This window comes from Arvicanthis niloticus, chromosome 28, assembly GCF_011762505.2.
Source record: "Arvicanthis niloticus isolate mArvNil1 chromosome 28, mArvNil1.pat.X, whole genome shotgun sequence".
Taxonomy (NCBI): domain Eukaryota; kingdom Metazoa; phylum Chordata; class Mammalia; order Rodentia; family Muridae; genus Arvicanthis; species Arvicanthis niloticus.
The window spans coordinates 8,604,014-8,815,530 of record NC_133436.1 but is presented as its reverse complement, the minus strand read 5'-3'; the positions used below and the strand labels follow the sequence as shown (position 1 = coordinate 8,815,530).

General features: G+C 46.3%; 2 protein-coding genes and 2 long non-coding RNA genes across 7 annotated transcripts; 2 read left to right on the top strand and 2 right to left on the bottom strand.

Annotated features, from left to right (window-relative positions):
* Positions 1-9,745: 9,745 nt before the first annotated feature.
* LOC143440046 (uncharacterized) lies at positions 9,746-97,522 on the bottom strand. Of its 4 annotated transcripts, none has more exons than XR_013107955.1 (3): positions 97,418-97,522; positions 19,778-19,940; positions 9,746-10,180 (listed from the first exon to the last, which is right to left on the bottom strand). It is a non-coding gene; the product is annotated as an uncharacterized LOC143440046 (long non-coding RNA). The 4 variants fall into 4 exon arrangements; XR_013107956.1 differs by having other exon boundaries at positions 97,327-97,515; XR_013107954.1 differs by having other exon boundaries at positions 97,412-97,515.
* Positions 68,066-157,277, top strand: Igf2r (insulin like growth factor 2 receptor). The gene is made up of 48 exons (XM_076926656.1): positions 68,066-68,355; positions 90,006-90,145; positions 98,433-98,557; positions 99,681-99,779; positions 102,752-102,884; positions 105,119-105,248; positions 107,569-107,674; positions 111,648-111,810; positions 111,955-112,120; positions 112,944-113,047; positions 116,138-116,302; positions 118,471-118,611; positions 119,662-119,805; positions 121,059-121,196; positions 121,762-121,909; positions 122,453-122,627; positions 123,005-123,120; positions 123,671-123,839; positions 124,555-124,734; positions 126,735-126,836; positions 128,151-128,252; positions 129,167-129,362; positions 132,881-133,045; positions 133,631-133,774; positions 133,863-134,038; positions 134,310-134,397; positions 135,168-135,383; positions 136,784-136,914; positions 137,082-137,179; positions 137,723-137,859; positions 138,640-138,830; positions 139,896-140,022; positions 140,541-140,660; positions 140,854-141,110; positions 141,502-141,720; positions 143,535-143,684; positions 144,429-144,590; positions 145,375-145,582; positions 145,882-146,028; positions 146,803-147,037; positions 147,653-147,789; positions 148,891-149,005; positions 150,059-150,205; positions 150,739-150,926; positions 152,379-152,565; positions 153,514-153,657; positions 154,565-154,634; positions 155,598-157,277. The coding sequence occupies exons 1-48, from the start codon at positions 68,219-68,221 to the stop codon at positions 156,012-156,014; spliced, it is 7,455 nt and encodes a 2,484-aa protein (XP_076782771.1). The 5' UTR covers positions 68,066-68,218; the 3' UTR covers positions 156,015-157,277.
* An 8,580-nt stretch (positions 157,278-165,857) lies between these two features.
* Positions 165,858-169,624, bottom strand: LOC143440047 (uncharacterized). The gene is made up of 2 exons (XR_013107957.1): positions 169,223-169,624; positions 165,858-166,089 (listed from the first exon to the last, which is right to left on the bottom strand). It is a non-coding gene; the product is annotated as an uncharacterized LOC143440047 (long non-coding RNA).
* Positions 167,255-193,170, top strand: LOC143440045 (solute carrier family 22 member 1). Its single transcript, XM_076926657.1, has 11 exons — positions 167,255-167,774; positions 175,443-175,546; positions 175,979-176,133; positions 177,991-178,159; positions 180,134-180,248; positions 180,371-180,477; positions 183,641-183,855; positions 186,382-186,490; positions 190,895-191,007; positions 192,515-192,617; positions 192,967-193,170. The coding sequence occupies exons 1-11, from the start codon at positions 167,361-167,363 to the stop codon at positions 193,031-193,033; spliced, it is 1,671 nt and encodes a 556-aa protein (XP_076782772.1). The 5' UTR covers positions 167,255-167,360; the 3' UTR covers positions 193,034-193,170.
* Positions 193,171-211,517: the final 18,347 nt, after the last annotated feature.

Here is a 211,517-nt window from a genome sequence, read left to right as displayed (position 1 = left end):
CAGGCTACCATACTCAGTCAGCATTGTGTGGGTACCATGGACTCCAGATTCTGGTTCTCACCCTTGCATGGCTAGTGTTTTGCCACAGATACCAGGCTGTTTTTGTCTCTTCATTCTGAGAAGGAGGCTTCTGGTGAGAGCTAATAAGATACCAGCACATCTTGAAGGGATGGATGCTTTCCCCCAACACTGACCTCTGAAGAGACTCTCCACTTAGAACTGGCTCAGGCAAGCTGTTTTCTGCCAGCTCTGAGTTGCCATTCCCAGACCACACATCTTGGATTTTGACTGAATGCTGTCTTAGTCTATAGATGAATACACGGGGATGCCAATTTCCCGACATTCCCTCTGGGAGTCTCACAGAGATGGCAGTGCTTGCTGGAGTTCTTCAAGCAGGCAAATGTTCAAATCCATAAATGAGCCACTGTTTGTGCTCCTTGGGGCCAGAAGATCTCTGGAGGAATGAATCTTTCCTGCTGCCCTCTCCACCGTTTCTTTCTCAGGAGCAATAATAACAGTCATATAGGGCTGCTTTGCTGGGGGAGAGCTGTGAAGCTCTCCCACTGAGCTGAGACCCCGCTGGTAGTCAAATTGGATTCAGGAGACTTTTCGGTGGGTGATGACATCTGATTCAGAAGCAAGGCAGCTTGTGTTCGGGAGTCCAGATGGGATGTAGAGCGGTGACATTTACAACGATCTTGTTTTCAGTAGGAAGCGGAGTTTCTGCACTAGGGAAGAGTGGAATATACCACATAGCGTGGCTCCCCTCTGATTCTGCCATCTCTCGGATGCTGTGTACCGGGGCTTTGTGCCAGTGGTAGAGGGTCAGCCTCATCACATCCCAGCCACATCACATCTGTTACCCAGCTTTCTGTCACTATGACAAATACTTGGGATAAACCAGTTATGAGAAGGATTTATGTTGTCTCATCATTTCAGAATTTCAGTCCACAGTCCCTGTTCCTTTAAGTCTGTAGTTCCATAAGACATTACAGCAGGAGCAGGTGGTAGAGAAGGGTTGTTCACCACCATTCGGATATCCCCATTCCAGGGAACACCTCTAACTTCCTTACCCTAAGTCCCACCTACTAAAGGTGAGGACCAAAAGTCCCAGCATCTCTCAATGGAGTCACACACTCACGGCCAAGCCATGAGAAACACAGGGTTCTGTGGACACTGTCAAACCACAGAGACCTCAAGGGAAACACTGTATAAGCTGGCCAGAAGCCTAAATATATTTCCTTCCTGCAGATGAGGTGAGGAGACTGAATGGACTAATGTGTTTGAACATTCCCTAATTTCCCAACAAGTGATGCTTTGTAAAGAGGTAGGATTTGAAGTTCTATTTGTTGTTGTTTGTTTTGTTGTTTTCCTGGAACTCACTCTGTAGACCAGGCTGGCTTTGAACTCAGAGGTCTGCCTGCCTCTGCCTCCCAAGCGCATGGATTAAAGGCGTGCGCCACCCTGCCTGGTGGAATTCTCTATTTTTAGAGATGATTTTCTCTCTTTCCCTTTAAGTCTATTCTCAAAGTAAACAATAGATTAAAATTAGGGCGGGAAACATGGATCAGCAGATTGAAGTGATCACTGATTGCCAAACCCAATGACTTGAGTTTGAGTCCCAGGACCCACATGGCAGAAGGAGAAAATCGAATCCTGAAAGGTGTGTGCCTTTCCCCACATATACATGTAGTGAGTGTGTGTGTATGTGCACATACATGCAATAAATAAATGTAATAAAAAATTTAAAAACCCAACCATGTGTGGTGGCTCATGCCCACAACCTCAGCACTCGTCCAAATGAAGTAGGAGGGTTGCTGTAGTCTAAGCTGCATAGTAACTTTCAGGCTAGCCTGGGCTACGCTAATTATAGTATAAGATCCTGTTTCAAAAAAGGCCAAAGTGGATGGCAAAGGTCAATCAATGCTAGCCTCAGCTAAATAGGCAATTTAAGGGGAGCATGAACTACATTTGACCCTGTCTCGACACTATAACAAAAGGGTCAAATGTCATAGTGAAGCCTGTAATCCCAGCGCTGAAGAGGTTGAGTTGGAGGAGCACCGAGGGTTAAGGCCAGGCTAGACTTGGAGGAGCACTTAATGTAAAGTCAGTAAATGTAATGTAAAGCCCAAACAGTCAGTTTGGGCTTCCTAGCAAGATCCTGTCTCAAAACAGAAAAAACAACAAAACAACTAAAAATAAATAAAAACTGAAATGACGATAAATAAATTTGCAAGCATAAAGAAAAAAAAGAATAATTTCTACCCACTGGGCTTTTAAGAAATTTGCCCATATCACGTGGAGTCATTTCTAAGAAATTCTGGGGCTAAGGAGGGGGACAGGCAGACGATGCCTGTTGGCAGCATATTAATTGTTCTTCTGTTGCTGGGATGAAACACCATGACTAAGGCAACTTATAGAAGAAAGGGTTTATTTGGGTCTATGGTACCAACAGGATGAAAGTCCATCACCATCGAGGCAGAGAAATGTGGCAGCCTGCAGGCATGGTGCCTGGAGCTAGAAGCTGAAAGCTGAGGGTGGACATCTTGAAGGAATGCAGAGAGAACACACTGGAAATGCCAGTCTTTAAACTCTCAAAGCCCACCCTCAGTGACATACCTCTTCTAGCAAGGCCACACCTCCTAAGCCTCCCCAGAACCACCAACTGAGGACTCAGCAACTGAGGACCAGAGACCAAGGTGATAGTTAACTATCTAACAACTGCAGACCTATAACACCAGCACTTCCTAGATGAATGAAGGAAGAGCAGGAGTTCAAGGCCAACATTGGTTACATAGTGAGTGTGAAGTCAACCCGGGTTGCCTGAGACCCTTCTTTTAAAAGCCAAATGACAACAGCACCCTTTCTTGATGAGAGAAACGGGTTTCCAGCCTCCATGCCCTTCTCTGGAAACTGTTTCCTGGGATGTGATCCATGTCACACTCATGGATGACCAAGGTCTTCTGTAAGAAAAGCAAGCACTCCTTACTGGCCAGGCCATCTCTCCAGCTCTGAAGGAAACATTTCCTGTAGTGAGTTGGTTGTGCATATAATTCCAATTTTATCCTTTTGGGTCATTTTTATTCAGTCATACGAAACTATGTTCTCTCTGTTCTGAAGGAATGAAAGGACTGAAATAGTCGTGCATAAGAAAAATTTTTGTATGTATTTAGAAGCATAAAGATTCCAACAAGTGGATCTTGGACTCAGTGTGAATCAAATTTAGTTGGTAACAAATTCAAAACCCAAACACTCCTAATACTGGGCTGATTCAGACTTGCAAACTCTGTGCCTTCCCCACCCTAGGCAGAGAATGGAAGCCTTGTCCCGACCAAGTGGCAGCGTAAACCTCTCAGGAGCTCAGCTGCAAAGGTCATTCCTTACCACTCTGATTTATTGGTGTGTGCTTCTGGTCAAAACACAACTCTTAGAATGGTTCTCTGTTAGGCAAATGGAGAATGTGAAAGTATTCCCTAAAGCGCTTACTACGAAGGGGTGGCTCTGTGAAACACCGAAACCCCATCGGGCCTCTTCATGCTGCTGGGCTGTGTGTGCTTCAGTGTTTCCAGGAATCAAACAGAACCATTGAGCACGCCAGACTTCTCTCAAAAAGAAGATATAAAGAAGAGTCAGAGGACGAAGGTTGCCTGTCGGTCTGGTGGGAGGTATACCTTGGTCTTCTATGTTGGCCTTGTTCTCTGAGACCATTCTCTAGGGAGGTGATGATTGATGTCTCCACATTCCACAGCGACCCTTCAAAAGTCACCACCCTCACACAGTCCCTGCTCGCTCGCTCGCTGACTCCCCTTTACTGATTCTTCTACTTTCCACCTGTTGCTATCATAAAGTGATGCTGATCAGAGCAACTTAGGAGAGAAAGCATTTCTTTGGCTCACATTGCCAGGTCAACAGTCCATCCCTGAGGGAAAGTCAGGGCAAGAACACAGCAGGAACTGAATCAGAAACCATGGCAGAATATTGCCTGCTAGTTCACGATTAGCTAGCTTCCTTACATAGTCCTGGATCAACGTGCCTAGGGGTGGTACCACCACAACGAGCTGGGCCTGCCTGCATCAGTTGAAGGTCAAGGCAATCCCCCACAGACTTGCCCACAGACCAAAGTGATATAGGCAGTCTTTCAGCTGAGTCTTTTCAGATGACTCTAGGCTCTGTCAGGTTGACAATTAAAGCTAATTAGGACACTAACTTTGAATCAACTGCTTTGGTCTGATCCCACCCCCTTTCTTTGGAAGTGGGGATGTGACTGGGTCCTGAGGCCAGTGATACCATGAACAGGGTGATCAGACTTTTTAAATTTTGTTTGTTTGTTTGTTTGTTTTTGAGACAGAGTTTTTCTGTGTAGCCCTGGTTGTCCTGAAATTCACTCTGTAGACCAGGCTGGTTTTGAACTCAGAGATCTGCCTGCCTTTGCCTTCAGAGAACTGGTACTTATGGCATGAGCCACTATGCTTGGCTAGGATGACTTTTATAAAAGAGAACCCAGGCAGTTGCTTATAGACCCTCATTGCTAAGCCTGCCTGTTCTCTCAGGTTCTAACTCTAAAAGGTGTCATGTTTCTTTTCCTTCTTTTCTCCACCCCCCCCCCCCCGTGTGTGTGTGTGTGTGTGTGTGTGTGTGTGTGTCTCCCCTTCTCTCTGTGTCTCTCAGTCTTTGTCTGTCTCTGTGTGTCTCTGTCTCTGTCTCTCTCTCTCTCTCTCTCTCTCTCTCTCTCTCTCTCTCTCTCTCTCTCTCTCTCTCTCTCTCTGTGTGTGTGTGTGTGTGTGTTGGGGAGAGGATATACCCGCCCAGATCCAAAGCAAGTCTTCTGGCATTCTGGTAATTCACCTCTCTCTCTGAACACCTCTTCCTCACCCCATGCACCTCAGTGCAGGCTTCTCCCTTCCTCTCATCCAGCTCCCTGGGCTCCACAGCTGCTAACAGTTAAAGCTTCAAAGTCAAAGTTTCTGGGTTTATGCTACAGAGCCCTTCTCATTTAGGCCTCTTTCAAGGAGAGGGAGAGAGACTAGATTAGGTCCCAGGGGCATGCTGTGTTGTTTTCCTCTCTAATAAAATTGCTACTGGGCCTAAAATAAAATAAAAGAGGACCTAGAGAGCCAGGGCACAGCCAGAAAGTTCCATCCACAAATCAGGAAATATTTCTCACCAGTCAAGTATTCTGCAGGTTTGAACTTGGACCTTATGGCCTCTGTAACTGTGAGAAGTAAGTTTCATTTCCTTTAAAATTTTTATTAATTTATAATTTGTAAAGTTTATTAGTTTAAAATTCTCCCTCTTCTTCCCTCCTTCCCTCCCTCTCTCTATCTTTCTCTCTATGTGTATACACTAAGTAGATGCTTGCACAGGCCAAAAGTATTGGGTCCCCCTGGAGCTGGAGTTACAGGTCAATGGGCAGGACTTAAACTGACTTACAGAAGGTCTCCTGCTGTGGGTAGAGGCCCTGGCTGCTTACTGGCCACAACGACTGAACATACAGATATGTTCATAGTCACAGGACAAAGCAACTTCCCATCTATTGAATTTCATATTTAAAATATGAGCTGGGGTTCTACATGACCCCTTTTTATTTCGCTTTTAAAAAAATTCTTCTATTCTTTTTAAAAATATTTTACAGATTTTCTTCAAAGTTTCAGAAATCAAAACAAATAACAGAACACTCCTCCACCCATGAATGGTACCCTATGATGTAGGTACGCTTGACACAGGGACCGGTTTACCCCACGTGGGGAGAGGAGATGGGAGGAGAGTGAGATTCTAATATCCCATTCAAAGGTACAAGTCTAGTGACTCAGCTTCCTCTAGCCAAACCTACTTCTTCTTTTCTCGATGCAGGCTGTGCTCAATGCTTTTAGGTCAACTTGACACAGGCTAGAATCATCTGAGAGGAAGAAACCTCAACCAAGAAAATGCCTCTATAAGATCAGGCTGTAGCAAGCCAGCTGTGGCGCAGCGGCTAAGGTAGCCGCCGGCAGAGGGCGAGCCCGTGCCCTCTGCTCTCTCCCCGTATGACTCTGCCCGAGTTTAATGGGGAAAACAAAACAAAACAAAACAAGAGTTTAGCGGGGCGGTGGTGGCGCCTGCCTTTAATCTCAGCACTTGGGAGGCAGAGGCAGGCGGATTTCTGAGTTCGAGGCCAGCCTGGTCTACAGAGTGAGTTCCAGGACAGCCAGGGCTACACAGAGAAACCCTGTCTCGAAAACCAAACCAAACCAAACCAAACCAAACCAAACCAAACCAAACCAAACCAAACCAAAAAAAAATCAGGTTTAGGCAAGGTAGGCAAGCCTGTAGGGTATTTTCATAGTGATTGATGTGGGAGGGACCAGTCCATTGTGGGTGGTGCTATCCCTGGGCTCTGGGCTCGTGGTCCTGGGTTCTATAACAAGCCTTGAAGAGCAAGCCAGTAAGCAGCACCCCTCAAGCAGCACCCCTCCATGGCCTCTGCATCAGCTGAACCTGCCTCCAGGTTCCTGCCTTGTTTGAGTTCCTGTCCTGAATTCCCTCTGCTGTGGAAGTGTGAGCCAAATAAACCCTTTCCTCCCCGAGTTGCTTTTGGTCATGGTGTCTCTTCACAGCAATGGCAATCCTAACTAGGACACATGGCCATGCTGTTTTCTAGGCTGATGTTGGACTCCCCGGCTCCAGTGATCCTCTGGCTTCCGCTACCTGAGTTTCACTCCTTCCCACCCTAGAGCCACATGCTGGGGGCCAAGTCTTCAAGTCCAAAAGTACATGGTCTTTGGGGACATCTCAGATATCAGACTAGTCGTGTCTGTTGTGCTGTGTTGGTTGTCTTCTGTTGTGGTGTGCCGTATTGAGGTTTTCGTTCGTTTTTGAGACGGTCTCACTATGTATATCCTTGGCTGGTCCGGAACTCACTCTGTAGACCAGGCTGGCCTAGATCGCACAGATCCACCTGCCTTTGCTTCCCAAGTGCTGGGATCAAAGGTGGGCATCACCATGCCTGGGGGCCTGGATTGGGTTTTGCTGGGCTGTATCTGCTGTGTTCTGTGTGATGGTGTATTGTGTGTGCTGTTGTACACTTTTGGGCACAAAGAAAAAAGCAGTCAGAGATGACTACAGGAAGGGAAACTCTTGGATTTGTACCAGGGAGGCTGAGTCACCCGATCAAGCCAGTCTCGCCAGCTTGCTATTTCTGACACTGGCCACACTGCCTCTGGAGACTGGGCCGCTGCCACTATGGCCCCAGAAGGCCACCACAATGACATTCTAGCCAGTTATTTGTCCTCTCAAAGTGCTGGCGAGGGAGCATTAGAAATGTCAGTCAGTGCCCATGCTCCCAGGGCGGGCATCTGGGCCTCCACAGATGACAAGGGTCTGTTCTGTCTGTGCCTTTGGCAACCACACACGTCTCATTTGGACGCTCCCTGGCCTATGTCAACCTCCCCCCGCCCCCTTTCTCTGTTCACTGTCCTCAGTTATCATGTGCAGATCCAAGACTAGGTGGGGGGGGGGGTGTGCTGTCCTTCTATGTCTCCTCTCCTTGCTCTGAAGTCATTTCTCTGGGGTTAAAGAGAAGCTTCAAACTGACAAGAAGAGCTGGGAACAGAGCTCAGGTGGTAGATGTGTGCCTCGCATGCATGGAGTCCAGGGTTCCCCAGGGTTTGATTCCCAGCACCACTTAAACCTGGAGGTGGAGGCAGTAGTGCCAGGATCTCAAGGTTGTCACTGACTATACAGCACAGCAAGTTCAAGACCAGCATTCTAAATAGTCATCATCCTTTTTTAAAAAAAAAAATATTATTTATTTAATGTATATGAGTACACTGTCATTTTATTTAATGTATATGAGTAGCTGTCTTCAGACACACCAGAAGAGAGCATTACACAGTTCCCATTACAGATGGTTGTGAGCCACCATGTGGTTGCTGGGAATTGAACTCAGGACCTTTGGAAAAGCAGTCAGTGCTCTTAACCACTGGGCCATCTCTCCAGCCCAATATTCATCATCCTGAACGAGCCTCTGAAAGAAAATTATATTTTTTTTTCATTCATTTCATATCCTGTTGACAAGATCTATGTATCAAATGTGGTGAATTCCATGGTACAGTTTTTGCATCTATGCAAATAAATCAATGAATAAACATGAGTTATATAACCACAGGCTGTCTGTACTTTTACAAATCTATGATTTTTTTTTTTTTTTTTTTTTTTTTGCAAGCTTCCTTAGTGTTTACATGTCCTGGCCACTTTAGCTTCAGGTTTAACTTGCATAAATAATGATATGCAAATTAAATTTCACCACCTTGTAAGAAGTAGAGACTACAATGGTCTACTGCACGTTTGTTGTCTTGAGTTTTGTTTGCCCAGCACTGGGGTTGGAATTGAGGCTTTGCATATGTGAAACTGCACCCCGGCCCTGAGACTATAGTTGTGTCCTTTTAACTGAGGTGTGGCTTCCCTTAGTCCCACGATGCCAGCTGCCGTCTGAAGACGCCAAATGGAAAATTCTGAAAAGTAGACAGTTCATGTGTTTTAAATTGTGCACCGATTTGAGTGGCCCAGTGAGATCTGGCATGGCCTGTTTCCCTCTCGCTTGGGACATTCACCATCCCTCCATGCAGTGCATCCACACTGTATATGCTACTTCCTGTGAGACAACCATCTCAGTTAACAGATTGACAAGGTTTCACAGTGCTTAAGTCCAGGCAACTCTTACTTTGCTTAATAATGGCTCCAAAGTTCAAGAGTCATGGTACAAAGAGGCTGCAGAGTGCTGACAACAAAGAGAGGGTAGATTACCTTTGTCTATGGTGCAGGGTTAAGGATACTTGAGTGTTCAGGCATCTGCTGGAGTGTTAGAACATATTCCCCTCGGATCAGGTGGGGCTGCCCTAAGACTATTTCCTGTTTACAGGCACTCTTTTCAAGGCTTCCTATGCTTAACTCACTTGATATTTCCAGCCATACAAGTGTCTTCTCTCATCCCCAGCTCAGAAGGCAATGTCCTACAATTAAACTGTGACTGTCTGACTCCAGCCTCCGCTCTTTGTCTTGTCAGATTCATTTCTAGACTGACCGATGCTTTGTTCCCCTATTTCCCTTGTAGGAGAAGATAAGACATGTTCCTGGGACACAGATGATTCGGAAAGCCACTGGGGAAAAACATTAAGCTGTTCTATCAAGTTTAATATTGTCCAGAGAGATAACTACTGCCTGGCAGAAAAGCAAACTGTCAATGTTCTGGTTCCTTCCCTGTCCCCTGCCTTCCTCCTCCAGCCCAGCTGCTGAGGTTTGGTGTATTAAGGCTAAAGTTTGGGGAGGAGACGAAACAGGGACCACTCCAAAGCTCTTATCTCACACTCGACAGGGAGGTTATGCTACTCCTGAGGGCAGGCAGTGGAGAGCCCAGTACTAGCTTGCATCTCAGCGGACTGGATGCTGAGTGACTGGCAGGTGTGTGAAAATCCTTTCTTTGTGAACTGTGTCTGCCTAGAATTTGCTCCCACTGAAATTAGATCCTGGGGTCTGGGGCCTCAGGAAAGCAGATGACATCAATGTTCCGGAGCAGAACCTGGCAAAGACTGAGGGAACAGAATGAAAACATTGGACAGATGGGGCTGCTAACATGAAGGGCAGTCCTGAAGCATCATGGGAAAAGGAGAAAAATTAGATGCCGAAAACAGAAGGCTCAGGGGCATGAAAAAATATTTGAACAACGGATTAGGAAGAATGAAATTACTTTAAGAATTAACAGGACACGGAGTTATGAATAAAAATAAATTATGCAATAATTGGCCAGTATCTGTATCTTTTGCCAGAGAGTTTTAAGTAATTTTAAACAATTGTAAAGTCTTCAAGGATCTAGGGCACTTTCTGTTTCTGGAGCCTCTTCCTGAGTTGGGGTGATCCAGGCTGGGCAGTCACCGTTGGTCTGCAGCGTCTAGTTTCTTTGATGGCTTGCATCTCTCAATAAATGTTGAGTGAAATAGTGAAGAAAACTTTCTTCCTACAAAAAAAAGCACTTAGTAACAAATAAATGATTTGCCCTTTTCCCACTTCTGTGTGTCATACCCAGTTTGGTTTTGAAGGTTCCAGCCATCTGTAATGCCTTTGTTTAATATCGTTATGGACCACAGTGGCTTAATATGTTAAAGGTGCTTGCCTCCAAACCTGATGATCTGAGTTCAATCCTTGGCATCTACATGGAGGAAAGAGAGAATCAAAGTAATTCTCTGATATCCTAACCCCACAAAATAAATATAAGAAAAATTTTAATCTACTTATATATGTATTAATCATTACTCTAAATCTCCCTACACAAGCACACACACACACACACACACACACACACCACACACACACACACACACACACATACCACACACACATACCACACACACACACACACACACACACACACACACACACACACCTTCTGCCTGCTTGACATGGAGTCTTCCATCTCCCAAATTGGCCAGGAACTCACTATGTAGCTGGGATTGATCCTCCTGCCTCCACTCCACTTCCCCTGTGCTGGGATCACAGGCATAACTCCAAGCTTGGTATTATGCAGTGTACAGTGCTAGGTATTGAACTTACAGCCTCGTCTTAGTCAAAGCTCTCTTGCTGTGAAGAGTCACCACGGCCATGGCAACTCTTATAAAAGAGAGCACTTAGTTGGTTGGGGTTGGCTTTGAGAGGTTTAGTTCATTGTCATCATGGCGGGAAGCATAGTGGCATGCAGGCAGACACGGTGCTGGAGAGGTAGCTGAGAGTTCTATATCTGGATCTGCAGGCAGTAGGCAGAGATATATAATGGGACTTTTTCAGACCCGCCAGCAATATAAATAATGACATAGAGGCTTTTAATATATATATATATATATATATATATATATATATATATATATATATTTGGTTTTTCGAGATAGGGTTTCTCTGTGTAGCCCTGGCTGTCCTGGAACTCATTCTGTAGACCAAGCTGGCCTCGAACACAGAAATCTGCCTGCCTCTGCCTCCCAAATGCTAGGATTAAAGGCGTGCACCACCACTGCCCAGCCTTTTTTTTTTTTAATATTTTAAAGTGTAAGTCTTTTGCTGGGTAGTCTCCCCGCTACTCTAACCTGACTAATCCTGGCACTCTGTCCTGCCACACGGCCAGCTTGACTGCTCTGCTCTGGTCCATCCATTCACCTCCATGTCTGTTGGCTGAATTCCTGCCTCTCAATTCTTTTCCCTATCTCTTCCTGGAGGTTCTGCCTTCCACTTCCTGCCCAGCTACTGGCCGTCAACTCTTTGTTAAAGCCAATCAGATACAATTCTAGTTTGCCTTAGACAGGTGAAGAAGAGTCAAACATTTATAAAATATGAGGTTCTGTCCCTACAGAATTAACAATTGAATATACAGAGACACTGTGTACCTCAACAGGGGGTGGAGAGAGAGAGAGAGAGAGAGAGAGAGAGAGAGAGAGAGAGAGAGAGAGAGACTGACTAACTTAAGACTGGCTTAAGCATTTGAAACCTCAAAGCCCACCCACTTCATTGGATAGACCACACCTCCTAATAGTGCCACTCCCTATGAGCATGTGGGGCCATTTCCATTCACACCACCACAGGCCTCAGGCATGCTAGGCAATCACTCTACCAGCTGAACTACATTTCCAGCCCCTATGTTTTTACATCACTCCCCAGTCAACACTGTGTCACACATGCAAATGATACTTTTTGTGTGTGTGTGTGTGTGTGTGTGTGTGTGTGTGTTTTTCAGGCCTAGAAAGAATTGTATCATAATCTGTCATTTTCTGCATCTTTCCCCCATTTACCTTTATGCTTAGTGACTCACTTTTTTTCTTCTTTTCTTTCCCGTATTGGGTCTAGAAGTTAGGGCCTTCTAGGTGAGGTAAGTGCTGTTTCACTGAGGGCCACGCTCTGCCTGTTTTCCATGGTTGCTGTGTGGTATACTGTCCCCCTGTTTTAACTGCTGAAATATATCCTACTAGGTAAATATACCACCCTTTATTTACCTTCTCAGTGGAATGTGTCTATTTGTGTTTTTTAAAAAAATAATGTTTATTGATATAATGAGTGCTCTATCTGCATGTAACCAGCATGGCAGAAAAGTTCATCAGATCCTGTTATAGACAGTCATGAGCCACCATATGGTTGGTGGGAATTGAACTCAGGACTTCTTGAAGACAAGCCAGGACCAGTGCCCGCTGAGCCATCTCACCAGACCCATGGTTTTATTAGTATTATTATCATCATCTTCTTTAATCTTTTTTTTTTTTTTTACAGTCCATTCTGTAATTTTTTTTACACCCTCCATTCTGCCCTCCGACATTCCTCATCCCATTTCCCCCCACTCATCTCCAAAAGGATGTCCCCACCCTACCCCTCACCCTGCCAGGCCTCCCCATTCCCTGGGGCCTCCAGCCTCTCAATGATTAGGTGTGTCTTCCCTGACTGAGTTCAGACCTGGCAGTCCTCTGCTGTATATGTGTCAGGGCCTCATATCAGCTTGTGTATGCTGCCTGGTTGGTGGCTCAGTGTCTGAGAGATCTCGGGGGTCCAGGTTTGTTGAGACTACTGGTCTTCATATAGGCTCACCCTCCTACTCAGCTTCTTCCAGCTTTTCCCTAATTCAACCACAGGAGTCCCTGGCATCTGTCCATTGGTTGCATGTAAGTATCTGCTTCTGTCTCAGTCAGCTGCTTGTTGGGCCTCTTGGAGGGGAGCAATGCTAGGCTCCTGTCTGTAAGTACATCACAGCATCAATAATAGTGTCAGGCACTGGAGACTCCCCTTGAGATGGGTCCAAGGTGGAATGGTCACTGGACCTCCTTTCCCTCAGTCTCTTCTGCATTTTTGTCCCTGCAGTTCTTTTAGGCAGGAACAATTCTGAGTCAGAGTTTTTGACTGTGGGATGGCAACCCCATCCCTCTATTTGATGACTTATCTTTCTATTGGAGGTGTGTTGTGAGTGGTATTAGAAAATGCAGCTTGGCCAGGCAGTGGTGGCGCACGCCTTTAATCCCAGCACTTGGGAGGCAGAAGCAGGCGGATTTCTGAGTTCGAGGCCAGCCTGGTCTACAGAGTGAGTTTCAGGAGGACAGTCAGGGCTACACAGAGAAACCCTGTCTGAAAAAAAAAAGAAAAAGAAAATGTAGCTTGTCAAATAAAGGCTAGAGTTGGTGACTGGGCAGGAGAAGGGGAGGTGGCGGAAAAGTTTGGGAGAGAAGGAGGAGAGAGGAGGAGAGGCAAGATGGCAGGAGATGTTACCCTCGTGTCTCTAGCAGTTATTCATAGAAAGGTTAGGTAATTGGGTTAACAATTCTAATTGTGTGGGTATCTTGTGTATTGAGTATTCGTTGATATATAAATTTATTTGGTTAATCTTAAACATTAAGAGTCTTATTTCTACTGGGTACTGGGAATTGTTAGATCTACCGCATGGGGGTGGCGGTTATTCCCTGGATTTGGGGGGCTGGATGCCACAAAGCTGACCAGTGGAGGCAACAGCCATGCCAACGTCTTGTGGGTCCCAGGCTGGCACTACTGGCCAGCTGGTGCCACTGCTAGTGCAGGAACTTAGAGCAGGAACATGGCGGTCAGGCCGGGAGCTAGCTGGAGCTGAGCTGGCCGGAGCTGCTTTTTCTAATACCTCCGACAACATAGGTGGATTCTACAAGTTCCCTCTCCCTACTGTTGGACATTTCATCTAAGGTCCCTCCCTTTTAGTCTTGAGGTTCTCTCACTTCCGGGACTCTGGTACATTCTAGAGGGTCCCCCCCCCACCCCCTACCTCCCAAGTTGTATATTTTCATTCATTCTGCTGGCCCTTGGGGCTTCACTCTTGGCCCCCACCCCCAATACCTGATCAAATTCCCCTTTCCCCCTGCCCCAACCTCTTCCCTCTCCCACTCAGTCCCTCCCTTCCTCTGCCCTCCACTTTCTTCTCTCTTCCAAGTGGGATTGAAGCATCCTCACTTGGGCACTATGGCTTGATAACCTTTTTGAGTTCTGTGGATTGTATCCTGGTATTTTGTGCTTTTTAGGCTAATACCCACTTATTAGTGAGTACATACCATGCAGTTCTTTTGGGTCTTAGATACCTCATTAAGGATGATATTTTCTTTCTTTTAAAAAAAATGATTTATTTATTTATTTTATGTATATAAGGTCACCATTGCTCTCTTCCAACACACCAGAAGAGGGCATCAGTTGCTGGGAATTGAACTCATGACCTCTGGAAGAGAAGTCAGTGCTCTTAACCACTAAGTCATCTCTCCAGCCCAGGATGATATTTTCTAGTTCCATTCATTTGCCTGCAAAACTCATGATGTCCTCGTTTTTCATAGTTGAATCCATTGTGTAGATGAACCACATTTTCTGTATCCATTCTTCCATTGTGGAACATCTGGGTTGTTTCCAGCTTTTGCCTATCACAAACAAGGCCATTCTGAACACAGTGGAACACATGCCCTTGGGGCATGGTGGGGCATCTTTTCGGTATATGCCGAGAAGTGGTATAGCTGGGTCTTCAGTTAGACTTATTTCCAGTTTTTCTGAGGAACCTCCAGATTGATTTCCAGAGTAATTGTATCAATTTGCAATCCCACCAGCAAGGGAGGAGTGTTCTTCTTTCTCTGCATTCTTGCCAACATGTGCTGTTACCTGAGTTTTTGATCTTAGCCATTCTGATTGGTGTAAGGTGGTATCTCAAGGTCATTTTGATTTGCATTTCCCTGATCACTTTGAACATTTCTTTAAGTGCTTCTTGGCCATTCAAGGTTCCTCTGTTGTGAATTTTCTGTTTAGTTCTATACTCCATTTTTTTTGATTGGGTTGTTTTGGTTTTTTGGAAGTTAGCTTCTTGAGTTCTTTGTATATTTTGAATATTAGCCCTCTATCGCATATGGGGTTAGTGAAGATTTTTTTTCCCAATCTGTAGGTTGTCAATTTGTCTCATTGACTATGTCCTTTGTCTTACAGAAACTTTTCAGTTTCATGAGGTCCCATTTATCAGTTCTTGATCTTAGAGCCTGAACCATTGGAGTTCTATTTAGGAAATCCCCACCCCCCACCCCATCCCTGTGCCCATGAGTTCAAGGCTCTTTCCCACTTTCTGTTCTATTAGATTCAGTATATCCTTGATTCATTTGGACTTGAGCTTTGTGCAAGGTGACAAATATGGATCTATTTTCATTTTTCTACATACCAACTGCCAGTTAGACCAGCACCCTTTATTGAAGATGCTTTCTTCTGTCCATTGTATATTTCTGGAATCTTTGTCAAAGATTGAGTGTCCATAGTGTGGTTTTATTTCTGAGTCTTCAGTTCTATTCCACCGATCAACGTGTCTGTCTCTGTACCAATACTATGCCATTTTTATCACTATTGATCTGTAGTATAGCTTGAGGCCAGGGATGCTGATTTCCCCCAGACGTTCTTTTATTGTTAAAAATTGTTTTTGCTATCCTGGGTTTTTTGTTTTTCCATATGAAATTGAGAATTACTCTTTCCATGTCTTTGAAGAATTGTGTTGGAATTTTGATGGGGGACTGCATCGAATCTGTAGATTGCTATTGGTAAGATGATCATTTTTACTATGTTAATTCTGCTGATCCATAAGCATGGGAGATCTCTCCATTTTCTGAGGTCTTCTTTGATTTCTTTTGTAAGAGACTTGAAGTTCTTGTCATACAGATCTTTCATTTGTTTGGTTAGAGTTACCCCAAGATATTTTATATTATTTGTGACTACTGTGAAGGATGTTATTTCCCTATTTTTTTATCAGCCCATTTATCATTTTTATAAAGGAAGGCTGCTGATTTGAGTTAATTTTATATCCAGCCACTTTGCTAAAGTTTTTTTTATCAGTTGTAGAAGTTCTCTGGTAGCACTTTTGGTGTCGCTTACGTATACTATCATGCCATCTGCAAATAGTGATACCTTGACTTCTTCTTTGCCAATTTGTATCCCCTTGATCTCCTCTTGTTGTCTTATTGCTTTGGCTAGAACTTAGAGTATTATATTGAATAGACATGGGGAGAGTGGGCATCCTTGTCTTGTCCCTAATTTTATTTAGTGGAATTGCTTCAAGTATCTCTCCATTTAATTTGATATTGGCCGTTGGTTTGCTGTACACTGCTTTTATTATGTTTGGGTATGGGCCTTGAATTCCTGATCTCTCCAATACTTTTAACATGAAGGGGTGATGTATTTTGTCAAAGGCTTTTTCAACATCTAATGAGATAATCATGTGATTGTTTTCCTTTGAGTTTGTTTATATAGTGGATTACTTTAATGGATTCTTATATGTTGAACCACCCTTGCATCCCTGGAATGAAACCCACTTGATCATAATGAATGATCATTTTGATGTGTTCTTGGATTCGGTTTGCTAGGATTTTATTGAGTATTTTTGCATCCATATTCATAAGAAAAATTGGTCTGAAGTTCTCTTTCTTTGTTGGATCTCTGTGTGGTTTAGGTATCACAGTAATTGTGACATTATAGAATGAATTAGATAATGTTCCTTTTGTTTCTATTTTATGGAATAGTTTGAGGAGTATTAGTATTAGCTCTTCTTTAAAGGCCTGGTAGAATTCTGCACTAAATTCAACTGGCCCTGGACTTTGTTTTGGCTGGGAGGTTTTTAATGACTTCTTCTGTTGCCTTAGGGGATATGGGCATGTTTAGATAGTTTACCTGCTCTTGATTTAACGTTGGTGCATGGTATCTGTCTAGAAAACCATCCATTTCATCTAGATTTTCCAGTTTTGTTGAATATAGGCTTTTGTAGTAGGATCTGATGATTTTTTTTTAATTCCTCAGTTTCTGTTATGTTTTTCACTTCTGATTTGTTAATTTGGATACTGTCTCTGTGACCTTTAGTTATTTTGGCTAGGGATCTATCTATCTTGTTGATTTTCTCAAAGAACCAGCTTTTGGTTTTATTGCTTTTTTGTATTATTTTCTTTGTTTCTATTTGGTTATTTCCGCCCTGAGTTTGACTATTTCCTGCCTTCTACTCCTCTTGGGTGTGTTTGCTTCTTTTTTTTTCTAAGGCTTCCAGGTGTGCCGATAAGTTGTTAGTGCAGGATCTCTCCAATTTCTTTACAAGGGCACTTGGGCTATGAATTTTCCTTTTAGCACTGCTTTCATTGTATCCCATAAGTTTGGGTATGTTATGCCTTCATTTTAGTTGAATTCTAAAAGTCTTTAATTTCTTTCTTTATTTCTTCCCTGACCAAGTTATCATTGAGCAGAAAGCTGTTTCCATGGGTATATGGAGTTTCTGTTGTTTTTGTTGTTGTTGAAGTCTAGCCTTAGTCTGTGGTGATCTGATAGGATGCATAAAATTATTTCAATCTTCTTGTATCTATTGAGGCTTGTTTTGTGACCAATTACATGGTCAATTTTGGAAAAGGTACCATGAAGTGCAAGAAGGTATAGTCTTTTGTTTTAGGGTGAAATGTTCTATCTATATCTGCTAAATCCATTTGGTTCATAACATCCATTAATTTCTGTTTAGTGTCTCTATTTTTCTGTTTCAATAACTGTACATTGGTGAGAGTGGGATGTTGAAGTCTCCCACTATTAATGTGTGGAATTCAATGTGCGTTTTGAACTTTAGTAAAGTTTCTTTTATGAAAGTGGGTGCATTTAGGGCATAGCTGTTCAGAATTAAGACTTTCTCTTGGTGGATTTTTTTCTTTGATGAATATGAAGTGTCCTTCCCCATCTTACTTGATAGCTTTTGATTGAAAGTCTATTTTATTGGATATTAGGATGGCAACTCCCAGTTGTTTCTTGGGACCATTTACTTGGAAGATTTTTTTCAAGCCTTTAGCTCTGAGGCAGTATCTGTCTGTCTTTGTCAATGAGGTGTGTTTCTTGTATGCAGCAAAATGCTGGATCCTGCTTGCATATCCAGTCTGTTAGCTTATGTCTTTTTATTGGGAAATTGGGTCCACTGATATTTAGAGATACTAAAGACAGATCACCATTAGTTTCTGTTATGTTTGTTGTTGTGGGTAGCATTACGTATATGTGATTCTCTCCTTTTGGATTTGTTGTGAGACGATTAATATCTTGCTTTTTCTTTTGTGTAGATATCCTCCTTGTGTTAGAGTTTTCCTTCTAGAATCCTCAGTAAGGCTAGATTGGTAGATAGATATTGTTTAAATTTGGTTTTGTCATGGAATATTTTGGTTTCTCCATTTATGATGATTGAGAGTTTTGCTGGGTATAGTAGCCTTGGCTGGCATTTGTGGTCTCTTAGGTCTGCATGACCTCTATCCAAGATCTTCTGGCTTTTAGGTTTTCTGTTGAGAAGTCTGGTGTAATTCCGATAGGTCTGCCTTTATATGTGACTCGGCCTTTTCCCCTTGCAGCTTTCAATATTCTTTCTTTGTTCTGTGCATTTGGTGTTTTAATTATTATATGATGAAAAGATTTCCTTTTCTGGTTCAATCTATTTGGTGTTCTATAGGCTTCTTGTACATTTATGACCATCTTTTAGGTTGGGGAAGTTTTCTTCTATGATTTTGTTAAAGACATTTTCAGGTCCTTTGAGCTTGGAATCTTCACTTTCTTCTATTCTTATTATTCTTAGGTTTGGTCTTTTCATTGTATCCTGGATTTCCTGGATATTTTGGGTTAGGAGTTTTTTCTGTTTAGAATTTTCTTTGACCATTGTGTCAATATCTTCTAAAGTATCTTCTACGCCTGAGATTTTGGTGATGCTTATGTTGGTAATTCCTGACCTCTTTCCTAGGTTTTCCATTTCCAGGGTTGCCTCCATTTGTGTTTTCTTTATTGTTTCTACTTCCATTTTTAGGTCTTGGACTTATTTGTTCAATTCCTTCACCTGTTTGATCATGTTTTCCTGTATTTCTTTAAGGTATCATTTTTTTGTTTTCTCTTTAAGGACTTTTACCTGTTTGCCTGTGTTTTCTTGTATTTCTTTCAGTGAGTTGTTTATATCCTCCATAAAGGACTCTTCATGAGACTATTTTAGGCCAGCATCCTAGTTTTAGTATATGTTGGTGTATCCAGGGCTTGCTGTGGTGGGAGAACTGGGTTCTGATAGTGTCAGACTATATTGGCTTCTGTTGTTTATGGTCTTGCAGTCATCTAGTTATCTCTGGTAATAACTGGCCTGGGTGTCTCTGCCTGGAGTCTGCCTCTTCTGTCCCTTGGTTGCTGTGGGTCTCATGGAAGGCCTATGACTCTGGCTGCAGAAGACCTCCTGGGATGTCTTCAGACTGTGGGATCTGTGGCCCTGGCTGTAGCACACCTCCTGGGGGGAGGGCTTCAGACTGTAGGATCTTCAGAGGGGCAGTCATGCTGATGGTCTGCACAGGCAGAAGGCGCAGCCTCTTGTTTGTTGTTTTAAACTAAAAACATTGCTGTCTAAAATCCTTTACACACATCTCCTGAACAGCTGCATCAAAAGTTCTGTGAAGCTTATACATAAGAGTGGGATTGATGGGCCAGATCTAGAAACCACACCAAAGTGTTTTCCAAAGTAGGCAGGTCATGTAGGTGAAGCCACTTACCTTCCCCCACACAATGTCTTACCCTTGCAGCCTAACACGTTCTGTGGTCATCTGTGATTGACCATGCAGATGGTTCAAGCTCCCTTGCTGTGAACTCTATTTGCATTTACTAGTTCCCTCAAGATGCTGGGTGTCTTTTTTTTTTATCATTGTTGACCACAGATGCTTTCTTCACTGGATTGAATTATATGCTTGTTTCTGAGTTATTTGTTATTTATTTGTTTTGTCACCTTGATACAAGCTGGAATCATCTAGAAGGAAAGAACCTCAATTGAGGAACCGCCTCCATCAGATTGGCCCACGGACAAGTTTGTTGGGGGCATTTTCTTGATTGATAGTTAATGTGTGAGATCCTGGATCACTGTGGGTGATGCCATCCCTGGGTAGATATTCCTGGAATGTATAAGAAAGCAAACTGAGGAACAAGCAAGTAGGAAACATTCATTACTCTCTCGGTTCCTGCCTACAGATTCTTGCCTTGGCTTCCCTCAGTGATGGACAATAAGATGAAATCATTCCTTTCCTCCTCAAGCAGATTTTGGCCTATGTTTTATCCCAGTAATAGGAAGCCCACAAGGCCTCTGAAGTAGGTATGATGGCAATAAGCCCAGTATTTTGGAGGTGCAGACAATGTCAAGGTTAGCCTCAGCTATATGGTGACTTTAAGTATAGCCTGGGCTACATGAGACCTTGTCTCAAAAAAAAAAAAATGACATCAACAACAAGAGTGGCCTCCTTTAGACTATGTCTGATGAGTTGTGGACTAGGGTGTGTTACAACTGTAATGACTGGTTACCACAGCCACGTGGAAACAGACACATAGAGGCGGGTGGTCTCATGAGATCAGAAGCATAGGGAGACTGGTCTACAGGGCAAAAAACACCCAGAAAGTGCCAGTTACCCAGAGTGGTTAGGAAAAAGACAAGGACAGGGGAGTGAGCTGGGCCTTATCAGCACCTTTACTTGCCCCGACTGGTTTAATATCATTCTTTAAAACTGTATGCATTATTTGTGTGAGTGGTTTTCCTGCGTTCATTTATGTGGACTATATGTGTGCAGTACCAGTAGGAGACAGAAGAGGGCATTAGCTCTCCTGGAACCAAAACAACAGTTGTGAGCCGCAGTGTGGGTTCTGGGATTCGAACCTAGGTTCTCTGCAAGAACACCAAGCTCTAAATCATCTCTCCAGCCCCACCCCTAATCAATGTCTGGAATGTTTCTACCTTAATTGCTGAAGCTGTACATAAGGGCTGTTTTCCAGTGATTCCTTTTCTTTCTGCTGACTTTATTCAGTGACTCCTGCCCCCTTAGATGGCTTCCCATTCTCCCTTGCCTGGGAACACTTTGCCACACATGGTTTTGGCCTCAATGGGAACCAACCTCTTTTAAACACCGCATAGACATTTTTAGAATCTTTTTAGGTTAGGAGAAAACCATTTAGAAACACTCTTACATATTTTCTATGGTGAATCATATGGCATGTAATGTCTGAATAAAGTTGGGTGTTCTTTTATGTCCCTTGCTATGAGGAATGATAACTGAGTTTCTGCTACCTGTGTAACATGCTGACATTAAACACTTGCTTCCCTGGCTCGCTCCCTCCCTCCCTCCCTCCCTCCCTCCCTCTCTTCCTTTCTCTCTCCCTTCTTCCCTCTTCCTCCCTCTCTTTTAAAATGATCTTGTATGTGTGCACCTGAACATTTATGTATGCGAATGTGTATGTGTGTGCACACATGGTGTGCGTGGAGGTCAGAGAACAACCTCAGGAATTGATTCTTACCTTCCACCTGATACAGGGTCTCTTTGTTGTTCACCCCGCGGCATGATGGGCTAGCTGGCCTTGAGCCTCCATGGAGTCTCCTGTCTCTCTCTCTCTCTCTCTCTCTCTCTCTCTCTCTCTCTCTCTCTCTCTCTCTCAACACTGGTGTTATAGACACTTGCTACTGAGTTCACCCAAGTTAGTATGGGCTCGAGGGGTTCAAACCCAGTCCTCACACTTGTATGGCAAATGCCATATCTTCAACCCATTCAGTCCTGTTTGTTGTCAGTATTCCATGCGTGATATCTTCTCTATATGTTAGAAGTGGCCACAGCCCAACTTGGTGTTGATGAATGTGGGGTGGATCTTCTACAGAGCCTGCAATTTATTTGGTCTCCACCATCAAGGACTTGCATAGGGTACACAGGTACTTCCTTGTCCCCACCATACAGCTTCTGGCATGACAAAGACATCTGTCACTTTGCCATAATAGACAAAGCTGCCTGGATTGATACTCCTATCAAATAGGTCATAGTTAGTTGGGGGCGTTGTTCTTGACTAGCTTGCTGTCCTGGAAATGGTAGCCCTGACCAATCTATTGTAGGAATTCCTGCTGATGGCAGCTCAGTGATGGTAGCCTTTCTGTTCAGCTCATGTTCAAGAAGGCCACCAGGGCAGGGTGCCAGCCTCCAACATGGGTAACTTTGCATGGCCCTTAGTGTGTCAGTAACTGGTGACCCCTTTGCTCTTTGTCAGTCTGATGCCATCAACCATTGCATCCTCAGGGAACACCTTGTTCATGGAGACTCTGTGGCTGCTGCTTCTCCGGGTCAAGTTCAAGTTTTCTCATCCAGAGTACCCTCTTTACTTTACTCCCCTCAAGGCAGGCCTTCTTCTGGTGGACAAGAAGTAGGCATACATCCGTGTGAGTGATACTGTGGGTGACCAGGTCTTATGGAAATGCCCTTTGCATTTGCTGATGACAGACTCGGCAGAGATGATTTGGGTGTTCTTAGGTGAGAGGGTGCCTGCAACTACCACAGTGGTGCTTCCACAATGCCCTCAGCCTCCACAACTGCCTTGTCCACTTGGGGTCCTGGCCTGTTAACTCCCTACACAAAGTAGGTCATCCCAGCTTGTGAGCCCAGAAAGACTATGAAGTATGCAGTCTTGGGAGGGTCCTCCTTGGGAAAGTTCTTAGCGTTGACATAGTACCTGCTGTTGTACTCTGAGGCAAGCATCCCCAGACACCATGTCTGAAAGCAGAACTTCTGAGATGTCATGTTGTAGGGTTGTTGGCACCTGTCTGCTCCGACACTGGGTGGAATGCTGGGAGTTTGACTGCACTTACCCCACGCTGCTTCTAGGGTAGGTGCCAAGCTGTAGGAAAGTGCCAAGACAGCGATCTGGGGGGTGGGAAGGTGCAGTCTGAGACATGGGAAAGCTGGAGCTGGCTCGGGGTCCCTGGGCCTGTGACCAGGCTGGGGCCGTGGGGTTCTCAGACTCTTGGACATCCAGGCACTTCTGGGAGTTGCCAAAGAGCAGAGAACAGAGTCTGGGATCTGTGGATTGGGACAGCATCTAGCCTGGGGCTGGGGGACAAGGAGAGCTCCGGCTTGTCTCATGGGGTGATTGTTTTTATCTTGGCGGAGGCAGGCTTGGTAGCAGTTGTGACTGGGAGCACAGGGATGCTACGAGAGATTAGATTGCAGCTCTGTAGACGAAGGCCTTCTTTCTGGCTGGTCACTGCGGATCTTGATGAAAAGATACAGTCCATGGTCCCAAACAATTTATTGTCATGGTGAAAAATGGATGTGTAAAACTATACCCCACTTTTCAGGGTGGGCTTGAGATTAAATACCTTTTGCAGGGAAGAATGTCTGGGAAGGGAAGCTTATTGGCTAAGCCTTCCAGGCCTCTAGGTACCTCATTAGCATGGAGAACTCTGTCTCGAGCCTATGTGACCATAGGACATGATTCGTTTATGTGACAAGCATGGCACATGTTCCAAATCAGGAGTCTGGCAGGGAGCTGGGAGTCACCTAAGCCTCAGGTGTGTGCCCACCAAGTCTCCTGGTCTCAACCTGCTCTACCTTACCAAACTTCCTGGCATGGTTTTACGTCCCACATCATGTTATCCAGCTCTGCCTATAGAGGAGCTGTATTTTTTTAAGACCCTGTTGAAATTTTATTTGGAATTGTATTGCATATATAGATCACTTCTGGGGAAAGAAGTCTATCTTTAGGATATTTAGGATAGTGGGCATATTTCAGATATGTATTTAAAATCATTTTGTAGTTTTCTAATGGCCTTGCAGATATTTTGTGAGATGCATTTCTTAGGTGGTTTCTGATTCTTCTTTTTATTGTAGATTGAAGTAGAAACCTAAGGGTTCTTTGGAAAGTCAGTTGTGTTGGATGGTGTTTTGCTGGGGCAAACACATGAAGGAGTGTTTGCATGAAGCAATCACGGGTGAAAGGATGTTTTGCTAAAGCAAGCGTGTGAAAGAACATGTGATGAAGGATTCTTCATTAACAACATGCAAGTATTGGTCTGCCTTACATTGTGCAGTTGAGCTCCATTTGTCGGGACTCCATAAAGAGAAGTACACCAAAAAACTTCTGGTGGTGTGCTGTGGCTTCTTGCTGCTTCTGAGGACTCAGGCCAACCGGCAGAGTGATGTCAGCTGGTACTGATTCATATGGAGTTTTGCTAAGACAGACTCACATGCTGAGGCAAGACACAGTGAGGGAAGACCTGTGGAGAGCATGTGATGTTTGGAGAGAGTATAAATAGGACTGAGGGGGCTTGCTTGCAGAGCTAGCTCTTCATATGTTTGTCGGTCTCTCGTCTTTGATGATCTTTGCTTCACTGAGAGAGGCACAGCAAAGAATTCTTGGTGTCCCTGTTAGTTCTGGTCTCTCCTGCTGACTTGTGCTGATTTGGCTAAGGCCTAGCTGTTCCTGTTATGTCATGCCACCGCTGCTGATTCATGTTTGCTATCCCAACTCTCTCCAACTGGATGGCTGGTGTATCCGTGAAGTGTTTGCAAGTGGATCGAGCTGCTGTTGCTGACCTGTAAACCAAACTGCTGACTTCCTGACAACACAGATGGGATTTGCTCCAAAGAACAATATCTAAACAGGTCCACTTCCCCCATATCCTTTCTTTCCCACTACCTCTGGTAGGTGGTCGGCTAGAAGGGAGGTTAAAGCATTTAAGAACTGTCATTAAAAGTAGGTTTTGAAAAAGTAAAGCTTTCAGGAGATAGTGATAAAACACACATTTAGAAAGTACTTTTGCTAAAAACAATAAGAACAAAAGCCATTGGACACTCATTTGGCCCCTCAGGGTAACTACAAGCAGGGTGAAAGTCTGTCTGCTCTGCCTGCATTTACACCTGTCTCCTTCACTTTGAGCCACCTGCTTCCCTTGGCAGATAGACATGTCAATCATACAAGGTGGGTCTACTTAAAAACCAGTAATTCCTGGGCTGTAGTGGCACATGCCAGAAACAAACAAACAAAAAAGAAAAAGAAACAAACAAACAAACAAACAAACAAACCAACCAATAACATCATCCTCATTCTCCTTCAAGGCTGAAGGCACAAACATAATATAGTACTTGAGGGTGGAGAGACAGTCCCATTGGTCGAGTGGCCGCCTGGCATGACACCTTAGGTTCCATTGTTAGCAGTGCATAAAACCAGGCATGGCGGCACTTTCGTATACTAAGATCCTAGTTGGGGAGTGGAGGCAAGAAACAGATAAAGGAGAAAAGCAGTAAACAGGTAATTAAAGCTCAGGCCAACACTCAGATGAACCTGGAGTCACTAGGTCTCTTATTTGTCCTCTCCCTATTCTGCAGTGATCAGCACTCCTTTCTCTGACCTTTACCACTGTTCATCAGTCAGCACTTGAATAGGAGGCTGAGCCCAGGCTGTTGGGGTTGTAGGAGCCAGGACAGTCACCCTACTTCTGCTTATGGGTGGTGTTTCATTTTATGAAGTGTACTTCCTAACTGTTAGCAGTGAGCCAAGTTCAAAGGACTTGTTTGTTGTAGAGGGATTTTAATCCAGCCACGTGGCTACTCTGGCTGGAATGCAGATAGACCCTTAGCACACACCTTTAATACCAAGCAATGAAGATAAAGTTAGTTTGTAGAAGGAAGCACCCGTGTTTGAAAATGATGTCTAATTGAGTGACAGACAAAGTGATGAATCAGAGAAAGATGTGACAAAATAGGATGTGCCCAACTTGCACAAGAACAGAGAGGAAGGAGAGGTGATTTGAGAGAGAGCAACACAGGACAGTTGTACAGAGATAGGCTGCAGAGAGAGAACAAGCTAGACACAGGTGAAGATAAAATGAGCCAGAGAATGGGAAGGAGCCAGAAAGTTAGAACAGATTGCCAAAAGTAGTATGAGGCCAAACAGAGCAATTCAGTCAGAAGCTGAAAGAAGCCAGTTTGAACCAGTCAGCATGAAGAGGAGTTTTGAGCCAAAAGTGTGAAATTGACCAGCAAGCCAGAGTTCAAAAGAGCTAGAAAGGGTGAGCTGACTCAGCAGTAAGTCTTAAGCTGAAAACATTCTAGGTCTAGATAAGATTGTATGGAGGCTAGAAGCTTCAGGACTAAGCGTAGGTTAGCAGAATGAGGCAGTAAGCCTCCCAGATGACAATTACACCAGGCAAATAAAAAATAAATTTATAGTTCGTACCTCACTTTGGGTATGGTTGATAATTTGGGGTTGAATTCTACATATTGAATACCATAAATTGTCAGGACTCCTTTGTTCATCTAATGAAGGCTGTAGACTGTTAGAAATTCACACACACACACACACACACACACACACACACACACACACACACACTACTCCTGGGATTACAAAGATATCAGTTATATGGAAATGCAACCCTGTTCACAGATCCTTGGGGGAGCCCATGGGTCTCCAGGCTTTGTAGAAGTCTTGGATGGAGAGAGGTTTCTTGTGAACTCTGGTGGTGTGCATAGCATCTGGTAATGAGCTGAGCCCCTAAAGCTGAGCTGCAGCTTAGAAGTCTTTGTCTATCTCTGGTTGGCCCTATCTTGCTCTGGTGCATCCTTCCAGGAGGCCTTCTGATGCTCGATATCCTTGAACCACTCGTAAATCCCAACCTCCCAGAGGATTGAGGCAGATTGCATTTGGCAAAAAGCAAACACATTTCACAGATGATAGCCTCAGACAGACGGTGGATATCAAGACATTTAATCAGAGGGTTCTGACATTTCAGAATTTGAGGGTTTGGAGTTTTGTTGGCTTTGGGGCATAGGCAGAACTTAATAAGCCAAATAGATTATTATTCAGCTCTCTGCTGTTAGCTGTAAATAGCCTTTGACGGGTTCTGCCTGTCATCTTATGAAGAACACCAACCCTCTCTCTAGCATCTTTTTCTGAAGAAAATATACATATTAATTATAAAATAATAAGACAAATGAAAGATTACAAAGGCAGTTGCTTTTTTTTTTTTTTTTTTTTTTTTTTTTTTTTTTTTTTTTTTTTTTTGCTTTTTCCAGGATCAAAAAGAATTGTTTAAGACATTTTTTAAAGTACATTTTTTTAAAACTTTTTATTAATTTACATTGTGTTTTGGCAACAGGCCAGGTTACATAATAGTACAGCGTCTTACCAAATAGGGACTAAAGGGGGAAACTCGGTGTTTAAATTTAGAGATCTTAACAGTTTAGTTAGGAAGGAACTGTCCCCCTTTCTGACTTTTTTTCTTTTTCTTTTTTTTTTGAAAGCTTTGCTGAAACCAGAGCTTTATAGTTCTGCTTAAAAGGAAACAATAATAAATATAATTGAGAGTTTTCCATAACACATAATGGCAATCATGGGGCCTGCTGGGGAAAAATACATCCTCCAGATGACGTACTCAATCTGATATTATTTACCACACCTATTTAAGTCAGTTTAGACCTTCATCAAGCATGCTCTATATGCCATGCTCTGTGCCAGACACGAATACGGCAGTGCCAGCTAAGAGTCTAAGGTTTACACCAGGCTTATATGCTCTGTGCTCAGCATGCCAACAAGCCAAGGCCCAACAAAACAAGACACAACTTGAAAATACATATTTTTGAGTTTTAAAATCCTGTGTGTGTGTGTGTGTGTGTGTGTGTGTATGTGTGGACACGTGTGCGCGTGCGCGTGCGCGCGTGTGTGTGTGTGTGTGTGTGTGTGTGTGTGTGTGTGTGTGTGCGCGGGTGCTTGAGGAGTTCAAAATGGGTGTCAGATCACCTGGATCTGGAATCGTAGGCGGTTCTGCTCTGCCCTGCTTCGGTGCTGAGAACAGAACGTAGGTCCTCTGAAAGAGCAATAGAGCTCTAACTGCCGAGTCACCTTTCTAGCTCCCTAGCCCGAATCTTTTTAATGATGTGTTAATTGTCAATGGAAGTGTGTAGCATTCTGCATTCAGAAGAATCTAGAAATTGTTTTTACCTCCACTTCCCCCCCCCCCCCCTTCACTCACACTTGACCTACAATACCCTGGACATAGATAGATATCCAAGGGGCTTGGGAATAGACTTGGTGCAGAAGACAAGGTGATATGAGGTTAATCGGTGTCTTCCCAAGGACGTGGCTGGAACAAGAAGGGTGAAAAGCAGTCATCTGGGTTTGGACTATCCTGGGTGGTTCAAGATTTGGTGGCTGAGGAAGTGCTTGCTGACAGGAGCCTGGTATAGCTGTCCCCTGAGAGGCTCTGTTAGGGTCTGACCAATACAGATGGGGGTGCTTGCAGCCAACCATTGGACTAAGCACGGGGACCCCAATGGAAGAGTTAGGGGAAGAACTGAAGGAGCCGGGATTGCAACCCCATAGGAAGAACAACAATATCAGGACTTCCCCACCCCCACCCCCCACCCCAGAGCTCCCAGGGACTAAACCACCAACCAAAGAGTATACATGGAGGGATCCATGACTCTAGCTGCATATGTAGCAGAGGATGGCCTTATTTGGCGTCAATGGAAGGGGAGGCCTTTGGTCTTATGGAGGCTCGGTGGCCCAGTGTAGGGGGATTCTTGGGCGGTGAGGCCAGGAGTGGGTGGTTGGATTGGGAAGGGGATTGGGTTGTGGGAGTGTTGCAGAGGGGAAACTGGGAAGGGGGATGGGATGTGGGGGTGTTGCGGAGGGGAAATTGGGAAGGGGGATGGGATGTGGGGGTGTTGCGGAGGGGAAACTAGGAGGGGGACAACATTTGAAATGTAAATAAATAACCGATTAAAAACCTGTTTTCGTGGCCGATGCAGGGAGAGGTTGGACCACAAGGGGGCGCTATTGCTGCACACGTTTCAAGGCAGTGCTGGGGCAGGGTTGGCTAAAGAGCCGCTCCTAACAGAGAACCTCCAGAGACTGAAATCAGGGCGGCCACCCCGAGAGCGGACAAGGCGACTCCTTCGGGGAAGAATAGGAGACTAAGTTTGTCATGAGGAGGTTCTAGATCAGAGCATTTCAAAGGACCAGGGCCGTTGTGAACCTGTGGAGGCGGCCTTGACGAGTACACTTGACTGACTTAGGCAGTTCAAGCATTTAGCTAAATATTAATCTGTACGGTATGAGGAGGTAGCTGGATGAAGTCATGAGTGTGCAGACTGAGTTGGGCAATATGTTCTCTCTCAAGTAGTCAGGCCCCAGTAAGGAAGATTTAAATGGAGAACTTGGGGTCTGCCTGATTGTTTGAGCTGGGACAGTGGCCTTCTACTGCCTCAGGGCTCTGCTGGTGTCCAGCTGACTGAGTGCCAAGTGCACGTCTTAGGAATTCTCAGCCTCCATAACTATGGCATGCAGTTAATATGTATGCATGCATGTATGTAGGAATGTATCTATTATATACACATACTATAATATTAATGTACATACACTATACTAATACACATATATTATTATGTCTATATGTCTATTATATGTACACACATTTATACATTCTTTTGGATCTATTTCTCTGGGGAAGCCAGACTTATACAGTATCTCTTACAGAAACAGTGTTTGTTTTGTCTTATACACATAGGGTTAAAAGATGCTGGGCATGGTTTTGTGAGCTTTGTAAAGTTGACTGGCTCTAAATGGCTAAAAACATTCGGCCTGGCAGACAGAGGAGGGGAGATGTTGAAGACCATCCACACAGGGCTCATTATGAAACAATCATGCCAGGGAAAGAAGTGGACCTTAATTAGGAAAAGTCTCAACACTAACGGTGTATCCCATGCTGCGGTTACGTTACCAACGCAATGAGCCAGGGGCCTTACATTCCAGAGGGACTCTCTGCCACCCTTGCTTGTCCAGCTGTGTATAACAAGGGCTCAGCTAGCAACAGTAACAGTAATGAATATAGGCACCGTGGAAAGCATCCTGGAAGGTCCCCGGAAGTTAAATCTGGGGTATCATGTGATCCAGTAATTTTTGTAGGCCCATTTCCCAACAGACTGCGAGACTCAGAGAGATGCTCACTCGTTCACCCGTGTTGTGAGCTAGCAACCTCATTTCCTGTACAGGTGCCTGTCAGAGAGGGGCGGAGCTTCTCTCTGATGTGGTCCATATGTGCAGTGGGGAGTGCAAACCGCAACTTCTAATATACATACAGAGTCAGCCTTTGAGGAGAGCAGAGTCCTGCCTGACCCATGCTTGACCTGCAATGAACTCTGAAGCAATCATGGATGGAATGAGGGGGTTGTAAAAGGACAAACACCATATGCTTCTATTTACCTGAATCTCCATAGTAGCTAGACGGTGAGTCAGAGGGTAGAATGGTGGCTGCACACCTGGAATCCCAGCACTGAGAAGGCTGAACATTTCTGCTCTGTGGGTTTCAAGTCTTGCTATGGTGGGGTGCTATGGTGGGGTGCTATGAGAAGGTTGGGAGATGGAGAGGGAACAATCTTTCCTGCCTGTTGCCTTTGAGCTTCACGTCTGCTGCTGAGTCTATGACTCTGACTGTGGTCATCTCCCCTACCTCTCCCCAGGTCAGGCTTCTCCATGCTGGTGGCTGCTTTCTCTCTACAGTAGCACCCAGTGCCAGCTGCCAGCGGCACACCATGCATTCAGGTTTCTGTTTCGTTTCCTTAGCCTACACTATGAATGTAGACCAGCAGAGTCTACCCAAGTCAGGTGTGGTGACAGTCCTAGCAACTTGGAAGGTAGAGGTAAGAAGAACAGGAACTTGAGGTTAGCCTTGACTTGAGAGACAGAGACAGAGACAGGGAGAGGGAGAGGGAGAGGGAGAGGGAGAGGGAGAGGGAGAGGGAGAGGGAGAGGGAGAGGGAGAGGGAGAGGGAGAGGGAGAGGGAGAGGGAGAGGGAGAGGGAGAGGGAGAGGGAGAGGAAAACTCACGAGAAGGCGAGAAGGCTCTGGGTACTTTCGAAGTACAGGGATTTGGGGGATTGGAGGGTGCATTGAGAAACAGTGGCTCCTAGACAACTTACCAAGTACCTTATGTAGCTGGAGGGGTGTGTGTGTGTGTGTGTGTGTGTGTGTGTGTGTGTGTGTGTGTGTGTGTGTTCCAGTCACATCACATTGGCCCTAAATGAATGGGTCGTTCCAGCTTTGATCCTTTTGCACCAATTACAGCAATTCCTCACTTGGCCACCAGGGGGAGGGCTTCCCTTCCTGCCTTTGTGATCAGAGTTGAGCAAAGTTTCTGAGCGAAAATCCAGCACAAACAATTTCAAATAGCAATAGAGGGTGCGGCATCTTTAAGACAGCCAGGAGGGCAAGGGAAAGCCCAACGTGAGTCAAATTGCCCATCCCCAGCATAGGAGGGGTGGTGGCTCATACCTATAGATGTAACACTTGGGAGGCAGAGACAAGAAGACTGGCAAAGTTTATGAAACTAGCCTGGGTTACAAAGTAATTTCTAGGCCAGCCTGGGCTATGGTGTGATACCTTGTCTCAAAACAAAACAAAATACCTTTAATTCTAGCACTTGGGGGGCAGGAACAGGCAGATATCTGAATTTGAAGCCAGCTTAGTCTACTTAGTGAGTTCCAGGAGAGCCTGAAACTATGTAGAGAGATCTTTCAAAAACAAAGAAACACATAAACAAACACAACAAATACCGGGGCTGGAGAGATGGCTCAGCACTTAAGAGAACTGGGCTGGTCTTACAGAAGGCTTAGGTTTGGTTCCCAGCACCTACATGGCAGCCCACAACCATCTCCAGGCCAATGCCTTCAGACTCTGCGAGCACCAGGCATCAGTGTGGCACGCAAACACACATATAGGCAAATACTCAAACACATTTTAAAAAGCAACAAACAAACAAAAACAACAACAACAAAACAGACCGTGTGCGATATATCACACAACTTTAATTCCAGCATTTGGGAGGCAGAGGCAGGTAGGTCTCCGTGAGTTCGAGGCCAGCCTGGTCTACAAATTGAGTCCCGAGACAGAGAAATCCTGTCTCGAAAACAAAAGCAAGCAAACAAAACAAAACAAACACACAAACAAGTAAAAAAACAAACCCTTAAAAATCCCTAAGTAACAGCAGGGAAAGCAAACCCATCTTACTAACATTGAGAGCAATTTTGACAGATTTTAGCAGTGCTTCAATGGTGCTTAGCATCTTCCAAGAGCCCAGGAAGAGGTGGGTCCCCCCAATTCTACCTTATGGGCACTAGGGTCCCTAGGTAACTATGTCCTGACCTCAGGACACTGTTTTCTCCGTTGCTGCTGTCCTCAGACGCTTCCACTGTCCCAAAGGTATAGGTCACATGAAGAAGGAAGGAAACATGACCAGAGATGCCTCGCCTGTACTGAGCATGGCCCAGCATGAAACTGGTGCCTGTGATTGCTCACTGTTCCCTATGGAAAAGAGGCCATTCCATTATATCCATTATACAGTCTCCAAGTGTCCTTCCCATGAGCACCCATCCTTATGACCTTGAAAGACCACTGACAGTGTAAATGTGAAGGGAAGAAAGCAGGCAGGCTGGGATGGAAAATAGAAGCCAAAACCTTAGTTCATATATATATACACATATACATACATATATATTACACATATTATATATGTGTGTATACATACATACATATATACATATATACATATATATGTGTGTGTGTTAATATATATTATATATTTAATATATAATTATATTAATATATAATTATATTAATATATAATTATATATAATATATATTGCATATATAATATATATGTAATATATATTAACACACACATATATTGCATGTATGTGATATATGATAAATTATATATATATAGCCGGGTGGTGGTGGCGCACGCCTTTAATCCCAGCACTTGGGAGGCAGAGGCAGGTGGATTTCTGAGTTTGAGGCCAGCCTGGTCTACAGAGTGAGTCCAGGACGGCCAGGGCTACACAGAGAAACCCTGTTTCAACCCCCCCAAAATTATATATATATATGCACACACATCACATATATGTGATATATGATAATACATATCGTATATATGTGATAATGATGATATATATATGTATGTATATATGTAATGTATGTGCTGTTTGCTGAGCCATCGCTCCAGCACCATTTCCTTCTTTTAACAGGTCCCTCTTCCTTATTCTGTTATACTTGTTTGTGGTTATTTGCATTCAGCCTCAACTACACAAAAGCCAGTTGCAAACATCTGAAAAGCACAGCCGAGCCGTTGCTTCTCTCTCAGATAACACATTTCACTCCACAGTTAAAGTATTTAAAAAAAAAACCCCACCCACACCTTTTGTTTGTCCTTGTTAATCATTTAACTTTGGCTTCATGTTTCCTTGCTGAACATTCCTAAATAGATAAAGAAAAGAGAGGCAAAACCCATCCAGAAACGTTAGTTGTGGTGGGTGCTCGTGCGAGGAAGACAGAGGAGGTATCTCAGCCCTGCCATGGCTGTGCAACTCTTTTTTTTTTGTTTGCCACTGACTGGCAGCTGTGCAACTCTTGAAAGCCATGACCCTCTCTGGGGCAATCGCTCTGTCAGAGTTAAATGGGTTGTGTCCTTAGGCGGGATCTTGGGTGGAAAGTTATTATTTGGTTATTGTTTGGAGGTTTATTTATTTTTAATTATGGTAACAAGACCACGCATATTCTTTGATGAACTGCTCCGTTTTGTACTTATTTTATAACTGATTCCCCAAGGACCTTCAGATTTGTTTGTGCCTTCCTTCCTTCTTTCTTCCTTTTTTCTTCCTTCTTCCTTCCTTCCTTCTTCCTTCCTTCCTTTCCTCCTTCCTTCCTTCCTTTCTTCCTTCCTTCCTTTCTTTCTTTCTTTCTTTCTTTCTTTCTTTCTTTCTTTCTTTCTTTCTCCTTTTCTTTTTTTCTTTCTCTTTGTGTGTGGGGGTGGTAAGGTTGAGACCGGGTTTCTGTGTAGCCCTGGCTGTCCTGGAACTCACTTTGTAGATCAGGCTTGCCTCAAACTCACAGAGATCCACCTGTGTCTACCTCCTGAGTACTGAGATTAAAGGCTTGAGCCACCAACTTCCAGCGGGATCTTCCGATTCCTGATTCTGCTCTGTGACCATGGGGGAAGGAAAGGATGCCTCTTATGGCATGTAAGAATTATGGGAGAGACACAGTAGCAGGAAGTGACTGCACATATTTGCGATCCTAGCACTCAGAAGGCAGAGGCAGAAGGATCACAGTGTTTGAGGCCATTCTGGTCTACATAAGAAAGTGGAATGGCCAGGGTGACATAGGAGAACCTATGTGCATGCCTGTAATAGCATTTGAAGAGCTGAGGAAGGAGAGCAGATGCAAGCCTGAGACTAGCAGGCCATGCTATTTCTTACCCTCCTAACTAGACAGCTCTTGCCAGGACAGATGATTCCATACTTAGCTGCTTGCTATCACATATCGGTACGTCAATGTCTCTGTAGCCAGAAGTCTGGATCTGATTCAGTTGGGTTCCAGGCTCTGGCATTGACACAGGCTGCTATTCACCTGATGCTTAATGGCGGAGATCTGTTCTTGGGGTCCAGTAGGTAGGTCATGGGCAGGACGCACTCATTGTTAGCTTCAAGCTACAGCCTTGTTTGCTGATGAGAAGCTGCTCAAAGTCACTGGAGTTTTCCTGTGGCTCCTTGCCATGGTTGGTAGGTAAGCCTTCTCTACGGTGGCCACTTCATAACAGCTTCTTCAAGACCAGTGCACAAAGAGTCCTGCGTGTCTGTTCACAAGATGAAGTCTTATTTATGTGGGCACTTAATCATGGAAAGACACTTTGTCCCTTCTGGAATAATCTGTTGGTACAGTGTGAATCACAGATCCTGTTTCAGCAAAGGCATAAACTCCTGAGATGGGTGTCCTGGGGGGGTCACTCCCGGCACCTCCAGCACATTCTCCCCTGGACCTTTGTCATAGATGAATGAATTGGGCACACGAGTGAATATTTGGTTTCTTCCTGGTCTTTCCTGGAATCACCTCCAATACTTGGGATGGCTCTGTGCTTGTCTTACACACTCTGAATTTATTTTAATCTTGAGTCCCTTGTGGTTTTGTTGTGGTCACGAGCCCAGTGCTGAGGTCCAGGGCAGACTACCCATCATGGGTTCCACCCAGCTAGAAGAAGAAGCCTCACTGTGCTCGGGGTTGGAAACCCCGTCGGTTTTAACACTGTGTATATTGTATGACCTTCTTCCTGGGCAAAGCTATACCAGGAATCTGGAAATCCACTTGGTATCCATATGGGGCAGAGCCCTGTGCTCTTTTGAGTTCCTGCTTTTGAGGGTGCATCCCTGGTATGTGCTAGGCGTTTTCAGAATGCCTTTGTCAGCAGGGTTCCAATTCTCAGTTCCTGGGTGGGTGTGCACACATGCTCCATTTGTACACCAAGCACTGCGATTCCTGGTAGTGGCCTTAGAGTATAATCCCTCTGTATGTTTTACAACGTGCCACAAGCACCTCCGGGCTCTTCTCGGAAGGGACATTCTGTATCTCTGACACACTAGTGAGAGTAACGTTGGGAAGAGAAACATGTGGGAGGGTGAGAGGAGTGGGTGGGTGGGTGGGGGGATTAAAACACTTCTGCTTTGTGCAGCCCCGTGAGAACCGTTTTACAGCTTGAGGAAATAAACACACATTTACAGCCAGGCAGGAGCAGCTGGAAGGCTGAAGGCTAACAGCCATTTTGCAGTTGAGAAGATACTGTAGGGATGACTGTTTTTTAGAATCCAGTGCTTCACGGCAATCGCAATAAACTTTCCCTGGCTGTTCTTCTAAATGACTACTTTGATTTTTTTTTTTTTTTTTTTAAAGAAAAGATTTTCATTTCAGACTAGTTTTATGCTTATTGGCAGATTGCAAAGATCATTCAAAAGGCCCTATAAACCCCACGCCCCTTACATTTTGTCTAATGATTTCCAGTTGCACATGAACCTGGGTCCTCTGTAAGATCATCAAATACTCTTAACTGCTGAACCATTTTTTCCAGCCCTGACAAGCTGTTTTTTTTTTTTTTTTTTTTTTTTTTTTTTTTTTAAATTTTATCCAATTTTATAATGGGCAGAGATTCAAGCAAATACTTCACCATAGAAAGTAAACAGACTGCAGATAGCTAGGTATGATGGTGCATGCCTGTGCCCCAGCACTTGAGAAGCTGAGGGAGGAAGATTAGCATAAGTTAGGCTAGTCTACATCATTACTCAAGTTACTGTCCCCAAAAGATATATAGATGACAAATAAGACAAAACAGAAATCCAAGATTAGACATAACTAAATCAAATGCAGACTAAAACCAATGGGATCCCACTACGCCCTCATTAAGATAAATTCAATGAAAACATAGTGACAAGAATATGGAAGAGCTCTGTTCCATGGGAATAAAAGAATTGTGCAAACATCTTGTAAAGGTATAATTGTTTAGCAGGGTCTTAAGCATGGTTGCCATATGCTCAGTCCACCCGATGCCAGGTAGCTGTTCCAGAGAAAACACAGTACTTATCCAAAGACAGGCAGAGGGATCAACCCCGGAACATCCCCATGGTGGAAAATTACTTAGTAACAAAAACGAGTGAGCTAGTGCTGGCCAGACACATGCAACAATGTAAAAGAGTCTCAATGTAACTATGCTGAGTGGAAGGATTCAGACAAAGGACTACATAGAATTGTAGGATTCCATTTGTATTCCACTCTAGAAAATGATGGAAGCACCTATGTCTGGTTAGTGGAGATTGGGGCAGACTACATCAGAGAGACAAAGGGACATTCGGGGGGAGGGGGATGGACACATAAACTATCTTGATTGTGCTGATGATCTCAAGGGCCTTTGCATGTTTCAAAACATCTCAAATTGTCTGCTATCAATAGACAATCTGTGTGTCAACAAGTTACAGCATACTACTGATACTTCAATAATCTTCTGATTGTGTGTGTTCGTTTTGTTTGCAGAGACAGGATGTCATGTACCCAGACCTCAAGATGTCTATGTAGCAGACGATGGCCCTAAACTTCTGATCACCCCCCCCCCCCCCGCCTCTGTCTTCTTCAGTGCTGGGATTACAAGTACATGCTACCACACTCAGTTTATGTGTGGTTGGGAATCAACATGGGGCCGTGTGTGTGCTAGGCAAGCAAGCACTCTACTGAGTTATAGCATCCTCAGCTTTGAAGTGTGTGTGTGTGTGTGTGTGTGTGTGTGTGTTCGCATGCGTTCAAGTGTGTGAGTGCATGTGCGAACACCTTAGCTGTCTTCTTGATCACAATCCTTAGTTTTTTGAGGCATGGTTTCTTTTAGAGCTCTGGTAATGTGGTCTACAGTCTTGTGCTACTTATATGAGATGGTCTCTCACTGAACCTGGAGCTCATTTGGCTACTAGGCTGGTGATTAGCAAGCTCCAAGCATTCCTCCTGTCTCTGCTCTCCCCCGCCTCAGCACCCGTGTGGACCACACCTAGCTCTTTTTAATGTGGGTGCTGGAGATGCATCCTCATCCTTCCAAAGCAAGCCAACATCCATGCACTGAGCCATCTCCATAGCCCTCCAAAGTTTATTTTTTATTTTTAATGATTTAATTTGTTTTTGTCTATGCATATGTAGCTATGTGTATGAATACAGATGAGTGTGGATGGCCACAGAGGCCTGAAGAGGATTTCATGGAGCTGGCATTACAGCTGGAATCCTGTGAGTCACCCAGGGTGGTTGTGGGGCTCAAATGCCTGCCCTCTGGAAGATTACCACTTAGCTATCTCTCCAGCTCCATCCCTCAAAGCTTTAAAAATGATAATATGAAAATTCTTCACTGAACCGTTGCCAGGAATTTTATTGCAAAATTCCTTTTTATCAAAGTAAGATAAGGTGGTGCCAAGAGCTGCAAACCAAAGGGAGCCATCTGCTCCAGGCAGGAGGGCTTTTTGTCTATGACTCTTCTGCAGAGAGATGGGGTCAGCGGGAGAGGCTGTGGCACTCAGCAGAATACGGGTACCATGTGCAGGGGCTCACCCATCCATCTCCTAGCTGAGCTGCCCTGTTCTCCCATGAATGATTTTCAGCCTGCAGGGCTTCCTAGGAGGCTGATTTCCTATTGCACAGTGTTCTCTGAGTCCTGCCATAGCACCAATAAGCATGTGCTTAGCAGTCACAAGCCCTTGGCCTTGATATGGAGAATTTATCAACCCTGAAATCTGCATCCGCAGGGCACATAAAATTAACCTGTGTGTGAGTGTGTGTGTGTGTGTGTGTGTGTGTGTGTGTGGTATGTTTTGTTTTATTTTGTGATAAGGGTCTTGCTATCAATCCTGGCTTGCCCAGAACTCACTATGTAGCCCAGACTGTCCTTGAAGCTGTCAGTCTTCCACCTAACAGCTTCCCAAATGTTAGAATTTGTTCTGATGGTAGTTTTATTCCACCAAGTCAGATATACAATATACAAGCAAATGATTTTTTTCTTTTTGAGTGTGTGTGTGTGTGTGTACTTGTGGAGATCAGAGGACAACCTTAAGGGCCATTCTTCCTCAGGTGTTGTCTACCTTGTTTTTTAAAACAGGGTCTCTGCTTGGCCTAGGGTATGCCAAAAAGGCTAGGCTGAAAGGTTTGGGAATCTCAGACAGCCTCCTGTCTCACATCCCCAGTGCTGGAATTACAAGCACAGGATCCCATGCCTTGCTTTGTTTTATATGTGGGTCCTAGGGAATTGAACTCAGGTCCTTGTGTCTTGACAACATATTGGAGAGTAGAAGTCTGCCGCTCTTCTTAGCACCCTCTTCAGTGTAGCTCCTAAGCTGAGGAGGCTTTATGTAGAATTTTGGCGGGGGCCAAATAATGGGAATTAAAATATTCACTTAGCCTGGGCTACATGAAGATCTGGGGACCAGCCAGGTCTACAGAGACAGGCCCTGTCTCAAATAAATGATAAGTTGCTTAACTCAAAGCATTGTTGTAGAGATTAAATGTGTGGGTTCTTAGAGAGAGAGCCCAGCGAGTCTCCACTGACTGACATTATCATGTGGAGTGCGGACAGTGCTTGTCCACTGTCCCCAGGAAAGGGGCCACTTGCCTCTCTGATCATTTCTCTTCAAGGGAAGGGCTGGAGGTGACAGGCCCATAAGTCCCTCAGAATCTCCTTGTTGCAGGCTTTGTCGGTGATGGGAGGACAAGCAAAGGCAGCAAGTTTGGCCTTTCATAGGACATATTCTTGTAAAAAGCACTCCCTCCAGCAATGGTGGCATATGTCATTAACCTTATGACTGAAGTTCAAGGACACATTGGGCTATGTAGTGAGACTTCAGCCCAAATCACAACAAAGTACCCTGACCAGGTACTCAAAACCTAAAGCCAACCATTGTGGTTAGCGGGATGCCATCTGCTTTCTTCTGTCGTCTGCTTGTTAAGTCCCAGACATGGGTACCCCAAGACACACTGTGAGACCTGCAGGTCACAGAGAAACATGGGATAATCCATGTAATGATCCCCAAAGCTAACTTCCTCTTGTTTGTCAGGAACCATGTAAGGCACTGGAGCTGCCCACTAGTGTTGACCCTAAGACAGGGCTGTGTTCTTTCATGTATCTGTTTTGAGATAGCCTCTCTCTCTATGTTCTCTAGGCTGGTCTCTCTCCAGGGCTCATGTGATCCTCCCAGGACAGCTGTATGCTGCCCTTCTGCAAGAGATCCAGTCCGATAGATCAGAGTCCCCCATCACATGCTTATGAGGTAGGTGCTGACTATTGTCTGACACCTTTTGCAGAGAACAGCAGACGCAGAACAGATAATCTGTGGGTGTCACACCAGCTCCTGTCAAAATTTCTTTGTGGGCACTTTCTATTCTCAGAGGATGTCTAGTGATACCTGTGGTATCTGGGAAAGAGTTGTAAGAATGTTGGACTGCAATGTTATTCTGCCATCTTGTGGTAATCACATTGTCAGGATAGATTATCTATCTATCTATCTATCTATCTATCTATCTATCTATCTATCTATCTATCTACCTGGGACGGGCACCTGAAAGTTATCCAGGACACTTTCTCTTCTGAACAAATGCTCAGCCTTCCAAGATTCTTTATTAATAACTATTACACTCTACGAAGAATATGTTATCTAAATGGCAAATTATAGCAGAATTTAGTAGCACACACCCATAATCCCAGCACTCAGGAGGCAAAAGCATGTTTGAGGTCAGCTAGTCTCCTTCCCACCCCCCCAAATCAAGTTATACTAAAATCAATTTTTAAAAACATATTTCTTAAGTTTTATTTGTATGGGTGTTTTGCCTACATGTATGTCTGTGCACTATGTGTGTGTGCCTGGTGCCAGTGGAGGCCAGAAGAGAGTGTTAGATTTCCCCTGGGACTGGAGTTACAGCAGTTGTGAGATGCCATGCAGATGCTGGGTATTGAACCCAGATCCTCTAGAAAAGCAGCCAGTGCTCTTAGCTGTCAAGCCATCTTTCCAGCCCCTTAGAGTAATCTTAAAGTCAAGAATGGGGGTGCACACTTATAACGCTCAGCACATGGTAGGTGGAGGCAAGAGGATCATGGGTCAAGGGTGTCCTGTGCTATGCAGCATGACCCAGTCTCAAAAACAAACACAAATCTCAGTCTTGGTTCTTTTGTGCGATAACCTCAAATGTGCGTTCAGTTAATGTCTGTTTGCTGTGTGGAGCAATGTTAGGCTTCCAGAGATAATGAGATACAATCTCTGCTCTCAGCGAGCTTCAAAAATGCTGAAAAAGACCCAAAGCATGCATTTGTTATAGAAAGAAATACAATGGAATGAGGTTGAAATGCTTTGGAAATAGCGCAAACTCTACTGAGGAAGGCGGCACTGGAGTCCCTGTAGGGAGTCACTATGTCTTCTTGGGAAGACGGGGCATGATGGGCCTACCTAAAACCTCAGCATTTGAGGGGTAGACACAGGAGAATCAGGAGTTTAAGGCCAGTCTTGCCACATAGTGTGTTGGAGGCCAGTCTAGAGTACATGAGACCCTGTTGTAAAGACAAAACAAAGGAAATGCATAGAAGGATCCAAGGCAGAAACCTGTGGGTTAGTACAAAATTTTCCGGACCAGGTACCACTATCCCAATGATAGTATGTTTTTTTTTTCCAGTTCTTTAAGACAGAGTTTCTCTATATAGCTCTGACTGTCCTGGAAACTTGCTTTGTAGACCAGGCTGGCCTGGAACTCACAGATCTGCTTGCCTCTGTCTCCCAAGTGCTAGAATTAGAGGTGTGGATTAGTCCCACTGCCCAGCCTAGTCAAGGTATTATATTTGTAAAATACAGCATGCATAACTTAACGCACAAGAGAAAGGAAGGTATAATGATTGGTTCTTGTGTTTTCTTCCTGCATCCTACAGGGTTGTCAGGTCTGTTTCTACATACACACAAAGAGATAACCACACCCACCCACACTGCCACATAGCTACACACACACCCACGCCCACGCTTTTAATGAGAAGGGCTATTTGAGATTATTCTGATGTGTTTTGTTTTAAAATTCAACGCTGTATGGGTAAAGGCCCCCACCATCAAACCTGACAGTGTGAATTCGATCCCAGAAAGCCACGGGGGGGGGAGGGGAGAACCAGTCTTGTGAGTTAGCCTCTGCCCTCCAACATGACAGCTCCAGGTGGGCACATTCCCCTCCCCCAGCAAGATAAAATAAATGTATGAGTGGTAAAACACTGATTGACTGAAAGTGAATAGGGGAGCCGGGCAGGCGGCTGGGAAAGTGAGTGGGGTTTGTTCTGCCTAAGCTGGGCACTAAGCCTACAGCAGGGTATTGTTTACCTGTCTTCGGAATCTGGAAATTTAACTAGGAACCTCAGAAAAACCTCTCAGCAGAGCCACTTGAGAGGTGACATCAAACTGGGGATCTGTGATGGTGTTCAGGAGGCACAAGTGAAAGAGACACAGAGGCAAGAACAGACTTCAAAGGACGCTCGTGCCTCTGGGACACTGTAGCTTGAGGTGAGTCTGAGATGAGGTTTTCTATCTGGAAGTGTCCGGACAGGGGACAGACTAAGAACACCTTAGCAGTTTTGCCCAGTTATGGCGGCACATGCATGGAATCTCAGCACTCAGGAGACAGAGGAAGGGAGGTCAGGATTTCAACACCATTCTCAGCTCCATAGGGAGTTCCCAGGCAGTCTGAGAGATTATGTGTATCTCATGTACACATGCCGAGGCTCGAACCCTGGTCTCTACGAGTGAGCGCTAGAAAGTCTACCACTGAGCTACCCCTCCAGCTATAAGTGGGTTGAACTTCCTGAGACATCTCCAGTGGCTGAGGGAGGTCTGGTCTGGAGGCGAAGACCAACAAGTAGCTAACCCCGGGGGTGGCCTTGGAGATGGAAAAGAATAGACTGTTGATTTTTTCCTTGCCTGTGTAGACCCCGAGGTGCCACATCATAGACCCCTAATCAGGGACTGCATCCATTACTTCTGGGCCCCATTGAGACCAGTTCCGCCCGTTTGTGCAAGTGATTATTAACTCCACGACAGCCTCATGAATCTTTTCAATATTTTGTGGTCTTGCTTCTGTTTTTCTTCTGCCAAGGACTGCTCACTCCATGGAAATCTTGGTTAACTGTAAGATCTTGCCAGAGAAAGCGAATGCCTTCAGTGAACACACCCAGGAAAGCTGGTCTCCTGCACGGCTGGGAGCCTCCAGGAAGAGGGCTCCCTTGTTGTGATTAAATATCACTGAAGCTGTTTTTTGTCTCGTTGTTAACATGTGTCTGCTTGCTTTCACCTAACATTCCAGTGCTGAGAAAAGCCCAAGTCCCATCACTCTTGGCAGAATCTGTTCAAGATGCTTTCCTCATTCAGTAGTGAGAAAGGTTGGGTGGAGGCCAAGGTCACTGGGAGACTCTCCCCTGGTGCTTGAGAGCCTTCTGCCAAGATTTCCTATCCCTTTGGTGGCAGATTTGCTGTGGGAACAACCTCACCATCTGCACGGAGCCTGCAGATAGAAAACACACAGGCCACGTGGGCCTCCCTGCCCCAGGCCTGCAAGAGCTGTAATCGCTACCCCTGTTGCCTGCTCTTGGGAAACAGGAAATCTGAAGGAGTGCTTGTGGTTCCCCTGGGCATTTCAGCAGCCCCAGGACAGAATTGCTTAACAGCCGAACGCAGTTCCCAGGTGCAGAGCAAAGCGGCAATCACCAATAACTGCTTGCAGGAACCATTTTGTGGGCTTCTATTTAAAAAAAAAAATCTTGGGGATGGAGAGATGGCTCAGCAGTTGAGAGCACTTGCTGCTTTTGCAGAAGGTGTACATTAGATTTTCAGAACCCACTTAGTGGCTCTTGGTGGCTTCCAACTCCAGTTCCAGGGGATCTGAAGCCCTCTTCTGGCCTCCTCAGGCACTGCACACACGTGATAGGTGCACATAACTCCCCATAGGCTCACACACATAAGTATACATAGTAAATGAATAGTTATTTTAAAAAACAATAGAACATTATTTTTTTTTTTCCATGAAATTGTCTGTAGGTCTGTCATGGTGGGAATATTCTACCCTGGTTTGTTTAGAAAATCATTTTTAAGAGGAATGAAGACAGGCTGGACTCACGTAGAACCAACCAGAAGGATGTATTAGAGGGTTACGGGTGACACTCCATTAGAAGAGTGCTGACCAGGCAGGCACGAAGTTTGATTCCCAGTACTACATAAAGCAGGAATGGCGGCACATGTCTATAATGTCAGCTCGTGGGAAGTGGATACAGGAGGTTAGTGGTTCAAGGTCCCTCTCACTAAAGTAGCGAATTTGAGGCCAGTTCAGGCTACTTGAGACTATATTTAAAAAAAAAAAAAAAATCCTAAAGGTGAGATGGTGAACAATATGGAAAAGGAGAGAATTTTCTGTCCACAGCGATGACTCTTAGAATAGCAAGGTTAGTACCAAGACAGATGATTCAGGGTTCTTTGCTTCAGAAAAATACCCAGATTGATTCAATCCAAAGGAGGAAAGGTTTATTTTTGCATCCTGCATAGCTCTCTCCCAAGCTCTCGATGGGTACCCTGACAACTTATTTGAGCTTCCTAACTCTTGTGTGGCAAGCCCAAGACACATCTGATGGAGGCAAGAACCGTAAGCTTAACTGTGTCAGAACGGAGGAAGGGAAGAGAGAGTGAGCTTGTGAGAAAGAAGAAAAGTGGGTCAGAAAGTAGGATTGCACTGAGCCCCCATTCTGTTGTTAATCAGACACGGGTGAACCTAGCCTGGGATCACACCCTCTGTGGGGAATCAATGCTAGTGACACAGGTCCTGTGCCCTGATCCTGGCTCTCATCCTGCAGTCTCTCGGGCTGGATGGCTTGTCACTTTGCTTGTTCAAGGTTCAGCACGTGCCTCTCTAGATTACCACACCCTGCCCAACCCTTGAACTGTGTTCTGTGGCCAACAGAACTGTGTAAACAAGAGTAGCTGGCAGGCTCCCGCTTCTCATGGTTTCTGCTCTGAGATGAGCTTTCTAAAATGCCTCTGGAGTCCCATAATCCTGGATGTGATTCCAGACGCCTCTGCTTCCTTATTCCACATTTTTAGGCAAGTGGCTCAAACTTCTTGGAAACATCTGTGCTAAAGGTCACAATCCCCGGAAGGTATCGACTGTCATCCTCCAGGCTACATACAGGTTGTCGGTACTGTGTAGATTTGGACAAACTGGATTGGAGTTGTGATTTGTTTTCCATCCCTGGTTATAGGGTGGTTGGAAGCAACGCAAGTTACAAAATATTATACTGGACTTACTTCTTTTTTTCAAATTTTCAATCACCATGTATCTAGGTCATCATGGAAAGAGTAAAAAAGAAAAAAAAGAAAGAAAAGAAAGAGAAAAAAAAAAAACAGTTTTTTTCCTGCTAAACCTCTTTGATTTGTATAGTATTTTGACTTTATACTTAGTATGTGTTATTATTATTTTAAAAAAGACAGAGTTATAGCTCCAGCTAGCCTGGTACTTGCTGTGTAGACCAGACTGGCTTTAGACTTGTAACTATTCTCCTGCCTCAGTCTTGCAAGGGCTGTGATTATGGACATTTGACATACTGGCCTATCTAATCTTTTTTTAGCGTAATAAACCACCCCAGTCTCTTGGAGTTTGGATTCTGTTTGTTCCTTAAGCATTCCCATGTTGGGGGTTTAGTCCTTAGTGTGGTGATTTTAAGAAGTGGTGCTATCTACAAGAGGTAGAACTTTGCTTCAGGGGTTGGGGGGGATGTAGCACTCAGGAAGGAATGTATGTGGGGCCCATGATACCCCGGTTGGGCTCTTGAGAGAGTGTTTTTATAAAGGTACATGCCTGGGCCTGTCTCTTACGCTTCCTGTCTGGCTAGCTCTGACACACTCTTTCCATGATGTCACCCATAATGGGATAGAGGGAAAAGAATCCTTGAAAGAGCCAACTTTATGCTGGAAGAAATTTGATAGGTCAAACTTGGACATAGTGGCTCAGGCCTGTAATCCCAGCACCCAGGAGGCTGAGGTAAGAGACTGCAGTGAGCTAGAGGCCAGTGGGGGGGGGGGGAATGAAAGAGGGAGGGAAGAAAGAAAAGAGGCCAGAGGGAGAGGAGGCTTGTGGTGTGGTTTCCTCGTGGTTTTCTTCCTTTTCTTTCCACTAAGTTATGTCTTACGTAGCTTGGGAATTTCAAGCAAACTGAAGCAGGAATTCACAATTAAAAAAAAAAAATTATGGAAGAGAGATGAAAAGCTTCCATTTCGTGTCAGGGGCATGTGCCTGCTGAGTATTTTAGTGGCAAGCCTTTTAATTAGCAGGCCACGGTCACAGGCTTTCCTATCGGATCTTGTAACTCTTCCAACGGGGTTTCCACCAGGGAACCTGTTAGCTGAAGTAATAGATGACCCAATTCCAAGTTAATAAAGAGAAGATGGAAGAGTTCCTAGCTCACATTTAAAAAAAAAGAAAAAAAAAAAAAAAAGAAAAAAAAAAAAAAGGTCCAGGGAGATTCCTCTCTCTCAGCTTTGTGATCACAATGCCCTAAGGCTGATAGCAGTGTCAGCCCACACTAATCCTGTCAGCTTCCTGCCCATGCCTGTCGTTAGAGAGAGGTCAGCTTCCCATGGCAGCAGGAATGCTATCTTCCCAGGAGCTCTGGTAACCATCTCCTCACATCTTTCACACACAGGCTTAAGTGTACCCGGGGGATGGACATGTTTGTTTGGCTTACACTATCAGCTGGAGTGTGACAGACACTGAACAGTCAACCGTAAAGTCCTCCACATTCTTCCATTTGCAGGGGGCTGGGGGGGGGGGGTCATCTGATCAGGGGTTGGCAAGCTATAGACATTGAACCCTATCTGGCTGTTTTCAAAAGTGAAGCTTTCCTGGCCCGCAGCCACATCCATAGGCTCACACGTTGCCGATGGCCGTTCTCATGCCACAGGGGCAGAGCTGAGTAGCTGTGACGGGAAGCCATGGGATCCATACAGCTTAAACAGTTTACGGTCTGACCCTTTGATGAGTTTGCTGACCTTTGCTCTGGATGAAGAAAGTGGAACGGAGATTAAACAACCAGTCTAAAGTCAAAGGGTGGACAGGAAGCAGGGAACAGGAGCCCATAGACCCACTGTCCCCAGGTCTGCCAGGGAAGTCTCTGTGACTGAGCTGGCATTTCTGCCATGTCTACCAAAGGGCCTTACAAATAGAATGAGGCTGACCTAAGCTTGCATAAATCAACGACGGCAGCAACCGATCCATTCTTAGAAACAACTATTTCAGGGGCTGGAGAGATTGCTCAGTGATTGATTAAGAAAGCTTGTGCTCCTCGGAAGGGCCTGGGTTTCATTCCCGGTACCCACATGGCAGCTCACAACTGTTTGTAGCTCCAATTCCAGGGTTATCTTCTGGCTTCTTCCAGCCCCAGGCACACTTACATGCAGGACAAAAGAAAAAAAAAATCATGTGAATATGAAAAGGGGCTGGAGGAGGACGGGAGAGATGGTACAGGGATCAAGAGTAACTGTTGCTTTTGCAGAGGATGCAGGTTTAGTTCCCAGGACCCACACGGTGGTTCACAACATCTAGTTTCAGGGCATCTGATGCCTTCTTCTGATCGTCTCAGACCCCAGGCATGTGCATGCTATGTAGGTAAAGCACTCAAACACACAAAGTAAATAAATCTGAAAAGGGGGGAGGCTAAAAACAGGTCTGGAGAAAATGAAAACCACATCTACGATGACCCAGAAGCCTCCAGTAATGTTCTCTCTCATTTTACACACAGGCTTACATGTGCCTGGTTCTAAAGAGTACGACTAGAGGAAGCCCATTACTGCTTAGAATAATTGTTTGGGGCGTGGTAGATCCAAATGCCCAATTTTTGAAAGACACCAACACCAACTGGCATGTTATAATATTTCAATAACCAGTGGGATAAAATGAAAGATGTAATAAATAACTTAGGTATGATGGCACATGCCTGTATACTAGTCCTTGGGTGGCACAGGTTGGAGGGTAACTCCAAGTCTGAGGCCAGCCTGGTCTACAGAGAGTTCTAGACCAGTTATGGCTACTCCACAGTAAGACTGTGACTCGCATATATAACATTTTCATGTAGACAAAATGTTGACTCATATTTAGTTTGATGGTATTAGAACAATATATATTTGATGTTGACCAGACTTCAAAATAATTCTTTTAAGCTGAGCTCTCACTAGAACAGGCTGGGCTTGGATTCACTGAATCCCACCTGCTCCTGCCTCCAAGTATCTAGATTATGTATGATTTCTGTTTCCATTTGTTTTATTTTTATGTGTGTGTGTGTGTATATCTGAAGTTTGCCATTTCTCCTATGCTTGATGGCCACCAGGCTCCCAGGATCCTCTTCTCTCTCCCTCCCTGCCCTTAGGTTGTAGGCAGATGTGGTTGGTTGTGTTAGGCTTTTACACAAGAGCTGGGGATTTGAACTTGGGTCCTATATCGTCCACAACCATAAATGTTAACCTTTATTCACCAGAGGTAATTGTTTCAGAGGGTTACTGTGGAATAAGCTCACCCTTTGTAGCTCTTTCTGAACTCTAGCTTCTAGAATAGAACTTCAGAACTCTAGTTCTGCCTCAAACTCCTCTCCAAGCTGACTGATTCAATTCAGTTTCTCTTGGCTTCTCCCTGAATTTCTCTGCTTGGCCTCCAACTAACTCTAGCAATTTGTTGTACTTTTCTGACTCCTTCTTCTCTGGCTTCAGCTGCCTCTGCTGACCTGCACAGAATTGCATGAACTCACAAACAAACTCCACTCCACTGCACTCACTGCACTGATGACATGGACTCCCCACTAACTGTTTTCCCACACAGTTCTTTAAAGCTTCTTTCCCGTGCTGTTCTCATGAGAACTGGGCATAGCCTTTCTCTGACTCACTCTGTCAAATCTTTTCTGGTTTGTCACTTTGTCTGCCACTCAATTAGATGTCACTTTCAAGCATGGTTGCTTCCTTCTACAAACTAACTTTAGTTCATTGTTAGGGATTAAGGTATGTAATGAAGGTGTGTCTGTATTCTAGCTGGATCACACAGACCTAGAAGGTCTTTGTTGGTGATCCTTTGCCAGAGCAGCCATGTTGCTGGATTAAAGTTCCTCTACACATGACAAGCACTCTTATGCACTGAGCCATCTCCCCAGCCTCTGTGCAGTGGTTTGAATATGCTTGGCTCACAGGAAGTGGCACTATTAGGAGGTGTGAGCTTGTTGGAGTAGGTGTGTCACTGTTGGGGTGGGCTTGGAGGTCTCATCCTATGCCAAGGCTCTATCCAGTATGGAAGAGACCCTCCTTCTAGCTGACTGAGGAAGGCAGTCTCCCGCTGTTGCCTTTGGATCAAGATGTAGAACTCTTGGTTCTTTCAGCTCCATGTCTGCCTGGATGCTGTCATATTTCCCACCATGATGATAATGGACTGAATCTCTGAAACTGTAGCCAGCCCCAATTAAATGTTTTCTTATACGAGAGTTACCTTGGTCATGGTGTCCTTTCACAGCAATGAAAACCAAGACAGAAGTTGGTACCAGGAGTTGGGTATTGCTGAGATAGGCATGACTATGTTTTTTGTTTGGAGGAATGTAGATTTGGGGACTTTGGATTTGGGAAGCAATGGAATGCTTTAAGTGGGGCTTAATGAGCCATCTTAGTAGGAATATAGAAGACATTGGTGCTGGGGGGGGGGGGCTGTGATTTGAACTCTTGGGGCCTGGCTAAAGAGGTTTCAAAGGAGAAGAATGTTAGTATGTGGACTATAGATTGTTTTTGTGATGTTTTGGTGAAGGATATGGCTGCCTTTTGCCCTTGGCCAAAGAATCTGCCTGAGGCTAAAATGAAGAGATTTAGATTAACTGCATTAGCAAAGGAAATCTCAAAGCAGTCTAGTATAAATTCTGTTGTGTAGTTACTAAAGTTCACTCTTAAAGCATTTTAATGAAAAGGAGCAAGCTGAGAAAGGAAAAATACAAAATGTATGGATCAAGTATTAAAGGAGTACCAGGAAGTAGAAAGGAGCTAAATTCTCTATTTAAGGAGATAAACAGATTAAGGGGGTAGTGACATCAGGGCAAGATCCCACCCAGCTAAGCTTATTGTTTGTGTTGGCAGTTGAACAAAGGATAGTTATATCTAGGCATTATTATGACCTGGTTACTGTTTTCATTTGGACAAGAGATATGATTGTCAGATTGCCAAATGATGGATTGTGACAGCTATTCTCAGTTGTCAATTTGACTATATGTAGAATGAACTACAATTTAGAAACCTGTGATCCAGATCTTGAGGCATAATGGCCATGCTTATCAAGATCTTGTGAAAAGATCTTAGGTCCAGGCATGGTGGTACATGCCTTTAATCCCAGCACTCAGGAGACAGAGGCAAGCAGATCTCTTGAGTTCAAGGCTGGTCTACAAAGCAAGTTCCAGGGCAGCCAAGCTTAGGCAGTAAAGGACTTGGAAAACAGAAAGCTGGTAATGATGTAATAGAATAAGGGGGTCATGTTCTAGCTCCAGCAAGCAGCAGAACCCAGCAGCTTCAGCCATGTGGCTCTGGCTATAGAGTCAAAAATAGAAGATATTACTGGGACAATTGATGCTGGTTAGTTGGAGCTAAGAAATTAGTGGTGATTAAGAAGAGACCAGCATCCCTGAAGTAAAAATCTTCTGGGAAGTGTTTTCTGAGAGCACAAAGAAGTTGTGTTCCAGAGATAGCCAAGGTTGTACCTTGGGCTGCAACTGGACTTGGTAATGTGTAAGAGTCACCCAGGTAGTACTGGTTTTTGAAGGCATGAAGGGGTCATAGAGAACAGCTAAAGTATGTGAGAGGCCATGGAAAGCCATTGGTGCAGATGCAGCCTTGGTAGCAGTTCATTTCTCAGGACTGAAGGGATCACACAAAGAAGTTGAGGCTTGGCACCATGAAGGAGACCTATAGAAGGCTATTGGTGAAGCTTAGTTGCAGCGGAAGACCTAGCATATTGGAGATGTCAACACCATGGGATGACTACCATGAACAGCAGCAGCTGTGGAGTGGATCAACCTGAGCTTAGTGTACTACAGAGGACAGAGCTGGGGAAGTGACTCAAGTCCTTGGGAGGAGCCCAGAGGATCATGTGTGGATCTCAAACATTGAAATAAGAAGCTGTGAAGTTGAAGTTGTCTTGGAGACCCTAAGATGTCATCGATGCCAGAGCCATGGGAGGCCCGCTGAGGAAACCTGCTAGCAGGGAGTAGAACCAGCCAGGAGAAAGAAGTTTGTTGCAGTCAGAAAAGGTGGAAGGAATTGGAGATCTGAAGAGCACTTTGACATCTGACATGGTGATGCAGAGGTTGGAATTTTCCCAGCTGGTTCTCTGTATTGCTTTGATCCAGTATTTCCTCACTATAACATTCTGAAAGGATAAATGTTATATCCTATCATGTAGGAAGTATGTGATCTGCTCTTTTATATTATAGGGCATTGCAGTGAAGAGATTGCATGAATCTCAGAAGAGACATTGAACTTTTAAACATTTTTGAGATGTGATAGACTATGGGGACTTATGGAGTTGGACTAAATGTATTTTGCATTATGGTATGGCTAGGTCTAGTCTCCATAGATGCATGTGTTTGAATCAGCCTACTGGGGACAGGGAATGGAATATGGTGGTTTGAATATGCATGGCCTATGGGAAGTAGCATGATTTTGGAGTGTGACTTTGTTGGAGGAAGGTGTTACTGTGGGGGTGGGCTTGGGAGGTCTCCTCCTATGCTCTCGCTCTGCCCAGTGCAGAAGAGGCCCTCCTCCTGGATGCCTGCAGAACACAGTTTCTTGCTGTTGCCTTTGGATCAAAATGTAGAACTCGCAGCTCTTCCAGCGCTATCTGCCTAGACACTGCCATGCTTCTCACCATGATCATAACGGACTGAATCTCTGAAACTGTAAGCCAGCCCCAGTTCATTTTTTTTTTTATAAAAGTTACTTTGGTCATACTGTCCCTTCACAGCAATGGAAACCCTACGATACCCTGTGTGTTTGTTTTTAAAGACAGGATCTACATAGCACAGGCTGGTCCCAAATTCAAGATCTTCCTGCTCCAGTCCCCTGAGTGCTGAGTTCATGGACTGCTAAGCTAAGCCCAGACATACTTTGAACAGGGTTTGGATGTTTTTCTTTTCTTTTCTTTCTTTTTCTTTTTTTCTTTTTTTTCTTTTTTTTCTTTTTTTTCTTTTAAACAGGGTTTCTCTGTGTAGTCCTGGGTGTCCTGGAACCCACTCTGTAGACCAAGCTGGCCTGGAACTCAGAAATCTGCCTGCTTCTGCCTCCCAAGTGCTGGGATTAAAGGCGTGCACCACCACCACCTGGCCAGTTTTCACTGGATGTTTTCTTATGCCAGTAAATGTTTCCAAATAAAGTCACTGTGGCAATTTAAAAATTTTATTATTATTATTGTTATTACTATTATTTATTATATTCAACTTAAACTAAAATCATCTGGTAAGATGAAGACTCAGTTAAGATGTTTCTATTAGATTGGCCTGTAACCAAGTCTGTGGGGCATTTTTCTTTATTATTGATTGAAGTGTGAAGGCCCTGCCCATTGTGGGTGGTACTACCCCTGGGCAAATATTCCTGAATTTTGTTTTTTGCTTTTGTTTTGCTTTTTATAAATGAAATAGAACAAGGAGCTAGAGAGGCTCAGCAGTTAAGAGCATTTGGCTACTCTTCCAGAGGACCTGAGTTCAATTCCCAGCACCCACAAGATGGTTCATAACCATCTGCAATGGATCTGATGTCTTCTTCTGGCACACAGGTGTACATGCAGACAGAGCACTCAAACATTAACAACACACACACACACAAACCCCATAAATAAAACTTTAAAAACAAAATTAACAAAACCCCAATGAGCAGTCTGAGCAAGCCATGGGGAGCAAGCCAAGAAGTGTTTTTTCGTGGCCTCTGCTTCAGTTCCTGCCAACTTCTCTCAGTGCTGGAGTGTGTCCTGGAAGTATGAGCTTTATTTCAATAAACCCTTCTCCTATCAAGTTGCTTTTGGTCAGGATGTCTCTCACAGCTACAGAAAGCAAATGGTAGCATCACACTCTGACATCATGGGGCTTGGGACCTCAGTATTATTTGAGGGCCAGGTGAACTTATATGACATTTGAGTTAGGGGAAATGAGCACCTGAGAATGGAAGGGAGCTAGTGGGCTGAGGAAAGAGCCCCCAAAGCCACCATGGTCTACTTATGATGATAATTGGGTTATGTGGTAACTCTCTACTCAAAGTCGTCTGGGTTTCACTTCCTTTAGCGGAACTCCGAGTTTCTCAATAATTTACCCTGTCCCCACTCTTGTCTGTGTTTAGCCACACCAGATCCAGTGTACTTCCCAGATCTGTCACAGGCCTGTCTAAGGCAGGCTGTTCCCCACCTTCATGAATCTGTGTGTGTGTGTGTGTGTGTGTGTGTGTGTGTGTGTGCGCGCGCGCCTGTGGACGTATGGTGTGCCCACCAGAGCATGCATGAGAACTCAAGAGGACAATCCCTCGTGTCAGTCTTTGCTTTCTGCCTTGTTTGAGACAGTCTCTCGTTAGCCACCGTCTACGTAAGGCTAGCTGGCCCAAAGGCTTCTAGGGATACGCCTGTCTCCACCCCCATCTCCAAGCAGGAGCATTAGGATTACACATGTGTGCTACTCTGGCCAACTTTATGTGGTTTATAGAGACTCTTGCTCAGTTCTGTACTCTGGGGAGGACAGTGTTCTACCCGCTGAGCTCCATGAACTCTACAAAAATTATTATATTCATTTGTATGCCATGCATATGTGCACAAGCACGTGTGGTTTCTTGCACACGTGTGCCACCGATATGTGTCAGGCTTGGTGGTGTGTTTACCTACTAAGCCGTCTCCCTATCCCCCATTTACAAAATTTTAAAAACTAAGTTTCCTGCCTTCCTCCTCCAGATCAGAACGCCTCTTTTGGGAATCTCTCTGCTTCCTGCAAACAAAATTATAGGCTGACTGCTGACTTCCTAGTAGGTATTAAAACTACCTGCCAGGCACACTGTCAATCCTGTTTCCGTGTCTGTCTCAAACCCGTGAGTTTCTCGAGGCGTGGGGGTGGGTGGGTGGGTGGGTGGCGCAGGGGTGTGTGTGGAATGCTTTCTTTGTTTTGCCGGGAACAACATAGACTTAGGTCTTCAGCTCGAGGTTGCTCAGTGAATGTCACTATCTTCTCTTGAAACAATTCCATGTGTCGTGTAAATAAAGGAGAAAGGGAGTTAAGTACGGAGGTCTAATATGTCACCTAACTTTTGCTAAAGTCTGGGAGAGAGTCTTCTCAGGTGACATCTTGAACAGATCTGCCCTTAGGAGTTCCTGGACCCCACTAGTGGGGAGATTTACACGATGAGGAATCACAAAGACATGCCCAGTACCTATGAGGATATGAAACACTGGATATATCATACACTGTTTCTCAGGATAAATGTCAGAATGAAAAACCTGAAAAACAGGTTTTTCTAGAAACTTTAGCCAGGAAGTCAGCTTTGGAAAAAAGTCTCCCAATTTACCATGTTCATTTGGTATTCTACTGTAATTTTATTGGACTAGAAGTTAACTTATTTTTCCACTTGTATGGAACTAACACAGTGTATTAGATATGTAAGGTCTTGATTTATGTGATCTTGTTTGATCATAGAAACTAATAATGTATTGTCTAAATAGTGAAAAACCCGCCTCAGACTTGCAATTAATTTCCTTTATTTTTTGAGACAGGATGTCTGTACATAGTCCTGGCTGTCCTGGCACTTAGAAGCTGGCCTCCAGGCCTAGGACTCAGAGATCTACCTGCCTCTGCCTCCCAAGTGCTTGGATTAAAGCATATCACCATACCCTGCAGATTTCCAATTTCTTTTGTGGGGAGTGGTTTGAGAAAGGATCTCAGGTACCTCAGGCTAGCCTTAAGCAGGTTATATAGCTGAGGATAACCTTGAACTTCTGTTCTTTCTGCCTCTAGCTCTGGAGTGCTATGGTTTTGGTTTGAGCCACAATAAATGGTATAAGTTTAAAAAAAAAAAAAAAAAAAAACCCAACCAAAACAAAACATTCATTTCAGATGTGGGTATGCAAGCTTGTAATCCTAGCCTGAGGCTAAAGCAGGAGGATCATGGGTTTGAGGCTAGCTTGGGCTACATGTAAGTTCCACTGTAGCCTTGCTCTTTCAAAAATAAGTAAACAAATAAGTAAATAAAGAATGTATGTGCATGACTCCTGGGTGTCCCCGGTCAATGAACTCTTATGTGCCTACAAAAGCTTTCTCATGTGTGTTCACGGGGCTTCATTTGTGAGGGCAAGACAGAAGTCAGGAAATAAACCACAGAATAGCCACATCACCAAATACCAAGAATTGAACTCTGAGCTGCTTTTGGGAATGTATTTGCTCCTTCCCACTCTGGCTCTTTGCGGGCAGTAGTCCCCATACAGAACTCAAAGGGCCCCTCAACTGCAGGCCCGCCCTCCTTGAGAGCTGCCAGTGGTCTGGGCTCTGCTTTCTTCCTAAAGGTTTAACCCTTTCGCCTACATTTTCTGACTGTTTTTTTTCAGAGCACGGCGAGTCAGCTGCAGAATTTGACTATCTATCAGCTGTATCTAAAGACCCAATGGACAGATGGTTTGCTGGTAGCCTGGACCTTTGTGTATCTGAATGTCATAGCAATAAAGCTAAAGTACAACCTTAAAATTCCTCTGAGTGGGAAAAGCAAGTCTGAGAAGGCAATGATTTTATTGGTGTGTATATATTTCTACAGAATCTCACTATATTGCTCAGGCTCACAGTCTCAGACTTGTGGGACTGAGTGATCCCCCTGTACTCCTGAGTACCACTGTTTGCCCTACATAGTGGTTTAATAAACCAACCAAGCTTTAGATATGGAAAGCAGATTAGTGGCTAGCAGAGGTTAGAGATGTGGCAGGAGATTGAGGGGGAAGTGGTTATGAAAGGGAGCCTTCAAAGGTTTGAACCGTTTTGCTTTGTTTGGGACAGGGTCTCGGGTATCCCAGGCTGGCCTCAAACTCAATATGTTGTTGTTGAGGATGGCCTTGAACTCTTGATCCTCTGGCCTAATTTCTTCCGAGTGCTGGAATCTAGGAGTTTATCAATCAGAAACACACACACCGTATAAACAAAACTGGGGGGAGGGGCTTAGAAAAGATTGCTGCATGTTATTACTACCCATACTTCATACTGCGGTTATGATATAGTTTTATTTTGTGAGTTTAGTACTGTTGGGGGAAGCTAGGTAAAGGGCATATGAGAACTTCCTGAGCAAAGTTTAATAAGGAATTATGAACTACTTACGTACTACATTCTCAGCTATGACAAGAGACGCAAACGGTCTCCTTAAACCTCAGAGAGCCTGAGTGAGAGCTCTCTATCGTACAACCTAACTGAAACCAGAGTAGAAAACTGAATTAAAGTCAGTGTTTTATGGGGCCAGGGAGCCGTGGGACCAAAGGAGCTGGTCTGGAGGAAACCTCTTCCTGAGAGGGCAGGAGTAGGATCACTTCCCCCGCCTCCCTGGAGCCTGCATATCCCGGCCCCCGCAGCCCTGCACCCTCGTCCTTGCCCCTCGGAAGAGGTCACGTAGCCTGGCAGCCAGGGTGGGCTTCCTCTCCTTATAAGGCCATGTCCAGGAATATCTGACATTCCTCTCTATGTATGTGAAGCATCCTTGGCTCCCTGGCCCCAGCCAATGATATATACTCTCCCTGAAGACCCCTACCCACTCCCTAACGATTAAAAATAGCATTTGTTCTCCCAATTAGATGAGCTGTCTCGCTGAAGCCTGGGTTTCATTTCAAATTTTAAATCCCTGAAGAGAGCATTAACGAACAGGAAAGGGGCTGGAGAGATGGCTCAGCAGTTAAGAGCACTGGCTGCTCTTCCAAAAGAGCAGGGTTCAATCCCCAGAACTCACACGGCAGCTTACAACTGTCCGTAACTCCAGTATGAAGGGAATCTAATACTCTCACATAGACATATATGCAGGCAAAAACACCAATGCATATAAAACAAAAATAAATCATTAAAATATATTAACAGGAGAGTTATGTGTGAAGATACAAAGAAACTTTATGTGGGTCTCTGATTCTGCGCAGAGAGGTGGCTCAGGAACAGACAGCTTGGAAGGGACTCAGATCTCACAGGAAATGTGGTTCAGCCCAACATGGAACAGAAGCGCCTTGCATGAGCTCTGCTGGAGCTGGTCTGTGGTTGCAGTAAACACGGTTGCTAGCTATTTCCTTCTATTGACACACTCCCTCCTGGAGGAAGGATAGGGCCTCACAAGATCCAGGAAGTTCAGGTTCTTGTAAAGTTCACAGGACTCCACCTCAAGGTTCTCTGAGCAGTAAAGGGACTCAGAGGGCTGTCAGTGGGGCTACCTGCACGTTGTGCAGGGAGATCCAGGGATGCAGCTTTCATGGTGGAGTGGCTTGATGATGCAGCTGTTTAGAGTCACTCGTGGTCCTGTAGGTCACCCTTCTATAAAGTCACTGCTTCTCCAAGCTGGATTCAGCTTGGATGAGTTATTTGGTTTGTCCTCAGGACACTATCTGGGTGAGCAGGCATTTGTTCACATCTCAAGAAGTGTCATATAACAGCCACTTTGTAGCATCAAGTCCGGAACAGATGACCAGCACACACTAGTATGGACAAATGTGCCCAGCACTCCAGGAAACCCTCTTCTGCAATGCCCTTGGGAAGCTAGGAAGCTTAGCATCATGTTCATTTAACAGGCAAACTAAAGGGAAGTGTGCCATCTGCCACAAAGCATAATAAAGCACAGGGTGAAGGGTGTACATGGTGCCGATTTCTGGCACATGTGGCCTTGGCAAATGTACTGATTCTCCTGCAAGGCGACAATCACATACTGGCCTGCATGTCTGAGCTTTGAGGAGAGTGGTCATTAACAGGGTCCAAGACCTCGGTGGTTTCCATTTTGTTCCCACCGTGTAGGCTACTGTTCTAGTTTGGGTTTTGCTGCTATGATAGCACCATGACCAAGGAGTTTGTCTTATACTTCCAGATCACAGTCAATCATTGAGGGAAATCAGAGCAGGAACTGAAGGCCAGGACTTGAAGCTAATACCACAGAGGAACATTGCTTCCTGGCTTGCTCCTCTGTCTTGTACAGTGCAGGTCAGTCACCTAGGGAATCTTACTCCCTACAGCAGGCTGGACCCTCCTCTATCAGCTAGCAACCAAGAATGCCCACATGGACACAGGCCCATCTGATCAATACGATTCTTTAATTTGTATATAAGACCCTCTCTCTTATTTTATCTTATTGGAGAGATGGGCATTTTACAGAAGGCCCCAGGTTATTACTCACCAAGTTCTACTGTCAGGATGGGGTTGATCATATTAGCTCTGGTTGTAAGCATGTCAGTAAAGTCAAGGACCTCATACTCTCAATCTGAAGATATCCTTTGCTGACCAGAAGGGATCAGGAGTCTACAGGAGACAGCAAGCTCCACCTGCCCATTCCCCTCTCTGCTCCATGCTATAGGCCAGGATTCTAGTCCTAGCCAGATTTGCGCCAACTGGAAAACACACTGTTGAGGAGAAAAGGTTGCTGGCTCTCTCTTTTGTCACATTTCCGCCTTTGAGAAAGGCTCTCACTTTGTGTCCTCCATTGGCCTAGAACTATGAAGTTCAGGTTAGCCTGGGAACATGATGCAGTCATCTCAACTTCCTAAATGTTGGGGCTACAAGTGTGGGCCACCACACCTAAAGACTTAGTTACAGTCTCCATTGCTGCAGTGAAACAAAACACCATGACCCAAAAGCAAGCCATGGAGAAAGGGTGAATTTGGCTTACATGTCCACACCTGCTGTTCATCTCCAAAGGCAATCAGGACAGGAACTCAAGACAGGACAAGAACTCAAAACAGGGCAGGGACCTGGAGTCAGGAGCTGATGCAGAGGCCATGGAAGGGTGCTGCTTACTTAAGCCTTGCTCCACATGGCTCATTCAGTTTGGCCTGCTTTCTTATAGAAGCCAGGGCTACAAGTACCACCCACAACAAGCTGGGCCCTCCCCCATCAATCACTCATTAAGACAATGCCGTATAGCTGGATCTTATTGAGGCCTTTTCTTCGGTTGAGGTTCCGTCTTTCAGATAATTCTAGCTTGTGTCAAGCTGACAGAACTGTCCAGCATCCATGTTGTCATATTCTTGTTGGCGTGCCTCTTGGGCTACTTTATTGGGTTCTGGTATCCATCATCTTTCTAAACCTTATTCCACCGTAATACTGTCCAACTCCCCAACACTAGGTAGGGGAGAAAAGACCAGAGGAGAAGGCATAGACCTCTTTAGACTACTTCCTGCTGACTAGGGGCCTTGGGTTTCTTGGGGCAAGTCAATCTCCATTGCCAGGATATCTCCAACCAGCAATCCAGCAAATCAGTTAATGTAGCAGGAGAGCAGCAGTCACCAAAGGCCCTCTTGGGGCTCTGGCATGTATGCCCTCTTAAGAGTCCCCAGAATTCCAAATAAACTATCTCCAGCTGGCAAAAAATCACGCTCCTCTTAGAGCACTACAACATCTGTGGATAACCTGAAGCAACCCCATATAGCTACCACACCTGGGATTAAAACAAAAACATTCACATAACACAACTAGGTTCTTAATGAAATCAAAATTCTCACTACAAATTCTGATCATTTTGGGCTGAAAGAATGCATAAGCCAATAAAACGCTTATAACTTGATGCGAGTACAGGGAGAGAACTGGCTGCTGAAAGTTGTTCTCTGACCTCCATAAGTATACCATGGCACTCACGCGTGTGCGCGCACAAACACACACACACACACACACACACACACACACACACACACACACACACACAGAGAGAGAGAGAGAGAGAGAGAGAGAGAGAGAGAGAGAGAGAGAGAGAGAGAGTCTTATACTTTGAGACAGTTTCTCACTGTGTGGCTCCTCTCTCTCTGTAGTCCAGGTTAGTCTCAAACTCAGAGATCTACCTGCCTCCGGCTCCTAAGTGCTGGGATTAAAGGCGTGCGCCACCACACCCAGCTCCTCTCTCTGTTCAAAGACAGGGCTTCACATAGTCCAGGATGGCTTCTGACTCACTGTGTACCAAAAGATAATCTTGAACTTCTGAGCCTCCTGCTTCTACCTCCCCCCAGGATTAGAGGCATAGGCCACCACACCTATTTATTGTTTTGAGACAGGGTCTCACACCATAGCCTAGTCTGGTCTGGAACTCACTAAGCGCAGCATGATATTGAACTCAGGGCAGTCCTCCTGCCTCCACCTTGGAAGTTCAGGGACTCAGATTATAGGAGTGCCTACAATATCAGGCTAACCCTGGTCCTTTGAATGAAGCAGCTTTCAGTCAATCCTGTAACAAAATTTCTCTGTTGGCTCTGAGTCGCTCTCAACTTTCTGTAGGCATAAATGTTTTGCAACCTACTTTTAATAAGGGTCCAACCTCTCCTCTAGTCCATCACCCAGCAGAGGTAGTGGAAGAGAGAAGTTACCAGGATATGGGGGAAGTGTTTAGCAATAGTTCTTTGGTGGTGGGCTCAATCTTCTTTGGCAGCAGTTCAGTTCTGTAGCAAACACCAGATCCGACACAGCAGCTGCAGAGCAGTCCTCTAGGCAGGCAGACCCCAGGCACAAAACCAGCTGCTACAGTTCAGCCCTTTCAGCAAGCTGGCACCAGGCAGCTGTAGTTCAATCCTAAAGAAACTGCTAGGCATGCTAACCGGCCAAAGTGAGGCCGCTGAGGCCGCTGAAGCCGCAAGCTGCCACAGGGACCTCATGAGCAGTTCTTGGGCGAGTTTCTCTGAATGGTGGTGTCATCACAAGTTGAGCTCAACAATGTTATATAAGGTGAACCAATACATGTCTTCCGTGAAGAATAGTGAGGTGAAGCAAAGAAACCAGAAGTTTCCACTTCAACTTTCTTTTCTTCTTCTTCTTTTTTTCCCCCCGCCAGGGTGTGACTTTGTTGCCCTGGCAAGCCTGAATCTCGATATGTAGACCAGGCTGGCCTTGCACTCTCAGAGATCTGAATGCCTCTGCCTTTGGAGTTCTAGGTGTGTTCATAGATCCAGCTAGAGAACTTCTGGGTCTCTCTGAGAAGCAGCAATTGGTGAGCTGTGGAGAACTGTTGTTTTCTGACTGCGCTTCTTCAAGTCTGATTAGCTCATGCCGTGTTAATGAGGAGAACAAAAGGATCCGGGCCACTGGGCCACGGGGCCACGGGGCCACCACGGTAAGGAGCAGGGGTGGTATCAGAATGGCTTTGACTCAGAGTGAACCTTGGTGTGTGCTGCTGTCATCTGCTGGCACTTCCATTTTATGGCTAATTAAATGTACCTTTCTTAAAGAACTAGAGCCTCTAAGAATGGCTGGAAGACATTTCCCCCTAAATTTATATTAAATGAACTATCATCTGAACCTGATCGGCTTGAGGAAAGGATTATGTTTTATAAGCTGGGGATTTAGCACCATTTTCAGCCAAAAATAGTTCCTCTCCATTCCCACGTGACTTCTCTCAAGCTAAAGGCCTTGTATAAAAGACAGGTCTTTCCTTGTTTTGCCTGTGACTTTCAATGGCCTTCAACGTCCTTTCTCTGTATTTTCAACCTGCTCTCCTGGGCTCATCTCCAAAGCTATTTGAGATTTTTTTTCTTCTTGTTCTCAACTTCTCATTTTGGAAAAAAAAAAAAAAAAGCCAAAGCTTCAGAAAAGGTTACACCACAGTACAAGGTCACCAATAACAGTTTTACCTACGATGAGCTCTTAAGCATTTTAAAGATCTGCTTTCTGTCTGTTTCCCAAAGCATTCAAAAGTTGCCAACATTGAGAACCTTCATACGCAGTGTGTATCTCTTAAGAACACGGCCATTTTTCTGCATAGCTAAGTACCAATATCTCACCCCAGACACTAACATTAATGAAATATTATCTATTACATAATTTTTTTTTTTTGCAAAGCTGGGCATTGAACTCAGAGCCTTACACATGCTAGGCAAGTATTGTACCACTGAGCTAGGCCATCGAACCTCCAGTTGAGTTTTGAAAAAACAGTTCATTTATCACTGAAGGCAAGGGACAATCAAAGGAATGGAAAAGTACTTCCAGAATCTCTATACATTCAGGTTCTTCCTGTGTGTTCTGGAAAATGTCCGGACATTTTCCTTAAGCCTCTATCTGAGATTCACAAGGTACTCTGGACACTGTCAGTTTGACAGCTTGAGGCTTTCCTGTTCCACAAAGGCAAGGGTTAGCTTTGCCCGCCCAACTACTGCACCCCACAGGAAACAGGGGTAATCTGCCACTTGAGCTGTGGTTCTAGCTTCAGGCCAAGACAGTAGGGACAAAAAAGATGAGCCAGCATAATGACACAGTGGTTGAACCACCTGGATTGAGCCTGATTGTGTCCTATGGCAGTGACAGCAGAGTACCACAGGGGGAGGTTTCCTCCAGGTTTTGGAGGCCAGAAGTCCATAATGAAGGTGGTGGCAGGATCTGGCTCTTGCTTACTTTTTGAGATATTGGCCCCCGGCAGTTCTCTGAGTTTCTTGTGTTACCAGTAATCTGAGGCAGTCCTTCGTCTTACAGAGGCATCATCCCTCCCCTTGAGTGACATCCTCAGGTTGTTCTCATTGTGTCTGTCTTTCCTACTTCTTACAAAACACTCACATATTGACTGATGAGCCCATTCTAGGGTATTGACGAATCCAACCCCAACTCTGCTTTCAAATATACACGCATTCTGCAGAAGGCTTAGGGCTCTTACAGAGCTACAAGGGGACATAGTTTAAGCCATCAAAGAGAGTCTTGTGTACGTCTTCTAGACTTCTGAGAGATAGTATTTATTTCTTTTCTTCTTCTTCTTCCTCTTCTTCTTCCTCTTCCTCTTCCTCTTCCTCTTCCTCTTCCTCTTCCTCTTCCTCTTCCTCTTCCTCTTCTTCTTCTTCTTCTTCTTCTTCTTCTTCTTCTTCTTGTTTTGAGATAAGGTTTCTTTGTGTAGTCCAGTTTGTCCTGTCCCGGAATTCACTCTGTAGATCAGCCCAGCCTCAAGCTCAGACCTGCCAGCCCGAGCCTCCCAAGTGCTGGGATTATAGTGATGTACCACCATGTGTGATGTTTCTGAATTTTTTTGTTGTTGTTGTTTACTTTGCTTTTAAAAAAATCTTTTTTTTTTTTTTTTTTTTTTTTTTTTTTCCGAGACAGGGTTTCTCTGTGTAGCCCTGGCTGTCCTGGAACTCACTCTGTAGACCAGACTGGCCTCCAACTCAGAAATCCGCCTGCCTCTGCCTCCCAAGTGCTGGGATTAAAGGCGTGCGCCACCACCTCCTGGCTTAAAAAATTCTTTTAATTATAAATATCTGGTCTTATATAGTGCAGGCTGGCCTGGAATATGCTAGGTAGCGAGAGGTGATTTTAAATGTCTGATCCTTCTGCTTGCTCCACAGCTGGAATTACTATGCCCAACAAATTAAACTAAAATGTGTCCATTTTGCTTCTAGGCACCAAGTGAGGATCCTGCACTGTCTTTTATTGTCTCATCTCTTTAGTCTCCTTTAATTTTCAACAGTCATTTTTAAATTTTCCTGTGTGCAACAGTTTCCTGGAGCCAGGTATGATGTCACCTTGGAATGTGAAAATAGAACACAGCATTCAGGGCCAAAGCCATGCCTTCTACACAATAAGTTCAAGGTGAATCTAGGATATGAGAAAATCTGGCAGCAGGAGTCAATGGGAGTTTGCGTACTCAGCATATACTAGGTATTGGGTTCAGTCTCTACCCCGGAATAATTTCTGGACTCATCTCCAGAGTTTTTAGAGAGGGTCTTGCTACATATTCCATATTGGCTTTGAACTCTTGATCCTGCTGCCCGAAGAGTGCTGGAATTACAAGTACCCGCTTAAACTAGTGTTTTCTTCTTTTTAAAAAAAATTACTTAGTTTTGGCCTAGGTGTTGTGGTATACACCTTTCATTCCAGCATTTGGGAGGCAGAGGCTGAAGGATCTCTCTGAGTTCACAAATCAACCTGGACTACATAGTGGGTTACAGGCCAGTTAGAGCTTTATAGTGTAAATCTGTTTCCAAAAAAAAAAAAAAAAAAAAGTGAATGTTTGTGTGTCTGTGCATATGTGAACGAAGCTGCCAGTAGTCTGAAAGAGGGCATCATCCCATGGAACTGGTGGAACTAGAGTTATAGGTGATGGCAAGCTACTCAACCTGGGTGCTGGGAACCCAATTCAGGTCCTCTGCAAAGGCATGAAGCACTTTGAAGAATTGAGATACCTCTCTAGTCCTCTTGAACGAGAGTTCTAACAGGCTGGCAGATGATACCCAAACTGCTGGTTTAAAGACAGCACTTGTGGGACCTGCTAACCTTGGATGAGTTTTCTGGTGAGGGTCACGGTTAAATGCAGATACCGTAGGCTCCCAGGCCATGGTTTTTATTATCTCTGCTACTGTAGGCAAAATCAGCTAGCCCAACACATCAGCAATGGGGATGGCTACATCCCAATACAAATATTTAAAAAATAGTTGTGTGGCCTGATCAGACCCACAGGCTATAACATGATCCGATGCTCGAGGACAGTGTATCACTTTTGAGGGAGGGTGGCCGAGGTTTTCAGAGCACTGACAGTTTGGAATCCTGTTCAGTTTTCGTCAGTAATACTTTATTACGTAGATTTGTTCTAGACTTGTTCAAGAAGTTAAGATGGACTTCTTGGTAAGGATGCCATATAAGTCATAGAAGGCCTTGTATAGAACATGGTGGAAGACTGAAACAGGTCAAGATATTTCTGGTTAGGGCTGGGGATATAAAGTTAGTGTTTAGTAAAGCTCTTGCCTAGCAAGAGCCAAGGCCTTGGGTTCCATCTTTAGCACCACACACCCAAATGTGTGTGTGTGTGTGTGTAAGCTTCAATGGAAAGCTAGGTATTGTTTAATAAATCTTTTTGGATTTTCAAGTCTCTCTTATTTCCAGGGACTTTATTCCCAAACCCTAGTGCTAGCCTGAAACAACCGTGTGTGTGTGTGTGTGTGTGTGTGTGTGTGTATGCTGTGTACCAATATATACTTATGAAAGTTTATAAAGACTTTTTTAAAATTTATTTTTATGTGTATGAGTGTTTACATGTACCATATGTGTTCCTGGTTCCCACAGAGGCCAGAAGAGGGCAATAGATACCACAAAACTGGAGTTACAGGTGATTGTGAGCCACCTGTTGTGGGTACTGGGAACTGAACCTGGGTCCTCTGCAAGCATAGGTGCTTTTTAACCACTAGCTCTCTCTCCAGCCCCAAGTTTATTTTATAAAACAGGGACAGTAAAAGCACAATATACCCATGCACTATAACAATGATAATAATACATTGAAAAGTTATTGAAAGCATATGAATTATTAATTCTGGAACTTTACATTTAATATTTTTAATATGCAATGGTCTATGGAAAACTGAAACTATGATAAGAAAAGGGGACCAACCTTGAGTCTACAGTGCTGGCTTTTCATTGTCACGATGTACTTTACAACTCTGTAAGTTGTAGAATATTGTTGGTAATCTATTTGATTGTTTGACTTGAGAAATTAAAAGTTGTGTCTGTGTCAGATAAGTATTTGATTTTTAACCAACCCTTCATCTGTTGGCTAATTTCTCTTCTGCATTCCCAATTTTCTGTTTTCTGTATTAGGGGTTTTTTTTTTTGTTTTTTTTTTTTTTTTTTTTTTTTTTCCCTTTGAGGCAGTATTAACATGTTCTCAGTTCTTACTTTAATAACTTAAGGAATAGTTATTGACACATTCATTCTGTACCCGTGAGGTGACTCTGTGCTTTAAAACTCAGCCTCACTGAAATTTTCATGGCATCACTTCAAGAAGCAGCTAATGAGTTTTTTTTTCCTCCCAAATTTTGTGATACCAGCTGCCATAGAACATTCTGACCAGAAGCAACTTGGGGAGGAAAGGGTTACAATGGCTTACATCACAGTCCATCACTGAGAAAAATTAGGACAGGAACTAAAGGCAGGACTGAGACAGGAACTGAAGCAGAGACCACTGAAGAATCCTGCTTACCAGCTTGCTCTTCTAGCTTCTACCCAACTTGCTTTCTTTTCTTTTCTTTTCTTTAATTTTTTTTTCTTTTTTTTTCTTTTTTTTGGTTTTTCGAGACAGAGCTTCTCTGTGTAGCCCTGGCTGTACCTGGAACTCACTCTGTAGACCAGGCTGGCCTTGAACTCAGAAATCCACCTGCCTCTGCCTCCCAAGTGCTGGGATTAAAGGCGTGTGCCACCACCACCCGGCTCCAACTTGCTTTCTTATATAGTCCAGTGTTGGGGGCCGACTTTTAGCAGAAAGCGGCTATCAGCTTTGCAGCCATCTTGAGCCATATATCCTGACATGAGACTTGGATTACAATAGCCTACAACAGCTGAGCACACTCCGATAATCTTGGTTTAGATACCTTGGGTGTGTGAGATTAAAGGTGTGTGAGATTAAAGGTGTGTAATTTAAGAGTTTGATTTAGAAGTGTAGGGATCATATTTAGAGACAAGACCTAAGGGCATGATTAAAGGTGTGACCAAAAGGCATGGTTTAGAAGTGAGAGATATAAAAGGCAGAGGCAGACAGAGATCCGGGGAATCAGACAGAGGAGAGGGAGAATCAGATGCTTAGAGGAAGAGAGACTGAAGAATAAACGGGATTGAAACACACTCTGTCTGGTCTCCATTTTTTGAGTCTGTCCACACTCTCTCTCTTGCTGAACCCCGACCCGCGGACGGGAGCGGCAGCTTGGACCGGGATACAGTGGCCGCCAAACGCAGGGCAGCCCGGGCCTCAACATTTTGCTCGGGCCGCGACATTTTTTGGCCACCCGAACGTGGGGCTAGTGCGCTTCTCAACAGTCCAGAACTCCCTGTCTAGGGGATGGTACTGCTCACAGTGGGCTGTGCTCTTGTCCCTCAATTTTTGATCAAGAAAATGCTCCACACACATTCCCACGGGGCCATTTGTTAGAGGCAATCCCCAAATTGTGACTCCCTCAGATAGCTCTGGGCTGTGTCACATTGAGAGCTGATGCTAACTAGGAGACGCCATCAGATCATGAATCGATGATCGGATTACTTAATCGATTAGGTCATAGTCTTCATGACCCAACCACCTCTCAATAGTGCCACCACCTGGGGACACAGACTTTATCAAGGGCTTGGTTTATGCCGTGGTGCTCCATTTCCAAGCCATCCAAAGAAAATGTATTTTGGGGGTTTTAGTTTGAGTGGAAGTTAACATTCTGGTTCAGTGGACTCGTCATTCAATGGGTTTTTTTTTTTTTTTCACCAACAACTCTTGCCTGCATTAGTTATAACATTAGAGAAGGCAAATATGAACTCCAGCTTCTATCAGGGTATTACTTCTGTACCCCTGACCCTCAATTGGTCCTTCTTCATCAGGGACAGGTCATTCTCTTCCATCCAGCAGGCAACTCCCGGAGGGTCGCACATGGAGTGAAGGAATGGAATATCTGCCTAGCTAGCAAGATCAGTTGACCAATCCTGGTGTCACAGTCAGATTGTCTTCTTGCCCAGTGACCTCTTGATAATAACAGTAGACATTTAGAGAGCTCTGGGCTATACAGTAAAGCGAATCTTTTTTTTTTTTTTTTTTTTTTTTTTGAGTTAGGGTCTCATTATGTAGCAATGACTAGTCTTGATCTAACAGCCTTCGAACTGCCGGGATTAAAGGTGTATGTTACCACACCCAGTAGATTTACCTTATTCTTTCCCATGTGTATGTTTGCAAGCTCCCCTGGAGGCCAAAGAACTAGGTTGTTTACTTTTCCATCTCTACGAGACAGTACCTGGACCTGGGCAGATTCAGCTAGACTGGCTGGCCAGCAAACATCGGAGGTCCCCTTATCTCTGCCTCCCCATGGAAGTTCCAGGGGTTTGCAGCTACAGGCTTTATTATATGGGTGCTGGGGTTTGAGCTCTGGCCCTCACACTTATGTGGCACATTACACTCTGAGCCATTTCCTAAGCCCCATATTTATTGTACTTTCACTAGGTCACCAACTTACACAATATGGATGCTGCACATATCTTTACAGAATAATAAAATGTCAACCCAGCACTCGGTACGCTTAAGTGGAAGGATCCGAACTCCAGTCCTGCCTGAGCTACATAGTATGCAGTCTCACACCAAAAGTTTTTTTTTGTGTGTGTGTGTCATTTGCTTGTTACACTTCGGTTTACTGCACACTGCATGTTAGTCCATCACGGTCGCCTAACTTGCTGCAGAAAGCTCTGCTTGGGAAATCACATTTCCACAGAGCTCCCGTGAGGCCCTCTGGGGCATGAGTCGGAAACTCCCACGCAGGATTCTAGCAAAAACGGACCTGTTAACCCTGCATCGACTTGCAACCCTAAGCATCAACCTGGGCCTTTCCACCTAACTCCATCTCGGCCACCGTACTGGTCTCGGTTGAAGAAGAGAGACTTAGGGAGCGCCCAAGCGCAGCCGCAACCTGGGTGCTGGACGGGGAAACTGAGGTCTGGCTCTGAGGCGTCATTCCTCGCCGCGCGTGAGCAAACCCTAGGGCCGCCAGGCCTCGAGTAGGTACCTGGCGCTCGTGCCCGGCCCGCAACACTTCCTGTCCCGCGCGCTGGCGATGCTCATGTGACCCGGGACTGGGCGGAGAGCACCTGAACGAGGACGTCACGTGAGCAGGAGGCGGGGCGGGGGGCGGGCCGACTCCGGTCACGTGATGCTTTGGGGCCGGCCACGGAGCGCCTCCTCATCTCACTCCCCCCCTGGCTCCAGCTCCCTCTCCTCTTTCTCCCTCCAGCTCCCCTTGCAGCTTCGACTCCGCTGTTGCGGCGCGACCGTGTCCCAGGCGCGGCTCCAAACGGCCAGCCGCCGTGAGCCCTACGCCCCACGCGATGCGGGTCGTTCTGCCAGGACCGGTGCCCTCCGGGCCGCGCGTCGCGCTCCTGCCGCCGCTCCTGCTGCTGCTGCTGCTTGTGGTGGCCGCGGGCTCCGCGCAGGCCCAGGCCGTCGACTTGGACGCCCTGTGCAGGTGGGTGTCCTGCGTGGCAGGCGCGGGGCCCCGGGGACACGCAGACCTCCGCTCCGCCCCGCCCCCGCGGGAAAGTTGCCCGCGTGGTGGTCGCGGCGGCGCAGGAGGACGCGCAGCCGTGGCGCTGGCCCAAGGAGCCCCCCTCCCCCGTACCCGGCCACTTGTGGCTGTCATAAGTCAGGCGGCTTTGTGCGACTCCCGGGGCCGGTGTGTCTGTCGGAAGTTGCAGGGGGCAGAGCTGAGGCTGGGCTTTTGTCCCGCTCTGCACGCTTCCATTGAAGTTCCAGCCGCGGGGCTTCGGAGGCGTCCCCTCTAGTGTGCAGAGTCTCCAGGGAGTGCGAGCCCACGCGATGGTCTTGGAGTTGGGTAGTGGTAGTTTCAGTGGCAGATTGACCCCCTTCTATGGCAATTCTCAGTTTTCCTTATTTAAAGTAGCCATTTGTCAGTGGGTGACGCTTTTTCTTCTTTTGACAATGGTTGAGAGGTGGTCATCTGTGTTGGCTTTCAAGACTTTACCCTTCACTTCTCCCAGTTAGCTTCCTGTGTGGTTGCTCACATGATGTCATTGTCTCCAGTGTAGATTATTCTAGTGGAGTCTTCTGCTCTGGGATCCAAGGTTGTATAATCTCCAGTCCTGTCGAAGTTTGTTGGTGTTGGACACAGACTCGTGGGCCTAGGGAACTTACAATACCATGAGTTTGGAGACTGGCCTCCTCTGGGCTCTTTAGGATGAAGGGAGATCAAATCTTTTCTTGTTTTCAAAACTCTGATAAGAAGGAAGCGGGAAGAAAATCTTGAAGCCCAGCTTTACCCTTGACTTTCATAAGTGAGTCAGAACGAAATGAAGCCCAGCCTACCTTCTCAGCCAAACTTCATGTTTCTGGTCCTTTGTATCAGAGAGTTTTGTTCTCACCTGGAGTTAATAATTTGTAGGACTTGGTATTGTAAGAAGGAGCTGACCAGAATTATATTTCCCATTTTGGAGAGTATTTGGAGGGAGACACTGCTGCACTGCGGTTTATAGACCAATTAGCTGTCCAAAGATAAATTGCTGCCCCAGTAACTTCATGGTATGGAGGAGGGGGTGCCCCTTAAACAATAGCAGGCCTGGTGGAAACATTTAGAACAGAAAATTTTGGATTTAGGGTTGCCGTGACCAAGAATTAACACAGCTGGCCTAGAGCTGTGGAAGTCACGGTCTTGCTAGATAACTGGAATTTGTTTCTTTTGACGGGGTTGTTACAGGGGATCCAACCTAGGGCCCAGGCATGCTAATCGAGTACTCTACCACAGACCTGCAGCCCTTGTCTTAGAATTAATTTTTCTACACTGTTGTTTTTAAAGTGGTGCGTGTGCACGTGTGTGCCCATTGTGTCTGCCATGCAGAGGCCAGAAGAAGGTCTCAGATTCCTTGGAGCTGTAGTTACAGGTTGTGAGCAGCCTTTGTGGGATACTAAGAATTGAACCTCCCCACCTCCAAAGGCCATCTCTCTAGCCGCAATAGAATTAATTTCTTTGAAAAAAAGTTTTAAGAAAATATTTTTTTATTTTATGTGTATGAGTTATTCTGTTTGCATGTATGGCTGTGGACCACATACCTTCATGGTGTCCTTGGAGGCTAGAAGAAGGTATCAGATTCCCTGGAACTGGAGTTACAAATGGCCGTGAGGCTCCACGTGGTTGCTGGGTATTGAACACGGATCCCGTGCAAAAGCTGCAAGCGCTCTTAATTGCTGAGCCATCTGGCTAGCCACCTAGAGTTAGTTAAGGGTTTTTTTTTTGGGGGGGGGGGAAGGAGGGGAGATAGAGTTCTCTATATCGACCTGGCTGTCCTTGAACTCACTCTGTAGACCAGACTGGCCCTGAACCCAGAGATCTGTCTGCCTGTGCCTCCCAAGTGCCAGGATTAAAGGCAGACTTTAATCCTACCCAGTTTAGAGTTTATATCTTGGTAGGGTAAAAGTTTTCAAGGAGAACTGAGAGACATGTAGTCTCAGGACCACTCACTTGTGCCTGGTCATCTCATTGTCTTGAACTGGTGGTCTTTCACCTCATCTGGGGGGTTGCTGGTACTTACCTTGTGGAATGGCCTCTGTATCAGCCTATTGGGGCCACTGTCCCGTTAGGCATTGTCTCGTTGCCAATGCACAAGAGGGTCTAAGGTTTTGTTAGAGGTGTCTGTCCTCTGCTGCTTCTGACTCTAAGGTTGTTCCTCTAGATTTCCTCAGGAATATTGAACTTCCCAGACCTTCTCACCCATCCCCTGCCTGTAATTATGCTCTGTTTGTGTGTAGACACTAGGTTGGAAACATCTTGAGTGTCTCCTTCATACTTAGTACCTGCAGAGTGTAGTTTGTCTTGTTTGGTCCTGTTTAGTTTTTTTTGTTCTGGGAGCTCAAAGCCAGGGCCAAGCAGGGCAGCTGTGTTCTTCCCGAGCTCCACTCAGCCCTTTAGAGTCTCTTCCACAGGGTTTTAGCCTCTTCCTTGGGACTGTACTGAGTACTGCTAGATAAACGTCACCTTCAAGTTCCTTAGGGTTAGCGCATACACAAGGAGGTTAGCTATTCTTTCTAGATCCAGTGTAACGCCCGTAAGTATCAAGGGAGTATGGTGCGTTTGGCTGCTTGTCCACCCGAGCTCTACAGGCTCCAGGGCTGAGATGTAAAGATGTAAAGAGCCCCCTCGGGTCTTCTGAGTGAACAGTAGACTCCTGTAGCTGGTGCCCCCGTGTTTGTTTTTGGCACCTGGTTACATGGAGGCAGTTCCTTATGTGTCGAGGACTGTATTCCAGGGGTTGGGAAACCAACTGAAACAGGGACTCCATTTACCCGGTTGAAAAAAAAAAACAGATGGATGTGGTGTGGTTTGGTGCCCAGAGCACTACCGGAAGTTATTTCTGTAAAGGTATTGGCCTGCCCAGGCATCATGGGGCTTTCCTAAGCCTGGGCAGTTGGTTCTTGGACTTGTGGAGAACAGCCTCTCTCAAGAGAGGATAATTTTCAGAGAGTAGGGAGGGGAGTCCTGACCTATTTCTGGGCTATCTGGTTGGTGCAGAGCTTTGAGATGAGCTAGGGCTCTGACCACTGGGACGGGGTGCAGTTCCTACTGAATTTGGCTTTGGGGAGGGGTGAAGGAACCCAAGTGAAGGGACCATTTCAGCAGCAGGTCTCAGGATATTTACACAGTGGAGAGGCCTGCTCTTTGAAATGTGTATGTACAGTAGACACAGCAGAGGATAGTATAAGTTACTGGAACAGAACTGTACACAACCCGCTTGCTCTTTGAAGAGACTGGAGAGATGTACACACACACAGATGCATACACACAGATACTAGGCACCAACTGACCTGGTCCTCATGCATGGTAGGGAAGTGCTTTAGCTGACAGCCATCCCTTCTTCTGTCTTTTGTCCTGAGACAAAGGCTTACCAAGCCCAGGCTGGTCTTGAAGTTGCCATCATCCTGCCTCAGTTTCTGTCGTAGCCAGGATTTCAGGAACTACTAGGCCTGGCTGATAATACATATTTGTCAAATGTCTGGAGGGAGGTGTGCTGTGGAAAAAGTTACTCAGGGGTCTCTCAGGGTGTGGGGTGTTGGTAGATAGAAAACTTCTTTAGGCTGATGAGCCTCCTGGTGGTGGCACTGGCCTGGATAAGGTCTGGGGTAGAGAACACGTGAAGGTCAGTGGGGCAGGATAAGTCAGAATAAGAGAGGGTCCTACACAGGGAGAGGGCTGAGGCCAAGTAATGCAGGACCCTCAGAATGGACCACATGTAATAATGTTCTTGGCTAGTTGTTCAATGGTTCAACTTACTACTTTAAACTTTGCAGAACGCCATGTTACGCATGTAAAATGCACATTTCCACCCTTGATTTAGTTGTTTACAGTGTTCTCTGGGGGAAGGCTTAACAGTTGGAGCTGATTATAAAATGCTTGGTCTGGTGGTTAACTACTTTGAAATTTATACTGGACAAGTTTTCTCCAAATTGTTTCTCCAAATTGTTGCTGGAGAGTTTTTATTATATTGAAGACAAGAGAATAATGAAGCCAGCTGGGAGTTGCAGTCGGTTTAGTTGCTATCTCTAGAGATTTTTTTTTCCCTTCTCCTGCAACTCTTCTCAAAGGATAATGCTTATATGCCAAATTTGGGCCACATGTTAGCCTGGATCACCTCCATTTGTGTGCATGCGTTTCCTTTAGCCATAAAAGTGTGTGTTAGCCTAGGATTGTGAATTATGGTTCCAATATGGTTTTTATTTTCTTTTTTGACAGGATCTCACATGCCCTCACTATGACCTTGAACTCCTGCTCCTCTTGCCTTTACCTCCACTCAGTTCTTAAAATAGTTAGCCAGGTGGCGGCGGCACACGCCTTTAATACCAGCACTTGAGAGGCAGAGGCAGTCAGATGTCTGTGAGTTTGAGGCCAGCCTGGTCTACAGAGTGAGTTAAAACCAAAACCAAACCAAAGTAACCAACCAAACAAACCCAGCATCTTATTAAAAAATTCCCAGAAAATGAATAGCTTCTTAGGCTTCTATCTTTTATCAGTGTTTCATGTATAGACAGAGTTTTAGAAAATGGAATGCCAAAAATAATCTGGATGTCTTTTTTTTTTTTTTTTTTTAAAGTTTTGGGGTCGATGGGTGTGTAATGTGGTCTCACGTGCATGCTAGGCAAGCAGTCTGCCACTGAGCCCATCCCTAGCCTCATCTCCTCCCTTCTGAGCTTGGCACACAGAGCATATTGTGCTGTGCAGAGATTTCAGTAATGTCTGGAGCTGGGTGCAGGGGCCCACAGTGGTCCCTCACTTAGCAGGTTACTGACATTACTTGGTTATTGACGTTATCTGGGGCTTGTTTCAGCGAGTGAGATCTTTCTGTGATGCTGCACCGGTTGGTCTTGGATGACGGAAGGGCTGCCTCACTGTATGGGAATTGGCAATCTGTAGCCCAGGTTGTCTGTACCGTTGTGCATTCCGTCTACTGCATGCAAGAGTTCTAGCTGTTCCACATCCTTGTCCACATTTGCACTTAGCAGGTTTGAGTCAGTGGGTTTGAAAAGGCATCTGTCTCAACCTGCTTTTGAGTCTCTTTTCTTCATTCTTCGCTCCCCCCTTTCCTGTCTCTTCTCTTCCCCCTTTTAAAGGTATTGCTAGAGTAGTTTTGGCTAGCTGAGTGCTAGTCCTTCTTCAGCCTCCTAAGTGCTGGGATTACAGGCGTGTGCCCTCACAGGCTCGTTGTAAACAGGAAAACTCCTGTGTTTATTGCTATACTTAATGACGTTGGTATCTTCACAGACTTGTTGTTTATTAGATGGACTTAGTAGGGCTTTTTTTGTAAATAATAACTTGCTTTTTGACCCCTTGGCAGTATGTTTTTATCACTTATGGAAACTCAGGAGTTTCTCAGGTGTTGAGGATCAAGTCCTTAGATATGTTTCCCTCCCTGTCTCCCTGCCCTCTCTGTTGCTGAAACACCATGGCCAAGACCATCGATAGCGAAGAGACTGTCTTGGCTGGGTCAGCATAGCAACAAGTGGCAGTTTACCTGAAGCAAAGTCTGCCATTCTTCCTCTAGTAAGGCCACACCCCCTAAGCCTCTCCAGATGTCACAACCAACTGGGGATCGAGTGTTTAAATATGGGGGCCTATGGGGGCCATCCTCATTCAAGCCACAGAACCTAACTGGAGGAGCCTTCCTGTGCATTGTTGGGTGTTAGGTAATGTTCCTGGTCCACATGCCCTTACCTAGGTGACACAAAAGAAAATGTCCCCAGACATTTCAGATGAACCTCCAACCATACAAAATCTCTCCTCTTTGGGTACCCCAAAGACATAGATTTCCTTATTGTTTAATTTTACGATCTTTGGTTAAATTTGTTGTGAGGAGACAGAGGTCATTTCCCCCTGAACATGTCATTTTTTTTTTTTTTAATGAGTTTATTTTTATTTTCTGTGCATTGGTGTTTTGCCTGCATGTTATATCTGAGGGTGGAGTTACAGACAGTTGTGAGCTGCCATGTACATGCTGGGAATTTAGCCAGGGTCCTGTAGAAGAGTGGCCAGTGCTCTTAACTGCTGAGAGCCATTTCTCCAGCCCTGGCAGCTGAGTTTTAAAGTGATATCATGCTGTAATTTATTATTTTTTTTTCTGTGTTATCATGAGCATGACAGTTTTGTGGAATCAGTCAACTTTTTTTTTTTTTTTTTAATGCATTGGGATCAATTTTTGTATGAACTAGACATTTTTTTTCTGGTCCTTACATTCTTGTAGAACTTAGAAGTAATGTTCTAGTAATCTGGCACTTTGGGGGAGGAGGGGTAAAATAGGGGGAAGACCCTGTGCCGAGGAGCAAGGCTTTAACTTGGGATCCCCCTGTCTCAGTCTCTGGAGTTCTGGAGTCAAACATTTGACATCTTAGGCTAGCTGGCCTCTGAGCTTCCAGGGATGTCCCTCTCTCCCCCAGTCCCAACCTCTTCCATCTGTGGGATTGTAATTATTTGCTATTGGCTTTTTAACATGAACTCTGGAGCTCCAACTTATGTTCAAATGCTTTGACTGGCAAAGGCATCTCCCCATCCTCAAAATTTCTTTAAAAATTAAGTTAATTAGAGATAGAGTCTGCTGTCTAGTCCAGGCTGGCCAACTTGAGGTCCACTGTCTTTAGCTTTCAAGTGCTGGTGGTCAGCATTTTTTTTTGCCATCAAGCCTGGCTTTATTTTTTTTTTCCCCCTTATGTTAACATTTTTAATGTGTATGGGCATCTTGCCTGCATATGTGTCTATGCACCATACGTGTTTAATGTTTGTGTAGGCCTTAGAAGAGGATGTTGGATTCCCTGAGATTGGAGTTACAAGCAGTTGTGAGCCACCATGTGTGCTGGTGATAGAACCTGGGTCCTTTAGACCTGTGGTGGTCTGAATGAAAATGTCTCTGTAGGCTCATAGGTGTGGCCTTGTTGGAGTGGGTGTGGTGTTATTGGAGGAACAGTGTCACTGGGCCTGGATCTCAGAAGGTCAAGCCAGGCTTAGTGTGTCTCATTTTCCATTTGCTTCCTCAAATGTGGAACTCTGAGCTACCTCTCCAGCACCACGTCTGCCTGCCTGCCACCATGCTTGCCATTGTGACAATACTGGACTAAACCTTTGAACTGTAAGTAAGCCAGCCTCAATTAAATGTTTTCCTCTAAGAGTTGCTATGGTCATGGTGTCTCTTCACAGCAACAAAACACTAAGACAAATGCTCTTAACTGCTGAGCCATCTTTTCAGCCCCTAAAAATGTCTTGACATTAACCTGTGGGCATCTTTATCAAAGGCTTGTTTACATTTTAGTCAACTATAGAACTAGAAATACTAGAAGAACTAGTATTCTGATTCGTATACTGTTGTCACTTTTCCTATTTTATTAATACCCACCTGCTAACTTCTAACTAATTTTCCTGTGTTTAGTTTAATTGAAAGCTTAAGTCTTTTTTTTTTTTTTTTGTTTTTTTGTTTTTTTTTGGTTTTTCGAGACAGGGTTTCTCTGTGTAGCCCTGGCTGTTGTCCTGGAACTCACTCTGTAGACCAGGCTGGCCTCGAACTCAGAAATATTATATTAAGGAATGTCTTTAAGTCCTGGAAGAAGAGTGACTTAAGAGTGCCTGCTGCTGGTGCAGAGGATGTGGGTTTGGTGCCCAGTATGCGCAACAGGCAAACTCTACCCATGTATAGCTTCAGGCCAGAGCGTCCTGTGTGATACCTGCACATACATATGCACACAGGCATGCACACACATGAAATGGTAAAATTTAAAGCCATGTGTTGTGTCTTCCCCTGAGTTTTACAGGCTTTAAACTTTCTGTTTCCATTTTCTAGTTTTAACCTTTCTGGACCCACTGAAACGTACAGCCTTCCAGGGCTTGTGCTTTAGATGTAGGTTGAGGTCCCCAAAGCTTCATTGTTGATATTTAAATCCCGATCGTGGATCGTGAGGGATTAACAGGTAGATATTTAATCCCATATTGGTGAGGAGAGGTGAGGCCTCTTGGGAGGGAGGGATTAGGATCAGATGGTATCTTTAATTTAGGGTGGGGCCTGTGACCAAGTCCCAGAGACTTTATAGGAGGAAGGATACCACACACCACAGAGGCACACGTGTATCCCCATATCTTGATGAGTGACACCACGTGTACTAGAAACTACCATCACCTGTGTCACCCTGACCTTAGACCTTCAAGAACTGGGAGCCAGAATATGGCCTGCTTCAGTCATTTCTTTATGGTAAAATGTGCTGATAAAGCAATAAATGACTTTTAGGGGCCTATTTATCTTTTCCACTGTGGCCAGTGAATGGAATTTCCCTTGTGGCCTGCCACCTAGTCAGTTGGAAGCGCCTTGTGTGTTTGGAAGAAGCGGTCCCTATTCGGGTCAGAGTTATTCATTGTGCTGCCCAGCCGCCTCTGCCCTGAGTTATTCCTGTCCCACTTGAGCCTTGTCTTGCTTACTTTGTGTTCATGGCTCTGGGTTTGGATGGGGCGCTTATGGGCTTTGCAGCTTCCTTTGATAGAGACCCACAGCTTTGTGGGTTAGGTTGTTGTTGTTTTGGTTTCAATTGTTTGTTTTTGTTTTGTTTTCTTTGTCGAGAAAGGGTTCCTCTGTGTTTCCCTGGCTGTCCTGGAACTCTATCCACCAGGCTGGCTTCAGATTCACAGAAATCTGCCTGCTTCTGCCTCCCAAGGACTGGGGTCAAAAGTGTTCGCCACTACTGCCCACTATTTTTTTTTTTTTTTTTTTTTTGAGATCTGGTTTTACTACATAGCCCATGCTGGCCTTGAACTCATGATTGTTCTACTTCAGCCCCTGGATGCTGGAATTACAATCAAGCAGTACTATGCCTGGCTTGCCCAACTCTTATTTTTTATCTTGGGCCCATTTCTTTTGGTTGTTGACTTGTGTTCATGTTGCCCTCGACTGGCGCCTCCTGATTGTGCTTATTTTGGACATCTGTCGCCCTTGCAGCTGCTCAGGGCAGGGCTGGGAGCATTTGTTGGAACTTGGCTATAAATTGTCTTGGGGGAGATGGGGAATGGTTGGAACATGCCAGGGGCTGGTCTTTTCTTATTATCCTGTGGGTCACCCACCTAGTAGTGCTGTTCCTGCCAGGAGGCAGCTGCTGGCTCCTCTTGATAGTTGGCAGAGCGTTGTGTGCTGCCTTTTGGCAGGCCATGTACGTCCTATCTGAGACAGCTGGATGATGAAGCTGGTGTCAGATCACCTCTGGTCTTTTTTCCTCCTCCACATAGCCGCCTTACTTACTTTTTGAGACTGGCTCTCTGTAGCCCCAGACTTGTGATCCTCCTGTCTTAGTGTCCTGAGTGCTGAGAATACAGGGAGTATGGGGCGTGCTACCATGGCCCACTGGAATCCACTTTTGGAAGTCACTGTCTTCTTGTTACTCCTTAGTGCCCCAAGACTTTCTGCCTCAGTGAGTGCTTGCTCATATGAAATTTAAGAAAGGGTTCTACTTTCTGAAAATATTTGAAGCTGTGGGTTTGTGGGTCTGTAGTCCCACCTCACACTCAGTTCTGAGATACTGAGTTAGCAGATTGCAAGATTTCCCAGCACAAAACTTGTGGGCATGATAGGTGTGGGGTGTGGGCAGGTGCCAGCGCTAGTGCCTCCTATTGGGGCCCCGTGTCCGTTTTTTGCTTCATTCTATTTCCTGGAAGTAGAAAGAGGCAGTGGTTTGTGTGTGTGTGTGTGTGTGTGTGTGTGTGTGTGTGTGTGTATGTATATGTCTATAGATCAGGATAGCCTGCCTCTGTCTCCCAACGGCTGGAATAAAGGCATGAGCCACCAAGCCCTGTGTTGTTTATCTACACTGGGAGGCAGGCAAGGCCTGGCTGACTTAGGTACCCACCAGTGGTTCGGGCTGTCTGACTCCCTGGAGGTTGGGAGTGTCTGCTGTAGATAGCCCCTAGAGGTTACTGGGAAAATGTTTGGTCACTTCACCTTGCTCTAAAACTGGAAGCCAGCTATTGCTGGCAAGGTTTTGAGGTACCAAGATTGTGTCATGTCCTATTTTTGGACTCTGACAGACCCACTCCTCCACACACTGTTAGTCCTCACAGTGGAGGAAAATCCCTTTGTCCTGTCCCCTCGGGTGTGAGACATCAGATCAGCCGCTGACCTCTAGCGTTTCCCCTGGCTCAGTCAGTGCTGGAAGGCAAGTTCCCTGAGGCCTTCCTGATTCCTGCAGGCCTGTGTCTTAGAGCAGGAGACACCAAGGAATGTGCTTACAGGCCTGGCTAGCAGCTGCACATTTTTAAAACAGATGTGACCAGTGAAGATGGCCTGGGAGGTAAGTTTCAAAGGTGGTCTTTTAGGTTGAGACTTTGTGTGTGCTGCCACAGAGCTGCCACATGGCCACTGAGCTTTGACCAAATGTAAGATTGTTCTAATTCCAGCTCTTCCCTCCTCTGCTTAGGCAACACCAGGGATTGAAGTTAGGGCCTTGGCATATAAGGTGGCAAGTACTATGCCCATGAGCTGCATCTCCTGTCTGTCTGTCTGTCTGTCTCTGTCTGTATTTGTTTATTTATTGAAAACTTTGAGACAGGGTCTCACGGAGATGCCTAAGACAACCCCTGACTGAGCTTGTGATTTCCCCGACTCGGCCTCCATTGCAATTGGTCTTACCAGTCTGTGCCAACAGGCCTGGCTGTCAGCTGCACATTTTAAAGCAGATGCTTAGTGTGGAAAAACTCCCTACTCCTCCGCCTGGCCTGCAAATAGAACAAGCCACCAAACCAGAAATGACACAGAAGAGGGCTTCTTAGAAGTGACAAGGGCAGCACCCACTGAGTCATCGATGTTCCTCGAGCTCCTTTCACCTACCAGCTTACATGTGCTACTCTGTACTATGAAGTGAAAGCCAACATCTGTTCCTGTTGTCTCTTAGGGGAAGCATTGTGAGCCAGTGGCAACATGAGGCTTGGCATCCCTTAATAATGTGAGAGAGGATTGAGGAGCTCTTGGGAGTAAGCAAGGGGGTGGGTCTGAAAGGGCTCACCATGCCTAGGCTCTTCTGGGAGGTGCTAATGTAAAAGGGGCCTGGAAGGAAATGAGGGGTCTGTATGTTATTGTATGTAATGGGGAAGAGGCTTTGCAGGACCCAAGTGTGCCTGTTTGAGACCAAAGGGTCAGTGTGCTGGGAGCAGCCTGATTAACCCCATGTTGGAGTGGGGTGGGGGATGGGGGCGGTGGACAGGGACCGGACAGGATGGGACAGGAATGGGACAGGATTGGAGATTAGCTCCGAATTGGAAGGAGGCAGTGGCTCATACCTATAATCATTTGGCAGCTGAGGCAAGTGGATCAGCCTGAACTTAGACTGAGACACAGAACAAAATAAAAAGTTTGATTTGTTTGCTTTTGTGCAGAGGGCTTGGTGACAGTTCTGCTGTAGTGGGACGTGGTCCATGCTGGGAGCAGAGGGCATGGCAAGCCTCTTCCTGCTGTGGTTGGTCACTTTGTGACCTGGGACTTTGGGCCAAGTTACACCCATGCTCTAGTTTCAAGTCTCCAAAACCAGGGAGGTTAGTATGCTCCTTGACAGTGAGGATTAAATGATCATGTTTAGAAGCCTTGCAGGGAATGTCCCAGGTGTGTCATTGCTCAAGTGTGAGCCGTGTTTAAGTGAGGTGCAGCTGTGCTCCACAGGTTGGGCCTTGGTGAGTTTCCCTTTGCCCAGTGGAGTTTGTTGCTGAGCCCCTGGCATGATCCCAGTATGTACAGAGCAGGACTCTTTAGACATGTCGAGTGGTGGTCCAGGTTGGCCTTGAACTCAAAGTAGTCCTTCTGCCTCAGTCTACTAACCTGGAATTACAAGCATAAGTCCCGGTCTACCTACTTGGTTTTTGTGAAGAAATAGTATGTGTAGCCTCTGATAACCTTATTAGCATCACAAACCAACAAGCTGAGACCATCCAGCAGTTAAAATGCCAGCCCTCCCTGTGGTCAGGGCCCTAAAGGAAGGACATTGGGGGCGTGATAGCAAGGAGAAGTTTTGAATGGGTGCTGTGCTGGCAGTTGCCTTCCTGCATCCACACAGTGGACGCACTGGCTTCTCCCTCTCCTTCTTTACTTTGGGACAGTCTCCTGTTGCTGAGGTTGGCATTGAACTTAGTAGCCAAGGATGACCCTTAACATTTGGCCCTTTTGTCCTCACCTGCCCAGTTCTTAGCTGCATGTCACTACTCCTGGTTTATACTGTGCTGGGCATTATTGAACCCAGGGCTTCGGGCATGGCGCTCATGCACCCCACATCCTCAGAGCTCTTCTTGTGTCCATGTCCCGGCACACAGCTTTGTTTCTTTTTTTGGGGGGCAGGTTACTAAAAATGACTTAGGGGCTGGAGAGGTGGCTCAGTGGAGCACTGACCGCTCTGCCAGAGGTCCTGAGTTCGATTCCCAGCAACCACATGGTGGCTCATAACCATCAGTAATGGGATCTGATGCCCTCTTCTGGTGTGTGTGAAGACACCGACAGAGTACATAAAATAAATAAACCTTAAAAAAATGAGCTTAGGCTGTCACACATTGAGGGGATGCCTGACCATTGAGCTTCAATGCAGGCACTCTTTCTTCCTTTAAGTTAACAGTAAAGCAAGAGAGCGTCCAGATCATTCCTGTTTAGGATTCGAGAATAATCCCAGTTACAGGTAAACACACCAATTTATACAGACACACGGAACCCACATGGAGTAGGTCTGCGAGCTGAGCTCAAACCGAGGCCTGCACTCTCTGAGTGGTGGAGCTGAGTTGAGCAAAGCCACATTCTTGGAGGTTCCTGGTAGCTGTGTGTCTTGGAGGGCAGGTATTGTTTGTTTATGAGATTTCTGGCTTCTGTGTAACCAGGCAGTTCAGCTTTACCTGGCCACTCTTTGTGGTGGCAGCTGCTAGTGGTTACATTTGGATAGTTTAGGGTTGGGGAGGCTCAGCTGCTGGCCTGTCCAGAGACAACCAGGAAGAAGCTGTCTTTGTGGCCTGATGTCTTGTTGTCCTTGGTTGTGTTGTGTGTCATCTCCCCCAGCTGGTGTGTGTGTATATTTGTGTGTGTGGTGGGGGTACGGACAGGGGCGGGGGCTGGGGTGGGGGTGGTGTAGGTATGAAGTGTGTCCCCTCTCCCTTCCATGCAAAGCTTTATGGTTTTGAATCCCTGGTCTCTAGTGACAGATGAAGTCACTGTGCGGTAGGTGGGTTATCAGGACCTTTATCTAATCATCATGGGAGTTATTCACAGAAACATTCATAGTTTTACAGCATGCCGGGGAGAGGGTGGCTGTGCTGAGGTGGTGCCTAGATGGAGGAAGGGGATCATCAGGGCACTTCTTTGGAGGCTGTCTTGTCCTGGCCTGCCCGTTCCACTTTCCCTTCTTCCCCGTGGTTTGTGGCTCAGTGAGGTGAGTAGCCTCACCTATCACATAACTGTTGCAGTGATGCTTGCTCTCAACTTAGGCCATAGCGATGGGGCCAGCTGACCGTGTGCTGAAACCCTAGAAATCACGAGCCAAAGTCGCTCTTTCTTCTTTTAAGTTGTATCTCACATGTTTATCACAGTCATGCAGAGGCTAACACTGTGTGTACATGTGTGTGCCATGTTTCCGTGCCTCTGGAGTTGTAGCTGGAGCCCAGATGTATCAGCATCATCCTGGTGGGTGTGGCACAGACAAGGGTCTGCCCTTTCCTCCCCTCTCCACCCACTTCAGTGTCATGTGGCGGTTTTCTTGGAGGCCTCAAGCCAGCTTGTGGGTTTTTTTTTTTTTTTTTTTTTTGAACTCAGATCTTAAGCAATCTGAATCCTTGTGCTAGATCACAGTGCTATGTTCCTCATCTAGGTTTCTCCTTATTCATGACCTTTTGGGTTTGCTCAGTTTGTGGTCAATGAATTCCACTCTGCTTAGGCCCAGGTCTGTGTGTTCTTCCACTGTGACCACAGTGCCTTTACCCAGTTGATTCCTGTTTTCAGAGCTGGTGTAGCTCTCTGGGAAAGGCAGACTAATAATGCCGACCCTCCCACGTGCACCTTTTCTTTGTGAGCAGACTTCATATCTTTATCCACAGTCTTGTGGGTTGGTTAGAATAGGAAGTGAAGTACTTCCTATATAATCCTGGCCCTGCTGTGTCAAACTCATGTGTTTCCCACTGTCATCGTCTGGTCAGGGTGAGTCACCCTGCCAGGCCAGATTTTGTCTCTTATAGTACACAGCCCACTTTTCCCTACTTGCCTTGCTGCAGGCCTGCTAGGGACCCTACCTTGTGTCTTCCTGATCTCTCAGTGGAGGCCAGTGTGCTGAATATGAGCTGAAACACTGGTGCTGAGGACGAGTGAGCAGGTTAGAGCCTGCATGCACTGCTGGAGGATTCCGGCGTATGTCGGAAGCACAGCCACATTTGGAAGTCCAGGTTGAGTCAGATTTGTGCTCACCATGGAGTCAGAAAAGCACCCCCAGCTAGTTACTGTACTGTGTGTGTATTTTGCTGTGTGGATCACTAACTTTTTTAAGGAAGACAGATTACAGATTCATATGTGCAAATGGAAAGGTCAGGAGAGAACCTCTGCTGCCAGTCTTTGCCTTAACTGTAGCTGTGACACAGTCCTCGTGTTTCTCTCTTGTGCACACCAGGCCTCAGTCTCTTATAAAGAGGTGCTGAGCTAACAGACTTTGGTTTTAGGTGGATTCTGGGGCTTTTTTTTTTTTTTTTTTTTTTTTTTTTTTTTGTTTTTGTTTTGTTTTGAGTATGTGTGTGTAGTTTTGTAATTTTAAAAATACTTAAACCAATTTATTATTTGTTGTGTGTGTGTTGTGTGTGATATCTTGTTTCCCATGGCGCATGTGTGGAGGTCAGACAATAATGAGAAAATTGCTTCTTTCTACATTGTGGGTCCCAGGGATAGAACGCAGGTTGTCTGGCCTGACAGAGACATTTACTGTTTGTTTTCTTTCTCTTGGATATAGACTCTTGGCTTCATGGCCAAGTGCTGCTGGGACGACAAGACACATACACTCACTGTAACTGGCCTCATCAATTTCACAGACTTTAAGGTTTTTAAAAATGAAAACTCCCTTAAGGTTATGCCTGTGTCTTTGGGGTTGGTTTCATTGCTGTGAAGAGACACATGGCAACTCTTACAAAGGAAGGAACTGAGAGCTCTATCTGGATCTGGGCAGCAGGAAGAGCAAGTGAGCCACTGGGTCTGGCTTGAGCTTCTGAAGCCCCAAAGCTCACCTCCTGTGTCACACTTCCTCCAACAAGGACATACCGCCTAATAGTGCCACTGCCTGTGAGCGTACAGGGCCATTTTCATTCACAGTGTAGTCTGGCAGGACATTACCATTTAGAGGCATTTGTTCAAAGCATCCAGTGGTGTCCTGCCACAATCCCACCATCAGAGTTTCAGAACTTTCCCAAGGCTTCTCTTATAATCCTTCCTGCTCCTGGGCAGGCATGTGGAATTGGCTCAAGTGCCACCATGTGGATTTGGTGCCTTTGGCTGTCTGGCTGCCACGGTAGTGGGCTTTGTGGGTGTCACTTGCTGGAGTAGCAGGAGTGCCTGCCTGTCATTGCCTTGCTTGACAGTCTGTAAGTTGGCAACATCTTTGAGAATATTCTGAAATTTAAACCAAATAAGGTTAAAGTGGGACCTCAGAGTCACCGTTGAGGCCCAAGTGGCTTGAAATGTGTAGGCAAGGTCAGGAGAGGGCAGCTGACTTGAGACTGAACTGTGCTGCTTTTTCTAGTGAGGGGTGGGCTCGGCTCATGTGCTTCGACACTTCTGTTAACCACTCCTGTTGACGGTGTTTCAACCACCACACTCAGTTTAAAATCAGGGATAGCCCATCAAATACTTAGCCATGTGTGACTTCTGCCTCTTCCCATTTCCTACTGGACCTATTGGTTTGTGTCTGGTATTCCCAAATTACAGATGATTGTGTTGAACTGTATAGTCCATTCAAAGGAAGGGCCCTGAGAGCAGCAAAGAGGATTCAGTCTGTGCTCAGTTTTCTACCAGCTTAGACCCTAAGTAGCCAGGCTGGAGGGAGGAGCCCTGCTGTGCTGGGGTGAGCAGTCTGAAAGCTGTGTGTGCTTTTGTAGTTTGGCATCTAGGCCAGGACGTAAGGAGCCTGGTCTTGAGCACCAAGTGATATGGGCCAGCATTGTTCTCAGGGTCTCCTTCAAGGTGATCAGCCTCTCTGAGGAGTTGCCAGTACTGTGCTCCTCTGGCTATGAGGTAAGGCAGGAACTTGGAAGTATCCATGTCACACCTGCCATCTTAATGGTTTTGGGTGTTGCGTGAGTGTAACAGGGTTAAACTGTAAAGTTTTAGAGAGCTTTTTAGTGTTGTCATTGGAACTAAATATTTTCTGGAAAATTTAAAATATGTTAAAAATGTACACCAAATGAGATGGTTGGCCCAGCAGTGCAGCTCTTACCCTTGGGGCTCAGCTATCCTGGATTTGTTCTGGTTTAGCCACTTCATAGCTAGGTGACACTGGGTGAGGGCTTATTTTTCTGAGCTTTGTGGCTTTGCATCCTAACTTGAGGGATTCAGGAGAGTTGAAGATGGAGCAGTTAGTCACTGGTCACTTAAGGGCTAGTGCAGAGAGGAGCCTTGTATTGAGACGCACATAGCCTAGTGAGGTCCTTATGTATTTTAGTGGGAAACCAGCTCTGTATTGTGTAGCTGTCGCTTCTTAGCCTGGTTTCCTTTTGAAGGTTTTGGTAAGTAGTAGTTCCCTGGAACTGAAGTGCAGGTGACCTTTAGAGTAGCTGTGACCAGAAAGCTTTAAGTGGTTTAGACTGAAAAACTTAATTGAAGAAGGCAGTGTCTGTGTCCCAGAGCCACCCTGTTTTGTAATGTTTTTGAGACAATCTCATGTTGCCTAGAATGATCTCCAACTTGCTATGTTGCTATGACTCTACCGCCCACATGCTGGGGTTACAGACATGCACCACTTTAGTTTATATGTGGTACTCGGAATGGCACTCAGGGCCTCTGGATTAGTTACTTTTGTTGCTTTGATAAAATGTCAAGACTAAAGCTGGGTGTGGCTGGGAACTCTCAAAGCCTGCCCCCAGTGACAAGCTTCCTTCAGCAAGGCTCCACCTCCTAACGTTTCATAGCCTGACCAAGAGCACCACTAACTAGGAATCACATGTTCAAATACATATGCCCACGGAGAGACATCTTTCATTCAGACTACCATATCCTCGTGCAAGCCTTAATACCAGCTGAGCGTCGTCCTCAGCTGAGGATGGGCCCTGTGGTTTTTTCTGCTGGCTCGGGTTCTGGAGGCAGGAGTTAGATTCCAGAGGAACATGTGTCATGACACAGACACCGAATGCTAAAGATCCCACTTTTACTCCGTGGCTTAGCGGAGCTACTGTGGCACGTGGTATCAAGAATTGGAGCTTTTCAAGGGTGCATGATAAGGTGGGAAATTGGGGACTTAGCTTGCTTTTGTTTACTTTTTTTCCCCCTGTTTTTCTTTTGGAAATAATGTCTTTAGCCCTGACTGGTCTCTCAGTGATGCCCTTGCCTGTGTATCCTGAGCACTGAGATTAGAGGTGTGGGCTCGCTCTGCCACTTCTGAGACTGATGCTCATGTTCAGAGCTAAGGTTTCTCCATGGAGCTTAGTGCCCAGAAGGGTAGTTCCAGCTACAACTGGGTATTCTCATTTGAGGAGAGAGACTGATTTAGAAGGAACTCAGGGAGGAGCCTCGGGTGTGAGTGGAAACCTCACGGCCCCCGGCCCCCCCCCCCCACACACAGTGGGAGCTGCTTTCTCAGAGCCTTGTTTGTTAAAGTTAAAAGCTTTGTTTTCCTTGCCTGCTTCCCTCCTCCTTCGCTTGTGTAAACTTGAGTAAGGGTGAATTTTGGGGTCTTTCAGCTAAGGTGCCTTACTTGCTTAGCGCTGAGCTGTTGTTACAGGTTGGAATTTTGATTTTGGCTATCCATATTTGCTTTAAATAGAGAATTTTTTCTAAAAGACAAAATTTTCATGCCAGTTTATTACCCCTTAAAGATGTAACTGTATGGGCTGGAGAGGTGGCTCAGTGGTTAAAGAGCACTGACTGCTCTTCCAGAGGTTCTGAGTTCAAGCCCCAGCAACCACATGGTGGCTCACAACCATCTGTAATGGGGTCTGATGCCCTCTTCTGGTGTGTCCAAAGAGAGCAATGGTGTACTCATATAAATAAATAAATTTAAAAAAAAAAAGATTTAACTGTACACTTTGATGCCCTCACTCTTGAGTTCTTTAATATGTTCATTTTAAGAATAATTGCAGCCTAGGCCATTTTGGCTGCTTGGCCTATGGTATGCCAGGAAATTTACAGTCATCTAGTTTGTAAGTTCAAATGTGACAACTTTTTTATTTTTGCTTTCTTTTTCTTTTCTTTCTTCAGACAAGGTCTTAACTGTATAGCCCTGGTTGTCCTGGAACTCTCAATGTAGACCAGGCCGGCCTTGAACTCAACAAGACCATCAACTTCCTGAGCATTGGGATTAAAAGCATGGACCACTCTGCCTGGCCTGAAATGGGTTCCTAGCTAGTCCAGGCTGGGCTAGGCCTCACAGTGTAGCCAGGGTTGTCTGAACTATTGACCCTCCTTTCTTCACTGCCTGGTGCTAGAGTAACAGGCCTGTACCACCACACCATTACACTTGGTTGCAAGCATGCAACTCTCTCTTAATTAACATGGCGTTTCTTTAAAAGAATTGTCATGTATTTCTACTACTCTTGGGCTTATTGTAAAGTAAATAGTTTTAAAGTAATAGTCCAGGGCACATGTATATACATGCCGGCCCCTTTTCACTACTCTGCAGAACTAATTAAGTATTTTCCCATGAGGTTTCTGACACATTATTTCAGTTGCCTGATGGTGCTCAGGTGCCAGGCATGTTGGATTGTTTTAAAGCAGCTGCAGTGTTTGCTGGAATTAGGCCTTCTCAAGTGTTAATAGCCTGCAGGTCATCAGGTTTCAGTTTAGACAACATTGCAACTGTTTCTTTGCTCTTGAGTGATGTGACTGAGCTGAGCTAGTGCCCCACCCCCACCCACCCGGAGCTCTGGGTCAGTTTGATGGGACCAGGGCATGTGCCTATGAGGGGGCTGGGGGCTGCCTGTAAGCCCTTAAGTCAGTTCCAGAGAAAGTCTATTCAAGGACTTCAGTAGGTAATAGGATCTGCCTTCCTTGTGCACATCATGACTTCCATTTTGATTTTGTATGAGACACAAATAGAAGAAAAGCACGCCTTCAGAAAGCAGCCTTTCCTTCTGACTTCTGCGCAGCGCCTTTCACCCTTTTCATTTTCCTTTTGTCTGCCTTTCTTTAGACCGGATTCTCATTGCTAACTTCTTTCTGTGGTAGGGGCAGGTATTTCAGTCATCCGACTGGGAGGAGCTGGAATGATGACAAGCTAAGGTTTGAAATCAACTTCCTGCCAGCTTGGAAAAACTTAATCAAAGGCCCCCAATGAGAGTTTAGGATTTTCTCAGTAGAAATGTACTAATATCCTGCAAATTACTAGCTAAAAGTTTAGGGAAAAGTTTATCAGTGCTGGGGCCTTCATTTGTTTCAAATGTATTTAAAAACTTAAGGACAGGCGTGGCTTCTGTAGCCTCCACACCTGCTGCTGACTCAGTCCCGCAGCTTAGGCCAAGGAGCTCTCCTTTCTTTCCTCTGCCCCTGAAGCTCTGCTGCTTTGTTTGTCAGCTCTCAGAGTGAGTTCCAGTTTAGACTTCCCAGGCTGACGTAGCTGTGCTGTCTGTCTGTCTGTGCCTGCTCAGTTCCCAGCAGAGCTTGTCCTGTGTCCGAGTTCACTTACTTTCCTTCCCTTACTGGAATAGGCCCTACAGGAGCCGGGGAACTGGTGCCATTTTATACGTCCTTGCCTTTCTCAAGGAGTACTTAAGCCCTGTAGTGGGCTTTGTAACCCCAGTACTGGGGAGACATAGGCAGAAGGACATTTACAAATTCCAGGCTCCCCCCAAATAGAAACAATGCACACTTGAAACAAATTAAGTTTCCTGCTGCACCCCACTCCCCCACCCCCAAGCCAGAGGAAGAAGAAACAAAGCTTTATTGATGGTTTTCTCTGGGTCAGCTAGATGGCTTGAGATTTTTTTCCTCTGGCATAATAGTCCTGGCTCTGGAGGTAATCAGTCTGTCAGAGTTGAGTAGTTCCTGCTTTAAAGCCTGACATCACCCCAAGGCCCAGCACTTAAGTAACCGGTTTTTCAGGTTTGTAGTATCTTAGTGGCCACAAATTCCCTGGACCTGCTAGATGCTTGGATACAGATGCTTTGAGGTGGGGTGGGGGAGGGGTGGAGGTCTGATTGGACTCCGGATCTAAGGTTAAGTGAGTTGTCTGTGAGCTGGTGGTGCTGCCTGGACTCTAGCCGGGGAGAGAGAGCAGTGCCTGGTAGCTTTGGGAACTTCTCTGGGTACTTGTGTGAAGCCATACTCAAAGAGCCAAATGTGATCCGTTGGGAATGGGTGGGAGCTGGCTCAGCTCCCTACTTTCTGGGTAAGCTTATCCCAGCAAGTCTGATTTAGGCTTTCAAGAAGCTTTGTACCCACTCTCTTCCTTTTCTCCTTTTATTCTTGCTGAGGAATTGAATCCCAGGGAAGAGTAGAGAATTTACTTGGGGCAGAAGGAACACACCTCACTGATTTTACTCCAGGTGAGGAGGTTGATGACGGCTCTCAGAGTACCTTCTGCAGAGCTCTGTCGTGAGCGAGCCTGCAGTAGATCTTGCCCATCGTGAGGCAGATGGCAGTTCTTAGCATGGTTGTCACGTCAGGACTGTAGTCTGTACCAGAAGCAGGCCTGCTTTACATATTACAGCTAGTTTCTTAAAACAAAAGAATGACCCCAGGACTGGGGATGGGGTTTGGTTGGTAGAGTGCTTGCGTAATGTTCAACTGAGCCTGGGTGTGGTCCTTAGACCACATAAGTCTAGTTGTGGTGGTATAAGTCTGTAATCTCAGCATTCAGGAGGTGGAGGCAGGGGCATCAGAAGTTTCACCTGTCTCAAAGTTTGAGAGTTAAAAACAGTCCCATGGAGGGACTGGAGAGGTGGCTCAGCAGTTACCCTGGCTGTTGTTTTAGGAAACTTGGGTTTGATTCCTAGCTTTCCCTGGAACCTCACAAATGCCTGTAACTCAAGTTCCAGAGGGACTGACACCTTCTGGACTCCTTGTATATAGGTGGTGCACAATAGACTTGTTGGCAAAACATCCATACACATAAAATAATGATAATTCAAAGCAAACTAGTAACAGTCATTTGGGTCTTGAGCACTCTGGGGTGACTGGACCAGGCCCACTTCACACACAGTGTGATCTAGTATCTGCTTAATGGAGTTGATGTTCTTAGAACAACAAGGGTGGGTTTGTGTGGTCTGAGGTCTTCCTAGCCAGCTGATACTGCTTTTCAAAAGGTTTTGCCACATTTGACTTGATATTTTTGGTTAATGGAAGTACCTTCTTATTTGTAGTAGTCGAAGCAAATATTGTCAGAATGCCAGACTAGAGAGAAGCTAATTACTGTCAGATCAATAACAGTGATAAGCTTTCTTTCTTTCTTTTTTTCTAGTTACACATGGGAAGCTGTTGATTCCAAAAATAATGCAGTTTATAAAATCAACGTCTGTGGAAATTTGGACATTTCCAGGTGTGGGTCCACAAGTGCTGTCTGTATGTGTGACCTAAATACAGAGAACTGTCAGTCAGTGGGTAAGTAAAGCTCCTGTATCCATGATACAGCTGTGCACACATTGCGTGTTTATAATACAGTAATTAATGTAGTGTCTAACAGTGGACATTTCCTAAAAGAGCACTGTGTTGTTTGTCTTGTGGGTTCAGGATTCTGTGGGGTCAAATGGAGCTGGAGCTGCCAGGTGGTTGTGAATCCCCAGGCATGGATGCTGGGAGGACGATCACGTGCTGTGCCTGCAGAGCCACCTCTCCAGCCCCTAGGCACTTTAGAATACCTTAAAAAAAAATAAAAAAATAAAAGCTGGCTGTGCTTTCACTGAAGGCGTCCCACCTCTTCCACATCCAGATGACTTTTATAATAGTTAAAAATGGTAAAAGACAATTTAGGGCAGGCAAGATGCTCAGTGGTTAAGAACATTATTGTTCTTCCAAAGGACCTGAGGGTTTTTTTTTCCCCAGCACCCATGTTGGATGGCTCACAACTGTATCAGCTTGAGGTGTTGTAACAACACCCTCTCTGTTTCCCACTGGCTACCACATGCAGGTGACACACACACAAACTGAACACAAATTTATAAGTTTAACTTGATTTTTCAATTTGAATGTCTGAGATAACATAAGGCTATTTCTATGTGGTGAGTAACAACACAGACGATAATTAAGGATTATAGGGTGGGTGTTGAGTATGGAAAGATGTTTTCTACCTGTATGGTTCTTCTTTCTCACTTTTTAAAAAAATTTCTTAGCATTTTATATGTATGAATGTTTGCTTTCATGTATGTCTGCATACCACATGTGTGCCTAGAACCCTTGGAATTCAGAAGAGGCCATTGAATCCTTGGGACTACCATGTGGGTTCTGGCATCTGAACTCAGGTCCTCCCCCTTCACCTCCATTTCTTGTATCTCGTGATCTCTTGGGGGAAGGAAGGACTGATGTGGCCTCACAGTCAAGGACAGTTGTTAGACTCAAGCCCTCCACGTCTTTGGTTCGGTCATTCTTGAGTATACTTTTTGAGGGTCAGGATCCCTTGGTGAGGAACAGCCATGCCAGACTCCACTGAGATGGGTCAAAGCAGATGTGCCCAGGAGGGGAGGGTGCTGGGGCTTGGATGTCTGTGGTCAGCTTTGCCCAGGGAGTGGGAATAGTGAGGTTTGCTCATAATTAACAGGTTAATCCAGTAAAGAGCTGAAGGCAGCCATAGTAGGTTATGAGTTAGGTTGATGGTACAGTAGTCCAGTCTCATTTTATTCTTGACCTCCACCACTAAACTCTCTCAGAGACAGTTGTGACCTCTTGTTCCTGCTGATTACTGCATTCTTTGCCATTTAAAAAATGTTTCTTTTTAAAGGGGGGGCCCAAGTTATTGAAGCTATTACTTCAAATTTGATTGTAATCATCTTTTTGTCATTAAAATTAGGAGCATTTAAAATATCAACAGTGGCTATCAATATCTAAAAATTAAGTTTGCTAAAAACGGACTAGTTTTCCAGTAGTTGTATTAACAGGCAGGTCAAAAACAGGCAGAGAAAAACAAAGTCATGTTACAGTAGTTGTACCAGGTACCATGGCCTTAGACCTCAGTACTACATCAGTAAGTGGTTCACATTTACATCACATTTGTGATTTCACAGGTTTGACAGAAAAAACAGCTCTTACCTCAAAGGCACTAAGAGAGTTTATTATGGAACCAAATATGAATGACCAAGGCCTGGGAAGATGGTGCCCATGTTAACCTCAGGTTGCATGTTCCCACGTGGAAGCAGTGAATCAAGGCAATAGAGACAAGAAGCATGGGTGAGCACTTCAGAGAGAGAAGCAGGCTGCAGCAGCAGGCCTCAGCTGTCACCTGATAGCTTCCTTAGCCCATCCATTGCTGGCAGAGGGGGTTTTCTTAAGTTAATAATGTCCAGAGGTTAGGTCTGCTGCAGAGGTAGCCAAGGAATGGGTTTTTTTTTTTTTTTTTTTTTTTTTTTTTTTTTTTTTTTTGGTGTGTGTGTGTGTGTGTGTGTGTGTGTGTGTGTGTGTGTGTGTGTTGGTGCTGAGGCTAAAGATAGCCCCTAAAAGAAATGATAATTGGGCTGTGGGATAGGCAACATTGTACACTCTTCATAGTCATACAAGTTTTTTTTTTTTATTAGTTTATCAGTTTATGTGTTTATCAGATTCTTTCCAGGAATTCATGATTGTAGTTGTCCCTGTTGGCAAAGCACCACAATTCATGCTGGGTTGGGGTGGAGGCTGTAGAGGGTGGAGTTAGTTAGGTCATGCCATATTATTTATTGAATGTTAAAAGCCCAGGAAGGCCCATTCAGGATCTGATATAGATGAGGCTGAGCTGTGGGCAGAACAGGAGTCTTTTGGAGGAGCACACAGCTGAGTAAGAGACTTCTGGATCCTATCAGAACTCGTGTGACTGTATCTTCCTGACGGAGTGGAAGGAGCAGTGGATACACAACCAGGATTTACGTACTGACCACGTGGTTCCCTCCATGTAGCTGTTTGTGCTCCATAAACCATCTGACCTAAAGTTTAAGGGATTAATGAAGTTTGTTTTTAGTCTAAGCTAAGTGCTCTACGACATCTTGGTGGGCCTCGTAAGAAGTGAGGTAAGAATACTCCATCTTGAGAGGCTGAAACTGCTTATTGAAACAGAATGAAGGTTAACTGCCTTTAGGGGGGCTGAGGGAAATATGCACACCACATGCACACACCACTCGCACACAGAGCTATCAGGAAGTTACAGTTGTTCCTGTGGTTTAACTGAGCAGGGTTAGCTGTGTTTTCCATACCTAGCATGTTGTTTTTTGCAGGCGGAGGGATAGGTGAGGCTGGGTTATCTCCTAGTACAGACAGACTTAATTCCTCATGGCCTGAGGGCATTTATTACCCAACATCCTGACTCAGGAGGCAAGGGGAAAAAGTTTCTGGGGGACTGCTTTCTTCTAGGCCTTAGAATCTAGAGGTTGGCTGTCATGGTCTCAAAGGTGGTAGGGCACATTGACCTTCCAGGTCGTATAAGGGCTGGTACCCTTTGGCCATGAAGAGTTTGGTGACCCTCTTGGCAATAAAAACTTGGGGCCTTTGTTGGAGGAACTTGGTTAGACAGCTGAAAAGGCAAGGACCAAAGAGTAAAGCTGTGAAACTGAACAACTGGGCCTGCCACATGGCCCCCAAATAGTCCAGGTATCTGAAGTTTTTTTTCACTCTCTCTCCTAATAATTGTGTAGCCTTTTCCCCTGCTGGGCTGGATGGTTCCTGTGAACCAGCAGTCTTCCCCTAGGAAGTCACAGGTGTTCCCCTTTCAGCAGTCATTACATCTAGTGCCCCTCTCTTCTGGAGGATCCTTGCAGCCAGGGAGTGTATTTGATTTTGTAAGGTGACTACACTTTGCTGTACTGGGATCAGGTCTTTTCTAATCTAACTGGTCAGTTGTCTGTGTTGGAGCCCTCTCGCTGTTGTGCTGGTGGTTGATGCCCCTGCTAGGTCTTTCCCAGGTGGACAGGGAATAGCTTAGAGTTGTTCTTTCTCTGGCTGTTATAGACAGACAAGATATCTGTAGACTTCCCACTCCTGGAACATCTAAGTCCAGGGTGAAGAAGACTATCCTCTGGGATAGCAATCATGTGAAGTGTTGTCTTGATGTACACATAAGTCCCACTGTTACCCTTGCTTTGGGAACCAAGTGGGGACAGTTTGTTTCTGGTCCTGAATTCAGTTGCCCCCCCCCCCCCCCCCCCCCCCCCCCCCCCCAGCTGTCCCAGCCAGAGGTCCTGCTAACAGGGTTTATATTATATGTTCATGGTAGTGTGTCTCAGGGTGAATGCCTACCCTAGGGTAAGTTATTTGGCTGCCCTCAGACAAATCTAGGAGTCCTTCTCCAACCCTGGATCATAGACAGCAAGAGATGGCTAGAATTTGCCAGTGGTAGTGTTTCTATGAGAGCAATGTTGAGATTAAAGAAGGGGTGACTGTCCTTGTGGTGTCTCGTCTTGGTTTTTGTGCTCACAGGAACAGAAATGGTTTTTGCTTCTAGAGACAATTGTAAAGTTTGGAGGAGGCCCTTTGCCCCATGGATATATAAGCCCAATTTGAAGTTGTGGGTACCCCATGTGGAGGGTTTTTTCCTGGGCAACTCTCAAATTATGCCATCCTTATGTCACCCTCTTCCTGTATGGGACTCAACTGCTTGCCCCTTTGTGGGTGCCTCTGCCCATGCTCCTGGGCTAGCAAAATCAACACAATGGTATTTGAGGAAGGACTAGTAGGTGTCTCCCCATCCATCCTTATGTTTCAAGGGACTATAGGTGGTCATACTGTGGCCCAGGAGAGGTATTGGCCCAGGTTCCAATACCACTGGAATGAAAAATCGCAGGGCTCTTGTTGAGGGCGTAATTGGTTGGGATCCAGGAACTGGGTGACCCATAGGATAGTAAAGCTGTCCAAGTTAATTTGGTAATTATTCAGTCACAAGAGGTTAGAAGTGGAAGAAGGCTCCAGACAGGAAGATTAACGGGGTTTCAGGGAGGGGCCTGGGCCTGAGAGGCAGATAAACCCAGGCTGTATAGTGTTGCAGATGATAGGCTCATCTGGACCAGAGGGAGGGCTGGAATGTTCTTGTAAAACCAAAGGATCGCAAGTATTTTTGGAAAAGCTGAGATGGTCTGTACTGGGCCCATGGCCAGCTATAGGTCTTTCTGTATTGCATCCAGGAAAAGCAGAACTTGGAATGCACTCGGGAGCATCTGGGGTATGTGGAAAGGGGGTGGACAAAGAAGTTTGACGATTATTCTTCAGTGATTGATAGGAACTGGGAAGCCTGTATATTATGAGCTTAGAGGTATGGAATGAAACTGGGAGAACCTTCGTGAGCCTGGGAAGGTAGACAGGGGTTAACATTTAATTTTGTGGTGGCAGGGGCAAGTAAAACAACTTTTTGGGGACCTGCCATTTAGGTGTTAGGGAGGAGTGAGATAGATCTGAGACATAGCCTATTTGGAGATCAGGGAAAGGGGCATCAGGTAGGGGAGAATATAGGATAGTGTCTTACTCTAGGTTTCTCTTGCTGTGATGAAACACCTTAACCAAAAAGCAAGTTGAGGAGAAAAGGGCTTATTTGGCTTACACTTCCACATCAAGCAGGGCAGGAGCCTGGAGGCAGGAGATGAAACAGAGGCCATGGAGGGTGCTGCTTACTGACTTGCTACCCATGGCTTACACAGCTTGCTTTCTTATAGAACCTAGGACCACCAACCAACCCAGAGATGGCACCACCCACAATGTACTGGGCCCTTCCCCATTGATGACTAATTGAGAAAATGCCTTACAGCTGGATTTCATGGAGGCATTACCTTAATTGAGACTCCTCCTTCTCTAGTGACTCTAGCTTGTGTCAAGATGACACAAAACCAGCCAGTACAACAGGGGAGGTGGGAACAATGGCCTTATTGATTTTCCAGGGTTTTGGATTGGGTGATAAGAACTACTAGGCTTTTTAGTAACTGAGAATGGGAATGTTGTGACGAGAACTGGTGGATTGTTAAAAGAGCTGTTTGTAGTAGTCACTCAGTGACCGGAGTTGGTGGGGTAGCACGTGGGTGGTGGGAGCTAAAGGATAATAATTGGTCCTGGTGACAAAGGCAGAAGGGTCTCCCCAGGTTATAAAAATGGGACCATTATGGTTGTATACCAGACTATACTAGAGGAGATAGGTAAACCCAGGCATAGGCAGAGAAATGTGACTGGGAGGCCGAGGGTATAGATCTGACCGGACAGATGGTCCATCTTCCATTAACCTTATTGTCTGCAGCTCAGACAAGCCGTAAAGGCACTCCTTAGCACAATGGCCAACTTAATTGCATGGAATACTACAATGCATGGCCCCTCGACCAGATCTGCGCTGAACTGGCAACAGATAACATGAAACCTGAACCCTTCCCTCAATGTGCTCCGAGGGTCTAACCTTTGAACCCCCACCCCCCACTTCTTGTACAGAATGTAGCACTTTCATGCTCTCCTGAGCACAGCCTGGATAGCGCAGAGCCCTCCGAATCCTGTCCCCTTGTGGGGCACCTTCACTTGCACTGCCAATGAAGAACCCTAATCGTGTGCAGCAGTGTGGCACCCTCACGCATAGCCAGGATAGCGCCAAACCCTCCAAACCCTGCCCTCCCCTCCTGCAGCGCGGCACTTTTGAGCGTGCCCCTCCTGCAACGTGGCACTTTTGAGTACGTCCCTCCTGCAACACGGCACTTTTGAGTGTGTGGCCCTTATCACAGAACCCTTTGAATCTTCCCCTTTTGTAGCTTTGCTACAAAAAAAAAAAAACAAAAAAAAGTGCGGGACCCTCAGAGCCTTTCCTTCCCCTCCTCTCGCGCAACTCGGCCCAACCGGAATCGCACAACCAGAATCTCGCTAAAATCCTCCAAACCTTTGGGCAGCGCGGCACCCTGGTTCGCGCAGTGCCGCAAAACCCTCAGAACCCTTCCCTTGTGCAGCTTTGCACCCTCGGGATAGCTCAGAACCCTCCGAGCCTTCCCTTCCCCTTCCCTTGCCGCAACTTGGCACAACCAGAATCACTGCAACAACCAGAATCTCGCTAAAATCCTCCGAACCCTCGGACAGCGCCGCTCGGTGCCGTGGAACCCTCCAAATCCTCCCCTTGTACAGCTTTGCACCCTTAGCCCGTCACGGAACTCGGCGCAACCCCGCGCAACCCGGCACAACTCGGCGCAACCCGGCACAACCCGAATCACGATCGCGCTAAAATCCTCCAAACCCTCGGCAGTGCGGCACCCTGGCTAGCGCAGTGCCGCGGAACCCTCCGAACCCTCCGAACCCTCCGAATGCCCGCAACGCGGATAGTGCAGAAATCCTCCGACCCACCCCGCTCCAGCAGCGTGGTACCCTAGCACGACTCTCCCCCCCCCCCAGCATGGCACCCTCGTGCTCTGTATCGCCTATTACCCTCCCTTCCCCTCCCCTCTCTTGCTGACGCGGCATGGCGGCAGCACGGCTCTCAGCTCTCCACAGGCCCTCGTGTAGTTCAGAACCCTCGTGAGTAGCGGGGCACCCTAGTGCTGAGTCCTCATGCACCCTGAAACCTTCACTCTAGCGCTGAACCTCGCACAGGGGAACCTTTGCGCGGCCTGAACTCCTGGTTGGAGCCCTCGAGCTGCTGGATCGCATGGAACCCTCACCTCTCATGGAGTCCTCCCCTCCTCTGGAGCCCTTGCCGGAATCCTCCTCTCATGCGTGGAATCCTTCCCTTGCAAGGAATCTTACCCTCACCTGCAGAATCCTCCCCTCGCATTGCCGCGGAAGTGCGCGGAACCCTAGCTTGCCTCGGCTCCCCAGGATGTCTGCGTGGTCACCGGCGGTGCTGTGCTTCCTACTGCCCGCTAGAGCAAGGAGGGATAGATATAACGTTGGAGCCTCGGCAGGGGGTGGAGATTATTAAGTTCCGCCCCAACTGTGTCACTTAATCCCCCTCTGCTCAGCCCAACCTCCCTGGCTCGGGCTCCTCCTCCTGCTCCAGCCTGGAGCTTGTGCTTTTGATGACCTTACAGCCCTGGAAGTGTTTCTATAAACTGCCCGCTGAGCAGGTTGGAAAGATTTGGAGGACCACCAGAGAGACCAGATATTTCAGGCAGACTTGAGTAGCATATATTATGGTTATGTTTCATTTTTTTAAGCTATTGTCTGATTAGCCCTTGCTTGCCTCGACTTCCCTCTTTCCATTCCTTGGATGCAGAGTATGCAGTGCCACTCCTGTGGAGGTTTTTGTGACCACCAAGCCACCAAAAGGGTAGTTTTACGGGAGATAAGCAGGCAGTTCTCTTCAACACAACTCGGTTGCCAGTATTGCTTCAAAATTGGAGACTCTTACAGTTTATTTTAGGTACATTTAAACAAAGCACAATTTAAAAAAAAAGTTACCTGGTTTTAATTAACTCAATCCCATGTGCACAATAAATCTTTACTTATGACCACATTGAGTCTTTTGTGAGGTTCAAGTGAGTCTTCCATATAGAGAGAGTCTAAAGATTAACGAAGCAGGCTCCTGGGAAGGGTCTGGGGCAGCTGCTGTGGCCTGGTCGGACTGAGATAACACAGAGGTCACCAAGCTATTAACCACCCCCTGCTCCCAGCCTTCTGGGCTGGAAACAGGTTATCTGTTCTCCCTTTGAAGAGACAACCCTGCGTGTTTAACATTCCTGGTTTGTCTAGTGCTTCTCTGTGAGAGAAGAGCCTACGTGCCTTTATGTGTGTTCACTGTGTGTTCATTCTTACCCTCTCCAAACAGGTGACTCACTTTTGAGAAGTTCAGCCAGATCACTCCTGGAATTCAACACCACCACGGGCTGCCAGCCTTCAGATTCTCAGCACAGAATCCAGACCAGCATTGCATTTCTGTGTGGGAAGACCCTGGTGAGTGGGGCCCTCAGCATGCTCCTTGTTAAGAACACTCTCCCCTTCTGGTGTTCTTGTTAGAGGAATTTTGATCCTTCAGGAATAAATGGCCAACTTTCTCCCCCCACCCCCCTCTCTCTCTCTCTCTCTCTCTCTCTCTCTCACACACACACACACACACACACACACACACACTCACACTCACTCTTTACGTTCACATCATACTATTGTCCAGAACCACCAACAAAGCGCATCTTAAAGATGGTTAGAATTGGAGCAACTTAAGTTAGGATGAATGTTAATTTTAGACCAACCTATAACCATACTATTGTGCAAACTGAGATCTTAAACATCTGTTTGTGGCAGCATGAACCATGGAGGTCATGCTGTAGAGCAAGCTAGCTGTTGATTGTTCTTAAGATCCTGGTGTTTGGCTGGCCGGTGGTGGCGCACACCTTTAATCCCAGCACTTGGGAGGCAGAGGCAGGCGGATTTCTGAGTTTGAGGCCAGCCTGGTCTACAAAGTGAGTTCTAGGACTACACAGAGAAACTGTGTCTTGAAAAACCAAAAAAAAAAAAAAAAAAAAAAAAAAGATTGTGGTGTTCACCGTAGGAGAAACAGCACTTGGAGGTCAACACCTTGGTTTTTCTCATGGGTTGGGGAAGGTAGAAGTTAATTATCGCTATGCAGGGGTGTCCTAGAGTTAACTGGTCTAGTTGCCAGACGGGGCTGTCTAGGGGTGGGATCTGTTGAGTCTACCCAGGCTCAGATGCTCATGGGCTCCTCAGGGACCTCCTTTCAGGATGTATGAAGTCATACTTTCTGGCTCTGATTTTTGCTGTTTTTTGGTTCAGAGACCATTTGGCTCTTGAGAAGAAGGCGAAGGATTATTTCCCATGAGTTTACTCTGCTTGTGGAATTGGGGCAGCTGGGCAGTCACTTAGACAGGATGTCTGGAGACTCTCAGCTCCCAACTTTCCTGTTTGGGGGACGTTTTTGGTAACCTTGTTGAAGTAAGGCAGTTATGTTTTCTCTTGTTGCACCCTTATTTTCAGTAGATTTTACAATGTTTTGCGTTTAAAAACAAACTTGTATTATTGAGTAGTATGTTAACATTCTCTTTTTTTTTTTTAAAAACAGGGAACTCCTGAATTTGTAACTGCCACAAACTGTGTGCATTACTTTGAATGGAGGACTACTGCAGCCTGCAAGAAAGACATATTTAAAGCTGATAAAGAGGTAATGGGGTTTGAGACTATTTGGTCATGAAATCTACTCTGGAGAGCTTGAAAGACAGAAAGGGTGTGAATTCCAATGGAGAGGAGGAGGTGGGGAATATTTTGGAGGAGTTGGAAGAGGGAAACTATAATTAGAATGTATCCTGAAAAAAAAAAATCTATTTTCAATAAAAGAAAAAAATAGAAAATTAAAAAACCTCTTAGAAAGAAGATTGTGACTTTGAGAGGGAAAGATTTGCATTACTTAATGCAGTCTCTTGAGGTGAAAGTTTGTTTCTGTGGATGTGAGGTTTCATTTGCACAGAGATACCATGAGATTTAATTGTTAGAAACTTCTAACAATTAGCCAGCTTCTGGTGTACACAGCACAGCACAGCACAGCACAGCACAGCACAGTCTGTTTTGGCTTTAGGTTTTGTCCTTCACCCCCTTGGGCCTTCAGGAACCTGACTGTTTTATCATCTTCCTCTGCACCTGCTCCCTACCCATGAAATATCTCACTTTGGTGATTCTTTTTCTGCCAGTTTTTATTGCCAGAGTCTCATGTAGCCCAGGTAGTCCCAGACTTGGGATGAAGATGACCTTAAACTTATAATCCTCCAGCCTTCATGGTATGATTAAGTCATGACTGCTTACCCAATAGATTTAGAATTACCATGGAAATAAATCTTATGGGTATGTGCCAGGATTTCTAGATTAGAAATTAATAATTAATTATAATAATTAATAATTGAGATAGGGAAACAAATCCTGAGTGTGGGTGGCAGCATACTATGGGCTGGGGTCCTAGAGTGAGTGGAGAGCGGAAGTGAGCTGACCGCCAGCATACTTTCGTCTTGCACTTCCTTGTGGATTAAACGTGACATGACCTCCCCACTCCTGTTCTCTACCATGAGGAACTGTGCTCTGAAACTCAGAGCCAAAATAAATTCCTCCTTCCTTAAGTTGCTTCAAAGATGAGAAAAGTAACTAAGATATTCTGCCTCCGGAGTGTTAGAATTGCAGGTCTGAGCCGCTGTACCTGGCTGTGCTCTAACCTTTACAGCAATCCTCTCTTCTCAGCCAGGGGGGCCTGGAAAGCCTGTTGAACAGCACTGTGTCACAGCTCCTGGGGACAGGTTTTTCCTGTCTTCCATTCTTGATATTGTCACCTTTTTTTCCTACTGGCTGCCTTTCCCTGGCCCCAGGGCCACTGCTTGTTCTCCATCCTCACAGTAGATAGCTTGTTGCCTTCTGAGTGAATGTTTCCGTGTGTCCTTGCTTATGTGGTGACAAGGATTTGTGGGATTTGGAATAATTGGCTTTGCTGTTCTTTCTGGCTTTTTTAAATGGTCTGGAAATCATTACATAGCGTAGGCTTCTGAGTTCAGGAATCACCAGTGTCTTGGTTGCTTTTGACTGTAGCCCAATTAGATAACCCTCTTGCCACCATTTTTCTAGGAATTCAGTGTATAACTGGAGTTCTTTGCCTGCGCCTTGCTTTCACAGGTTACTCCACCTCTATCGTGTGTCAGATAGACTGGCTGTGTGGAGGAGGCTGGTAGTCCTGTAAGAGTTTGGCTTTTGCTTCCTGAATAGTAAGGACCTTTTAAAGCAGGGAATGTATGTTCTGGTTTTTGAAAGATTGATCATGTGGTTGTGAAGTCATAGGCTAGGAGGGAGATCAAAGCTGGAATTGGGGGACCTGTTGGTAACTGTTGGACAAAGGTGGAGGTGACAGGAAGTGAAGACATGAAGGACTGACTTTGAAGACTGACAGAACTAGCCACCATTTGGATGCGGGCCATAGTCAGATGTCGTAGTTTTTGACCCCAGGTCACTTGGTGGTCTTCTCTCTCCCCACTGACTGAGATGGAGGGGAGCATGCTGTTGGGAGAAACCATAAGCACACTTCAGTATTTTGAAATAATTTCTGTGTCCAGGCAGCAATGGCGGTGGTGTGGTAAGAGCAGTAGATCCTTCAGGTCTGGGTCATCTGGCAGGTATTCGAGCCAGTCACATGGGCAGCCAGGGATGACCCCCAGAGCAGTAGGATCAGGTGTAAATTTGGGAATACTCTGTGTTGTTATTATTTTGAATTTTGTTTATTGCCTGTGCATGATAATGTGTGGGTGCAGTGTCACGGTGCACATGTGGAGATCAGAGGACACTGGAGTTGGTTCTCACCTTCTACCCTTTAAATTCAGGCCTTCAGGCTTGTGTGGCAGGAACTTCCTACCAGAACTACCTCTGCATTGAGAATCAGAAGGGTGGTGAGGGGATGTTTCCAGGATGCAGTTGAGGCAGCAGGAAACCAGGTGTCTCTGGACAGGAATCCAAAGGAAAGGGGAATGAAGGGCTTGAGGCTATGGTCATAAGACCAGGGCAGGCCAGGAAATGAGCTTCAGATCTGGCAGCAGGCAGAGTCAACTGGCAGGTATGGTTTTGGTGTGGTGAGGGACAGGCACTCAGATATAAGAGTGTTAGCAAGAGACAAAGGACAGGGATGGTTCAGGAATTTTTCCTTAAGCTACAGAGATGGGAAGGTAGCTGTGGGAGACTCAGGCACTAGAAAAGATCTTTGTAAGTCAGCGGATGTTTGTTGCTGAAGGAAGTGGTCTAGGACAGAAAAAAGAAGAGTGGTGTAGGTGGGAGGAGGTGATTGCAGACATAGCCTTAAGGGGTGAGAGACCTTGGAAATGCTATAGAGGACTGAACTGGGTTTTGAGACAGGGTCTCATTCACTATGTAGCCCTGGCTGGCCTGGAAACTGGCTGTGTAAACTAGGTTGGCCTTGAACTCACAGAGCTCCTCCAACCTCTGTCTCCTGAGTGCTGGGATTAAAGGCTTGCACCACCATGCCTGATAGAACCATGTTTATTCTATACATAAGGGACAGAAATCACTGTTGTGCATGTCCATTACAAGTTTGTGATCTCCCAGCCCTAAGTTGTGGGATGGAGGAAGTGGCTCACTTGTTCTCTGCTTCCTCAGGTGCCATGCTATGCATTTGATGACAAGTTACAGAAGCATGATTTAAACCCACTGATCAAGCTAAACGGTGGTTACCTGGTAGACGATTCTGATCCTGAGACGTCTCTGTTCATCAATGTGTGTCGAGACATAGGTAAGAGTTGGTTTAGGAAGAAGGATGGGGTGTGGTCAGGGCCTGCCCTGACTCCTTTGACATGCACATCCTCATTAGATCTCAGAAAGCTGTTGTCCTGAAAGGTGTTCTCTGGGAGCTGCATTTGTCTCCCTCAGCAAATCCGATCCTTTCCTTCTACCAACTCTACAAATTCTACTCAAGCTACTTTTGGAGGTTTCCTCTGCCAGATTATTGGAAAACCTTCTGTTTGATGTTTCCTCTGCCAGATACTCTGGCATTTGGGGTTCCGTGGTGAGCTTTGTTTCAATTTGCTATGTTTACTCAAGCCTTCTGGCTTTGAGTTGGAGGTTGGGTAAAAGGGCTGAGGGATGACAGAGGCTCTAAGAATGTGGTTGTGGTGTGTGCTTGGGGTGGGATGACCTCTCTGGTGTTCTCCATAGAACTGTGTGAGAGGCCAGCATAGCTCTCCTTGATAACCAGAGGCTATAAGTGAGGGCTTCTATCTTAGAAGAGCGGTACAGTTTTACTATGTATTTCTTTCTTTCTTGCCAATCTCCCCAGTTCTTGTTTCCCTCATGGGCTCAGCACTGGGAGCCCTATAGATTAGGACTGGTCTTTCTGCTGCGCTAGCTGCGATCATGCATGAAGAAGTTATACTGCCAAGTAAGGAAATTCTAAAAAGAAAGAAGTTAAGAGGGCATATTTTTCTTATGTTTTTTTCCTCAATATATATGAAATGTTAGTCTTAGAAAAAAATTGGAGGAATAAAAGCCAGTTCAGTCTATGAGACTTAGTGAGTGGTAGGGATATGGCTGATCTATAGTTCTTCATGTTGTATACATACACAGTCCATCTTACTTGTATATTCTAATTAACAGCTAAAAAACAATAATTACACTCTACCCAGAACTGCCGGTAACCAGTGGTCATTTCAGGTTTTTCATGCAGGGTTACAGTAACTTAACTTTGCTTATAAACTTCTGCAACAATGCACTGTTCCTTTTTTTTTTTTTTTTTTTTTTTTTGGTTTTTCGAGACAGGGTTTCTCTGTGTAGTCCTGGCTGTCCTGGAACTCACTCTGTAGACCAGGCTGGCCTCGAACTCAGAAATCCGCTTGCCTCTGCCTCCCAAGTGCTGGGACTAAAGGCGTGCACCACCATCGCCCGGCCAATGCACTGTTTCAATTTGGAAAACATTAAGATTACTAGTCCTTAAATTTGTTTTGGAAAATACATTTCTGTTCCTTAAAAACAAATTCTTTGGAGGCTTATTTTAATTCATTAAATATTTTAGGCAACCCCCCTGCCCCCAATTTTTGGGCAGTTTGGGAGAAATCAGCCTTTATGGTATTTAAAGGGGGTTTTGTGTCCACCACTGCTTGCTCATTCTTCAGCCTCAGGAAATTGCTCAGAGCCTCAAACTAACTTTGAAGGTGCCCCTACTGCCTCGTATTTACTTTAGACTTGTGGCTGGTATTTCCTGCCTTGTGGATTTGGTACTTGCCTCTTTTTCTCCTTGGGGATACAGGCAGTCTCTCTGCCATCAAGGTCCTGTGGGTGCAGTAGCCTCTCATGACCACTGTGTGTGGAAGCAGGTAGCTAGGTCTGAGTTTCTGGAGGGTGGCAGGAGGAAGGGTACCACTCCCACTTCGGCTGAGGTGGTTTTTGAGTCCTTGGGATGTGCTACTGTTGCCTTACATGTGCAATGCTGTTTAAGACTCTGGCCTGATGCCACTTTAGTGGTTCAGTCTTACAGCCTTAGTCGTTCTGAAGTTTCTTGGACCTTTGGTCTGTGGAGGAGGAAGCATCTAGTGAAGGAGTAAAATGTCTAGCGGGGAGAGAAGGGAAGGGGGAGACGGAGACGGAGAAGGGAGGGAGGAAGGGAGGGAGTTATCCTGTAGGATTCTGTGGTTTCTTTCTGTTGACATGGGAGTCTTTCAAGTCGTCCCTAGAATGCCTCATTTTCTAGTGTCTGAAACTTAAAGGGATAGTGCTAAAGTTAAACTTAAGGGCTGATGTGAACATTTCTTAAACACAGGTGACGAAGAAATGTCTGTCAACTGAGCCCCTTATATGCTAGGGCAGAGTGGCACCCATTGCCCTACATGTTACATGGAAAGGTGATTGTCTCATGCAGAGCCTCAGAACATGAAGGTGGAGATTGTAAAAATCTGTTTAAGAGACTGGACCCAAGGATTCATGTGATGCTACTTCTATTACTTGTGCTTTAAAATCATCTGTGATGTTTTGCAGACACCCTTCGGGACCCCAGCACACAGCTGAGAGTCTGTCCTGCTGGCACCGCTGCCTGTCTGCTGAAGGGGAACCAGGCATTTGATGTTGGCCGGCCCAAGGAGGGGCTGAAGCTATTGAGCAAGGACAGGTCAGTCTGTGGCCACCTCAGTGACTCATTTTAGGCCCTCAGCAAGAGAGTCTGCCTTTTAGTGAGACTAATGGAGAACAGAGAAAGGAGTGTGGGCTTGGTAATGGGGGTGCTGGCACGATCAAAGAAGTGTGTGTGTGTGTGTAAACGTCATTGTGAGACTCATTGTTTTGTACAATTAATAGCTGGTAAATTAATACTGGTAAATACAACTAATACTGTGAAAAGATACAAAAAAGAAAGAATTTAACTTCTAGGAGCTTGGGAGGGAAGCAGGTTCCATTTCCAGCAGGCTTATTGGCCATTGTCCAGTCTTAGGCTGGTTTCCTGCTGCTCACTTGCTTTATTTATTGGGTAACATTAATTTGGTTTTGTGAGACAGTTTTGTTTAACTCAGAGTAGCTTGGAATTCTTGGTCCTGCTCATGTTTTCCGTTTCGTATCACTTGCTGGGTTATCTGTAACCTTTCTTTTGGAGAGATAGGTGGGGCAGTTTGCTGGTGGCCTTCCAGCAATGTGGTTTCTTCTAGCTGGGGCATGTGGGCACCATCTCCTACCATATATATATATATAAGTTCCTGTGTCACCTATGTTCCCCCTCCCCTTCCTCCCTCCCCCGACCTGTTGTTCCTGTATAGACTAAAACTTTTTTTAACTAAATTTATTTATTCACTTTATAACCCAATATCATCTCTTCCTCTTCTCCCAGTACCTCCTCACACAAGTCTACCCCCATTTCCCCTTCCACCCTTTTTTTTTTTTGAGATGAGGAAGTCCTCTTCTGGGTGTTATACGATCAACCCCCATCCTGCACATCAAGTTGCTGTGGGACTAGGTAGCACTGAGGCCAGGCAAGGCTGTTCATTTAGGGCCAGGCAGGCAGGCAGGCAGGCAGGCAGGCAGGCAGCAAGCTTAGGGGCAGTGCCTGCAATAGTTTGGGGACCCACCTGAAGACCAAGCTGCTCATCTGTTACATATGTGCAAGGGGCCTAGGTCTAGCCTGTGCTTGCTCTTTTGTTGGCGATTCAGTCTCTGGGACCCCCTAAGCAAGGATCCAGGTTAGTTGACTCTGTTGGTCTTCCTGTGGAGTCCCTGTCCCCTTTGGGTCCCTCCATCCTTCTCCCAACTCTTCTGTCAGACTCCCTGACCTTCATCTAATGTTTCAGTGTGAGTTTCTGTATCTCTTCCCATTGGTTGCTGGGTGGATCCTCTCAGAGGACAGTTATGCTAGCCGAGGGCTCCTGTCTTTGCAGGCTATCCCAGATGCCTCTGATTGTGGTGGCTGTAGGACTTGATTCGGTACTAGATTGCAGACTTGTACAGACACTATTGGAGCAGGAAACTGAATTGGAAAATGCTGGGAGTTTTCTGTGTCTGTATTAACATGCTCACAATGCCAAAAGCAAATACTACAGGGTTAGGCCTTTGAACAAAAGCAGTTTATTTCCTCAACTGCAATTTTGGAGACTAAGACCTGGTTCCAGACAGGTTGGTTTCTTATGTGACCTGTAAGTGGCCATCTTCTCCCTATGTCTACACAGTCTTCTCTGGTCTGTGTTCTCATCATTTCAAGAACAATAGAACTGGCACATGAAGGTCCTGTTTGTGAACCTCTTTAATGCACCTGTGGTCCAGTAGTTTCTGTTGAAGCATGTTTGTCAAGACTGCACCATTGGAGGTGGGAGTGATTGTCGAGAATGACAAGTTGTTGATAGAGGGAAATGTAGGATGCCAGGCTTATCGTGGCTTGTCTATTGTCAGCACACATGTGGTGCTGTATGGGAGATAGCTGCTCATCCCACAGGTGAAGCAGGAGCTAGTGACTGGTATTGGTGCTTCCTGGCAGGGCCATGGGTTGGAGTTTGGGGGCAGCAATCCTAGCCTGTAGCTGTTGTGTCTGCCATCTTGACCTGATAGCCACAGGTTGACAGGTCACACAAAGCTCTTTGGTTTGTACTTAGATGTTAGAGGGAAGTCGTGTATGTTACCTTGTGGGCACAATTGTGTTATGCCTACTCAGCTGTGTTGGTCTTGGTTTATGAGGTCCCTTACAAAACTATTGCTTTATGCAGAAAACTCCCTTTGGTATTTTTAGTTTGCACACTGATCATGTTTATTTGACTTTGAACAGGAAGATACACTGAAGTTTCTACTTTTATGATCTTGTTAAAACATGGCAATGCAGTGGAGCTGTTTGACTGTTTTCCTCTGTGATTCTATCCTACCCCACCCCTCAGGGGCACTGACGTGTAGGGCAGTACATCAATTGGAATGTAACCTACATGTATATAACATAACGTCTCCACATGGCTTTTCTGCAGGCTTGTTCTGACTTATGTGAAGGAAGAGGGAGAAAAGCCAGACTTCTGTAATGGTCATAGCCCTGCAGTGACAGTAACATTTGTGTGCCCATCCGAGCGGAGAGAGGTAAGTGGCTTTTCCGTCAGTGACTTTAAAGATGTGATCCTCATCCAGGTTTGCCCGTGTGATGTGTCCCTGTGTATGAGTTTAGTTTGTGTATGTAGATACACATGAAGACCAGACAAACCTAGGATGTCACTCCTCAGGTTCCCACAACCAGTTATGCTGGCTGATCTGGTCAGTGAGCCTCGGGATCTGCCTGTCTATGCCTTCCCAGGTCTGGGACTCCAGCTGTACACCACAGTGTCTGTGCTTCCCCGTTCCCAATGTCTGCCTTTTTTAGAAAGTGAATTCTGGAGATCAAAATTGAATGGCAGTAATGTTACATACTGAGCTATCTTCCCAGCCTTGCAGCTTAGGAGTCCTGTAGGGAGAAAATCAGTCCTGCCTCCATTTCATTTCCTACCTACTATCTCTCTCACTCACAGCTATATGACTACTCTCTCTTAGCTGCTTTAATTTTCATTTCATTTATTTACGTTCTTGCATCTGGGGTTGAGAGCCTTGGGCATGCCAGCCAGCAGCTGCTTTGCTGGAGAGTTGCTTTTAAGTCTTGGAGAGAGGCAGACAGTCAGGTGTTTATTGTCCATACATAAAAAAAAAGGGGGGTGGCAGGTGGGAATAACTCACGTGAAATAAATCTAACAACCTGACAGTCCACCTCTAAGTGACACCACCAATATCCAGAGGCAGAATTCACTTAGGGACTCTTGCTAGAGGTAGTGGCATCAAGCAGGTTGCAAATTTAATGTCCCAGTGCACAGCCAACCTCTGTGTCCACATCCAGTGTTGGGGATGTCATTGAGGGGATGCTGGCTCCACTGCAGATGTCCCTTGAGAGTGACGAGGCTAACTGGTACAGCCTCAGTTGTGCTTAGCCAGGTCAGCCAGCATGCTGGACCCTCAACACCCACAAGCGTCAGAGCCAGGCCATTGGCAGGACATCTGCTGGGAGACGTGGTCACTGACAGAGTCTCTTGTTGAAGTAAATGAGTGGCTCCTAGATGAGAGCCTGGATTTTTCTTTGCAGACCCTCTGGCCCCTGCTTTATGAGTGTTATGGGTCACCTGATCCCAGGGCACTGCCAGTTATACGTAAGGCATGCACATCAGCACATCTTGATGTCAGGTCAGTGAGCAGGAGGGCCTCTGTTGTATGACTTCCTTTTGACCTAAGTTTTCAGTACATCCCGGAATGTCATGAGTCATTTGAGTGCCTGTCCAGGCTCGTTTGGCAGTCAAGTGAGAAAAGGAAGGCTTTTGTTTGTTTGTTTGTTTGTTTGTTTGGGTGTGTGTGTGCTCTTTTGTAGTAGAAATAAGAGATCTGAATTCTTTTGCTAAATATACGTGGAGTTTGCTCTGATTTTAGGTCATGGGGATACAAGCCAAATTGGTGCTCACCTTGCCATTGAGCACCCTGTCTAGTTTTCCTGTCTCCGTCAGCTTGATGGATACCATCTGATGGTGAAGTGTGTGTGAGGAGGGCTCGTGTGCACATGTGTGTGCGCCCTCACATACATGTGTGAGGAGGGCTCGTGTGCACATGTGTGTGCGCCCTCACATACATGTGTACTTTGCAGTTGTGTCTGTAGATGTCGAATCTCATCCTGCTAAGCTGCTCTAGGCAGCAGTTTGGTTCCTTTTTTTTTTTTTTTTTTTTTTTTCCTTGCTTGCTCTGTGTTTGGTAAGAAACAGTTTCTACCAGAATGATTAAGTACTAGAAGCCTGCTTGTCTCCGTCATCCTCTAGGAGCTCCAAGGCATTGCTTGTGCTGTTTGTGGCCTTGAGGTTGCTCCTCAAGCTGCTACCTGGACAGAGTGTGTGCTTGTGTTGACTCTGCTTGACTACCATAGCCCTTGGGATGTTTGTACATATTTTGTTGACTTGTTGAATGCTTTAGCTGGTATTTAATAAATATTTTTCTTGTTACATTCTTTTTAAAACAGATAATTGAATTTTTTCGTGCTGTAAAATTCACCTGTTTGGGCCTTAGCGTTTTTGCTTAATTTGTATCCTTTACCACAATTTAATTGTGGAAAGTTTTCATCTCCTCCCTCCCCTAGGGATGCTTTTGCCTATTAGCAATCGATTATTCTCTCCCTCCTCTTCTCACAACACCCACATCACTTGAGCCTGCTTTCTGACAGTGAATGAAGCTGTGTAGGTCTCTGGTGTTGATCTCACCACTCCACTCTGCAGTTCCTTGGCAAGCTATACTGAGACCCATGCTGGGAAGAAGCATCATGTTTTAGTCAAACAGAGGAGGGTTGGGCCTCTGCCATCTAATTGTGTGATCTGCTGTGAACCATGGCTGGCCTCTAGCAGGTGTTTAGAAAATACTGAGGGAATTTAGGTGCCTAACACACCCCAGTACTAGGTGCCTAGTACTGCTTACTGTTCCTCAGCCCAGTGGCTTAGTTTCTCCAAGGGTTAAAAAGGAGACTGACTCATGAGCTGGAAACCTGCTGGCCTCCTTTGTGGTTCCCACCAAAGATTGAAGAACAGAATGGCAGAGTACATTTGCTGAACTGGGGAAATCTTAGCTTCATCTGGAGCAGCTTCTTAAAGAACTGTTAAAGTTACGCATGTTTGTTTGCACATGCATGTGTGAGGGTGTACACGTGGAGGTCAGGACAGCTTGGTTCTCCTCTACCATGGGTGTCCTGGAGATGGAACTCAGATCATCTGCCAAGCTTAACAGCAGGAACCTGCTGAACCGTTCCACCTACTCAGAAGAACTCTGTGTGTGTGTGTGTGTGTGTGTTGTTGTTGTTGTTGTATGCACAGTGCATGTGCATATACTGTGTATGGTGGCTAGAGGCCCTGGGTGTTGTTCTTCAGTAGCCATCTACTCTGCTATTTCAAAAAAGACACTCTCACTGGGACCTGGTGGTTGCCAGATTCATCTGTTGAGCTTCAGGGGTGCATGGTGTGCACTATCACACATGGCTTGTTACCTGGGTCTGGGCATTCACTCAGCTTGGGGGTTCATGTTCATGCAGCAAACACTTTACTGTCTGAGCTACCTCCCTAGCCCACACTGTGTTCTTTTGAGAGGGTCTTGCTATGTAGGTCAGCTCAAGCCTACCTCAAACCTACAGAGTTAAGTTTTCAAGGTTGCCGGCATAATAGGTATGCATGTCTATACTGGGTTTAGAGAAGGCAATGGATGGCGGTGCTCTTGCATGGCAGTACTCCTCAGCTGAAGGCTTGGAGCCACCTGTAATGCTTGCTAGGGTTGTAATGGTTCTCCAGTGATGCACTTCAGAGTGGACTTGGTAAGTGAAGCTGGTGTTACTCAAGGTGATCAGAAAGGGTGTAAGTATAAGATTATAACTAAGTACAGTTACAAGTCCAGTAGAGGAAACGAGGTTAAAGGAAGTTTTATATTATGGTGAGATGGCCCAGCCAACAAACTGCTTTCTCTGTATGAGGATCTTAGTTTGAATCTCAGACACCCATGTCTATAACCTCAGTGCCGGGAATGGGGTGTGTTAGGAAACACTGGATCCTTAGGTCTCATTGACCAGCTAGTCTAGCAGAAACAGCACTCTCCAGGCTCAGTGTGATATTCTGCCTGCAAAAAAAAAAAAAAATCCACCCCAAGCTCCCCCAAAACAAGGTGGGAAATACTAGAGGAAGACATCTGAGGTTGACTTGTGGCTCATACACATGGGTGAGTGCATCTGCACACATACTCACTCCCCATACACATGGGTGAGTGCACCTGCACACATACTCACTCCCCATACACATGGGTGGGTACACCTGCACACATACACACTCTCCATACACATGGGTGGGTACACCTGCACACATACATGCTCTCCCACCCCCTGCTCTCGAACAGCACACATGTGCACACCATGCAGTCACATACAGAGTTCTAACAGCCTGTCTTTGGGCTTTCCGGGACTATGGGAAGTATGTGTTAATTGTATTAAAACTCTGATAGCATCCTTTCACGTTGCTTCCTGTAGGGCACCATTCCTAAACTCACTGCCAAGTCCAACTGCCGCTATGAAGTTGAGTGGATCACCGAGTATGCCTGCCACAGAGATTACTTAGAGAGCGACAGCTGCTCCCTCACCAGCGAGCAGCATGATATCACTATTGACCTTAGTCCCTTGGCCCAGTATGAAGGTAGGTGTGTGAGCCCCTCTGTCCTCTCCCAGGCTTTATGGGAGGAACCTAGCTGGGAGAGGGGAGAGGTGGGCTTGGCTTTGCCTAAAAGAAACACCACACTTTCTGACTGGTGAGCACTCTGCTGCTTTGTGCTTTCTCTAGGGTCTCCCTATGTTTCTGATGGAAGAGAATATATGTTTTTTATCAATGTCTGTGGGGACACAAAGGTCTCACTCTGTAATAACAAAGAGGCTGCTGTTTGTCAAGAGAAAAAGGCGGATTCCACTCAAGTCAAAATAGCAGGAAGACACCAGAACCAGACCCTCCGGTGGGTGATAGTCAAGTGCATTGTGTGTACTTGTGAGCCATGGCTCTCCCTCCTCTTCCTCTTCCCATTTGCCCTGAGCACAAGTAAGTCAGAGCCTAGCACGGCTTCCTGTGCACTTTGGCAAGTTGCCATTTGTCCCTGAGCATTTGGACAGTTTCCTGACTTTGATAAATGCACATCTGTTAGGACTATTGGTTGTAAATGTATTGTTTCTAAGAACATATTGTAGGGGATTTAGGTCGTTTACAGTTTATGTGGCTATTGTCTTTGTGTGCTCCCCTCCCCCCCCCCCCCCGTCTTTCCCTCCTTCCCCCTCTTTCTTACCTGTTCTGTCTCTCTCTCCTTCTGAATCTGAAATACTATTAGCATTATACACAAGTTTAAATAGCTTAAACCCTACTGTAATTCTTAGAACCTTAAGTTGGTAGTTGGCTTTACAAAAGCAAGAAGAAGATGCAGTTTTCTGAAACTGAGTCTTACACCAAATCTTATAGATGGTGGTTTTGGACGTTGCTAGCCAGGCTGGCTGATGTGTGGGCATTATTTATGTTGTATAAAGTCCCAGAGTGACAGCAAGAGCAGCTTTCTGCTTGCCAGCAAAGCGGCTGCCCTCCCTCCAGGCCGTTACTACTTTACAGCAAGGGGCCAGCAGCCTGAACATTTGGAGCTCATTTCCGTAGGGCGCTTGCCCAGCTGGCTCCGGAGCCTGCTGGTTCATGTCAGTAGTGATTTGTGGGTGGTATGCAAAAGGCTTAACAAAGCAGTTTTTTAAACTTCAAGTTTCTTTCTTGGTTCTATAAAACACTGTATGTTCACAACCTAGGTACTCAGATGGAGACCTCACCCTAATCTATTCTGGAGGTGACGAGTGTAGCTCCGGCTTCCAGCGTATGAGTGTCATAAACTTTGAGTGCAACAAAACTGCAGGTGAGTGAGTGAGTGTGTGCTGCCCACCCCGCTTTGTGTTAGTGGCTTGTGTGTGCACCCAGGTGTCTTTTCTTGGAAGTAGGCTGCTGAGTAGGGAGTGAGTTGACTGCCTTTGGGCCTGGCCACCTTCAGTCCCCAGAGTTTTCTGTTGCAGTAATCCCCTCACTTCCCTCCCCCTCCAGGATGCATACATACATCCTGTTTCCATCTTTCTCTGCTCTCCATGTTTGTTTTGGGAATTTGCCCAGGGCTGGGTTTGCTGGGAGAGTTTGTGTCTTGGACTGTGCTGCAGGCACACTCAGCAGAGGAGGGAGGCCCTGCAGAGGTGACTTCAGCTTCATTCAGCAGCTTCAAGTGTGTTCATTTTTTCATTTAACAATCTTTTCAGAGTGATAGAGTGGTAGAGCTTGAATTTGGGGATCTTGGGATGTCACTGGAAGAGTCCAAGCTGAAGTCATGACTCCCTTTGGGTGACTAGAGGGACCCCTGCGTCACTGGCTTGTCTACTCTTCATGTCCTGATATTAGGCATTCCTGGCACCTGTAGAGAGATGATAAAATTCTGTCATTAGAGATCTGTCTTATTTAAGCTCCTCTGGCTCTGCCTCAGGCACTCCTGGCTGACTTGCTTCTGCACTGGGCTCTCATCCTGTGGTGGGCCTGGTTTCCATTCTCATCTGTGTGCAACTGGCCTAAGCTCTCGTGGCTGTTGCCCTTGCGTGTTTGTTTTGTATGTTTCTATGGTCAGCCTTGGACGGTTTGATCATGGTCCAGTTCCTGTGTGATTCATAGTAGGATCTGGAAGCAACCACTGTGCCTAGAGTTAAGTTCTCACAAACTTACTAGTTTTTAAGCAGAGGGTAGGTTAGGAGCTAGACTAGGGAACTCTGAGCCACAAAACTTAGAGGACCCCGAGGGCTGTGGCTTACTGGGGCCTTCTTTTTCCACTGGAGTCTTCCATTGGCTCTTTCTTATCACTTACAGAGCTTGCATGCTTTCATGCCTGTTTGCTAAGGCACTGTCCACAGGGGCCTGTGGTGACAGATGGCTTCCTGGGAGTTCACAGACTAGAAAGAGAGATAAGGGTTTTTATGGCTAGGTACAGGGTAAACTGCTAAAGCTAAACCACTGACTGCAGAGTTTTCTATCTGGGGCTCTAGGTCATCCAGGTCAGTGGCTTGTGGGGCAGGGGGATAGCTAAGAAGCAGACATCCAGAGGAGAGGTTGCTTCAACTGCAGGGTCACCTGTAAGCTGGTGAAGCTCACGCACTGCAGGGAAGCTCACTCTCATGGAGGGTGAAGCCATATCTGTATGGCTGTGACATGCCTCTGGCTGAGTAAGAAAATAGACTGGTTGTTGGGTGCTTCCCCACACCCAGGTCCGGCTTCCTTCTGCTCATTTCTTTGGAATGGGCCTTAGGCAACTTGCTCGGAATTCTGGATCCTGTTCTCTCCCTGGTCCCTGGGCCATGAAGCCTGCTGTTGCTTCTGTGTCCTCAGCCAGCAGACACCAGGCTGGGTGCTAGCTTCTCCAATCTGGTCTCTTTGCTGCTTGAGTTACCCTGTCGGGTGCTGTGACTCCCCAAGTCTCTCTTGCCTCAGCTTTGCTTCCTGTAGTCTTGTTCATGGCATTTACTAAAGCTTGACCTGAGGGTTTACAGCGCAGGCTGCTTTCCTTCTGGGATGCTGGGAAGGTGGATTGATAAGCCAGGTGAGGACAGATAAGAGGATAGAAGATTGACAGACTTATTGTTGAGACCATGACAATATGGAACTAAAGTTGAATGAGTTAAGATTGGAATTTAGTGCCAAAAGCCTTTTCTTTTTCATCTTTCCTTTTTGTTATAAAAGTTTTCAGACATGCAAGTAGGAGGAACATTATAATGAAATTTTATACAGCTGCCTCTAGAACAGTGGCTCTCAACCTGTGTGTCATGACCCTTTCACAGGGGTCACATATCACATATCCTGCAGAGCAGATATTTACATCACATTCATAACAGCAACAAAATTACAGTTATGAAGTAGCAGCGGAATAATTTTATGGTTGGGGTCGAAACATGAGGACCTGTATTAAGGGGTTACAGCATTAGGAAGGTTGAGAACCATGGCTCTAAAACAATCACTAATGTTTTTCCACATTTGTTTTGCTTTAACTGTGTTACTGTCTGGCTCATATTCCACTTGGGATAGGTTTGCTTTTGGCCTTTCAATCCTAGTGGTTTAGTTCAAGACTTTATAGAAATTATACTTGAGAACTCATTTGCTTTTGGCTATAAAACCTAATTTCCCCTTTCCTTAGAACATGAAACTGTTCAGACACACCTCAAGGATACAGGCAGACACAGGGGAGGTGCAGCTGGCTGGGATTATGAAACCACCAACAGTGGAAAAAGGGCAGCTTTGTGCCAGTGGCCGCCGCTGGGAAAGGCCAAGGGATAGGGTTTCCAGAGGGAGGGCAATTCTCTGCCCAATCCCAGGCCAGGGAGAAGTGGCCGGTGAGGAGCAGAGCTGTGCTGTTCTGGGCACTGCTGTTGATGGGGCCTCTGTGGGTGGAGGAGGACGTGGTGTTGACTCTACTAGGGCCTCACAGACACATACACTGAAAGGTGGGGCGTGCGGGTGCAGCCAGCGTTGGTGTTGGGAATGTGTTCCTACCCTTGTGGAGGAATGTGAGATCCTGCCTTCTTCTAGCTGAACAAGGAACTGCTCTGTGCTTTTGCCTCCATTTGCCTCCCTGGTATAGGTGTTGGGGAGACCTCGGGTTTTGCTCACTCAGTAGTTTATACTCTTGGAACTTGGGTTCTGGTGCCTGTACTCTTCTCTTTGTACTCCTGGTGAGTCCCTTGCCATGTGACTGCGGCCTGGAGCAGCAAAAACATTTCACTCTGGTCTATGGCCCTCATTAATTCTCTCTCCATCTCCTCCCTGACATACTGAGTACCACTACACTAAGGCAGGCTCTGGGTAGCAGTGTCGGCTGGAGAGCTGACACTGATGCTGGTTTCTGCTTCTTTCTTGGCTCTTCAGAAGTTCCTGGGTTTGGGTCATGTAACAAGTTGTGTGCTTTCCTGTGGCTTTGCATGTGTAGGTAAAGATGGGAGAGGAGAGCCTGTGTTCACAGGTGAGGTGGACTGCACCTACTTCTTCACATGGGACACTAAATATGCCTGTGTCAAAGAGAAAGAAGATCTCCTCTGCGGGGCTGTCGACGGCAAGAAACGTTATGACCTGTCTGTGTTGGCGCGTCACTCAGGTATTGCTTACCTTTCTGGGATCGGTAGTCACTGTGTTCACAGGAGACAGTTGATCCCAGTAGTTTGGGGAAACACTTTGAATTGCCAGCTGAGTCATGGCCCTCATTCCCTCCTAGCTACAGCACAGGATAGGAATAGTGAGTTAGGAGGTGAACTACGTGCATCCGAGCCTCACCTCTTCTAGTTGAGTTGTGGCTCACCTTACAGTTTAGTTAGAACTTCCAGGACCTGCTACGACAGGTCTTGGGCACTGTGCTTAAAGACAGTTTCTCTAGCAACCTTTTGGGTTTGAGGAGGTTGGTGGAGCTGGGTCTCTGTTATGTCTACACCCTGAGCTTCTGTTTTTTTCATATGACTGCCTCTTTACTGCCACTGAAAGGGGATCAGCATGCCCCTGATCTGTAGTCCTGGGAGGGTTGTCCAGCATGGATGGCATGGTGAATCACAGTGTATGTCAGTGTGAGGGGGTTCATTGCAGAAACTGTTAGAGCATGTGTTATATTGAAAGTAGTGGGTGACTAACTACTGCCGAGAGCCCACATGTCACACTGCCGAGGTGGGTGGCATCTTGCTGAAAATAGATGAGGTAGATGAGAGTAGGTTTTTAGGAGCCTTGCGTCTCCTAAGACAGAGTGACTCGTGTCAGTACCAGCTGTAACTGTCTGTCCCATTGTCTTTGGAGGCCTATCTGAAAAGTACTGTTGGAGGGCTATCTCCCGTATGTCCGGTTTAAGACAGGATCAGGGTCCACAGTCAAGATCTGTTCGTGCTAATTGTTTTAGCAGTGAGTTATCTTCATGGTTTACTAGTTAAGCATCCTGGAAGCTGTAGAAACACAGGAAATTTCTGTAGGAGTTAAAATAGCTTCAGGAAGCTGGGGCTGAATCTTGTGTATGTGTGCTAATGAAAGGTTGGGTTTCTGCAGTGTGGAAGAAGTTCTAATCGCTGGAATAGAACCCTGCTAAGACATGTGTAGCTCTAGCCAATGTGGGCTTCAGAAAACTCTCCAGGCCCTAGCACTTTAAAAGGAGCAAGGCCGTGGTGGGAGGACTCCAGTCGGTACTGCTCCCTTCAGCTGTGTGTGCAGCTGAGTCATACACAACAACACAACATTTTCTGGTTTTGATTCTGTCGTGTTTTGTTTTTAAAGGAAAAGGGGTGTGTGTTGCTTACAGTTTAAGGAGGGATATCGTCCATCACAAGGAAGGCCTGGCAGTAAGGACCATGAGTGCCTGATCACATTGCAACTGCCATTAGGAAGCAGAGAAGGAAACACTTTTTTTTTTTTTTAAAGTTTTAGGCATCAGTGTTTTACAAGACACAAACTGGGATCTTGAGAGATGATACAGCTGTGCATTACTGCAGTTAGCAGACTATGCCACAACCTGCCTTTTGAGGAATCTGGAGTGTTTCCATCCAGATAGCCCAGAGGATGCTGTGAGCTGAGAGTTCAGAAAGTCCCACCCTGGAGATTGCAGCCCACACTCCCTCTAGCCAGTGCCCAGTGCTTTGGGGAAAACTTGGGCACACATGCTGTCTCTCAAAGTGTGTCTGTAGGCTATGTTGGGCTTGGGAACCTAGCTTTCCAAAAACCTGGTGTGTTGTTACAGGAGAACTGTGAAATTTTACTTCTGGTTACCAACTTCCCAAGAGATCATTTCAGTTAAGAATGTGTGCCTTTGTGTGTCCTTCAGGGCCAGTTTATGGGATGGTAGGCCACATTCTCATGACTATTCTTTTCTTTGCCTGATACCCTTAACACCCAGTCATGATACCCCTGTCCCCCAAACACACCATTCACACACACACACACCCTTACCTATCAGGATTCGTCCTTACCTTCTGTGAGCCAGACCTTCCACCCTGCTCCCAGTCAACTTGTGTAGAAGAGGTAGGTGCTTTCTTGGCTGCTCAGGCCCCCATGGGACCTGAAGCTCAGCGTGTGACCTGTGCCCTTCCACTAGGCTCAGGACAGCAACTGACCTTCTCATGTGGTTGAGAAAACATTTTGGGGAATGCTCTGTTCCTGATACATTCAGTGAGAAAGTGGAGACGCCATGACTTACTGTAGAGCCCTAGAGATTGTCTGACCTTAGTCACTGTTTTAAGATGTGACCATAAGAAAAAGTCACTGCCTTTGGCTAAAGGACTTTGGGTTTGATTGCAGAATCAGAACAGAATTGGGAAGCAGTGGATGGCAGCCAGGCTGAATCAGAAAAGAAGTATTTCTTCATCAATGTCTGTCACCGGGTGCTGCAGGAGGGGAAGGCCAAGAACTGTCCTGAAGATGCTGCTGTGTGTGCTGTAGGTGAGTTATACCTGAGGGCAGCTTCTCTCTAAGAGTGTGTGAACTCCAGCTGCTTCCTTGGGGGAGACGTAAATGTGCTTTGCTTAAGCCTCCTGCCTTGGGTAAATACTCAGGAAAATAAAGCATTTTAAAGTTTCAGTGTCAGAGCCAGTGCACTCTGAAGTCCCGAGGGTGGCAGAGGTGTTACGAGGCAGAAAGAACCATGTTGGAAAATGCTCGACGATCTGTCTTCATTTTGTAGACCTTTGAAGAATCCTTCACACCTGTTTGAAGAATAATACTGTCATTACTTGTAAAACTAATTTTGAATTTTCAACAGCCTCTGGTCAGACACTTAGGGGAAGCAGAGTATCTGCTGGAGTGTTCAGCTGGAGAAGCAGCATGTCTGAATGCTCTTTTTGCCATCATTGTTGGTCTTGTATGTCACACAGAGGTGTTTGTCTTAAGAGACATTGAGGTTCAGTGTGTGGTGTCTGTTAAGGTGCACTTTGAAGATGCCAGGAGGAGGGGAAGGAGAATCTGTTAGTAACATGGATGAGAAATTAGTGAGGCTTGGTTGGATTTGGGGGATTACCCTGGCATTCAGAACTAGAGATGTGTCTCAGAGTAACGGAAGTCTGTTCTTATCTTATTGAGGACTCAGGCACAGATATCGTCAAATAGCTGAGCCAGGGATTCAGTGTGGGTGCCACAGGGGAGTGAGTGCCACACAGGTGTGAATTTGTGCTTGGTCATGAGAAAGGCCCGTGTCTAAGAGCAGCTGAGGCCCTAGATGTGGAATAATGTCTTTTACAGATAGTGGTGATGCTCACACAGCCCTGTCCTTAAGATGCCTTTGGGGGAATCCGGTGTATCCTTTTCAACATGTCGCTGCTAAGGCAGGAGGTGCCCTTGATGTGTCTGTTTCTTTCAATAGTTTTCTGTCACAGCCAGGTTAAGTGGGCTGAGAGAAGGTCCTGGTGACCCGCTGGGATTCCGCTGAGTCTTGGTATACTTTCTAATGTTTACATAATGAGAATTTTCCACTCTACCTTCTTTTTTCACCCCCAGATAAGAATGGAAGTAAAAACCTTGGAAAATTTGTTTCTTCTCCTACAAAAGAGAAAGGACACATACAGCTTTCTTACTCTGATGGTGATGACTGTGGTAGTGATAAGAAAATAACAACTAACATCACACTTGTGTGCAAACCAGGTAATGTCCCAGGAGAAGTGGCGCACTCAGCTCTCCATCGTTTCTGCAGTGGGGTGGAATGGAAAAGCGGTGTTGAGCACTACTAGGTTCTAGTCTCTGCTGATGGGAATCAAGTTCTGGATTTCAGCCTAGAAATGGAGAAACCATATGCTGTCTACAGAGAGTTGTGTTGACATACCCCAAAGGAGTCCCGAGTCTCTGCATGACATCCTGTGCATAAGGACTGTCAGAGGATCAGGGTGTGGAGTGCTGAATTTCCTCCACCGGGGATCATAAATGGCTTAGAAATATTTTCTTGATTGCAACATCTCAACCGTGGTTATCCCTCCCCTGATAAGTTTCTGGTTTTTTTTTTTTTTTTTTTTTTTTTTGCTAAGACTGCATTTGTGCATGAATTTCAAGTGTTCTCAGGATGCTATCTGTGTTCCATGCTTCACAGTTCTATTTATGATTTCTAGGGATTTCCTTGTTGACATGGCATAGTCTTATTATTTAAAGCATTTTACTGCTGGGAATTTAGATGCTCCGTATCCCCTCTCCACCCACCCCGTAAAGTTTCCTTTGTGTAAATTCGCAGCTGTGGGAGAAGGACACAAGCTAGGAATGTTTTGTTTCTTGTTTTATTATGGTAGACTATATATAGCAGAAAACTTATAAACGTTACCGTCTTAACTGTTTTCAGATAGGTGGCTGAGTGCCATTGGGCTTTTGCGGCTGTTACTGCTGTTTATCTGGAGAGCTTTCTCATCTCTCCACACTTAAACCTATCGTCTTGGAAATAACAGTGCTCCAGAGTTCTGTCCCTAGCATCTGGCACTCACCTATTTTGCCTGTCTGTGGACTTGCCCCTTCTAGGCAACTCCTATCCATGAAATCATATAGTATTTGCAGGAGACTCCCTTCCCCAAAAGCTCTCTTTCTTGAGACAAGATTTCACATAGCTGTGACTGGCCTTGAACTTTCTGTGAAATTGGATGGGCTTGAATTTCTATGTCCCCATTTCCACCTTCTGAAGACTTGGCATTGTAGATAGGCAGGTGATGTGTGTCTGTTTTATACAGTGCTGGGCGTGGGACACAGGGCTATGCTATGCTAGTCAAGCACTACGGTACGAGTGACATTTCCCACTCTATATGACCAGTTTTTAATCTCTTCTTTCCTAGGACTTTTTACAGGGAAATAGGTTTTAGAGTCAGCAGATTAAGTGCTTGATTGTTTTTCTTTTTTCCTCCTCCTCCTGTCCCTGTTGACAGGTGACCTGGAAAGTGCTCCAGTGCTGAGAGCTGCGGGAGCTGATGGCTGTTCCTATGAGTTTGAATGGCATACGGCTGCTGCCTGTGTACTGTCGAAGACAGAAGGAGAGAACTGCACAGTCCTGGATGCCCAGGCAGGTCTGTGCCTAAGCAATGCCTCTGTTGTCTGGTGTGCCTTGGGCCCACAGGTAGCTTTTGCAGAAAACTTAGCATGACTGTTAGGTGTAACCTGCTTTAGAATTTTTTGTTCACACCACTGGACAAAATCCCAAGCATCTTTTGGTGTGTGCTTGAGCTGTGGCAGTGCCCATCTTGAATTTGTGGCTGTGCTGGGTTTACTTGAACACAAGAGGACCCACACATACATTTGAAAGGCTTTTGGATGAATCCTAGGCCAGAATCCCTTGATAGGGGAGTTTACAAGCAGGCCATCATAGTTTGGTTATCTTGCTTGGCTATGCCATGTTTGTAAGACCTGGAGTTACAGGTTTGAACAGGATTATAGGGCTCACACAGTGGAAAAGGGCAATGGTAAGGACCTGTGCCCAGGCAGGAGATAGTCACTGCGGGGACGGTGGCTTAAAGGTAAAGTGGCCTTTCTTCTTCAACATCGATTTGCCCTAGGAGGAGTTTCTGAGAAGCTCACACCTGTCCCCATGCCATGACTGGCCTGACATACCTGTGCTGTTTTTATGTTACTCAGGATTTTCTTTTGATTTGTCACTACTCACAAAGAAGAATGGTGCATATAAAGTTGAGACAGAGAAGTATGACTTCTACATAAACGTTTGTGGCCCCGTATCCGTGAACCCTTGTCAGTCAAACTCGGGGGCCTGTCAGGTAGCGAAAAGGCAAGTAACCTCTGATTCTGCGTTTGTTCTTTGGTATTGTGGGCTAGTGAATGTTCCATACAGGGGTAGTTAGGTTTCCTGTGAACACTGTTGCTTGATAAGCATTTAAATACTGAGAAGACCCCGTCAGAAGAATTGCAGGATGCTAGGACCTGAGCTTCCCAGAGGAGCCAAGCCTTATCACAGTGGCTGAGAGAGGTCTGGCCTTATTTGATGCTCAATTGTGAACTTTGAGCTTTACAGTTCTTGCATAATATGTATGTATTTCTCCTTACTGTATAGGGTTGGTGCTAATCAATTGAGTTGTACTACAGGCCAGTAGTGCTCAAAGTCTTTGTGTGTGTGTGTGTGTGTGTGTGTGTGTGTGTGTGTGTCTGTGTCTGTGTGTGTGTCTTTTCTCCTTGTACAGCCCAAAGAGCTGCATATGAGAGTCCCAGAGACTGCAGTGTCTTGGACTGACCTTGCTTTTGCCCCCATTTGTGTAGCCTTAGAGAGCTCCTGCCCCATGGCACTTCCAGAGTGACATTTTTGTGTTCATTTTAGTGGTAAGTCTTGGAACTTGGGGCTGAGTAATAGTAAGCTTACCTACTATGATGGGATGATCCAGCTGAGCTACAGGAATGGCACACCCTATAACAACGAAAAGCACACACCGAGAGCTACACTGATTACCTTCCTCTGTGACCGTGACGCTGGAGTGGGCTTCCCAGAGTATCAGGTGGGAATTCTCTTGGGTAATTTCCCTGGCCACACCTGGGTCAGTTGCCCACCCTTTCTGTAGGAACAGAGATAGTATTAGTCTGGGTTTCTTGCCAACCATCATATAATCATTCCTCTTACAGTTCCCAGGGTGCTTAGGCAGGATGTAGTTACTGGGTAAACTGCTTATTCAGAGGTACAATTATCTTAATGCTAGTCCACAGCCCTGCTGGTTGTGTTAGAAAACATGCAGTAGATACTTCCCTTGCTCATGGACAGGTTCCATCATAGTTCTGATGTTAAGCTAGGGCCCAGTTTTGCTGTGGGTCTTTGGGGTTGTTACAGGTGTAGGTGCTTGGACTATCCTTTCCTGTTGCTCTCTTGTCTTGGGATTAGGAAGAGGACAACTCTACCTACAACTTCCGTTGGTATACCAGTTATGCCTGCCCAGAAGAGCCTCTGGAGTGCATGGTGACAGACCCCTCCATGATGGAACAGTATGACCTCTCCAGGTAAGCACTTGGCTTAGCTGACTGCAGTAGGTTTGTGGTGGCCCCAGGGTGTAGGACTAGGGACACAGAGATAGAAAGGAGGTGGAGCCGGGCAGTGGTGGAGCACGCCTTTAATCCCAGCACGTGGGAGGCAGAGGCAGGCGGATTTCTGAGTTCGAGGCCAGCCTGGTCTACAGAGTGAGTTTCAGGACAGCCAGGGCTACACAGAGAAACCCTGTCTAGAAAAACCAAAAAAAAAAAAAAAAGAGGAGGTAGATGTGATCAGATCTCATCACATCTGTGGCATCAATTGAACTTTGTCATAGCAAACACTCATGTAACTTCATTGTTTAAAACAGTAACTCAGTGTAGGGTGAGCATGTTGGGGGAATATGGCAGGGTCCTCTGCATGTGGAGCACCAGACTGTCCAAATGTTATGACATGTCCTGTGAGTCAGTCACCATATAGCTTGATTCATTAATAATGTCTTCATTTCTCTAATGACTAAGCATTAACTGCTGTCTTTAGCTAGTTCACCTTTGTAAAAGCACATTTTTGTGTTAAAACTAGTCTAGTGAAGTCTGAAGGTGGCAGTGGAGGAAACTGGTATGCTATGGAAAACTCCCGTGAACATGTCACACGGAGGAAATACTACCTCAACGTGTGTCGTCCTCTGAATCCTGTGCCAGGCTGCGATCGCTATGCATCTGCTTGCCAGATGAAATATGAAAATAATGAGGTATGTCTGGTTTTCTCTCTTGACTCTAAGGCCTGGTGTGTGAAGGTAGTTGTTCTGGAACTCTTGATCAGAGCAGCCTGCTGCCCAGGTGAAGCCTCTTGCACAGACACACATCACATTGAATCTGTTCAGACTTAAAATGGCCACTGGCCACTGGCCATTGCTGATCCAGTACTTTGCAGAGAAAGCTCTTAGTGGTTATACTGGCCTGAATTCAGGTGCCTGAGTGATTCTGCAGACGTACATAGCTCAGAGCCTCTGGTACCCCAGAGTCAGATGTTGAGAGTGTTGCTCAGAGTGACCCAGATGCATGTGGTAATGCCATTCTGGGTGCCAAATGCCTCAACATCTACTGACAGAACATTTGCAACTTTCCTGTGGTCCTTATATGTGGTGGGCTTTGAAAGTTGCACACAGACCCCAGAAGTTGACTTCTGCAAAAACAGTGTGAGCATTTGCTTTCCTTGCACATGCTAGTGGTGTGCTCTGGTGCCTCAGAGCCCTTTGAGGCTGTATGTGCGTGAGTGTGTGTTCTCTACCACAACAGCAGCTTCCAGGTACAGTCAGCCCCCACTCAGGGCTTCCCCCCACTCAAGGCTTCTGCATTTTGTTTGCCTGCTTACACAGTTGTTAGCAGTGGCTTCATCAGCAATAACTACTATGAGTAGCAAGTTGACTTCCTAAGGAAGTAAGCCAAATCCACACTCTGTTGCAGGGCTCCTTGGCAGAGACTGTAGCCATCAGTAACTTGGGAGTTGCAAAGGCAGGCCCTGTGGTGGAGGAGAGCGGCAGCCTCCTCTTAGAGTATGTGAACGGCTCTGCTTGCACCACTAGTGATGGCCGGCTAACCACCTACAGCACCAGGATCCATCTTGTCTGTGGTCGAGGAACTATGGTAAGTGCTGCACCGAAGAGTGGAAGGACTGTGGAAAAGCACCAGGGCCAGTGTGCACAGGTCTATGCTTTGTTTTAAATTGCAGCAAAGTCTCTAGGGCCTGAAATTGATCATTTTAGGCATTGCCGAGTTACCAAGAACATTGTGTTTATCATGAGTGTTGTATACTTATCACCACAATCCATGTTGACAACTTTTTGGGGGTCATTTTTTGCTTGTTTGAGATTTGAGTCTCACTTCGTGGCCCTGGCTAGCCTGGAACTTACTATGTAGACCAGACTAGCCTTGAACTCCTGTAGCTCTGCCTCTTGAGTGTTGGGCTTAAAGGTGAGGGCTACGGCACCTGCCTTATATCTAGAATTTTTATTTTCCCAACCTAGTTGCTGTTGCCACCCCCTTTCTTTCCTCCCTCTTTATTTTTGCTCGCGTGTGCATGCATGCGTGCGTGCACGCGCGAGCATGTGTGTGTGTGTGTGTGTGTGTGTGTGTGTGAGAGAGAGAGAGAGAGAGAGAGAGAGAGAGAGAGAGAGAGAGAGTGTGTTTTGGGGGACAAGATCTCAGGCTGGTGTGAAACTCACTATGCAAACCTCAAACCTAGAGCGGGGGTTAAAGGTTTGTGCCATTGTTCTTTGTAGACCCCTGGATTCTCCTGGGACTCAGTCCAGTGGGTGTGAGGCTTGGTGTCCAGGCACCCTGCTGACATGAAATTTATTTTGTCTTTTGCTCAGTTGTCTGAGGTTAAGGAATGACTGAGGACAGTGTCCATCCATGGGCTGCAGACATATTGCCTTACCTACATGATCCTAGGCTGCTGGGTGTTTGTTAGTTCATTTTGTTTTGTTTTTTTCCCTGCGTCGAGAAAGAATGCTGGTCCTTTAGGTTGGTCTCATCAGCTGTGCCTAGGTGTGTGGAGCCCTGTCATAGGTCATTCTTTTCTTTCCCCTTTTTGCTGTCATTTAGAAAATGCATTTAGTTCCAGAAAATTCTTTGCGGTGCTTCTCAGTTTTCCAAGTGTTTTCCCACAGTGGCCGAGCTGGTTTTGGCTATGGGCCTGGTGTACAGTGTGGGCCCTGGTAAGATTCCTGAAGGAGAGTAGAGGAGGTCAGGTTTACAGAGTGTCCCACAGGCTGGACTGGGTCTTTCTTACCCTTGGGGAGTCAGGGTCCTTGGGTTGATGAGGAGAGTGAGTGGGGCATACTGATAGAAACTCTGGGCTGTGGCCAAGACCAGCTGGGTAATGCCAGGAAAGTCTTGGTGTGCTGTCCAGTTATCTAGCCATGAGCCACTGCTGTCTGGGATGGAGACAGCACTCATGGAGTGGAATGTGACTTTTGTGGGGAGACTTTTTGTTGAACTTCCATGTATTATAAGCCAATAATACTCACAAATCAACACATCTGTGTAATCAAAACTTGAGTCACAAAACAAGATACTTGTCCCACATAGAAGCTCTCCTTGTGCCCCTTCTTGTTGGCTCATCCCTTTCCCTGACACACAAGCCATTTTTTAGAAGATTTATTTTTTTTATGTGCACTAGTGTTCTGCCTGCATGTCTGTACAAGGTACAGACTCCAGTTACAGACAGTGAGCTGCCGTGTGGGTGCTGAGAATTGAAACCCAGACCTCTGGAAGAGCAGCCAGTGCTGTTAACCGCTGAGCCGTCTCTCCAGCCCGTACAAGTCAGTTTTGCCTTATTCTAGCTGCTGTCTGCAAATATGTGTAGTAACTTTCTGGTCCCTTTTGTTAGACTCTGGGTGTACAGGCTTGGATCCAAGCTGAGCTTTTCCATGCACTGCTAGCTTGAGCTCAGATGTGCTAATGTCTATGTACACGAGGTCCTCCCCGCCCCTAGGTGTAATGAGAACAGAGTGGTATAGGAAGGACGTACACATCAGGTGCTGACCCACTGCAGACTGTCAGTGGATTCTAGCCTGACACACTGATGTTCGACTGCTATGCTGATGTCCTGCTGATTTCTCTCTTCTCTTGTGACCTTTCAGAATACCCATCCCATATTCACTTTCAACTGGGAATGTGTGGTCAGTTTCTTGTGGAACACGGAGGCTGCCTGCCCTATCCAGACGATCACAGAAACAGACCAGGTACGTGTGTTATCACATTGCCCATGCTCAAGGTGGTTTCAAGTTGCTTCCCACCCTCCTTTCTGACACGTGTTGCCATGCTCTGCCTCTTTCCCTACCATTGGTACTCGGGTCTCTAGGACCTTCCGTTTTACTCCTTGCTCACTATAGCCATCTTGAACTGTCCCTTCCCAATGCCCATGCATCCTAGTGAGCTCTTCATCACTGCTAGGGGTCTGATGGATTCATATTGCTCCATTCCAGAACATTCCAGTGTCTGATACAGTGATACTCCTGAAGTCTATGACCTTATCCACAAAATGGAACCCATTGCTTCATGTGATAATCACTGACAGAGCAGAGTAGAGTCCACGTATCTGCTGTGACTATCCTACTAGGTGATACCCAGTGCTTCATAGGATGTTATAGTTAGCACACAGGGTAGGGCTCAGTGGTTCATGGGAGCTCACCAGTAGAGTAAAGCTCATGTGTCTGCTATGCTCTTCCTTACCTCCATTGTGTAGCCAAGTACCTCATGCTGATGTCTGTATGGTCGACACCTTACCCTCTGCTGAACACCACACACTTTGTTCCCAGCGTCTCTCTGTTGCTGGCTGCTCTTGTCTGGGCAGCTTCTTCTGTCTGCGTCTGTGCAGTGCAGGAGGACAGCAGTGCACTGCTCTCTGAGTTCTTTGCTACCCTCTTGGGCTAGGAAGTTGTTTTATGGTACTGTATGTGCCCTTTCTCATGGTGGGACATGTTTCCCTCCCCATCCTTCTAATTTCTTACCAGACTAGAGTCTGGAAGAGACAACTGGCCTGATACACATGATGATGACCTCAGCTCTGGGCCAGTAGCCATCTTAGGCACCCTGTCCATGGCTAGGGCCATGACTGCTCCCCTGAGCGTGGTGGACATTGGAGGCTGACAGCAAACTTAGAGGAGGGGAGGGACTGTCTGTGAGTTAACCTGGTTATACTCCCATAGGTTCACTCATAGCAATGAGAGGTAATCCTTCAGTTTTATTAACGTAAAAATCATTGCTGGGTCACTCTAGCTCCACCTCCCCTTCCCTTCCCCCTTAGGAATTAGTGATAGCCTTACTCTGCTGTGTAGTAGCCTAGCAGCCATGGGGTGAGTTCCAGTGCTCTGCACATACATCCCACATTGATGCAGGCAAGGGCTGTACGTGAGCACACTGCTGCGCCCATAGAGATTTAAAATGAGCAACAGGCATAGCTTGCCAAGTGCAGATGTGGGTTTCTAGAGGGTCTGCATGTTTGTTTTGCTTTTGTAGAATTGGTTTGAATGTATTTCCTTTCTTATTTCTGATAGGCTTGCTCTATAAGGGACCCCAGCAGTGGATTTGTGTTTAATTTTAGCCCACTCTACCATTCTCAAGGATACGTGGTCTTAGGCATTGGAAAGACTTTTGTGGTAAGTGCAGTAAATTTCTAGTTTGCTTTAAACAAGGCTTGCTGCGTTCAAGTCATGTGGGCTGTGGGTTTTGGAATCAGGCATCCTCAGTGCTGCGAGGACAGCTGCTTCACCAGAAGAAAGAGGATCCAGGTGGGGTGGGTAATGAGATACAGTCCTCATGCAGTTAGATGGGCAGTTTCCCCTCCTTACCTGCTGCTGTGTGTCTAGAAGTTTCCAAGAAACAGCAGCATGGTGACAGTTAGGACATGAACTACATAAAGAGTCCACCAGAAGCAAACCAGAGAGGCCCTGCCTTGTGCACTGACCACACTGTTAGCAGCCAGTGTGCTGCTGTGCCTCTTGGTGGCAGGTGACAGGTTGTGAGTGACAGACCAATGGGTAATAAAGTAGAGATAGAGCTGCCTGGAAGACCGCCTGAGCTCGCGTGTTTCAGGAGAACGGCTTGTCTGCTGGGGCCACACTGCCCACCAGCCGTCTGCTTCTTACATAACTACAGCAGGCATACCTGCTTTTTAAATAGAATCACCATCTTGAGAAATCAGGATCCTGGCTTTGTTTTCAGTCAGACTCCAACTGCATACCCTGCTCTGCACGATTAAAGACATAATAAAGTGATTTGCTTTGCTCCCTAGTGTAGTGTATGCTTTATAATTACATGCAGAAGCAATTATATCTACAGATAGAAGGCCGTAAATAAGAGTATAAAACACTGTGCACTAAACCTTAGAGGAATTTTTGTGTTGTTATTTGTGTTTTTGCCTTTCTGACTTTAGGACCTCAATGCCCTGAAGTTGATAAACTGCTAGTGAGAACCAGATACTTGTTGTTTGTTCTAGGGATCTTGTCTGTGGGAAGTCTTGGAATCTAAATGGGCCTGTACAATTTTTTTTTTTTTTCTGTTTGGCTTTCAGTTCAATATCTGTGGTGCCATGCCTGCCTGTGGAACGGTTGCGGGGAAGCCAGCCCTTGGCTGTGAGGCAGGAACTCAGATAGAAGACATTAAGGACCTGAGGCCAGAAAGACCGGTCGGGATGGAGAAGAGCCTCCAGCTGTCTGCGGAGGGGTTCCTCACTCTGACCTACAAAGGCTCTTCTCCCTCTGACCGAGGTGAGCCAAGAGTCACTTGGACATGCACCTACTTCCCTTCTTTTTATCTTGCATCTCCAGTTCTTCAGAGGCGGGTATTGATTGCACTTCTCTAGATGCTAAAGAGGTGTTGGGTGCTAATCATGTTACTCCTTTTTCCCCCTAAGTTTATTCTTCTCCTCTATTATTTTCACTCAGTGATATAGTTTCTTGTGTAACACTTTGGGTATGTTAAGCTTGTTAATACGTATTTTGTTAGTAAGTGAAAGGTCACTTCTGAGCCCTCCATCGTGGTAGCAGCTATGTCAGTGGATAGCTCCCACAGGTGAAGTGTGCCACCAGTGCTGTGTGTGTTGTCTGGGGAATTCCCATGCCAGCTCTGTGAGTCTTCCCTTCTGCTTCTGTCTTTTTGAGACAGGCTCTTACTGTGTGGCCCTGGCTTTTCTGACTGACTTTGTAGACCAGGCTGTCATCAAACTCAGAGGTCCACCTGCCTCTGCCTTGCTGGGATCAAAGGCTTGATCGACCACACCTGGCTTATCCTTCTTGTGTACTCAATTACTGCTGCACTGTACACACGCAGTACTGGAACGCAGAAAGGTCTTGTACCAAAGGTAGAGCCTGTGCTTCATGAGGGAGAGCTTCACAGTGAGATCCAGGATTCTGTTCTAGGTTCTGCTATCTGTTGACTTTGTTTTACAGATGAGGACATGGGCCCCAGGGTGAGGTCACTTCTCAGGCCACACTGTTAATAGGCAGCAAAGTGACCCTCTGACCCCAGTCAATACCACGGGGCCATTGGAGTCTCAGTGGTTTGTGTGATTTGCACCAACACTGTAGTCTTCTTACTTTTTCTACTTCACATCTCCAGTTAGCAGATACTGGAGAGGCAACACTCTAGTAACAGTGTACTCCACAGAAACAAATGATCATTAAGAGCTGCTGTAAACAACTGTGGGCCAGCAACCACATGGAATGATGCCTTCATATTGTATCTTCATAATAAAATCCCCTAAAATAGAAATACAGACAGTTCATGACCATATCATATGGGACAGGGAAAACTGAAATAGTTTGCTCTAAGTTCAGAAATAAGACAGAACGTCAAGAGTTAACACTACTCAGTTTCAGAGGTCAGATATGAATTTAGAGCAAACCTTAAAACATAGTCAGTAAAGGAAAGTTCTTTGAATTTATTACATTAGAGTTATGCAGATTTTATGCAACAAAGACAATCGAGTGAGGAGAACCAATGGAGTATCGGGGGAACACTTGCTTGCAGTTATTTTTGAACAGAGAAATAACTCAGCAGCAGAAACATCAATTTGATTGAAAATGGGCAAGGGTCAGAATAATGTACATTAAATGAATCTCTCTCTCTCTCTACACACACACACACACACACACACACACACACACACACACTGCAAGTTTAAAAGCACAGAGATGAATTCTGGCTTCTCTCATCAGCCAGGACTGCTACTCTGGACAGAAAAGCAGGTGATGCAGGGAAAGGGCTGGGTAGTGCAGCTGTTAGGGAAGCAGCTACAGAGCATTATGCATGGTTGCAATGCCCAGTGCTTGTGAGGTGGTGAGGTGTAGTTAAGTCAGAGGCCAGCCTGGAATACATGTAAGGCCTTGTCTTGATAAGTACCTTGAGCCAGTGAGATGGTTGGCTCAGTAAAGGCAGTTAACTGCTAGATGCTGATGGCATGAGTTTGGCACCTGGAGTCTGTGAACATGGAGAAAACTAATGCCGTAAAGTTGTCCTCTGCCCTCCACATGTGCACCATGGCTAGCACACACACACACACACACACACACACACAGAAGTACACACAAATAGTAAAGAAAAAAGAAACACTCAAGACCAAAAATCAAGAAAAAGTTATGTAGAAACATTGTCTAAATGATATAGCAGCCCCAGGTGGTATATATACCCAGATTGAACACAACACATCAGATACAATACAAATATTTATTGCAGCCTTGCTCACAGCAGCCCATGTATAAAATGAACCAAGTTTTCCTTAAATGATGGGTGGATACATAGAGAAAATGGGCACACAGTGGTCAATTACTAAAAACAAGTGAAAACCTCTCATTAGAAGTAATTTGCATGGCTAGAAGCCATGTTTAGTTAAGTAAGCCAGACGCACAGACCCTCCTGTTGTTGAGTATTGAAAGCTATGGTAAGTACTTGATCTCAGAGCAGACAGTAGAGTAATAGATGTTGGAGTCTGGGGTAGGGAGGTGTGGAGTTTGAACAGCAGGGTTAGCGGTGTGCAGGGTAGGAGGAGTCATGTTCTGTACAGCACAGACTGACGACACTGACTGGTTCTAGGCAGCTAGTAGAGAGGAATGCTGAGCTCGGCTTGAGGATGTGATGAGGGTCTCCAGTCACTCTATGATGACTGCCTGTTGGCTGCTTGGACTGAAATGTAGTCACACAGCCCATGAATATCTATTTACTGTGGACAGTTAGAAATGAGAATAAATTAAAAACTAATTGAAAATGTTTCGAATAAAACTTTGAGAATGTAAATAGAGGTTAAGAGTGTCTCCTGTGGAAGGGGTTCCACTGGGGATGGAAGTGAGGTTCCTTGTGACAAGAATCTCCAGTGCGCCATTTCCAGGCTTGAACTGGCGGCTGGAGTTGGGAGGGACCATTACAGTTGGCTAAAGAATTAACCAAAGTTTGTGAATATGTTTGCTGCCTTGAGGGTGATCAGGCCAGCCTTCAATGTCCTCCACGTGGGTATTCTAAAGGGCAGTGTGAGCACATGACTTTACAGTGGGCACTGCTTCAGCGCCTCCTGAGAGGCACTCTTGCAACCCTTTCCTTGAGTAGAAGGGGCCCAGTGCTAGAGCCTAGGATGGTTCTCTGGGAGGGAAGCTCAGTTAGTAAGTGCTGGCGGATCATGGTTCTTTTCAGAGTGGACAGACTTGGCAAGCTGCTAGTGTGTACGCAACTGCTCCGTCTCAGTATACAAAACAGTTACTTTGCATTTGCCAAGCACTGGCTTAAAATAAGAATGTCTAATGATTTTCCTTTCATGTACTTTTGAGGCTTAAGTTTTGAAAGCATTTCCCACCCAGCTCTATTAACATTGGGGAACATTTAATGACTGCTAAGGCTCCAGGCTTGGGTTAGCGCCGAGGGTTCAGTCCACTCAGGTGTGCCTCCTTAGCTTGTTCTTACCGCTTTAATCCCGTGAAGTGGGGGCTGGAGAGGTGTGTAGAGTTTGCTGAAATAAACAAAAAAGTCAGAAAACAAAAGTTGCTCTGTCTGATGAAATGATAAACTGATGTGAGATGTGAATTCATTCTGATAGGAAGAGTGGTAAGATCTCATCCCCTGGCCTAATCTTGTCACATCAGTCAGTGGTGCTGGGCAGTCCTTGCACTATTCAGATCAGGCTTCTTGACAGCCAGCTACCCTGCTTTGTGATGACCCCAGGATGGCTGTGAGGCCTCCTGCTGCCCTCCCTGTCCTAAGTCTGAGACACCTTCTGATTGGTGACTCTCGTGTTCCACAGGTACAGCCTTCATCATCCGTTTCATTTGCAATGGTGACATTTACCCAGGAACTGCCAAATTCCTGCATCAGGACATTGACTCTACACGAGGGATCCGGAACACTTTCTTTGAGTTTGAAACTGCACTGGCTTGTCCTCCTTCTGTAGTGGATTGTCAAGTGACTGGTGAGGCCTAGGAGTTAGTAGGCTGGGTTTCAGTGAGGGAGTGTGTGTGTGGTCTGTCTGTCTGTATTTATTTGCCTGAGTCTCTACATGCTTGGATGTGAGATAGCCATTTGTAAATGTGGCACATATGCTTTGCTCCATAGGAAATACGGTGATTAAAGCGATTATTGCCCATTTTTTTTTTAATGATGCTTAGTGATGCAAATGCTTCTCTTGAAGAGACCTCTCCCCCCACACAGTCAAGGGTTTAAATAGTGGTTTGTGGGTCAAAAAGAAAATCAAATACAGATGCATTCCCGAAGTTCATATGAGGAAGAAAAAAGACACAAGACCTAAGAGCTCCTCCGTTGTGCCCTGAGGTGGCTGTGTCCTCTGCTTAGCGTCTGTGCTGTTCTGTGATGGTTTTTACGGAGGGACAGTTTGGGCAGCAGGGGCAGGGGTATGTTTCTGCAGTCCAGGCTTCCTGTGGATTTCTTTGTGTCTCGCTCGGCATGTTGTCTGAATCCTGGCAGTCTTTTGGGTGGGGAAAGCAGTCCAAGAACAAACAGGAAAGCAAGCTTTCTGTTGTGTTTCCTTCCACCCCAGACCCAGCTGGGAACGAGTATGACCTGAGTGCCCTGAGCATGGTCAGGAAGCCGTGGATGGCTGTGGACACGTCTGTGCATGGGAAGAAGAGAAGATTCTACCTGAGCGTCTGCAGCCCTCTGCCTTACATCCCTGGCTGCCATGGTGCGCTGGGGCCTTGTTCTGCTGCTTCCCTGGAGTCTGACTGGAACCAAAGTCAGCCTTTCCTCATTCACCATTCTTGTCTGTTCAGGCATTGCAGTGGGGTCCTGCATGGTGTCAGAAGACAACAATTCAAACTTGGGTGTGGTGCAGATCAGTCCTCAGGCTACTGGAAATGGCTCTCTCAGCATCCTGTATGTGAACGGTGACAGGTGTGGAAATCAGCGCTTCTCCACCAGGATAATGTTCGAATGTGCCCAGACATCGGTAAGTGTGCACCTCAGCAGGAGACACTTGGTTGGTAGTTACTTCTAGTCCCATTTCCCCTTAATCTCAGAGTCTTCTGTGTTGTTTAAAGCCTGTGTTTTTATAGAAACTGGGGGCATTGCTAGTATTTGACTAGAGTATACTATTTTCCCCAGGCTTGAAATATTCCATCAATACTAAATACTTAGCTTAAGCGAGCAAGAGACTGGATACTTACTGCTTACTTGCTTGTTTTGAAAAGTAGCAAACAAACTGTTGGCTTGTGTTGCAGGGGTCACCTATGTTCCAGTTCCTGAACAACTGTGAGTACGTGTTTGTGTGGCGAACAGTGGAGGCCTGTCCTGTGGTCAGAGAGGAGGGTAAGCCACAGGCTGCTGCCCCTGAGTTGCTGTACATATCTAGCGTAATATATGTCCTAAACCTAGGATGCCTAACATAGGAAGTCCTATGATGGCGGCTGCCTGCGAGGTCAGGAGGAGCCAGTGGCGGGGTCAGCCTTATCCTTGAGGGCTTTACTAAGCCACTTGTTAATTTTTAACACCAGCCTTTCTCTAATATACTTGGATTGGATTTTGTTTTTTCTTAAAACCAGTAAATCAGTCAGGATGGGCTTGGTTTATTAAAGTCTGCTGGTGTACCTGGACTCCCTCCAAAACTAACTGTCCTACACATACACAAAACAACACGGAGGCAGCCCACTTTCTGATTGTCATTGCCTGAGTAAAAACTGTAAAAGTTGCCTGGTTTGGTGGTGCAAGCCTATAACCTCAGCTTTGCAGGAAGCTGCAGCAGGAGGGACCTAAGTTCAAGAACCACCTCCCTGGGCTGTGCGTGAGTTTGAGGCCAGTGTCAGTAACTTAATGAGGCCCAGTCTCAGATGAGCAGATGGAGCTAAGAAGGTAGCTCAGTGATAGGGTGTGCTATGTCCTGGGTTCTCAGTGTGGTTCTCAGTGATAGGGTGTGCTATGTCCTAGGTTCTCAGTGTGGTTCTCAGTGATAGGGTGTGCTATGTCCTAGGTTCTCAGCACTGCAAAGTAAATAAGAAAGTTTATTTAAAAAGTTGTTCCTATTTGGAACTACGAATGCTTGTGTGATACCATTTGCTCTTGACACTTGTATGTTCTTGAAGGAGACAACTGCCAGGTGAAAGACCCCAGGCATGGCAGTTTGTATGACCTGAAGCCCCTGGCCCTCAATGACATCATCATCAGTGCTGGCGAGTACACCTACTACTTCCGGGTCTGCGAGAAGCTGTCCTCAAATGTCTGCTCTGCCCATGATGGGTCCAAGGCAGTCTCGTCATGCCAGGAAAAGAAAGGACCACAGGGATTCCAGAAAGTGGCAGGTACTGTTGTTTTCTGTCTTCAGTTATAAAATATCAAGATGTGATGCCAAGGATCACATGGTAAGTGACACAAGGAAGCAAGCTTCCATCTGTCTGTTCATCCGTCCTTCTGTTTATGCTTATGGGCAAGTTGCTGTATGTGAAGACAAGGTGGGTATCACTGAGCACAAGTGCAGGTCAGAGAACGATTTGCAGCACTTGTTCTCTCCTTCCACCATGTGGCTCCTGGAAATAAAACTTAGGTCAACAGATTTGTCAGCAAGTGCCCTTACCCACTGAGCTATCATGCCAGGTTACTGAGGACAATTTGATTAGAGTTTGGAAAAAAACAACAGGGCTAGGCAGTTGGAAATCACGGCGGTTGCCAGGAGAAGCTATGCTTTTTGCAGTACACTGGCATTTTCAGTGGGAGGCTTAAGAAACAGCCATAAGGCAGACAGGCAGCTCCACATAGCAAGTGGGAGTGGGGCTTCAGGGGAGTGAGGGAGCCCAGAGTGCCAGGGAAAGCAGGGAAGGAAGGAAAAAGAAAAGTTAGGCCTCGGCTGAATGGCCTGTGAACTGCAAGGCCACAGAGTGTTTCTAACCCTAAGCCCATAGGTTTTTCTTGAGGCCAGCTATGGGACACACTGCACTAGGTGTTGATGGGTATCTGCAGATAGTCTATCTCAGGGCTGCATCAAAGGGGTGTGCACGGCAGAAGGCTAACTGGAAAACTGACAAGGCTGTACAGTTAAGAGCACTGCCTGCTTTTGCAGAGAACTGGGATTCCATTCCCAGCACTCACATGGTGGCCACCAACCATCTGTAACTATAGATGATTTGACAACCTTTTCTGACCTTCAAGGGCAGACATACATGGTGCATAGACATACATGCAGCCAAACACACTAACACACATAAAATAATAAAATAATAAACCTAAAACTGATAGTTGATTGGCATGGTGGTATTTGTTCACCATCACCATTCCAGCCCTCAGCTGATGTGTGAGTGTCTCGAATTGGAGGCAGGTCTGAGTTCCATAGTGAGATCCGTCTCATTAATGAAGCATCCAGCCCCACTTGACAACTGATAAATCATTTAAGCTGTCTCAGCAGGTCGATGAGACTTATATCCGCTCTAGACTGTTAAAAGAAGCAGGAATGGCTGCGGTGGGAAACATGAGCACTCCTAGGGAGCCATGGTGAAGGTGGCGTGTGTTGGGTGTGGAGAATAGCACACCATTTCCTACACTCTTTAGGCTGCACCTATGGCTGGCCCTCTTCAATCCTCCTGCCATGTAATGTGGAGAGGATGAGCAGTCCAGCACTATGCGCATGTGCCATGTGACAGGCCTTGGATTAGCACCACAGTCTGGGAGCACTTGTCAGGAGCCTTACGCATGTGCTTTTCTTGAGCAGGACTCCTTAATCAGAAGCTGATGTTCGAAAATGGACTATTGAAAATGAACTACACTGGGGGGGACACCTGCCATAAGGTGTATCAGCGCTCCACAACCATCTATTTCTACTGTGACCGGACTACTCAGAAGGTGAACCTGTGTGGCACTCCCACTGCCGTCCCCACTCCCGCTGGCTATTCTTTCAGGCCTAGTCTACTCTCAACATCTATAAAATGCATTATTTACTGAATACCTGTTTGCATGGCCATCCTTCACCTGGGATTCCATGTTTACATATGTTTCCTTAACCTTTTCAGCCAGTGTTTCTGAAGGAAACTTTGGACTGCTCTTATTTGTTTGAGTGGCGAACACAGTATGCCTGCCCACCTTTCAATGTGACAGAGTGTTCTATCCAGTAAGTTCAAATGTCTGTTTGCTTTTTGAGTCCTTCCTTGGTAAAATTTTCCTTCACAGGTAAATGTGTTTACCTGTGTTTGGGTTAGTCCACCCACTTCTTTTCACACTGGGTAGATGGGCTCCAGATAGCCACATGTAGGGTTGGTGCATCAGAAGTGTACATGGAGAGGAGTCAGGGACAGAAACAGAGCTTCATAGCCTACCTGGTTTGTAAGGACGGCGTGGCTTCAGGTCAGGGAGCAGGAGGCTTGGTGAGACAGCTTCTGGAAATGGCTGTGAGTTCATATGCTCTGCGTGCCTGTGTGTGGACAGACGTTTCCAGACTTGCCTTTTCAGATAGTTCATTTTGTTGAAGTGAACATTGACTCATCAGAGTTCAAGGCTGAGTCTTGCTCACTCTGCATATGGAAAGTTATGTTCTGCAGTAAAGCTTGATTCACAGGACATCAGGGACATATTGATGCTTGAGCCCTTTGAGGAGAGTGCCAGACGTGTTGCTGGAGCTAACTAGACCCTGATCGTGGTGTTTTGTTCCCTGCAGGGATGGGGCTGGCAACTCCATTGACCTCTCCTCACTGTCAAGATACAGTGACAACTGGGAGGCTGTAACCAGGACCGGGGCCACGGAACATTACCTCATCAATGTATGCAAGTCTCTGTCTCCACAGGCTGGCACAGGTGAGAAGTGATCCTGTCCTTGTAGGGTGGTGGTCCAGGATGAGCCTTCTGGGACAGAGCAGGAGAGGCCTCAGTGGAAGGAGTTTGGCTTAGGAGCAGCAGGGGAAGGGCCTGAGGGTCTTGGTGATTGATTCCCATCTGGCCCAGGCTCTGTTGATGCTGAGGACATGCAGGGAACATGTTAACCTCTCTGATCATGAGGCCATGACAGTGGGTAGAAAGAAAGCAGGATGGGACACAAGAAGGGATTAGAGATCCTTAGGTGACCCACTGTTGATCCAGGGATGAGAATGGAGACTGGAAGACGCATGGTGGGCAGCAGTGTTCAGGGAGTTCTTGGAATGCTAAAGGTGAAAGTCACCTATTGGGGGTGGGGTAGGTACAGTCCCACCTCAGGGTAATGCGTGGTTTTTAACTTCATCCTCGGCATGAATGGGGGCCTCGCTGTTGCTCAGGCAGCCTGTTACTCTGGTCCTATACTGGTGCAGGGCTGGCTCTCCTTCAGGGCATATGGCACAAGTGCTCGGAGAACCAGAAATCGGCAGAGTATTGAGTAATGTATTGATGTAATGTATTAATGTAATGTAGAGTGAGAATGTAGGCCCTAACAGTGCCCCATTGCACTGAGGACTCTGGCCTTACCATACACAGTGGTTAGAAATGATGATGCAGAGTAGGGGTGGAGGGGTTGGTTGGATAATACCATACCTAAAGCTGCCCTTTGCACTGCAGGAGACTGCAGTCACCCCCAGGAGACTCTGATTGTATCTTGTGTTGCAGAACCGTGCCCTCCAGAGGCAGCTGTTTGTCTGCTGGATGGCTCCAAGCCTGTGAACCTTGGCAAGGTGAGGGATGGCCCTCAGTGGACAGATGGCGTGACTGTCCTGAAGTATGTGGATGGTGACTTGTGCCCAGACAAAATTCGGAAAAGGTCAACCATTATTCGCTTCACCTGCAGTGACAACCAAGTGGTGAGTTAATGGCACCCAGTAGAGTGTGGGACCCTGAGCCAGTGGCAGTGCCGGGCTGCCTTTGGGCACAAACTGAAGAGGTCAGGGTGGTATGGTTGTGGTGCATGCTGGTTGCGAAGCTCTGTGATTTAGGGCACATGGGTCCCCTTGCTGACTCCTTGGGTACATAGTTGGATACTTCCAGGTGCAGGGTTGGTTGATTCTTTTGAGTCTACTTTGGATCCTTAAAGAACAGAAGGGCAGCTAACACTTGGCTGCTTGTCCCGTGTTTGTGAGCAAGATGTAGAGAGGAGACTGGAAGTTCCCCTGTGACTTGTGCAGGTGTTATGGATGCCCATTTGGGCTGCTCTCCGTGTGAGTTGCCTCCTTCCCTGGTTGTTGGTGTTGGCATCTAGCAGGTGTGGATAGCATGGGTAGCTTCTCTTTGGCACAGGGGAACTTCTATGCTTCTATTTATGATGGGACACATCTGTACTGGGGAAGCAGGGTCATCTCTGAGAGAGCAGATGCCTTATGGGCCAGGATACAAGCTGTCTGACATACTGGAGGGTGGTGGGCCTCTATGCCTTAGTGCTAAGAAGTGTGCAGGAAGGAGGTAGAGTTGGGCAGTAGTTTCCACTCTAATGGTGGGAAGGCCCGAGGTCAGGAGTGAGCTATAGCTAGTGTCCAGGAGAGTTGGTATCAGTGGCCTGCTCTTTAGGTGGGTCCTTTTGCTTTGACTGTAACAGGCATTCTCTAACTAAGCATTCGACCAGGGATTTACTCATGGAGTTCTTTGTCCGGGCTATTCCTGGGGCTATCATTAGAAAAACGTCTGGCTCCCTTAGTTAGCTTTTGTGGTGATCCCTGGGGTATTTTGCTGACTTACTTGTGTGAGGCCCTCGGGTACCTCACTTACCTTTGATTTTCTTGACCTGTGCTTACCTCATAGAGACACCCCAAGACTTGCCGTGCTTGGTTTTGCCAAGCAGTATTCTGGGGCACGAGTGGGTACCCCCTAGGCATAGGTGGGCAACCCCGTCTTGTATCAGTTATTCTGAAGTGGGTTCCTTATGCTTGCTCTAGAACTCCAGGCCTCTGTTCGTCAGTGCTGTGCAGGACTGTGAATACACCTTCTCCTGGCCCACACCTGCTGCCTGTCCTGTGAAAAGCAGCATACACGATGACTGCCAAGTCACCAACCCCAGCACAGGTGAGGGACAGACAACACAGCCCTACCCAGGGAGGGACCTAGGAGATACATCTGTTGGTGTCTGGGCATCTTTGGTCTTTTCCAAGTGTGTGTTTATCCTATGGAGGCAGCTACCTTGTACCTCTGAAAGCCAGTCTCCATCTTGTTTTGTACTGTGCTTCTGGCTGACTCGGCTGATACCATTGGCTACATCAGTGCTAAGATCTACAGAGCTGGCCACCTTTCAGAGCAAACAGGCCAGCTACCAGAAGACTTCTGCTCTTCCTCTTTGCTGAGCACCAAGAGGAATGTGGGTGGCAGGCTGCTGACCATTGGCGAGCGTCAGGCCTCAGAAGTGGCAGTGGGTGCTGTGCTATAGAGGACTGAGACTGTGGTCCAGTGACAGGTGCTGCTAGTTGGGGTAATTTAGGGCTCTTGATTAGTGTGTGAAGAGTCAGAGCCCCCCACTGGTTGGTTGATGTGAGCTGCCTGATAACAGCCCTCCCAAGTCTGAGCACCCTCTTCCTTTCACTTGGCAGGCCACCTGTTTGACCTGAGCTCCTTAAGTGGCAAAGATGGCATCACAGCCTCCTACAGTGAGAAGGGGCAGGTCTTCATGAGCATCTGTGAGGAGAATAAGAACTGTGAACCTGGAGTAGGTGAGTGCCATAGCTTCCAGTGCCTGGCTGCTGTCCCTGCTGTCCCTAGGGCTGGCCTCAGCCCCATCCCTTCTTCCATAGCCCATGCTTCCGGCCCTTGTAGTAGTTAGGAGATACTGTGTTCTTCTAGGAAATTAATTAGTCACTGACCCCTTACCAGTGCTTTCCTTGTTGCTCCTTCTGTGTGCTGCAGGGGCCTGCTTTGGACAGACCAGGATCAGTGTGGGCAGGGCCAGCAAGAGGCTGAGCTACAAGGATCAGGTCTTGCAGCTGGTGTATGAGAATGGGTCCCCATGCCCCTCCAAATCAGGCTTGAGGTACAAGAGTGTCATCAGCTTCGTGTGCCGGCATGAGGCTGGACCTACCAACAGGCCCATGCTCATCTCCTTGGACAAGCAGTCGTGCACACTCTTCTTCTCCTGGCACACACCCCTGGCCTGTGAGCAAGCGGTGAGTGTGCCTGTGACTGGTGAAGCAGTGCGTGGGTCGTGCAGCTGCACCTGCTCTTCCGTTTGCTGGCTCCCAGCAGCCCAAGGCTGGGTGGCCTTGGTCAATCTTTCTTAGGTTTTTATCTATTTTATTTTATTTTTATTTTAATACTTCTTCTTTTTCCTTCTTTTGGGGATGGAGTTTTTACACTGTATCCAAAGCTGGCCTTCAGCTCACTGTGTAGTTCAGGCTATTCTTGAACTGTGGCAGTTCTCCTGCTTCACCCCACTGAGTGCTGCTGGGACTGTAGACATGTTCCCTCATACCTGGGTTTAGCTTTTTAAGCTAACTGTCATGTTCACTAGAAAAAGAATTATTTGCAAAGTCAAATGTAGTCTTTTCTTTTGAACAGACGGAGTGTACTGTGCGTAATGGAAGCTCAATTATTGACCTGTCCCCTCTCATCCACCGCACTGGTGGCTACGAAGCATACGATGAAAGTGAGGATGATAGCTCTGAAACCACCCCTGACTTCTACATCAATATCTGCCAGCCACTGAATCCCATGCATGGAGTGCCCTGCCCTGCAGGTGCCTCAGTATGCAAAGTTCCTGTGAACGGGACCCCTATAGTAAGTGTGTACGGTCAGGGTTGGGGGTCTTTTGAAGTTTCTAGTCATAGCCCGTGTGCTGTGCTTTGTGCTTCCAAGAGAGGATAGAGAGTGCAGGTTCAGATGGTTAAGGTGAGACTGCATGGAGCTGCTAACCAATAGTGCTGGCCAGGACGTCCGAGCTGCTTGAAAATCGAATAGTTGCTTTGACTTGCTTTTTAAAAATACATGTATCTGTGTGAGTGGGTGCTGTACATGTGTTTAGCCTGTGGAGGCTAGAATAGGGGTTTTGATCCCTTGGGGTTGGAGTTACAGGCACTTGTGAGCTGCTTGCTGTTGGTGCTAGGATGGGAACGTGAGCATCCTCTGGAAGAAAGTACAAGCAGCCCTCTCATACATTTGAACATTGGCGGTCACATGACAGGCATTAACTGTTTCAGGGTACTTTTGATTAGTGTGGACCTCTCTCCAGAACTCCCAGATACACTTTCTATTTTAAGACTTTTATTTTGTTTTTGATTACATGTATATGTTTCTGTATGAGTATGTGCAAGTAGGTACAGGTGTCTAGGGGCCATTGGATCCCCTAAGCTGCAGTTACAGGTGATTGTGAGTTGCCTGATGTGGGTGCTGGGAACTGAACCCAGGTTCTGTGCTACAGAGTGAGCACTTTTAACCATTGAGCCATCACCCCAGCTTCCCAGATATGCTTTCTGTGTATTATGTTAGGAGCTTCAGAGTTAAACCTGACCAAGAGAGGTGTTAACACAGAGCAGATGTCAACAGCACTGGCATAGTGTGTGCTTCTGTTTCAAGTACTTGTGTAATTAAAAGGCTTAAGCAACACAAGCTCTTTCTAGTAATGAGTGACAATTAGGGCAAAAACAGTTATGGTAATAACTAAATACTCTGCCCTGAAAACTTACGGTGTAGACACAGATGTGTGGAGGTGTATTTGTGGTTCGCCAAGCCCTTGTGAAGTTTTAAACTTTAAATCCCCTCTGTTGTGAGTTCTGTTGCAGGACATTAGGCGTCCTTTTAAACGTTATGTGTCTTACACAGAGGAGGGCCAAGGCATGAGCTACATTTTAATAGGAAGTTCTTCAGTAGCACCCTGACACAGCACTCTGGCAATCATTTCCCAGAAGCCTGGTCTGCTGAGTTTTCCTGCTTGGCCATCCCTTGTCAGATTAAATTTTTGTTTAAGTTCTTTGATTGGTGAAGGCATTATTTCATATGCTCTCAACATGCCCCATAGCAATGATTCACACAATAGACACGTTCATGTGTGCGCTTATGCTCATTCTGGTTTGAACATACTGTCACACAGCACTTCACACACACATGCAGGCATGCTTCCCGTCCTCCTGCCTTTTATTCTCTCATTTATTCAAAGAACTGAAGAGGTACTGTGTCTATCTGCCACTGTCCTAAGCAACAACATGTGGTGAGTGAGAGTTGTCTCCTCTGGACATTCCCAGCAGGCACTGCTGAGCTGAGTAAGGGGCAATCTCAGGGCAGTATAGATACCGGAACACTAGGAAGGGCATCTCCCAGGCTCCTGCCTTTCTCCTTCTGGGCCCGGGACTGTGAAGGAGGATAGAAGTCCCCAGTGCTCAGTATCTGAAAGCTGAATGTGAGTAGGAACACCTTTGTTTTCTCTCTATGTGTCTCTGGTATCTCTGCACGCTGGAGGCCTATTTGCTTGCCAGTCACAGAGCAGTACAGGTATGTCTTTAAAGACTGACAGTGTAGAACTGCTGCAGTTCCATGTGAGTTCCTACTCTGCCGACCTTGGGATGGCTATGAAGCACCATTTGCTTCCTCTGTTCTAGGATATTGGGAGAGTCACAGGCCCTCCTATATTCAATCCTGTGGCGAATGAAGTCCACCTGAACTTTGAGAGCAGCACTCCTTGTTTAGCGGACAAATACATGAACTACACCTCACTCATCACATTTCACTGCAAGCGAGGAGTCAGCATGGTGAGTACCCACCCCTGTCAGCTTCACTCAACACCTGCTGTGGGCAGTGTGCTGAAACCACCCAAAACATGATTTTTGGGGCATAAGTCTGAGTTAACATGAATGCTTCCTGTTGTTCAGAATCATGGAAGCTTTGAGAGTAGAAGTCATATTTAGTGAGCACTAATTCTGAACAAAAGGTTGAAATATCTTTATTTTTTTAAACTATAAGGTGATTTCTGGTTAGACTTTTGTGGGTATGTGCCATTATTCATTGTACAGCTTTATTATCTCTCAGGGCCAGATGGGCAGGTGGAGCTGCTTTCTGCTCTGACCTGCTGACATCTGGGATGCACTGAGGGGCTTGTCATTCCCAGGGCAGCAGTGCCTGAGCAGCTGTTGCTTTGTCCTTCCCAGTGTTTGCCATCTTTAATAGAAGCTCTTTTTCCAGTATGACTCAGTAAAGAGCTCACCAGCAAGTGTGCACGGAATTCCCAACCGCCTGGCTGCCCTCTGCTGCTGTTGAATGAGCGAGAGCTGTGCTCTGATTCAGAGTTCATGGCCTGTGGAGAATAATGGCTGCAGTAGTTTTTGTCCCCATGAGTATTCCTGGTGTCTAGCAGGATGCAGACCTGCTCTTTGGTTTGGCTGTGCTTGCTTGTGTTGAGTGTGGCAGGGATAGTATGTCCCCACTGTTCCTAGGAGAGAGTATGGTGGATCTTATACTCATGTGGTTTTTAAGACTCATGTTTTTCTTGTCCACAGGGAACTCCTAAGCTGATAAGGACCAGTGACTGTGACTTTGTGTTTGAGTGGGAGACTCCGATTGTCTGTCCTGACGAGGTGAAGACACAGGGCTGTGCTGTAACAGACGAGCAGCTGCTCTACAGCTTCAACCTGACCAGCCTTTCCACAAGCACTTTCAAGGTACGGCTGCTTTCCATAGCCTTGCCAGCCTCCAGAGGCCCAAGGTGCTCGGACACAGGCTGGACAAAAATCAGTAACCAGTGAGGCAGGTAGTGGAATTATGTGACACAGGTGAATAATGGGCAGAGTGACTTGAGGACATGCATTGGAACACATACCCCTGGGCTAGGGCAAGATTAGTAATGGTTATAGGGAGCCACAGAGAATCATTAAGCTGCCGGTCTGAGCTCAAGGTAAAGAGATGCAGTCTGCCAACCACAGAGACAAGTGAGTAAGGCAGCATTGTGCGAAGTCTTTTATGCATGAATCTATGGCCTGGGAGGTTTTCAGTGAGCCTGGTGAGTGCTGAGTTCTGAACCTTTCTCAGGGGTTGGCACAATTCAGGGATAGTTTTTCTGCATGATTGCAGTGAGTGAGAAAAGCAAGGCCCATGTTCACATGTGGGTTGTCTGCTCTATGTCCCAGCTGAGGGATTGCTGGATTCAAGAAGGTAGGAGGAAGCTGGGACTCAGAGCAGTAGGTTCTGGCTGGAGAGAACAGTTGGGCAGTACTATTGGCTGCCTGGGCCACCAAGGGAGAGAACAAGATAGAAAAGAGACTGACCCAGGGTGACTTCTAGAGGCTGCCTAGAGGGTCAGTTGGGCATTCCTGGTTGCCTCTGGAGGTGGCCTTAACCCAGGAGGAAAACAGCAGGGAGTCATGTCCTGTTCAGGTACAGGAATTGTAGGAGCCCGTGCTCTGTTTACATCTGTCAGTAGCCACACATTGCTATTTGTCTGTGCAGGTTACTCGGGACGCTCACACATACAGTATAGGGGTGTGCACAATGGCAGCTGGCTTAGACCAGGAAGGCTGCAAGGATGGCGGTGTTTGCCTGCTCTCTGGGAACAAAGGTGCTTCTTTTGGGCGCCTGGCATCGATGCAGCTGGATTACAGACACCAGGATGAAGCGGTCATTCTGAGTTATGTGAATGGTGACCCTTGCCCTCCAGGTAAGTCTTCACAGTGTGGTCAATCTCAAATTTCTTATAAACAGATTAGACTTAGCAGGAAAATATTTGAGGAATGAAGCTTCAAACTCTGTGAGCACTGTACCCGGCCACATTACCTTCCCTGGTATGAGTGCCTGTGCCTGGAACATGATATTGTCTGTTGTTTGTCTGTCTGGGTGAATCCTGGCTAGCAGGGTCGGTACACAGCTTCTTAGGGAGTCCTTAGGTGACGGCATCCAGGAAGGCACAGCTGATGCTGCATTGATGCATGTGTGTGATCCACACCTCTTTCCTTCCAGAAACGGATGATGGCGAGCCCTGTGTCTTCCCCTTCATTTACAAAGGGAATAGCTATGAAGAATGTGTATTGGAGGGACGAACGAAACTGTGGTGTAGTAAAACTGCAAATTACGATCGTGACCATGAGTGGGGCTTCTGCAGACCGAGTGAGTGGGGAGCTGAGTTTGGGGGAGGGGAGCAGGTGTTGTATGGGTGGCCAAGCTAATTAAGGCCGTGATGCTCTTATGTAAGTTTTGTTCTTGTTAGCTACAGCAAGCATGTTATCGCTACCTGGAATGGCAAGGCAGATGCGTATGTCAAGCACAGCGGCGATGTGGTGAAAGTGGCCTGCTGGGGGCTGATCTGGGCACGGCTCACACACCAGCATTCAGCTCGGGTTGATAGTCACTCCTCAGCCAGACCACCTTCTGTTGGGTCTGCAGGGTGGCTGCTGAGTGCTGAGTCACTGACACTTTGCTATGTGGCAGGTGTAGAGCTTGTGGGGCAAGGGTGGTGGTCATGGAGAGCCAAACTTGAGCACCATGGCTCCTCTGCAGCTCAGGGGTGGAAGGAGAGTGGTACAAAGGCCTGACACTCTGTAAGTTCTCTAAGCGATCGACCAAGGACAGGCGTTTGACTCGTGAGACATGACTAGCTCCAAGTCTTCTATGGGTGACCCTGAAGATTTTAGGTTGTTACAGATGTTTAGCTGATTCTTTAAATTCTTGTCATTATCAGTATATAGTCAAGTATTGAATGCTTTCCCAGGAGTTATCCTGGTGAGGTCTGAGGGAACTGAGCCTGTATGTGGATAGATCTTCAGGAGTGAGACAGACTGGCCAGGGCTACACTTGGGAAAATGGCCAGGAGGAATAGGAAGTGAGAGAAGTCAAGGCATATACCCTACCCTAGGTCTGACCTTTGCACACTATTGCTCCCAGCCAACAGCCACCGCATGTCTGCGATCATATTTACATGTGATGAAAATGAAGATATTGGGAGGCCAGAAGTGTTCAGTGAAGATCGTGGGTGTGAAGTAACATTTGAGTGGAAGACAAAAGTTGTCTGCCCTCCGAAGAAGATGGAGTGCAAGTTTGTTCAGAAGCATAAGACCTATGACTTGCGGCTGCTCTCATCCCTCACGGGCTCCTGGGACTTTATGCATGAAGGAACCTCGTGAGTATACCACTGCCTGCTGTCCCTCAAGTTTGCAAAGACAGGAGTATCACATACCTGTGGGGTTTGGGGCTCTCAGTGAGACACAGCCTAGATTGTCAGTGTGTGACTGTGAAATCGTAGTGTATGGGGAGTTCTGGTGAGCACTATGGAAGCTGGAGCCCTGACAGTCTTGAAGGCTTCCTGTTGGGCAGGTTTGAGGCAGGATAGGTTTTCTAATATTTTTGCCAGTTCTTTTAGCTCTGCCTTTGCCTTTTGAACTAATTACCCTGACTGTCCATGTGGGGAGGGTCTGCTCTGCCAGGCGCCTGAGCCTTCAGGTCCTGCTACAAATCAGGGCTGTGAATTGGGGGACTTAGGTGAGTGCCTGCTCTACCTCCACAGCCTTGTCTCCTGTCCGCACTATGTCAGGGCTGCATGGGGACATGTCATTGCATGTGAGCCTGTTGAGTCAGCTACTCTGTATGGCTGCTTCATTCTCCACTTCTTCTGCACCCCCAAGGCTATCAGGGATTCAGTGACCTTCCAAGGTAGCATGGAGTGTACAGGTTTCTCCAGTGTCACAGTAGAAATTTCACTTGCCCTTTCTCTGCACCCTTTTGTGTCATTCTGTAGGTACTTTATCAATCTGTGCCAAAGAGTATATAAAGGTCCCCTGGACTGCTCTGAAAGAGCCAGCATTTGCAAGAAGAGTGCCACTGGTCAAGTCCAGGTTTTGGGGCTTGTTCATACACAAAAACTGGAAGTCATAGGTAAGGCTCTGGGGTTTGTACTTGGTTCAGTTGCTGCATCAAGATTGGCAAGGTGAAGCTGTCCCTGGTGTGATGGAGAAAGTGCCTGAGCTTTGGTGGAAACTTCAAGGCTGCTCCCAGTGACTAGTTAAAGCATTTCTGTCCACTTCCTGGAACATGAAGTACATGCTATTTTGTACACTCCAAGGCACAGGTAGCCTGTTTAAAGCACCTTTGGTGATCTGGGTGCACATTGGCTTCTTTTTTGTGGGGGCGGGGCCGTTTGAGACAGGGTTTCTCTGTGTAGCCCTGGCTGTCCTGGAACTCACTCTGTAAACCCAGGCTGCCCTCAAACTCAGAAATCCGCCTGCCTCTGCCTCCCAAGTGCTGGGATTAAAGGCATGTACCACCACTGCCCAGCTGCACATTGTGTGTCTACACACATCTAAGAAAGCCATGATCACACAGGACGCGGTACAGATTGCCATGTATTTCCTCAAGCACTTAGATAGTAATCATGACACTCTGCAGTAGTTTAAATACAAGCTCTCCAAGGGGAAGGTATCTGTTGTTAAAGGACAGGCATTCCCGGCTAAGGGAGAGCACAGTGACAAGTGTTAGGTGTTGGACATTCTGCTCTGCCTCTAAGGCTAGAGTAGGATTCTGATTGTGCTGATTGTACCAAGGTGACATGGGTACTGAAATGGAGAGGGAATTCTGAGGAAGTTCCCACGGCCTTTAATCATAGACTCGGGTTCTGCAGGTTGGTAGAGTCCTAAGGTAAGAAAATGGTCTCCTCTTGAGAATTAAATTCCCAACACATGAACCAGGTGGCAAACTCACATCCCAGGGATCCTGTATTTCCGAAACCCTTGACTGCTGCGGAGTTGGATGCTAGTCATAGGTGTGGCCATGGAGGTTTATCATTCCCAAGGATCCAGGGAGCTCATGGGCTTGCTGTTGCCTTGGTAATGGTGGTATGGGTATATGGGCCAGTGACTGCCATTTAATATGGAGGACACCTTTAGAGAGCTGACACTTAACCTTTGCAGTAGATTTTAAGCCCTGACATTGTTTTGCAGTGCACTAGAAATAACGCCAGCTCATTGTCTCGTGTTTCAGATGAAACAGTCATTGTCACATACTCAAAAGGCTATCCTTGTGGTGGGAATAAGACTGCATCCTCTGTAATCGAATTGACCTGTGCGAAGACTGTGGGCAGGCCTGCATTCAAGAGGTGAGCCACTTGCGAGCACACTGTGGCTCTCTGCCTCCCCCATTTCCATGTGGGAGTTGGGAATGTGCACACAGATGAGAGAGTGTTTGGGACTGTCACTGTGGCAGAAATGCCCACTGAGACTGAGGACTTAGAGGACAGATTGTCTTGTCCTATGCAGTATTTATCCCACAGAGGCCATCTCTACCCCAACCCGAGCGAGGGCTAAGGTATACCAAAACAGGACCACCTCAGCTGGTTTGCCTCAAGAAACCCACTCCTGAACCAGCTTTGGAGCTGCTGCTGCTAACCTGAGCAGTGCAGAGCTGCCTGCTGCTCCACAATGTCATTTATAATTACAGGGCTGCTGATTGCACCACCACCAAGCAGGTTCTGGGCTTCTTGAATGATTGCATAGTGTGTTTCAGGCCGTTGTTGGGTGGTGGTAGAGGAATTGTGGCCAGCAGGGGGAGCATTGAGCTGCACTTTTGGAAACTGCTTTGAAAAGGGCTTTTAAACTTCTGAGACTCAAGATACCACTTGTAAAAGTCTAGGTGCAAATTTCCACCTTTATATGTTAAGACATTTTTATTGAGTTTGGTTTTTCTATACCAGGGTGAGGGTTGAACCTAAGGCTTCATGCAAACCAGGCAAGTGTTCTGCTCTTGGGCAGTATTTCCAGCTATCTTGTTATTTTGAGACAAGATGACACTACAGTGTCCAGGTTGGCCTTGGATTTGTTCTGTAGCTGTGACAGGCACTTGCCATCTTTTAACTCTACCTCCTGAGAGGCTGGAATCACAGGTTTGTGTCCCCAGGGTCAGCCAACACTGAATCCATGTCTGCTTTTCCATGCTGTTGTTGTCATCCTCGTTACTGTGCTGAAGCATAGTGACCAAGACAGTTGTCCTGGCTCAGAGCTGTCACTCACATAGTGCCCTGTGGGGACCAATAGCTGTGGCTCCCAAGGACCCTTCAGAACCCAGACTATTGCTTCTTCCAGGCCTCTGTAGCTGTGTGTCTTGAAACCTTTCTATGTGTGGCCCGGTGGTAACCATGTCTGCTCCCTGTCAGGTTTGATATTAACAGCTGCACCTACTACTTTTACTGGTACTCACGGGCTGCCTGCGCTGTGCGGCCTCAGGAGGTGAACATGGTAAACGGGACGCTTACCAACCCTGTGACCGGCAAGAGCTTCAGCCTCGGGGAGATTTATTTTAAGTAAGTGAAAGATTGCCTTTTTGGCATTGACTCACACTCAAAGTGAACAAAAAATGTAAGTCTTGCCCTAGCAGGCATGCCCGCCAGGTAAGCAGTCTGTGTTTCAGCTGCAGTTGGGAAGGATCAAGTACGGCTTAAACCAAGCAAAAAGGAAGACTTCTTAGTCATTTGATACTAAGTGGTGAATTCCTTATAAAAAGCAGTTTCCCTCTCCCCTCACTGCTGGGAAGCCCAGGGGCTGGAGCCAAGGCTATTGGAACATGGAGAAAACAAGGAATCTTCTGGGCTGACCAGCATGTTAGCTAAAAGTAAAGGTTCATTTCTTACCAGTGTCATGGGCTGTTTTAGCCATGCGGGGCAGTGGACAGTGCATGTATTGTTCACAGTGTGTGAGATAGTACAGTCATTCCAGGAGGTGACTGACGCTGGGCAGGCAGATGGCTAAAGCCTTGCCTGGCTGGAGCTTGCAGGGGGAAGGAAGCACGCAGCTGGTCTGTGAGGGAATATGACCACTGTACTCTCCTCTGCCTCAGGCTGTTCAGCGCCTCTGGGGACATGAGAGCCAATGGGGACAACTACCTGTATGAAATCCAGCTCTCCTCCATCACCAGCTCTTCTAACCCTGCATGCTCTGGTGCCAACATCTGCCAGGTGAAGCCCAATGACCAGCATTTCAGCAGGAAAGTAGGCACCTCTGACATGACCAAGTACTATGTCCAAGGTAACTTGCTGTTCCCTGTTAGTCGTTCATGTACAGCTTTGCTCCCCTCCCCTCCCCTCCCCTCCCCTCCCCTCCCCTCCCCTCCCCTCCCCTCCCCTCCCCTCCCCTCCCCTCCCCTCCCTCTTTTCTTCTTTTCTTTTCCAGAGCTGAGGACTGAACCCAGGGTCTTGCGCTTGCTAGGCAAGCACCCTACCACTGAGCTAAATCCCCAGCCCCATGTACAGCTTTTCAAAGGGAGAGCTTTGAAAAAAAAAACACACACACACACACACACTCCACAAACCCACTGCATGGAAACCTCAGGCTGATTTCAGTTCCCTTTATGAGCTGGTGCTACCCTGGTGGGCAAAGGCAGAAGGAGACAGCCCCAGGTCACACCCTCACTGTGGCCTGGCATTAACATGCCACTTCCTCATTTAGAAACAAGAGAGAGCTGGCTCAGTGGGTAAGGGTCCCTCTGCCAAGCCTGAAGACATGACTTTCATTCCTGGGACCCACATGATAGAGGGACAGAACAAACTCCCATAAGTTGTCCTCTGATCTCAAGACATCAGCCATGATAGGCGCGAGCGCGCATGCACAAAATGGAAGAATCCTGGCAGGCTGAGTGAGAATGGGTGTGCAAAGGTTGTAGCTGGCACCAGTCATTCTTGTGCTCATGCAACTGTGTTTCTCACAGGTTACATGTGTATTTCATATTTTAAGTAACTTATCTTTCACTATATAATTCTTGTAATTTGTTTTTTTAAATTGCATGATCCTATTAACTTTTAAAATAGCATTTCCAGATGATCAAAAGAACATGGCTGATAGAGTGAGGTTATATCAGGGTCCCTTTATTTCAGACACCAAGGACTAGCTTGGTGGATTTCCACTTCAATCCCATTTAGAAATGTGATTGGGCACTCTTGTAATTAACTGGAAGCTGTTGTCTTCACGTGTGCAGTTGATTACAGTAGATGTTTACATGTTAGTCACTCATGACAAGATGCTCTTGGAAGGGTAGGGGTCATATACAGATCTTCCTCTGGCCTCTCCTATGGAATTAGGATGTGTTGAAGCCATCTCCACAGTGATGTGTGATGTCTTGCATGTATTGCTGGCCAGGTACGTTTGCTAAGCCTCAGAACTCAGGACCTTGTTGGATTCAAGTGTCTAGGCACAATTAGTTGGTGTCCTGGTGGTCTGTCTCGCTCTCCAGGTAGAATAAGACTTCCTAGCCAGCCACCATAAATCCTACTAGCAGCCAAGGATAAGGGCCAGCCCTCATGCTAGATGAGGTTAAAGTCATCACTTGCTTAGGACTCTGAAGCCATGAAGGCAGAGTGCACACACGGGGCCTTTGAAGGGTTTTCATCTTTAACACTGAGCCTCTGCCGACTTCAACAGACCATGAAAGCAGCCACTTGGTGGGTGCTAATGGTACTGTGGTGTCTCTTTCTCTTGTGACAGATGGCGATCTGGATGTGGTGTTTACCTCTTCCTCCAAGTGTGGGAAAGACAAGACCAAGTCTGTTTCTTCTACCATCTTCTTCCACTGTGACCCTATGGTGAAGGATGGAATCCCAGAGTTCAGCCACGAGACTGCTGACTGCCAGTACCTGTTCTCCTGGTACACTTCAGCTGTGTGTCCTCTGGGGTAAGTGTGATGCCCATGTCCTTCTCACATGACTGTTGAAGAGTGAGCATGTGTGTGTCTCCTAGGTGTGACACTCTAGGTGTGACAGTGGGGAGGATGTGGATGTGCCCAAAAGAGTAACTTGCTGCTATCTGGTCTGTGGCATTGTTACCATTGCCCTTTGTCCCAAGTAGTATTGACTGTGCCTCCCTCCGCTGTGGGGGAGCAGGGCCGGCTGTGCCTTCTACAGCATCCTCTGTGTGCTCTAGTGTGCACTTGGCATGGCAAAGCTTCGGTTCAGTTGGAGCAAAGCGTTGTCTATGTCGGGATAAATGAGAAACTCCCTCCAGATGCCTTTAGAGCACACTCTAGTGGCCGGGTTTGGTGGGCAGCAAAGGGGATATGCTTCTGCTCTGAGGCCTCCAGGCCAGACAGGGAGGAAACTGTGATGGTCTTATGTCTGAGGCCATATTGCATGTGGAAACTAAAACCCATTTATTTGTAAGTAATCCTTAGTTTCAACGAGAAATCAAAGGGAGAATCTGAACAAATTTTAGAGCCAACCTGTCTTAGATATGCCCTCTACCCAGAAGCCCTGGGGCTAGGTCCTAAGGTGGCCCAGTATAGGAGAAACCCTCCTTTTGCCTGGCACATAGGGTTTTGCAGGGCTGGGCACCTACAGGAAATGATGTCCTTGGTCGGCCCATGTCTTCAGCTCCTGGTATTTATTTTCTGACCCTAAAGCAGTACCATCTGCCAGTTGGCCTGTTGCTGGCTGCTTTAAATGCAGTCTCAGGGCATTCCACACATTATTTTCTATGCCTAGTGGATCATGTATCCTGGGCGGGGACTGGCTCACCTGGTGTTTTTTCAGTAGGGGCAGGGTCCTGGGCCCTGGGTTCCTGGAGTGTTGTTGTTATACACAGTTCCTGACAAAGCTGTTTCTCCTCCCTGATGATTGTTTTCTAGTGTGGACTTTGATGATGAGAATGCTGGGCCAGAGTATAAAGGACTCTCAGAGCGGAGTCAGGCTGTGGGGGCAGTCCTCAGTCTTCTCCTGGTGGCACTGACTGGCTGTTTGCTGGCTTTGTTGCTTCATAAAAAGGAGAGAAGGTAAGGTGGGCAGCACAGTAGGAGTTCAGGGCAGGGCTGGGCAAGGCCAGGTAGGGCCAGGCTAGGCAAGGCAAATATCACAGCAAATCTTGGCCACAGGCTTGGGTTTTGAGCTTGACACAGCAAGCATCAAGATTCAGAATTCCAAAACATAGTCACTATTGCCTTTTAGTGTTTTTATTTCCATGATGTGGCATGAGATTGCCCAGAACTCTGATATTGTTCATAGGTGCTGGTGTGGTTCTAGTTCACACCGAGTGTGCACACCACAAGCTGCTTTTTTACTGGTGCTGGTGGGTCTAAGACACTTGGGCTTTGTGTGAAGTGCAAACACTAATAAGAAATCAAGAATCTTTTGTGAGCAGACTTTTATGCTGATCAGCTGACCCTCCTCTATATCACAAAAAGTGAGCATTTATTAAGCACCCGCTGTATGTCCTCTTGACCTTGCTTTGCCAGGTGAAGGCTTGTTGTATGACTACATTTTTTTTAATCAGATTTTTTATGTCACAAGTTAGGCACTTGGGAAATGGTTGAGGGTATTGACCAGAGCCAACCACACTCAGAAATGAACTCAGGCAGGGGAGGGGGGCTCAGGCAGAGCAGTGGGCGTGCATTGTAGGAGCTGACGTCGGAGCAGTCTGGGTAAGTGGGAAGTGTGTTCCTGCTGCCGGCCTTGTGAATCTTGAGGTGCAGTAAGACTCATTCCTCTGCCTTGTACTGAGTCCTGGGGTTCTGGTCCTGCCTTCACAGTACTTGCTATTCATCCCGAATGCCCCGCCCCGGGAGGGCTGTGTTGGTGGGACATAGCCTCAGGAGTTGCACAGACTAGACTCAGGGCCAGCCAGCTATGTCCCTTGTCTCTGCTCATTCTGCTGTAGATTTACTGTGGTCTCCATTTTGACAGGGAAACTGTGATAAACAAGCTGACCAGTTGCTGCAGAAGAAGCTCAGGCGTGTCCTACAAGTACTCAAAGGTATTGTCCACTGAGTGGGGCGGCCGCTGGCCACAGGGCTGCCCAGGGCTGCCTGAGCCTGCATGCTGGGAGGAGTGTGTTGGCGGCTTGGCATTGGGAAGAAACTTCTCGCCCTCACACCACTTCTGTGGACTTTCTGCCTTTGAGTTTCTCACAGTACAGTTGCAGCTGATTTCCCTTGGATTGTTGATATCTAGTCTGTTCCCAGGCTTTGGGTAACTCTTTTTTTTAAGGAAAAATAAAAAGCGACAGTGATGGAATTTCTATACTCCTGGCATTTGGGTAATTTCAGATAAACTTTGATAAACTTTGAAAAGAGGCCAGTCAGAGGACACAGATGTGCTGCTAGCTTTCATCTGTACTGCCAAATCACTTCTTAAACTAAACTGAGGCCGGAAAATGACTTGGTAAAGTGCTTGAAAAAGGCCAGAGTTCAGGGTTTAAAAGCAAAACAACGAAAATCACACATGCTAGAATCCCAGCAGGTCGGAGTTCAAAACTGCCGGAGCCCTGGGCCTGTGGCAGACAGTCAGTCTCACCTGCTTGCTGAGCTCTAGGCCAGAATGAGACCTTATCTCAGAACCAAAGCAAAACAACCAAGGTGGATGGACACCCAAGCCTTTCCTATGTGTGCACACTCATGTGTGCCTGCACACATTTGGCATACACATAGAAAAATAACATTTAAAAGTTAAGCACCCTGATATAAGCCCCCCCCCCCCCTTCATGGCTTCTCCTACACACTGGATGTCCTGTCTCCAGCACACAGTGACCCAGGAGAGTCCCTCTGCCAGCACAAGCCCTGTCAGGTCCCATCTGCCTGGCCTGCTCATTTGGCTGTGAGGCTCTCATCTCATCATGCCCCAGAAAGGGGCCTGGTGTGGCCTGTATCAGGAGAGCTCTCCTGCAGCAAGACAGGTACTTTTGCTGAGTCTCATGGTCTCTGCATTTGTTCCCTGTCAGGTGAGCAAGGAGGAGGAGACCGATGAGAATGAGACAGAATGGCTGATGGAAGAGATCCAGGTGCCAGCCCCAAGACTAGGCAAGGACGGGCAGGAGAACGGCCACATGACCACCAAGGCGGTGAAAGCAGATGCTCTCACTTCCCTGCATGGGGACGACCAAGACAGTGAGGATGAGGTCCTGACCATCCCAGAGGTGAAAGTTCACTCCGGCAGAGGAGCCGAGGTGGAAAGCTCACAGCCCCTGAGAAACCCACAGCGCAGGGTCCTGAAGGAAAGGGAGGGTGAAAGGATGGGGCTGGTCCGAGGTGAGAAGGCCAGAAAAGGGAAGTTCAGACCCGGACAGCGCAAGCCAACAGCCCCTGCCAAGCTGGTGTCCTTCCATGACGATAGCGACGAAGACCTCTTACACATCTAACTCCGTGGTGCCTACAGGAGAAGGTGGAGCCATGGACAGCCAAGCACCTCCAACCAAATAAGACTTCAGCTCGATGATGCGTCTGTCATTTTGCCTTTAACAAAACTGCTTCAAAGGGAAGAGTTTCTGTAATGGGGGAGAGGATGGGGGAGGTGGGCACCACTCCTTCATGATCGTTTACAGTCAACGGATCAAGGTGTTGCTTGAATCGGCCAAAGGGCGGTACTTCGTGCCCAGGGTTTGCCCCAAGTCCTCACTTACAATCATAGCTGCTGTGTGCTTCCAACAGGTGCCCAGGCCACATGCATCTCACAAGAGGGCTGTGTTTGAAAAAAACCCTTGCTGCTTTAGACCCTATGGGGTGACCATTTATATTTTTAGCATTGTAATTCTCTCCCCTATTTATTGACTTTGACAATTACTACTCAGGTTTGCGAAAAAGGAAAAAAAAAAAAAACCAGTTTCTTCTGCCAGCAAGGGTGAAGCTGGCAGTCTGCTGGAGCCATTGTACGTGGCTCCTGAACTGGTCCTTGATGCACACTTCAGTGAGCTGCAGTATTCTATTCTTCGCTTTGCATTTTGTAAGGGTACACACACATGCACAGGTCCCTGAGTGCCTAGGTTTGGGAAGGCCCACCTGCTCCATGCCCTACCTCATCTCTGTAGCTGCAGCTCTCTGCACGAATCCTTCTGGGTGTTGCTTTTGCCAGCTGGTGACCCAGCAGCTCACCCAGAGGTGGGTGTTTGTGCATGCGATGGAGTAGAGGCTTGTAGCGAGGAGCTGCACTTCAGGTTTGGGCTGTAGGTCTCATCTCTTCAGGTTCTCATAATGCCACCTTTACTGTGCTTTTTCCTTTTTTTTTTTTTTTTTTTTTTTAAGGGGGAAAATGTTTATCACCCATTCGACCTATAAGAAGCCTTAATTTGCACAGGGTGACTTACAGACCCCGTGAAATATGGTGGGCCAGTGTTGTGTGTGGGCTTGTGCTAGGGCAGTGTCCCAGGATGGAAGGGCAGGCCCAGTTCGCTGGCTGTGCACTCTTTCTTGACGTGTTCAGTGACTTCTACATCGTAGAGTTGTACATAGGTGGTACACACATACCCAAAGCAAGTACCCCGCAGAATTTCTTGGTTTATGCCTGATTTTGCTAGCTTATTTGATTTCACATTGAGTGTATTTTTAAAAATTGATTTTTCTCTTCATTTTTTAATCAACTTTACTGTAATATGAAGTATTCAATTTCAATAAAGATAAATTATTAACTAGGTGTAAGTGATTCACCCCACCCCTACTCCCTGATATGGTAACTTGCTAAGTGAGTGGCCATTCTGAATGCTTGGCGTTTGCATTTGGATTTGACCTGAGTGTCTTATAAAGCTACTCCTCACCTTTCCTTAGAGCCAGCTAGGTCTGTCTTCAGCTTTACCTGGATCTCGGGGCTAGGTTCTCCCCAGGCCTCTGCTTCTCGGCTCTTCCCGTCTGCCAAAGCAAAACTGCCATTCGTTTTCAGTGACCAAAAAAGCCCAAGTGAATGCACGATTCACCACCTTAACTCTCTGAGAGCTGACTTAGAAGCAGAAAGCTCCCATAAGTCATCCCTGTAGTCAATGTTTACTGTCTGAAGCTTCCGTTGGCCAGTTAAAGATACCAGACACAATTCACATGTGCCCGCATGCCTAGGGTGTGAACTGTCTGTGTCCTGCAGTCAGTAGTGTGAGTTGTCAGATCAGCTCCACTGTGGTGCATATATACAGACTGGTCCCCTGACATGCACACACCCTCTGAGGCAGTAACCTACCTAGTGGAGCCTAAAACTTGCCCTTGCTCTGTAGCCTCAGATGACCTTGAACTTGTGCTGCCTCTGGATCCTACCTTCATCTGAGCCCTGGGAGTATACATGTATGTTACCATGCCCCTGTCTTGTGTTTTGATATGATAGAAGCTCTGGCATTCTCTTTTGGGGCTGCTGCTCCAGCCGTTCTCCCTTCCTGTCCATACACGGGTGTGTTTGCAGAGGCCTGTTGCCACTTGGTAAGCTCAGTGGCAGAGTGAGGTGCTGGCTCCTGCCCTGTGGTCTTAGCTCTGGCCCTTAGTGGGGAAGAGCGGTGATAAAAGGTATGGATGTTTTGGCGCTGGCCCCTCCCTCCAGCCCCTTGAGAATATAGACCAATGATCCTTGTCAGCTGTTGGAACAGGATCTTTTAGCCAAACCTGCCTGAGAGCAAATAGGAGAAACCAGAATCTTTTGCTTTTTTTTTCCTTTTTCTTTTAGCAATGTTTTCTGTGCTTCCCTTTTGAGTGTTGAATGCTGAGATAGAAGGAGTGGGGGAGTTGATGAAATCCCTTGTCAAGGAAATCACGGAGGAGTGGAAATGAGGCCATTATCAGGGACATTGTAAAGCATCTGAAAGCCCCAGTTTCACCTACTAAACAGCACTACACAGTCAAGCCCTTAGGAAGGGCTGCAGCCAGCCTGTTAGAATACCTGCAGATAATGGTCAAGAATCCCATGGCCTATTGCTTCCTTCTGCCCCCATAGGAATCACAGCCCTCAGAGCCTGTTGGGAATGTGGCAGAGAAGACACAGACTTCCTAGAAATCCTATTTCAGCCTCTGAGGGGCACTGGATTTTAGGCTGCCCATGCCCTGTGTTGTGTGTATCTGGTCCAGGCTCTTCCCAACTCTGGCTGAGCTTCTTGTGGGTTTCAGATACAGTTCTGCCAGAGCAAGCTCACACAGTCATGTGGTTCCAGGGAGCAGGCAAGGCACAGAGGCACAGTGCTCACACTGACGTGTAGAGTGGAGCTGCCTTAGTGCATAGCCCAGAGAGGGCCAAGTAGCTGCTGAGCCAGTCGCAGCAGAAGTTAAGTATCAGAAGCTGCCTAGCATGGAAGTGGAAAAGTAGATGATAGAGCCAGTGATACTTAACAAGAGAGGAAAGAGAAGCATAGGCCCTTGCCTCTGGCCTGCGGTCACATAGGCCATGTGATCACACAGGATAAAGAATGTCTTCTGAGTCCTTTGATGGAAGTTCACCCCTGACTACCATCACTGGGCACCTGAGCCTGCCATTCTTGCAGATCAGGACCCTCTCTGTGACTACAGTGCCACACCCAATGTGAGCGCGGACACATCACACTGCAAGCACTAAGGCCAGGGCCCTGCTGGGGGTAGAGGTTAGTGAGGAGGTTTGGCCTTTGGCACAGTGGAAGAGCTGAGACTGCTCACTGCTGCATCTGGATGCCCTATCTCCCGAGTTGCCTCAGTCTGGAATGTTCTTAAACTCTTAGGATCTTGTCTCACGAGTTCCCCTCTGTACCCTGCTCAGATTCCATCTACCCACTTGTAGAAGAGGGATCCTTGGGGCTTGCTGCTGAGCCAATCTGAGTTCACAGTTCCCTGTCTAGCCGAGCCACGGAAGACACGCACTGCGGACCTCTGGTCCCCACATGCGCATGTATGAAAGAACACACTCGTGCACACGGGTCCAACAAACTGTAGAAACAATGTGTGGTGATGCATATTTGTCATCATCGAGCACTTGGCTGAGGAACGAGGTTCAGAAGTTCTAGGTCAACCTCAGTTGTATTTATAGCAAGTCTGTCTTCGTTAGGGTTTCATTGCTGTGAAGAGACACCATGACCAAGGCAAAACTTATAAGGAAAACATCTAATTGCGGCTAGCTTACAATTTCAGAGGTTTAGTTCAGTATCGTGGCAGGAAGCATGGCCGTGTGCAGGCAGGCATGGTGCTGGAGAAGGAGCTGAGAGTTCTGTATCTTGATTCAAAGGCAAACAGGAGAGACTGAATCTCTCCTGCAGGTAGCCGGGAGGAGGTTCTCTTAAAGCCTTCTCCCACAGTGACATACTTCCTCCAACAAGGCTGCACCTATTCCAACAAGGCCACACCTCCTAATAGTGCCACTTCCCATGGGCTAAGCATATACAAACCACCGCAGTCTGGATTACATTCGGCTATCTCAAAACAACAGCAGCAACAACAACAAAGCTGTGGAGGGAAATGACAGGACAGGACGGGGGAAACTGCTCCAACAGTAACTTCTCACCCCGTGCACCAGATGCCTGGTTCTCATCGATTTCCTGCTGAGTCACGGCTGATTCTTTCGTTAGTGTGGATGTTCCCCAAACCCTACTCATTTCTGCAGATCTATGTCAGCCCCATTTTACTGATGGCCCCTGGGAAGGTCACTTGGATTTCTGGGTCACACCTAGAGTACCCTGGGAAGCCAGTACTTCATAGGACCCAGGCTTGCCCTTGAACCTGGCTTCTCCCTTTCCAGATGAGCCCAGCTTCTATTTTTGTTCCTGTAGCTACTTCAAACCCTGCCTCCCCACTGCTAATACCCCCACCCTGACCCACATTCCCATCCTTTCATTGGCTCCAGGAGGTACCAGAACCTGGGGGCTACTTTCCAAAAGTGGGGAAGGCACCTACGTGGAATTTGTGTCTAGTTGGATATTAGGTGAGTTGAGCTGATGCATAGGAGGTTTGGGGAAGTAGGTCACTGGTGTCTTGCTAGTTAGTGAAGTGATTTACTGAGACATGACATGACTCAGTGTTGGGGGCCGACTTTTATCAGAAAGCGGCTATCAGCTTTGCAGCCATCTTGAGCCATATACCCTGACGTGAGACTTGTTTTTCAACAGCCTACAACAGCTGAAGCACACTCTGATATCCCACATATTTTGTTTTGCTGTTTACTGCCCCCAGCTGCAAGGTGCACATGGTATCCACGCCTGCAAGGCATGCGGTTCACATGCTATCCAAGTGCTATCCACACCATACATGTCTGTAAGACACACGTGGTATCCAAGCCTGCAAGGCGCACGGTGCACGTGCTATCCACGCTGTAGACGCCTGTAAGGCTTACGTCATATCCACACCTGCAAGGCACGTGGCAAAAGCGTATGAATACCCCAGATTTCCCTTCAATAAACGAGACTTGATCAGAACCTCTGTCTTGTCTCCATTCTTCGAGTCTCTTTCCCTTTATCCTCTCTCTCTCTCTCTCTCTCTCTCTCTCTCTCTCTCTCTCTCTCTCTCTCTCTCTCTCTCTCTCGCTAGACCCTGACTCGCAGACTGGAGTGGCAACTTGGGCCGGGAAACAGTGGCCGCCAAGCGTGGAGTGGAGAGGGTTGCAACAACTCAGGGCAGGTGACCTGTGATCTTTGTGTATAACAAAACACTGCAGACTAGCTATGTCTAAAGGAAGTAGGTTAGTTTGGGCTCACAATAGAGGCTGAAAAGTCCAAGAATATGGAGCTAATATGGTCCCATGCTGCTCACTCATGCCAGAAATAAGAGCCAATGGGCACACGTGAAAGAGAGGGACAAAGGGTACTGGATGCTACATAGTAGCTTATTCTTGTAACTAAACCTGTCTCTTGGAAATAAACGGCCAGAATGAGCCTTTCACAGGGCTAGCCTAAGACGACTGGAAACATATTTACACTGCAATTCATAACAGTGGCAAACTTGCAGTTATGAAGTAGCAACAAGAATAATTTTATGGTTGGGGGGGGGGTCAGCACAACATGAGGGACTATAAAGAGACACAGCGTTAGGAAAGTTGTGAATCACTGCCTTAATCCCTTTATGAGGGTGGAACAGCATTACCCAGTATCTCCTAAAGGTCTTGCCACGCCTCAATACCATTCCGTTAACAGTTAAATTTCAACCTGCGTTTTGGCAGAAAAACACATCCAAACTGTAGCATCAGCTCTTCTGGCTTTGGGTTCTCACCTACAATGTGGTGTTAACCGGGGAATTCATAAGAGCATGGGTCCCTCTCAGGAAGGAGTCTTGCAATTTAAATTGCCTGGGATATCTGGCCATTTGCATGTGGACTGGAACCATAGGCCTGGGTAAAGATAAAGGAAACCACATCGGCTGAGAGAGACACGCTCCCTTCCCAGTTCCTGGTCCAGACAAAAGAAAGAAGGCCTGAGCATAGCTCCTCTCCAGACCAGGGTAGTTGTATTCTGCATGGAGAAGTCAGAAGTGGGCATGGGGCCCCGTGTGGTGAGAGGGAACTTGGGGAGAGTGGGGGGGTGCTAGTTTCTATTCTTGTCTTCTAGTGTGTGTTCAAAGTGGGACCTTTGCACCTTGGCAGGTCTGCAGACATATACAGGACACCTCTCAGGGAAGTGGATATTGTGGGGGCTCAGAAAAGAAACTTACCCTGCTCAGAGTTAATTCCTTGACAGCTCTTTGGGGTGGGGCTTTATATATGTCCTCCTTCTGTTCTTCTTAGCCTATCCCTCACGTCTACCATCCTACTTTCCTGCCTTTCCCTGATCTCCCAGGATGTGCTTAGCCATTCCAGCAGAGCCCCATAGGCTGAGCTCTTATGCAGAGGAAGAAAGCTGGTGGAGAGGGGGGAGCTTCAGCAAGGCCTTATGAGGAGTATGCTCTGAGCATACAAGAGAGAGAGAGAGAGAGAGAGAGAGAGAGAGAGAGAGAGAGAGAGAGAGAGAGAACATTATATTACTGGGAGCAGGTTTTGAGGGGTTTATAGTCATACCCCACTTCCTGTGTGTTTGCATAAGCTTGCTTTATTCTCTCTCTCTCTCTCTCTCTCTCTCTCTCTCTCTCTCTCTCTCTCTCAGTTCTATCTCCTAAAGTTTCCATAGCTTCCCCAAACAGAATCACCAACAGGAAAACACGTGTTTAAATACATGCCCCTATACATTGGGGAGAAATGGAGCATAGTAAGGAAAGATTAGACCAAAGCTAAAAACAAACAACAAAACAAAAACCAGAGCAAACCCTCCGAATCCTCTGTGTCCACTATCTGGGGCTTCAGTTTCAAAGGGTTCATGTGGCTCCTTCCCAAAGCTGCCTGTAACATACTTGTCTCTCAGACTGCTTCTACTTCCTCTATCAAGCTCTGATTGACAGATGTCTAATGGCTCTGGCATTTCCAACATCTTGGGGTCTCTACCTCAACCCAGGCTTCACCCTTATAACTTCAGTGAGTGCCTTCTTGAAGAGATTCAGACCCAGCCACAAGCTGCCTTGGCTACCCGAAACCATGGAGAAGAGCCCACAGCTCTCTAAACTTGCCTGCCTTCCTTTCTTCCTTCCTTCCTCCCTCCCTTCCTTTCCTCCTTCCCTCCTTTCTTTCTTTCTTTCTTTCTTTCTTTCTTTCTTTCTTTCTTTCTTTCTTTCTTTCTTTCTTTCCTTCTTTCCTTCCTTCTTTTCTTTCTTACTTCCTCTCTCTTCCTCTCTTCTCCCTCTTCCCTCCCTCTCTCCCCTGCTCCCTTTCTCCCTCCCTCCTTCTTTCCTTCCTTCCTTCCTTTCCTTCTTCTTTTATTTTTTTTCCAAAACTGGTCCTATGTGGACAACACTGCCAGGTTCAGCTGCCAGCTTGGGTTTGGACCATGGTTGCATGAACTTTTGTGCTCAATTGTTTTGTAGTCGAAGCCTGGAAGACAGTAGTGCAGTCAATAGAGCTTTCGTGAGATTGCAGAGTGGAGAAAGGAATGCTCTAGAAACCGTTCCTATGATATTTTGGTAAAGAATCTGGCTGCACCCTACCCATGCTGAGAACTGAGATGGAGCCAAGTGAGTGAGCAATGGACCAATCTCTTCGACAGGAAATTTCAGGGTAGCAGAGCACTGAGTCTGGCTTGGTTATTACCGATGACTCTCCTGCAGCTCCACAGATATAAGCAAGAGCAACAAGTGGGGCTGAAAGAAAGGAAAGATGAGCAGTTCGGAGATGAGCAGAGCACCTAAGACTCTAGTGAAGTCAAAGCTGAGGAAGAGGCCATGATTGCTCACAGACTGTCAGCACTGGGGAGAGGCCAGAGACCGATTATTCAAAATCATGAACCTATGGTGGCGTTTCTCACTTAAACCATCACAAGGACCTATTCCTACAGTCATGTGCCCTCCTAAAGTCCAAAATGTATGTGTATGGCATGTATGTATGTATATATATATGTACGTACGTATGCATGCACGCGCGCGCCCGCACACACACACACACACACACACACACACACACAATTTTTAAACTTTACTTACATTTTAAGCTTTGTTTAATCTGTTTTCTCTTGTTGAGGCAAGGCCTTATTATGTACGTACCCCAGGTTGGCCTCAGACCTGGTAGCAGATGACTAAATTTCTGATCGTCCTGCCTCCATCTCTGTTGGGAGCCAACTTTAGTAGAAAGCGGCTAGATCAACTTTGCAGCCATCTGGAACCATATACCCTGATGAGAGACTTGTTTTTTAAAAGCCTATAACAGCTGAAGCACACTCTGATAAATATATTGTTTATCCCACATAGCTTGTTTTGCTGTTTACTGCCCCCAGCTGCAAGGCGCACGTGGTAGTCACGCCTGCAAGGCATTGCAGTTCACGTGCTGTCCACGCTATAGATGCCTGTAAGGCTTATGTCATATCAACACCTGCAAGGCACGTGGTATCCACGCGCCTACAAGGCACGTGGCAAAAGCGTATAAATACCTCAGAATTCCCTTCAATAAAGGAGACTTGAGAAAAGAGACTTGGTATGAGACTTGAGACTTGATCAGAACCTCTGTCTTGTCTCCATTCTTCGCGTCTCCTGCCCCAAGAGCCCCACTCTCTCTCTTGATCAGAGCACTTAGCCCCCAAAAGCGTTGAGGCAGAGTAAAGGCCACAACACATCTCCATCTCTCAGTTCTGGGATTGCCACCCTTAGTTTGTGAGGTACTGGGCCTTGAACCCATGACTTCCCGAATCCTCTGCAAGCTCTCAACCAGCTGAGGCACATCCCCAGCCCTAAGGTTCAGTTAGTCTTCCAGTCTTGTGAGTTACATACTCTGAGCAATGTATGCTGGTTAATTTCATATCAACTTGACACAAGCTGGAGTCATCTGAGAGGGGGAAGCCTCCATTCAGAAAAAAAATTGCCTGCATAATACCAGGCTTTAGGCAAGCCCGTAGAACATTTTCTTAATTAGTGAGTGATGTCAGAGGGCCTAGCCCATTGTGAGTGTGGCCACTCAAGGCCAGTGGTCCTGGGTTCTACAAGAAAGCAGACTGAGCCAGCCATATTGAGCAAGTCAACAATCAGCATTCCTTCATGGCTTCAACATCAGCTTCTGCCTCTAGGTTTCTGACATGTTTGAATTCTTGTCCTAACTTCCTTTAGTGATATCTATGGATGTGGAAGAGTAAGGCAAATTAACCCTTTCCTCTTCAACTTTTTTTTTTTTTTTTTTTTTTTTTGGTTGTGAAGGGTGTTTGCAGCAATAGTAACCCTGACTAATACAAGTCGGTACCAGGATAGTAGGATATTGCTGTGACAGACCTGAACATGGCTTTGGGAGGAATGTGGAAGAGTTTTGGAGCTTTGGTCTAGAAAATTCTGTGAGGGTTGAGCACTGAGTGGGCTGTTCTGTGGGAGCTTGGAAGTTAGTGTTGAGAGCAGTGCAGAGGATGCAGGCATGGCTTGTGAAGTCTCAGAATGAAGCGAAGGTTCTAACTGGCCTATTTGAGTTAATGATTTGCAGTTCTGCTCAGCTGGGGCCGATACATCTGCTGTGATTAGCAAGAGACCAGAATCACTAAAGTAAAACCTTTGCTTTGCTGGGATACTTGATGTTGGTCAGCCGGAGCATCAATGAGGTGAAATCTTCTGAGTTGTATTTCCTCAGAATCAACACACAGAAGCTGTGTCCCAGAAGTGGCCAAGATGGTACCTTGTGCTGGCAGCCAAACTTGGTGATGTCAGAAACAAGAACAATATTCAAGTACAATATAGTCATAGCAGGCATCACCCAGATGGTACTGGGTTTGAAGGCATAAAGGGGTCATAGAGAGCACCTGAGGCATGGCACTGTGAAAAGCCAGGAGAGGCCATTGGTGAAGGTGCAGCCTCAGTAGTTGATGACCTAGAATTGAAGGGGCCATGCAGAGAAGTTGAGGCTTGGCACCATGAAGAGAGTCCAGGAAAAGCCCAGTTGTAACAGAAGATCTCAGTGCTTTGGAGATGCCAGGACCATGGGATGACCAAGGACAGCTGCAGTAGTGGAGTGGAGCCAGCTGGAGCCAGTATATGCTGCAGAGGGTAGAGCCAGAGAATTGACCCAAGTTCTTTGGAAAAGTTCAGAAGATCATGAGTGGATTTCAGACATTTGACACTGAGTTATTTATAGGTGGACTTTGATTTTGATTTGTTCAGACTGTGACTGTGCCCTGGTTCTTCCCTCTTGAAGTAAGAAAGTATTTAACTCATTTAAAAAAATTTTTTATTGGAGCCTACAATTGAGAGACATTGGATTTCTAAAAAGAGACGGAATATTTTAAAGAGGCTGAACTTTCAAGTGCTTGGGATCAGCCTGGGCTACATGAGTTCTGGTCTCATGTAGCCCATGACCAGCGATTTTTTTTAAAGACTATGGGACAAGTCTAATGACGAGGCTTGTTTAAAGGAAGATGAGGTGCTGAGCTGACCCGACTGCTGGCAGGATTCAGTCCCTGTGGTTGAGGGCTGAGGGTCTCAGATGCTCACTGGTCATCATCTATGTTCCCTTAGTTCTTACCTCCTTGCCGTCTGGGCTTCTCAGCAAGGTTGCTTGCTACATCGTTCCCACAAAGGAAAGCGAATCCTAGAAGGTGGAATAGCTGATCGGTGTGGGGTGACCACAGAGGCACACCCTTTGCATTTGTCATTTGGTTTATTATAATCACTGGTCTTGCTCAAGACCACCTAACAGTGGCCTGCCATCCCTGCAAAACGACGGTCAGGAGTATCTTAGCTTTTGAGACCAGAGCTCATGTAGCCTAGGCTGATCCCAAACTTGGCTGTGTAAGCCAACAATGACCTTGAACTTCAGATACTTCTGTCTCCACCTCCTGGCTGCTGGGATTGAGGTGTGAACGAACCACCATGTCTGGTTTGTGCACTGCTGGGGATTGAATGCAGAGCTTTGTATACACCAGGCAAGCTGTCATACCTAGCCCTCAGAAGACCAGTAGTAGAAATGTTCTTCAGAAGAGAGAGAGAGAGAGAGAGAGAGAGAGAGAGAGAGAGAGAGAGAGAGAGAGAGTCTGTGTCAGATTGTGCACACTCAAGCCAGTTTGCTTCCTTCTCCCAGGCCAGAACTTTGGCTCACTTCCCAGAAAAGCAAACAAGGCTTCAGGTGAGCCTAGTGTATTCCCTGGCCCTCACACTGGTATCATGGGGCAAAAGGTTACTTCTGGTTGGTTGCCTTCCAGATGCATCATGCTTGAACAGCAACTTGATTTCAAGCCACCGCAGTTCCAAGAACTTTAAATGAGACGCTGCATGAACCCCCGGTGGCAGTCCAGAGCAGGTCCTACCCAGCCATGCCCACCGTGGATGATGTCCTGGAGCAAGTTGGAGAGTTTGGCTGGTTCCAGAAGCAAGCTTTCCTGTTGCTCTGCCTGATCTCCGCCTCTTTAGCTCCTATATATGTGGGCATCGTCTTCCTGGGATTTACCCCTGACCACCACTGCTGGAATCCTGGAGTGGCCGAGCTGAGCCAGCGGTGTGGCTGGAGCCCAGCAGAGGAGCTGAACTACACTGTGCCGGGCTCAGGGTCTGCAGATGAGGCCTCCTTCCTCAGCCAGTGCATGAGGTATGAGGTGGACTGGAACCAGAGCACCCTTGGCTGTGTGGACCCACTGTCCAGCCTGGCTGCCAACAGGAGCCAGTTGCCACTGAGCCCCTGCGAGCACGGCTGGGTGTACGACACTCCCGGCTCCTCCATCGTCACTGAGGTACTAATGGGTAAGGGAGACTTTGAAAGCAAATCCTGAGTGGTTCAGTGTCTTTCTGGGGCAGGAAGGACAGGCCCAACTTCCTGTATGCTGAGCAGGGAGCAGGCTGTTTCCTGGCCCTCTTCTGTTTCCCTTACCAATTGATGACCCTGAGGCTATGTGGGGGACCTGGTTGTTGTTGCTGTTTTAAGAATATTTTACATCTACTTATAAATAAATATATATGTATGTGTATGTGTGTGGGTATGTGCATGTCACAGTGTGTGTATGTGTGCAAGTATGTCTGTGTATGTGTGGATCAAGGTCATAAAACAGCTTATAAGAGTTCTCTCTTTCCTTCCATCCTGTGGGGTAGCAGGGGCTGAACTCTGGTTATCAGGTTTGGCAGCAGGCGTCTTTAACTCCTGAGCATCTCACCCCCAGCATCACCTTCTCTCGTTTAACTGACTCATCTCAGAATCTACAGTCCTCCCCGTACCTGCTTCCCTGTGGTTGGTGTTGTGGAATCCCATCATCCCCTCAGGCGGCCACAAGTGGCCAAAACAGTGGTCAGAGAGATAGTATGGGAATCGCCTCGACTTGCCCTGTCAGGTTATGTGATACCAGCCAGGCCTCCTATTAGCCGGATAGTAGTTGGGTAAGTGCCTCAGTTTCTCTGAGCCTTGACTTAGGCAAACACTATTTCAATCTCATCACCTCCTGCGTTCTAAGGATGAGCTGTAAACTGGGAAGACGATCCCCGAACGGAAATACAACTGCACTATTTATGGCCTAGAGGAGCCATGAAGACATCCTAAGGGGCTCGACTCCGCCATCAAGTTGCCTATTTGTGCACTTGACTTGGAGAGTCTTTTTTGTTTTTGTTTTGAGACAAGGTCTCACTATGTAGTCCTGACTGGCCTGGAACTCCTCTGAAGAGCAGACTGAGCTTGAATTTATAGTAATCCTCCTGCCTCTGCCTCCCAGAGTGCTGGGATTAAAGGCTTTGCCACCATACCGAGAGAGAGAGAGAGAGAGAGAGAGAGAGAGAGAGAGAGAGAGAGAGAAAGTTTAGTAGAAAGTGCCAGTAGATGTTTCCCCTCTTCATGGGCTCACAGTGCAGGTTTGTTCCACGGGCAGGCCTCAGGCCCAGGCTCAGAATCTGTGTTAGCAATGTCTTGGCTGTGTGGCCAGGGCACAGCTCACGTGGGCCACTGTCCTCCCCAGCCAACCCTACCCCCACACAAGCACATAGGACTTCTTAGGATCCCCTCCTCCTTTCTTCCCTTTTCCTTAAAGGTTTTAACGTCAATACAGGCAGGGCTGCAGCGGGGAGGAAGCCCAGTATTTCCTCCCACTGGCCTGCTCAGCTTCTGGTTACCTGCAGAATGAATGCTAGCCGCCTTGATTTATAAGACATCGGCTCTCAGGCTTCTTCTAATGACAGACAGTGAGTTAAGATGACTTACCTTGCAGGGATGCTTTGCTGGAAAATGTAGGAGCCAACCAACACTGTGTCCTTGGTCCCAGGATACCCTTTGCTTGGGTCGGACTAGTGTATGCACCATGTAGTCAAAGAGGACCTTGAACTCATGATCTTCCCGTCTCTACTTCCTGGATGCTCGATTACAGGTGTTTGTGTACCACCTCATACTTTATGTGGTCCTGGGACTGGAACTCAGGGCCTCATGTATACTAGGCAAATGCTCTACCAATTGAGTTACATTTCCCAGCCCACCTGAGTTCTTTCTTGGCCACTTTGTCATGTCCCACCTCTTGTGAAGTCTTCAACCCTATCACCAACTTGATTCAGAGCCACCCACTAGGCTTAGATAGGACCGTTCCTCTGGTGAAACAAGACCATTTACATTGGGGAGTAGGGTAGGGTTGGTGTGAAATAGAGCATGTCCAGCTGAAGTTGAGATAAACAACTGTTTCTATGTAGCCCAGGCTGGCCTCAAACTCACAATGACCCCTCTTGGGAATTAAGGTATGAACTGCCATAGCTGGATAACATCTTTTAATATATATTATATATTGTATCTTATACATATTATCTCAATAAAAATACTGCAAGGGATGTAGTGTAATAATTATTGCACAATAAAATTATGTAATAAAACTATATATTATATAACTTAAAAATCCCATGTAATATTTGTATTTCCAACATAAATTATCGGAAGAAAATATCATATACTATCTGCAACCTCATTGTTCATTAGCCCAGTCTGGGTAATAGGAGATTCTATCTTAAAAAAACAAAACAAAACCAACCCATAAAAAGATAACAAGTTAAAGTGATTTGAGAAACAACATTCAACACAGATGTTGTGGGACAGAAAGACAGGATGTAAGAGGTCCAGGTGCTTCATGGGTTTTCCCGGGTCATGTCTAATTAAAGGGTTCTGGCTTAGGGAAGTGGGATAGGAAACTGGGGAGCAGGGATGGAGGCCAGAGGAAGTGGATGCCTGGCTGGGTGGAGGTGGTGCTGTGTAAGGTTGGGGTAGGGGGGAGGGGAGAGATTGAAGAGCACAGAAAGTGTCTTTGGAAGAATTGACTGTCCACACACAGGGAGGCTGGAGCTTGGGGATACGTTGACTTATGCAGTGGTATATGGAGGGACAGTGAGGGCCTGGCTTTGGAGGAAAGAGCACTGTGCTGGGCTGAGTTCGAAAGCCAAGGGTATCCATCTGGAAACATTCAAGGGTAATAAGAAACACAGATGTGAGGGCTGGGAAGTGGCTCCTTTGGTGAAGTACTTTACTGTGTAATCACAAGACACACAGGTACACGCAGGATCTTTGTTCAGACGTCGTTTTTTAGTGGGCATTCGTTCTGCATGCGTGTTAAAAAAGCCAGGTATGTAGCACATAGCTGTAACCCCATTGCTCCTCTAGTGAGATGGGAAGTGAAAAGAGCAGAGGCTCTCAAATCTTGTTGGCCGGCTAGCCTGGTGCACATAATGGCAAACCAACAAAGCGTTGGTGAGATGGCTCAGCTGGTAAAGGCCCTTGGTCAGGTGGTCAGGCTTGGTGGACCTGAATTCAGTCCCTGGAACTGAAGGAGAAAACCAACTCCTGAAAATTGTCCTTGGGTGTACACACCCATGTACACACCCATGTACGCACCCAAGTGCGTGTGCATATGCGTGCACACACACACACACACACACACACACACGAAAGAGAGAGAATAAAAAAAAGATTCTATCTTAAACAAGGTGGAGTGAGGGTAAGGCTTAGCACTCAAGATTGTCCTATGAGTTCCACATATATGCCATGGCATGTGCATACCTGTAGTCTCACACACATGCAACACACACCATACACACAGCTACACACCTAGACACATACACAGCATATACACATAAACACATTTCACACACAAAAAGAAAAATGAGGTGGGAGTTGATAGAGGAAGACAACAGTCCCCTCTGGCCTCTGTGTGCAAGCATGCACACGCACGCACATGGGCACACAGGCAACACACGTACGTGTAAGGGAGGCCAGTGGAGACTGGTCTGGACAGGTACTATCTCCTATTTGTTTTTCCCTTCCAGCTACTTTCCAACTCCCCTCCCTTCACTTCTTATCCCAAACCAGAGAGATCGGAAGCTGAGTGTAGTTACTCATTTCTGCAGAACTAATTTTTAACTCATCGTTGCCATGGACGTTGGATCTTGCTTTAGGAAGGAAAACAAATGACCTTTGTGTAGGTCCCACCCCAAGACTGAGGGATTAGGATGATAAGGCTTCCTGGGGGATGGGAGGAAGGAATTAGATGTTCCTTAACTTTTGCTGCCCTTCTGTGATCTGTGGGCTGAGGTGAGCCCCGGCTTCACCTCAGCCCACATAGCAGGCTAGAGAGAGCTATTGGCCCCACCAGTTGTAGGCATTGAGCAATACAGAGCAGCCTTTGGACAGAGGTGAGCTGAGGTGGCCACGTTGGTACTTCCTAAACTTACTTGCAGTTGTGATCCCCTGAGGTAGAAGCTACAGAGGATGGGTGTTTGAACAGGGGTCCTGGGTGACTCTGATAAGGCCAACGGTGAAGGTTATTTTATATACTGGAAAAGCCGCCTAGCCCTGGTATAACCCCAGCAGGCACAGCAGACAGGCCTGGGAACCTTCATCCCCTCTATTCTTACCTTCTGTGTAGGCCTGGTCTACTGTAGGGGCACAAATGTGTCTAGGGTCCAGTGGATGGGTGAAGTTTGGGAGCAGGGGCTCTGGGTGTTGGTACTGGACAAGGCTTGGGGCAGGGTTGGTTTTCAGGGAGTGGTAGCATTGTGGGGTGAGACTGAGTCAAGACAAGCAGGCTTCCTCTGGCTGTGGCATCTATCTGGAGCCACACGCAGCGCCAGGGTAGAGTGGCCGCCTCTACCCTTGAGGAAGGGGATAGAACATACTATGGCAATGGTAGCGTGTAAAAATCAAATTGAAAACCAACAATGGCCAAGAAGGGGCTATTGGGCAGCCATATTGGGGCTAAAGGGCAGCCGTCCCACGGGTTTCTGTGCCCTGGTGGCTTTAGTGACAGACAGAACATTGTCATGGGACAGAGTGGATCTACAAAGGGACAATTGTGGGGATGAATATCTAGGGTCCAGGATGCCCAGGACACCCAGGACTGTCTGTCTCAGTGTGTCCTATTGGCAGAGCACAGGACAAAGAGGAAACCTGGAGAATTTGGGGCCTCAGAAGAACATGTTGAGTGAGTCTGTGAGACATGCAACCCATGAAGGTGTGTGTTAGACTGGGATAGGCAGAGAGAGTCCAAGTGACATTGTTCTGGAGCTTATCACCCCCCCCCCCCGAGTGACAGATAGCAGGGTCTGGCACAGGTTGGTGGGGGGGGGGCAAGGTTGCTGCTACTTCCTGGTGTTGAGTGGCAATGCACGACCTTGTGTCTTGTGTATCTTTCAGAAAAACAAGGGGCTATGTCAAAGAATACACAGGCCAGTCACAGAGACCTCAGCCAGCTGAATGCAGTGTCTCTAAGACTTGAAGTGTTTGACCCTGTGGTAGGACAAGGGCCAACTTTAGAATCACCAGATGGGCTACTAAGATCTTAGCATTTAAATTAAATCATTCACCATTTACCAGCTTCCTACCCCCCAGAGCTCACAGCAGCCCAGGAGGGACACAGCGTGAATGCTCCACTGGGAAAATGGGGCCTCAAGCTGCTTAGCGATCCAATCTGTGGCTCTCATACCTCGTGTTGCTGCAGGCTGCTCAAGCCATGGCTCCACAGCACAGAGCAGAGGGACAGAGAGGACAAGAGGGTAGGAAGAGCCGTGCCAACCCTAGGGAAGGCAAGAGACCCCATTCAGCACTAATGCCCAGTGTCCTGGAGTCTGACCAATCTGTTTCCCTCAGCTCTCAAGAGAAAGTGAGCCGTCTGTGCACAGGTCCAAGCCCTGCTCAGAACGTGCCCTGTCACCCTGTGCTTTGGGCCAGTGTGGAGGGCAAAAGAAGGCCTTGTGCACACAGATAAGCATCAGAGAAGCCAGGAAAGTTAAACACACAGCTGAGCTCTTCAATAGGGGGTGTGGGGTGCCCAGCTGCTCTTCCTGGAATGCCAGGAAAGATACAGTTTTACGAGCTGGCGATCCTTTGAAGTCTGATGAGAAAGGCCCTGCTTGTATCTTCCAGAATTCTTGTTTTTACTTATCCCAGACCCTTTCCCCCTAAATCACTAAAACTGCTTTTAGGCTGTAAAAACCCATTCTTGTGAGTGATGTCACTTGTGTTTACAGAAGCCTAAGTGACTCTGTGTTATCTCTGGGCCCAGACAATCCGGACCCCTCCAGGCTTTTTGTTTATCTCAGTCAAGCTCCCTAGACCCTAAATCTTGGGCACTATCTCTGAGTCAACATTACCCATTCTTGTGAAAGAAACCAGATGTACTTCATAAAGAATCTCAGTGTAAACATGTCTTAAATTGTTGTGCACATGGGACTGAGTTAATTGTTATCTGAATACCTTTTTTTTTTTTTTTTTTAAGCTCTGGTTACAATAAAATTAGGCTGAGTTTCATTTCTTTATTCTCCCCCTTAACCCCATTTATTTATTTATTCATTCATTCATTTTTACATCCAATTGCTGTCCCCCGTCTCTGTCCCCCCTCACAGAATTCCTCCTTTCCTCCCCTTCCTCTTATCCTCTGAGAGGATGCAGGGGGCCCCCAGGGTATTCTCCAACCCTGCCACCTCAAATCTCTGAAGGGCTAGGAACATCCTCTCCCACTGAGGCCAGACAAGGCAGCCCAGTTAGGGGAATGGATTCCACAGACAGGAAACAGATTTAGGGACATCCCCTATGGAAGAGTTGAGGGAAGGATTGACGGCCCTGGGAGGAGACAGGAACGCCACAGGAAGGCCACCAGAGTCAAGAAATCTGGACCCCTGGGAGCTCTCAGAGATAGAATCAACCAAAGAGCTTACATGGGCTAGACTGAGCATGACCCCCCCCCCACTTCCCAGTCCCCCACATATGTAGCAGATGGGCAGCTCAGTCTTCATGTGGGTCCCGCAACAACCGAACTTCATTTTTATCTCACACTGATTGTTGGTTTTTTTCCTGCCTGTTGTAAAGCCTGCAGGAGAATTACCACAGGCTAGGAAGGCCCTTCCCCAGCCTTTCTCACTCCAGGTCTCTAAACAGAGGTGCACATCTAGGGCTGTCTTTTGTCCCTTAATTCTTCCCTTAGCTCTTCACAGGCAGGACTCCCCCTACCTCTCACACGCTACCCTGTGAAGCTGGCTCCCTGTGTCTTGCCTCGGTCTGGCCCCTTCTGATTTATTGCTCCTTTAATACTAGAGTTCAGTTAAGTATATAATATCTACATGCTCTGACAAACAAGACTTTTTTTGGTTCTTTTTGACATAGCGTCTTACAGAGCCCAGACCGGCCTTGAACTTACTTTGTAGCTGAGGATAACCTTGAACTTCTGATCTTCCTGCCTCTGCTTTCCTGTCTATACAGGTATCATAGGTATGGGCCACCATGCCAGGCTTTGTAGTTCCTTTGTTACATGTCTTCACACGTGGCTGTGTTCCTTTGTGTGTGTGTGTGTGTGTGTGTGTGTACACATAGGTGTTTGTCTATGGAGCCTAGAGGTTGACCATGAGGGTCTTCCTATAGGGCCTTTCATCTTATTTTGTGAGGTGGGGTCTGCCTCTGCATATAGAGTTCTATATTTTGGCTAGCCTGGCTGCTCAATCCCTGGGAACTGCTCATCTTCTCTGCCCAGCATTATGGCTACAGACATATATACTGCTGTACCCAGCTCTTTACGTGGGTACTGGGGACCTGAACTCTGGTCTTCATACTTGCACACTTTACCCCCTGAGCCATCTCCGTGGGCCTTGGTTGTATTTCTCTATGGAGAGCTATCCCGGCAGCCCCCGCTCCTCTGAGCATGTCCATCTGTTCTTGCTCCTTTTAGAACGATGTTTTGTACAGTGATGGCCTTAGTACAGTGTACTAATGGCACAGCCAACGGTAGCTGTCTTCACAGACACAAAGGTTTTGGGAAGAAGCTGGGCATGGTGCTAGGCCTATGCTGATGTTTTAGATACAACTGATTCTGCCTGGGGAGGTGAACTTCCATGTAGCAGACTGGTGGAGGATGGGAGTGGGCTTTCCCATGATTCTCAGTTGTGTTCTCTCTCTGCTGTTTCAGTTTAACCTCGTGTGTGGAGACGCCTGGAAAGTGGACCTTTTTCAGTCCTGTGTGAACTTGGGCTTCTTCCTGGGCTCCCTGGTTGTGGGTTACATTGCAGACAGGTATGTGAAGGCAGTCCACTTGAGCCAGGCTTTGGAGAGTGGACAGGGGTGAGGGGTGTGGCTGGCCAGAATCTATTGTGGAGGGTGGTGCAGACAAGATGTGACAGTTGGGGCTTTAGGCTGCTGGAACTGTCTGCAGAGAAGCGGTGCAGTTGTGCAAGGGGCATGCAGATTGGACAGAGGAGTGGGGCTGAGAGAAATGAAATGTTATGCTTTGAGCAGGGAGCTAGACATGGGGCATTTGGGTTTGCAAGCAGCCAAGTCTTAGCTCTTTGTGGGCCTGGGCTTATGCCAGGGGTAGATCATTCTAACTTAGACATGTGGAATTTGAAAATGTGTTTAATTGGACAAGAAGGCTATCAGGTAGGCAAGGGGCATTCATGCTTGACCCTGGATTCTTAAGTCCTTCCACATACCTCTTTGTCTCTGCAGGTTTGGCCGTAAGCTCTGCCTCCTGGCAACCACTCTGGTCACCTCCCTGTCCGGCACGTTAACAGCGGTGGCCCCAGACTATACATCCATGTTGCTCTTTCGGCTGCTGCAGGGCTTGGTCAGCAAGGGCAGCTGGGTGTCCGGCTACACCTTGAGTAATTACACAATGGCTGGGGGGGTGGGGGTGGGGGTACCTGGGTCCACAACAGATGGGGATGAGGTAGTAGTGGGGTGCATCATTGGGGGTGAGTCAAATGTGGATGTGGAGGTTTGGGGAACAGGGGATGTTTGTGAGGTCTAGAAAAGAGAGGGAGGGAGGGAGAAACAGAGGAAGAGAGAGAGAGAGAGAGAGAGAGAGAGAGAGAGAGAGAGAGAGGAATCTACATTCCAGGTCTGAGAAGCTGTAGGATTTGGGGCAAGACACATCATCCCTCTGTGCCTTAGTTTCTTAGAAATATAGATAATAGTGTTGCTATCATCCTGTGGGTTGTTTTGAGAAGTAGGTGTGTTGCTGGGTATCCAGATGGCCTGGAGCAGTGCCAGGGATGTAGCCTCCTCTGTGAACATTGCTGGCACTGCCTGTAGGCACAGAGGTAGATGAGATGTCCCTCTGCCTCCTTGGTTCTCAAGGCTAGAGAGGGGCCTACAGACAGATGCCAAAGTGGATTTAGCTGGATATGGTAGGAGTCTCAAAAGACCTCTGTTTCCTGATGCTTCTGTTGGCTCCATGGCACTCAGGTCCATCCCCTCTTGCTCACTGGAGGCTTTTTCTCAGTCTCCTTTCTAGACTACTTAATACAGCAGGGCCTCAGGACATTGCACTCCTGCAACTCCAGTCCAGTCCATCTGTGGATCTTTCTTAGTGACACATACTAGTCTCCTGCCAGCTGCTCAGGCCACACACCCCATGACTTCACTACCACCACCACCAACCACCACCATGATCACCACCACCACGACCACCACCGCCACGACCACCACCACCACCATGTATCCCCATATTTCCACAGTGAATCTTGTTACTGGCTTTTGTTTCCAAATATGCCCATAAGAACACCCTTGTTCCCCACTCTTGACTGGTCTTTGCCCCACCATTGCCTCGTCTCCATGTATACCTCCCAGCTGCATACGTATATTCAGTTCTCAACTCCTTAGCATAGGGAACCTTTGTGAATATAGAGTCATTGTAGCTCTCTGCAGTCTACAGCACCACACCGACTGAGGGTGAGGTTCTCCTAGTGCCCTGCAAGCCCCAGGATTTCCTGTTGACCCCTAACTCTGCCTTACTCCTCTGCCTTTGCACCTGACTCTCTCTATTACCTGGTTCTCCACACAGTCCCTTCACCAGACAATTATGGCATCCTGGCCACCAGATTATGCTCCTATGGTGTCTGAGAGGCTAAGCTGCGCCCCTCTCCTGTGGCTATGTTCCATCTACTTACTACCTACTGATCCTGTGTAAAATGGCAGTCCCTCTGCCTCAGAGCCACCAATTACCCCCTTGCCATCCCATGTCTTTGTATGGGAGTCAGCAAGTGTCATGTTCCCATTATAAATCTCCCATTGGGAGGGAGAGTGCCTTCCACCTGGGAACAAGAGACTCCACTTGCCTTCTAACGCCCGGAGCAGAGCCAGGTTCCCGCAAGGCATGCTGAGGGACTTGTAGAGTTATGAGCCAGACCGGAAGAGAATTTTCTAACTCAGCTCAGCGTTTCTATGAATATTTGGGAAGGAGAAGCTTAAGCCTTGAATCACAGCAGGGGAGACATAAATAGCAAGTAAGAAGTCAATAAGGGAGGCAGCAAGAGAAAAACCTAGCAACAAACTGGCCTGGTAAACCTGGTAGCCCAGGCTGAGTGGCATCAAGCCCGGGAGAGGCCAGCAATGCAGACTTTTATGGAAAGGAGAAAATGCAAAGACACAGACAGGAGCAGAGGTGAAGCCTGTGGCTGATGACCCACTTTGGGTCTTTCTTCCCTGGGGACGCCCTCTGACTACCATTTCTTTCTCAGTCACAGAGTTTGTTGGCTCCGGCTACAGGAGAACGACGGCCATCTTGTACCAGGTGGCCTTCACAGTGGGGCTAGTGGGGCTTGCTGGGGTGGCCTACGCCATTCCAAACTGGCGCTGGCTCCAGCTGGCGGTGTCCCTGCCCACCTTCTTCTTCCTGCTGTATTACTGGTAATGTTTCCCCTGCCAGAGACCAGGTGGCTCCCCCTGCATGACCTTTCTGCTCCATGCTGTGTCTGCTTGCAGGGCTGGGCTCTGGGGTCACAGAGGGCTCTGTGCTGACCTCTGCCACTACACGGGCCACCTTCCAAGAGGCATGAGTCTGCACTATCGTTCCTGCACGGTCTTCCTCTGTCATAGCTATACGTCTCATTCTTATGATGTGCCCAAGGCCCCTCACAGTGTGGGCTGCATTTCTTACACAGAGTTCCCCACCCTCAGATACAAGAGGGATACCACAGGGAAGCCCACAGGCAGCTTGCCTATCTCAAAGGGTGTGTACCTTCTTCTAGAAGCAAAAGGCCAACCCAACCACAGGGAGACCAGCCTCAGGGAGTCAGCCCTGGACCAGTATCTAACAGTGTGCTACCCAGAGGCCCTGGGAAACCTTGGAGATAGTCTTCATGAACTATCTAGCACAGAGATGACAGACAAAAGGATTCATTACTGTCATAGCTGTTACATCCTGCAGTCCCCAGAACCCTTTGAGCAACACTATTTTAAGTCAGGTCATCTCTCTTTGTCACTTGCTTTCTCTCCCCACCCCCCTGTCCCCACCCCTTCCCAGTCTCACTTTATGTTTCACAATGTCTCTGTTAATCAGGCTCGCCCATGCCTGTCATCTAGCTACACAGCAGGCACTTGGTCTTAGTTAAGAGAGCTTATGTGTAAAGAGATGAATGGACAGGCTTCACTGGCAGCCTTCTCTGGGGAAGATGCATACAGAGCCATTCTAGAACACGAAAATCCCCAATGAAGTGCACTAAGTAGCCCTGGCTGTCCTGGAACTCAGAGATCTGCCTGCATCTGCTTCCTGAGTGCTGGGATTAAAAGCGTGTGCCACCACTGCTCAGCCTGAAGTGTCAATCTTATTAGTAGTGTGTGCTTTGAGGGTCCGAGAGAGTTATCAAATGCACAGAGCTAGACTGTACTGTGCATGGGCGAGGCCGCTGCAGGGAAAGGGTGGATCTTACTTCAAGGGACTCTGAGCTAGACCCAGACTACATGGAATCTGTTACCTGGGTGGTAGATGGGGCTGGGAGGAGCCTGTCTGCTCCCTGCAGAGCGAGAGGGGGTTTTCTGGTAGAGAGGACCCTGGCTATATATGGATGTTTAGCCAGGGGATGAGCATGCCTGAGTTGTGGAAGACCATGACATTAGAGTCTCAATCTCTGAGCTGCTTCTTCCCAGTTCTGTGTGAGAAAAGGCTCAGAGCGGACCAGGGGATGCGCGCCTATACTCTTCAGCACTCAGGGGTGGGGTAGGGGTGGAGGAGGCTGAGGCAGGAGGATTGTCATGGGATTCAAGGCCATCCAGGTTACATAGTAAGTACAAAGCTAGCCAGGAGTACATAAGAAGACCCTGTGTCCACGTGATCTTAGCCTAAAACTCAGAAGCAGTAAGATCCTGTTTCAAAACAAAGACAGAAAAAGAAAAATAAGCACGAGGGGAGAAAGAAATAAATAGCATGTTACCCATCTAATCTCATGGCAGGTGAATCCTTTGTTTGGGAAATAGCGTGGGCATTGTCCAGCTGTCCTACTATACTCATTATATATGCATGGCAGGGTATGTAAAGCTCCTATTCAGTGTATGTTTTCTCTGGAAGAGGACTCCCAACTTCTAAGAGAGATGGGACCCCCCCTTCACAAAAAGAAGGCTGCAGGGGATGGGGTGAGGGGGAATCCCCTCCTTTCTGTTTTGTGGATCCAAGCAGCAGTGACCTCCAGAGCGCATGCATGGGTTACACAGTGTGAGTCACAACTGCACTCCACAGCAGAGGCCTTTGTTCACAAGCATCTTAGGGAAGCACGGTCCTTGAGGACCTTGGGTTGCTCTGAGCCATGCACTGGACCACTCTTGTCAAGGGTTAGGTGGGGCAACTTCTCGGGGAAAGGCCCTGCAGTTTATGTGCTATGTCTGCAGGTTTGTCCCAGAATCCCCCCGGTGGTTATTGTCCCAGAAGAGAACCACTCAAGCGGTAAAGATAATGGAGCAAATTGCACAGAAGAACGGGAAGGTGCCCCCCGCTGACCTGAAGGTACTGGAGTTCAGACGGGGTTCTCCTCTTGGTGGGGTTGGGGCATGATCTACACGGGTCCCATCTCTGGAGACTGTCATGTGCATACAGACCAGGTGTAGTGATGCCCGAGTCTCTCCCAGATGCTCTGCCTTGAGGAGGATGCCTCGGAAAAGCTGAGTCCTTCATTTGCTGACCTGTTCCGCACTCCCAACCTGAGAAAGAACACCCTCATCCTGATGTATTTATGGTGAGCATCCTTCCTACACATCCCCTGGGGCTGATCTGTTACTCTCCAAATGCTGGGTACCAATGAGCTCTTGCACAGAGAGGAGCTGAGCACAGTCCTTGGGTCTTCAAAAGGCCTTTTTGCTCCCTTGTTTTTAAGAATGGTTGAGAGCCCAGGCAGTGGTGGTGCACGCCTTTAATCCCAGCACTTGGGAGGCAGAGGCAGGTGGATTTCTGAGTTCTGAGTTCGAGGCCAGCCTGGTCTACAGAGTGAGTTCCAGGACAGCCAGGGCTACACAGAGAAACCCTGCCTTGAAAAACCAAAAAAAGAAAAAAGAAAAAAAAAAAAAAAAAAAAGAATGGTTGAGAGACTAACACTGAAAAAAGGTGAAGAAGCACAAAGAATGTCTGAGGCTATCCCAGTCTAAGCATCTAAGGCTACCCTCAGTGTCTTATTTTCTGGGCCAGCTGAATCTTGACTCGATGTGAAATAGGGGAGAAGACTTCAATAGCTTAGCGCCTTTGTGTACCCTTCCCCACATCGGAGAACCTTGTGATCCACTTCTGGGTCCTCATGCACCCTTGGTTCATGGGTAAGGACCTGGTAGCATGCAGATATACTTTTTCCTATGCCTGCTAAGGGCAGTTTGTGGGCTCCTACCTGCTTTCATGAGGAAGAAATTCTAGAATTCTACCTGTTATCCCAGGACATCAGACAGTTCTCACTACATGGCTGTCTTCTCAAAACACACTGAGTCTCAAGCTACTCCCTTAGTGACTAAGGCCAAGCTGCTGGGCTCTGGGCCTCCTTTCCTTACACAGGAGCTGCCATGCACCCCTGTTTGCGTTTCCGTGTTATGCTTTAGTGGAACAAAGAGGCAAGCTAGTAGGGTATCACCTGGCACATAGTAGGCCTGCGGTAAATGTTTGCTTAATGAGCAATCATTGTTTCATGGATTCCTCTGATCTTTTTAGATACAGGGCTCCCCACTCTTCCACTCCTTGGTGTCCTTTATCTCTCTTACTGGGGTCCTATGTCCAGCCATGGGTGTTCCAACTGTTCACGTGACTACTCCATGTTTGACTCAAGAGTGCATCTCCTCCATGTAGCACCTGTGACCCACTGCAGAGAGGAACAGTGGCTTGCTCTGCTGCCCTGCCCATCTACATCCCAAACACACTCCCCCCCACCCAAGAAGGTGGCTCCATTTCCTTGCTCCCATCTCATGGCCCCTCAGCAAGCTCTGTAGAAACGTGGCCTCGAAGGTGCATCAGGATCTGCCATTTCTCGTGTGTGCACACTTACCATCACACGGGGAACATTGAGAAGGGCTAGCTCATGTTCCATGGCAGCCTGCATCCACCCCACCTCCCTGAGGCTGCACATGGCGAGGCATTCTTCTTGTGACTTATTTGGCCTCCTGTGGCTCAGACCCAGGATAACCCCCACTATCTCTCTTCCATCTTCTCTACCTGCTTTGTGTGTGTGTGTGTGTGTGTGTGTGTGTGTGTGTGTGTGTGTCTGTCTGTCTGTCTGTCTGTCTGTCTGTCGGTGACTATGGAGGCTCAGGGTCAATATTAGATGTCTTTTATCATTCCTCACCTTATTTTTTGAGGCAAAGTCTCTCACTGAACCTGGAACTTGACAATTCATCTAGACTGTCTGGCAGGTTTGTGCCCCCCCCAGCTCTGAGGTTGCAGAATGCAGCATCACACTGGCTTTTGACAATGGTGTTGAGTCTCTGCACTCATCTTGTACAGAGAGCACTTTACCAGGGGAGCCGTCTCCCTAGCCCACACCTGCTTCTTTATTACTACAACCCAGGGGGCTGTTTTGACATTTTGGTCATGTGACCATATGAGTGTACCAGTCTGTGACACAGGGAACTCATCGGTGTGTGAGGAATAGCATGCCTAGCTCACAGGCATCTGGAAGCAAGTGAGACAATCTGTGTAAAGCATTTTAATATATGTGCAAGTCCAGGTTCTGCCAAAAGATGGCAGCACTTCTTCACTGACCACTTGACCAGTTTTACAGTTTTTCTTAATTGTGATGGTGCGGGGCTGAAAGCCATTCTTCATGCTGGAATAAAACAGTAGTTTCTTATGGATTAAAATCTTACAATGTGCCGGTGGTGGCGCATGCCTTTAATCCCAGCACTTGGGAGGCAGAGGCAGGCAGACTTCTGAGTTCGAGGCCAGCCTGGTCTACAGAGTGAGTTCCAGGACAGCCAGGGCTACACAGAGAAACCCTGTCTTGAAAAAAACCAACCAACCAACCAAACAAACAAACAACAACAACAAAAAAAAACAAAACAAAAACCAAAACAAACAAACAAACAAAAAAAAACAAAAAAAAATCTTACAATGCAAGGCCACGTTGTATGCAATGGTGACAGTTTTTACAATAGTATCACTTCCCCTTAATGACATGCAGGTACCTCTAAGTTTGGACTTGAACAGCTGATTTAAGTCTTCATTGACTAGGCAACATGACGTAGGCAGGATTTCCTCAGATGTGGATGGGGTCAGTGTGGTGGGAGAAGAGAGAACATGAACAGTGCCTGATAAATCAGCTCTGCGAAGCCAGAGATCTAGCTAACCGGGGATCTTCAGCTTTGGAAGGATGGTACTGAGGGTCATGGTAATACACCTACCTTTGCTGTGTGACAGGAGCTATACTCGTCTCATTTGTCTGTTATCTCAGTATATTCACAACAGAGCAATATCCTATATGGCATTACTATCCCACTCACAGATGAGAAGTTATACAAAGTATACAATGCCAGGTTGTATACTTTGTATAACTGTTGCCAGGTCCTGTGTGCTTGCTTGTCGCCTGCACCTGCCCTCTACTCTGTGGCCCGTATGAGTGTTAGAGATCACTCTGTGTGGGGCTCAGTAAAGTCACAGACACCTGAACTTGAAGCAAGTAGGACTATCCAGATGCAGTCTCTCCCTGTCTTCCTGTTTCAGAGATCCGGTGGGCAGTGAGGGTTTTAAAAGTAGCTGTATTGGGGATGGCTGTGTGACACACTGTCATATCAGCGGGGGCACAATTTTCTATCAAGGCTCCCAGTAGGGTACTCTTCATGTTACTCCAGGGCGTCTTGCACCATGTGACCTGTCTAGTCCAGCTGGCTGGGTTCTTTGGAGCTGGCTTGTGACATGTGGTCTCTTTGCAGGTTCTCTTGTGCTGTACTGTACCAGGGCCTCATCATGCACGTGGGGGCCACAGGGGCCAACCTCTACCTGGACTTCTTTTATTCTTCTCTGGTGGAATTCCCCGCGGCATTCATCATCCTTGCCATTATTGACCGAATTGGCCGCATCTACCCAATAGCAGCATCAAATCTGGTGACGGGGGCAGCCTGCCTCCTCATGATCTTTATCCCACATGGTAAGTTGTCTGTTTTCGTCGCTTCCCAGGTGACTGAATTGCAGGGACAGTGTTGTAACTCTCTGATAAGCTTCTGGAACAAGAACAAAAGCAGGGCGTTACCTTGGCTAGACTTTAAACAGTTTTAGATTGAGGTATAGCAAACATATAATGGGCCCGTTCTAAGTGAATAAGTGACTCGATTTGTTAAACATTCAGATATCTGGGTTGCAGACCTCAGGATCAATACCACTGATCTGCCAACCACCTTTCCTGACCTCTTGCCACAGATTAGTCCAGGAACATAAGTGGAGCCGCTTTGAATGTAGCCTTCTCCCGCTGCCCGTATTCACTATACCTGAGAGGCTTCTCTATGCTATCACACAACTGTATAGGCTGGTTTTTTTAATATTGTATTACTGTTTATATAAACATCACACTGTGTGATTTCCCCCCACGGATCACTGCTTCTACTGTTTGTCCACCGGGAGTAGAACTATGCTACATACTTATTCTTGGTAGATATGGGTCCTTTGTTCCCTTGGGGACATGTTTGTGAACACACCAGCAGAATTCACAGGGACACCTGAGTTTAGCTTCAGTGGACTCCTGAGAGCTTTCTAAAGATGGCCAGGCCACTGTCTGCTCCCCTCCCCCCCACATGGGAGTGTTCCAGTTGTCCCACACCCTCTGTAACTCTTTGTCCTGCAAGTCTCCAATGGCAGTCAAGTGGTGAGTGTGAGCACTTCTTCATAATTTTTACAACCCAGGGCAAACATGCTGCATAGAGCGTCCAGGCAAAGTTACTTGAGGTAGCTTTAATTTGAGCACATATATTGCCTTTCATGTTGGAAGCTGCAGATCCTTATGAAGGCAGAGCTGTTCTTCCTTCCTCCCCACACCCTTTTATTGTTGGGTCCTGCACTGTGAGCCTGGTGAGTCACTTTGACTCTCTCTCATGCAGGGAGTTATGGGAAAGATCTGCACATCTCAGATTTTCTCAAGAGTCATCCTGGCCAGGACATGAAAGTTGTGTGTGTGTGTGTGTGTGTGTGTGTGTGTGTGTGTGTGTGTATGAAGGGAAGTCTCTATAGTGCCTCTGAAATAAGACCTCCCCTCTTCTCTCTCATTTCCTTAGTCCTAGAATCCCAATTAAGATTTTTAAACTGCATAGTATTGAAGCCGAGAAGAGGAGTGCAGAAGGTGGAGGCCATTCTTCCCTGCTGGTCCGAACTAGGGCATTGCTGGTCCCAGGTTCCTCTTGGCCTTAGCACCTCCACTGTCTCTCTCCTAGGTTCACCTGCTGTGGTGGTCCTTTTTTGACCTCTATAAAGCATCTTGGGGCATTTCTAGATGGGTTCTAGAGCCTCACCAGTAAGAACAATAGAATAGGCTCCTGCTGTGGGCTGACTCCCAGAGAAGGGTGAGGGAGGATGGGTATCGATTCCATTGGGATCAGGAGACCTTGATAAACCTAAGCAGAATGGGATGGTCCATGTGGGAGTCTAGCACAGGGCTGCAGACTTCAGAGGGCGGAGCTTGGCCTTAAAGGAACAGTTCACATCTGAGCACCTAATGTTGGTCATTTCAGGGAACAGGTGGCATGAGGCCCAGAGTTAACTGGAGACAGCAACTGTAGCCCAATAGTGGGAGAAAAATGCTGGTGGCCTTGGCAGGAGTGACTTAGCTAAACTTCAGTGTACATGGATCCTTGGCTGTCCCAGACTGAAGTACAGTTATCTGTACTCTGAGAGCAGGGATGCCAGCATGTCCCAGTGGCCTAATTGGTGTGGACCTTCCATGGGCAGAGCAGTGGAGCTAAGATCATGTTGTGCCCACAGGCAAGAAGTCTCCATTCTCTTTGGGGGATACCAGTGAAGTCAGTGTCTGGGGACAGGGCCAAGATGACATGTGTGTAACTACAGAGACTTTCTTAGAGAGGGGACTTGGTCAGAGCCATGGGTGCTTGAGCTTTGGTGGCAAGGCAGGCCAAGCAGTGTGTGATGAGTCGCAATGCCCTCCCTCCCTATGCAAAACCTCCCTTTCTTTGCTTGGAAATGACGACTAGGTTGAGGCTTAGTTCAGGGCTGTGTTTACACCACACCGACTGTGCCTCAGGTACCCAGCTAGCAACATCTTCCCATGTAATAGCTACAAGCCAGGATTTCATTGATGTGGCCAGACTGGGTATTTGTGTCATCCCTGCCTCACAACTGCCTGCAAGCTTTGTAGGTTCACTCCACGGGGGCTCAGAAAGCTAAGGCGCAGAGAAAGACATAGTTCGTTTCTGTTCAGCACAGCTGATAGAAGCAGAACTGATTTAAACACTTCAGCCTTTCTTCTGCACGATGGAACCTTCCAGGATCTGTCATTAGCAAGTCCCCCAGTCACTTGGACCTCTGTTTACTTATCTAAGTGAAGATAGAGACAAGTGAAACTTTCAGTGGTCTTAACTAGCCCAGGCCAGGCCAGTCAGGCTTCTCCTCTGTCAGCTCCAGTTCATTCAGGGAGTTTTCTTGCTCCAACTACCTTCTTGTTTCTTCCTAGAGCTGCACTGGTTGACTGTTACCCTTGCTTGCCTTGGCCGTATGGGTGCCACCATTGTGCTTCAGATGGTCTGCCTGGTGAATGCTGAGCTGTACCCAACCTTCATCAGGTGAGGCCACAAATGGGGTTGGACACTGAAATAGCCACCTGATAGCCAGGCAGAGAGCAACAATTTCTAAGGTGTTTCTGTAAGAAGCCTCCAAGAGTGGGTCACTATATTAGTTCCTTTCTTTGCTGAGAGAGAATACTTGACCAAAGCAGCTTAAGAAAGGAAATGTCTTCTCTGGCTCACAGTTCAAGGAAGTACAGTTTATCATGGTGAAGAAAACATAGCTTGTCAGCGTGGGAGGCTAGCTGGTCACTCTGCCTTGGCAGCCAGGAAGTAGAGAGTAAACAGGAAGTGAGGTCAGACTATAAAACCAAGGCCCGCTTGTAGAGAGATGACCAGTGAGGTAATTTCTGTTATTGGGCCTTCTTTGCTGTTGTTGGGTTGTGGTTCTTTATATGTTCGGCATATCAGGCCCTCACCAGACACTGGATTTGAATGTAATCACCTCCCACTCAGAAGGTTGCCATGCCGTGGACTGCAGCCCTGATGAACACACGTTTTACATTTTCACATAGTCCAACATCTTTTTTGACTCTTGTTGTCCTGCTTTGGTATTGAAGAACCCTCATTTTTCCTTAAAGTCTCAGATTCATAGAGTGAAATTGGCTTTTTCTAAAATACAGCTTCATGAATTTGAGTGACGTGTGACCCACACGCACATACACATTTGCGTATATTACTCTTCCACGCCTGGCTGTGTCTGCGTAGTTTTGCCTTCTCCAGATAGTCAGCAAATGAAAGGCCATGACATGGAGACCTGTGTTTGACTTCTGTCACTGATTGTGATGGGCTGTACTCACCTTACTGCATTTGTCAATGCCTTGTTCTTTCCTGAAAAGCATTCCAGAATGTGAGTGTCCTAGTACCCGCATCTCCATCCTAGCTGCCAACATAGGATAACAGGTCAGCTCCTATCAACATCCTGAAGCCTTTGAATGGACATGTGTTTGAATCGGAGGAACCCAGGAGTGGGATTGGAGGGTCAGAGTTAGATAAGCATGTGTTTATTTTATTTATTTTTTTAAAATTTATTTACATTTCAGATGCCATCCCTTTTCCCCATTTCCCCTCCCTAGAAAACCCCTATCCCATGCCCCCTTTTCCTTTTTGCTTTTATACATTTTTCCCCTCTCTAAGAAAGTCTCTGTATTTACACACATGTTAATCAAAGGCTTTATAAGTTTGGTAATGCTCAATCAGAAGTGTAACCCAGTACCCAACCTAGATATATAAACTATCTTTGACTGGTGGAGACATGTGAACATCTGCCTCCCTGTCTCCCCCCTTCTCTCTCTTTCTCTCTCTCATCGCCTAGCTTCACCCTTCCTGTTAAAATAAAACTTTTCTCTCAAAATGCAATTAGAGCATAGTTACTCCTAATTGTACCAGTGAGGTATAAGATAGTCCTAATACCCAGTTCATCATTTTGTTGACTATCCAGAACCTCTGTCATCTGTCCTAACTAAAACACTTAGTTTTGAACCTGGCTTTTTTTCTTGGCTTTAGAATGAATGTCAGCTGAAAACCATCCACTCAGATCTTTTCTCTTAAAGTAAATAGCCAGGATTGTCTGTGAGACTATAGGTCTTCAACCCCATCAGAAATCCAGAATGACTGTTGAAGACCTATTTTATTTTATTTTCAAGACAGGGTTTCTCTGTGAACTTTTTCTGTAGACCAGGCTGGCCTCGAACTCAGAGATCCACTTGCCTCTGCCTTCCAAGTGTTGGGACTAAAGGTGTGTGCCACCAGCACTGGACTGTGTTTAATTTTATATTTATAAAAAATTATTTTTACAAAGATGGAGTCCTTTTTTTTTTTTTTTTTTTTTGCATCCTCCAGGCATATGTAGAGGATGGAGGTCAGTGTTTAGTGGGACCACTTTGAGGTCCTCCTGGGAGGTAGAGGCATCATGGCAGCTTTGCTTTTTCTAGCCCCCTGATGATGGTCAGTGTCTGTGCATGAGCTCACTGTCACCAGTATTTTAGGAACTTATTTAAAACATATTTATCGTGTATGTGTGTGTTGTATGTGAGTGCTCCCATGTGTGGTTTCTGTGAGTGAGTATGTGTGTGTGTGTGTGTGTGTGTGTGTGTGTGTGTGTAGAAGTCAGATGTCAACTTGCAGAAGACTGTTCTTTCCTTCCACCTTCTCCTTCCTCAGTTCGTGGGCTTGGCAGCAAGCACCTTTACCTGCTCATCCTTGTCTCCAGCCCTAAGCTCTTAGCATGAAGTGAAGATTATTTTAATTGTGAAAGCAGCTACTTTATTTGAAGTTAAAAAAAAAATGGCCCTTATCATAACCTGCCCTTAGTTAGAATTTTGCTTATTGCTTTAGATTCTCCTCCCCATGAATAAACTATTTCTTCTTCATTTGTTTTTGTGAAATTGTCTAAGAAACACTCCAGCTCCCTAGTCTAACGCCTGCGGCTCAGTGAGCCAGAAGACACAGATGACGGCAGCTGACTCTTTGATTTCTTCTGCCAATTCCTTTATTAGTAGAACACAGTTTAGACTCTTGCTTGTAAAGAAATTGCTTGGTCTGAGCACAAGGAGATGAAGGAAAATTAAGGAGAAATCATTTTCCCAGAACTTCCAGGGCTACAAAGAGAGTCCCTGTCTCAAAAATCAAATCAAATCAAAACAAAACATCAAACCGAGCAAACAACAAAAAACTCAGAGAGATAGAGATGGATATATATATATATATATATATATATATATATATATATATAAAATCTTCTATGTTAGTATTTTTGAGCCCTGAATCTAAAAATGAAATAACCAAGACAAATAAGTCTACTGTCACAGCTACCAGATTCAAAGAAACGGTCAAATGTGCTATGTGTCACTGTGACAAAATACCTGAAGCAATCAACTTTTAAGAAGGAAAGGTCTGTCTTAACTCCTTTCAGAGGTTTCAGCCTATACTCGCTTGACCCTGTTGCTGTGGGCTTGGGGCTTGAGATCTTGAGATAGCACAAAGCACTATGAGCAGAATGTGTGGCTAGAAAGGAAAACAGAGAGAAAGGACCAGAAAGGACTGGGGTCCCCATCTTCCGCTTCAAGGCATTCTCCCAATTAACCAATCTTCTCACAATTAGACCCTACCTCCTAAAGCAGTGGTTCTCAACCTTCCTAGCGCTGTGACCCTTTAACACACTTCCTCAGGTTGTGGTGACCCCCAACTATAAAATTATTTCATTACTGATTTATAACTATAATTTTGCTAATGTCATGGATTGTAGTGTAAATATCTGATATGCAGGATATCTGATATACAACTCAAAAGGGGGTCACGACCCACAGATTGAGAACTGCTGTCCTAATGGCTTTAGCAGGTGGTGACTAACTGTGTAACACACAGGTTTATCCAAACACTTCCCTGAATAATAGCAGTTACTAAGCCTGGTCCTCTATGGAGGCGGCTATTGCTACCTTCCTGAATGACCCTTTCCACTGTGCATAGGACGACGAGCATTCACAGAAAGTAGGAGAGGAATCTGGATAGCCAGGAACAACCATGCACAGCCATGCAGTATTTATACTCAATTGAATCAATGCATAAAGCAAAAGATATTCATTTTGGCTGCTGTACTGGTTGGTATTGTGTGTCTACTTGACACAAGTTGGAGTTATCACAGAGAAAGGCGCCTCCCTTGAGGAAATGCCTTCATGAGATCCAGCTGTAAGGCATTTTCTCAATTAGTGATCAAGGAGAGAGGGCCCAGCCCATTGTGGGTGGTGCCAACCCTGGACTGGAAGTCCTGGGTTCTATAAGAAAGCAAGCTGAGCAAGCCAGGGGAAATAAGCCAGTAAGCAACATTCTTCCATGGCCTCTGCATCAGCTCCTGCTTCCAGGTTCCTGCCCTGTGTGAGTTCCTGTCCTGACTTCCTTTGGTGATGAACAGCAATGTGGAAGTGTAAGCTGAATAAACCCTTTCCTCCCCAACTTGCTTCTTGGTCGTGATGTTTTGTGCAAGAATACAAATCCTGACTAAAGACAGCTGCCCATTTCTCTGTAAGCACTCCCGATGAAAAGAAATAGTATTTGAACCAAACAGACCCCTTCTTATTCACAAGGGTGTCTGTACTATGTAGCTCTCTTCTTCACACACACCAGACTCATTTGGTGTTGATGGCAGGTATTGCAGCTTTGGGACAGGAGTGGGTTGCAGATACAGTTTAAATCATAGAACACGTGTGCTTGCTCATCTCCATTGGCTGTGAGCTGGCCTCTAGGAGTGTGAGGGCTAAGTTCCCCAGCGTGCCACCTTCTCTGCACACAGCTCTTCTCACTCCTATGATTTTGGGGTGCTGGGCACTCACCCCTGCTGATCTCGTGCCTGGTCTAGGATGTGAAGGTGAAGCATGCGTGTGATCTGTCTGGTCTCTGTCTTCCCAGGAATCTCGGGATGATGGTATGTTCTGCCCTGTGTGACCTGGGTGGAATCTTCACCCCCTTCATGGTGTTCAGACTGATGGAAGTTTGGCAAGCCCTGCCCCTCATTTTGTTTGGTAAGGCTTCATGGGCTATTCCTTCTTTTCATCTGGTGGAGGGCAATTGTGTGAGCACTCGGCAGTTGCTTGTAGACTGAGTGTCAAGGATGGAGCATGGGCTTTGGCTGTCTCCTGGCTCATTCTGCCTTGTGTTTCAGGAACCAGTAAGATGAAATTCCCAGAGATTTTCATCCTGTGGTTCCAGAATCAATCTATCATGCATTGCATGGGCGGATAATCTTTTGACATCATCTCCCACTTTCTAATGCATTTGTATGTCCTGAGTATGTCATTGCTAGGGGTATGATGGTGTTCAATGATTATTTCTTTCTGAGTGTGGTGACACCCACCCATCATCCCAGCACACTCGAGGCTGAGAGAGAACAACCCCAGAATCAAGGGCCTACAAGCGCTGTGCTTGAGACCCTGTCTCAGAGAGCCCAGTGGGGAAGGACACAAAGAGACACATGGGAATCAACAGTGTTCTGTGTCCTCTTTGCTGGTAAATCTGGACTAGTGAGAAAAGATGGAAATACAGTTTCTGCCCCTAAACCTAGAGCAGGAGGGGGTCTAAGACCTGCTTACTCAGCAGCAGAAGGATAAATGTCTGGTTGTGGGAAGAGAAATGCCAGGCCTGGCACATGCCAATGCATGAGGAAAGCAAAGAAGGGAGGAAGTTAGAGAGTGAATGAAAGAGAGGAAAGGAAATAGAATAAGAAAGAGACAGAGAAGGAAGGAAGAGAGGAGGAGAGAGTAGTAAGAAGGGTTTATCCATGCACAGGTTGGTCTTACTCTTTGCCCTGCCTGCATTCCTATCTCTATGGTTATGCACCTATGTATCTGTCACCTCTATATCTACACATATATATGTACATACATGCATATGCCTATCAGCTACGTAGGTTTCTATTATCTTTCTTTCATCTTTTGTGTATGTATTTACCATCTGTTTGTGTATCTATTTCATTATCTATTATCTACCATCTGACTTTGTATATCCATCCGTCCGTCCGTCCATTCATCTGTGTATCTATCTATCTATCTATCTATCTATCATCTATCATCTATCTATCTATCATTTATCTATCTATCATCTATCTATCTATCATCTATTTATCTATCATCTATCTATTTATCCATCTCCTCATTATCTACCAATGAATACATCCTTCTATTTATCTACCATCTATTTATCTGCCATCTATCGCCATCTGTGTATCTATAATAACTACTTAAAGCTGATGTTTACATTTTTCACGAGGCACTCGACTTCAGATATCCTCTAATACTCAAATACCAGCGGCTTTGGAATCCCGTGCTTCCATAGTGTCCATAAGAAGATGAATACTGCTTTGCTCTTGGATTTCTCTAATTATCCGATTGCCTCCAGCTCTTTCCTGAATTCTCCTGATAACTTTCAAAGATAAGCAGCATCTTCTCCCTGCCCTCTGGCCCACTGCACTCATTTCTGTAAGGGGCACGAGCCTGTTCTAACAGACTTCCTTGGACTTTGTTTCATTTGTAGGGGTTTTGGGCCTGACTGCTGGGGCCATGACTCTTCTTCTTCCAGAAACCAAAGGCGTGTCTTTGCCTGAGACTATTGAAGAAGCAGAGAATCTGGGGAAGAGGTGAGGGCTGTGGTGCTGGGAAGGGGGGGGGTATGGCCGTATCCTTAGTAAGGGGTCACAGCATTGAAACACACTCTTGTTTACCCCACCTTTTTCTTTCTGCCCCATCTTATGCAATGTTCCCCATGTCTCAACTTTGCAAGTTTCATTGTCAAGATTGTTAAGTCAAGCATGATGGTTTTGTTACTGTCATTCCAATACTTGGGATCCTGAGGCAGCCTAATCTATATAGTGACTTTGAGACCAGCGTTTCCAGTGAGTGACAGTGCAGCAAGACCCTCTTTCAAGAATCAGACAAGCAAGGTGTTGACTGTTCATTAATTTTAATTTTTATTTATGGTTGCTACAGGAAATCAAAGGCCAAAGAAAACATGATTTACCTTCAGGTCCAAACAGGCAAACCCCCAGGTACCTGACAAGGATGCTGTGCCAGGGGCTGAGTGACAGAGACGAAGGAGGACGTGCCACTTGGAGGATTCCCAGAAGCCTTTGCCTTCCCAGACTCTTCTGTATATTCACCATGTTCCAAATGAATTACCAACCTTAAAGACTTTTTGGAGAGTCCATTGTCTTGTTTCTTTTGACTCCCTAGATGCCCCTGTTGTCTTTGATTTGTCTGTCACTGGTCCTGTTGGTGCGGATGTTTCATACCTTATAGCAATGGTTTTCAACATGTGGGTTGTGAACCCCCAAAGACTATTGGAAAACACAGATACCACATTACAGTTCAGAGCTGGTGCAAAATTACAGTTATGAAGTAGCAATGAAAATAATTTTATGTTGGGAGAGTCGCCACAGCAGTGGAAATTGTATTAAAGGGCTGTAGCATTAAGAAGGTTGGGAACCACTGCATTGAGTATTAGACTCATCTCTGAAGGAAAAACACCTCTATACACGTGAGGATTTACATCATCCAAACCATTTCAGTACATACAACGGAGACAAACATGACCCATGTTCCCAGACCAGAATCACTAATGATCCTTTTAGAAAGACATCTCTCCCACCTAAGTTTTGGGAATATGTTATTCTGTATCACTCCAGTTTTTGGTTTCCATTGATGAGTCCAGAAGGTAAACTTCCACGTCCACTGTACAACATTACAGTGAAAAGCGATTCATTTTGTCTGGAAAATTGAGTCTGGGTATTACATGAGCTAAGAGGGTCAATGGACTTTGGAGCTGCAGATCATGTCTATGGTAGATAATGCTGGAGACATCAGGTAGAGACCAAGGGGCTTGGGTGAACCCTCTGGAAGGAAAAGAGATGAGGAGTTAGGATAAAATCCAGGATGAAGAGAAAGAACAAGTAATCCTCAAATATGAAGAACTGGGAAATTGCTGGCAAAAAGGCGGCTATGGGCCCTATAGGGGCTGCTCCTCACTGGGATGCTCACAGAGGAGACTGTTTCCCATCCTCCAACATATAGATCTGGTAGGAGAGATACCTACACTGAGGGGGAGCTTCAGCCCTGCTAGACAATTCAACCACTTCATGTGTCAAGTACCTGAAGCCTGTCATCTGAAGAGCTGTGTTGTGCTTCCATTTTGGTGTGTGGGGGAAGAGCTGAGGAGGGTGTTTATTATCATAATATAAAAAGGAGGGAATTTCTATCTTATTCCCAAGAGGGAAACACATTGGAAGGCATAGCCTAGCTTCTCATGACCATGGCATGTCCTAGCATGTAATGCTCATTCATGTTCTCTTACGTGTGTGCAGAAGTCAGCATTGGCGACAGTTTGTGAAAACTTATTATCTTGCTGGGTGCGTGGCTATCAGCGTCTCCTGATGGTGATTTCCTGGCACCCTTAGACTGTTGAATTGTCCATGGTCTCTATCATGATTGACCATCTAAAAAATGCGTATTTATTTATTTGGAAGTAGAGTCTTATGTAGATCAGGCTAGCCTAGAACTTGCTACAAAATGTTTATTTACTTACTTACTTACCTTGAGATAGAGCCATAAGTAGATCAGGCTGGTCCTGAACTTGCTACAAAATGTTTATTTACTTATTTGTTTGTTTAGTTATTTTGAGATGGAATCTTAAATAGGTCAGGGTGGCCCTGAACTTATTATGTAGCTGAAAATGAACTTGGATTCCAGCTCTATCCTTTCTTCCCTCACCTCCCATCTGCCAGGATTGCTAGCCTGCACCACCATGCTTGGTTTTATATGGTAGTAAGGATGAAACCCAGGGCTTCCTGCATGCCAGGCAAACACTTAGTGGTAGAACTACATTCCCAGCTCATGACTGGGCATCTTAAAATCTCTGGCTGTGGGGCTGGAAAGATGGCTCCATGGTTTAAAACACAGAAGACTTGGGTTCAATTCCCAGCACCTAGGGGACCTGGCAATCTGTTTTGGACTGTGTAGGCACTAGGCCTGTACATGGTACACATACACACATCCAAGCAAATCATTATACACATCACATTTATTTTATTTATTTAATTTTCCATTAATTAATTCATTTACTTATTTTCTTTACATCCCGATTTCAAAACCCTCTCCTCACAGGTCCATCCTCATGCAGCCCCTCCCTTGCTCTTCCTCTTTTTCTCTGAGAAGGGGGAAGCTCTCCTGGGTACCAACCTACCCTAGCACATCAAGTCACTGCAGGACTAGGCACATCCTCTCCCACTGAGGTCAGACAAGGAAGTCCAGTTAGGAGAACAGGCTCTGCAGGCTGGCAACAGAGTCAGGGCCAGCCCACGCTTCAGTTGTTGGGGGACCCGCATGAAGTCCAAACTGCACATCTGCTACGTATGTGTCATGTGGGGATGAGGTCCAGCCCCTGAAAACTCTTTGGTTGGTGGTTCTGTTGGGGGCCGACTTTTAGCAGAAAGCAGCTATCAGCTTTGCAGCCATCTTGAGCCATATACCCTGACATGAGACTTGAATTACAATAGCCTACAACAGCTGAGAACACGCCGATAATCTTGGTTTAGATACCTTGAGATTAAAGGTGTGTGAGATTAAAGGTGTGTGAGATTAAAGGTGTGTGACTTAGAAGTATAGAGATCAGAGTTAGAGACAAGACCTAAGGGCATGATTAAAGGTGTAACTTAGAGGCGTGGCTTAGAATCAGACTATAGAAGACAGAACCAGACATCAGACCAGAGAGAGAGATTCATACACATCAGACATTAGGTAGAATCTGCCCTCACCCTCGCTCTTGCTGAAACCCGACCTGCAGATAGGAGCAGCAGCTTGGGCCAGGATACAGTGGCCACCCAAACGTGGGTCGGCCCGGGCCTCAACATTTTGCCTGGGCTGCAACATTTATTTTGGCTGCCCCAACTTGGGGCTAGTGCGGTCCCCAACATTATTTTGGTGCCCGAACGTGGGGCAGCAAGAACGAGAGACCCAGTGAAGGACCTTACTGGAAGAAGGATCTGTTGATTGTCGCAGGAATCTGCCTGGTCGAGAAAGGTAAGGAAATGGGACAAGAAATTAGTCAACCTGAATCCAACTCTCTGTTTTGGTTTGCTTCGAGAAAGGTAATGAAAATGGGACAAGAAATTAGTCAGTCTGAATTCAACTCTCTGTTTTGGTTTTGTTATTTGCTGCTCACATGTGTTAATTTTCTGCTTTTGTTCTTGAATGCTGTCTTTTTTGTTCAAAATAAAAGGAAGCATAAGTTAGAATCCAAAATACAACCAAAGGTTGATGACAATTTGTCAGAGCCAGATTGTGCTGACCAAGAGAAAGAGGAAGTCAAATTTTATGACACTGAAATGCCCCCTCCCTATGCACCTCCACCTCCAAGTGCTCCCCCAATGGAGATGGTGGTTATAGATCCCATAAGGGAATTACAGGAAAAAATATCTGTTCTTAAACAACAAATAGAGTTAGAAAAAGAGTATCAGGATTTAATTAATCAGCTACAAAAATTAAAGACAGGAAAGATGTCTCAAGAGGTAAACTGTGAAAATCCCCTGGCTCCTTGCATTCCTCAACCAGGAATCCAAAGGCAGTCCCTATCACCTAGCTTAAGATTAGCCACAGATCAGCCAGAGGAGGGAAAGGCTGAGGCTTTCCCTGTATCCGAGACTAGAGACAATCAAGGAGTTGCTTGGAGACATCACACAGGTTTTAATTTTCAAATTATTAAGGAATTAAAAAATGCAGTATCTCAATACGGTGCCACTGCTCCTTTTACTCTTGCAATTTTAGACTCTGCCGCAGAGGAGTGGCTAACTCCTAGTGATTGGAATACGTTAGTGAGAGCAGTTCTTACTGGTGGAGACTATTTAATTTGGAAATCAGAGTATCATGAGAATTTCAAAGAAAGAGCTAGGAGAAATATTCAGGCAGGTAATGGTTGGTCCTTTGATGCCTTAGTAGGAGAAGGGCAATTTGCTTCTAGTGATAACCAGATGCAATATGACCCAGGTTTATTTGCTCAAATTCAAAATGCAGCCATGAAGTCTTGGCATAAACTTCCGGTAAAGGGAGACCCTCGTGCATCTTTAACAACAGTCAGGCAAGGGCCTGATGAGCGATTTTCTGACTTTGTTCATCGATTAATGACAACAGCAGGAAGGATTTTTGGTAATGCAGAGGCAGGTGTAGATTATGTGAAACAACTTGCATATGAAAATGCTAATCCTGCCTGCCAAGTGGCCATTAGACCTTATAGGAAAAAGACAGACCTTACGGGGTACATCAGACTTTGTTCTGACATAGGTCCCTCTTACCAACAGGGCTTAGCTATGGCGGCTGCTATGCAAGGAAAATCAGTAAGAGATTTTTTGGCAAGTAAAGACAGAAAGGCATGTTTTAAATGTGGTAAGCCTGGACACTTTGCAAGAGATTGCAAAGTAGAAAATGAGTTAAGCCAGAGACAGCCCAGAAAACAGCCTGGGCTCTGCCCAATTTGCAAACGTGGAAGGCATTGGGCTAGTGATTGTAGGTCTAAACAAGACGCACAAGGTAACACCCTTTCCCATAATCAGGGAAACGGGAACAGGGGCCAGCTCCAGGCCCCGAACCGACGAAAGCCAAAACAGGCTTATGGAGCAGTCAGTGTCCTACCAGCGAACACCAATCCCTTTCTGAACTTAGTCGAGCAACACCAGGAAGCGCAGGACTAGACCTCAGTTCTGCCACCCACACAGTATTAACCCCAGAAATGGGACCTCAGGCCTTACCCACTGGAGTGTTTGGACCACTCTATCCAAATGTGTTTGGCCTGATAGTGGGAAGAAGCAGTGCTACTATGCAGGGACTACAAATTTTTCCTGAAGTTATAGATAATGATTATCAGGGTGAGATTAAGGTAATGGCAAGGCAATTCAGAACATAGTCACCATTCCTACAGGAAAGAGGATAGCTCAACTATTGTTACTTCCATTGTATCCTACTAATCACAAATATAAGAATTCTAAAAGAGGGAATCAAGGTTTTGGTTCCTCTGATGCATACTGGGTACAGCCTATAGTTAAACAAAAACCTATGATGACAATTTGGCTAGATGGAAAGGCATTTCAAGGCTTGGTTGACACAGGAGCTGATGTGACTATCCTAAAACAAAGTGATTGGCCTGCTACCTGGCCTCTGACCCCAACCTTAACCAATTTTAGGGGTATTGGCCAAAGTCAAAATCCACTACAAGCTCTAAGTTGCTAACGTGGAAAGATAAAGAAGGAAATACAGGAAATATACAACCCTATGTCATCTCAGGCCTTCCCATTAATCTCTGGGGCAGAGATCTGTTATCCCAGTTAGGATTGATTATGTGCAGCCCTAATGAAATAACCAAGGCTCAAATGATAAACTCTAGATCTAGATTTTCCCCCAGGGAAAGGATTAGTAAAAAGTGAAGAAGAGATTATCTAACTTGGATCAGGCCAGGCAGTGGTGGCGCACGCCTTTAATCCCAGCACTTGGGAGGCAGAGGCAGGCGGATTTTCTAAGTTCAAGGCCAGCCTGGTCTACAGAGTGAGTTCCAGGTTAGCCAGGGCTACCAGGTCCTCTCTCTGAAGGAAATACCAAGGCAGACCTAGCTACTCGAATAGCTGCAGTTACTTTATCAGTTTCGTAATCTAACTTGGATAAGGCCATAAAGGCTCATGAGTTACATCACCTTAATTCTAAAACTTTAAAAGGTATGTTCAAAATTACCAGAGAACAAGCTAGACAAATTGTCAAACAATGTCAATCATGTGTTAAACTTTTACCAGTTCCTTATTTGGGTGTAAATCCAAAGGGACTGATAACAAACAGTATCTGGCAAATGGATGTTACTCATTATAATGAATTTGGCAAGCAAAAATATATACATGTATGTGTAGACACATACAGTGGTTTCATTTATGCAACATTACAAACTTGAGAAGCAAGCAAGCATGTGATCGCTCATATGCTTGCTACAATCGCTGTATTGGGTGTGCCTAAACAGATAAAAACTGACAATGGCCCAGGTTATACAAGCTCCAGTTTCCACCAATTTTGTGAAAAATTGGGAATACTATATAAAACGGGTATTCCATATAATCCACAGGGCCAAGGTATAGTAGAAAGGGCACATCAAACCATTAAATGTCAATTTGAAAAAATTAAAAAGGGGGAATGGTACCCTACCAAGGGATCCCCCAGAAATATCCTTCATCATGCACTCTTCATTTTAAATTTTTTAAATTTGGATTCTGAAGGAAAATCTGCTGCAGATAGATTCTGGCATCCTGATACCAAAAAGAATTTTGCAACAGTCCTCTGGAAAGACCCATTAACTGAAACCTGGAATGGGCCAGATCCAGTGCTTATCTGGGGAAGAGGTTCTGTTTGCATATATTCCCAAACTGCAGATGCTGCACGTTGGCTGCCAGAGAGACTGATGAAACAAATAGACAATAATAACAAATCCAGGGAGGAGAAACCCCCTGAGAAGCATATTTTTTCTTCACAGGAAACATAAAGATGCTTCACAATTGCCTTCAAACTGGAACAGATCAACAAGTAACTTGTTCCCTGACTTGGGAAGTTATCAGTGCTGAAGAAGACATCACCACCTGAATCTCCAGGGTGGCTCTATTAGACTCTTGATTCCCTGACTTATGATTTAGTGGGAAACTAGATTGTTTTAGATTTAGTGGGAATTTAGATTGTTTAGACCCAGGAGAAAACTTACTACTACAGTTACTATAGTTGATTTTGGGGTTTGAGATTGACTAGAGCAGGAACAGGGATTTCCTTAGTTTTCTTTAGATCAAAGCTATGATCAGTTTTGTATTTATATAGATTTAGATTCTGATATAAGACATTTATAAACAGAATAAAAGAGGCTTGCACTTTTTACTCCTCTGATAGAGGGAGTTATATGTTGCCCTTTAAAAAGAGTGTTGCTTTCACAGCTCAAAAAAAAAAAAAAAAAGTAACTATTCAGGCATTGTTAAGTCTCTTGTCTTTTGGGTCCATGCGGTTCAACAAATTGATGGCTTTTGTATGAGATGCTATTCAAATGAAACCCACACAGGTCCATTATTACAGGCTGGAAGTAAGAGATTGTAAAACCTCTGTCATCAAGACTAATGAGGTATATCCCCTAACTTACGCGCTAAGCCGGATAGTCAGTGACGAGTAAGAGAGCATACCGAGACCCTTGCCCCTAAAAGAAGGGAGGCCTCACCATCCTAAGACAGGAGCTCAACCAATGGCTGTTGAGTATCCAAGGACGGGAAAGGGAGACTGGGGTCCTTTGCTCCAACCTAGGACAGGCACGGTTTCCATAAGTTTTCCCAGCCTTCCCTTTTGGAAAAAAAAAATTTAAAAAGGGGGACCTGTTGGGGGCCGACTTTTAGCAGAAAGCGGCTATCAGCTTTGCAGCCATTTTGAGCCATATACCCTGACATGAGACTTGAATTACAATAGCCTACAACAGCTGAGAACACACCGATAATCTTGGTTTAGATACCTTGAGATTAAAGGTGTGTGAGATTAAAGGTGTGTGAGATTAAAGGTGTGTGACTTAGAAGTATAGAGATCAGAGTTAGAGACAAGACCTAAGGGCATGATTAAAGGTGTAACTTAGAGGCGTGGCTTAGAATCAGACTATAGAAGACAGAACCAGACATCAGACGAGAGAGAGAGATTCACACACATCAGACATTAGGTAGAGTCTGCCCTCACCCTCTGCCCTCACCCTCGCTCTTGCTGAAACCCGACCTGCAGACCAGAGCAGCAGCTTGGGCCGGGATACAGTGGCCGCCCAAACGTGGGTCGGCCCGGGCCTCAACATTTTGCCTGGGCTGCAACATTTATTTTGGCTGCCCCAACGTGGGGCTAGTGCGGTCCCCAACATGGTTCAGTCTCTGGGAGCCCCCAAGCATCTAGATTAGTTAACTCTGTTGGTCTTCCTATAGGGTTTCTGTCTCCTCCAGGTTCCCCAACTCTTCCACAGGACACTCCAAACTACATCTATTGTCTGTCTGTGGATCCCTGCATCTGTTTCAGTAAGCTAGCTGGATGGAGCCTCTCAGGGGACAGTTAGACTAGGCTCCTGTCAGCAAGCATAACAGAGTATCATTAACAGTGTCAGGGATTGGTTCTTGCCCATGGGATGGGTCTCAAGTTGGGCCAGTTATTGGTTGCCCATTCCCCCAGTCTCTGCTCCACCTTTGCCCCTGCAGATTTGTAGGCAGGACAAATTTTGGGTAAAAGGTTTTGTGGATGGGTTGTCCTTTCCACTGGGAGTCCTGTCTGGCTACAGGGGATGGCCACTTCAGGCTCCATATCCCCCACTGCTAGGAATCTCAGCTAGAGTCACCCCTATAGAGTCTCTGGAGCCTCCCCCATCCCAGGTGTCTGGCTTGTCCTAGAGATATTCCCTCCCCCTCAACTCCCAATTTCTATTCCTTCTCCTGACCCTCTCTCCCAGGCTCTTCCCACACCTGACCCCCAGCCCCAATCTGTAAAAATTGCTGTCTGGAACTATTTTCTTAAAAAGAAAAAAAATGAAGATTTATAAAGCTTTTGATGATATCGTAATTTATGATGTTGTTTGGTGGGAGGCAAGCAAACTTAATTTAAAAAAATGTCTTTTCATCTGAGAGAACTGCTAGGGTCAGAAGGAAGTCAGCAGCTAAATGAAGAAACACGTTTTCACACAAGAACCCAATACCACAGAGCAAACCATAATTTGCTAAAATGGGATTCTAAGAAGGGGTACTGTGACTAGACTTAAGGGGACACACACACACACACACACACACACACAGACACACACACAGACATACACACACACACACATAGACACACACACAGACACACACACACACACACAGACATACACACACACACACATAGACACAGACACACACATAGACACAGACACACACACACACACAGACACACACACACAGACATACACACACACACACATAGACACAGACACACACACACAGAGACACACACACACAGACACAAAGGCAAAGGTCATGAAGGCAGGCAAGTGTTTTTTCCAAAGAGCAAGGCCTCAGAGATGTCCAGGGCAATGTTAAAAAGACAAAGATGCCTAAATAAGGAGGGATCCAGATGGCCAAGCAGAGACGATTTCAACATTGCAAAGACAGTAATTATGGTCACTTGGAATAAGTTTGGCTCTATAAAAAGAGCCCCAGCACTTACAGAGAACAAATAATAGAATTTGCGCCAAAGAAAAGGCACCCATGAGATTCTATAAAGTTTACACACTGTTCTGTCTACTCAACACAACCAACACGCTCGCTGTGCCGGGGGATTAACAGCACAGCTAGTAAGCCTCCATGACAAACATGTGGATGAAGGGAAAGCATGCTGCAAATAGAAACATCTGTGGCTTGTTCATTTTATAAAACCTGTTGGCTGCCCAGAGTTTCAGTGACCTAAGGGGCAAGGTGAAAAATTTCAGGGTCTCAATCTGGATTGAAACAGATAGTTTTGGAATCAAGAATATGAACTGTGACATCTATAGGCTGAGGTCCTGGAAGGTAGAGGGACAAGCCACCACCATGCATGGTAATTCACACTTATCTACTAACCTCATGAATCATAGAGATGTCACATGGTGTCAGTGTTAACTGACATGATATCAATGACAGAATTAACTAACATGATATCAATGACAGAATTTGAGATGCTCTGGAGGGTGGGCCATGGGGCATGCCTGTGAAGGGTTATCTTGATTACACTGAGTAGGGAGACCTGTTTTTATTCTGGGTGTGCTTTTCTCTAAGCAGGTGAGCTGGACTGTATAACACCGAGTGCCTAGTGTTGGCATTCCTTTCTGTCAGTTAGGGTTTTACTGCTGTGAAGAGACACCATGACCAAGGCAACTCTTCTAAGGACAGCATTTGACTGGGGCTGGCTTACAGGTTCAGAGGTTTAGTCCATGATCATCAAGACAGAAACATGGCAGCATCCAGGCAGGCACAGTGCAGGAAGAGCTGAGAGTTCTACATCTTCATCTGAAGGCAAACAGGAGAAGACTGGCTTCTAGGCAGCTAGGATGAGGGTCTTAAAGCCCACACCCACAGTGACACACTTATTCCAATGGGGCTACACTTTCTGATAGTGCTACTCCCTGGGCCAAGCATATTCAAACCATGACACTTTTCCTCTGGTTCTTGACTGTGGATGTGATGTCACCAGCTGCTTCAAGCTCCTCCTGCCTCAACTTCCTCATCATGATGGACAGGACCTTGAACAATGAACCAGAATAAAAGCCTTCCTCCCCTAACTTGTATTTATCTCCTCCCACTTTGTCCTCTGTAACCCTAACAGTCATCACGGCTGTCACACAGTCTTCACAAAGGGTTCCTTCTGTAACCTCCTTCCCCTCTCTGGATACCCAAACCTGCAGATTCTCAAGACTCGAGGAGGACATAGTATTTGCATATGCACACAAACATAGTTTAGACTACTCAATGCATAATATAATTTAAATATTTTGTAAGTAGCTACTAGATGGTTCTGTTTTGGAAATACCGACAAGCCTGTACATGTTCAACATGCACACACCCACAGGCTTTTAACTACACAAGACACATCAGCAGCCATTTATGTGTGGCCAGTTCCTCAGATGGCAAGTGGTTTCCTAGAATGGGCCAGCTGCACCAGCAAGCCTTCCAAATGATGGAACTGTTGAAACTTGAACCCTGAACCTCTATAGCCACAGCCCCTCCCCCATTTCACTTCTGCCAGTTCAGAGAGAGTCACATCAGGTGACTATGCAGAAGTGAGCCAGCCCTAGCTCTGACATACCCAGAGGAGCCTGCCCAGAAGGCTTGAGAGAAAGTCACTGAGGAAGTAAAAACAGTGACCTTAACCATTGAACTGGGAAATTTTACTCAGATATACACACTTAAGACCACTCTCTGTCTCTGTGTCTATGTCTCTGTCTTTTTCTCTGTGTATTGGTGTGTAGGTCATATGTATATGCACATGTGTCTATGTGTTGTGCTTCAGGTATTGTCTACTTTTCTTCTTTTCATGTATATGTGTGTGGTGATGGTGGCAGTGGTGTGGTATGTGTGTGTGTGTGTATGTTCATGTTCAAGTATGAATGGTGTGTGTATTCAAATTGGAATGCATGTGTATGTGTGTGAGTGTGCCTGTGCACGTGTGTGCATATGGAGGCCAGCAGTTGTTGTTAAGAATCTTCTTTGACACCTGTTCCACTTTATTCTTTGAGGTAGCATCTGTCAGTCAAACTCTGAGCTGTTTCAACAGCCAGCTTGCTCTTTCCTTGTCTCTGCCCTCCAAGGCTGCAAACACAGGCATGCTAGCATGCTCACCAGCATTTCCATGGGTTCTGGGTGTCCAAATTCCGGTCTTCTTGTTTGTGGAGCAAGCACTTAGACTGCTGAGCCATCTTCCTGGACCCTGCTTTATGTTTTCAATCTCTCACTGGCCTAGAGCTTGTCAGTGAGCTCCAGGGATCTGGCTGTTACCACATCTCCAGAACTGAGATTACAAGCCTGTGCTACCTTGCCCATGCTTCATGTGGTTTCTGGGGATTGAACTAAGGTTCTCATATTTGCAAGGCATGTGTTATATTGATTGGGATAGCTTTCTAGCTGATGTATTCTTTTTCTTTAAGCAAATAGAAGTGACCTTCTGACGTCTCTCTACTGATTACACTTAGCCAAAGAAGTTAAGGAGAAGGTAAAACTCCTTCAACCCAGAGGCTGAGGGAACGGAATCAATATGAAGGTAGAGTGTCTGCCACCAAAACCAAGGGCACAGAGGAGTGCTGCCTGGGGATTTGAGAGAGCTTTGGACCTCCAGTCATAAGAAGTTAGGAGATGCTAGGTGATTTTTTTTCTCTTACAGTTTAGTTACTGTGGACCAGCTGCTTTTGTTCAAAGTTGAAGACACAGCCATTTTATCTGTGTTAGGCTTCCCCTTGTTCACAGGGGTCCAGGCCAAAGGCTGTCCTCTCTGGATGAGGGAGAAGTGGGACCAGAGCTATGCCCTTTCCTCATGCTGATATGAGATCCATGAGAGGCACTGGAACTATTGTCCTCTGATGTCTGTGCCCCGAGGACAGTGGTGTGACTGCTGCAGCAAATACAATTGAAGTAGCCTAGTTTTGGCCACAGCCCACGTAGGAGTCACAGTGATAGTGGGTACAGAGACTGCAGTGAATAGCAGGACAGAGTACATGGGGCCTTGGTAAAGATAACGATTAACCAGGCCAATGCAATCAATGAATCAGTGACTCCTTTAAGAATACCAAGCGAGGTTTATCAAGAACAACAATGAAAAATACTCTTGCCTATAATTTTGAGCTTTTACAGAACTAATCATCGCTGTGGGCTCACAGGACTAGCTCCCTGCCCCCTTCTCTAGATCTATTTCTTATTGAGTAAAGGCCAAGATGAAAGAATATTCTGCCTTAGGGAATATGTCTTAGATTTATTTTGTGTTGCATATGGATCTGTGTATGAGCATACGTCAAGTGTGTGAGTGTCTGTGGAGGCCAGAAGGGGGCACCAGATTCTCCTGGGGCTGAATTTGCAGGCAGTTGTGAGCCATCAGATGTGGGTGCTGGGAACTGAACTTGAGTTCTCTGGAAGACCTCTTCACTGCTGAGCCATCATCTCTCCAGTCTCATCAAGAGATCTTTTCTCTGCTTATACCCTCTGATATATCACCTAACCACACACCATGCTGACTTCAGCTCTTATTAGTCAATCATCCGCTGTGGGCCAGGCACACTTATATACTTATAAGTCTTATATACTAGGGTTTTAGTTCAAGAACAAGAAAGGCGAGGCTCTGGTCCCATTGAGCTTTCATTGAGTTATATCTGGTCTCACTGAACTTAGTGACAAGCAACAACACAGTGACACTAGTCCTCTGAACTCCAGACGGTTGACCTCATTTTGCTGCAAGCTTTCTCTTCTATATTGTTTATACTGGAGTGTAGCAAAGCAAGCCTGCCTTTCAGCAGTTGCTCAGTGCTTGCAGAGATCAGCAGAAGGCCCAGTAATGGCAGGGTGGGGTTATATAAACACACAGCTTTTCAGGGTCTGGCTTTACCAGCGTCTTCTGTTCCATCAGTTGGTAGCCACCTCTGCTTCTTTATTCCCGAAGCCCAGGTTCACATCAATTCTGACTCAAGCCGTACAAAATAGGAGCTTAGAAGATGGAGTTGTATGTAGGTCACTGGGGAAATGCAGCCTTAAGGAGTTGCTCATTTTCCTGTGAGGTATTCCTAAGGAGCTCATGGGCTTATAACAGGTTTGATGTGCGTGGCTTGTTCCTTGGGCTGTGGGTGTCTCTGGGAAAATCAGACAACAATAATCAACAGATGACAGGAGAGACTGTCACTAAAGATGACCGAGATGTGTGGGCATGTGATGGATCCCCTGCCCCCTCAAGCTGCCTTAGAGTAATTGCCTACTTGTTTCCTTGTTTTCTGGAATAGACAATATTAATATGTTTATGTCATGTCTTCTGAATGAGTTTGGAATTTGTTTGTTTTCCTGCTGAGGACGAGTCAATAAGCAAAGTCAGTTTAATCTGAAAGTCTTCCCTTAGGGGCCTTTTGAGCTCTCAGCCTGTTCAAGAAGATAATTGTGTCTCAGTATGAACCCCCCCTATTTTTTCAGTGAGATGTACTGATGCTTAATCCTAGCTGAACCACAGCTAAATTCCTGTTTTCACCAAGTTATGGCTTCTATATCCTTAACCTTCATTTGCTAGGTTACAGTGACCCAAAAACTTGCAAAATAATCTCAAGGTAGGGGGCGAATTATCCTGTTCGTCTGCCGGCAACAGGAATAGAGGCTCACAGGCTTAAAATGCCCAGATGCTTGACTTTCTAGTCCCATTGTGGAAGCTGAGGGGGTTATAGATCTCATGAATAGAACATCTAGGCTCTGCATTCATTCAGGAAAAATAAGTGGATGGAATCTTGTAGCCCATCCTCAGTGCTCACACACGTCCATCACTGTGATTGAATCAAAGAACAGAGTTGATCCACTGTCAGGCACCAAATCTCATCCGCCATGGGCCTCAAGAACCACAGCAAAGGGAAACATTGGCAGATCTAAACTTTTGTCTTCGCTACTGGTCTACGCCCACATGACCGGAAGAGTGACCTACATAGTCTGTGATATCACCACACTATGGTGATGGGCTTTCTGCTCAACAGATGCTTTGTAGATTAGATATCTGTAGAGAAGAAATGAGCAGAGAAAAGAGAATCAAACATAAAAATGTTTCCTTCTGAAAGAGTGTCACCCCTGACCCCTGCAGAGAAGCAAATGGTAGGAAAATCGCAAAGTGTTTTCTCTGCCAAGTGCGAAGATGATGTAGTCATGGCAACAAGAATCTTTGGATGTACATAAATCGTTTAGAGGAAAAGAAACTTTGGAAAAGTCATAGAGATGACAAAGAACAGTTCAAATATTACGGAAAACCAGAATCAGGAGTCAGAAGAGGGTAGGCCTGAGAAATTGCAGGAACGCAGAGAAGATGCAAAGATGGGTATGACCAATACCAACGGAGAGGACAGGAAAAGCCGACATGACATGTATGACTAGATACAGCAAGCTCAGGCAGGGGGCTTAAATTTCTCCTTACTCCCAATTCTGGGCTGAGCCTGAACGATGAAACAGAGGGGAAGTGAGCCAGGGATGGGAATCTAGAGAAGTTGGGGTTATGGCAGAGAGGCAGAGCTGAGCCAGGAGTATGGGCAGAGGGGTGGAGCTGAGTTTGAACAGGGACACGCCATTCTGGACATCTCCACAGGAGTTTTATCAAGATCAATTACCCTCGAGAACTAGCCCTCCTTAAAAGTTGGAGTTGTCTATCAGTGTCTCCCAGGTACCACCAAAGCCCATTCTAGTTAGATTATTTAATGTGAGAAATGATTTCAAACCCTAGGATTCTGCACCAGTCAACAACTCCGTGATTTAGGCTCAGGCAAAACCATCTCCGAGGAAGTCTCATTACGAAAGAAAGATGAAAGAAAACAAGGACAGATCTACCCACTGGCTTCAAAACACTGAAACTTCAGGGCTGGAGAGATGGCTCAGTGGTTAGGAGTACTGGTGGCTCTTCCAGAGAACCTGGGTTCATATCCCAGCACTTACATGGTGACAGCCGACCTCCCTGATCATTAGGCACACATGTGGTGCATATACATACACACAGGCAAAATATCCACATGCATTAAATAAATAAATAAAATTAAACAAATTTAAACTTCTCTGTGTAGAAAATGATTAACAAGAAACCCTTAACAAGGCTAACAAGCAACTTAAACAAATTGAGGATAGTATGCTAGTCAAAGTCAATAGTCCTTCTATGTAAAAGGCTTTCCCTACTGCGATGTCTGAATAAAACCAGTCCCCATAGGCTCATGTGTTTGATGCTTGGGGTTCACTAGTGGAGCTGTTTTGGGATGATTAGGAGATGTGGTCTTGTTGGAAGAAGCATGTCCCTGGGGGTCATTTAAAATGTGTGTGTGTATGTGTGTATGTATGTGAAGGAGAGAGAAAGAGAGAGAGAGAGAGAGAGAGAGAGAGAGAGAGGAGAGGGAGGGAGAGAGAGATGGTTGTGGAGGAGAGTGCACATTGCACATGCTCATGTGTAGGGATGAGGCTACAGAAAGGTCACCTTATCCAGGGGAGTACTGTGCTCTGAAGGACTGTTTGAGAGACACAGCAGAAGTCCAAAAGTAAATGGGGAAACTCTCTACAGTGTCCACATGCCTAAGGCACTCCCGCCTTGTTGCCTCAGCAATGAATTTCAAGTGGAAACTCAAGAGTAATTGAAGTTAGGACTATTGAGTCCTCTCCTCCCCTTTCTACAGACCCTCATTAGTTTCTACTTACATATCCACACAGCACAAAGACTCACCACATTTAAGAGTCTTGCTTGATCATTTATTGGGCTTTATTGAATTGGGGCCACTTGGCTGTAGCAGCTCCCCATTCTAGGATGCCTGAATCACTCCCCTAGAGAAAGCTGGAGTCAAGTTTCATGGGGTCTTCAGAGTTGCCTTTTGTCCTTAGGCTAATCACTCCCAGGATCCACACCACACGGAACAGTGATTCTCCTGTATCCACGATGGATGGGACATCTTTATTTTAAGAAGGATTTGAGCAGAGAGGTACCTGCTTCCATGCCTGGCCTTTTTCTAGAAATACTGTTCTTGAGTCATGTCTGTTTAGTAAGTGCTTTGCTGACAGAGCCTCTCCCCAGCCCGTGTATTTTCAGCCCTTTCATTTCCAAGTGATGCCTCCTGCAGTAGAGGAGCCAGAATCCCAGACTTGGTAGACATCAGTCTAAATCAAGACACCATAGCTGGGTGCCCCCCCCCCCCAACCTCCCATGCAATTGAATGTTGGAGTCTTTTCTTGGAAGAGTGAAGGAGATTTTAGGGAAATACCTGGGAAGATACGGTCTGGTGAACCTCCGCACAATGGAACAGACACCTCCCATCCTGCTGGAAGCTCATGCTACAGCCAGACTGGTCCCCAGCACAGCAAACTATTACAGCAAACCCATGTTACTGCAGTGTCCATCCCAGAACCAGACGTAGAGGGTTTCAGAGTATACAAAATTCACAGTGGCCACCGAGACACTTGGTAAATATTTGCTTTAAAAATAGACATTTCTAGGCCAGCAGAATTCTGTCATCATTGTCAGCCTCACAGATGTGGTTGCCTGAGCAGGTCACGACCTTTCCTTCCTTCCTTCCTTCCTTCCTTCCTTCCTTCCTTCCCTCCCTCCCTCCCTCCCTCCCTCTTTCCTCCCTTCCTTCCTTCCTTCTTCCTTCCTTCCCTCCCTCCCTCCCTCCCTCCTTCCTTCCTTCTTCCTTCCTTCCCTCCTTCCCTCCCTCCCTCCCTCCCTCCTTCCTTCCTTCCTTCCTTCCTTCCTTCCTTCCTTCCTCTCTCTTCCTTCCTTCCTTCCTTCCTTCCTTCCCTCCCTCCCTCCCTCCTTCCCTCCCTCTTTCCTTCCTTCCTTCCTTCCTCTCTCTTCCTTTCTTTCTTCCTCCCTCCCTTCTTCCTTCCTTCCTCCCTCCCTCCCTCCCTCCCTTCCTTTCTCCCTTTCTCTTCCTTCCTTCCTTCCCTCCTTCCTTCCTTCCTCTCTCCCTTCCCTCCTTCCTTCCTTCCTCTCTCTTCCTTCCTTCCTTCCCCTTCCTTCCTCTCTTCCTTCCTTCCTTCTTCCTTCCTTCCTCTCTCTTCCTTCCTTCCTTCCTTCCTTCCTTCCTCTCTCTTCCTTCCTTCCTTCCTTCCTTCCTTCCTTCCTTCCTTCCTCTCTCTTTCTTCCTTCCTTCCTTCCTTCCTTCCTTCCTTCCTCCTTCCTCCCTCCCTCCTTCCTTCCTTCCTCTTTCCTTCCTTCCTCCTTCCTCCCTCCCTCCTTCCTTCCTTCCTTCCTCTCTTTTCCTTCCTTCCTTCCTCTCCCTTCCTTCCTTCCTTCCTTCCCTCCTTCCTTCCTTCTCTCCCTCCCTCCCTCCTTCCTTCCTTCCTTCCTTCCTTCCTTCCTTCCTTCCTCTCTCTTCCTTCCTCCTTCCTTCCTTCCCTCCCTCCTTCCTTCCTTCCTTCCTTCCTTCCTTTCTTCCTTCTTCCTTCCTTCCTTTTCTTTTTTCTTAAAAGGGAACCTCTGTTTCTCCAGAGGAAGCTAGGGAAGATACATGTTACACACACTCACATCTCAGGCTTCACCGTCATTGGGTTTGAATGGATGAAAACACATGATCCATTTAATTCATTTGCTCTCCAGTTTGGGATGATTATTGGATTATTGGGTCAACTGTTTCCCAACATCGCTCAACAAACTCGAGTTTTCAACAAGCAAAGAACCCTTGAATTTCTTTTTCCAGATAGACATTTAAGTTATCATGGTTCATATGCTGTCATCGGATAAGAACTTGGAAGATCTTTCCTTAGATACTAGTCACGTTGTTCTTTGAAAGAAAAGTAGATTTCCTTCCACAAAATGTGAGGTAAACACTTGCTCCAGTTACTGAGCAAAGTATGGGGGAGAAAGACTCAGCGTTACACATAAAGACAATGACATGGGAGCTATACCGTGTGTCCTTCCAAAATGGTGCTTCAGACGTCTGAAGTCCCAGGCGAAACGCATGGAAAAGCATTTTGTAAATGGTAGATGTTGAGCCAAATCTCCAATCTCTTCCTTTCATTTTAAGCGTGTCGTTTCTGCGTGTAGATTAACGAAACAGGAGGAATCACACACATGGCAGCAATGGACTAGAAATGGAAATGAACCCTACAACAAGAACAGAAAGGGCCGCCGGGAGATTACCCTACCTGGGGATCCAGCCCATGTGCAGGCACCATATGCAGGCATGGTTGTGGATGCCAGGTAATGCATGCTGACTAGGGCCTGATATACCTGTCTCCTGAGAGGCTCTGCCAGAGGCGGGTGCTCGAAGCTAA

Excerpts from the sequence above, each read along its gene's own strand:
- Igf2r (XM_076926656.1), top strand. The coding sequence starts at position 68,219 with ATGCGGGTCGTTCTGCCAGGACCGGTGCCCTCCGGGCCGCGCGTCGCG. Across the intron at positions 111,811-111,954 it reads TCCCTTGGCCCAGTATGAAG|GGTCTCCCTATGTTTCTGAT; the intron begins GTAGGTGTGTGA and ends TGCTTTCTCTAG. Across the intron at positions 141,111-141,501 it reads CCCTGGCCTGTGAGCAAGCG|ACGGAGTGTACTGTGCGTAA; the intron begins GTGAGTGTGCCT and ends TCTTTTGAACAG.
- LOC143440045 (XM_076926657.1), top strand. The coding sequence starts at position 167,361 with ATGCCCACCGTGGATGATGTCCTGGAGCAAGTTGGAGAGTTTGGCTGG. Across the intron at positions 178,160-180,133 it reads TTCTTCCTGCTGTATTACTG|GTTTGTCCCAGAATCCCCCC; the intron begins GTAATGTTTCCC and ends CTATGTCTGCAG. Across the intron at positions 183,856-186,381 it reads CATGATCTTTATCCCACATG|AGCTGCACTGGTTGACTGTT; the intron begins GTAAGTTGTCTG and ends GTTTCTTCCTAG.